Genomic DNA, 287,011 nt, shown 5'->3' on the forward strand with positions numbered 1-287,011 from the left:
GCAGTCCACAAGGGAAGCTGGGAAGTGTAGTTTTGCACGAATACATCTCAAGCCAGAGCACTTAATTTTGCTGTTATAACTTTAAAGACTTCCAGAAACTAAAGACTTCCAGAAACCAAGACTTTATTGTGCACACACACACAATTTAAAAATAAAATACATATTATAATTTTTTAAAGCATGTTCAGCCAGGCCAGTCTAAATCCAGACCTTTTTTTTTTTAAGATTTATTTATTATTATATCTAAGTACACTGTAGCTGTCTTCAGATGCACCAGAAGAGGGCGTCAGATCTCATTACAGATGGTTGTGAGCCACCATGTGGTTGCTAGGATTTGAACTCAGGACCTCTGGAAGAGCAGTCGGTGCTCTTAACCACTGAGCCATCTGCCACCATGCCCGGCTTATAAATTTTTAAAGAAAAAATTATTACAAATGGCATAATTCTGGGTTTAAACCTCAGATACACATCTTACTGTTAAATGTAAACCTTAATTAATTCTATCTCAGCATCTAGCATGGTGTTTGACTGGAATAAATCTTCTTCCCAAAATGAGGGTGAGTGTGAATCAGGAGACCTTAGCATCCTATCCTGTCTGCCTGATAGAATGTACAGTGGAATGTAAATAAAATGTAAAGGAGGCTGGGCAGCTCTTTGTTAAGGAGTTGTTCTGAGCCACCCATGGGACTACAGGAATACACTGAGAAGCATTGCTTCAGCCATTGCTTAGACGGCTCTGAACACTCCCATCAGGGCACCACTTTTAAATATTAATCCATTAGAATATTTTCTAATCCCTACAATTTGCTCGGTGCTCTGGAATGGGCTGGGGGGGTGAGTCTGTAAAATACCAAGAAGTATAGAGTCTATTTGAACCTTAAAACTTCCAGAGGAGAAAGCACGACTCTTGAAATAGCTTTTCACAGGATCACAACTACAGAAAGAGGTAGAGAGAGGGCAGCAGAGACCTTTGGGGCAAAAAGGACTCTAGAAATCATGGGAAAGTCTTCGCCCTCTAGAATGCCAACCCAGAATCAAACATCCCCAAGAGACCATCCTAGTTTCCCCAGTTTGCTTTGTGACCTAGACAAAGCATATCACCTCTCTAGTCTCTGGCCCCCAAACTCTAAAATGAGGATAGTCAAACCCAGCTCTCAATGCTGTTGTAAAGTTTTGCTTTGCTTTGATGTGTGTGTGCGTGTGTGTGTGTGTGTGTGTGTGTGCGTGTGTGTGTGTGTGCGTGTGCATGTGCGTGTGCGTGCGTGCGTGTGTGTGTGTGTGTGTGTGTGTGTGTGTGTGTTTTCAGAGTTCAGAATGCAGAGGTGCTGAATTCAGCGGCAAGGTTGCCTCGGGGCAGGAGTGAAAACAGAACAAACCCTAGCTCCAAGTTGGGAAGATGGGAGAGATGATTGGGGAGTTACATAAATAAGATCGGTTTAAATAACAAACCCTGTGTTATGACCAAAATAAGGATATAATTTCGTGGTAGTGTGTTTATTCTCTCTGAGCCTCATACAGGGTAACCTGAAGGGTGGATGAGTCAAAGACCATGAATCTAGATCCTGTTCACTTTCCTGCTTCCTCGGTACAGGGAAGGCTGACTCTCATAATAAAGTGTGAGAGGTAAGATGTCTCTTCCATGCTGAAGTGTTGAAAACCCTGTGGGCTGAGCCCCCTTGGGGGGGGTGGTCACATATCAGATAGTCTGCATATCAAATATTTATATGACCACTCATAACAGTAGTAAAATTACAATTATTATGTAGCAACTAAGTAATTTTATAATGGGGGGGGGCAGTACAGCATGAGGAACTGTATACAAGGTGGCAGCATTAGGAAGCTGAGAACCACTATGGCTGGAGTGATTCTTCTGCCTCACCCTTGTCTGCCACAGAGCATTTATTAGCCCAAACCCCTCCACGAATACACATGAGCGAGACACAGAACGTGGCTGTGTGAAGAGAGATCGACGATCTGAGTGTTATTACAGCATAGTTGAGACTGTCTCAATACAGCAACAGGAAAGAAATAAAACAGAAAGCGTGTTTGATGATAATGATCTAATGTGATAGGATTCATAGGCCAAAAAGGATATTAAGTTTTATAATATTATTTTATACTCACTAAAGGTTTGCTCCATCAAAATGAGGTATCACACATGACATCTTATGAATTTAAGTGTATAAACTCAAATTTTTATAAAGAAGGAGGCCTGTTTAAAAATAAAGAGATGACTCAGTCAGCAAAATGCTAGCTATGCCAGAACGCAGAGCTGAGTTCAACGCTCAGAAACCATACAAAAAAAAAAGCCAAACATGGTAGCCCATGTTAAGAATTCCAGTACTGAGGAGGTAGAGACAGGATGCCCCCTGGATCTCATGGTCCATCCACCTAGACAACTGGATAAACTCCAAGCCAGAGAGAGATCCTGTCCTCAAAAACAGAAGAAGAAAAAGAAAAAGGTTTTTAAACTGCATGACACTGGAAGAACACCACCCAAGGTTGACCTCTTGGCTTCCATACGAATGCTCATACAACCATATATCCATGTACATGTACATGAATATATACCAAAAAATAAGGAAAACGTGAAATCACATGAGAAGTCAAGGGGTTTGAGCAGAAAAAAATGATTTTTTTTAGTGTTTTTATTCTTTGAAAGTTTCATACATGTATACAGCATATTTTACTATCTTCATTTCCAATACCCTCTCTCATACCCCTCCCTCTTCTGCTGAAGCCCTTCATCACCGGAAGCTCCCCTTTAACCTTTACGTCTTTTTATGTTTAGTTGCCCACTAAATGTCATTATGCCTGCTCACACAAGCATGTAGGATGATAGCTACTGGAGCATGGGCAATGTTTCAATGGGCACACCACTAAGAAAAGTGACCACCTAGCCACCATGGACTGACTTCCTCAGGAATAGGCAGGGCCTCGAGCATCGCAGCGTCGTGGCCCAGCCACTATGAAGTGTTGACGGGCCAGTCACGTGCAGATGCTCTGTAGGGGAGAGGCGGAGGGGAAGCACCGCTGCGCGAGTCGGTGATCGCAATCGCCATCTTACATTCCGAAGACATCTTTTTGCGGCACACCACCTTTTCCTCTGTCTCTTACATTGTTATCATCCTTTTGTCCGTGTTCCTGGAGCCTGGGAGGGGTGGTACAAATGTCCTATTTAGAGTCAATTATTGCAGTATCCACTTCTTTTTGGTGCTTTGACCCGTTATGAGCCTGTGCATTAGCCTCCACCTGAAACTCTAAGAGACTCCTCTATAGAGAAGTTTTAATCTATAGATGTAAACATGAATGTCAGAAGGCTGCTTATCATGTCCATTTAGTCAAAACTGGTAAGTTCTCCTGTAGGGCACATGACCTCCGCAGCCTTAACTAAGCTGACAATACCAAACTCTTAAAACTCCCTCCGATAGAGCAGGCCTCAAGTTGAATCAGAAAGCGATCAATTACCTTCATAGCCAACATAGCAACTTGGAGCACTATGAAAGCTCTTCAGCAGGGAGGAGGTCTCCAATTCTGACACAGCTTGATCTTTCTGTGTTCTGTGTGCAAAGTGTGTGACTGGTACCTTCAGTAATAGAGTTGTATAATCAAGTCCCTAGGGGCAGCCAACAGCAGTATTTTGGGAACCTCTGGAGCTTCCATGCCTACAGCTGGTAAGAACATATCCCACATTGGGGTTTTCATTCAGTAACCTATAGCTACATAGAGCAGCATTGGTATGAGAGACTATTAAAGGGTCACTGACTTTTGAATTTTAAGTAGACTTCAAAGGGGCCTGTGCAAAAGCTGGAGTGATGGCTCCACAGTTAAGAGCACTGGTTGCTCTCCCAAAAGACATGGGCTCAATTCCTGCTCACAAAGGTCCATAGCTCCAGTCCCACTGGAATTGGTGACATCTTGTAGCCTCTGTGGGCACTAAAGGCATGTGATACACAGATATATACTCAAGCAAATACTTATACACATAAAATACATAAATAAAATGTAAAAAAGTATTTGAAGGCAGATACAAGAAAACTGTAGCTGGCTATTGCAGTCGCTTAGGAGTGATGGGTAGTCCGGTCCCTACAGAGATTATTAAATGAGTATGGAATGTGAGAAGAGAGATGCTGAGAACAGCAAAATCTGGCCGAACGGCTTGGAGGGGGGAATAGCCAGACACTCATTTGAGAAAAGTCTTCAAAAGAACTGCTTTGCTGGGAAAAGCAATGGTTGAACTATAGATCTAATAAATTTCCTTTGGGACACATCTAAGCAAAAGATCAAGGTTGGTAAGTCTAAAGTTCTCAGAAATAAAAAAAAATCTAGAATGAAGATAGAAATTTAGATTTTGTCAGCTTATTGATTATATTTAAGGCTGGAAGATGATCTGAGAGCACCTGAAGTAAGAAATCCTACATAGAAAAGAGATCCTGGCCAGTATCTGCACTCTGACACTTCATTGAAATGAGAGGGGTCAGAAGAACTCTGAAAGAGGGACTGAAAGAGTTGTGGATTTAAGGAGGAAAGGTAGGAAAATGTGCTCTTTGGGTGACCAGTGGGAACGTTGTCTTAGAAAAGCTAAGACAACTGTGTCAAATGCTGCCAACGCAATAAGATTTTAAAATAATATTAACTTAAGAAAACAGAATTCTGATTAGAAAAGATTTTAGGAAAATACAGGTTTTATATTGTGGTGAGAATGAAAGCTTATTGGAGTAGGATTAGAGAATAGAAGAAAAAAAACCAACAACAGCAAAAACTAGAGACAATGACTGGGAGCAGCCATAGAGGAATGTAACTGCAGCTTAATGCAGACGGCACATGATCAGTTGCAAGCACAAGGATTTGAGTTTGATCCCCAGAACCCACATTAAAGGGGTAATGAATATGGCTGATGGCTCCTGGAGCAAGGGAGTCTGTTGTCTTTAATGGTGTGGCCCTTGGATCCATGGATAGTCTCACATCCGTGAGCACCGGGGCAGTATAAATTGGACTCCACAGATTGTTTAAAGGAGAGACAGACAGACAGACAGAACATGAAGTTCAAAGGATGAAGAAGTAGATCTGGAGTTATCATGGAGTATGATCAAAACACGTATGAAAGAATCAAAAAATTAAAATAGCATATAAAAATAATAATATAAAAAGATGGGCATGGTGGTATAAGCTCTTACAGCAGAGCTAGAGAGATGGAAGTGGATCCCTGGAGTTCCCTGGCCAGCAGCTCCAAGTTAGTGAGAGATACTGTCTCATAAAACAAAGTAAGTAGGGCCAGAAAGTTGACTCGTTGAATAAAGATGCATCTACCAAGACTAACAACCTAAGTGCAATACCTGGGACCCGCATAGAAGAAGAAATGCAGACCATGGCATGCATGTACACACACACACCCATACGCATTCATATGCACACACATGCACTTGAACACAATACACACACACACACACACACACACACACACACACACACATACTACATACATAGGTAGTATAAAAAGCACCTAGAAATGAGCCATGAGGTTTTCCTCTGGCCTCCTTGTGCACACACAACTGTTTTTACCCTTTACCCCCACTTTAGCCACTGCCTCTGTGTATGTGTGTGCTTGTGTATGTATGCATGTGTATGTGTTTCCAGTAAGAGAAATAATCCAATATGTATGCAGTATTTGCATATTTGTTTATACTCAAGTGGATAGTGGGAGAGTCTTGGTTCCCAGACCTTCTGTTCCATCAGAGTGAGAGAACATGACAAGCTTGTGACTGCTTCAAAGAACAAACCACAATCCATCTGACGAAGCCTGCAGCCTCTAAGCCAGTCCCTGAGAACGTCATGCTGTGAACGTCAACTGATTAGAGAAGCGGTTTATGATACCACCACCTCACTACCACGCTGTTTTATATTTAGTTAATTTTTCCTGTCAAAGACTTCATTGTGCCATTTGAAGAGCTGAGCAATACCATGGGGTTTAAAACAAGAGTCCTCCTCAGCCTACTCCTCCCTCAGCCCAGACACCATCCCGACAGCCACTTTCACATCCCCCGTTTGTTTCTCTTCCTTCGAGTCACATGCTTATAGGTTTCCTAAGCAGCTTCCCGGATTTTAACTTTTGACTTCAGAATAACAAAGACTTGGCTGTATTAATCTACAGATCACACCATAATCACTGTATCCCTCTCTATACTCTCAATAAAGTCACAGCAAAATTCGCTAGTATTTAACCTTGCGCTACTAGCTATAATAATGTAATTTACAGCTAAGTCACTTGGTGTGTTATAATTATCTTTTTTTGAATCGTTTTTTTTCTTAATTGCTTTGGTTCACATTTGCTTACTGTCATATGTACCTGCAATTAGTGCGCAATCTCCAAACAGAACTAAAACTTCCATCTCCACACAAATTCTCCCTTCATTCAGTGTTAGCTACAAGCTACATACGCTCTAGGGTCCTGCCGCTCTGCCTCTCTCAGGACTGGACCCTCAGGATGAGAATTCTGTCTCCTTCTTCCTCTTTGAATCCTTTCTGTTACATCTAAGATCTTCCTTTTTATTTCTCTGCAGTGTTCTGAGTCAGGATGCCTAAAAGGTACATTTTTATGACCTAGTACCTATGAGGGGGAAAAATATTTTTTTTTTAGTTTGTTTATTTTGAGACAGCGTTTCCCTGTATAGTCCTGGCTATCCTGGAACTTGCTCTGTAGAACAGGCTGGTCTCAAACTCTGCCTGCCTCTACCTCCCAAGTGCTGGCTGTAAAATCATGTACCATCACTGCTCAGCAAAATTCTTTTTTTTAATATGGTATTTTAATCAATTTTTGAGAATCTCATGTATGCATGCAGTATATTTCTCTTATATTCACCCCCACGCTCCTAATTCCTCTCATATCTACCCTCACTCCCATTCCAACTTAATGTCCAGATAGAAACATTATAGATAGATAGATAGATAGATAGATAGATAGATAGATAGATAGATAGATAGATAGATCGAGAGAGAGAGAGAGATCATTTTAGAGATATAAAACTTAAGAGTTTAATATGTTTCCTGTATACCACTGAAATGTAATTTTCTGTTTCTGTCATGTGATGTTTTGCTGAAGCAGACCCATGAGAGAACTGGGGGTGTTTACAGAGAGTATAAGTACAACCCAACAGACAGTGACAGGGCACTTGCATTGCTAGTCATGCAATACTTTGTTCGTCTCACGTCTTTGCTGATCTTCACTGCATTGAGAGAGACACAGGAGGGAAGTTCTCTGAATTTTAGCTGGTTCCCGTTCCAGCTGACTTGTGCCAATTCGGCGGGGGCCTGGGTGTTTCTGCTGGATTGTGCCACTGCTGCTGACTTGTGTTTGGAGAACTGGACTGTTGGTATCCTGACAATGGAGATTGGAATCACCCCAAAGAACAATTTCTAAACAAGTCCACATCCCCTTGTCCTATTTAACCATCTCTTCTCCCCTACCTTTAGACTGTGGGCTAGAAAGAGGAGGTTGAAGCACTTGAAAAAACTTATTAAGGTAGGTTTTGAATAATCTATGCCTATATACCATGGCCATGGTTGTCTGGAGACTGGTAGATCTAACAGGAGCCACACCTTTAAAGAAGACTGACTCTCCTTCCCCTAGAAGCTATCAATTGTCACTAGCTTCTCAGCTAGGGATGGAGTTCGCATGCCCCTCCATGTTCCATATTGGAATTTTGACTGGCTTGATCCTGTACAGATCTTTTGCAAGCAACCATAGCTTCTATGAGTTCATGGGTAGAACAATCATGCCTGGACAGAAGGCTTCGGTCCTCTCAACCATTATTTAAACCACATATGCTTCATAGTTTTACTGAATAGAGAGAGCATTTTCTATTACATGGTCATCAGAGCTAGTGGTAAGAAGTACAATCTCATTCACACTTATCTGTCATCTTGTCTGTGATCTTGTTTCCCCAAAGGATGCTCTACCAGTTATGATCCCTTGTCATCTGGAACATTGCCACCATGTGCTTTGAGATGATTCTGTTGTCACGTGCAACTCCCTCCAGTCAGTGAAGTCATAAAATCTGGAAACGTGTCCTTTTGTTCTGTAAGTTTTTCTTCACCATCTATGTTAATCTTTTCTCATTGGTTTTCTAGTTTTCCTATCTGGAATTCTTTTGCTTTCATTAATTTTTTTTTAGGATAGCTTACGAGGCAATGGGTTTCATCGTGGCATCTTTTTACATACTTGTTACTATACTGTCATTCATTTCCCACTCTCATCTCACTATTACCCACTTTTCCCTTCAGCTTGTTCTATTTAAAATATTTTTAAGCTCAAGGACAATTTTATTAGAGTTTAAAAGACAAACGATAGGAGAAGCAATGTGTAAATCTCAGCAGCAGCAGCAGTCTGGAGGAGAAAGAGAGAGAGCTTGCCCTTTGATTTAGGTATGGAAGTCATCAAGTAATCACAGGATCATAGGGCAAGGGGGATTGAATGGATAGAAGGACTGAGGAATCCCAAAGAACAACAACAAACAAACGTAGGCTCTTGCCAGCCAGTAAAGAAGAATAGAGCAAGAAAAACTGGACCTTTCTGAGTCAGGTTTCAGAAAGGCAGGCAGACTAAAGAACCTCATGTAGCCTCTGGAGCTAAACTAGGAGCAGGGAGGAAGGAAAGGCACAGTATTTCCTTTACCTCATTAGAGGGATAATTATTCCTCCCATCTTTTCAGCAATCTACCTAGAATGCTCACTATTCTGACATTAAACCTCCGTGCCTAATCTGCTCGTTCATTCTCTTATGCTTTCTTTATCCTCGTCCATTATTTTATCACATGTTTTAAGAATATATTCCTGGTTTTATTCTGAAACTCTACTAATATAATTAATTTTGTATCACATTACTAAGACGTCAATGTCTTTTTGAATTGTGCCTTGTTCCTTATTATGAGTACAGTATTTATCTAGTCAATCAACAATATTTACTAGCAGACTCACTATTCCAGTCAAGAGTTCCAGGAGTAGAAAAATAAACAAGTCCTTGCCCTCATACAGCCCACATTCACAAGTGACAGAAAGTAATAAAGAGCTAATAGACATAATGTATATTATCAGGATATAATAATCCTATTTTAAAAAAAATTTTTAACAAAGAGTGGAAATAAAAAGTGAGAGGAAATCTCTTGTTTTTCACATGATGTTATAGTACAGCAGTCTTAACGTTCCCAATGCTGTGACCCTTTAATACAATTCCTCATGTTGTGGTGACTCCTAGCCATAAAATTATTTTCATTGCTACTTCCTAACTATAATTTTGCCAATGTTATGAATCATAATGTAAATATCTGTGTTTTCTGATAGCGTAACAAGACCCCTATAAAAGGGTCATTTGCCCTCTAAAGGGGTCAGGCAAGAGCCACAGGTTGAGAACTCCTATTAGAGCATTTTGAATTTGTATCTCTTTCTTTGTTGACTTGGCTTTATGCTTTATTATATCTACTTTCTCCACAAGGAAGAGTTGGCTCTGTGCTCATTTGTAAGAGTGGAAACACAGCTATCCATACTTCAGCAGGGCTTCTCTAGCTTGGAAGTATGAACAACGGCAGCTGAGGGGGTTCCCCCAGCCTTTGAGGGCGCAGGATATCAGTGGTTTCCTTCCACTGGTTGGTGATGTCCCTAGGGAGGATTCCATGCTCTGCCTTGACAGTTGTAGGCCTGGCCACACCATCCCAGGTATGCAGCCCAGGGGAGCTTCTTTTGCAATGTCATTGGTCCCCATTATCAGTCTAGCATCTGATTTCTGCCATCAACTGTGTTTGATGTCCGAAGTCCAAAGATCCATGGTTCATCCCCTTCAGAGATAAAACTTGCTCCAAGGATTTGCTGTGGTCAGGAGAAGCACCTAGGTAGGATACAATCACTCATCAGTCAATTTTCTGCCTGTCTTTTGGAGCAGCCTAATTCTACCACTGCTACTACCTCAGCACCTGAGTCATTTGGGGTTCTGAATGGAGCCTTAACTAAAACCTTGCTGGCTTCTCTTTGGTCCTCTATAAGGACTGAAGAATTAGCATTCTTTATGCTCTTTGTCCTTGTGGGTTCATACCTTGTTGGTTGGTTATTAGCCAGGTTTGTTCATTGTTTTTTTCTTTTGCTAACATTGCCAAAGAGTTGTGAAATATAACAGATATAAATTCACATATGCAATTTCCCACATTTACCTTGAATAATTAATGGCTTTGTGTCAGCTACTCCAAATTGGTGTTGTTACAGTAAAGGTAACAATTATGAACAACTGTGTTAGTCTATGTTGCTGCTGGGTATAGTATGGAAAATCTGACCTATCATAAAGAGATATGGCCCTATGGAATGTGGTTTTTCTTTAAAAGATAACTTGCCACAGAGGTGGACATGGTAATATACAGCTGTGTGTTGACTGCCATCACTCCAGAAGCTAAAGCAGTAATACAAAAGCCAGCCTGAGCTGCATCATCCCAACAACTGATGGGAACAGATGCAGAGACCCACAGCCAAAAGCTAGGCAGAGTCAGAAGAACCTCTCAGAAGAGGGAGAAGAACAGTTATAGGAGCCAGAGGGGTCGAGGACACCATGAGAACACTGCCTGTAGAATCAACTGAGCAGGGCTCATAGGGGCTCACAGAGACTGAGGCAACAATGTATGGGTCTGAGCTAGGTCCTTTGCATATACAATATGATTCTGTAACTTGGTGTTCACGTGGGATTCCCCGCTCTGCCTCTTTTACCTGCACTGAAGACCCTTTCCCCCTTACTAGGGTTGCCTTGTACAGCTTTGACAAGAGAGTTGTGCCTAGTTTTATTGTACTTTGTTATGCCATGTTTGGTTGATATCCCTGGGAGAAATCTGTTCTCTCTCTCTCTCTCTCTCTCTCTCTCTCTCTCTCTCTCTCTCTGTGTGTGTGTGTGTGTGTGTATGTGTATATGTGCACACATTCACACGTGTGTGCGCACATACCAGCACATGTGTGTGCATGCACATGTGTGGTATATGTGTGGATATATGCATATATGTGGATGTATGCGGACATTCATTCACATGAGCACATATGTACACACATGCAGTGCAGAGTCTACTAGTCAATGCTGGGTATCTTAGTTCACCTTTTGTCTTAAGACAGGGATTCTCACTGAATCTACTGCTCACAGACTCAGCTGAACTAGCTGGCCAGTAACCCCCGAGACTCTCTTGCCTCTGCCTCCTCAGTGCTGGCATTACAGGCACATCTGGCACACCTTATGTTTTATAATTTTTTGATGAGTACTGGGGATTCTAACTCGGGTCCTCGTGCTTATGCAAGAATCACTACATCCCAGCCCTGTTGACATTCCTAATAACTTTTAAACAAGAGTTGCATAAATTATGGACCAGGTAGGTTCTAAGAGCACATACATAACAGAAACCTTGGGAAGACCCAAGAGAGACAAAGAAAGACATATATAGTCAAAAACCAGAACATTCACCAGAAAAGAAGACTAATTGGCTTAAACAAGCCATTGCTTTGTCAGTTAAGAATTAACAAAAATAACAGACAGTGATGACACATACCCTGAATCACAGCACTTGGGAGGCAGAGCCAGACAGATCTCTGTGAGTCTGAAGCCAGTCCGGTCTACAGAGTGAGTTCCAGGGCAGCCATGCCTGCACAGAGAAACCCTGTCTCAAATATATGAACAAAGAGTGGAGTTCATTTCAAAATCATCACTGAGCCCCCTAATAGATTTTATGAATATTTTAAAACTGTGATCAGTGCGGGAGCCCTAGGATAAATGATAATAAGCCATATGAGTCACAGATAGCAAGCAGTCACCAGTTCACTGTCAGACTATTTCTCTGCTGATTCCTATCAGTTTCTGAGAAATAGTTGCTCTACTTTCTTTTTCTATGGCCCTGACATTGCTGTCTTTCAGTCTTTTATACCATCCAGGCTTGGTCTCTTTCATGGGCAAGCTTGCTTGGATAGACCCAAGACACAACTGAAGTTTCCTTCATTGCCATTCAATATTCACTCCTCTTTCCTTACTTATGGGTAACACATTTTTTGTGAGCATCAATGTAACAGAGCAAAATATTATGTTCTCACTTTTCTTATAGGTGACCCTAAGTTGTGACCAACTCATCTTAAGAGGAAGTTGTCAAGAATAAAATATAGTTCCTCAAATGTTGCCTCTTGACATTTTGGGCTAGGAGTTATGGCGGTACACTGAACACTGTGATATATATATATAGGACTATCCCAGCACTCTGCCTATAACATCATCCTTCTATCCCAAGACATGGCAATCAATAATGTTTCCTTGGAGATGAAGATACTGCTTAGCCATAGAAGGCACTGGATGCTCTTCCAGAAGACCCAGGTTCACTTCTGAGCTGCAACATGGTAGCTCACCACTGTCTGTAACTCCAGTTCCAGGGAATTGGACATCCTCTTCTGATCTTCAGGGACAGTAGACATACATGAGGTATGTAGACACACATGCATACAAAACATCCATACACACAAGTATTTTTTTAATGTCACCATGGGAACACAAGAGATAAATCAAGTACCTACAAAGCACATGATCTTTGACAGCCAACCTCTAGACCTGTGTATAAATTTCTGTTGCTTAAGGTATTGCTGATTGTGTTATAGAAGACCTAGCTAACTAATATCCTACAAACTCCATAAAGGCAGACATTATAGTTTTACCTAAAGAAGTTGCACAAGAAATGAAAATGAAGCGAGTCTTTGTCAGATAAATGCTACATGTCAGTTACAACATTCAATGCTTTGCTATATAACTCAACACTTTTCCCAATTATGTTATGATATTTAGGTGTCATTATTTCCATGTTATTGCCTAGGAAAACAAGGTTTGAGAAGACAATGATAACCTACTCTGATGTGTCTTCAAAAAGATTCCAGAGCACTCTCTAGGCCAAAAAAAAAAAAAAAAGGTCTGTGAATTGTGATGCTTACTTTCAATTGTCAACTTGACAGGATCTGGAAGAAATTGTTTACCCTTCGATCATGCCTGAAAAGAGTATGCAAATTAGGCTAATTGAGGTGGCAAGACCTGTACTAAAAATGGAAAGCACCATTCCCTTGCTTGGGTACTAGATTATCCAAAAGGGAGAAAATGAGCTAAGCATTTCATTTGTCATCTCTGCTTATGATTATAGGAGTGATGGGAGCAGCTGCTTCGAGCTCCTGCTGCCTTGACTGACCTGGATGATGGACTGTCCCCAGGAATTATGAGGCAGAAAACACCCTTCCTCCTTCAAGTTGATTTTGGTGGGCATTTTATCAGAAAAAAACAAAAACAAAAAAACAAAACTAAGACACTAATGTTCCCTAAGATAAAATTATTTCCCCTGGATGAGAGTTCTCCGGTACATGCTATGCAATGAAAACCAATTCAAATCTGGAACAACTAATCTAGAGAAAACTAAGTACCTTCTCCATCATGGAAATATAAGTAACATCTAATACAAATAACTTGCTGCTGGGTAACAAGCCAGCGTCCAATTATCTCAGCTTTCTGAGAACTCATGGCTACTTGGTCAGTGCTGGTGACACTCCCAACATTCAGTAAGCAAGTCTTAGTTGCTAAGTAAAAGTGGGTGTTATTATTCCAAGACTCTTCTCCAATTTACTCCTCCATCTTCCAAATCCTTGGCTATCAGAGCCTGTGTTAGTCTGTTTAGACTATTCTAATAGAATACACTAAGTTAGGGGCCTTATAAAAAATAGAGATGTATTTCTCATGGCTCTTGAAGCTAGAAGATTAAAGACCACATGCAACCGTGCCATGCCATCCTCTGGGTCACAGATTACTCACTTGTCATTGGGTGCTTACATGGTAGAATGGACACAAGCCAGCTCCCCAGTAAGGGCAATAACCCTATATATGAGGAATCAGTCCTAGGGACCTAAGCAGAGGATTTAAGATTTCATCATACAAATAGGGGGAGATATTGGCACAGATGTTCAGACAACAGAGTCTAAGTGCAAGTCAGGGTATTTCCTTTAAAGCACAAAAAAGTTATTTGTTGAAAGAGACATTGCTTTCTTCTAAAATCCTAACAAGCCACATTGCCTCCCGTCTTACTGGACACCTGCTGAGTTCTAAAGATCCTAAAAGAAGAGAGGGCTGAGCCTTTGCCCCTGAGGAACCTCGCTTCTAGCCCAGCACTAGCAGTAATCAACCCCCATGGCTTTCAGATCACCCAGTAAATAGGTCAAACAGATTCTAAATTTTATTCCTTGTGATTTACCAAGACGTCCGCTAGGATAAGCAGTGTGATGTGTGTGGATAAACTAATTTTTTATTCCCTTAAGGCTGTCTACTTACATAAGAAAAAAATAGAAACAACTTTATTTGGAGATGTTAGAGTTTAAGAGATGCGATTTATCCGAGGAGAGTCATGATGGTAAGTGACCCAGGCTAGGATAGCCGATGAGTGCTAGACCCCTGAGTGAAAGAGGAGAGTAACTGGGATTCAGTCTCAGAATATCACCCATAGGTGTTTTTTTTTTAATTGCAAAAATTTTAAATAATTATCTTTCTTACCCATGAGACCCAAGATGTCAGTTCTACTTGTTTATTTGTTAGGTTGGTATCTGCCAGGTTCATCACTATTAAACAAATAAAAAAGAGAAATAAATGTCTAATAGTAATGAACCTGACAGATTCCAACCTAACAAATAAACAAGCAGAACCAGGAATGGGAAAAACTGGCATCTTGGGTCTCAGGGGTAAGAAAGAAAACTATTTAGAACTTTTGCCAAAAATGCTTTTCCCAGGTCTAATCATAATTAGATAATTTTTAAAAATATATAAATATGCATAACTAGAGAAGCACAAATCATGCATTATGTAAAAATCCACTGGTCTGGATTATTCAAAACTTTCTTTGTGTAAAAAAATTCTTTTAAATTAAAGTAGAGTAAATATAGAACTATATCAGGCTCTGGTAGAGCTGCATGGTGGAGAACTAACCCGGAATTTGTGGGACCCTCAAATCTGATCCCCAGCACAGAACTGTGGAGAAGGAAGAGACTCTTAAGAGTAAGAAAAGTCAAAGGGTTTAAATTAATGAGTATGAAGGCATTATCAGGTGAATTTTATGTTAATATAGGCTATATTTTAATGACAATATTTCAAAGTCAAAATTTTTAGGACTTCTTATACAATTAAGGCTATGTAAAAATGTCTCATTTCGCTATTCTTCTTCTGTTTGCCTTTGCAACAAGATCTAGCACCATGTCTGCCTGAACACTGCCATGCTTCCCACCAATAGACTGAACCTCTGAACCTGTAAGCCAACATCAATAAAATGCTGTCTTTATAAGAGTTGCCTTGGTCATGGTGTCTCTTCTCAGTAATGGAAACCCTAACTAAGAGAGAAGTTGGGACCAGGGACTGGGACATTGCTGTAATATTCCTGACCATGCTTTTGTTTGAAGGAATGTGGATTTTGGAGCCTTTGGAAGGCAGTAAGATGCTCTAAGTGGAGCTTAATGAGCCATCGTTGTAGGAATATGGAAGACATTGGTGTTGAGGGTGATTTGAACAGTGGTGACCTGGCTCAAGAGTTATCAAAGGAGAAGAATATTAGTATGTAGCCTAGAGACTGTTCTTGTTATATTTTGGTGAAGAATATGACTGCTTTTTGTTCTGAAGAGTCTGCCTGAGGTTAAGGTGAAGAGATTTCAGTTAATTGCTTTGACAAAGGAATTCTCAAAACAGCCTGGTATAAATTTTGTTGTGTGGTTACTAAAGTATCATCTTTGAAGAACATTTTTAATGAAAAGGAGCAAACTGAGAAAAGAAAAATACAAAACATATGGTTCAAAGAATAAAGGGGCACCAGGAAGTAAAATTGAGCTGAATCCTATGTTCAAGGAAATAAACAGATTAAGGGAGTGGTGACCTCAATGCAAGGTCCCACCCTGCTAAGCTTATTGTTTACGCTTTTGCAGATGAACAAGGGATTTGGTTATTGTTCCCATTTGGACTTTTAATCTGAAATGAACTACAATCTGGAAACAGAGAGCACAACTATGATCCAGATCTTGAGCCTTCTGATCCCAATCTTGAGGAATAATGGTCATAAAAAACTTAGGGCCAGGAATGGTGGTGCACACCTTTAATCCCAGGAGAAAGTGGCAAGCAGATCTCAAGTTCAAGGCCAGCCTAATACAGAGCAAGTTCCAAGTAAAAAAAAGCTTAGATCCAAGCATTCAGGAGACAGAGGCATGCAGATCTCTGAGTTCAAGGTCTGGAACTACAGAGCAAGTTCCAAGACAGCCAAGCTTAGGCAGTGAAGGAGTTGGAAAACAGAAAGCTGGTAACAGAATAAGGGGGACTATGTTCCAGCTCCAGTAAGCAGCAGATCTTGGCAGCTTTGGCCATGTGGCTCTGGCTTTAGAATCAAGAGTAGGAGACTACTGGGACAATTGATGCTGGTTAGCTGGACCTAAAAAATTAGTGTTGATTAATAAGACACTAGCATCCCTGAGGTGAAATCTTCTGGGAAGTGTTTTCTGAGAGCACAAAGAAGCTGTTTTCCAGAGATAGCCAAGGTTGTAACTCAGGCTGCTGCTGCACTTGGTAATGTATAAGAATCACGCAAGTATTTCTGGTTTTGAAGGCATGAAGGGGTCATGGAGAGGAGCTGAGGCTTGGCACTGTGAGAGGCCACTGGTACAGCCTCACCCCACAACTGAATGGATCTTGCAAAAAAGTTGAGACTTGGCACCATTAAGGGAGAGAGGCTATTTGTGAAGCCTAGTTGCAATGAGAAATCCCAGCATATTAGTGATGCCAATACCATGGGATGACCATCAAGAACAGCAGCAGCTGTGAAGTGGAGTCAACCAGAGCCTAGAGTGCTCCAGAGGGCAGAGCCGGAGAAGTGACCCAAGCCCTTTTGAAAAGTCCAGAAGCTCGTGTGTAGATCTCAGATGATCAGGAACAGGAAGCTGTGAGGTTGAAGTTGCCTTGGAGACCTCAAAATGTTAGAGATGCAAGATCCATGGGTACCTGCCGAGGAAAGCTGCTAACAGGAAGTGGTACCAGCCCAGGGGAAAGAAGTTTGTTGTGATCAATAAAGATGAAAAGAGGTGGAGATCTGAAGACCACTTTGGTGGTACAGATTTGAAGTTTGCCCAGCTGGTTTTTGGCTTTGTCCATTATTCCCTCACTATGATGTTTTGGAATGGTAATGTGTGTCTTGTGATGTTTAAGGTATGTGATCTGCTTTTTTATTTTTACTTTAGAGGGGACTACAGTTAAGTGACTGATTGAATCTCAGAAAAGACATTGAACTTTGGATGTTTAATACTGTTGAAACTGTTATAGACTATGGGACTTCTGAAGTTGGTCTAATGTATTTTGCATTATGCTATGGTATGCATTATATTATGGTATGGCCCCCATAGATGTCTATGTTTGGACAAACCTATAAGGGCCAGGGAGTGGAATGTGGTGATTTGACCAGGAGTGGCACTATTAGGAAGCCTTGTTAGCGTTAGTGTGACCTTGATGGAGGGAGTATGTCATTGTGGAGGTGGGCTTTGAGACTCTCCTCCTAGCCATGTGGGAGCCAGGCTTCTCCTGTTTGCTTTTGGATCAAGATGTAGAATTTTCAGCTACTTGTCCTGTATCACATCTGCCTGGACGCTGCCATGCTTCCCACCATGATGATAATGCACTGAATCTCTAAACCTGTAAGCCAGCCCCAATTAAATATTGTCCTTCATAAGAAAAAAAAAGAATGTCTCATTTCTCAGCATTTTAAGAGAAAAACATCCTAATGCTTGCTTCAGCTTACTTTGGAGTGAGATATAAATACACAGACTCCAAAATCCATATACAGAAAAATAGATTTCAAAATAGAGTGGGTTGGCCTGATTGCTGCTTGTATTCTAATGCTAATTTGGGCCCCCAAAACTGGTTGCCCAGAGATGAGAGAGTCCAAGAGGCTAGGTAAGTGACCCTGCCCCCAGTTAACTGTGATTGGCAAATAAAGATGACCACAGCCAATAGCTGGGCAGAAGAGACATAGGTGGGGTTTAGGTTTCCCAGGCTTGGCACCATGAGGAGGAAGAACATGCAGGAGAGAAGAGAAAAGAAGCCACCATGGGATAAGGGTCAAGAGACCATGGCCCTGAGGTCTGCCCTATTGGAGCTAAGAGCAGCCCAGATGAAACATAGTAAGTAGTAAGTAATAACTTGGGGTTATTGATAGGAAAGTAGATTCTAACAGCAGGGAGGGTAGGCAGCTACCCAGCTATTGTGCTAATTAAGGCTTATTGTAAATATAAAGGTGGTGTGTGTGTTTTTTAATCCAGAAACTCAATAACATAAAGCAAGGTAGAAGCTCCCAGCTGGAATTTAAACAATTTCTACTAGACAAAGTGGAGCATGTCAACCTCCCAGGCAAAATGTCCACTAACACAACAGTAGCATGGCTGTTATGGTGATAGCCAACCACTTTACAACTGGATAAGGGAGACCTGCTCCACAGAAGAGAATTTATGCTTGCTTCTGTGAACCTAGTCTATATTCCACGATTGAGGAGGCCATGGACCCTAGGGGGGTTTACTCTAGTTGATTTGTTAAGTGATCATGTCATCAAGCCACCTTCTAAAAAATTGTATTTATTCACATAAATTAGTACTCTCAACCTCAGTCTGAGGGTCTTCCTTTTGCAGTATACAGCAGTTCACACAGATTTACAACAGTTCAAAATGCTGAGAATATGTGACTGACTTCTTGCTCATAAATGGAACGTCTACATTAAATCCCACTTCTACCACTAAAAGTCCTGCAAGAGGGATCAGAAAGAACATAATTGCTGGGGAATAGGGTAGAATGCCATGAGATACTGTCTTATACGCATCACACAGTTACCACACTCATTAACTCACACCAGCTATGGTTACCTGCACAAGATCAAGCCAGGAAAAGTCCAGCATAAACAGGGGAGGGGCTCACCAGGCTCCGCCCCTAGCTGAGGACCATTAGCAGATGGTTGCTGCTGAGGGACGGAGGGTCATTTTCTTTGGACTGCGGCCTCTGGTAGGTTCATGCTCTAGTGCATGGACATAGAGGCATGCTAATTAGACTCAGTTGGTAATTTAAAAGGAAAAAAATTGGGGGCATGACATTGAGATGGAGACATGTTGGGAGTGGTTTGGGGAAAGCTGGAGGGGGGAAACAGTGAGTAGGTATTATCAAAATGATCAGCAGTGTGCCAACTGTGGGAGGTGGGCTTCTCAAGTCCAAAGGCATTCATCGATGTAACTCCGGGTGGAAGGGCCATGTGTGCTGTATTCATCTATTAAAATATAAAAGAATAAATTACAATCTTACTTAAAAATTGTAAATAAAGCCAGACAGTAGTGTTGCATACCTTTAATCCCAGCACTTGGAAGGCAGAGAAAGGCAGGTCTCTGAATTCCAGGACAACCTGGTCTACACAGATCGAGTTCCAGGACAGCAAGGGCTGCACAGAGAAACCCTGTCTCAAAAAAACAACAAAAATAAATAAGAAACAAGCTAATAAAAATATGATATACATATAAAATGAAATACCGGGAAACCATTAAAAAGAAAATAGTTCTGTCACATGCCACAATGCAGATAATTGTCTGGTGTTATGTCAGGGAATAGTTAGTGATCACCAAAAACATACACAGGAGCCAATCTGATGCAACTCACAGCAGGTCTTTATTCTATTCGAGCTAGCACCCTCCCCAAAGCACCACAGTTACACAGGATGGTTTTCGCGGTTGGGGAGCCCCTAATGTCTATGGGGCAAGGCTTTATAGTAAGCAGCAAGCAGGGAATATGTGTGCAAGCATCTAATTGGAAAGCTCTTGTGGCCCTTAACATAATGGGCTGATGAGGGAGTCATATAAACTTAACTTCTGCCCCCTTCTGCATTGGTGGTCATTAAGCAAGGGGTAGGCTTGTAACCTCGGGGGTGCACATTTGTTGGGGGAATAACCTGGAGACACTGGTCTTGTTGAGGGTGTAACCTGGAGACTGGAGCTAGGCTCAGGTTTTGTTGGGGGGGGGGGCAACTTGGAAACTAAAGCTAGGTATCAGCCTGTTAGGTTACCTGAGTTCAAACTTAGGTCAGGTTCTCTGAAATGGAGTCTGAATTGAAAAGATTTGTCGTCTCACTGGGACATTAGGCTGGGTAAATAAACCACTGACAGAAGACAAATGCTGCAGGAGCCCCTCACAACGACAGAAACAGAGCACAGAAAGTCACTGCCGCAGCTGAGGAAAAGAGAAAACCAGGATTTCTACTCAATGGGGTGTATCATTCTTGCAAAACGAAGAAGCTGTAGAGATCTTCTGCTGCTGATAATGTGGACATACGGAACATTGTTGAACCATATGCTTTAAATTGGTTAAGATGAACTGGGAATGTACATCGCAGTGGTACAGTACTTGCCTGGGACACACAAGTTCCCGGATTCAATCTCTTTCTTTCTTTCTTTCTTTCTTTCTTTCTTTCTTTCTTTCTTTCTTTCTTTCTTTCTCTTTCTTTCTTTCTTTCTTTCTTTCTCTCTTTCTCTCTTTCTCTCTTTCTCTCTCTCTCTCTCTTTCTTTCTCTCTCTCTCTCTTTCTCTCTCTCCCTTCCTTTCTTTCTTTCTTTCTTTCTTCCTTCCTTCCTTCCTTCCTTTCTTTCTTTCTTTCTTTCTTAATGTAAATCGCAGTGGTACAGTACTTGCCTGGGATACACAAGTTCCCGGATTCAATTTCTTGTTTGTTTGTTTGTTTGTTTATTTCGGGAAGGGGGTTGTCTGCATGTAAGTCTGTGCACCACACGCATGCCATGCCCACAGAGACCATAAGAGGACATCAGGCTTGCACTAGAACTGGAGGTGCAGATAGTTGTGAGCCTCCCAGTGAGTGTTGGGAATTGAACCCTGGTCCTCTGTAATAGTAGCCAGTGCTCTTAGTTGCTGAGGCATCGCTCCAGCCCTCAGTGCAGGTTCTTTATTGCCCACCAGAACTAGATAGGCTTCTATTTCTAAGGACATGACATATGTTAGTTGCAGGACATAGAGAAACCAAGCTGAAACCTAGTTAAAATCTTCTCTCCTATTTAGCATTCATAGTGCTGGAAGGTGCTATTCGGGCTACAGAGGAAGAAAAGTCACTAACAGCTTTGCTCATCTGTGATGCATGTGAACTCTAAAACCAACCAAGAAGGCACAATAGTAGCATGGCTCTTATGGAGAAACCAGTTGATTTCTATTGGGATTTTAGACCCATTCCACAGAACTGAATCATACCTGGTACTATAAACATGGTTAAAACTGGATTCAATTTCTGATCTCATCAAAAATTAAATAAAATTACGACAGTTGTGGTACCACACACCTGTTATCCCAGCACTCTGGAGACCAAGGCAAGAAGATCACAAGTTCAAGCTTGAGCTACACAAGCTGCTCTCATTGAAAAAAAAAATTGGGTTAAGAAACTTAGCAGGAGAGAGATAACTCAATGGGTAAAGTATGAGCAAGATAGATACTAAACATCACCCACTGGCCTCCACACACGTGCATATGCACACACATATGTGCACACACACACACAGATACATAATCACATATAAACATAAGGATGTGAAGGCCAGCCAAGGCTGTATAGCAAGACCCTGTTTCAAAAATAAAATAAAATTTAGCAAAAGAGGAAAGAAATCCCTTGGGCATTTGTCTTAGTCAGGGTTTCTATTCCTGGACAAAACATCATGACCAAGAAGCAAGTTGGTGAGGAAAGGGTTTATTCAGCTTACACTTTCCACATTGCTGTTGATCACCAAAGGATCTCAGGACTGGAACTCAAGCAGGTCAGGAAGCAGGAGCTGATGCAGAGGCCATGGAAGGATGTTACTTACTGGCTTGCTTCCCCTGGCTTGCTCAGCCTGCTCTCTTATAGAACCAAGACTACCATCCCAGAGATGGCACCACTCACAAGGGGCCCTCTCCCCTTGATCACTAATTGAGAAAATGCCTTACAGCTGGATCTCATGGAGGCATTTCACCAACTTAAGCTCCTTTCTCCTTGATAACTCCAGCCTGTGTCAAGCTGACATAAAACTAGCCAGTACAGCATTAATGAAGCAGTCCTTTGGCTGTATCTGTACAAAAGTTTTCAGAGAAATTAACCTGATGATGAAGAGGCATTCTAAATACAGATGGCACCATCCTATGAGGTGAGCTCCTAAGCTGAATAATAATGGGAAAAGGAGAAAAGCCAGCTGAACACCACCGGCATCCTCTCCCTCTCTGCCTCTCTAAGTAACTGCAGATACAAAGGGATGACATAATACTTCCTATGGCATGCCTTGCCACATGACTTGGCTCAAACTGTGAGCCAAGACAAAACTTCCTTAAGTTGTTTTGTCAGGCGTTCCTAATAGTGACGTGAAAAGTAAGTGATGATCGCTGGTGAGCACTGTACTTGCTCTGTGTTTGTAACTACACTTCTAGAAATTAAATTAAAAGGATATAAAGACTATACTTTCAGGGATCATTTCTATAGTTCATGCAGGCAAATGGATAGAACTTGAGAATATCATCCTGAGTGAGGTGACTCAGTCACAAAGGAACAAACACAGTATGTACTCACTGATAAGTGGATATTAGCCCAAAAGTTCGGAATACCCAACATTCAATTCACAGACCATATGAAACCTAAGAAGAAGGAAGACCAAAGCGTGGATGCTTCAGTGCTTTTTAGAAGGGTGAACAAAATACCCACAGGAGGAAATATGGAGACAAAGTTTTGAGCAGAGACTGAAGGAAAGGCCATCCAGAGACTGCTCCACCTGGGGATCCATCCCGTATACAGCCACCAAACCTGAACACTACTGTGGATGCTGGGAAGTGCTTGCTGATAGAAGCCTGATATGGCTGTCTCCTAAGAGGCTCTGCCAGAACCTGACAAATACAGAGGAGGAAGGTCAAAGCCAACCATTGGACTGAGCTTGTGGTCCCCAGTAGAAGAATTGGAGAAGGGATTGAAGGAGCTGAGGGGGTTTGCAGCCCCATGGAGGAAGCAACAGTGTCAACAGGCCAGATGTGGGAAGCCGCCCCCACATTCGCCGTCACAAGATGGCGCTGACATCCTGTGTTCTAAGTTGGTAAACAAATAATCTGCGCATGAGCCAAGGGTATTTACGACCACTTGTACTCTGTTTTTCCCGTGAACGTCAGCTCGGCCATGGGCTGCAGCCAATCAGGGAGTGATGCGCCCTAGGCAATGGTTGTTCTCTTTAAAGAGGGAAGGGGTTTTCGTTTTCTCTCTCTTGCTTCTTGCTCTCTTTTCCTGAAGATGTAAGAATAAAGCTTTGTCGCAGAAGATTCTGGTCTGTGGTGTTCTTCCTGGCCGGTCGTGAGAACGCGTCGAATAACAATTGGTGCCGAATTCCGGGACGAGAAAATCCGGGACGAGAAAAAACTCCGGACTGGCGCAGGAGGGATACCTCATTCCAGAACCAGAACTGCGAATCAAGGTTATAAGGTTCCCGTAACACAGACTGTTGAGAAGGATTCAACTGCCGAATTCAGAACTCATCAGCTGGGGAACGACGGTGATAAAGGTTCCCGTAAAGCAGACTGTTAAGAAGGATTCAACTGTATGAATTCAGAACTTTTCAGCTGGGGAACGAGGTAAGTCTGATCTTGAACTTTCTAAGGAAATTCAAGACAGTCTATCAGAAGTAAAGTGGAAAATGGCTTTACAAGTTATGTTTGGCCTTAAATTTTTTCTAGTGTTAGAAGCCCTTTTGTTCCTTTTCACATGTTATATAGTGCTTAAGATAGGGCTGAAAATTCTAGAGGAAATTCAGGACAGTCTATCAGAAGTAAAGCGGGGAGAGAGAGTAGGAGCAAGGAGAAACGGTAAGTATACAGGCCTTTCCAAGGGTCTTGAACCCGAGGAAAAGTTAAGGTCAGGTAGGAATACCTGGGGAGAGATTAGAAGGAAGAAAAAGAAAAAAGAAAAGAAAAAAGATCGATTAGCGGAGGTCTCTAGGAGAAGGAGCCTGTGCTCTGAAGAAACAGACTGGGAGAAAAAAGCGGCTCATTATGAAAGAAAAGGATACCAGCCGCCAAGTAAAGTGCTAACTAGTCATTCAAGAAAAAAGCCAAAAGCGGCTGGCGAAGGCCAGTTTGCTAATTGGCCTCAGGGCAATCGGCTACCAGGTGCACTCCCGCCCTATGCGGAGTCCCCGCCCTGCGTAGTGCGTCAGCCCGTAGTGCGTCAGCAATGCGCAGAGGGGCAGTGCGCAGAGAGGCAGTGCGCAGACTCATTCATTCCCCGAGAGGAACAAAGGAAAATAGAACAGGCATTTCCAGTCTTTAAAGGAGCCGAGGGTGGGCGTGTCCACGCTCCGGTAGAATACGTACAGATTAAGGAAATTGCCGAGTCGGTTCGTAAATACGGAACCAATGCTAATTTTACCTTGGCGCAGTTAGACAGGCTCGCTGGCGTGGCACTGACTCCTGCCGACTGGCAAATGATTGCAAAAGTCGCTCTCCCTAGTATGGCCAAATATGTGGAATGGCGAGCTCTGTGGCAGGAGGCGGCACAGGCGCAGGCCCGAGCAAACGCTGCTGCTTTAACTCCAGAGCAGAGAGATTGGACTTTTGACTTGTTAACGGGTCAGAGAGCTTATTCTGCTGAACCTGATAAGAGGTATCAATGGAAGATCTTACCACAGGGAATGTCCAATAGTCCTATAATGTGCCAGCTTTATGTGCAAAAAGCTCTTTTGCCAGTGAGGGAACAATTCCCCTCTTTAATTTTGCTCCTTTACATGGATGACATCCTCCTGTGCCATAAAGACCTTACCATGCTACAAAAGGCATATCCTTTTCTACTTAAAACTTTAAGTCAGTGGGGTTTACAGATAGCCACAGAAAAGGTCCAAATTTCTGATACAGGACAATTCTTGGGCTCTGTGGTGTCCCCAGATAAGATTGTGCCCCAAAAGGTAGAGATAAGAAGAGATCACCTCCATACCTTAAATGATTTTCAAAAGCTGTTGGGAGATATTAATTGGCTCAGACCCTTTTTAAAGATTCCTTCTGCTGAATTAAGGCCTTTGTTTAGTATTTTAGAAGGAGATCCTCATATCTCCTCCCCTAGGACTCTTACTCTAGCTGCTAACCAGGCCTTACAAAAAGTGGAAAAGGCCTTACAGAATGCACAATTACAACGTATTGAGGATTCGCAGCCTTTCAGTTTGTGTGTCTTTAAGACAGCACAATTGCCAACTGCAGTTTTGTGGCAGAATGGGCCATTGTTGTGGATCCATCCAAACGTATCCCCAGCTAAAATAATAGATTGGTATCCTGATGCAATTGCACAGCTTGCCCTTAAAGGCCTAAAAGCAGCAATCACCCACTTTGGGCAAAGTCCATATCTTTTAATTGTACCTTATACCGCTGCACAGGTTCAAACCTTGGCAGCCGCATCTAATGATTGGGCAGTTTTAGTTACCTCCTTTTCAGGAAAAATAGATAACCATTATCCAAAGCATCCAATCTTACAGTTTGCCCAAAATCAATCTGTTGTGTTTCCACAAATAACAGTAAGAAACCCACTTAAAAATGGGATTGTGGTATATACTGATGGATCAAAAACTGGCATAGGTGCCTATGTGGCTAATGGTAAAGTGGTATCCAAACAATATAATGAAAATTCACCTCAAGTGGTAGAATGTTTAGTGGTCTTAGAAGTTTTAAAAACCTTTTTAGAACCCCTTAATATTGTGTCAGATTCCTGTTATGTGGTAAATGCAGTAAATCTTTTAGAAGTGGCTGGAGTGATTAAGCCTTCCAGTAGAGTTGCCAATATTTTTCAGCAGATACAATTAGTTTTGTTATCTAGAAGATCTCCTGTTTATATTACTCATGTTAGAGCCCATTCAGGCCTACCTGGCCCCATGGCTCTGGGAAATGATTTGGCAGATAAGGCCACTAAAGTGGTGGCTGCTGCCCTATCATCCCCGGTAGAGGCTGCAAGAAATTTTCATAATAATTTTCATGTGACGGCTGAAACATTACGCAGTCGTTTCTCCTTGACAAGAAAAGAAGCCCGTGACATTGTTACTCAATGTCAAAGCTGCTGTGAGTTCTTGCCAGTTCCTCATGTGGGAATTAACCCACGCGGTATTCGACCTCTACAGGTCTGGCAAATGGATGTTACACATGTTTCTTCCTTTGGAAAACTTCAATATCTCCATGTGTCCATTGACACATGTTCTGGCATCATGTTTGCTTCTCCGTTAACTGGAGAAAAAGCCTCACATGTGATTCAACATTGTCTTGAGGCATGGAGTGCTTGGGGGAAACCCAGACTCCTTAAGACTGATAATGGACCAGCTTATACGTCCCAAAAATTTCAACAGTTCTGCCGTCAGATGGACGTGACCCACCTGACTGGACTTCCATACAACCCTCAAGGACAGGGTATTGTTGAGCGTGCGCATCGCACCCTCAAAGCCTATCTTATAAAACAGAAGAGGGGAACTTTTGAGGAGACTGTACCCCGAGCACCAAGAGTGTCGGTGTCTTTGGCACTCTTTACACTCAATTTTTTAAATATTGATGCTCATGGCCATACTGCGGCTGAACGTCATTGTTCAGAGCCAGATAGGCCCAATGAGATGGTTAAATGGAAAAATGTCCTTGATAATAAATGGTATGGCCCGGATCCTATCTTGATAAGATCCAGGGGAGCTATCTGTGTTTTCCCACAGAATGAAGACAACCCATTTTGGGTACCGGAAAGACTCACCCGAAAAATCCAGACTGACCAAGGGAATACTAATGTCCCTCGTCTTGGTGATGTCCAGGGCGTCAATAATAAAGAGAGAGCAGCGTTGGGGGATAATGTCGACATTTCCACTCCCAATGACGGTGATGTATAATGCTCAAGTATTCTCCTGCCTTTTTACCACTAACTGGGAACTGGGTTTGGCCTTAATTCAGACAGCCTTGGTTCTGTCTGGACAGGTCCAGATGACTGACACCATTAACACTTTGTCAGCCTCAGTGACTACAGTCATAGATGAACAGGCCTCAGCTAATGTCAAGATACAGAGAGGTCTCATGCTGGTTAATCAACTCATAGATCTTGTCCAGATACAACTAGATGTATTATGACAAATAACTCAGCTGGGATGTGAACAAAAGTTTCCGGGATTGTGTGTTATTTCCATTCAGTATGTTAAATTTACTAGGGCAGCTAATTTGTCAAAAAGTCTTTTTCAGTATATGTTACAGAATTGGACGGCTGAATTTGAACAGATCCCTTCGAGAATTGAGACTTCAGGTCAACTCCACGCGCTTGGACCTGTCGCTGACCAAAGGATTACCCAATTGGATCTCCTCAGCATTTTCTTTCTTTAAAAAATTGGGTGGGATTAATATTATTTGGAGATACACTTTGCTGTGGATTAGTGTTGCTTCTTTGATTGGTCTGTAAGCTTAAGGCCCAAACTAAGAGAGACAAGGTGGTTATTGCCCAGGCGCTTGCAGGACTAGAACATGGAGCTTCCCCTGATATATCTATGCTTAGGCAATAGGTCGCTGGCCACTCAGCTCTTATATCTCACGAGGCTAGTCTCATTGCACGAGATAGAGTGAGTGCGCTTCAGCAGCCCGAGAGAGTTGCAAGGCTAAGCACTGCAATGGAAAGGCTCTGCGGCATATATGAGCCTATTCTAGGGAGACATGTCATCTTTCATGAAGGTTCAGTGTCCTAGTTCCCTTCCCCCAGGCAAAACGACACGGGAGCAGGTCAGGGTTGCTCTGGGTAAAAGCCTGTGAGCCTAAGAGCTAATCCTGTACATGGCTCCTTTACCTACACACTGGGGATTTGACCTCTATCTCCACTCTCATTAATATGGGTGGCCTATTTGCTCTTATTAAAAGAAAAAGGGGGAACTGTGGGAAGCCGCCCCCACATTCGCCGTCACAAGATGGCGCTGACATCCTGTGTTCTAAGTTGGTAAACAAATAATCTGCGCATGAGCCAAGGGTATTTACGACCACTTGTACTCTGTTTTTCCCGTGAACGTCAGCTCGGCCATGGGCTGCAGCCAATCAGGGAGTGATGCGCCCTAGGCAATGGTTGTTCTCTTTAAAGAGGGAAGGGGTTTTCGTTTTCTCTCTCTTGCTTCTTGCTCTCTTTTCCTGAAGATGTAAGAATAAAGCTTTGTCGCAGAAGATTCTGGTCTGTGGTGTTCTTCCTGGCCGGTCGTGAGAACGCGTCGAATAACAGCCAGACCCTTCCGGAGCTCCTGGAGACTGGACCACCAACCAAAGAATACAGGAGTGGCCCATGGTGCTGGACACATATGGCAGAAGATAGCCTTGTTGGACATCAGTGGGAGGAGAGGCCCTCGGGCCTGAGGGTGTTCAGTGCCCCAGTGTAGGGGAATGCCAGGGCGAGAGGATGGGAGTGGGTGAGTGGGTGGGTGGGGAAGCACCCCCATAGAGGCAGGGGGAGGGGGATGGGATAGGGGTTTCCCAAAGGGGAGACCTAGAGAGGAAAACATTTGAAATGTAAATAAAGAAAATATCCAAGGGGGGGAATTAAAGTATATACATATATGCTTATAATATATTATGTACTGTCCATAAATATATGTACATGTTCCTTATAAAGAAACAAAAGCAACTGATTATGGTGAATCTGGAAATGTGTGGATGCTTTTACGTCATCTTTTCTTTTTTTCTTTAGAAGAGGAGGAGGAGCTGTGGATCTGTGTTCACTCGGATCATGTATCAGGGCCCACAGCCATTCTTTGATTACAGCATAGTTTTAAATTAAAGCAATGGTCTGTATGGAGAGAGAGCACTTTGACTAAGGCCACCCAGGCCCCTTTTCTCCTCCATGGAGGAGTTGCCCAACCTTGCTCTAAACATGAATCTGTTTTAAAACAAGAACCATTCCAGTCCCCGCTCCTGTTCCTAATGATGGAGAAGGAGTTCTTTTCCAAACTGTAGAGCAGCTGCTTGTGCCTGTGAGCCAAGAAAGGGCTGTAGAGCTGCTTGCATTGGGTAAACTTGTTTTACTACCAACACCCTCCCAGCAGGGAGGTTGTGTGACTGGAGATGTACAATGTCCCCACCCACACCTGCTTTAACACCAGTCACCAAGAATAATCTGACACTCGCATCACATCAGCTGGCAGGAGCAGTATGCCAACTGTGGAAGGTGGGCCTCGCAAATCCAAAGAGGCGTGCAGTGATGTAACTGAGGGTGGAAGAGAGAACTGTGGATAGTCTTTCAGTGTCATGCCATGTGCTAGGAGAAAAGAAAAGAGGATAGAAGGAAGAGAGGAAAGCAGAAGAGAAAAAGTCAGGACTGGAGTCAGCACAGGACATACCAAGACCAAGTTTTCTGCACAACAGAGATTTATTTACCCCTGAGGGACAAAGACAGAAGACAGAAGACAAAGATAGAAGGGAAAAGGAAGGAGGGACAGGGGAGAGGCATATTTGAATATTTGTCCAGAAGGAATCCAGGACTGTGTCTGGTTAGAGAAGAGACAGACACGTGGCCCAAAGGCAAATGGAAGGGAAAGAAAAGGGGAAACCCCAAGTTAGGATGAGCTGGTTTCTCTTTATTAGACAGGTTCATTGGGGCAGCCAAAAGGGGCTTTTGATTGCTAGACTTAACACGTTGATAGCTGGCCCTTGATGGTCAGCCTCAGGAGGAGGAAGTGGCCAAATTATGGAATGGACCTTGGTGGCAAGCTTGAGAAATGTAATCTGAAAAGGGAATAAGGGAAGGCAACACCTGCCAGAGCTGTGTTTGCCATACTCGCCCTTCAGTCACGTACATGTAAAATGGATAAATATCAAATTGTAAATGGTGATTATTCTTGAAAGACAGTTGGGGTTTTGGCTTGTTTATTTTTCTTAGGCAGGGATTTGCTATGTAGCCCAAGCTGACCCTCAGCTCCTCCTGCCTCAGCCTCTCAACTTCAGGGTTACCACTATGGCCAGCTCTTAGAGTTGATTTCCAACTCCAGGAAGAATAGAGTCAGTCCATCACTGAGGGGAAGTCAAGGCAGGAACTTGAAACAGCCAGTCACACTCACAGTCAAGAGCATATAAACTGAATGTATACCTACTTGCAAATGTTCTACTCCTGATCTCCTCGCTCAGTCCAGGGTTCAGTCCATGAAATGGTATTGGCCACATCCAGGGTGTATCTTCCCACTTCAACTAACACAATTAAGAAACTCTCTCTGGCATAACCATAAGCCAACCTAATCCATATAGTCCTTCCTTGAGACCTCCTTCCCAGGTGATTCTAGTGGGTGTCAAGCTGACAAACTAATCACCACAACCCTACTCCTTGTCAACCTGACACAGAAGCACTTAACTTTAAGACACAGTCTCCTACTCCTTGTCCCCAGAGGCCCATCTTTAATATAAAGCACAGTTCACATTTAAAAAAAACCCTACGATCTTGTAAAATTCCAACACTTTAAAAGTCCAAAGTCTCTTAATTATAAGGTCTATGGTGGTTTGAATACGCTTGGGCCAGGAAGTGGCACTATTAGGAGGTGTGGCCTTGTTGGAGGAAGTGTATCACTGTAGGGGTGGGTTTTAAGACCCTCCTCCTAGCCCCTGGAAGACAGTCTGCTCCTGGCTCCCTTTGGATGAAGATGTAGAACTTTAAGCTCCTCCAACACTGTGCCTGCCTGGGCACTGCTGTGCTTCCTGCCATGATATTAATGGACTGGACCTCAGAGCCTGTAGGCCAGCCCCAAATAAATGTTGTCCTGTGTAAAAGTTGTCTTGGTCATGGTGTCTTTTCACAGCAATGGAAACCCTAAGACAGAAGTTGGTACCAGGGACTGGGGTATTGCTGTAGTAGGCCTGACCATGGTTTTGTTTGGTGGAATGCAGATTTGGGGACTTTGGATTTGGAAAGCCATGGAATGCTTTACGTGGGACTTAATGGGCCTTCAAGTAAGAATATTGAAGACATTGGTACTGAGGTGATTTTATCTCTAGAGATTGCTCTTATGATGTTTTAGTGAAGAATATGGCTGCCTTTTGCCCTTGTTTAAAGAGTCTACTTGAGGCTAAGGTAAAAAGATTTTAATTAATTGCATTGAGAAGGGAAGTCTTAGAAACGCCCAGCATAGGAAGAGTCTGAGGAGGAGGGTGACCCCCATAGAAGACCAGCAGTCTCAGCTAACCCAGACCCCTGAGGTCTCTCAGACACTGAGCCACCAACAAAGCAGCATACACAAGTTGATCCGAGGCCCCCAACACATATACAGCAGAGGATTGCCTGGTCTGGCCTCAGTGGGAGAAGATGCATCTAATCCTCAAGAGACTTGAGGGCCCAGGGAGTGGAGAAGCCTGGTGGGAGTGGCAGGGGTGGTTGGGGACATCCTCTTGGAGATGGGAAAGAAGGAATGGAATGAGGAACTGTGGGAGGGTGGATGGAGTTTGGGGGAGGCGGGGAATGACTGGAGTGTAAAAAAATAAAATTTAAAAAAAAAAGGCACAGCATAGACTTTGTCCCCTGGTTTATTCCCATCAAGAACATTCTGATCAAACATAGCAAGCTTAAAAAGAAAAAAAGTACAAAATGTATGATTCAAAGAATAAAGGGGCAGCAAGAAGTAGAATGGAATTGAATCCATGTTCAAGGAGATAAACATATTAAGAGAGTGGTGACTTCGGGGCAAGATTCCACCCAGTTAATCTTATTGTTTATGTGTTTGCAATTGAACAGGAATAGTTAAGTCATTTTAGGCATTACTACCTGGTTATTGTTTTCATTTGGACTTTTTAATCTGGAATGAGCTACAACCCAAAGATGGAGGATACAATCTTTGATCCAGATCTTGGTTGGAATAGTGGCTGTGAAAAGCTTAGTTTGAGGCATGGTAGTACACCTTTAATCCAAGGAAGACAGAGGCAAGCAGATCTCTGAGTTCAAGACCAGCATGGTACAGAAAAAATTCCAATAGAGAATATAGATAGGTTCTGGTGTGGTGGTACATGCCTTTAATGCCAGCATTGGAGATAGAGGCATGCAGATCTGAGTTCAAGATCTATCTACAGAGCAGATTGCAGGAAAGCCAAGCTTAGGCAGTGAAAGAATTGGAAAACAGAAAGCTAGTGATAATGTAATAGAACAAGAGGGTTCCAGCAAGCAGCTGAACTTGCAAGCATCAGACATGTATCTCCGGTCTAAGAGTCTAGAATAGAAAGGACGACTGGGACAATTGATGCGGGTTAGCTGGAGCTTAGAAAATATTGATGATTAAGAAGAGATCAGCATCACTGAGGTGCAATCTTCTGGGAAGTGTTTTCTGAGAGCACAAAGAAGCTGTGTTCCAGAGATAGCCAAGGTTATACCTCATGCTTCAGCTAGACTTGGTACTGTGTAAGAGTCACCCAGACAGTACTGGTTTTGAATGCATGAAGGGATCATGGAGAGCACCTGAGGCTTGGTACTACAAGGAAGGACATTGGTGAAGGTGCAGCCTCAGTTGCAGTTGACAGCTCACTACTGAAGGGGTCGTGCAACAAAGTTGAGGTTTGGCACCATGAAGAGATCCTATGAGGCTATTGGTGAAGCCAAGTTGCAGCAGAAGACTCCACTGAATTGGTACCATAGGATGATCACCAAGAACAGCAGCACCAGTGGAATGGCCACTGCTATTCAACCAGAGCCTAGTGTGCCACAGAGGACAAAGCTGGAGACGTGACCCAAGCCCATTGAAGGAGCCCAGATCATGTGTGGATCCCAGCATTAGAACAAGAACCTGTAAAGTTGTAGTTGCCTTGGAGACCCCAAGATGTTAGAGAAATCAGAGCCATGAGATATTTGTCAAGGAAGTCTGCTAACAGGGAGTGGAAACAGCCAAAGAGTAAGAACTGTGTTGTAGTCAACAAAGCAGAAAAGATTTGGAGATCTGAAGAGCACTTGGACCTCAAACAAAGATGATGCAGAGTTTGAGTTTGCCAAGCTGGTTTTCTGTCTTGCTTTGGTCCAGTATTTCCTTATCATGGCATTTTGGAATGTAATGTATATCCTGCATGATGTTGGAGGTATATGATCTGCCTTTTTATTTTGATTTCTCAAGGGATTACAGTTAAAAGACTGTATTAAACTCAAAAGGGACTTTGAACTTTGGACTTTTAACATTGTTGAGACTGTTAAAGACTGTGGGACTTTGGAAGTTGGACTAAATGTAGTTTGCATTATGTTATGGCTAGGTATGGCTCCCATAGACTTATGTGTTTGAACAAGCCTTTGAGAGCCAGGGAGTGGAATGAAGTGACTTGAATATGCTTGGACCAGGGAGTGGCACTATTAGGGGGTGTGGCCTTGTTGGAGGAAGTGTATCACTGGGTGGGGGGGGGACTGAGGGGTTCCTAACCACCTGGAAGATAGTCTACTCTCAGTTCTTCCAGCGCCATGCCTGCCTGGACACTGCCGTGCTTCCTGCCATGAGGATAATGATGTTGGAGGTACGTGATCTGCTTTTTTATTTTGATTTCTTAGGGGATTACAGTTAAAAGATTGTAAGAATCTCAGGAGAGACTTTTAACATTGCTTAGACTATTATAGACTGTGTCAGAGCCTGTAAGCTAGCCCCAATTAAATGTCCTTTATAAAAGTTGTCTTGGTCATGGTGTCTCTTCACAGCAATGGAAACCCTAAGATAAGCTTCTATAAAATAAATAAAAACAAGTTATATAATTCCAACAAATACTGGCACAGAATAAACATTCTTATTGTAAAATGGAAGAAATGGGGACCAAGACGGTCACACCAAAGAAAACCAAACTTTAATAGTTCTGTACCCAGCCTTTAGGTTTATAAAGTAATAGTCAACCACTCTACAAAGGGCTTGGGTAGCCCCATCTCTCCAGCTTTACCATCTGTGGCAAACACAACTTCTCTCTTATGTTTAGACCTGCTCCACTTCACACCCTCAGCTTTCCTTGATGGATATTCTATGGCTGTGGCATCTCCAGTATCCTGGAGTCTCTGTTGCAACTTCATAGCTTCATGCAAAGTTCTCTCAGGCCCTCTGCACACATTCCCTAGTCTCAGATGATCTCCATGACACTCTCAGTCTTGAATCTTTTATAACCTCTAAATCAGTACCATGTGGACAAGGCTTACAACATTGGCAAGCTCTGTTGCCAGTTTGAAATACAGTCCAACTCTATTGGACAGCCGGTATACCCTCTGTGTGCTGACCTGCAGAAACGCTTTCTTGCTGTCTCAATGCAGTACATGAGGCTCCTCTAAAATGGTATTCTCTGTCAATCACAACCACTTTTTCAGTTCCAGCCTGAATGTTCTCTCCTCCGAAAATTTCTTATCCCAAACAAATCAGTCCATTATTTTTAAATAATGGACTTCACTCAAGATATCAGGACATAAGCAGAATAAATCCAGACACTTAGCCAAAATATTACATAAGTAGTTCCTGGTAGAGTCCCATGTTTCCCTGTGAAATCTCATATGCTGCATGGCCCCCACTGCCTGAATTTCTCTCAGCATGGTTTTGACTTCCAAATTCCCACCAGAATGGCTTATTTTAAGCTTTTCTTCCAGCACTCAGGAGTTTTCCTAACTCAAAGTCCCAAACCCTTCCACATTCCAGTCACAAAACAGCTCTAATGGTTTAAAAGCCACAAGGTCATGTCTTTCATAGCACATCATAGTTTCTATTTTAGTTACCTAACAGAGCATCATGAGCAAGGCAACTAACTTATAGAAGAATTAGTTTATTGTGGCTTACAGTTTCAGAAGGTGAGTCCACGACCATCGTGGTGGGAAGCATGGCAGCACTGGAGATGGAGCTGGCAAGTACTGGAGCAGTAGCTGAGAGCTTATGTCCCTGTTCATAAGGAGAGGCAGGGAGGGGGGGAGGAAGGGAGGAAAGGAGAGAGAGAGAAAGACAGGGAGAGAATAGGGGGAGAGAGAGAGAGAGAGCTAACTGGTAATACATGGACTTTTGAAACCTCAAAGCCTATCCTCACGGACATACCTCCTACTGGGGACCAAGTGTTCAAATATATAAACCTATGGGGACCATTCACACTCAAAATACTACAGTTTCACTTCATGCTGCTATGATAAAAACACTCTAACAAAGGCAATTTAGGGGAGAAAAGATTTGTTTTAACTCAATATTCCAGGTTAGAGTTCATCATTGAGGGGAAAACAGGTAGTCATATCACATTCATAATCAGGAATAGCGTTATTCACAGCAGATAAATCCTCAACTAGTCAAGATAATCCCCCATACGCTTGCCCTTATAGGCAAGCTCATCTGAATAGTCTCTCATTGACATCCATTCAGGTTATTCAATACTGTGCCAATCTGAAAATCAAAATTTACCATCACATAGCCTGTATAAATTTTCCAGATTAGACTACTGTAATTTGAATTATCTTAAGAAAAAATAATGATCAAGAAAAGGATTATTTACAGAAAGAAGCTCTGCTCATGGAAGAAAAGAGCTGATGATATCAATTTGAAGAAATTTAAAGCTCAACCTAGTTCAAAGGTCGGGAAACTGCAGCTAATAGGTGCAGAACAGGCTCCCCCGTTTTTGTGAAGATATATATGAACACAGAAAGTGTTCCTTTTCTGTGTAATAAGCAGCAGACAGAGCCCTCAAAGCCTACAAAGCCAGCAATCATATTGTCTGTCCCTTTATAGAAGAAATCTGACCATCTTGCGTTTGATTCCTTTGTATCTCTCATAGGAGTTGAACAATGTATTTTAGTATGCTGACTCCAAAATTCCAAATTTGAAAGGTTGGGGAGATGTCAATTATAATTTTGTTTTATGAGGCCTGAAAGTTTAAGTCAGCAAATGTCACATCACTAAGAAGGCCTTTGTTATTCACCAAATATCAGAATTGCTTTCAAAGAATTTACCACCATTAGATACTCTTATATAGTTATAGCCGCTCTGTTCCTTTAACACAAGTGCACATGAATTTCATCAGTTCTGTTTATCACTGTTTTTAGCCTTCCCTTGAATAAAGTGAATGTTCAATAACACTTAATGAAATGATGGATGATGGATAGATGGATGGATGGATCCATAGATCCATAGATGGAGGGGAAACTGGAAGACTAATATGGCCAAAATACATTGATTACCCTTAAAATTACCAAAGAATAAATTAAAAATATTGTATAAGTCAAAGTTCCCATGTCCAAAGGAAACCCAATATTGACAAGATCAGGGAATGCCACAAGGAGTGGGGCATTGCTTGTTTCCACTCATCATGAGTTATTAGCAGATTTTAAGTGAATTAGTAATTTCTTGATTCTTCTCCCAAACACTAGACCTCACCGTCCTCTTAAAGGCAAAGCCTGTCAATGGCCAGGCAGAGGGATAGATGGGAGGATGAGAGATTTTTAAAAGATTACATCATGTTTTGCTTATGAATACCAAAATAAGAAGAAAGCTAGAAAAGAATGTGAAACCTTTCTCCTTAGGAGAAAAAAGAGCATGAATGTCTCATGAAATTTTTTATTATGCTTTGTTATAAATCAAAACTACCTCCACAGGATACAGAGATCTTTTCTGTCTCCCCAAGAAACAGTCAGTAAAGTTGTCATTACTCATTATTCCTTTCTTACAATGGATTTGTTTTGGGGGATGTGATACAAGTTTCTGCTTCAAGGTGGGTGTAGGGTCAAGAGCAGAGATTACTCACAGTGCCCGGCTCTGCTGAGTTACAAGAATAGCCTATTGTATTCCGCAGCCCCGGAGTCCTTATCTCTGCTTAAAGAGAACAGAAAATGTGCAACCTTGAAATACAGAGGCCCATTCACTTTTGTAGGTGAAACCAAAAGAGCCTTGTACTGTTTTAGAAATAAATGAAGTCCCAGTTGGCTAGCGGATACCAAGGGAAGACAACAGCCTATTGAAAGGTAAATTCATCCTTTGTACAAATAACCAAACTTGAATACCAAAACTAGTTCGGAACTCACACACCCATTTAAGATGACTCTAAGCTTGGTGTAGTATGTCTCATTCCTTCAGCTGAAAGGTCTAATTGTCTTTGAGACAGCCTATATCTATGATCCTAGAGCCCCGTGTTTTACGTTGTTTCCACTACAGTTCCCTCTCCAGACAGATCCACTCTTCCTGATTAGTGTAGCCTTCAATAAGAAAAGACAATCAATTCTCCGATTCATCACCTAGAATGAATCTCCTCTCTGGAGATTCTGGCTTTAATCATCTCCAGACCCTGCTCTTCCCCACGGCCCCGGCAGTCACAGCACTCCTTTGCTGCCGCATCTTTCCCTGTGGGTAACTTTGTGCTGGTTTGAACCTCTGGGAAAGTCAAATCTACAGGCATGCCTTTCCCCTTTAGAGACTGCCCCCAAAATAAATACAGAGATCTACTTTCCCTCTCAGCCTGCATTCCACAGGCTTTGCTTCTGTTTACACTCGGGAAACTGTTTCCGGGATTTGTCTGGAATAGGCCAGTGTTTGCTCCACGGTTTCAGTAGTCACCTTGTCTCCCTCACGTCAGATAGGCAGGTCAGTCTGGACTCTTAGGTTCTTGAGAGAGTGGAGTGGAAACTTGGCAGAGTACGTACCTGACCGTTGAAAAGAATTGAGACACACCAAACAAGGATGAAAGGGGAAAAGCTTAACGTATTCCACTGTGCCAGGTTAACCTTTGTTCATGGTTTGGCATGTGCCTTGTATGCCTTTCCTACTACGTATGAGGAGAGAAGGAAATGGGAGTGGTTCCAAGGCCAGCCAGGGCGACAATAAAGATAAACACCCGCACACGGCTCACAATTGGACTGTATAATGTGGCAGTGAATGGGGTCACTAGGGAAGAAGCGTGTGATGTCACAGCACAGGTGGGGATGCCAGGCCTTCAGAACGCGTTCATGGCTATGTCCATGGTGTACCCTCTGTCTTCTCTAAGTGCGCTGCCGATCTTTCTATGCCAGGCCTCCACCCCAGATCCCAAAGGCATTTCTTCACACAAACAAATCTCCCTCCTGGCAAGCCTTTGTTTTTACACAATAATTCCTCATGAGGTAGAAAACTAAAGAGGGGCTGGTCTCCTCCCTTTTCTTCTTGGGGTCGTCAGTTCTTTTTTGCTTTATTTTGTTTAATGTTTGTGAGTGTTTGCCTTTCATGCGTACATGCTCACTGTGACTGTGCCTGGTGCCTGCAGAGACCAGTAGAGGGTCCCCTGGAACTGTCTATATAGACAGTCCTGAACTACCATGTGGATGTTGGGAACCAAACTTGGGACCTCTTGCAAGAGCAGCAAGGGCTCTTACTTGCTGAGTTCTCTCTTCAGCTCCAAGTCACTTGTTCCTATTGGCCCTGCCAACTCCTTCACCTCTTGCCCTAAGAAACCCAAGAAAACCTAGGTGTAAAAGCAACTTAACTTTTATTCCCCTGTTATAGCTGTTGTCTGGGAGGCTTACTGCCTCCATCTGCTAATCTAGGCCTAGAATGGTTTCAGCCTCTGAGACTTGCTGCAGAGTAAGGTTCCCCTTTCTGGTTCTTTCTGAACTCTGGCTGGCTGGTTCAACTCAGCTGTTCTGGCTCAAACTCCCCTCCCAGCTGACTGATTTAAACTGGCTTCTCTCTTGGCCTTTGAATTGCCTCAAACTAACTTTTCTCATCATCTGTCTCCTTCTCATTCTCTGGTTCATTCTGTCTTTACCTGTGCCTAGCTTGTTCTCTGTAAAACTCTACCCTGCAAATCCGCCTCCTCCTCCCTCTCTGTACTGCGCCACTCCTCTCTCAACGCTACTGCTCTCCACCAACTCTACTGTATTCCTTCACTGTACTCTCTTCTTCCTCTACTGTCTCTCCCTTAAGTAGCTTCCTGTCTCGTGAAAGTCGGACCTACCTCCGCATTCTGTCAGATCTTTCTCTGATTCACTTTCAAACATGGGTGCTTCCTTCTACAAACTAGCTTGACTTTCATTGTTTGGGATCAAAGGTAAGTGCTAAGGGCTGAGCCACACCCTAACTAGAAACAGGTTCAAGTATCCTGTAACAGCCAGGGATCGGAGGAAGAAGAGTGTGAGAGGTTGATATTCTGAGCACTAGGCCAGAATTGGGTGGAAACAGGGAAGTGGAATCCAGCCAGAGAGCATACCTGGGCAGCCACAACAAAAGGGTGACATTAAAGACAGAACAGACAATTCTTGGGCTAAGGCTTAGGGAACACAGTGGATGAGGAGAAAAATCAGTTCCAAATGACTTAGGAACCCAGATGCCTCACCCTAGGTTTCCCACAAAAAGCAACAGCTGGGATAAGGCACGATGCTGCATATTAGATGGACAAATTGGTACAAATTGGGCTCCTTGTGTGTCATCAGGGAGAAGAAAGGATTGTGGGTCAAATTGCAATGCCCAAATCAAAAATGCTTATCAAGTGGATAACAGGAAAGAAAGAGGAAGAGACAAATCTAGACAACAATGTAGGTGGGAAAATGAGCTTTAACTCTGTACTATATTCTCTCTCTCTCTCTCTCTCTCTCTCTCTCTCTCTCACACACACACACACACACACACACATCTTTTCTACTTTCTCATCTTTTCTACCTGAGCCAACAGCTACTCCATCAGAGAGTCACAGAAGATAGGACGAATGTGTCTGACCAGAAACACCTGCTTACCAGAGCGTTGTGAGCAGCCACGCATTCTATATGAACAACTTAGATGATGGCCCGTGAACCTAAGAACGTCTCTGCAAGATGCCATGGGATGCTGAGTATTTGTGTAGACATAACCCATCGTGTACCTCAGAAGAGCACGGTCGATTCCTGCCTTCCTATGAATATTCATCACACATTCTCTACTTCCTTTGTCCTAAGCTCTTTGACTACATACTTGGTTTCTCTTAATTTCTAGGAGGCTTTCTTGGTAGGTTGGCTGGTAGAGACTGGGTCTCATGTAGTGGAGAACTATCTTGAACTCTTGATTTACAAAGCCTGCGCCACCATGCCTGACTAGGAGAGTTGTTCTCACGTAATGCAAACAACCATAACTCTCTGACAGAAAGACTTTCATTTTGATTCTCATTTGTCTTTGTTTTTTAAGACAAACTTCCTCTGTGTCCCCCTGGCTGTCCTGAAACTCACTCTGCAGAGCAGGAATGGTCTGGACTCATATCATATCCTCTTGCCTCTGCCTCCCAAGTGCCAGTATTGAAGATGTGTGCCACCACTGCCTGACTTCATTCTGATTCTTGAGACACAGAAAACAAAGAGCTATCACATCTCCAGACCACTTTGACATGACTCGGATGTCTGTGACTAGATAGAAAGAGATGGAGCTAAGCCAGAGCAATTCACAGAGAGAAAGAAAAGAAGACACTGCAGATGCCAGGACATAGAGTCAGGAGCAACCACTTTGAGGAAGAAGGCTGCCACACAAAGAAGCATCGAAAGCCAGTCATAATGACAACTCTCCATTGTATCATCAGTGTATCCCAGGAGGTGAAGTTAGCAAGGCAAGCAGTACACCTGGAATTCTCTGAAGTTGTGAAATGTACAGGGCTAAGGCCCGATGGAAAACAAAGGAAGAAGAGTTCAAACAGAGAGCACAGAAGACAGGAGCCAGGTATGGATTCATTTGGGAACCCTGGACTGCTTCAGATTATAAATCTCTTGAAGCAAAAGCAGGGAGCTAAGCATGTAGACACTGTAAGTGGAAAAGTAAGAAGAAGCAAAGCTTGACAGTCGTGAGTTATGGCTCAAGTTTAAAACGAAATGTAAGCAGTTTGGACTGAATAGCATGGCTGAACTGAACCTCTCAGACAAAACTTCGGAGTCTAACTGCTCCATCCCTGATAAACGTCAAAATGAGAAAGGCAAACACGTCCATCAATGCTCTAGGGTGACCCAGGTATCTCCTGGCCTCATTTACAGATTTGGGGTAATTATTCTCAACAATAAAAACATCCCAGATTCCAGGAAACCTCTAACCATCACTCCCTCGACATTCTACCCAGATGCAAGAATTTAGCACTTAGGCTATTTTTTTTTCAATATAACAAGACAATTTCCTTAGCAAAGACTTTTCCTTTTGATAATAAATTCTCCACAGGCCACAGAGACACAGAAGACCAGCCAACCAAAAAACAGGAAGCAAACCCCTCTTTAGGTCAAGAAACCTAAAGAGAAGTGCATTTTTTTTCTTTTTTTTTTTTTTTTTTTTTTTTTTTTTGGTGTTTTTGAGACAGGGTTTCTCTGTGTAGTCCTGGCTGTCCTGGAACTCACTTTGTAGACCAGGCTGACCTCGAACTCAGAAATCTGCCTGCCATAAGAAGCACAAGCTAAAAGGACTCACTAGCCTTTGTTCTGAAGGCCCAGAATTCTCTGCCTCAACTTCAACCCAGTACTTGCCCCATGGCGAACTCTGTATCCTTGCTTCCTGTTCCTTCCTTAGGCCCTGGCCTCTGTGCTAGCTACATTAATCTCAGATTACAGGCCCCAGGATGACTTTGACCTTGGGAAGGTAGTGACGCTGAGCTAACAGTTTGTTGTTTGAGGGGGGATTTCCAAATGAAAACATATCCAAGGTCAATCAGGAAAATGCCAACTTGCAAACTGTCTCACTCTGCCAAACAAGGATGATATTTTTAAAACGGTGCTTATCTTTGATGTGATCTTCTGGGGGACCTGCTAAGGTGGGACCGAGGGAATCTTTTTCTTTTTTCTTTACTTTCTGGCCAAGTAAGCCTAGAACACTAACCAGATTCTCACCTACAATTTTACCTAAATAACAGCTGATTTTTTTTCATACTTTTCGATCTTTTTGTTACCAACGCAGAAGAGTCATATTAGGACATTTCCACATATGTATACAATGAGCTTTGAGCATCCTCTTCCTCTCTGCTGTCATTTTGTACCCTCTCCCTCTCCGTTTCTCCCCCCCACCCCCCGCCCCAGCCCCAGTCTTGTGATGCCCTTGTTTTGCTTCCTCCATCCAGATCCCACACATGAGAAGAAGCACGTGGTCCGAGTTTTACGAGTCTGGCTTCTTTCTCTTAGGATGACACGAGGTAGACACTTCCTCTTAGTAGTTCTACACAGTTTCCTGAAAACAAGGATATTTCATTCTTCTTTGAAACAAGGTACAATATCCAAAGAGGGTCACCATTGGGTTCCTTCTTCTCTGAACACACACTACTCCTACCAGAGGGGAGTCCAGTTCCTTTGACCCTGAATCCAGATTGCTCTTGTGGCTAGAGATAGCAAGTTAATTTACAGAATATCCTGTTTAGTTTCTTCTTTTTCAAAATAATGTTTTAATATAAATACACCCCAAATAATTCCATGAGCCCACTTATACCAAAACTTACTTGCTGTTGGTATGAAATATAAATATTACTATTCATCATATGCTTGATCTGATTACTCCTCCTGGAACCTGAAGAAATGATGTGCCAGTTGCAAGATCGTCATAGGGCCAGGGATACAAATCTGTGGCAGAGTGCTTGCCTAGCATGCATGAAGCCCTATTCTAAAATTTCCACAGTCTTGTTTGGTCAACTTCCATCTCTCTTTTGGAATCCTACCCTGAGACCCCCATACTATGAAGAAGCCCAACAGGCCATGGGGAAGGCTCACATAGAGAATCACTAAGTAGCAAGACAACTCCATGATCAGCAATGTACAGTGGTATGAGTGACCCGAAGGCTACACCATGAAGAACAGAACCATCTGAGCCCTGCATAAGCTCCCAGCCCATAGAAGTGTCAGAAACAACAATTGCTGTATCTTTAAATGAAAGGGAGGGAGCTGTCTTATGTAGCAACAGACAACTGAAATAACCTGGAAGGGCCATCTTGAATTGAAACTCAAGACTTGGTGGGGTCCTCCGTGGCATCTCCATGGAGCACGGCTACTCTGATCAGATCACCTTGTCCAGTTTCATTGTTCTTTTTCCTCCTTAAGGAGGCCCTATAACTTTGCAGTGCAGCTCACGGGATCTGTGGATAGCCAGACCTAGATCAGGACTCGGTGTCTCACATACAGCTGTGCAACCTTGATCTCCTTATCTGAAAATGAATGTCAATATTACTTATCTTCTAGGGGCGCTTAGGAGGATTAGAGGTTTAATGTCAACAAGCACTTTACAGCACACTCTCTGTATGACTTTACTTAGTGCTCAGCACACTCTAAAGAATTTTCCAATTTGTGTAATTATAGAATTTTATCTCACTTGCTACGTCTATGCAGTAGAGAAAGGTTTCTGTGAAGCCAAGGGAGCAAGGATATATAAACTCTCAGAGACCTGCTGTTTTTCATGGGGAACGCTTTGCAAGCCTGGAGAAACCCTGAGGTGCCCTGACTTCAGTCCCAGGTTCTACCTTGCTTTTCCACTCTGAAGCCCGGTGGTCACTGAGAGATCATAAGTGCTGAATAGAGGCCAGCCTACTGTATAAACTCTGTCCCCACGGCCACTCTATTATGATTCCAAAATTTCTCTTTCAAAAGTGCTTGGAGAGGGGAAAAAAATGGAGTTATGTAAAAAAAAAAATTACATGAAACAGAAATTATGTGGGTTATGGAATCAGACCATTCTGGAATCTAAATCTGGTTTTAGATTAACACATAAACTTGCCATAGTTAGTAGACAGGAAAATTACTTTAAAAAGTTAAACCCTTCTATGATTAAAACGTATATGGTAGAGTTGGAGAAATGGCTCAGCAGTTAAGAATACTGGCTGTTCTTCCAGAGGACTAGGATTCAATTCCCAGCATCCACGTGGCAGCTCACAACTTTCCAGAAACTCTATTTACAGGAAACCTGACACCCTCTTCTGGCACCAGGCATACATATGGTGCACAGACAGACACTCAATCGAAAACACCCATACACATAAACTTTTTAAGTTAAAAAAACAAACGTTCTATAAGCTGGTTCATAGCGGATGCTCATTTTATATCAGTCTCCACAGTTCCCGAATGTTAGCCAATCAGGGACCAAAAAAAAAAGGGTACTGACTGTTAAAGGGAATACACTGTTAGAGTGAATACACTGCTACCGAACAGGGGAGCACGACACAGCCAGCTACACCTCAGGCAAAGGGCTAATAGCTAGAATGCATAAACCACAAAAATTTTTAAATTTTTTTAATCAAAAAAAAATGGGCCAATGAATAAACAAGTAGTTCTCAAAAGATCGAATAACTTGAAACATATCGAACATACTTGGAAAAGTGTCCAACATCCTTAGCCACCAGGGAAATGTAAACTAACACTGCTTTAAGATTCCATCACACCCCAGTCAGAATGACTATCAAGAAAATAAATGAGAGCGCATGCCGGGCAGGATGTGGGAAAAGAGAAAGCCTTATTAACTCCTGCCAGTTTGCACAGTCACAATGGCAATTAGTATGGTTATTTTTCAAGACAAGTAAAATTAAAATTCCTACACGGCGCAGCTGTGCCATTCCTGGACATATAGGCCAAGGACTCTAAGTCCCACCGAAAAGATGCTTGTACATAATTGTTTATGGCTGAACTGATCCCAAGAACTAGGAAATAGAACCCTCATAGATGCACATCAACAGATGAATGTATATTGAGAGTGAAATAAGGTGGGATTTTATTCAGCCACAAGAAAAAGGAAACTTGAGATGGTGAAGGGGCTCAGTAGGTAAAAACCTTGCTCTCAAGCCTGGAGGCCAGAGCTCCATCCCTGGGACTCACAGGGTAAAGGGGAAACCAATTCCTCCAGCCTCCACATTCATACCATATCGTGTTTCAAACACACATGTGCATGCATACGCACACACTAAAAAAAAAAAAAAGAAAGATAAAGAATAACAAAATCATGACATTTGCAGGAAAACATATGGAAACAGAAATTATCTTATTATGAAGAATTATTATAAAGAATTCTGGGGCTGGCAAGGTGGCTCAGCAGATAAGAGCACTGACTGCTCTTCCGAAGGTCCTCAGTTCAAATCCCAGCAACTACATGGTGGCTCACAACCATCTGTAATGAGATCTGAAGCCCTCTTCTGGTGTGTCAGAAGAAGACAGCTATAGTGTACTTAGGTATAATACATAAATCTCTGGGTAGGAGCAAGCAGGGACTGAGCAAGCGGAGTTGACCAGAGCGAACAGAGGTCCTAAAATTCTATTCCCAACAACCACATGAAGGCTCACAACCATCTGTACAGCTACAGTGTATTCGCATACATAAAATAAATAAATCTTTAAAAAAAAATTCCAGATCCAGAAAGTCAATACCACACCTTTTATCTCATATGGACTGTGTATATGTGTCTGTCTGTCTGTCTGTCTGTCTGTGAAGGCCATGAGAGGAGATCATAAGAAGAGAGAAATGTCTTAAAGAAGCTAAGGGCTAGGGATGCAGTTCAGTTTATAGGATGTCTGCCTCGCATGCACCAAGCCCTTAGATCATCAGCATTGCATAAGTCAGGTACAAGACCCTTGCCTATAATCCCAATGTTTGGGAGCTGAAGTAGGAATATCAAGGTCATCCTAAACTATACAACATTTTTGAGGGCAGACTGAACTACATGAGACACTGCAAGAAAGTCAGCTGGTAAAAGGGACCGTGGGGCATAGAAGAGGGGCTGGAGGAAGGGGAGCCAGTACGGGGTAAGCAGAGGGGTTGGGGACAAGATTGAGGGAAGAAGATTAACAAATATCAACTATCCATGGTGGTCCCATGATAGAACCTATTACTTCACATACTAGCCTAAAAGATAAAATAATTTTAACTGTGTTAGCCTCCAGTGTCCGTGACATAGTTCTGTTGATTTCACCTGATTTCCCTTCCTGTATCCCCAACATCATTAGTCTTAATTCCTGTGACCTTCTGTCTGTCCTCTTTCCACGATGCAACTTGTCTCTGCTGGCCTTAACAAGCCACCTTTCTTCTATTTAATCATCCCTGTAATCCAGCCACTTCCTGACTGCTAAATTCCTTCACGGAAGCCGCGACAAAGACCCTTGCACCCCTGCCGTAGTCCACCTTAACCTCACTCTGTGGCACCACTATGTTCATATGTGCCCTCAGCTGAGCTCTTCTGGCCTTGAGCTGGACAGACACTGGGGTCTGCATCCGAGAAGAAAAAGGGCATGCTCTCATGTCCCTGGAAGCAAGGTCATGACCTTAAGGCAAAGATGAGCCAAGGGTTAAATACTAAGAAAATAATTAAATACGAAGAAAAAGACTAATCTAAAGCCTAAGACAGGAAAAGCATCCTCAGTGTGGGAGAGATGCCTGGAGAGACTGCAGTGCCCTTAAAGAGGACTCGGGCTCAGGTCCCAGCACCCACGTGGCAATTCACAACCACGTGTAGCTTCCGTTCAAAGGATCTGTCCCTCCTCTCTCTGACCTCCGAGGGCTCCGGCACACATGTGGTACACATATGTACAATAAGGCACACACTTACATACACAAGTTTAGTAAATAAGATTTGAATTAGCCTCATGACCGAAGCTGGGATCAAGTATTAGCTGAAAACCACAAGAGGTGCCTGGGAGCAGCACAGACATTTATTTGCTTAAAGACCCTAGCGGTTAACGCTGGCTCATGAGCAAGGCGAGAGAGATACTTGCAGATTCTTCTACACTCTTACGTATACCCAAAGTTAGCTGGGTACTTAGCTCCTTCTGATGATCATGCTCATATTCTAGTGCCTCACATTGACCAAGAAGTCACATCTGTATTGTCTCCAAATAAGAGATAAGCTTCCTTTTCGATACTGAAGTGTATAAGCCATTTCCCAGTACCAGTTCCCTCACCATATGCTGTTTTCTTATGAGTCCTTCTCTCTGAGGAACTCACATATCCACCAGCATACTTGTCAAGGAAAGGAGTTGAATTGTTCCCTCGGGGTGACATTCTTAAAGGCACTACCCATTACTGTTATTCAGAGGTCTCATCCCCCAACCAGTCTGTAGGCAGGAATCAGAGTTTAGGCCTTGTCCAGTCCTGAGTTTCCTGTTAAAGATTCAGGAATGTTTATTTACACATAGTTCTCCATCTCCTTAAATTCCAGACAGCAGGTAGCAGCTGATAAAAAAAGAATACCAACTATGTTGCTTCTACAAGGCTCAGGATTTAATCAAACACTGCTGCTCCCTGAAAAGGGGGCTTTCCCAAGCAATCCTGACTGGCTAATAATTGTTGAATATGTCATATGCTAGGCATCCTGTGAAGACTATTGTACACACAGTTCTTAAAGTACACAGTGCCTATTGCACAGATGAGGAAATGAGAAGCTAACTCGTCTAAGGTCTGACATGGTTCATCACTGATAGACTGAGATTTTTTTTTCAGCTCTTGTCAAAACCTGTGATCCACCAAGGTCCTAAAACCATGAATGTTTCATAGAGACTTATGTAACGAGTTTAGTTTTAGAACTGTTTCCAAAAACATCCAACGAGCTTGTTTCCCCCGTGGTTCAGATTTCTGTTAACACCATAAAGCCTTGAGTCCCTCTGGGGATTTTCCAATTTCTGCAGAGCATCTGATGGGCAACTTGGAACAAGAAAAAAGGAACAGAATAGGAAAATTCAAAAAAAAAAAAAAAAGTCAGAAAATGAAAGGAATCCTGCAGCCACTGCCTTGTCCCAACTTTCTTGCCAACAAAGAAAGTTCCAATTCCCTAAGCATCTAGCCTCTTCCCTAGCATCCTGGATCCTTTCTTCATGTTAGCTTGAGGTGGGCAGCTTCTTGTTTGTTTGTAGAGTTTCATGAGTTTCTTGTATTGTTTTAGGGTTTAGACCTGTTTGTCTCATTTTTTTGTGACAGTGTATCACATAACCCAACTGACCTCAAACTCATTTCATGGCAGATGATAATCCTCCTGCCTCTACCTCTCAAGAATTAGGATCACAAGCATATCATACCACAGAGCAGGAAATTGAACCCAGAGTTTTCTGCATGTTAGGCAAACACTCTACTACCAACGGAGCTACATCCCTCGTACTAACATGGAGTTTTCTTTCTGAATGGCACCAAATAATGAAATATTTCTTCTTCCAAGATAAATACAGTCGGCCTTCAAGACATGCAACTGTTATACCCAGCTCTCAGGAAGCTGTGGTCAGAGAATTTGGAATTTAAAGCCAGCCTACGATACAGAGAGCAAGATCCTGCCTCGAGTCCAGTGCATGGAAAAGCCTTGCCCATTCAGCTGTGGAATGGAGACAAGGAGGAGGGAAAGACCCTGACTCAAAAGAACTGATGTAGCAGATAAGCAGTGGTTATTGATTGAATATAAAACTCAGGAGAAGGAAAGGTGATATTGCTCAAAGAAGCAAAATTTAGTGTCTTTTTCCCCCAAATCACAAAGAGATCTTAAAACCTTAACTTTTCCTTGTGCAAAAGGAGGTTATTTGTATATTAAAAAAGACAGTATGTGTCAGTGTCTTCCTGATATTCATATTATTCATATTTAAGCAAGAACCCTTAGCTGTAACAACGCCCCTGTCTACTGTTGTGGTAAACCCTTTCTCTATAGGCCTCAGTGTTCTACTTCTCTTTTTAATTATCAGAAATAATGGTGGGTCCAAACAGAAAGCAGGGAGGAAGCTTGGTGGCAGATACCTAAAGTATAAATTACAATTCTATAGCTGTGGTTCTCAACCTTTGGACAAGACCCCCTGGGGTCCTTTCACAGGGGTGGCCTAAGACCATCTGCTCCAGGCAGTGGTGGCACACGCCCTTAATCCCAGCATTTGGGAGGCAGAGGCAGGTGGATTTCTGAGTTCCAGGACAGCCAGGGCTACACAGAGAAACCCTGTCTTAAAACAAACAAACAAAAAAATCCATCTGCATATCAGATGTTTGCATTACAATTCATAACAGCAAAATAACTGTTATGAAGTAGCAATGCAAATAATTTTGTGGTTAGGGACACCACAACATGAGGAACTATATTAAAGGGTCGCAGCATCGGGAAGGTTGAGACCCACTGCTCTAGAGGCAGAGGCAAGAAGATCAGAAGTTCAAGACCTACCTGCCGCTGAAGCTGCACAGTAAGTCTGAGGCCAGCCTGGGTTACATGGTCTGTCAGTTACTTTGTTCATTGCCGTGATCTGTCAAAAGCAACTTAAAGAGGAGAGGTTCATTTTGTCTCCCAGCTCACGGGAATTCAGTTTAGGGTGGCAGGGAAAGCAAGGCCACCCTGCAGTTGCTACAGTTGCTGTAGGGAAGCAGAAGTACAGTTGCTGTAGGGAAGCAGAGGTGCCCCACTTGCTTCCTTCTTTACACAGTGCCCTGGGATGGCATCCCCACATCAGTTAAGTCGATCTGGAAATACCATGCATACATACCCAGAGTTCTGCTTTCTGGGTGAATCTAGATCCTGCCAACTCAACAATCTTAACCACCACACACAAGATGTGTGCAAGAAACACACATACCACTCCAGCCAGGGAAGCAGGGAGGCTAACTTCCTATCTCCACCTCTCTCAGTTCTTCCAAATCCAAACCCAGTGTCCCAACCCCAGCTCTAGAGCAGACAGACCTGCTGCGACCTCTCTCCCCAATCCCCACCTCCAGTGGATCATACAGATCTTCCTCTCCAAATTTCCTTCCTCCCACTCAATGCTTCATCCTGACTCCTAACCCCAACAGGCCTTCTCTGGGGCCAACTACAGGTTACTTCAGCCCAAAGAGCAGATAGGCTAACTAGATCTTCACCTCTCCCTCAGTTCCTCAAAATTCAGTTCCCAATCCCAGCTCTGTAGCAGGCTATCTGTTGTTCTCCCTCTCCCTCTCCCTCTCCTCCCTCTCCCTCTCCCTCTCCCTCTCCCCCTCTCCCTCTCCCTCTCCCTCTCCCTCTCCCTCTCTCCCTCTCCCTCTCCCTCTCCCTCTCCCTCTCCCTCTCCCTCTCCCTCTCCCTCTCCCTCTCCCTCTCCCTCCCCCTCCCCCTCCCCCTCCCCCTCCCCCTCCCCCTCCCCCTCCCCCTCCCCCTCCCCCTCTCCCTGCCCTCACTCACAAGGGACTAAGCAAATCCTAATAGAACACCCTGCTTACCTCTCCTATGGATCAGCCCAACCAGGGTCCCTGCCCTAGTCCTTCCCCATTCCTAAGTGTCAGAGCTACCAATACCTAGAAACACATTTTACCTGGAACCTCCAGTAGCCACACCTATCAGGATCCCAGAATAATTTCCCGTTAGGCAACAAACAGCCACCACACTGTCTGTCCTACGACCCAGAGAGGACCACAGAAACCAAGAAGCACAGAAGCCACCCAACAAAGACAGACCAGAGAACAGCACTGTGGTGGTTTGTGTATGCTTGGCCCAGGGAGTGGCACGATTTGGATGTGTGGCATTTTGGAGGAAGTGTGTCATTGTGGAAGTGGGCTTTAAGACACTTGCCCTAGCTGCCTGGAAGTCAGTCTTCTCCTGGCTGCCTTCAGATGAAGATGTAGAACTCTCAGCTCCTCCTGCACCATGCCTGCCTGGATGTTGCCATACTCCTGTGTACTGGCTAGTTTTGTGTCAACTTGACACAGCTGGAGTTATCACAGAGAAAGGAGCTTCAGTTGAGGAAATGCCTCCATGAGATCCAACTGTAAGGCATTTTCTCAATTAGTGATCAAGGGGGAAAGGCCCCTTGTGGGTGGTGCCATCTCTGGGCTGGTAATCCTGGTTCTATAAGAAAGCAGGCTGAGCAAGCCAGGAGAGGCAAGCCAGTAAAGAACATCCCTCCATGGCCTCTGCATCAGCTCCTGCTTCCTGACCTGCTTGAGTTCCAGTCCTCACTTCCTTGGTGATGAACAGCAGTATGGAAGTGTAAGCTGAATAAACCCTTTCCTCCCCAACTTGCTTCTTGGTCATGATGTTTGTGCAGGAATAGAAATCCTGACTAAGACAAATTGGTACCAGCAGAGTGGGGTATTCCTGTGACAACCTGACCATGTTTTGGGGAGGACTGTGGAAGGACTTTGGAACTTTGGGCTTGAAGATCCATCTGTTGTTAAGAGCTCTGTCGGATGTTGTGTAGGAGCTTGGAAGATAATGTTGAGAACACTGCAGAAGATGGAGGTCTGGTTTGTGAAATTTCAGAGGGAAAATTAAAGACTCTTTTCAGGGCCATTGCTGTTTTGATTGTGAAGATTCTGTAGTTCTGGTTAGCTGGGGCTGAAGAATCAGCTGTGATTAACAAGATACCAGAACTACTAAAGCAAAAACTTTGCATTCCTGGGACTATTGATGCTGGTTAGCTGGAGCTAAGAAATTAGCGGTGATTAAGAAGAGACCAGCATCATTGAGGTGACATCTTCTGGGAAGTGTTTTCTGAGAGCACAGTGGCTGCGTTCCAGATATAGCCAAAGTTGTACCTTGTGCTGTGGCTGGACTTGGTAATGTGTAAGGGTCACCCAGGTGGTACTGGTTTTGAAGGCATGAAGGAGTTGAGCAGAGCAGCTGAGGCTCGGCACTGTGAGAGGCCATGAAAGGCCATTGGTGAAGGTGCAGCCTCAGTTGCAATTGAAGGCCCAGGACTGAAGGGGTCATGCAGCGTTTTGGAGATGCCAGTACCATGAGATGACCACCAAGAGCAGCAGCAGCAGTGGAGTACAGGTATCTGGATCCTAGAGGATGACGCGTGTGCTACAAAGGGCATGGCTGGAGAAGTGACCCAAGTCCTCAGAGGAGCCCAGAAGATCGTGAGTTGGATCGTGATTGGACGGTTGGAGATTGACTTTTGCTTTTGATTGTGACTGTGCCCTGATATTTTCCCTCTTGAAGGAAGAAACTGTTTTAGTGGAGCCCACAGTTGAGACTTTTAATTGTAAAAAGACTTTGAATTTTAAAAGAGATGGATATTTTAAAGAGATTGAAATTTTAAGAATATGTAAAGACTGTGGGACTTTTAAAGTTATTTAGATCTTGGGGATGAATAAGATTGTAAGGGTTGAGGCTTACTAGTGATGTTTTTGTGTGTCAAGTTGACAAGGGGTCAATTGTACTGGCTAGTTTTGTGTTAACTTGACACAGCTGGAGTTATCACAGAGAAAGGAGCTTCAGTTGAGGAAATGCCTCCATGAGATCCAACTGTAAGGCATTTTCTCAATTAGTGATCAAGGGGGAAAGGCCCCTTGTGGGTGGTGCCATCTCTGGGCTGGTAATCCTGGTTCTATAAGAAAGCAGGCTGAGCAAGCCAGGAGAGGCAAGCCAGTAAAGAACATCCCTCCATGGCCTCTGCATCAGCTCCTGCTTCCTGACCTGCTTGAGTTCCAGTCCTCACTTCCTTGGTGATGAACAGCAGTATGGAAGTGTAAGCTGAATAAACCCTTTCCTCCCCAACTTGCTTCTTGGTCATGATGTTTGTGCAGGAATAGAAATCCTGACTAAGACATCCTGCCTTGATAACAGACTGAAATTCTCAACCTGTAAGCCAGACCCAATTAAATGTTATCCTTATAAGAGTTACCTTGGTTATAAAGTCTGTTCACAGCAGTAAAACCATAACAAAGACAAGCACCTAGAATTACAATCTTTCCAAACCCAGATGACTAAACTCCATCTTAAAACAATTTATAACAACAGCCAGAATAAAATGTCTCCTGTAGAACTCAGTACCCCATCACAACAGACCCTGGATATTACAACAAAAATGGAAACACACACACATGACCTTAAATAGCCCTCGTGAATATGATAAAGGTCCTTAAAAAGGAAATTAATAAATCCTTAAAGAAATGAACACACAGTGATAGGAAGTGAATAAAAGAGTTTGAGGCTAGAAAGTGGTAATAGAATGAGTAAAGAAAGCCCAGACTGAGGGGAATCTAGAAGTGAAAAGTTTAGAAACTCAAACAGGCCCAGAGGCAAGCCTCACAACAGAAAGCAAAAGATGGAAGAAAGAATCTCAGGCAGTAAAGACAAAGTAGAGGAAATGGGTACCTTAGTCAAAGAAAATGTTAAGTCTAGAAATGTCCGCACACCACACACACACACACACACACACACACACACACTCAGGAAATCTGGGACATTATGAAAAGAACAAATCTTAAAATAATAGGAATAGAGGAAGGAGGGAAAACCCACATCAAAGGCACAGAAAATAGTTTCAAAACAATCATAGAAGAAAATTTCTGGACTGGAGAGATGGTTTAGCGTTTAAGAGCACTGACTGCTCTTCCAGAGGTCCTGAGTTCAAATCCCAGCAACCACATGATGGCTCACAACCATCTGTAATGAGATCTGATGCCCTCTTCCGGTGTGTCTGAAGACAGCTACAGGGTATTTATAATAAATAAATAAATAAATCTTTAAAAAAAGAAAAAGAAAGAAAGAAAATTTCCTAACCTAAAGAAGGAGATGCCGATTAAGGTACAAGAAGCTAACAGAACACCTAGATATATAAAGAACTCAAAAGCTAGATACAAGAAAACAAATAACCCAGTTTTAAAATGAGGTACAGGTATAAACAAAATTCTCAAAGCAGAAAACCAAATGACTGAGAAATACTTAACAATATAAGAAATATAAGAAAGCACTAACAATATAAGAAATGTTCAACATCCTTAGAGTATAGGATACAGAACTAGAAGACACAGGAAAGGAAATTAGGGCTGGAACAGGAGGATCTGGTGGGGAGCAAGAAGGAAGAAGAGGATGGGGAAGAAAATATGGGGGGACAGGTAAGGGCCATTTGAAAGGTAATCTATATAGTAGAAGCTTCCTAAAATATATGCATTTATAAAGGTATCTAAATGAAATCACCAAATAATGGGGAGACAGGGCCCCAGATAGTCTTCTTTTGTCACCAAATGAAGCTTTCAGTATTAGGATTGGGTTACATCTAATGGAATTGTTGACCACAAAGTCCCATGGGAACTCCCAAACAAGCTACTGTCAAGACTATAGGTTGCCCTCCACAAACTGATGGCAAGGCCCCACTGCTGAAGACCACACCTACACAGCTCCCTGGATGTGGGGATATTGAGCTGATACCTACATAGAGCCTCCATCCCTGTGGGCAATGATCTTTGGTGCAAGAAGGTACATAAACATCAACCCAGCCACAAATCCTTTGATCTACAATGCTGTCCAGCCTGCAATATATGCTAGGGCAATGGTGACACAAAGTTTGAGTGTATAACCAACCAACGTCTAATTTGACTTAGGGCTCTCTCCATGGGGTGAAACTCATACCCAACGCTTCTTGGGTGACCAAGAACCAGATACTAAATAGCCAGGGATTTAGGGGGAAACCAAATAGTACTGTCCTAATGTGTGTGTGTGTGTGTATGTGTGTGTGTATGTGTGTGTGTGTGTGTAATATATATTAGAACATATAAAATGTACATAACATACTAAAACACATAAATATTGCATATATATGTAATTTAATATTATACATTATTTAATATATTATTTTATACATATATAAAATAATATATATATATATAATTACTCCTACTGACATTCTACTACATTCATAGATCAGTGTGTTGTCAGCCATCATTAGAGATTCTCTCTCCTGCAGCAGATGAAAACAGATACAGAGAAACCAGACTTTATGCAAAGAGTGAGAGACTTGGGAACAGTTGGCCTTAAAAGGGATGTCACCATTGAATCACTCTTCTAGGGGCTCAGGGAACTCTTGGGAAAAGGAGCAGAAAGGCTGTAAAAGCCATAGTGGATGGAGAACACCAAGAAAAAAGGCCCTGTAAGTGACACAAATGAAGCTCATCTGAACTCACAGCCTGGGACAGCACACTCATGACCTGCTTGTGTGTGCACCAGGTGCTTTGTGTATAGATTATGGTTTCTTGTTTAGTGTTTTTAATGGGATTCCTGCGTGTTCGAATGAGTGCATCTCAGTTTCTTGTGCCTTCTCTTAGATTCTTTTCCTTTTGGTTTGGTTCTGTCTAATTCAGGTATGTTAGTTTTGTCTTATTTTATTATTGTCCCTTAGAAGCCTGTTTGTTTTCTGAGGAGAGAAAGAATTGGAGCAGATCCAAATGCGAGGGGGGCCAGGGAGGAACTGGAGGAGTAGAGGATGGGAAACTGTGATCAGGATATATTATGTGAGAAAAAAATCTAATTTTAATAAAAGGAAAAATAAACACACATACACAAAGGCAGACACAGAGAGAGGGAGGAGAGGGAGAGGGGGGGTGGGGAGGGGGAGGGAGAGGGAGAAGGGAGAGGGAGAAGGGAGAGGGAGAGGGGGAGGGGGAGGGAGAGGGAGAAGGGAGAGGGAGAAGGGAGAGGGAGAGGGAGAGGGAGAGGGGGAAGGAGAGGGAGAATGCAAAATGTCTTCCAGTAACTCTGTCAACTAATAACTTCAAAAAGCCACACTGCTCAAAGAAAGGTAAGCTCATTTAGCCTGCAGTGGCTAAAAGGCCTTCAGCTGAGGTGATGAGGTGGCTTAGCAGGATAAAGTTGTCCTCTGACTTCCACAAGTGAACTGAGACAGGAGTGTGTGTGCACTCTCACACACCATAACAATAGTAACACTGGTAATAACCGTAGCAGGTAATAGTAATAATAAAGCTTTGTTTTAAAACTTCTTTAAGACTACTACCTTAATAGACTTTTTCTAGAATATCTAAGGGTGGCGTTCAATGACAAACATTCCCAGGATTTAGAGGACTAGACTCAGGGGTTTATGTAGATTCTTTTCAAGGCAGAAAACAAGTCAGGATTAAATGAAGTCTGTGACTTATCACTGGCACAGGAAGGGATGGGGCAGGAGGCTGGTCTTGGCAAGTGAGCTATTTGTTGAGAAGAGACTACAGTGTCCTCGGGTAAGTAACTTGCATGGATCCATGAAGCCACCATGAATCTGCTTCTTGGTTTACAACCCTCTCCCTTGGCTTGGTTTCCCTGGAACAATTAGTGAAAGCAGGTTAAGTCCCCGTGGTTAAGCCATGGGGATATGGATGGTCTCAGTCCTAACATTCAGCTTATTATTATTCTTTAAACCAACTTGAAAACTCTATACTGTTCCCATGGAAACAGAGCTTTACTTCCTCCCACCGATGACACCACACTTGGGCTATCAAAATGAACTTTTTTTTTCTTCCTTCCAACGCTCTTAAGGAGACAGCTGGGAAATCATCTCCGCTGGAGAAGAGAAGAACTCTTCAGACTATGCAGAGACTCTGTGCACATCCTAGATGGTGAATATGTCATCAACAATCCCCCAAGGGGATTCAGAACATCAAGTAAAACCTGGAATAGCAGATCAATGCTATGGCCACATGGGTAATTTTAGGATATTTTTTAATTGAGAAAGACCAATTCTCCGGCCCTACATTTCCCTAGCTATATGTAACTCTCAGCAAGCAGCCTCCCTTCTTTGGGCAATTTTTGAGCTAGATATTCCCCAAGAACCTTTGACTGAAGTCTTTCGGGATTAGTTTTAGTGTTATTTATTTGTTCTTTGAGAATTTCATATGCATGCACACATATTTTGATCATATCGACTCCCTCTGCCCCCAACTCTTCTGGCCCCAGGAGCAACACATCCCCTCCCAACTCTACATTTTAAATTGTTTTTAAATAGCTTACTGAGTCCAGATAGTGCTGCCTGGATTATTTGACATGGTACCATTAATATGTTTTAGTTTTTTTTTTTTTTTTTTTTTTTTTGGTTTTTCTCGAGATAGTGTTTCTCTGTGTAACCCTGGCCATCCTGGAACTCACTCTGTAGACCAAGCTGGCCTCGAACTCAGAAACTTACCTGCCTCTGTCTCTCAAATGCTGGGATTAAAGGCGTGGTGGCACACGCCTGGCACATATCTTCTTTTAATAATAATAAAGTATAACAATGATAAAAGATATCCATTTGGGTGATTACCAGAACTACGCCTCAATACAGATAGATGGGTTAACCCCCTTTGCTTGCTTGCTAAGAAGTAAGTTCATTTGGCAGAATTTCAAAGGTAGGAAGAATTTAACCCAAGACTTCCTTCCATTGCAGCCTATTACCTGTCAATCAGGTTTACAACAAAGGGCCCACATAGACTCTTCCTATAACTAGAACCATTCTGAACCTCAGATGACACACTGAAGAGACATAGTTCCTGGATGATGCATTAGGTAACCTGTGGTGGTTGGAATGCAGTGGGGAAGGAGGCTGTAGCCCAGTTTCCTCTCTGTGATTAGATTACCTGGGGCTTTCCCGAAACCCACCCCTAGTCTAGGCACCAACCCCCACCTCCAGGGAACCTGAGTAATGCAGTCCCCCTTCTAGTGAAACTCCCTCCAGGATGAGTAGCATCCAGACTGAGGTTCTTCTACACAAACAAGTCACAAGTATTTTGTTTCGGATGGTGATTTTCCTAAGGTCATGAAAACCCAAAGTAGCAATTAGCCAGGCACCCCAAGGAGGGAACAATTCTTTCCTGCCTGCCTCGGGAGAGCGGGCTGCCAACCACTTCCTTAGTGCTTCAAGCACAAGTCTCATTTCTCTGTGAGTTATTCATAATACCTTATTGTCGGCCAGTAAAGACGGATTAAGTAAATGATAGCATACATGTGTGCACTTGTGCACCACACACACACACACACACACACATGCAAACCACCATTACCACCATATGAAGTCACTAAATATAATATAGACAAATCGTTTTGAGAAAATGTGAATGTCAGAATCTCTTGTATGGTACAACTGTAGAAATTTACAGTCATGATCATATTAAGTGATTTATGTAAAAAAGAACACTAACTTATCAACTCCCATCTTTGTGGTAGGAATTTCAGGTAGTAGTATACTTTCTTGGTGTAGGGTTTTTTTTGTGGGGGGTGCCCTGCCCTATTTTGCTTAATTCCAGCTAGCACCCCACATCCATATATCCAAGTGACCAAGAATCTAAAATGTTAAGGGAAAACATCGTACCTGTTTGGTGTCCTTATTCCCTAAGCAATACACCCTGACAACTTTGTTTGTTTGTTTGTTTGTTTGTTTGTTTGTTCACTTGTTTGTTTTTCAAGGCTGGGTTTCTCTCTTTAGCCCTGGCTGTCCTGGAACTCTTTCCATAGACCAGTCAGGCCTTAAACTCACAGAGATCCACTTCCTCTGCCTTCCAAGTGCTGGGATTAAAGGCATGTGCCACCATGCTCATCTATGACAACTATTTCTGCAATAATTACACACAGTATTAAGTCTTATAAATAATCTGGAGGTGACCTAAAGCATATTGGAGGATAAGCAAAAGTTATTTTATATATTATATATTAATTATTATATTAAATTATATATATATATATATATATATATATATATGCACACACACACATAATCCCCAAGCTCCTTTCCCAGAGATATTCTAGGCTCAAAGGAATACATTTGGGGAAGTGGAACCTACATCTCAAAAGACCCAAGCGTTGATTACTGATGTGGCTAGCTAGTGTTTGCAGTCATCTCCCTATGCGAGACATGGAGATTATGGTGCTATGTGTCCCTAACCACCCCTTGGCCTGGGGTCCTTTGAACTCATTAAACTGGAAATAGAAGGCTTCAGAGACTGGGCACTGGGGATGGAGAAGCTCTTCCCTGCCCCTTGATAGAAGCTGCCTGTTCCCTCAGTGCTTCCAGGTACCAAGGTCTCTCTGCCCTCCCTTGGAGGCAGTTTAAGAACACGGGGTCTTCTTCCTGGAGAAGGAATCACAAATGTTCACTACTATATTTCCAAACTCTGGGGAGGTCTGAATGAAAACTCCTAGGTGCATCCTAAGGTAGGAATTTTGCCAGGAAGAAAGACTCACAAACTTTGTCACAAATGACTGAGTAAGACGAGATAATCTGGTCACAGGGAATCAATGAAAAAGGAAGAGACACACTATGCATAGCCCTCCACCTATACCGTCCACAGGAGATGCCCTCTGACACGAAGGTGAGGGAAGACGTGGGATTGCATTTCCCAAAGTCTCTTATCTTCCTTTTCTCATTAGTCATTCTCCAGGCCCAGAACCAAGGTAAGTGGGGGGAAAACAAAGCTCAGACAAACGGACGGAACACAGGAAATGAGTTTGCCTTAGGCTGAGGTTTCCTGCTTTACCTGACACGTCCTAGCCTCTCTTAGCTACAGCTTCCAGTGCTCTTTGTACGTCAGACTTTGGAATCTATCCCGATATGACACCTCTCTCCTCATTCTGACATCTCTAATCCATTACTAAATCCTGACATCTCTCAACATATTTATCTCTATCCCGACCATCCCAACTCCAGTGTAAGTCATGACCTGGTCCTGATTTTTTTTAATGCCCTCCCAGATAATTTTCCCCATCTCTTGATTCCCCCCCCACACAATCATTTCTCCACAATTACTTTTACAGTGATCAGTCGTGTCATGTATATTTTATTTTTCAGTGAACACATTTTCAACGTTGTCTCATAAAAACTGGAAAAAAAAAAACCCTCCTTAAAGTGGTGCAGAGAACTAGGACATTTAAGTCCATGCACTAGTTCCGCTATTTACTTCCTGTTGTTGCAAGTTTTCCCTGCCTCTACCCACCTGCCCTTTCCTCAGCCCCTCTTTCCTCACCAGCATCCCTCAGACCTTGGGGTTTGTATAGACGATTCCTCCCCTTCCTCTCTATGGCAATATCTTCCTAGAGAAATCCTCTTTCGTCCTCTGCCTCCATAAGAGACTGCCTCAGATTCTCCAGGGTGGGGCTTACAGCACTGAGGACCATGCTATTCAAACCAGTCTTGGCTGCAATTTTACAATAAATTCTAAAGATTTGTATTAATTCTTTGAGAATTTTATATCATGTATTTTGAACACACTCACTCCCCTCCTGACTCCTCCCATAACCACCCCCTCCACCTTCCCATTTTGGTAGCAACATCCAATTTTAAGATGTCTTTTTTTTTTCCCTTTGTTCTCTTTCTTTTTTTCTCTTTCCCCAGCGTGTTATCCAGCCACTCTTTTTTTTTTTTTTATTAGGTATTTTCCTCAATTACATTTCCAATGCTATCCCAAAAGTCCCCCATACCCTCCCCCCAACTCCCCTACCCACCCACTCCTACTTTTTGGCCCTGGCGTTCCCCTGTACTGGGGCATATAAAGTTTGCAAGTCCAATGGGCCTCTCTTTCCAGTGGTGGCCGACTAGGCCATCTTTTGATACATATGCAGCTAGAGACAAGAGCTCCCGGGTACTGGTTAGTTACTCTTGAGAATGGGTCCTGTCCTGGTATGTGGTTGATGGGATTATATGGCCACCCCACTTTCTCTGTGCTGGGATTCTGGTTGGCAGGAGCTTGCACAGGTGCTCTGCACACTGTCACCATCACTGTGCGTTCATACGGGCAACCGCCCGTGCTGTGTCTAGAAAAACATATCTCCACCTCTTCTTGCTCTTAATTTTTATGATTATCCATTATGGATACCTTTTCATAATGCAGCATCTCCTGGGCTTCACAAAAAAAAAAAAAACAAAAAACAAAAAAAAAAAACCAACAACTATACCCGGCGCCCATGTAGTTGGGTCTCCAAAACTTATCCTACCAGAAATGAAACCGGAGGGCTGGAGAGATGGCTCAGGTGTTAAGAGACTTGCTGCTCTTACAGAGAACTGGAATTTGGTTCCCATCATGCACACAGCAGCTTACAACCGTCCATAACTCCAGTTCCAAGGGATCCAGGGTAGTCTTGTGCCTCTTCTTCTCTGAACAGGCACTGGGCATTCACGTAGTTCACATTTATATGTACAAGCAAACACTCATTCATACAAGACAAATAAGTCTAGAAAGGCGTCTACTGATACTCACTACCTCCTTCCTCTGTTAGAATGGATGGCATTACCACCTTTTTACTCAAACTAGAAATCTGGACCTCTAATCTTGATGACTTCAGCCCACAAATCTAACTACTGAGCAAGACCTGCTAAGCCCCATATTTCCTTCATCCTTTTTCTTGAACTCTGAGGACAGAGGTCTCATGTGTTTAAATCACCGTTGCCCTTTCAGTACAAATGTGTTAGCTGATGTCATTAGTTACCTAACGTACCACTCTGTCCTGTGTGGTTTCTCGCAAATTCATTTTCAACCACTTAAGCCTAACCATGTCACTGTCCTGCTAAAGCTCTCACCAGCTCCAAGTTTACAGGGCTCGGTAGTCATGACCGAACCTACAGAGGCTCGACAGTGTTTCTTGCCCAGGACTTGTTAACAGAGATTAAAAGAAATAATGCTTGCTCAGACAACTCTACTGGGAGCCGGGGGGTGGGGGGGGGGGTGGGGGGGTGGACTAGTCTCTTCTCCCATTCGTTTCTCCCATTCTCTCTCCCATTCGTTTCTCCCATTCTCTTTCTATGAGGAAACTTCTGGAATCTGTTGAGACCAAACTGCACTTAACCCATAAATATGAAGGAACACAAGCTTTAGTTCAGAGTGGGGGGTTCTTTTGTATCCAAAGAAGGAGCAGCATGCGTGGGAGAACTTGAGCTCATCCATATCTCTGTAATACAGAGAGCAGGGAGAGGAAAGAGAGACCTTAGGCCTTTCCCATCCTAAACTGACCTCCACCTTCATAAACGTCCTCTTCTGGCTTTCATAAGCACCCAACCCCTGTGGGGGGTGTGTGTGGGGGGGGGGGGGGAAGAGAGTGCTATTGAGGTCTTACATTACCACCCTTCTATCCAAACCAGGACCCTAGAAGCTATCCCCAGTAGATTTGCCCAAAACCCTACTTGATAAACAAGTCCTGACAAATCCATCTCCTACCTAACTCTTTTATCTCACCATGCTTCAGCTTCCTAAGAACAAAAGCATCCCATAGTTTACTTTATCATTCAGTTCAAATGCATTTTCACTGTCTTAGCAGCCTGGGAGCCAGGGGAAGCCATTCTCCTATCAACCAAAGGTTATTCCTGGGAACCCAGTATCCTCCAAGTTCCCACCATTCCGAGTTATGTACAGTCCCCTCAATCCTTGACTCTCATATATTAGTTTGCTAGAAAACTGTAATCCCAGCTCACAGAGTCACTGAAGAAAAGATCAATTCATTACCAACGCCATCTTTCTTCCTTCTAATGAGGTCTTGAAGGAGCACAACAAACTGTACCCTCTTCATAATGCAAATTCCTAACCAGTTCAAAGAGAAGGTTTAGAAGCAAGGCAGACAGGGATAACAACACTCCCTGCATCACCAATAATCCCTGGAAATGCAGACATGCCTGTGGGTAAGTGGCTTCAAAGCTGAACACCAGAGGGCAGTGAGACAACTCAGCAGGTAACGGTACCTGCTGCCAAGTCTGAAAACCTAAATTCAACCCCCAGTCCTCAGGACTCACGCTGTAGAAGGAAAGAATTGTCTCTTGTCCTTTGACGTTTGCACACACACACACACACACACACACACACACACACACACACACACACATAAACAAATGTAAAAAAGTTAAGTTGAGCCCCAGAAATAGACAGACTTAATAACTCAGTTTTAAGGTCCACATCACAGAGAAACAGAGTAGAACAGAGCCTATCGTTCTGGTGATTAAAGGATAGAGCAGAACTAAACAATCTTTCTCCAAGAGAAAAAGGACAGGAGTTTTCATAGACACTCTTCCCTGGGTATCCATCCATAGATACCCTTCCAGGGGGAGGGAAACGTCAAATGTAAAGAATCATTGCTTCTCGTGAGTCCCCACAGCCAGAATCCCCACAGGCTCTATTTCAAGAGGTCAGAGCTGTTTATAAGACCCAGAGTTTAGCACACTATTATTTCCAGCATGCCAGGAAGCTCTGAACAGGCTCGGCCTTGTTCTTTCTTTCTTCTCAGCCTCACTCAAACCATATGGAATCCCAAACATTTGACAGTCAGTATGCCATGGTCACCAGCTCATCACAGCAGAAGCCTAAACAGCCTAAACAAACGCTTGACCAATCTGAACAGACCTTGGCAGCTACAAGACCTAGCCCTCTCCTGGAATATCTGAAAACCTAGATGATAAGAACCCTGGGAGTTGAGGCATTGGGATAATGATACATTATTAAAATGCCGTGGATTTGAAAGCCTTGGAACAGAGGATCTGTCTTCTGGTTAGAATTTATCTCCAATGCTGCCTTGAAAATGAGGTTCCTCCCTGTGCCCCAAGGCACAAGACTGGCACATGCTATTGCCTCCTATATTGCTGGCTGAACAGGCCTTTAGTTGTCATGGTTTTCTCACACTGAGGCTTTTCATATTCGCTGAGCTGCCTATCCTCCCAGAGAGATATTTTTAAAAGACAAAGTCATAACTGGGCATCCTCATTCCCTATGACTACTTAATAAAGCACTACAAACTGCTGGCTTAAAACGAGAGAAAACTATTGTCTTACATCTCCGGGGGCTGAACACATGATGTAAAGATGCTGTCTGGCCCATGCCCACTCCTCAGCTTCCAACAGTGGGGCCTCCCTAAACTCCTCCAACTTCCCCAGCTCCCATCTCTGCGTCCATTTTTGTTTATCCTTCTTCCTAAGTCTGCATCTTCCTTCTGAATCTGTGTTTTCACATGGCAGTCTCCTCCCTAGATCTGTTTATATTCCTATAAAAAATATCAGCCATAATGGAATCGCCTCCATCATTGAGTGATGCCATTTCAGCTCCAGTCTGTCTACAAAGACCCTACTTGCAGACAAGCACTCTTTCCTAAGTGCCTTGAGAACTGTTGGGGAGCCGTGGTCCAGCCTACAGCAGTGAGGAGACTGCTCCGTTTTGCTGTCTCATCTTGCATTCTGACAGCATGAGGCATCAGGTTCCCTGGGTCCCTGGCCTCAGGAGCACTCATTGTTGGAATTTTTGCTTCTAAATGCAGTCTAAATTTGTCCTCTACTTCATTCTCCCTCTAGGTCAACAGGCAAGGCTTCCAAAACAGGCCATGCCTACAAGACCCAATAAGGTGACAGTTCCCCAGAGAATGGCTAATGTGGTTTTCCAATTTTTTTAAAGATTTATTTATTATTATACATAAGTACACTGTAGTTGACTTGAGACACACCAGAAGAGGGCGTCAGATCTCCTTATGGGTAGTTGTGAGCCACCATGTGGTTGCTGAGACTTGAACTCAGGACCTCTGGAAGAGCAGTTAGTGCTCTTAAGCACTGAGCCATCTCACCAACCCTAATATTTTCTTGTTGTTCCTATTTGTTTGCTATGTTTTCTTTGTCTGTTTGTTTGGAATTACGGCCTTCTGTAGTCCAGATTGGCCTTGAACTTGCCAACTAGCGGAGGATAAGTTTGAATTTCTAATCTACCTGCCTCTGCCTCCCAAGTATTGGGGTTACAGGCAGCTGTCAGCACATCCAGTTGATACAATGATAGAGACTGACCCTGGTCTCATGTGTGCAAGAAGTACTATACCAATTAAACTGCGTACTAAGGCCCTGCTTGTTTTGAGACATAATCTCACTATGGAGCCCAGGCTGGTCTTGAACTCATGGTTCACCTGCCTTTGCCTCCCAAAAGCTAGGATTACAAGCTTCTACCACATCTCCGTTTAGAACAGGAAATTTGAAGGCAGAAAATTATTCTAGAGGCCAGAAGAAATGAATCGATCAGTAAAGTGCTTGTGTTACAAGAATGAAGACCAGAACCCAGAACCCGTGTAAAACGGCAAGTGTAGTGGCATACATAGACTGGAATATCCCCGGAGCTCACTGTCCATCTAGTCAAACCTAATCAATAAATTCCAAGCTCATAAGAGACCTTAACTCAAAAAATAAGGTGGTGAGCAACAAAGGAAGACGTTCAGAATGGACCTCTGATTTCCACCTGTACACACATAATATGATTCTGATATAATACCCATAAAATTTCTAGTATGGACTGAATTCTAATCCTATTTTTCCTTATGTACCAGCTCTCTCACTTTGGGATAGTTGATAATTTCATTGATAAATGGATGTTATATTTAAATCAGAAGATATGCATGGCATTTAAAAAACTGGTAAAGAAATTTCTTAACACATGACTAATAGTAGGTATTCAGTTCATTGTCAGTCTCCTCCACTTCTCTTGGTGCCATTCATATCTCCACTATATATATGGATATACACCCAAATGAATATATACATTAAAATGAATATATGCATATATTTAAATGGATATATTATATTTAATAAATATATATTCAAGATGAATATATACATGTGTTTATGTATATGATATATATGTCTATATATATATTAAAGAGAACATGAAGCTAGAAGAAATATGGGGTTAGGGTACGAGAAGTTGAAAGAAGGTAGTGGTGGATGAATATGACAAATATATATTGTATAACTTTCAAAGAATAAAAATTATTATTTAAAAGAAAACCTTGGTGGACCAGTGAAATAGCTCAGCAGTTAAAAGTTCTTGCCACCAAGCCTGACATCCTTAGTTCAATCCCCAGGACCCACATAATAAAAAGAAAGAACTGACTCCCACAATTGCCCTCTGATCTCTATGAGCACATACACAGGCGAACACACGCGCGCGCGCGCACACACACACACACACACACACACACACACACACACACACACACAAATGCCATAAACCAAATGGGTCTCATACACATGAGGACATTATTTCTCATAGTTCCCGAAATGCCCAACATCAAGAGCCCAGCATAGTTAGGTTTGGCGAGGATCCATTTTTCTAGTTTAGAGGCAGCACCAGCTCACTGTGTTCTCACACAGTGCAAGGGGAAAGGTGCGCTCTGCTATCTCTTCGATGAGAGCAACACCCTAAGTACTGCACCATAATCTGACTCTCCCAATACTATCACTTTGGGGGCTAGGATTCCCACATACAAACTTAAGGGAGACAGAGTCAGACCTTAGCAGATTACACTTTTTAAATATTTATTTATTTTACTGTTTTGTATGTATTAGTGTTTTACCTGCATGTATGTATGTGTAGCTCGCATGTCTGGTGCCCACTGAGGTCAGAGGACAGTGTCAGATCCCCTGGAACTGGAGTTACAGATGTTTGTGAGCTACCATGTGTGTGCTGGGAATTGAACCTGGCTCCTCTCCCTTCGTGTATAACAAATGCCCCTCCTAACCACTGAGCTACCTCTCCAGCCCCGCAGGGCACATTTTACAATGCTGTAGTCCCAGTTTCTCTGAGGAACAGCAGTGAAGCTGCCACTCATCTGCTTGTGATGTGCTGCTGAGGCCTCAGCGACTGTCTCAGAGCTTCCACCACGCCTCACCACCGCTCTCCATTGCGAGTTCCTGCCGTTTTAGAATGCCTTCTACCGAAAGTCTTTATAGATTCACATCTCTAGAAAAACTAACTAGAGGAAACATGAGCCCCAGAGGGCCACATTTCCAGAACAGATAGACAGTAGCTAGGGCAACACCGGGCACATAGATCTCAGCACATACTTTTTGACAGAATCAAAAGAGCATTCCTCTTTTTTTGTAGAATGGACAATGTCTATGTAAGTTTAATGTGAGCTTTACCCTAAAACGTATGTAGAACAGAAATGTAAAGTTCTATTTTTCAGCCAGTACTCAGGAAGGAGAGGCACACGCCTGCTCACGTTTACCGCCTTCTCTATTTCTATCCAGTCTAGGAATGCAGGCAGGGAATAGTCCCATCTACAGTTGGTGGGTCTTTCCACAGCAATTAACAAATCAAGACACAGCCACAGACATGGCCACAGGCCAACCTGATCTAAGCACTCCCGCAATGAGACTCCCTTCTCAGGGGAGTCTAGATTTTGCCAAGTTGACAACTATCACAACTCCATGGCTGGCAACCTGCCACGTGAACGCATCACTTTTAAGCCGTAATTTTCTACCCTGTGTCCCAAAGTCTCATGTTTATTTGATAAAGTAAAATGCAATTGGGTTTTTAAAGTTCCCACAGTTTTCAAAAATCCCAACACTTAGCTGGGCAGCACATGCCTTCAATCCAAGCACTGGGGAGGCAGAGGCAGGTGGATCTCTGAGTTCAAGGCCAGCCTGGTCTACCATGCAAGTTCCAGGAAAGCCAGGGCTACACAGAACAACCTTGTCTCAAAATAATAACAAATAAATAATAAGTTCAAAATTTCTTAACTGTGAGCTCCTCCTATGAAGTGGAAGTAAGTTACATAGTTTCAACATACAGTGACACAGAAGAAACATTCCTATTTCAAAATGGAAAAATCTAGGCCATAGCAAGGAGTAACCAACCAAAACCAAAAATCCAACAGCGGAAGCCATATCCTGAAGCTGCATGGTTGGCAACAGAGACTTGTAGTCAAATGGACTCCGAAAGACTTGGGCCCCTGCAGCACTCCAAACCCTGGTGCCTGCAGCACATACAGCTTCTCTCTTAGGCTTCAGCTGACTCTCCTATGTACCCAACGCTTTCCTTGGTAGATGCCCCATTGTCCTGACACCTCCAGCATCCTGGAGACTCTGCTGTAGCTTAGCCTTCACTTTACAGCCTCTTGGCAGTGACTATATCCTTAACACCCCAAAATAAATTTTTAAAAAATTAAAACTGTATATTTTATTTATTTAAAGTGTGACTGTTATGGGATTTGAGTTTGTGAGCTTTGGGGCCCCAAGGAGAAAATTCTAGATTTTAAATTAGTTTATGAGAGACTGACTTTTCAAGGAACACCCCCACACTTCCTACCATATGCCTGCCCTAAGACAGCCAGTGTATCCTGGAGTGGTGAGTTAAGTTGTACATTCTCACGTAGGCAGGACCTTAGTCATTTCTCCCCAGGGCTGGAATGTGCTTCTCCCATCATTGTGTCAGCTGACAAACTGTGTGGTCATTCTGGCCCGGCATAAATATAACATCTTGTGGGAAACTTCAGACTCCACAGATCGAAATGCTCCATCCTTTGTACTTTGGTTTTCCTTTGTTAAAGAAAAAAAAAAAGTAGGGCAGGGATTACTTCAGTCTGTAGAATGCTTGCCTGGTATGTACAGAGCCCTGGGTTCTGTCCCGGGCACTGCAAAAACAGGACTTGGTGGCATACGCCTCCCAGCACTTGGAAGATAAGGGCTGGAGGATCCACAGAATAACTTCATCCTCAGCTACACAGTGAGTTTGAGGCTAGCCTGGGAGACATGGAACCTGGAAGGAAGAAGGAAGGAAGGAAGGAAGGAAGGAAGGAAGGAAGGAAGGAAGGAAGGAAGGAAGGAAGGAAGGAAAAGTAATCAGAAATCAAAGAGAACAGATATTTTTCACTTCTAAGCAGGAACTCCACAGAGTCTAAGAAAGTTTTAGATCTAAAGGTGCAGGAGGAGAAATGAGGTTGTTTTCTAACTGCCTCTTTCCTGAGTTAGCAGGACAAAGTCCCTGGGTGCTCCTGGCTGCCAGCATTTGTGTTTTAATCAGAGTTCTGGTAGATTTGTGCAGTATTCCTTCTGTATGCTGTCTGGTTCAAGATCATGGCATTTGGTTGCCTCTGTGGGCACCATACAGTGCTTGAGTCTCCATGGAGTCATCTCATTGGCTAGGCAGGCTAGTTCCTAACTTCATTTTCCAGCATCAGTGAGTGTTATGGTTTCTCCCACACCAGCAGGGGGCACCCTGTGTGTGTTTGTGTGTACAGTCACTAATCTCCCATCTTGGTCTCTCAGCCCCTGGTTCTAGCATGAAAAACTAGGATTAGTGCTTACCCTTGGGCTTATATGAGATAATCTAACCAAGTGCCTACTGTAGAGTCTCTCACAGAATAGATGCTCAGCAAATTACAGCCAAATAGTAAAGCACTAGGGTTAGCTCAGTGTGGTAGGGTGTTCTCTTGGGCAAGAAAGGCCCTGGGTTTGGTCTCCAGCACAACAAAGCAACCATCCAAACAAAGAGCTGGAATCTTTCTCTTGGAAACAGGGAGGCTGCCTCTAGATAAAGCCTAATAAAACTGCCACAAAGTTAGAGGGGTGAAAAACGATTCCTCAATTCCTCATAAGGAACTAACACTCTCTCATCATCACGTTGCACTGATGAGTGTTTTTCCCATGTTCCCATCTAGAAACACACACCCTCTCCTACCCATCATTCAATCCTTGGGACTGGCCCCATACAATCACACACCCTTAATAGGAGTGGACAGTACTTTTGAATATCATTTCATTGTACATTTTATTGTTACCTTCATTTAATGAAAATCACATAGCTGAGCAATTGTAACACTGAGACATCAGAATACAGATAGAGGCCGTGGGATTGAGAGCACATGTTCTTTCTGCTGCTCTGGACATCCTCAGTCATCCTCTGAGCCTTGGCTTTCTGCATTTCAAAGCCTCTGCCACCGCCAAGCCCGTCTTAAAGCCCATTCACAGTGGGTTTCAGTGCAAGGATTCTGTAGGAACTTTACCTTACAGAGATGGAGTTTATAATTAGCGTTGAGCGAAACCGACTTGAGAATTGAAAGAACGGATCTCGCAGACACCAGTTGTGCTACTCACAATTGACCTAGATTTTTATATGAAATTCTGAAGTAAGAGCTTAGCTTTTATTCCCTCTGGGGAAAGCCTTCCAGCATCCACCTGCCTCCTCCTTCAGGGTGTAAACATCTGCTCAGCCATTCTAGCAGTGTGGGCAAGGTGAACGAATCCAGGAGCACACGGGGCAGTTTCAGAGAGCTCAAGCACTAGAAACAAAAGGTAGCCAGACGATCTAGGTAAAAGTGGAAGAGAACCACTACCCATCAATCACCACTGTGAGACTCTCCCCAGACAGTCTGTCTCCAGCAGAAACAGGTCTGCACCTGGAGCAATAAGCATGTGACTCACACCAGGAAAAGATGGGCTTTAATTCTCTCCACTGTGATGCACTCAAGCAGGCTCAGGAGTATAGGGCAAGGGCCATGAGTTCCTGATGACAAAGCACAGATAGAGGAGGGTACTAGGCTCCTCACTGTGTCAGTATCCTGAGCCTCCTTCCTGACGTCTAAGGAGGGATACCCAAGGCCTAAGGTCCTTTCTAGGCCTGGGGCAGGATCTCTCAACCTTGACACTCTTGGTATTTAGTACTGAGTACCTCTGTGCCTCCCTGTATGCTGTAGAGTGCTGGGCAGCACACAAGGTTCTATTGGAGATCCCAACGGAACCCCCACTCAGTTTGTGGCAACTGAAGATGGCTCTAGCACAGGCCACATATGTTCACTTCTTTTTCTAGTAGCTCCATTTTTTATATATAGATTTATTTTATGGATGTGAGTACATTGTCGCTCTCTTCAGACACACCAGAAGAGGGCTTTGGATCTCATTACAGATGGTTGTGAGCCACCATGTGGTTGCTGGGAACCGAACTCAGGACCTCTGGAAGAGCAGTCAGTGCTCTTAACCGCCAAGCCATCTCTCCAGCCCCATTTTTTTTTAACAGTCTCGTATCCCAGGCTGGACTCAAAGTTGCTATGTAGCAGAAGATGACTTTGAACTTCTGATCCTCTTGCCTCTACCTTGTAGGTGCCAGGCATACAGGCAGGCCCCGCTCTATTTAGTTTATGTGGTTCTGGGGACCCAACCCAGATCTTCATGCACACCAGGGAAAACCCTATGGGTTACATTTTTAAAAACTGAAAACGAGTCAAGCATGGCAGTGCATCTATCTGTAATCTCAGGACTCTGGATAGAGAAGCAAGATACCCAGGTATTCAACACCAACCTATGCTATACTGCACCTTGTGAGAAGAAAGGGAGGGGGGAGGGAAAGGAGGAAAGGGGTGAAATTCATGTAAGGAGCTGTGTCTCTTCAGTCCAGGGTCCTAGTCCATGACACCCACATTCAGGGTAGGTCTTCTCATCTCAGTTAAGCCTTTCTGGAACCATCTAGAGTCGCGTTTCTATGATGATTCTAAATCCTGTCAAGTTGGCAGTTGAGGTTAACCATTATAGCATATAATCAATATTTTAAATTCAGTAATTCAGTGAGATACATACATGCATACATACATACATACATATATATATATATATATATATATATATATATATATATAATTTTTGGTGTTTGAAATTATAATGTAATTATATGATTTCGCCCCAACCTTGTCCTTCCTTCAACACCTCCCTTTCCATCAATCCCCTTGCTCTCTCTAAAACTCATGGTCTCTTTGTCTTAAATTGTTGCTTTTTTTTTATCAGTACCAAGCCTCTCCATTGTACCTTCTATTCCCAATTTATCTCAATTTAGACTAGACGCAGTTCCTGTGTGTGGTAGCCTCATGGAATCAGTACCTAGTAAAAATGAGCAATAGAAGACTGGAAGTCCCCTCACAGAGTGAAGGTCACCCCTGTCCTTCTCCCAGTGCTCAGGGCTTCCCGAGCTAAACTATGCAATGAAGCCATGCTGTGAGCCACCTGCAGTCTGTCCCTCCATACACATTCTGGGGGTATTGGTTCCAGGACTCACAGGAGTAACAAAATCTGCATTTAAGTCCCGTCTATAAAACAGCTTAGGATTTGCACCCGACCTGTGTGCACCTCCTGTGGACATCCTCTCCGGATTACTAAAGGGTGCCTATGCAATGCAAAAGCCATGTGAAGAGCGATGGACACTCTACTGTTCAGTGAATGATGACAAGAAAAAGTATGTTCGTGAACAGAGACGATTTTTCTTCTTAAAAATTTCCAGTCACTGTTGGTTGAATCTGCAACTGTAGAAATCCATGGCTACAGAAAGCTGACTGTATTTATAACTTAAAGAAGAAGACAGTCATTTCAAGTGGCTTCTGTCCTTTCAAAGCAGGGTCCCCTGTCCTGGGTAAATAAACAAAGCCACACGCAGGTAGTCCACAAGGAGTTCAAGGAGAAAGCTTCAAATTCTTAAACCATAAACCCCAGGAAGAAAGCTTCTACCCCAATCTACATTAAGATCTGTCTCCTGAGAGTCATGTGCCTCAAACCACCCTGCTCCATTCCCTGAAGCTAGTCTTGCTAGCTGTTTCCTCATAGAAGGCTGAAGATCCACCAGACCCTGTGGGCCGTGCCTCGTGCACAATAATCAATTCCCCAACCTTTCACCCTTCTCTGCTTTTCAGATGTGCCCAGATGCGTTGAGTTAATGCCTTTCCCCACTCATTCTGACTCTGGGCCTCTCAAGCACAGGAACTTTGGTTTGATTCCCCCAGAATCCGTGTAAAAGATCTGGGCATTAGGGAGCATACGTGTAATATCATAGCCAGGTAGGGGGCATGGGGGCTGTTGGGCAGCCAGCTTAGACTACTTGACAAACTCAAGGATGGTGAGATACTGCACCTCAAAAAAAGGTGGACAGTGCCCTAAAAATGACATTGGAGGTGAATCTCGTGCATGTACACACACGCATACACTGCACATACAATTTTTTTTTAAAAAAACCCTTATGTCATGGCCTAGTCGGCCATCACTGGAAAGAGAGGCCCATTGGACACACAAAATTTATATGCCCCAGTACAGGGGAACGCCAGGGCCAAAAAGGGGGAGTGGGTGGGTAGGGGAGTGGGGGTGGGTGGGTATGGGGGACTTTTGGTATAGCATTGGAAAAGTAAATGAGCTAAATACCTAATAAAAAATTAAAAAAAAAAAACCCTTATGTCTTGTCCATGATGCCTGGCATACAATAACATACCAATAAATGTGTATTACTGTGGTTTGGTGGCAAATACAGCCTGCACCTGGGGCAGAGCGCAGTCTTGAAAGGCCTCACATTTGAAACTAGAGAAGAATGGCCCACTTACCTGCCGCTCTCCAGTGCCCTAGCATTGTGTCCACGGAGAGCTGCGTGGACACCTAGATTTGTGGCCCAGGAAGTCGGCTGCAGCCTTCAGCCTGTACTCGTGCCCAGCATGCAGTCTTCCCTCTGTGAGCAGCATTTAGTCCCTGGCTATGAAAATGGGAGCACAGACCCAGTCGGGCCCCTTCCTGCTAGAAGCACTACCTCACTTAGTCTGACAGCTTTTAGGATTTTCTTCTGGTCTAGATCTTGGGATTTTCTTTATTTAGCTTTGAAATCAGTCATGTCTTTCAAAATATTTTCTTAGCCTTTTCTGAGTTTAAGGCTGGAATGAGTTTCTATTTCTGCTATGTCTCCCGCTGGTTGAAAGTGTCAGGATGATGAGCTAATATAGATCTGACAAACTAAACGCCCTGCTCCTAGCCAGGTATGGTGGTGTGCTACTGTAGTCCCAGCATTTAGGAGAGTGAGGTAGGAGGACTACCAGAACCCGGGAGCCCAAGACCACCCTGAGCAAGATAGTAAAACCCAGTCTCAAAAATTAATTAACTAGTTAACTCATTATCCAGTCTCTGTTCCAAGTTCATAGGTGAGCTCCCATTTGCTTCAGCTTAGAATTTAAAGGACACAGCCTGGTGTGCAAGTTTCCCAGCAAGAGTTGGTTTTAATCTAGGACTAAGATCCTCGTGCAAAGGGGAATTAGGACACAAAGCCAGACACACAGGGGACCCTGCACTTAGATAAGGCAGAGCTCTAAGTTATGCATCTTCAGAGACCCACTAAGTTCCAGGACAGAGCAAAATCTAGGAGGTGGCACGGTATGGAGCCTCCTTCGCAACACTCAGGAGAAACCAAGCCTGCAGCCGGTTGGCCTCACATCTCCAGTCTCCAGCATTGTGGAAGAGTCAGTATCTGCTGACTAAGCTGCCCAGGAGGAAGCTTGACAGGAACCATAGCAAACTAACCAAGTCCTCACAGTAGCACAACACCACTCTCCTGTGTGCTGCAGTGACTTGCTAAGTCCACCCATGCTCAAGAGAAGAAAAGGCTCAACTCTTGAATGCAAGAGAATGAATTTCTGGCCAGGGTCTAAAACACCACCAGGCTCAGAGGTTCTCTCTGAAACCTCGTGATAAACTTTCTTTTTTAAAAAGCTGATTTCAACTTGATTCCTGAGTTTTGCATTCAACAGTCTTTATTTAAATATATATATATTTAAGATGCACACAGTGGCCCATGCCTGTTATCCTAGTACCTGGGAGGTAAAAGCAGGAGGATCCAGGTGTTCATGACCAGCCTCGGCTATACAATGAGTTCCTGGACAGCCTGGGCTACATGAGACTCTGTGTGTGTGTGTGTGTGTGTGTGTGTGTGTGTGTGTGTGTGTGTGTGTGTGTAATTTTCGGTAATAAACTTTGCAACTCTTCCTATCAGGGACATGTCTTTGGGTTGAAAATGTTAGTTTAACAAACAATTCATTCAAGCTGGATGTGGTTGCACACTCCAGATCTCTGTGAGTTCAAGACTACTGCCGTCTACATTGTGAGTTTCAGGACAGCCAAAGCTATACAGTGAAACTCTACTCAAAATAAAAGATAAGAAATGATTAATTCAATCTGGACAAGGTGGCACATGCTTATAATGTTAGCACTTTGCCACTCAGGAGACTGAAGCAAAGGAGATGATGGTTTGAGGCCAATACGAGATCAATGACAAGGCCCTGTCTTTAAAGAAAAAAAAAAACACACACACACATACACAGAGAAAAGAAGGGAAGGAGAGAGAAAAGGAAAAGGGAGGAGGAAGGAAGGAAGGAGGGAGGGAGGGCCCTTAATGTGCCCAAATTAGCAATGCGTTCCACTTGTATAACATTCAGACATCACGGGGCAGCTCCCCACTGTATATCTGGTGGGGAGAAACTGTGAGAATAGTTTCAAGTTGGTTTCCTCTGGAGATGACTCCTATTCAGCAGGCCGGAGGATCTAGCTTCTATACACGTAGGGAAGATAAAGTGTCCTTGTAACTTCACAGACTCATGCATTCAACAAGAAGGCTTGGAGAGTCTGCTACATACCTCATGCTGAATAATGTTCTAGGATTCGTGTGGTGACTAAGAAAGCCCCAGCCCTCAAGAAACGTACAGTCTTGCATTAAGACTATTTGCCCCAAAATACAGTTTTTTTAAAAAAAAAAAAAAGAAAGAAAGAAAGAAAAAAATTAATGTTTCTGTCTCTCCAACCAAAGCCTTGCTTTCCTGCTGGGCAGCCTCCTTTTCTGAGCACTAGATGGCATATGGAAGCCAAGAGGTCCTGTCTTTGAGGGAGTGACTGGTTTAGGAGGAAGCATACGGTCAGAGGCACAGTTGACTGAAGCTTAATTTTAACATTCTGAGAATACTTTTCTCCCTTTCATGCTGCAGGAGATCTGGGCCAAGGACTGTGAGTGGGAGAAAAGGGAGAGAGAAATGGAAAGCTAAAAATGACAACAAGGAGAGCAACGGTACAGCCTCACTTGAGAAATAACCGTGAAGACACAGCCTGGGGCTGGGGATGGGGCAGGGTGGGCGTATGCAAATGATATGGAAATTGCGTCCACACCCGCTCCAATTTTTACAGTCCTTTTAGTTTACATACTTGAGTGTGGGTCACTGGGTACACCTCCTGGAGTTGGGAACTTAGTCACCGCTATCTTCTCACCACATTTGATCATGGGGGAGACACTTCCCCGCTGCCACCCTTTGCTTTTCCTTTCACACAGCAGAATTGGAGACTGTCTTGGAGGTTTCATCTAGGTTTCACGGACATTCTTGGTTCGGAGAGCAATAATTTCCTTTGCCATCACTATTTTCAAGAAATTAACCCCAGAAGCAGAACACTCAGAAAATCCAGATCATAACAACGACATGGAGTAAAGGGAGATAAAGGGAAAACAAAATCATAGCCAAGTGTTATCCATAGATGAGAGTAGAAAAGCAGATATATCCCCCAGACAACAAGGGGGTTGAGGTCTCCCTGCAATTTTCTAAAATCCAGAGATAGAGAATTGTATCCTGCCCCTGTTTCCATGACATCTTACATGGTGCTAGGGATATATTAGGCTATAAAATTTTTAGTTGATGAAAGGAAAATTTCCCATCTGGATTCTTTTCTAACTAGTAAAGTAGCCAGTACCACAGGCATCCAAGAAGAAATCTTTGCTTTGTTTTTATTTTCATTTGGTGGTGGTGGCAGTTGTTAGAGATAGGGTCTCATTACATAGCCCAAGCTGACCTCAAAGTTGGAACCCTACTGCTTTAGCCTTCCAAATTCTGGGGTTGCATGCATCACTATCTCCAGATCCAGAAAGTTCCTTTTGGAGTTGACTTTTAATATTCTTTCCAAGCCCATGAAAGCTTAAATTCAATTAAATTGAATTCCCTGAAAGTCAGGCTTTTAGCTTCTTACTTCAGTCTGTGTCTGAGGTCATCTTGTATACTGTTCTGTCCCAGCTCTGGTCCCGGTGCAGGCGGGCATCCTTCCTGCCTCAGATTCTCAATCATCCTTTTGTGCCAGTGTATTAAAGTTAACAGCATGTCCATGTCTTTGGTCTTGGGTCTTCCCTGAGACACCTCTGAGCAAGTTTCAGTTTGCTTTTAAGATTTTTTTATTTTCCTCAAAATTATTTCCTTCTATTATTTAACTGATCAATATATTTTTAAAACCACTGGACTTCCAGCCATGTCTTTGAAACTATCTGAAATATGAACCACAAAAGCACTCTGGTCCCTCCTTCAAGGTGCCTAGAGTTTGGTTAATTACTAATATGAACAACAAAAAGATCCTAAGAGGATCACAAGAAGTTAACTTCATTTTAATAGTTATAGGTTTCTTTTAGCTTGCATTGAAAATACAACTCTAATGCTAAATTCATCCATTTGAGGGAACAGTGTCTCATAGGGTGAAACTAGTTTTATTTATCTTTAAGTGGGTTCTTTTTGTTTGTTTTGTTTTGTTCTTCTTTGGTTTGGTTTGTTGTTGTTATTGTTGGTTTTTGTCTTTTTTTTTTTTTTTTAAGACAGGGTTCCTCTACAAAGCCCTGGCTGTTCTGAAATTCATTATGTAAACCACTCCTTCCCTCCATAGCAGCTCAGATTGTCTCAAACCACAAGCCCAAAGTTAGTCCTTCCACCCTTAAATTGATTTGTTAGGTATGTGGTTAGAGCAACAAGAAAAGTAACACTGAGCAATATCAGAAACTTAGACCTGGTGGGCAGAAGAGGTGGCTCAGTGAGTGATAGTGCTTGCTGCTCCCGCAGAGAACCCGGGTTCAGGTCCCAGCACCAACATGATTCTCACAACTCTTGGGAGCCAGATCAATCCAAGGCTTTCTCAGAGGCTATGATGAAAAGAAAAGGCAAATGTTAGCTCTGTGTCCTTGTTCAGGGGCAGACTTGGAGTGGGGGCAGAGCCAGTGCCTCCAAAGGAGTCAAGGTTGCTGATTGGGAGGCAATGACCCTTTTCACTGGGGCTGTGGCTATCAGTCCTAAGGCAGCTAGCTATGTCTAAAGCATCCTGTGTTCTCTGCAGCAACCTTGCCTGACTTATCTCTCTGATGACTCTGGCCTTTTCTTGCCTGCAGATAGTACGCAAGAAGCTGTGTTGCTGAAGAAACTTGGTTGCCATAAGCTTAGGCCAGACCTCCTAGGCTCAGCCCTCTATCTTCTTTATGCCTCATGCCCGGTCCCCTCCTGGACACCTCCCAGTTCAGGGCCCTTACTTCCACAGGTTCAAGTCATACCCCATCTGTAACCACAGTGACAATGGATCAGACAGCCTCTGCAGAGCTCCACAGCACCAGGTGCTCTCATGGTATACAAGCATACAGAAGTATTTTATGTACATACTTGTGCACGTAAAATAAAAGTCAATACATCTTTTAAAAAGGAAAGAAAGAAGGAAAGGAGGGAGAGAAGAAGAGAGGGAGGGAGAGAGAGAGGGAGGGAGGGAGAGAGAGGGAGAGGGAGAGGGAGAGGGAGAGAGAGAGAGAGAGAGAGAGAGAGAGAGAGAGAGAGAGAGAGAGAGAGAGAAGAAAGTTACACCTGGGTTAAGAGACTTACAAGATCAGATTAGTATAAAGAAAATTTTAGGGAACACAAGTACACAAGGTTAATGATTACTTACATCTTTTAACATGCATTAAAAACCACAGCTGTTTATGAGTAGCTTGGTGTTCTTGTGGGATTCTTAACAGTGGGAGTAGAGGCTGTCTCTGACTCTTTTGCCTGCTTGCGGGACCCTATTTCTCCTACCCGGTTGCCTCTTCCAGACCTGATGTGATGTTATGTGTCTGGTCTTGTTGTAGCTTGCTATACCACATTTGGTTGCTGTCCTGGGAGGTCTGCTCTTGTCTAAGGGAAAGTGGAGTGTGGTGGACCTAGGGGAGAGGAGAGGTGGCAGGGAAGCACTGCAGTCAGGATGTAATATATAAGAGAAGAATAAACCTAAAAATAAAAATTTTAAATACAGTTGTTTAACTAAATCCATGTATTTTAGAGACACATGTTTCTTAGTATAAGGCTGGATTTTTGGATTTTTGTTGTTATTCGGTTTTCTCCTGGTTTTTGTCGTTGTTGTTATTGTTGTTCTTTTGTTTGTTTGTTTGTTTGTTTTGGGAGTTGTTTGTTTGTTTGTTTGTTTTGAGACAATGTCTTTCTATGTACTTCTGTCTGTCCTAGAGCTCACTATATAGACCAGGTTGGCCCTGAATTCATAGACAGCCTCCTGCCTCTGCCTCTCGAGTGCTGGGATTAAAGGTGAGCACCGCCACACCTGACAAGCTAGATTTATAAATGAGTCTTTTTAAATATGATATAAATATTACATGTCACATGACCAACCTTTGGAGAGCACTGCTAGACTGTGCTTTGTGCATTACTGAATCATCATCGAATCTATGCGGCCCCTGCCCTTGTAACTGTCACTGAGCTTATAACTTCCCTATACACTGAGCTTATAACTTCCCTATACACTCAGAGTAAACAAAGTCACACTGAGATGCAAATGATAGGGGCTCAGCTAAACTCACATACTAGAAAAGTACCTCCAATCTCCAACGGAATACGGCAGGTGGCCCAAATCCAAATCTCAGGAAAATCACAGCTACTTATCTCTGGCCAGTCTTCAAGGTACTGAAACTGCATGTGTTTGTTTGGCCAGTTTTTCAAGTCCTATGTAACCAGCTTCCCTCAGGCGCCTCTTCCTGATCCCTTTCTGACTCCCAAACTTAAAACCTTAAGGCTTCTTCCTTGCCAACCCTCAAGGAATCTTTTGCCTGTCAGTGCTCAGTAGGGTGGCCAACTCCCACTTCAGGATATTACCCTTTTCTTCTTCTCATCTTCCCTGATACTCAATCTTCTACTTCTAGCCCCCATGCTTCCTGGTTCTGAACTGTCCCAGATCACTCCTAGCCTCAATCACCGCTCATCTATGTGTCCCCCTGCAGAGTGTTTACCCCCTAATCCACTCATTGTTTTATTGGAACAAGTTTATCTTTCAACAAAATTTCTAAGGTGCCAAGTGCCATGTCTTATACTTTTTTGATGGTATTTGTTTATATATTTTGCAACAACTGCCACTGTTCAAATATTTTGAATAATATTCAACAACTTGCATGTGTTTAATAAAAAAATCTTGAAACAGTCTCTTTAGAAGTTGCACTGTGAAAAAGGAATCAATAAAACACAGTAGTGGGGGTGGAGATAGACTAGAAACATCAACAGAGACCTATTGAACAATTATGAAGTATGTCTGAGTGAATAGATGTTAACTGGAGATCCCAGCAGCACATAGAGCAAGAATTCCAGCAGGTAAGGAAAGTCTAGCTAGAAGGCAGAAGGATGGCTGGCAGGATTTATAGAGGAATCTTAGAAGTGCTTTGTGGCTGAGTCTCGGAGTACATCTGTATGGCTGTGGGCCAAGAGCACCACAATTGAGAAGTCTCCAACCATGAAGAAACAGATGTCCATCTACAAGAGGGATGGGAGCAGAATGGGATTAGAGAGAACAAAACCATGACAATGAGAGAAGAGAGAGGAGAAAGGGGAACAAGAAAACCCCATTTTTTCTGGATAGCAGGATCCAGGAACTCTATCTAAAAATATTGCTGCATAAGGCTTCATGTGTGGTGTATGTACAAAATTGGGCTGTTATCCTAGCAGAGAAAAATTAAAGCAGTGATGTTCATTCTAGATCAGAAACTTATGGACATATGGATTTGGACAGAACTAAAACCCCAAAGAAAGTCAGTAAAATAAGAATAAATATAGACAATGTGAGGGTGTCTGGGTTAAGAGATCAGAGTGTAGAGCAGGATGCTAGCTGATAGGTTAAATTTCAAGACGGATAACAGGCTAGGATTCAACTTCCCTCATTCTCAGGGTTCAGGTTCTGACCTTTACAACAACTAGATAGTCGGAAGGTCTAGTCTGAATAGGAATGGCCTCCTATTCAAAGGCTCACAGATGTGAATGCTTAGTCACCAGGAAGTGACACTTCTTGAGAAGGATTAGAAATTGTCCTTTTGGTGGCCCTTGTTGGAGAAAGTGTGTCACTAGAGCGGGTGGGCTTGAGGTTTCAAAAGCGAAAGCCATATCTAGTGACCTTCTCACTTCCTGCTGCCTGGAGATACGGATGTAGAACTCTCAGCTACTTCTCCAGCCAAGTCTGCCTGCATGCTGCCATGCTCCTCACCATGATGATAGTGGACTACATCTCTGAAAATGTAAACAAACCCCAATTAGTGCTTTTTCTCATAAGAGTTGCTATGGTCATGGTGTCTCTTCATAGCGATAGAACAGTGACCAAGATGGAGTATTTCAATGGAATCTTTTGTAATTATGTAATCACAGCTGTGGGAGGAAGAGGGAGAAGCAAAAACAGAAAGATGGCCCTGGAGGTTCAGGGGACGAGTTCTAAGACCTCAGTTTGCAGTCTGGGGTTGTGTTTCCCTGAAGGTGAGGTCTTTTCAAAGGGGTCAAAGGCAAATTTCCAGAACTTCAATGTCTGTGTCTACTGTTTTCTGAAACCCACATCCTAGAGAGTGTAACTTTGACAGAATCACTTTATTTGTTTCTGTTCTCCCCTCTCACAACTGCCCTTCTCCACTTTTGGAAAGAATGTTTCTCACCCATCCTGAAACTTTCTCAAAGGCATTTCATCATACAGAAACTTCAATGATACCAGACAGAAGTAAGTATTTAAATGACTTTAATAATGGACTATAAGGAAGCCGGGCGTGGTGACGCACGCTTTTAATCCCAGCACTTGGGAGGCAGAGGCAGGTGGATTTCTGAGTTCAAGGCCAGCCTGGTCTACAAAGTGAGTTCCAGGACAGCTAGGACTATACAGAGAAACCCTGTCTCAGAAAAAAAAAGGAAAATAAAAAATAATGGACTACAAGTCCATTAACATCATACACACACACACACACACACAAAGTAGAGGGAGACTTCATATGCAGAAATAAGATATTAAAAATAATTTTGATGATATATTACATAATTCTATAAGGATTATTATTTACAGGGGGCAATGAATTTAGTGTCATTACCACAACAGAAACTCTTACAAGCCTGTAGGCCCATGAAAGGCAACTTGGTTCCTGCTTGAGCTAAGGCTAGAAATCCTGGTGACCCTAAAAGGGCGGTAGGCATTTTGCCTGTTCCCAGAGTACCAGGCTCCTGGTATGAAGCTGCAGCCCTCCATAGTTCTGTGGCCATCAGTCACATAAGGGCAATGCCCCCAAACCCCTCCACTGGTAGAGGACATGACCTGTGGTCATGTAGCCTCAAGACAGATCTCCATTTTAATGAGGTACCTAGAGACTTAGCCAATAAACTTCCCAGACAAAAGTTATTTAACCTCAGGCAGACCCTGAGAAGTGGGGTACAGTTTTACTCACCCACTTTCCACCATGACAATAAATGCATTAAAACCATGGACTGCCTCTTTTCATTGGGATCTGCCATGGAGAGCCACAGAGGAGGCCTTTGCCTACAGGGCCGCCATCTAATCTCAGGTAGAAGACCTCTCTGTACCCCCAGCCACGGTCACTGAGTCAAGCCCAAACCTGCCACTGCTGACACGCCAAGGACTATCCCCTTGGGAATACATTTATTTGGTCCTTTAGGGCACATAACAACCCTGAGAATTAAGCATAGTTTCTTCATTTCATGGCTAAAGAAACCAAGGCTTATAGGTATAACTTAGCCAAGAATACATAACTAGTTAATGCCACAGCACAATTGAACATGAAGTCTTCTCTGCCTGGAGCACATGTTTTTAATCCCAGCATCTGGAAGATTGAGGCAGGGGGACCACAAGATGCAGGCCAGTCTGAGCAACGTTCTGAGTTCCAGACCAGCCTGGGACATATAGTAAAATCTTTTTGTTTTGTTCTGCTTTTTGAGACAAGATCTCATGTACTCAGGCTCAGCTCCAGAGCTCTGTTCATACTAAACAATCATGTTAATAACTGAGCTACGTCTTTAGCCATGAGACCAGTCTATGTATAGACTTAGGTCTATTTGGCTACAGCATGATGCTTCCCATTAACTTCACATAAAAGAAACCTTGTACTTCTATGTGTTCTCCCTCATTGTGCCTTCCACAACAGGGAACACACTCAGAAAATAACATCTGATGGCTCAGCAGTTAAGACCATGTGCTGCTCTTAAAGAAGATTCAGGTTCAGTTCCTAACACCCATATTGGATGGCTCGTGACTGTCTGCAACTCCAGTTCTAGAAAAATCTTGACCTCCTCAAGCACGGTAGGTACATGACGCACATACAAACAAATAGTGGTGCGCACACACAGACACACACACACAGACACACACACACACAGACACACACACACACATTTTAAGATAACTAGTTTAAAAGTAATATCTACATGACTATTAATTGTCACCTCTGCAAATGACACTTGGAGGACTAGCTCCTACCAGTGGCAACCACATCCTAGTTACCCAGTTCACCTTGCTGGAATTCCCAAGTTACCCAAGTCTCCAGGAGCTTCTCTTTGGGGCCTATCTGCTCACTTACGCCTTAACGGTGGCATACAACCTGGGAATGTTGACACTCATCCTCACCAACTCTACAGACCCATATATTCCTTGCTATCTGTATGTCTTCTGTGGTGACATCCAAGTTCTGGTAAACCTCCTGGCCTTGGATGTTGGGAGCCGCGCCCACATTCGCCGTTACAAGATGGCGCTGACAGCTGTGTTCTAAGTGGTAAACAAATAATCTGCGCATGTGCCGAGGGTGGTTCTTCACTCCATGTGCTCTGCCTTCCCCGTGACGTCAACTCGGCCGATGGGCTGCAGCCAATCAGGGAGTGACACGTCCTAGGCGAAGGAGAATTCTCTTTAATAGGGACGGGGTTTCGTTTTTTCTCTCTCTCTTGCTTCTTACTCTCTCTTGCTTCTTGCACTCTGGCTCCTGAAGATGTAAGCAATAAAGTTTTGCCGCAGAAGATTCTGGTTTGTTGCGTCTTTCCTGGCCGGTCGTGAGAACGCGGCTAATAACAATTGGTGCCGAATTCCGGGACGAGAAAAAAACTCGGGACTGGTGCAAGGAAGATCCCTCATTCCAGAACCAGAACTGCGGGTCGCGGTAATAAAGGTTCCCGTAAAGCAGACTGTTAAGAAGGATTCAACTGTATGAATTCAGAACTTTTCAGCTGGGGAACGAGAGTACCAGTGAGTACAGCTTTACGAGGTAAGTCTGATCTTGAACTTTCTAAGGAAATTCAAGACAGTCTATCAGAAGTAAAGTGGAATATGTTTGGCCTTGAATTTTTTCTGGTGTTAGGAGCCCTTTTGTTCCTTTTCACATGTTATCAAGTGATTAAGATAGGGCTGAAAATTCTAGAGGAAATTCAGGACAAGCTATCAGAAGTAAAGCGGGGAGAGAGAGTAGGAGCAAAGAGAAAATATGGTACACAAAATAAGTATACAGGCCTTTCCAAGGGTCTTGAACCCGAGGAAAAGTTAAGGTTAGGTAGGAATACCTGGAGAGAGATTAGAAGAAAAAGAGGAAAAAGGGAAAAGAAGAAAGATCAATTAGCGGAGGTCTCTAGGAAAAGGAGCCTGTGCTCATCGCTGGATGGGCTCGGGGAGCCAGCTCTTAGTAGCTCTGAAGCAGATGAAGAATTCTCCTCTGAAGAAACAGACTGGGAGGAAGAAGCAGCTCATTATGAGAAAAAAGGGTACCAGCCAGGTAAAGTGCTAGCTAATCAGTTAAGGAAGCCAAAAGCGGCTGGCGAAGGCCAGTTTGCTGATTGGCCTCAGGGCAGTCGGCTTCAAGGTCCGCCCTATGCGGAGCCCCCGCCCTGCGTAGTGCGTCAGCAATGCGCAGAGAGATGCGCAGAGAGGCAGTGCGCAGACTCATTCATTCCCAGAGAGGAACAAAGGAAAATACAACAGGCATTTCCGGTCTTTGAAGGAGCCGAGGGTGGGCGTGTCCACGCTCCGGTAGAATACTTACAAATTAAAGAAATTGCCGAGTCGGTCCGTAAATACGGAACCAATGCTAATTTTACCTTGGTGCAGTTAGACAGGCTCGCCGGCATGGCACTAACTCCTGCTGACTGGCAAACGGTTGTAAAAGCCGCTCTCCCTAGTATGGGCAAATATATGGAATGGAGAGCGCTTTGGCACGAAGCTGCACAAGCGCAGGCCCGAGCAAACGCAGCTGCTTTGACTCCAGAGCAGAGAGATTGGACTTTTGACTTGTTAACGGGTCAGGGAGCTTATTCTGCTGATCAGACAAACTACCATTGGGGAGCTTATGCCCAGATTTCTTCCACGGCTATTAGGGCCTGGAAGGCGCTCTCTCGAGCAGGTGAAACCACTGGTCAGTTAACAAAGATAATCCAGGGACCTCAGGAATCCTTCTCAGATTTTGTGGCCAGAATGACAGAGGCAGCAGAGCGTATTTTTGGAGAGTCAGAGCAAGCTGCGCCTCTGATAGAACAGCTAATCTATGAGCAAGCCACAAAGGAGTGCCGAGCGGCCATAGCCCCAAGAAAGAACAAAGGCTTACAAGACTGGCTCAGGGTCTGTCGAGAGCTTGGGGGACCTCTCAGCAATGCAGGCTTAGCGGCCGCCATCCTCCAATCTCAGAACCGCTCCATGAGCAGAAATGATCAGAGGACATGTTTTAATTGCGGAAAGCCTGGGCATTTTAAGAAAGATTGCAGAGCTCCAGGTAAACAGGGAGGGACTCTCACTCTTTGCTCTAAGTGTGGCAAGGGTTATCATAGAGCTGACCAGTGTCGCTCTGTGAGGGATATAAAGGGCAGAATTCTTCCCCCACCTGATAGTCAATCAACTGATGTGCCAAAAAACGGATCATCGGGCCCTCGGTCCCAGGGCCCTCAAAGATATGGGAACCGGTTTGTCAGGACCCAGGAAGCAGTCAGAGAGGCGACCCAGGAAGACCCACAAGGGTGGACCTGCGTGCCGCCTCCGACTTCCTATTAATGCCTCAAATGAGTATTCAGCCGGTGCCGGTGGAGCCTATACCATCCTTGCCCCCGGGAACCATGGGCCTTATTCTCGGCCGGGGTTCACTCACCTTGCAGGGCTTAGTAGTCCACCCTGGAGTTATGGATTGTCAACATTCCCCTGAAATACAGGTCCTGTGCTCAAGCCCTAAAGGCGTTTTTTCTATTAGTAAAGGAGATAGGATAGCTCAGCTGCTGCTCCTCCCTGATAATACCAGGGAAAAATCTGCAGGACCTGAGATAAAGAAAATGGGCTCCTCAGGAAATGATTCTGCCTATTTGGTTGTATCTTTAAATGATAGACCTAAGCTCCGCCTTAAGATTAATGGAAAAGAGTTTGAAGGCATCCTTGATACCGGAGCAGATAAAAGTATAATCTCTACACATTGGTGGCCCAAAGCATGGCCCACCACAGAGTCATCTCATTCATTACAGGGCCTAGGATATCAATCATGTCCCACTATAAGCTCCGTTGCCTTGACGTGGGAATCCTCTGAAGGACAGCAAGGGAAATTCATACCTTATGTGCTCCCACTCCCGGTTAACCTCTGGGGAAGGGATATTATGCAGCATTTGGGCCTTATTTTGTCCAATGAAAACGCCCCATCAGGAGGGTATTCAGCTAAAGCAAAAAATATCATGGCAAAGATGGGTTATAAAGAAGGAAAAGGGTTAGGACATCAAGAACAGGGAAGGATAGAGCCCATCTCACCTAATGGAAACCAAGACAGACAGGGTCTGGGTTTTCCATAGCGGCCATTGGGGCAGCACGACCCATACCATGGAAAACAGGGGACCCAGTGTGGGTTCCTCAATGGCACCTATCCTCTGAAAAACTGGAAGCTGTGATTCAACTGTTAGAGGAACAATTAAAACTAGGCCATATTGAACCCTCTACCTCACCTTGGAATACTCCAATTTTTGTAATTAAGAAAAAGTCAGGAAAGTGGAGACTGCTCCATGACCTCAGAGCCATTAATGAGCAAATGAACTTATTTGGCCCAGTACAGAGGGGTCTCCCTGTACTTTCCGCCTTACCACGTGGCTGGAATTTAATTATTATAGATATTAAAGATTGTTTCTTTTCTATACCTTTGTGTCCAAGAGATAGGCCCAGATTTGCCTTTACCATCCCCTCTATTAATCACATGGAACCTGATAAGAGGTATCAATGGAAGGTCTTACCACAGGGAATGTCCAATAGTCCTACAATGTGCCAACTTTATGTGCAAGAAGCTCTTTTGCCAGTGAGGGAACAATTCCCCTCTTTAATTTTGCTCCTTTACATGGATGACATCCTCCTGTGCCATAAAGACCTTACCATGCTACAAAAGGCATATCCTTTTCTACTTAAAACTTTAAGTCAGTGGGGTTTACAGATAGCCACAGAAAAGGTCCAAATTTCTGATACAGGACAATTCTTGGGCTCTGTGGTGTCCCCAGATAAGATTGTGCCCCAAAAGGTAGAGATAAGAAGAGATCACCTCCATACCTTAAATGATTTTCAAAAGCTGTTGGGAGATATTAATTGGCTCAGACCTTTTTTAAAGATTCCTTCCGCTGAGTTAAGGCCTTTGTTTAGTATTTTAGAAGGAGATCCTCATATCTCCTCCCCTAGGACTCTTACTCTAGCTGCTAACCAGGCCTTACAAAAGGTGGAAAAAGCCTTACAGAATGCACAATTACAACGTATTGAGGATTCGCAGCCTTTCAGTTTGTGTGTCTTTAAGACAGCACAATTGCCAACTGCAGTTTTGTGGCAGAATGGGCCATTGTTGTGGATCCATCCAAACGTATCCCCAGCTAAAATAATAGATTGGTATCCTGATGCAATTGCACAGCTTGCCCTTAAAGGTCTAAAAGCAGCAATCACCCACTTTGGGCAAAGTCCATATCTTTTAATTGTACCTTATACCGCTGCACAGGTTCAAACCTTGGCAGCCACATCTAATGATTGGGCAGTTTTAGTTACCTCCTTTTCAGGAAAAATAGATAACCATTATCCAAAGCATCCAATCTTACAGTTTGCCCAAAATCAATCTGTTGTGTTTCCACAAATAACAGTAAGAAACCCACTTAAAAATGGGATTGTGGTATATACTGATGGATCAAAAACTGGCATAGGTGCCTATGTGGCTAATGGTAAAGTGGTATCCAAACAGTATAATGAAAATTCACCTCAAGTGGTAGAATGTTTAGTGGTCTTAGAAGTTTTAAAAACCTTTTTAGAACCCCTTAATATTGTGTCAGATTCCTGTTATGTGGTTAATGCAGTAAATCTTTTAGAAGTGGCTGGAGTGATTAAGCCTTCCAGTAGAGTTGCCAATATTTTTCAGCAGATACAATTAGTTTTGTTATCTAGAAGATTTCCTGTTTATATTACTCATGTTAGAGCCCATTCAGGCCTACCTGGCCCCATGGCTCTGGGAAATGATTTGGCAGATAAGGCCACTAAAGTGGTGGCTGCTGCCCTATCATCCCCGGTAGAGGCTGCAAGAAATTTTCATAACAATTTTCATGTGACGGCTGAAACATTACGCAGTCGTTTCTCCTTGACAAGAAAAGAAGCCCGTGACATTGTTACTCAATGTCAAAGCTGCTGTGAGTTCTTGCCAGTTCCTCATGTGGGAATTAACCCACGCGGTATTCGACCTCTACAGGTCTGGCAAATGGATGTTACACATGTTTCTTCCTTTGGAAAACTTCAATATCTCCATGTGTCCATTGACACATGTTCTGGCATCATGTTTGCTTCTCCGTTAACCGGAGAAAAAGCCTCACATGTGATTCAACATTGTCTTGAGGCATGGAGTGCTTGGGGGAAACCCAGACTCCTTAAGACTGATAATGGACCAGCTTATACGTCTCAAAAATTCCAACAGTTCTGCCGTCAGATGGACGTAACCCACCTGACTGGACTTCCATACAACCCTCAAGGACAGGGTATTGTTGAGCGTGCGCATCGCACCCTCAAAGCCTATCTTATAAAACAGAAGAGGGGAACTTTTGAGGAGACTGTACCCCGAGCACCAAGAGTGTCTGTGTCTTTGGCACTCTTTACACTCAATTTTTTAAATATTGATGTTCATGGCCATACTGCGGCTGAACGTCATTGTACAGAGCCAGATAGGCCCAATGAGATGGTTAAATGGAAAAATGTCCTTGATAATAAATGGTATGGCCCGGATCCTATTTTGATAAGATCCAGGGGAGCTATCTGTGTTTTCCCACAGAATGAAGACAACCCATTTTGGTTACCAGAAAGACTCACCCGAAAAATCCAGACTGACCAAGGGAATACTAATGTCCCTCGTCTTGGTGATGTCCAGGGCGTCAATAATAAAGAGAGAGCAGCGTTGGGGGATAATGTCGACATTTCCACTCCCAATGACGGTGATGTATAATGCTCAAGTATTCTCCTGCTTTTTTACCACTAACTAGGAACTGGGTTTAGCCTTGATTCAGACAGCCTTGGCTCTGTCTGGACAGGTCCAGATGACTGACACCATTAACACTTTGTCAGCCTCAGTGACTACAGTCATAGATGAACAGGCCTCAGCTAATGTCAAGATACAGAGAGGTCTCATGCTGGTTAATCAACTCATAGATCTTGTCCAGAAACAACTAGATGTATTATGGCAAATAGCTCAGCTGAGATGTGAACAAAAGTTTCCGGGATTGTGTGTTACTTCCATTCAGTATGAGAAATTTACTAGGGCAGCTAATTTGTCAAAAAGTCTTTTTCAGTATATGTTACAGAATTGGATGGCTGAATTTGAACAGATCCTTCGGGAATTGAGACTTCAGGTCAACTCCACGCGCTTGGACCTGTCGCTGACCAAAGGATTACCCAATTGGATCTCCTCAGCATTTTCCTTCTTTAAAAAATTGGGTGGGATTAATATTATTTGGAGATACACTTTGCTGTGGATTAGTGTTGCTTCTTTGATTGGTCTGTAAGCTTAAGGCCCAAACTAGGAGAGACAAGGTGGTTATTGCCCAGGCGCTTGCAGGACTAGAACATGGAGCTCCCCCTGATATATGGTTATCTATGCTTAGGCAATAGGTCGCTGGCCACTCAGCTCTTACATCTCACGAGGCTAGACTCATTGCACGGGATAGAGTGAGTGTGCTTCAGCAGCCCGAGAGAGTTGCACGGCTAAGCACTGCAATGGAAAGGCTCTGCGGCATATATGAGCCTATTCTAGGGAGACATGTCATCTTTCATGAAGGTTCAGTGTCCTAGTTCCCTTCCCCCAGGCAAAACGACACGGGAGCAGGTCAGGGTTGCTCTGGGTAAAAGCCTGTGAGCCTAAGAGCTAATCCTGTACATGGCTCCTTTACCTACACACTGGGGATTTGACCTCTATCTCCACTCTCATTAATATGGGTGGCCTATTTGCTCTTATTAAAAGGAAAGGGGGAGATGTTGGGAGCCGCGCCCACATTCGCCGTTACAAGATGGCGCTGACAGCTGTGTTCTAAGTGGTAAACAAATAATCTGCGCATGTGCCGAGGGTGGTTCTTCACTCCATGTGCTCTGCCTTCCCCGTGACGTCAACTCGGCCGATGGGCTGCAGCCAATCAGGGAGTGACACGTCCTAGGCGAAGGAGAATTCTCTTTAATAGGGACGGGGTTTCGTTTTTTCTCTCTCTCTTGCTTCTTACTCTCTCTTGCTTCTTGCACTCTGGCTCCTGAAGATGTAAGCAATAAAGTTTTGCCGCAGAAGATTCTGGTTTGTTGCGTCTTTCCTGGCCGGTCGTGAGAACGCGGCTAATAACACTTGGACAAGTCCATCTCTTTTGATGGCTGTGTGGTCCAGCTAATCATCTTTGTGGTACATGTGACTGTTGGGAGCTTCTTGATGGTCTCTATGGCCATGGCCCATGACCCAGTTCATGACAATTTGTCAGTCCCTCTGTTATAATGTCATGACTAAAGCAACCTGTCCCAGCTGAGGCTGCTTCCCATGCATTTGGTGAACCTAATTCTGCTAGTCAGAATACGAATGTCTTTACCCTGCCTTTCTGTGAGCCCATCCAGGTACCATACTGTCTGTGACATCCACTCCTCTCCACTTATGTCAACATGGCCATAGCAGAAGTGGTCCTTTATATCTTCTCTTCGCTAGTTACCCTTCTACCTGCCACAGTCATCCCCATTTTCTATAGATGTACTCGCTGATTTTGGGTGCTGTACTGGCTAGTTTTGTGTCAACTTGACACAGCTGGAGTTATCACAGAGAAAGGAGCTTCAGTTGAGGAAATGCCTCCATGAGATCCAACTGTAAGGCATTTTCTCAATTAGAGATCAAGGGTGAAAGGCCCCTTGTGGGTGGGACCATCTCTGGGTTGGTAGTCCTGGGGTATATAAGAGAGCAGGCTGAGCAAGCCAGGGGAAGCAAGCCAGTAAAGAACATCCCTCCATGGCCTCTGCATCAGCTCCTGCTTCCTGCCCTGCTTGAGTTCCAGTCCTGACTTCCTTTGGTGATGAACAACAGTATGGAAGTGTAAGCTGAATAAACCCTTTCCTCCCCAACTTGCCTCTTGGTCATGATGTTTGTGCAGGAATAGAAACCCTGACTAAGACAGGTGTCAACTTGACACAGGCTAGAGTTATCACAGAGAAAGGAGTTTCAGTTGGGGAAATGCCTCCATGAGATCCAGCTGTAAGGCATTTTCTCAATTAGTGATCATGGGGGGAGGCTGCCTTGTGGGTGGGACCATCTTTGGGCTGGTAGTCTTGGTTCTATAATAGAGCAGGCTAATCAAGCCAGGAGAAGCAAGCCAGTAAAGAACATCACTCCATGGCCTCTGCATCAGCTCCTGCTTTCTGATCTGCTTGAGTTCCAGTCCTGACATCCGTTGGTGATCAACAGCAATGTGAAAGTGTAAGCTGAATAAACCCTTTCCTCCCCAACTAGCTTCTTGGTCATGATGTTTTGTCCAGGAATAGAAACCCTGACTAAGACAGAGGGTATGTATTCAGAATGGCAAGACGGCTTAGGAAGTACAGTAGCTTACTGCCAGAGGTTACAACCTCCCATCTGGGTGAAGGAGATAACCAAGTACCAAAAGTTGTCTTTTGATCATCCATGACAGCCCAATTCTGACTCATAAATAAAAATAATGTTAGAGAGAGAGAGAGAGAGAGAGAGAGAGGATGTGTGCTCAGCATCAGAAGTTCCACAGCAAACCAAGGGGCATTTTAGTTGCACAACTAGTCAGTCTTACGTTTCTGTGCATCACTCTATTTTGAGTTGTCTAGAACTCATTTCGTAGCCCAAGCTGGCCTCAAACTTCCTACAATTCAAATGCTAGGATTGCAAGCAAGAACCAGCACTCCTGGCTTAACACATTTAGTCCTTATTGGCTTTCCATCATAACTCCCAACACAGACAAAGGGCCACACATTCACTGCTAATTTGCTACCAGCTTAGTAAAGTGGGAGTGGGCAAAGGGCAGCTCAGTTCTTCCCACTAGAAAAAGAAAGAACAGCAGGATAAAGGATTTTTTTAATGTCTTATCGCAGCTATATTTTGCTGACATGTCTTATTAGAACCTGGGGACCATCAAGTTGCAGAAAACAAAGTCTTTCTGGATTCTTCCTGCTGGTTGGTTCCTTTGTCACAAATTAGTGTAGTCAGGGAAATGACTTCTCTCATTTGGACTGAGCAGTAAAGTAGCAACGAACATTTTTGGAGCGATTAGAAGTTGATACAAATAAGTAATAAAAAGCACTTGGAGTCAGAACCTAAACTGCCCAAGCCACGTCAGCCTCAGGTTCCTGCACTGCTCGTCTTGTCTTTGAGAGATCGGAGAGAGTCCACTCAGGGTGTGGCTCAGTGGTAGAGCTTGCCTAGAGCATATGAAGCTCTCAGTTCTAACTCCTAACACCACAATAAATAAATAAACTTCTGTATCAAGAGACTTTATCTTGCCTTTCTGTTTTCTGGAAAGATGCCTGTGCGTGTCTCAGCTGTCAAGGGTGTGGGATGTGGGGCTTGTGTAGGTGTGTGTGAATGGTGTTTGGGCAGTGACAGCGTTATGTAAGATGCTGTGCTTTGGAAGATGACTCAAACCTTTTTAAATATTTATTATCACTATTTTATACATATAATTGTAAGCAGTAGTGTTTTAGAGAATTATGCAAGTGAAGATGAACTCAAAGATCTAGCTGTGAGTAGGACCCCAGATGAAAGACAGGTTCCCAATCCAGGCTAGTGGTGCACACCTTTAATCCCAGAACTCAGGAGGCTAGGGCAGGTGGATCTCTGTGAGTTTTGAGGCCAGCTTAGTCTACAGAGTGAGTTTCAAGACATTCAGAGCTCCGTAGTGAGACACTATCTTGAAAAACCAAACAACACCAAAGGCAGGTTCCCAAATCAATGCAAAGTCTAATTTGAACTGAGGTAGCTACAGCCTGAAAGTTTGGGTTATTGTGATTTCCACCCCCCCCCCCAGATCTAATAGAAGTTATTCTAAATAGAGAGACTGTAAGTAAACAAGGGAGCCTATCACCACAGCAAGCATGAAAAAAACATTAGAGAGTATACTGGCTAGTTTTGTGTCAACTTGACACAGGCTGGAGTTATCACAGAGAAAGGAGCTTCAGTTGGGGAAATGCCTCCATGAGATCCAGCTGTAAGGCATTTTCTCAATTAGTGATCATGGGGGGAGGTCCCCTTGTGGGTGGGACCATCTCTGGGCTGGTAGTCTTGGTTCTATAGGAAAGCAGGCTGAGCAAGCCAGGGGAAGCAAGCCCAGTAAGGAACATCTCTCCATGGCCTCTGTATCAGCTCCTGCTTCCTGCCCTGCTTGTTCAAGTCCTTGGTGCTGAACAGCAATGTGGAAGTGTAAGCTGAATAAACCCTTTCCTCCCCAACTAGCTTCTTGGTCATGATGTTTTGTCCAGGAATAGAAACCCTGACTAAGACAAATTGGTACCAGCATAGTGGGGTATTCCTGTGACAACCTGACAACCTGATGTTTTGGGGAGGACTGTGGAAGGACTTTGGAACTTTGGGCTAAAAGATCCATTCAGTGTTAAGAGCTCTGTGGGATGTTGTGTAGGAGCTTGGAAGATAATGATGAGAACAGTGCAGAAGATGGAGGCCTGGCTTGTGAAATTTCAAAGGGAAGATTAAAGACTTATTTCAGGGCCATTGCTGTTTTGATTGTGAAGATTCTGTAGTTCTGGTTAGCTGGGGCTGAAGAATCAGATGTGATTAACAAGATACCAGAACTACTAAAGCAAAAACTTTGCATTACTGGAACTATTGATGCCTGTTAGCTGGAGCTAAGAAATTAGCTGTGATTAAGAAGAGACCAGCATCGTTGAGGTGACATCTTCTGGGAAGTATTTTCTGAGAACACAGAGGCTGTGTTCCAGAGATAGCAAGGTTGTACCTTGGGCTGTGGCTGGACTTAGTAATGAGTAAGAGTCACCCAGGTGGTACTGGTTTTGAAGGCATGAAGGGGTCATGAAGAGCAGCTGAGGCTTGGCACTGTGAAGGCCATTGGTGAAGGTGCAGCCTCAGTTGCAATTGATGGCCCAGAACTGAAGGGGTCATGCAGTGTTTTGGAGATGCCAGTACCATGAGATGACCACCAAGAACAGCGGCAGCAGTGGAGTAAAGGCATCTGGAAGACAAGCTGTGTGCTACAAAGGACAGGGCTGGAGGAGTGACCCAAGCCCTTGGAGGAGCCCAGAAGATCGTGAGTTAGATCCTAGTCATTGGACAGTTGGAGTTTAATTTTTGCTTTTGATTGTGACTGTGGTCTGATATTTTTCCCTCTTAAAGGAAGTTTTTTAGTGAAGCCCGCAGTTAAGAGACTTGGAATTTTAAAAGATACTGGATATTTTTAAAGGATTGAACTTTTTTTTTTTTTTTTTTTTTTTTTTTTGCGGCAGTTACAGAGCATTTATTTATGACAGCAAACCACTGTGGCATCCGACCTAGGAGGCCAGACAGTGGCAAAGCAATGTGAGGTGGACAGCCTGGTCTCCTGGGTGAAGAATCTGGGCCATGGGGACTACAGGAGCAGTTGGGTCTCCCAAAGAAGCAGGTGTCATGGTTGTCCCTCGCAGACATGGAGAAGACCATGCTGGGTCACAGCCCTCCTCAGAACAGTTGACTGGGACAAGGATCCTAAACATGTCAAGGATCTGCAAACACCTGACAGGGGCTCGATGGACACCTCACGGACACCTCATGTCTGTAGCTCTAGAGGGTGATGGGGCTCTCTGGCTGCTGGGCTGGCCAGGCTGGAGATGTGGGCTTCTCGAAGGTCTTGCAGCACATGAAGCAGCTGGGCCAGTGAGTCCTCGGGAGCTCCATCACATTCCTGCAGGGTCACCCAAGAGTGGGTCTTGTCACATCCCTGATCTGCCCACTGTAAGCCTCAGTTCGGATTGAACTTTTAATATGTAAAGATTATGGAACATTTAAAGTTATTTAGATCTTGGGGATGAATAAGAAAGTAAGGGTTGAGGCTTATTAGTGATGTGTTTGTGTGTCAAGTTGACAAGGGATCAATTGTACTGGCTAGTTTTGTGTCAACTTGACACAGGCTGGAGTTATCACAGAGAAAGGAGCTTCAGTTGAGGAAATGCCTCCATGAGATCCAACTGTAAGGCATTTTCTTCCCTTACTTTCTTAGCTTTTGATTGTGACTGTGCCCTGATATTTTTCCCTCTTGAAGGAAGTTTTTTAGTGAAGCCCACAGTTAAGAGACTTTTAATTGTAAAGAGAATTTGTAAAGACTGTGGGAGTTTTAAAGTTATTTAGATCTTGGGGATGAATAAGAAACTAAAGGTTGAGGCTTACCAGTGATGTGTTTGTGTGTCAAGTTGACAAGGGGTCAATTGTACTGGCTAGTTTTGTGTCAACTTGACACAGCCAGAGTTACCACAGAGAAAGGAGCTTCAGTTGAGGAAATGCCTCCATGAGATCCAGCTGTAAGGCATTTTCTCAATTAGTGATCAAGGGGGAAAGGCCCCTTGTGGGTGGGACCATCTCTGGGCTGGTAGTCTTGGTTCTATAAGAGAGCAGGCTGGGGGCTGGTGAGATGGCTCAGCAGTTAAGAGCACTGACTGCTCTTCTGGAGGTCCTGAGTTCAAATCCCAGCAACCACATGGTGGCTCACAACCACCCATAATGAGATCTGAAGGCAGCTACAGTGTACTTATGTATAATAAATAAATAAAATCTTTAAAAAAAAAAAGAGAGAGAGAGCAGGCTGAGCAAGCCAGGGGAAGCAAGCCAGTAAGGAACATCCCTCCGGGAACATCCCTCCGTGGCCTCTGAATCAGCTCCTTCTTCCTGACCTGCTTGTCCCAGTCCTGACTTCCTTTGGTGATGAACAGCAGTGTGGAAGTGTAAGCTGAATAAACCCTTTCCTTCCCAACTTGCTTCTTGGTCATGATGTTTTGTCCAGGAATAGAAACCCTGACTAAGACAGGGAGTTTCAAGTGAGATAAATGACTAGGGAGGTAAAGTATTTATCCCCCTAAAGGAACTGTGATGCAGCCATTCAAAGTATGTTTCGGAAGGCTGTGTTAGAACATGGAAAGACACATCCGGATTGCAAGTCAAGCACTCAGGAAAGTGAAGAGCCCTGTGGTGGTGTGGCCTTCCCAAGCTCCCCTTACCTGGAAAGTGAAGGCAGGAGGACCAGAGCATAGCAAACTCAAAGTCAGCCTGCCTGTCTCCAAAAGGGAAAAAGAAAAAAGAAAGAAATCACAAAACACAAAAAGTAATAGTTCTATTAAACAGGTAGTACAATAAAAGGATTTTTTTTTCTCAAAAAAATTCCAAAAGTTTAAAAATTAGCATCAAAATTAATTTTGATACTTCTTGTAAAAAAAAAAAAAAGAATAATTAGGACCAACGAGATGACTCAATAGGTAAAGGCAACTGCTATCAAGCCTAATTACCAAAATGCAATGACTTCCAAAAGTCCTCCTCTGATCTACACACATACACCCACTCCCACTCAAAATAGAGAAATAAATATAATACATAATTATAAAAATCCTTCCCATGACCTTTGTAGGCACATTTCTCCCTTTTAAGATCTGCTGAGGATCAAATCCAGGGCCTTGTGAATGTTAGGAAAGCACTCTGCCATTAAGTCATGACCCTACATTTTAATTTTTATGTGTATGTATATGTTCCAGACTACGTGTATGTATGTAGGTATGTATATATACCTATGGAGGTCAGAAGTTATCAGATCCCCTGAAACTAGAGTTACAAATGGTTGTGAGCTAGCTGCCTGTGGGTGCTGGGACTGAACCCATGATGTTTAGACATTGGTTTGCCTTGCCACTCTATGCCGATCTCTGATGGACTTTGCTGATTCACAGATGATGTTGCGGGCATTGGTTCAGCTCACTTTCTTCGCTGATCCCTGTTTGCTGTGACTTTATAGAGAGAAGTGCACCAAAGAACTTCTCGTGATATTCTGGCAGCTCCTTGCTACTTCTTCAGACTCCAGCCTATTGGCAGAGCCTCGGCGACTTCTTCTGGATTGAACTGCCGTTGCCGATTCACGGTGGTTTGAAGTGGATCGAGCTGCGGCTGCTGATTTGTGTGGACTGAACTGCTGATGCCCTGACAACACAGACTGGAATCGCCCTAAAGAACTATTGCTAACCACGCCCACATCCCCCTTTGCCCTATTAGCCTTTCCTTTCTACTACTTCCCGTGGTTGGTGAGCTAGAAGGGAGGTTAAAGAATTTAAGAACCCTCAATAGAGTAGATATGGAGAAATCTTAACCTACACCACTCACACCCTCTCTTGCCCATTACTTTCTCCCTGTCACCCTTCTCCTCACAGATCGCTCATGTTCACGCCTATTTGTTTTATTTGTGACCCACTGAGATTAAACTGTGTGACCATGGGTTTGGAGTTATCTGTTTGAGTCTGGTGGGCTCAACAGAGTGTGCAAAATTTAATACAGTGATTTCTGTCCCAGAATCCATCAGATCAGAAATAAAGGGCAGCGCCCTGTGAGTCCCATCATCCCTTTCCATGACTGACTGCCCTGATCTCAAGGTTCCCACCAATGGTGTCTACTAAAGTGTCCCCAATGACACACGCCCTAACCCTTCTCAAACAGTTCCACCAATTAGAGCTCAGGCATTCAAATGTATGAGCTATTCTCATTCAAAGCACCTCAGGAGGTAATTTGAGACATTTCAGATATCTCCCCAGGGGAACAATATTCTAATGGTGGTATCTGGCCCCTTTTCTCTTGCAAATAGTACCTCCCTGCCTGTGCCTTCCAAGGTCACATTGGTAAGGGAAATAGCCAAGACCATGAAAAATCTATCCTAAACTGGCTCATATCACTTTATCCCATATCTGGCCAAAAGCCAGGCTTGCAGCTTTGACATTACAATAAAAGTGACTAGAAGATATCAGCTTCCCTTTTACCCAGAGAAAAGGGAAAAATGAAATTTAGTTAACACTTAGCTTTGTCTGTCACTGGCCAATCTACCAATTGTCACTGGCCATCTATAAAGAGTAGTAAGAGACCAATGAAGGGACAGAGAGATGGCTCAGTAGGTAAGAGTACTTGCGATACACAAGTTGTAAACTGCCCATGTAGGTGCTGAGAATTGAACCTGGGTCCTCTAGAGAAACAGGCAGTGTTCCTAACCATTGAGAGCTATTTCTCCAGCCCCTGTAGGACATTTTCTTAATCTGTGATTGACGGGGAAGGGCCCAGCCCACTGTGATAGTGCCAGGTGGTCCTGGGTTCGATAAGAAATTAGACTGAAATTAACCATGAAATTAACCATGGAAAACAAGCCAGTAAGCAACACCCCTCCATGGCCACTGCATCAGCTCCTGCCTCCAGGTTCAAGCCTTGTTTGAGTTCTGGTCCTGACTTCTTCTAGGTATGGACTACAATGTAGAAGTGTAAGTCAAATAAACCCTTTCCTCCCTAACTTGTTTTTGGTCATAGTGCTTCATCATTTCAAAAGTAACCCAAACTAGGAGAGTAAAAGACCCCATCTCAAAGGAATAAGGCAGAGAGCATTTAGTAAAGCAGGATACCCAACATCCTCCCCAGACTTCTGCATTCACACACACACACACACACACACACACACACACACACACACACACACACACGGTGGGGCAGGATGGAAAGAGAGAGAGCACCAGTGGAGTAAGTCGGGGGCGGGGGGGGGGGGGAAGTACTAAAAGCCAGACAGTGGAATGCATCCTTTAGTCCCAGCACTTAGGCGGCTGAGGCAAAGAATCAAAAATTTGAGACCAACCTGGGCAACATAATAAGACCCTGTCTCAAACAAACAAAATACACAATGATTCTTGGGGGAAATTTTTCTAAAGTAAAATACCTGGTATTTTACCTTTACACTTAAATGTTTGTTTGTTTTGGTAAAGTAAAAAAGAAGAAAGAAGGGAAGAAAATTCAATCGAGAGAGCTGAAAGATACAGAGACATGAAGAGAGACAGAAAGACAGAGAATAAGCTGAAGACGGATGAAACTCAGTGACGGGGTGTTCCCCTAGCATGTACGAGACCCACACCACACACACACACACACACACACACACACTAGGCTTCAAACACAGTACAAAGGTTTAATTTGATTTTATATTTGAATGCAACATAATATATTTTGTATATGTGGATATTTATGCTCCTACAACACTTTAAATATCGACATTTATTTTCTGGTATAACCTTACAACTAAAAATATTTGTTTCTTCGGTTTACTTGAAATATTTGGTAGAAAAAAATTATTTTAACATTGCAAAACTGTCTTTGCAGAGAGAAAACTTAAACGTTTGAGTGTCTTTCTTCTTTGTTCAAAGAAGCCTAAACAAGTTAAACCAATGTCAACATTCTGTGGTCCTCTTTCCTCAAAGCATTAACTAATGTCAGTTCTCAGCTTATTTAAATTAACTCAAGGCTCTCAGTTCCCCTGTACAGACTTTTATGTCTGTGTGTATATCTGTGTGCGCCATGCATGCAGTGCCTGTAGAGGCCAGAAGAGGGCATCAGATTCCTTGAGGCAGGGATTACAGGAGTATTGTCGACTGTCTAATTTAGGTGCTAGGAACTACAGATCTGGAAGAAAGGCAAGGGCTCTTAACCACTGAGCCATCTCCCCAGACTCCTTTTTTTTTTTTTTTTTTTTTTTTTTTTTTTTTTTTAAAGATTTATTTATTTATTATATGTAAGTACATTGTAGCTGTCTTCAGACACTCCAGAAGAGGGCGCCAGATCTCGTTACGGATGGTTGTGAGCCACCATGTGGTTGCTGGGATTTGAACTCTGGACCTTCGGAAGAGCAGTCGGGTGCTCTTACCCACTGAGCCATCTCACCAGCCCTTTTTTTTTTTTTTCTTAATGCCTGCAAAATCTCTTCTTAGCTCATCATCTGGCATATGACAGGGCAATATAGTTTAAGTTGATAACTACCCCTGAGCAACACAGTCCATACATCTCTTCTTGGGGATTGTGGGGTGCCAAGGAAGAAGAATGGAACAGACAGGGAACCTGCTGCTTGTCATCTACCACAATACCCTTCTTCCCATTTGATGAGCAGTGGACAAAAATTATGAAGATTATTGTTACAGCACTACATCTTAGCCGGATCAGGAAGTAGTGTCAACTCAAGTCAATACTTGGGAGGTGGAGGCAGAAAGATCCAGAGGTCAAAGTCATCCTTGGAACGTTTAAAGGATATATCAAGTTCAAGGTCAGCCAAGGCTACAAGTAACAACAACAACAACCAATCAATCAAACAAAAAATGACATAACTCCTGATTCCAAAGGAAACCTCTCTAGGCTCTCAACCACTCCTTGGTTGGAGAAAGAGCTTGGATGTGCCCATGTGCTCTCTGGTACCTCTGTGGGGCTGTCTCTGTCTGTACCTATCTGACTCTGCCACACAGCCATTTCTTGTCCTCAGCCCGTACCCCTCAAGGACTTCCTGGAGACTCGCCATAAGTGAAGCTCACTTCTTTGACTTTCTTTGCTTTCCGAGCTTAGAGAAGTTTTTATTAAGGCTTTGAGAAAAGGGTAGGCACTAGGGAACTGGCTCTGACTGATCACATATTCTTGTGTGCTTGTGGTTAAGCCATGACGTTCTGCCCTGGGTTATTGATAGTTCTAGCTTTTGAAGTTCAAAAGCTTTTAATCACAAAGGTTTTATCTCTGCCTTCAGTTTCCAAAAACATATTTGAAACCTCAAAAGCCAGAGATTGACTTTTTTGGTATCTGCACTCTGCTACAACTGTACCCTAGGGCCTGTCACCAAGAGGTCAGGTCTGGATGAGGACGGCAGACTGAGCAAATATTTTTTTTTTTTCAGGGAGAAAAATCAGTATCTACTATGCATAACTGTAAAGATCCAGAGACTGGCTCAATTGCCGCACCTTACTTTTGAGCCACAAGCTCTGACACATAACATTCTGTAGATGTGCCTCAGGTTAGACTGTTTTCCTCTATAATTGAAAACAGTTGTCAGACTCACTTAAATTCAGAAAGGATCAAATTTACTGTTTTGGCATAGTAAATATCTCAGTTGTAAAATCATTAACATCAGCACTTCATTTTTTCCATTTTCCACTGACTTTTATAAATAAGGGCAAATATGCTAAAAAATGCCAAGTAATTTCAAAACATTGCCATATTTAGATAGCAAAGACGCTGGAAGAAAGCTACGGGCTGGTAGGTGGTACACCATAAGGTAACTCGATATAGCTGCTTGTTTACTGAAATGGGAAAAGTCAAGACTCAATACAGAAGAAAAATTCAGAAGTGTTTGATGCAAACATGGTGCAGTGTGCTGCACGCCTGTAGATCCAGCGCTCAGGAGGCTAAGGCATCGGATGAGGATATTCAAGGATGTCCTCAGCTATGTTCAAAATTCACACCATGGACTACAGAAGACCCTGACTCAAAGGAGGGGAGATGGAGAGAGAGGCGTCTGGTATATATCTAAAAATGACAACTATAAAGATGTTAGTGCATTATCTGCATTTTATTCATTGTTTTTTCCCTTTCACTCATCCTAATAGTCCTTAAATATAAGTGTAACTTGTTTTTTGAAATTTATTTGTATGTATATGAGTGTTTGCCTGCATGTCCGTATGTGTACCACATGCATGCAGCGTCCTCAGAGGCCAGAAGAGGGCTTCAGGAATTGGAGTTAAAGGCAGTTGCGAAGTACTTATATTGGTGTTGGGACTTAGGTCCTCTGAGAAAGCAGCAAGCACCTTTAGCTACTGAGCCATTCGTCGGTTTCATTCATCATTCCAGCCCTGAAATATTTTAATTGTGAGGAAATCCAATTTATTTATTGTTATAGACTGAATTTTTGTTCTCCGCCTGCAGGACTGAAAAGCAACCAACACATGGGACCTCACAAAACTGAAAAGTTGCTGTATGCCCAAGGATACCATCATTCAGGCAAGGCAGCAAACCATATAACGGAGAAAGATTAAACATCTGATGGAGGGCTAGTATCTAAAACTAGAACAAGACTGAAGAAACAAAAACAAAAACAGGACAGCAGGATAATCCAATTGAAATAATCCTATTTAAAAATGAGGTGCAGAACTAAGCAGAGTTCTCTCAAAAGACAAAACACAAATAGCTCCGAAAGTAAAACTACTTTGAGATTTCACCTTCCACCACCAGTAAGAATGGCCGAAAGCAATCGAAGAACAAAGGCAGCTCATGCTGGTGAGGATGCGTGCTAAGGGGAACACTCACCCATGGCTGCTGGGACTGCAAACTTGTAAAACCACCACGGCAATCACTGTGGCTGGCCCGCAGGAAGCTGGGAATAGATCTACCTAAAGATCCAACTATAACCATTTTGGGGCATATACCCAAAAGTGTCTGCCCCAAAGAGGCATTTGCTCAACCATGTTTGCTGCTCTACTTATATTAGCCAGAAATTGGAAACAGGATATATACCCACCAACTGATGGATGGAAAATGAAAATGTGGCACATTTACAGAATAGAATATTATTCAGCTGTTTAAAAAAAATGAAACCATGAGATTTGCAGGTAATTGGATGGAGCCAGAAAAAAAAATCACCCTGAGTGAAGAAACCTAGACCTCAAAAGACAAATATTGTATGTTTTCTCATACATGTAGATGTTAGTGTTTAAGCCTTTGATAGGCATTGGATTTTTTTTTTTTTTTTTTTTTTTTTTTGGTTTTCTGAGACAGGATTTCTCTGTATAGCCCTGGCTGTCCTGGAACTCACTTTGTAGACCAGGCTGGCCTCAAACTCAGAAATCTGCCTGCCTTTGCCTCCCAAGTGCTGGGATTAAAGGTGTGTTCCACCACCGCCTGGCTGGCATTGGACAATTTCATAATCACGAAGTTAGGTATAGGATAAGAAACTAGGGGGTAAGGGAGATTCCCCCAAGAGAACAGAATATAGTTATGAAGAGATGGCAAAAGAATGAAACAGTGGCATTGAGAGAGGGAGGGTAAAGAAGAGAATGGGGATGACGGGCAGTGGTGGCTCACACCTTTAATCCCAGCACTTGGGAGGCAGAAGCAGGTGGATTTCTAAGTTCGAGACCAGCTTGGTCTACAGAGTGAGTTCCAGGACAGCTGGGGCTAGACAGAGAAACCCTGTCTTGATCCCCCTGCCCACCCCCACCCCCCAAAAGAAGAGAATGAGGAGAGGTCCCCTTGAGGTTTGTATGGACTACTACTACAGTAGAAGCTTCCTAAAATAAATACATATATGAATGGAATCTAAATGAAGTCACCAGATAATGGGAGAGAAGATGTTGCAACTAGATATTTCACCACCAGGTAAAGCCTCCAGTGCCAGGAACGGGTCACATCTAGTTGAGTTGTTAGCCAAAGGAGCCCGCTGGAAACCACCCGATATCTCAGGCTATTACTAAGACTATTGGTTGCTCTACACAAACTGACAGTAAGGCCCGATTGCTGGAGGCAATATCTACAGAGAAGTCAAGCTGGTGCTAGTATTCATGGTACTGGAAAGTACTTTGCATGCTACCAGAGGAGAAAGGTAACTCTCAACCCCACTATAAACCTCCTAACATACAACCGTGACCTGCCTGCAAGATATGCTGGAGAAGTAGTGTCATAAATATTATGAGAGGAAGCAAACAGTACCTGATTGGATTTAAAGCCCACCCCACTACATGGAACCCATGCCTGAGACTGTTCCAGTGGCTAAGAACCTGAGACTGGATAGGCCAAGCACCTGGGGAAAACCAAATACTGTTGTTTTTGCTTAAGGAGCATGACATTCTGTGATAACCAGATTAGTGCCTTACTCATTCATTATCAGAGAAGCATCTTCTTACAATAGACGGGAACAAACAAGTGACCCACAACTGCACAAAGTGCAGAAAGCCATTGGAGCACTCAGTCCTAAATAGATTTTCTTCGTCAAACTCTTCTCAAGGAACTAAGTGAAAGAAGAGGTGGAAAAAGGTCTAAGAGCCAGAGGGAATGACTCCAAGGACACAGTGTCTCCCAGACTACAGGACTTATTTATGCGCATATAAACTCGCAGAGGCGTGGCAGTGCCCCCAAGGCCTGCCTGCACAGGTTCAAACCGAGGAGGACCCAAAGCAGAGAGGAGAGAGCGAACAAGGGCTCCCACTGCTAATAAAGAAGCTGTTTGCAATTGATACTCACTTGCAATGGCAATTTTTATTTTCTCCAATGAAGTCTCACGGAGTATATTAGCCACACTTCAGGGTAGGGCTAGTTGGCCAACACAAAATGAACTCAGTGGCATTTTGTAGACTTTCAGGGTCATATCACTTTGTTTGGGTATTTCTTGTCTTACTGATCTTTTGCTTGTATATCTTGGTTTCTGCTTTTATGTTTTTTCAGTGTTTGTTTTTTGTTGTTGGTTTTTGTTTGTTCGTTTGTTTTGATTGTTTTTTCAAGAGAGAAAGGGCGTGGAATCAGGTGAGTGGGGTGGGGAAGGGTCTGGGAGGAGTTGAAGAAGGAGAAAAGATAACGGCAACATTCTTAGCGACAATGGGATCGAAGAGGAAATAACCATAACCAAAGCAGTCAAGGACGAGGAGCGCCTCAGAGAATGTAGAACAGAGATGAGCGCGCCTCAAAGAAGGTAGAACCGGGATGAGCGCGCCTCAGAGAAGGTAGAACCGGGATGAGCGCGCCTCAGAGAAGGTAGAACCGGGATGAGCGCGCCTCAGAGAAGGTAGAACGGGGATGACAAACTGATTTTGGGTACAGAGTCCAAAATCCTGTCATAACAGTCACTCAAATCTGAATGGTCTCTGAGAGGATGTGGCCCAGGATAGACCATGTTGCCAGTACAAACAAATCAGACTCTCCTCAGAGGAAAGGCTCTCTCTCCTCAGAATGCCTTGCTTATATAAGTGAACCTCTGTAAAGCTTTTTTTTTTTTTTTTTTTTTTGGCTTTTCGAGACAGGGTTTCTCTGTATAGCCCTGGAACTCACTTTGTAGCCCAGGCTGGCCCTGAACTCAGAAATCCGCCTGCCTCTGCCTCCGGAGTGCTGGGATTAAAGGCGTGCGCCACCATGCCCGGCAGGCATTTATAATATAAGTTCAACTTCTAAACATTAAGATGGATATGTCCATTGATATAAGCTTTCTGGAAAGCAGCTTGGGAATGTATCAGCACAGCTTTTAATATATTCTACAATTTCTGACTCAACAATTCCTCTTTTAAGAAAATAATCCAGAAAACAAAGATTTAGACAGAAATAAGTTTATTGTAGCATATTTATAATATTATACATAGTTATAATATTTAAGTATTCAACAACTGAAAAAATTAAATAAATAATGGTATAGTCATGCAGCCATGAAAATAATTGGTTTTGAAGAATCAATTTAGAAACATGTCTGAAACAATACTGGGCAGGAAAGGCAGGCAAAACTGCATCACCTGTATTGCATAAGCTTTATTTTATTATTGTTAAGTGGACAAAAAACAGATAAAAGAATAACAGAATGTTAATAATGGTTGCCTCTGGATGGAGAGACCCAAGAATATAAGTACTTATCCTGTGTTAAGAAAAACAAAAATGAAACAAAATAAAACTACTCCTTGATACTCTGTAAATTACCTTCAATTACATTTTTCAAATTGTACAGCCGGAAAAACAAAAAGATAGTTACCCAGTACAACTTCTTCTGCTGTTATCAGTAGAATAAATAGCCTTCTAAGATGTAGGCAAACCGCAAAGCAAGCTTGTTTTGTTTGAGACCTGGTCCCATGTGGCATAGTTTGGCATCAAACTCACCAAGTAGCTAAGGATGGGTAGTGATCCTCCTGCCCCCACTTCCCAGGGCCTGGGATTACAGGAGTACAGCAGCACATCCAATTTCTGCAAAATCCTTTCTCATACCTCTCTAATTCCATTTACCAGTCCTCTAACCGGATCTCTGGCTACCACACAGGCCAATACGACTGAGTAAAATGTGCAGAAGCACAAGGCATCCTTCTTGGGTGGGAACAGTTGGAATGGGAGCAAGAGGAATACACAGAGTCTGTGGAAAATAGAGGGCTTAAGTGAAACAACCCAGGACAGGGCTTGGCTCCCCAAATTCAAAACTGTTCATAGACTCAAAACCACTGTCAGACTCCAAGGCTTACTCCAGAAGAGATTTCATATCCTAGCCCTAAAGGAAAATTGTTGTTCTCTCTAGCAGAGGACCAAGATTTCAGACACTAACCCCTGCAGCTGGGGTTAAAATATACACACAACAACCATGAGGCAGAGTGGCATAGAAGCCAATGGACAGACGCATGAGGATATACCTAAAAGATTTTAGCCTGCAAGCCTACAATGTTGACAGCTTATTCTCACTAGACATAGGTAGCTTGTGTGTCTCCATGCACTTTTATAAAGGCACAAAGATGAAAGAGAGTGTAGCTTAGGAGAGATTAACACGTCAATGGCTTTTCCAATATAGAAAGATTTCAAGTTTGAAGAAAAGAAGGAAAAGATGGCAACTGCAGAGTCTTGTAGTCTGGAATTTAAACAGCTATAAGGTACAGTGGGTTGGGGGAGATGGAAAGAGGTACGGTGGTAAACATTACCAAGGTAACACTGTATTCAGGTATGGAAATTGTCAATTGATACCTTTCTTAAAGGTACAGTGGTATTAAAAGGGGTGATATGGATAAGAAGCAGCCATGGTTAAAAGAGGAGCAATTATGGCATCATTCCCTGCCTTCCAACTTGATTGTGCACAGGAAAAGGGCTATGAATCCAGGCGCTCTGGTAAGAGCAGGAGAGAGCCACGTTGCAGCCCATATAATCCAGCTGCGCAGAGGGACTGGCTTTGGTGTGTGATACATGAGATTTCCATGCCTCCCTTCTGTCCTTCCTAGAAACAAATTAGTATGTGCAAATGCACCTGCTGGGCCAAAGACTGCGCTAGCATGGTGGCCAATTTCCCCACGTTGTCTACCCTCTACTACAATGTGCTCCATTTAAAGTATCCGAATGATCCAATAGCCATAAACAAAAAATTTAAATTGTCTACAGTCATGCTTATAAATGAAAATTTTACCATCAAGCCAAGTTTAACAAAACTTAAAAACAGCGTTGACCTTGCTAAAATGTGACAGGGAGTCTCCTTGGTTCAGCCTTCCTCTTCCATCCTTATGACTGTTCCAGAATTCCCCATCCCAGAACTTCAGTCTCATAGACATCTGAAACCTAACCTCTGTCTGCACTTGGCAGTTAAAGAAACTCATAATCCAAAAGCCACCTCTACCTGTACTGCTGCTGCCTGTACTGCTGCTGCCTGTACTGCTGCTGCTGTACTGCTGCTGCCTGTACTGCTGCTGCCTGTACTGCTGCTGCTGTACTACTGCTGCCTGTACTGCTGCTGCCTGTACTGCTGCTGCTGTACTGCTGCTGCCTGTACTGCTGCTGCCTGTACTGCTGCTGCTGTACTGCTGCTGCCTGTACTGCTGCTGCCTGTACTGCTGCTACTGTACTGCTGCTGCCTGTACTGCTGCTGCTGTACTACTGCTGCTGTACTGCTGCTGCCTGTACTGCTGCTACTGTACTGCTGCTGCCTGTACTGCTGCTGCTGTACTGCTGCTGCTGTCTGCTGCCTGTACTGCTGCTGCTGTACTGCTGCTGCCTGTACTGCTGCTGCTGTCTCGACTGTTTTTCCTGATGTGTGCTCCGTGGTCCTGCACCTCGGTTCCACACATCTAACAGCCTTAATGACTATTCATGGCTAGTCTCATTTCATTTACACCCCATCCACCGTGCCACCTCAGTACTTGAAAGCAGATTTCCCGGTCGTGGCTTTTCAACCATGAAGCATTCATTCCAACACACTGCTCTAACTGTAAGGCTACAATTATACACAGGCGTGGTGCCACACATAGCTAATCCTAGCACTTGATGGACAAAGTCAGGCAGTTCTTAAGTTCAGGTCCAGCCTGCAATATTTAGCAAGAGACCTCAATGGTGGCATATGCTTATGATCCCAATATTTATATGCAAAGCCAGGAGTATCAGGAATTTAAAGTTACCCTCAGCTACAGAATAAGATAAAGGCCAGACTGGGTTTTCTTTTTGTTTTGAAATCTTATCGTCCTAAATCTCAAAACCAACCAAACAGGTTGGAAAGAAGGCTCAGTGGTTAAGAGCCCTGACTGCTCTTCCAGAAGACCACGGTCAATTCCAAGCACCCACATAGCCGTTCACAACTGTCTGTAACCTAAGCTCCAGGGGAACAGACATTCTCACACAGGATGCAGGGAAAACAACACAACAATGCACATAAAATAAGTAGATTATTTTTTTAATGTAAAAAAAAAAAAAAACATAAATTAAGGCCAAAACGTAAAAGATCCTGTCTCAGCCGGGCAGTGGTGGCACACGTCTTTAATGCCAGCACTTGGGAGGCAGAGGCAGGCAGATTTCTGAGTTCGAGGCCAGCCTGGTCTACAGAGTGAGTTCCAGGACAGCCAAGGCTACACAGAGAAACCATGTCTCGAGATTTTGTATTTTCCCCAAACTCACACTTAAAACATGATCATCCCTTTGTAACAAGCATTCTATGTTGAAATGTCCAATTATCTCACAGAGTATGCTTGTGTGAGGGGAGGGCATGACTGGACCACAGTCTCGTGTAACCTAAGATGGCCTAGAACTCCATTTGTAGCTAAGAAGACCTGTTAACTCCTGATCCTCCCTCCCAAGGGCTGGGTTCGTAAGCATGCATTGAGACTACAATATTGTCCTTCCTACACTCTTTTCTTATTGTAACTAATTTATCAAAGAATTGGGTCATCTTGATAATATAGTTCAGTATTTCCCCTGCCTTTCCCCTGTTTAAATACTAGTTGAATCCAAAGGCTTGATCAGACTCAAAACTAAATTCTTTCTTTGCTGTGCTTGGGAACTGAACAAAGGACTCCCTACATGTGAGACGAGAAGTCTACCACTGAGCCATACCCTCTACCAGAGTTTTTAAACTTCGTGGGTGGTATTTCTTTATTTTTGTGATATCAACCATTGATGCTCAATGCCTGAAAGACCTAGGTATTAGGGATTCCACATTGATGACATTTTTTTTTTCAAACTACTTCATTTACTAGATGAAATGTTTCTACAAAGAGAATTCCTCTTGCAGATTAGGTGTCTACTTTTTGCATTTCTATAGTTTTGCAGTGTTCCATCTGACTTAAATGACTTCAAATCTTCAAGGAGCAGAATCCTAGCTATCCTTTAATGAGCCCAGTACACCTCAAAGATGCCGTGCTGCCCTTCTGGCAGTCGGCCTCTCTAGTACATGTTTAACAGTCACTATTCTAACAGTGCTTACCTTACTGACTCATTTATCTATGGCCTCCATCACCAGAAATGGAACGCTTAGGAACAGGAGGAGCCTTAAGCCCAAGCATCTGAATCAAATGGTTGTTGGACAAATATTTTCAGGATGCATGAAGTATGAAAGAAATTGGGGTTTTATTTAAGAGATCATTTTCCTTAAATGGATCCATTATAATGCAGTTTACAAAGCAACTGGGAATGAAGAAATCATTACTGGAATGTGTTACCAGAACTAAAGGGTTCTATGGGAAGTAAAAGTTGAACCAGAAGTGTGTTACAAATGTATCCAGTTAAGTACTAACTGTGTTCAGCAAGAAGAGCTTGGGGTCTCAAAACTAGACAGAAGACATGATGAGAATTTGGAGGAGCTAGGGTCCTTCCTAAAGATTGCATCAGACCCTGCTTAGATGTAGATAGTAGCTTTCTAGCAATTGGGTAGGATTCAATTGTAAATCCTCTTGTCTCTGTACTCACACAGTGCCAGGGGTATTAAGCCCGAAGATGCCCGACAGAAGAACTTATTTTCAATGAAATAAGGGTTTAAAACAAGTCAAATCTCCTTTGAGAGCTGGAAAGATGGCTCAACAGTTAAAGGTCCTTGCTGTTCTTGCAGAGAACCGAGCTCGAATCCCAGCACCCACACAGTAACTTAAAACAGTCTAATTAGTTATAGGGATCCAAGGCCCTCTTATGGCCTCTGTGGGGCACAGATACACATGTAAACAAAACACCCATATACATAAAATATTTAGAAGAAAAAAAATTCCCTTTGGTATGTTCTGAAGGAAACAGGAGGGAAGGAGGCTTAGCATCTCTGGCTAGGGGCACAGCTTCCATTCAAATCTTCTGGAAAAGGAAGCAAAGGGTCTGACAAGAGCTAGACCATAGGGAAGGGTGAGCAAGAAGGGTCACAACCAGCTCATCTTAAGGAGGGCTTGTCCCCTGAGGATGTAGCCTGTATGGTTTCCATAGCAGCCAGAAATGAGTGCTTCAGAAGCAGGAAGAAAACAGGCCTAAATAAAAATGTAACACAGACTAAGGCAAAACAGTCAGTCATTAGAAGCATAAAGCATGAACGAGCATATACAATCGTATATACAGATGCCACATGGAGAGTATGTGACACTACTGCTGAGCAGGTCTAGGTTATGAGAAAATGAAAATGCCTGAAAGCAGACAGGGAATGGACAACAGGAGTGGCAGTGGTGGCACACACCTTTAATCCCAGCACTCGGGAGGCAGAGGGAGGTGGATTTCTGAGTTCGAAGCCAGCCTGGTCTACAAAGTGAGTTCCAGGACAGCCAGGGCTATACAGAGAAACCCTGTCTCGAAAAATCCAAAAGAAAAAAAATAGTTATGTACACTCTCACAGATTAAGAATTTGTGTTGGGGCTCGAGAGATACTTCAGAGGCTAAAAGCACTGGTCGTTCTTCCCAAGGACCCAGGTTCAATTCCCAGCATCCACATGGCAGCTCGCGACTGACTCAAGTTGCAAGGGACCCAACACCATCATACAGATATGCATGCCAGGAAAATACCAATGTACATACAATAAAAATAAGTAAGGCATATAAAAGTGCTTAAAAAAAAGAATTTGTGTCTGACCTGAGGATTAAACTCAGAAACCACGCATAATAGGCATTTGCTCTATCTATCATTACCAAGCTAACTTTGGCTCCGAAACCACAATTCTGCAAAAAAGTCAAAATAGGAAGTAGTGTGAAGCTGGGATGTGACAAGTCAGAAGGTGCGTGCCCTTCTGCAGGAGGTGATGGCCTCTGACAGCACAGGGCACCCATGCGTTGTGGTTACTAGGCACTGCCCATTTGGAACCTTCTCCACCTTGGGCAGGGCGTTGCTGTGGAGAGCTGCACTGTAAAGGCACAGCTACAACCCGCATTGGTCCCATATAAGCCCTGCAAGTCTGCATTGTAGCAGTAAGTCTGCTGGGACAAAGAGGAAGCACGGGTTCTGCGTAAAAGACCCATGAGTTCCCACAGCAGCGTGCCAGTCTCCCACTAGAGAGAAAGCGGGAGAAGGAGGAGGAGAAGAGATAGGTGGAGACCATGGAAAGAGTGAGAGAGACCAGGACGAGGCAGGGCAGCCCAGCATACCATGTCTCCTGACAGATGACTGTCTCCACTTCTGTCATTCCGAATCTGAACCCAAGTTTAATACGCCAGGGGAAGAGAGTTAAACAGATTGAAACCGTCCTGTGATTCTAGAGCCCTGCCACCCTGTACTCATCACTGTTTCCTATTTCAGCTAGTGGCTGGTATCAGCCAGCAACCAGAAAAGCATCCTTAAGGATGCTTAAGTCATCTTCATTCTTGTGTTCCATTAATTTTGCCTTAAACCATTTGAAATCAGTAGTTTAAAAAAACAAAGGATTCAGGACTGGGCATGGTGGTTACCAGAATCTGTTGGCAGAGGAATGAGGACTGGCCCCAAGTTCAAGGTCTATACTACAAGTTCCTGGGCAGCAACAAGACCCTCTCTCAAAAAAACCCAAAACAACAACAACAACAACAACAACAACAACAACAAAAACAAAAATAGTACTAAAGATGTAGCACTGTAGGTAGTAAATTTAAAGCGCGCACCTAACACGCATGAAGTTCTCCATTCAATGCCTAACACCCCAAGCCAGACATAATAGTGCATACTTATAAACCCATTATAAGAGGTGAACACTCAGCCTTGGTTCCAAAACTAGTCCAAGGGAACCAACAAAAATGAGACCTCAGGCAAGTTAGTTAATTACTTTAAAATTAATTTCTTCATCTCCAAAATATGGATAATCAGCAAGTTGTGGTAAATATCAAGCAGGGAAAACATGTAATACGAAGCACAGCCTTAGGTTTATTTTGTAGTACATGTTCATGTCATGCCTTCTATACAGGGCTGATGTAAAGAGTAAATGTCAGTATATACAAAGACTTTAAAGTGTCATACAGAGAAAGCACTAGCAGGGTGTGTGGGTACAGGCCTGTAAGCCCAGCACTGGACTGGACTCAGTGGGAGCGTCACAACTGCAAGGCCAGTTTGCAACTTAGTGATACTCTATCTCAGAAGTGAAAATGTGGATACAACTCAATGATGGAGAGCTTGCCTAGATAAATCAAGGCCTCAATTTCCAGCCCACCTGGGGGGGTGGGGAGGAGGAAGAAAGAGAAGGGGAGAGGAAAGGAGAAGAGATAGGGAGGGGGAAAGAGAGGGGAAGGGAAGGAGGGGAGGGAAAAGGAGAGGGGAGGGAAGAAGAGGGGAGATACCAGCTGTTACTATCATTATTACATAGACCTTGAATTGGTAATCGTTTTTATAATATGTCGCAGTGGTCTAAGCTATCATTACCTCTTGCCTCAAATTATGCAGTTTCCTGTAGTTGGTTACACAACCTTCCCTACTCTATACTGTTCTCCTTAACAGTGGTCTAGTAACATTACTATTTCCAACTCTTTCTCTGGCTTTCTTAGGACAAGGGCCTGTGCTCACGATAACCTTTATAACCAGAATAAGTCCTCGTGTATAGCAATGTACTTAACAAATATATGTGGCTTTTTATTTGACTTCATCCAACTAAATCTTTTCATAGCTCTCATAGGCTCTGCAAGCAGATTACTTCCTTACCTCCCAAGGATTCAGACATCCAAAAAACCTTGGTATTTGGGGAAAAAAAAAAGTCTTTTTCCATCAGGTTCAAAAGTCTATTATTAAGTCTCATCTAGACTTGATGGATGCTTCCACCTGGCCTTGCCATAAAGTGATCTGTAAACCCTGACTTTAATTTCTGTACAGATCATTTCTAATAGACATTTAGAATAGGACCTAGATGAGAGAAGTGTAACTATCCATCAAATGACTGATACCACTTTCTCCTAATCTGGGAACTGAACATGTACACTAATTGTCATTTTGGGTAGCCCTTGAAATAATCCTTTAAGTAGTTAGACATAATTTACCTTGCAAAATAATCATCTAATTAATATAAACAAATGCATATACATGTACATATAATTGCAGAGAGAACTATCTAATGATAGGTACGATAATAAAGTAATATGTCAGGTGTGGTGGCTCATGCCTGAAATCATAGCCGTGAAGAAGCTAAGGTAGGAAGACTACTGTGAGTTCAAGACCAGACTGGGCTAAATAAAGGGAGCCTATCTCAAAATAGTGCTAATAATAATAATAGCTACAACATACTTGGTATGTGCCAATTATAGTTTAAGTGCAATTCCATTCATAATCTCATTTTATCTTCACCATATGTACATATTAGGCTCCATGACAAGAGGGACAAAAGATTAAGAAATCTGCCAAAGAGAACCGGGTATATGATTCCTTGGTAAGTGTGATTGCTTAGCATATACAAGGCTGTAGGCTCAACCCCCACCACTGAATGAAAGAAACATTTATTAAAAAACAAAAACAAACAAAACAGAGATTGCAAGAGTCCACAGCTATGACAGTGAGAATTTAAATTCAGGAAGCCAGACACCAAAGCCTGAGCTTGGTGCTGAGTAGTTTACACATTTTCATTCTGAATGACTTCAAGACCCCGAGCTGGATATCAGACATTAGCTTCAAAAAAGATTAAAGCAATTGGCGTTTGAGGAAGACATTATATAGCACATCTGGAGTCCACGGAAAATCTAAGCTATGTTCCATGTAAGTAGGAGTGCAAGTAGGAGTGAGTGTCTACTGGAAATGTGTCTCATGATGATAGACCATCTGCATTCCAGATTTTCAGCTAATGGCCCTGAGATCCCAGGAAATGATGAATGGTGCCCAAATGACCTGGGATAGCACGGTGCTCCTCATTGGCTCTCTTACCCTAAAGGCAGCATCTTTGAACAAAGAGGGTACATTTCACAGCAGAGGAAGGGTTGGCTATGCTCACATAATGACAAGAAGTCAGACTCTCAGCAGCTGTTACATCCAGTTATTCATCTCCCCAGCACTAGGGTATAGAGATAGGCGCATCCCAGGAGCTCGTTGGCCGGGCAGTATAGCCAATTAGTAAGCTTCAAGTTTAGAGAGACTTTCCCCCAAAATAGAGACCAAGAGACGCTAGTAGAAGTTGGCCTCTGGCCTTCATGTGTGCACATATGTGAACACATGCATAGATACAAGGTTTTCTTAAAAAGCAATTTATAAAATAAGACAGGAAGACGTAATAGTATTGGGTCCTACCCTTGTGTTTAAGCTTACACGACCAGCTACTGAAGCTTTACTCAAGTTACTTCGTCCTTTTGGAAGACGTCTTCTGACTCTACACTTGCTTCCCACCCATGCTCTGTTCACTTGTTGCATGCTAACCCTAGCACTGGCATGACATACGCCTCTCCTCTACTGCTGCAGCCTTTAAGCCCAGGTCATTCTATCAACTTCAGCTACCTTCTGCTTTTGCCTTTTCTTTAGAAGTCATATGTTCTATTTCTATCCTTCAATAGTTACAGCTAATAGAGACACGTTTCACAAAAGTTTTGATCAGCATCTTTACTTTTCTTCAATACAGAATTCTACTCTAATCACCCTTTCAACTTACATGTCATTGTCCAACACTCTTACTCACTAATTACATGCTCTAAGATTCACATCGTCTACCAGGGCTTTGCTTAGTAGGCCTTCTGACCACTGGAGCTCACTGACCCAAATCTGTATCTTGTTATAGTCCGTGCTTGTGCCAACATCTTAAGTATTTAAGGATTGGCTTATGCATCTTCTATCACCATTTCCACTGCTCTTTTACTACTCTGCCTAACTTAAGGACCTGGCTCAAGTTTATGGGAGTTGTTTCTAAATCTTCGGAGAAAATGCACTGACTTCTTTTAATCTTCTAGAGGTGTGACCAATGAAGTACCACTTCAAAGTCCCTATTTACGAGTTTGTGGGTCACACAGGTAGTCAAAATTTGCAAATTATCAAGATTAGTACAAGGGTCTTTGCTGTCTCTCCCAACGGGGTATTTGTTGCTGCTTAATAGGTATGCATGCACTTTGAGATTGGTTCTCTTTCCACATTTATGTGGGTTCCAAGCATTGAACTTGGATCACAAGGTTTGCATAACAAGCCATCTGGTCATGAGTGTTTATTCATCTCTATGCTAAGCATTCTGTGGACTCCTTCCCTTCTTCCCACATTCCTTAGAAGCTAAAGGTATGCTGTGCTTGGCAACCACTGAGTAAGGCTAGTTTTATCAGATACTTGCAAGGATCCCAGTCTTAGCTTTGTTTTATCAGCTTCATTTTGTGCCTCTTCAGCAGTGTTTAAAGTTATTTTTATATACAGCTGGATGTGGCTCAGTGCTAGTGTTTGCCCACCATGTGCGAAACCCTCAATTCAATCCCAACAAGACAGGAGTGAAGGGTATTTTTAAATAAATATATATTATCCTATTTCCATCTATGGAAAGCATTTTCAGGGAATCTAATCCATACCATCTTTCCAAAGCAGAGCCTGAATAGTAAAAAAGGCCCCACATAAATCCTAAAACAAGGATTGAGATGAAAACAAAGAGAGCCAAAGGGATGGGAAAGGGATGTGAAGAGCATCAAGAAAACAAATTTTGTTTGAAAATGACAAAACAAAAGAAAACAAGACAAAATGATGAAGACAAGAAGCACACAGAACATGACTGGTACATGAACAGATGTCCATGTACGTGCGTATTCACTTTCCTGGGGCACATTACAGCATTAGACTGTTTGTCCTTCAGCACTAAAGATGACAATCAGAGAATGGCAGCAGGACAAGAATACATGCAGGTTCTAGAAAGACTAGTTGTCACATGATAACAAAAATGTTTGAAATTCCTTCAGACATTAGGAGCATGGGGGCAAAGCTCTCAACGCAGTTCACTCGTGGCTTTTGACCCTGGTCACTGTACACCACACAAAATATAAACTCAAAAAATTGTCACAATGATACAGACAGATCGTTAATGGCAACGGACTACCTCACTTCTCCAGCTTTTCTGTCTGTCAGTAATCCTGGCTGCAACAGCTGAAGAACTGATGTTTTAAGGGACAGGTAGCAGAAAACTCAAAAAGTCTCTTCTATGAAAAAGAAGTTTGCTTTAGGCAGTTATCTTATTTCTTCCATGCTTGTTTTCTTGAGCTAGGCCCTCTCTCTGGAATGATTCATTTCCACACCTGATGTCTCTGGCTTTGGATGATGGGACCACTTGCTCCCTAGTTGAAGTACCCTCTGTAGCCGGAAGAAGTTTAATAATTCATAATCCAGGACATTCTTTGTGCCTTAAAAGGCACCACATTCAGGGTCAGCCTGGGAATCGCATAGATGATTAGCAAGATAAAGAACTACTAGAACTTAGATGCCACAGGCCCAGCCTCGGCTGTTCTCTTTTATGAATTATCTTTTTACCCATACTCACTACTATTGCCAAGAGTTAGCCAGTCATTCTGGGTTCCATACTGAAAACAAGCAAGTGTCCTAGATCAGTTAGATAGCCACCTACATCAACCACATAACCTATGTCACTTTACAAGGTTCAGATTCCTGAGACCAACTTATGAAACAATTTCTAAGTGAAAAGCAGGGGTTTATTGTGGTATTGATACCGTACTATGATCTTGTGCCAAAGGCAGCTGATCTACCTCAGCACCAAGTACAGGCAATTCTTATCTACTTGCTCAGGTTCATAAAAGTGGATCTACAGATTCTATAGCTTACAAAGCACTAAGGGAGGAGAGAGGGCCTAACAGTTAAGAGAGGACCCAAATTCTGTCTGAATACCCACACCTAAGCAGCCCGTATGTAATTCCATGACTCAGCTCTCAGAGGCTCTGAAGAGCAACCACACAACTGGCGCACACACCACACACACACACGCTGCTTTTCCAGAGGACCTGAGTTCTACTCTGAGCACCCACACAGCAGCTCACAACCACTCACTGTAACTCCAGTTCCAGAGGATGCCACACTCTCTTCTGGTCTCTTTGGACATTATACACATGTGCAATGTGTGTGATGCAAGACATTCATGCAGACAAAACACCCATAGATATAAAATAAACATGGGAAAAAAAAAAACTAACAAAAACCAGGAAAGCAATCAAAACAAAACCTGAGAAGAGCCACTAAGAAGGAACAAATTCCAAAAGTTTCTTAATGTTAGTATGAGTGAGAAGTATCAAGAGGGCTGCCTCTAAAGCACTGTCAAGTCTGCCAAGAAACTCAGGCATGGTGGCAGTATAATCTCAGCACCTGGGAAGGGTTGCCACAAGCTCAAGGTCAAACTGGTCGGGCTAGCTACACAGTGAGGCCCTGGCTTTCAAAACCAATCAAACCATATTTGGCGCTTATAGGTCAGTCCAACATTTCAGTTTGGCTCTGAGCATGAATAACTGATTCGTTGACTGACCAAGACAAAGTCTTGCTATGTAGTCCAGGCTGGTGTCTGTCACCCGAGTGCTGGGATTAGCAGTACATACCACTAGGGCTGGCTTGATCTAGACCTTTGAAAACTCTGTAGAGGAACATGGTGACTGGCACCTACAGTCCCAGCACTGAGGAGAGAGGCAGGAGGATCATGAGCTAAGGCCAGCCTGCAGCAGGGTTTTGATCTAACTCAATACCAGTGAGGAAAGGTTGCTGACCAATGGCCACGTTTCTCTACGTAAAAACAGAACCTTTGCAGCAGAGCAGAAGCTGAAGTTTTCGGCTTTGTACCTTATTTGTCAGCTCCAAGACTACAGGTGTAAGTGCAAATCAAGCCTTAATCTACACAGCTACACTGCTGGAGCTGCCCGGTTCTCATTAGCCCCCAAAAGCTCTTACGTCTTGTATAATGTGGTGATCCTGGGCTATCACTGGGAACAGACCAGTAATTTTATAATATAGTGATTGAAGATGTCACTATATAATAAGCATTTTATACAAATTCTCTGGAGATCTTTAAATTATATGACAGGACATAAGGGCCCCGGAAAAGTATCTTTCCATGAGTCTGAATCTTTGGTATCTGCAGTAAAGATAACCCCCAGTGATCCGGTTTCTGTTAACCATATACAATTTGGCGGGATGTCCTACCAAACAACCCAACCGACTCCATAGGGCCTGAGCAGCATTGCCATGATCTGTGATCAGTGCTCTCGTGCAGAGGACTTTGAACTCTTTCACAGTTACTAAGGTAGCTGTTGGGACTGCTAGCTTCTAATCTTCTAGATTTGATATGTTGTGTTCAAAAGAGCCAAGCGTTAGAGGGCTTTGCTTAGTGCTGATTTTGTCATGATGTATGAGAACCCCAAAGAATGGGGAAGCCAGGGTATGCACTTCACTTTCTAACTCTAATAGCAGAAAGTTCTCATGCTCTACTTCAGCCATTCATTAAATATTTTTAAGACTCTGGAGTGGGAGGGTGTTACAAAGAACCTTCCTTCATTAGAGTTGGGACTGAAACTAAAGTAAGCCCATCCTGAGACAACGAACCGCCTTCTGGCTGCTCTGCATAGAAAAACAACACCGGCACCAAAGTAACTAAGAAGGAAAGGAGGGAAGAAGTGCAGCTGGAAGTGAAGAAATGACACAGACCTCCCACACACACACTTTAAAAACTTTTATTTATATAAAAAACTCATTTGTTTTTAAAAGCATTAACAAGAGAAAGAAAGAGAGAAAAGATACAGAGCAGAAGATATGCCCCTTAGTAGTATTCGGTGGGAGGGTAGGATTTTTGGTTTGCTGAAATTGAATGTTTAGTGTTTTTATAAATGAAAAAGGAAAAACAAAACAAACAAACAAAAAAACAGTTAAAGGTCCCCAAAGCCCATGGCTATTCTATTACCCACACCCCACCGAGAAGAAAGAGCACCAGGAAGAGCAGAAGAGGACAAGAGAACCCAAAACCAGAGGCAGATAGATGTGGGTGGGGGAGGCTCCCCTGTGCAGTGTACTCTGAGGGTCACAGAGAGCACAGAGCTCCTTTTTGCCAGAAAAGGGAAACGGGACTAGGAAGAAATGGGAAGGAAGCAAAGGTTGGGGGGAGGGGGTGACTGCAATGTATAAGAAAAGGAGTTGGTGGGCTGTGCACTTTTCTCCTACCCCATAGCCTCAATATATTAAGGAACAGGACAAGAGGGATAAAGAATTCCAGTTGCATTGAATAGAGCTTTTAGATTAAGGAAAGAAAATAAGGAAAAATGTTTAAAAAAAATTGCACCCACATAGTAGCTGCTTCTCTAGCCAAGCTGTAACACTCACTACAACAGAAAAGGGTGTAATGGAGGCATGGCCTGATTCCCTGTAGCCTTTCAGAGATGATGGGAACTGGGGACGACTAAGGAGTCAGAGTCACAGCACTCCCTCCTAACAGCCTCACTTTGAGACTTATCGGGATGGATTTTCACCAATCCCAACTGCACACTGTTAAGCAGAAGCCTGTTGTGGCTATGTCAGAGGCTTTAACAACACCCAGTAGGGACGTGAAGTTCCCTAAGTTACCACTCCTCTTCTTTGCTTCAGCTACTGGGGGTCAACAGTGGGTAAGAAAATAACAAGGTCTAACTTGCAAAATCATGAGAAATGAGACTGCAGAGGCAAAGAAAGGCACCTGGAAGAGAGGGAGGAGATGCACCCCAGGCCAAAGGCACAAAGAAGAGGCAAAGCCAGGGCAACTCCTACCTTACAAGGGCAAAGGGGGAGGAGCTATGTACAAGTCTTGTAAGTTGGCCAACAAATCCAGGGAAGGGGAGGAGAGGGAGGACAAGCTTATAAAGGACGAAGAGAGATGGGGTGAGGGGGCTGAGGAAAGCCAGCTCTGAAGCTTCCTGCCAGTTTCAGACTAACCACTTCATGTACATTCCTCCTAGAGGTTCATCTTCTCAATAGACAATCTTTCTGTTTCTTCTCAACCAGGGGGTTCCATGGCATTCTCCTTTTTACAAAGCATCTTGCAAAACAGCCAGGTCAAGTTAGCAGGTTTATCACAGGGTAGGAGAGGAGGGTTAAGGACAGCCTTGGTCAGGACAGCACCCCAAGGTTATCCTGAAGCTGACAGAGAGATGGAGTCTGTAGGTCCTTTGTGGTCCCTGCCTTGAACAGGAGGAACAAGAGTTCTCACTCTGAGGTTGGGGAGTACTTCACTTACTTGAGGGCCCTTGCCAGGTGGAATGTGCCAATGTTTCCAGCCTTCTTGGCTTCAAAAATCGCCACTGGATAAGGGAAGAACTCACACTTCCCCATCCAAAACAAAATAAAAAGTTCCCCCCACACCAGAAAAAATAGTCTTGATTAAAAGTCATCAGTTTGTCAGAATGCTGACTGCTGAACAGACAGTGTGTAATTTTCAGTTCTTCCCATTGCTTCCAGTAGAGAGTTCCACTCTCCCTCCCTCTATGCAAGGCCAAGAGTTCCAGGGAAGGCTGGCAAAAAGAGCTAATCTGCAGCAGTTTCTCAAGATATGCAAATAACAGAGTCAGGTTTCTTGGGGGAAAACTGGAAGTAGGGTCTGGGAGGATAGGACAATTAAACTTCAGTGGAAGATGTAGGTAATTCACGGATGACGGCAGCCAATTTGGGCTACAAGGGTAGGAGTCAGCCTGGCAGTTGGCACAATAGTCCAGCGAAGAAAGGAAAAAAATCATCAGTCCATTTCACCACCAAAAAATAAAAGTAATATATTATAAGCCCATATGGAGCAGGTAGAGTGGCGCTAAATCTTCTGCTGTGGGGAAAAAAGAGAAGGCTGTTAAGGCTGAGGACAGGACGACAGGGGAAACATACACAGCTGAGCAAATCTGGAGGCAGGAAAGCAGCACACAACATAGAACCAGATCATCCGCTGCATCCCAGCCTGGGAAGAGGTCGTGATCACAGAAGTAGAACCCTTGGGTACCATGCGGCTCAAACAAGTATCGCAGGCCTGATCAGATCAGCATGATTGGCAAAGAGTAGGCACACAGCAACCTCCTTCCTCAGGACCATCTTAGGGGTGACTGGAGGACATACCATGGGGGAGTAAGACACTTGGTTCCCCTCATCATCCAAAACCAACACATCCAACTCTTCCTCCAAAGATTCCTGCCCCTCGTCCTGCTGTGAACACATGCAATTTGTTAGTAAGAGAACCAAGGTAAGACTTTCTAAGTGTGTGCCAGATGGAAGGGAAATCCCAACATCTGTAAAGTGAACAAACCCTGTTAAGAGTACAGGGCAAACATCCTAAACAGGTAAGTGCAAGAGCAGGGAGATGTCCTCGAGAGCAGGTTAGTTAGTGTCAGTGACGTCAGCAACGCTTGCAAAATCCATCCACACAACCAATGAGCAACATCCCAAGAACCATCAAGATGCATCAAAGAAAACCTACCAAAAAGATTTGTCTTTTTCTTCCCGCCGCCTCCCATTTTATATATCATACAGTTTCAAAATAGTATTAGCCTCATACACAGCAATACATAACAAGGATTTACCATCAAGGGTGCTCCCTTCAATGGTTCCATATCACCCAGATCCCCAGATCGGTCCAGTGTTCTGTTGTGGTCTCCTCTCTCATTCAGTGTGGAATAGTTGTTATCTAGAGGAAGAAAGTACACAGAAATAAGACATTCCTTCTAGTATACAATGTATGTGAATATGTGAATTAGATTGTGAAATGAACTGTTTTAGATGCACCAACAAGATATTAAACACTGGTGCTTTTTAACACTTACACATAACTTGAGTATAATGGGAAAGATGGTGTATGAGAAATACCCAATACTGGGGATGTACTTCAGTGGTAGAGTGGTTAGTCTAGATTCAATTCCCACCACTGCAAAAACAACAAAGCAATAACAACAAGAAACAACAGTGTATCCCTTGGTGAGTGACACTAAAGAGACCTGGCCTACAAAAGAGATACAGCCCTGAAATTGAGAGAAGACAGAGAAATATGTTAACAATTGAAAGAAACTGATAAAGCAAAACACAACTTGAGTTTAGGTTTTGGGAATGAAAAGAATTTAGAAGAACAAAGGGGAAGGATATTCCCATAGAAGGCTTCATATACCCAAGTAGAATGATGAGATAGAATAGCAAATAGGAAGGAGGAACAAGAATTTGAGGTCATCCTCGGCTAACCTGGGCTATGAAATCCTGCTTAAAAAAAAAAAAAAGACCAGTAGAGAGTAAAGAGAAAAAACAAAGAGAGTTAGGGCTATACTAGTTATATGCCACATGAGACTTTCTGAGAACATATGTGGGAAGAAGAGGATCTATCAAGAATTCAAGGTCAGGGGGCTAGAGTGATGATAGTTCAGCACACTTGTTGCTACTGCAAGGGCCTGGATCAACTCCCATCACTCACTTGGTGGTTCATAACCAGCCCTAACTCCAGTTCTATGGGTTCTGACGTTTGAAAGCATGAGCCACCTGGTAAACACACATACATGCAGGCAAAAAAAAATCCCACTCGTACATACAGAATAAAATAAATTGGCTAGGCATGATAGTGTCCCAACACAGGGGAGGCAGAAATAGGTATATCCCTGTGAGTTTAAGGCCAGTCTGATCTACAAAGCAAGTTTCAGGACAGCCATGAATACACAGAAAGACCTGTCTCAAAAAAGAAAAAGGTTTTAAAAAGTTTTTTAAGTTCAAGATTGTCCCCTCCACAGCAACATGTGAAAATGTAGAAAAAGAGTAGACTGATCAAATTGTATTATAGTTTCAGATATCCTTTTTAAATGAGATAATCAATCACTTCAGGATGATAAATGGTAAGTCAGGTATGGTGGAGCATATCTATCATATCAGCACTTGGGAAGTAGAGGCAGGAGGATCAGGAGTTCAAGATCAGACTCAAGTGTAGTGAGTTCAAGACCTGACTATGTGACCTGAGACCCTGGAGAGAGAGAGAGAGAGATAGAGAGAGAGAGAGAGAGAGGGAGAGGGAGAGAGAGAATATATTCCTACTCACCCCAATTAAACACTATTCTGCAACATTAGACAGGAATTCACCACCTACCTAATGATTTTGTGTTTGACCCCATATTGCTCATTGGAATTTCTTCCCGGTCAGGTTTCTTATCTATATGGAATTAGAAAGTTACCCAAGTCAAAATCCAATACACCAGAATCTATATAAAGTAGACATTTCTTTTGGGAGTGCCATCTTTCCTTGCCTTTATTCAATAAAGTTTTACTCAGCACATAGTATGTGCCAAGACTAATCACAACCTACAGTTCTAGGAAAGCCCTTGCAGAATTCTGACCCCTTCCTATAGACACCCAAATACAAGAAACCTTTCAGAGGCATTTGTCAAGCCTGATGGCCGAATGGATCCCTGGGAACAACCTGTGGAAGACACTGAGCCCTTCAAGTTTCCCTCTGACCTCCACTTATGTACCTTCACACCCAAACAAAATAAAGAATAAGGGCGGGGGGGGGGGGGGACGGGGACGGGGACGACAACGACTTTAACAATATGGGCCATTACATCTCAAAGCCCCTTTAATCTTAAAAATTATAAGGGTCTAGCTAAAGATATAGTTCAACAGTAAATAAAGCATTTGCCTCGTCCTCAATCACACACATATGAAATAAATGAGGATGCAAATGACTTTCACTGGCATGGAATGAGCAGATATTACTATATTCAGAAATGTAAACATCTATTCCACATCAGAATTATTTTTTTGCATAATCATAAATGCCTTCAATTTAAAAAGCACTGTATGTGGGCTGGTAAGGTGGCTAAGGGGCTCAAGCACTTGCTGCACAAGCCTGGCAGTCTGAGTCTGAACCCAGAAGTCAGGTATAACTGCAAGAACAACCTCCCCTCGAAGGCCACAGTGTGTGTGCCCACAACACACATCATATACAATAATAAATGTTAATGAAAAAACAAACCTGAGGTGGGGAGCACTGTTGAACACTTTTATATATCACTTTTAACTCTGGGTTACTAAAACAGACTGAAGTAGAGCATAGTCTCATAATTTTAGCACTTAGAAGGCAGAAACACTACAAGTTCCTGCTCCGGGCAACCATGGTAAGACTTTGCATCAAGAAACCCACAAAAAATAGACGGGTTGAGTAACATTTACTTGTGCAGATTTTTGAAATATTATGGCACTGTCTCCCTGAGAGATAACAGTTTACAGAACTATGCAAATGTAAAATTGAACACATATTATTATGTATGTGTATTTTAAAAATACATTTATATCACCACTTATATAATCATAAAAGCCTGAGAAATTATATTATTATACTGTGTGTGTGTGTGTGTGTGTGTGTGTGTGCGCGCGCGCACGGGCATGAATGTGCATGTAGGAGGGAGAGGGGGGGGAGGGAGGGAGGGAGGGAGGGAGAGAGTGAGTGTATGTGTCCATCCACAGCATAACATGAATACAGAGGTCTGAAGACCACTTTCAGGGGTCAGTTCTCTCTCATCAATGGAACTCAGGCTCCTGTCAGGCTCAGTAGCAAGTGAACTTACTTGCTGAGCCACTTGATAGCCCTAAAGAAAGTCCTTTAAGTAGTGGGAAGTTACTAAGCTCTGAAACATGGGTATGATTTTCTGGGCTGTACTTTTCTCCTTTGGGATCTTGGGGGCAGGGTCTTATTCTACAGCTCAAGCTGGCCTAGAACCCCTATGTAGTCCATGCTGGCTTTAAATGAAGGGCAATCTTCCTGCCTTAGCCTTCCAAGTGCTGGGATGAATCACCACACTCAGCCAAAATTGTTTTTTTGGTTTTGTTTTGTTTTGTTTGTTTGTTTTTCGAGACAGGGTTTCTCTGTGTAGCCCTGGCTGTCCTGGAACTCACTCTGTAGACCAGGCTGGCCTCGAACTCAGAAATCCGCCTGCCTCTGCCTCCCAAGTGCTGGGATTAAAGGCGTGTGCCACCATGCCCAGCTCCAAAATTGTATTTTTTACTCAGGTAGAAAATAGTATCAGTTTTTTCACCAAAGTGATAAAAGTTTTTGTGTTTATTTTTGAGGAAATGCTTGCCAAATAATATGTTGAAATAATCACCACTTGTGTATCAGCTGCTTCATAAGGAAAAGTAGCACTCTATAAAAACAGCAGTCTAACTAGTAATGTCAATAGTCTAACCCGAGACAGCCACAGTGGCTCCCTACACAGCACCAGAGCTCCGAATTTCATCCATAGCAGTACACATCAAATAACGTGTACTTAGGGGTAGAAATATAACGTTTATAGCTCCAACCAGGATGCTCCTAAGTGGAGGTAACTTTCTAACTGTAGAATAGATGGGAATAAAAACGACTTGTTCAGAATAGCGTCACCTCATCTATGTTGGGCCGCCAGCAGCAAGCACTGCTGCTATGCCTTTGGCACATAAGTCTAAGAATCTTGGGGCCCTCACACCACGCTCCAAAAGCCATGGGTGGAATCAAAAGCCAAAAGCCTTATCTTAAGATAAGAAAGGTTACAGTATATACTTTTAGTGAAATAGAAAAAAATATATAATACTAAATATGTAATTCATCCATGATAAAGCAGTTTAAAAAGCTCTCCCTCAGGGACACAGAAAACTTGCCTAGAAAGCCTGGGTTCAAGCCCCAGTACCACACGAACACAAACACAATCACACACACACAGTATAGCAGTGGGTTGTTTTCTTGGGACTAGAAATAATGGACTTTATGGTTGTCAATGGTTTTTATTTTTTCCAACTAGAAAAGCACTAATAATTAGCCAGGCACATTAGTCATTAGAATGGAAATTTAAGAGAGGAAGAGATTAAACAGAAAACTGATTCACTCTCCAGGAACTTGAAGCTCACAGGCAAATTAAAGGAGCTGCACTCAGGTTACTAACTGTCTTGATTTTGGTTTTGTTTTCCCTTGAGCCAGGGTGTCGTGTAGCCAATGCTGGCCTTGCCTTACTACTGATCCTCCTTCCCCAATTCAGAGTGCTAGCTGGGATTACAAGTGTGCACCACCACACCCCTTACTGCTTTGTTAGATTCCTAAATTCAAACCTATTCTCTTACACATTATAACTATGATGTAAAACATTATTCCCCTACTCTGTGTCCAGCTTATTTAGAATAAATGCATGTCCTATTCTTAGTTAGTAAGCCATTAAAGAATTCCAGGAGCACTAAACAGAGAAGGCTGCACCGCTTGGCAACAATACCTGATTTTTGATTCCGGTCAATGAGGGGGAGAGTGCTATCATCATATGAATGGCTGCTCTGGCTTCTAGATGCATTGTTTAGATTCACCTGGAGACAAACATAAAACCCAGTGTCATAGAAACCTGAAGATGCCCACTTCTTCCTGGCCCCTCCTCCTAACCATGCACCTCCTGCTTCAGAAGCCCTTAAACAGCATGGGTTTCCTTCTCCACGTTCACTACCCAAGCCCTCACTCACACATTCTTCCTAAAGGGTTTAGATGCTAGGTGCCTATTGACAGCGATAACTCCTCAGAAAGAGTCTGAGTCTAGGCAGTAGCACATATCTATAATGCTAGTGGGAGACAGAGGTATAAGGATCAGAGAATGGTAAGTACATGGAAGGATCTGAGAAGATAGGAAGCAAGCTCACAGTGGCCATATATTATCACTATTTACTACCAGCACCATCTACTTACTGTATGTTCAACATTGAGAGAGTAGAACTACTTCAGCAAAAATAAACTGTGAGCACCACTGTACTAAAAAGTAGTGTCTTTACTATCTTGGAAAAGACTTGGACTTAGAAGAAACAGAAGACAGAGGAGTAAAAGAGAAGAAAAGTCAAAGTTTCCGTCAAGAGTTGTTGCACCTGGAAGTCTGATTTCTTCCATCCTTCTTTTTCCAGTGGCTTCCGAAGCTCCTTATAGCCCCAGATTGTCTGCAGGACAAGAGCTGCTGCCCGGACTTCTTTTTCTGAACGATTCCTGTGAAGGAAAGTAACGCCATACAAAGTTTAGTTTTCAGAACAGGGAATTTTAGAACCTATACTCTCTAACAAAGTGGTTCTCAACCTTCCTAATGCTACATATAGTTCCTCACGCTATGGTGACCCGAAACATAAATTTATATTTATTGCTACTTCATAACTTGAAACCCACATGTGAAAACTACTGCTGTAACAGCACAAGGATATAAAAATGTAATCATGGAAGTCAAATTTCACCAAATCCTATACTGTCGGAAACACTGACATAAGTAGTTTGATATAACAATCCATGCCAATTTATAGACAAACATTAAGAATGAAAATAGATCAACACCTCTCCATATGTCACAGGAAGGGGCTGTAATCTCACAGAATGGAAGAGGAAAATTCTTTTCTAAAAACTTTCTTCTTTCATACTCAAATTCTTTTGGCTGTGATTAAGTAAAAGCTCACCCTGATTTGTTGATCAACACCAGCTTCTCAATACCCTGCGTCTCTCGAAGCTTTTTGGCAGCTTCTAAGTTCTCAGCGATAACTTCGTTGATGGTGTTCAATATGGAGACCACAGTATCTTCAGAAAAATTCCAGGAGGAGTTCTGTTGACCTCCTGGCAGATTCTTTACCAAGTTAGGAATAGCATGCTTGCCTACAGCAGTAAAAGAAAAGGTCAGGAGGTGGCTCACAGTACAGTGATAGCAGGAATCAGGCCAAGTGTAAGTTCTAGCCATACAAACCAACTCCATTATCACATGAGATTATCTCAAAGGCGCAAAGAACATGAAACAGCCATAAACTCACTGCCCTTCATCTATTTCCTCAAGTGAACAGAGACAATGCAATGCTGGATATTAAATATACTATCTGGTCTCTTCAGACACACTAGTGAAAACAGTATGTTCAGTATAATCTTATGATAATCTATGAGACATAGCAATTTTTTTTTTAATTTTATTTTTTTGAGACAGGGTTTCTCTGTATAGCCCTGGCTGTCCTGGAACTCACTCTGTAGACCAGGCTGGCCTCGAACTCAGAAATCCGCCTGCCTCTGCCTCCCAACTGCTGGGATTAAGGGTGTGTCCTACCACTGCCCAGTGAGGCATAACATTCTTTATGAATTTTTTAAAAAATCAGTAACTTGGACTCTGCCACTAAGTTACTAGTTTAATTCTGGGCAAATGAAAAAAAAAAAAAAAGTTCTTAACAATGCCTATAGATAGAGAAAGCAGATAGTCAACAAATAATAGTGGTTATAATGTTCTAGAAGAATCATCACTTCTTGCTTTTTTTAAGGTGCACTAAACCGTGAACCTTCAACACTAAGAAACATAAACTATGGAAGACTATAGTATCCTTCTCTTCAGTGATGTCAACAAATGAGTAAACATTTAGTGGAATCCAGACACTGTGCTAGGCACTGGTTCAGATCCTTACCAATTAACTCTTTGTTCCGAGCATCCACAGCCAGATTTCTCAGTGCCCCAGAAGCAGCTTTTACTACTCGCTCATGCTCACTCGTAAGGAGCTCAGCTATGGCAGAGAGAGCCTTCTCCTGACGAAGAGCAGAGCGGATGTATCTGCCATACTAGGAGATAGGAAGCACATTGCAAGCGGTGAAAAAGTTACCGATGGTAGCAAACTACTTATCTACACCCCTATCCCCAAATCCATTTTCTTAGAGGTACTCACTGTCCAACGCCCAGCACACAAGTTCTGGATAGCTCCGGCCGAGGCTTCTAAGATGGCAGGCGTCTTGCTCTCCTTAAGGAGTGAAATGTATATTCGCACCACTTCTGGCTGAAATAAGAGTTCATAGCCTGCACAAGAAAGGGCAAGACAGAAAGCACTAATCAATGCCTACAAACCAAGCTCGGCTGCCTGCACTGCTGCTCCTGCATCACTAGGCACCTCAATTCCCCTATTAAATCATAAGCACATTCAGAGCCTTGATTTCATGTCTCTTTTTTCTTAGGTTTTTGTTTTGTCTTTTAAGACACGGTCTTGCAATGTCAAGCAGACTGGCTTCAAATTCACATCAATCCTCCTGTCTTAATCTCTGAGTAAGGACTACAAGCCTGTACCACCATACCCAGCTGATCCCATGCTTTAAGAATAACTACTCTAGCCCAAAGCAGTGTCATACACTTTCAATCCCAGTACTTTTGAGGCAGAGGCAGGCGGCTCTGTGAGTTTGAAGCCAGCCTGGTCTACAGACAGAATTCCAGGACAACCAGGGTCACAGTGTGGCCCTGTCTCAAAAACAAACAAACAGCAACTAATCCATGGTAAAAAGAGAACAGACATTAACTTAGTCGCATTCAATTCCCCTCTCCTTGACTTGTACCTCATAGCTAACTTTAGACTTGTTTGTACCATAAGCAGCCAGGCTTAATGATTCAACATGTAAAACAAAGTATTTCTAATTTAACCCGGTCATTCTCCCCATCATGAATGTAACTAAATGATAGACAGCCCGAGATTTAACATAATTTAATTAACAACTTTTATATTTATAGGAAGCCAGCAAGTTTATATTCATTAATATCCTGGGTCCAAACATCTAAAGCCTGATAAAGACATGTCTTCTAACAGTCAGGCTCAAGGTCCAAAAAGCTGCAGTGGCCATTCAGAAAGCTAAGTCTCTCTCTTTTCTTTTCTTTTCTTTTCTTTTCTTTTCTTTTTTTTTTTTTTTTTTTTTTTTTTGAGGCATGCTCTCCCTCTGTACCTCCACAAGGCTTTGAACTGGCAGCAATCCTCCTGCCTGCAGTACTAAGGCTACAGGCATGCACCATTATACTCAGCCTAGTTTTGGCTCTAGACTAAATACTGTGACTTTTCCCAACACTTTCACTGTAACCTCAAATCCATTAAGTCAGAGAGAAATGTTAACATAGCGCACAGAACATGTTACCATATCCAAAGTCTCTGGAGAATAAGGAGGGTAGCTTACCTCGAGCAGGACTAGTTCTTTTAGGGAAATCCACTGTATCATTTGCTGGATCCTCTGTAGGCTTTTTCCCTATGAAAATGGAGAAAGGGTGGAGAGAACAGGGGAAATAATTTTTTAAAAAAGGAAAGATTCGACCTGGCAGTTTTTCATCCTTCAGTCAGAATCTTCAGATCAGAGATGCAGCATCAAAAGAGGCAAAAGAAGAGAAACCCCACACATAACTGTCCCAACAGGATGATGCAGAAACAAGGAAGACCAAAACAGGCAGTAGACTGTCCAAAAGGATGACCACTCCTGTGGCTGTTAACTGAGTTCTGATAAAAGGGACTGCTGCCCAGAAACAACATGTAAAACCACAACCCAGAAGATTTAAACTTATTCCAATGCTTTCCCTCAACTAAGTTTTCCTACATGCATCCATGGGGAAGGTTAGACAAAGAGATATTAAGAAAGGTAAGAACCAAACCATGCAAGTTAGGAGACAAGCGCCTTAAAAGATTGCACTCACCTCTGGAGAACCACTCATCTTCCAGTGCATCACCAAGGTGGAAAGCGAGGAGAGAAATGAAGGAAGAAAACGCAGGAGAAAGATGTCAACAGGATCATGGGCAAGTACACAAGAAAGCAGAGAAGGAGGAGGAATAGGGAGGAAGACCCCGGTGTAGCTGAGTTCTTGTCCTTCACTGCCCCAGATGCCAATACACTAACAATCGTCACCATCCTCACACACCACCACCACCACCACCACCACCACCTTACCACCCGTCAAGGCATGTAGAACAAGGGAGGAGCAGCAACAGAGCAAAAGGACACAACTCTACTAGGGAGACTTCCACGCTATTTATTAAATCCCTATAAAGCTAAGTGTTCCTCTTGTCCCATATTAAAGTACTGGAACTAAGCAAAACTCACCTTTGCCCTTCTTGGCTCCAAAGCAACTGGCAGCGTGTGGCCCAGTACTGTTAGCCACAGTAGGAAGGGCCTCCTGGTAACGCTCTGCCTGTGGGATTTCACGATGAACTTGGTATGATAAGTTCCGGAGGAGGCAAACACAATTCTCCACAAGCTTAGGGACATAAAACAAAAAGGTTCAGTTGGAAAAGAGAATGCTTATGATGACTTCCAAGAAAATCCAAGTCTCCATGTTTTGAGTATTAAAAGATCAATCCTAAATGCATAACTCAATCCATCTTCTCTCAGGTTGCCTTGTCAGTACCCCAAGATCCTCAAAATTCTTGTTTCCTTCATGCTAACAGGGTGTCTAATTATAGACATGTACTGGCTTCTACAACTAGTTGGTGACCCAACACTTAGGCCCCTGTTTTCCCTACTAAGAAAATATATAATGTGGAAGACTACTAAGCAGCTTAACTCTATATGGGACACACACACCTAAAGAAAACTATCTTTGGAGCTGAAGGGATGGCTTAGTCATTAACAGCACTTGCTGCACAACAAGTCTGGCATGATCTTGAATGCACCTATAAACCAGTGCTATAGGAACAGCATTGCTGAAGTACTTGCTGCCAGCCTAGCCAAAGAACACAACCTCCAGATTCAAGGTGAGACCCTGTCTAAAAAGAATAAGGTGGAAAGTGCCTGAGTAACAAACAAGGAACAAATGTTCTCCTGGCTTCTTCTCTGTGTACTTGCACGCACACACACACACACACACACACACACACACACACACATACACACACACACACACACACACACACTTCTCTTTGTCTAAACTAAATGCCCATTTTAGGGAGAGGGGGTAGCATAATAAATATTTTATATTACCTGATAGCCTGAGGTGGTAGGTCTGGACCACAGGCGCCTTAGTGAACAAAATTCACTTAGTCATTCATTAACTTACCTTACTGTCTGAATCCTTCTGCCCAATTTCTGCCTGAACGATGAAAATGAGGGCATCAACTAAGCCGTCACATTCCCGAAGTTTCCTCCGGGCTTCACTCCTCTCTGAGCTTACGTTCCTAAGGGAAACACAAAATTAAGTAGAGGACTTAAATCCATAAAGTGCCCCCCACAGATATTGTTCTTCATTTCCATCGAAAGCTTCCTTAAAACCTTTTGTATTCAGTACAATAGGCAATTGATACTTAAAAGCAAGGTACTGCAGTTGGAAATTGACTGAAAGTCTGTCTGCTGAGCTTTCTCAAGCTTGTGAAGTCCTGTTGAAAAACATGCATACCAGGAACTGGAACAGGCAGGCAGCGTCAAGAGCACTAGCACTGGATGCTCTTCTAAGGACTTGGGTTCAACCCTCAGCACCCACACAAAGGTTGTAGCTCCAGAGGATCTGACACCCTCTTTCAGGCTAAGTGGCAGATAGTTTACCCAAGATTATACAAGGCAATGGGTTTAATACCCAGCACCACAAAAAAAAAAAAAAAAAAAAAATGGGTTTGTGGGGAGGGCAGAACCAACATCAGTAAATCTAGCCAGAAGTCATTTGTTATATAGCAGCACAAATAAATACAGACAATGACAAAGGTGTTTAATTTGAAATACAGATGACCATGACAGGAACCAAGACACAAAAATCCACAACTAGGTAAGAAGCTTGTATGTGGGAGGCTCTAAAAAGGCGTTTACCTAATTAGATGAACAAAATCAAAGAGGAATAAAAAGTGAACAGGAAGAGGGAATAAACACACAAGCCGATAAACATGGTACACACAAGAAAGAAGCAAAGGCAGGTAGGCTGAGGTCGAGTACACACAAGGTAGAGTAAAGGTTGCCTAGAACATGCAATGTCTTGAATTTGGTCCTCAGTACCACAAAATAATCATAATTAAAAGAAGCAGGCAAGCAAACAAACAAACAGAAACTCAACTTCTAATTTAAAAAAAAAAAGAAAAAGTGTCCAACTGGGGTGCATGCATATATGTATGGGACTGGAGACTGCACCCAGGGAAGCACCTTAGCAACGAGTTCCATTCTATCTGCAGCCAAACCACATCCCTTGTTGAGACAGGGTCTGACAGGTTTATAGGCCAGCACTACCAACTCCAGCAAAAATTGAATCTTTATAGTCTTGAAAACCTCCACTTACCGAAGGCAGCCAGCAGTGTTGGTAAGCACTGACTCCCATTCAATATGCCGTGGCTTACAGTCTTCATTAGGTTCTCTCTCCCAACCAGAATGTGGAATGATAACTTCATCTGTCAAGGCATGTAGCGCATGGTCCACAATCTCCATTTTGATTGAATCATGGGATGAGAGATTCCACAGGGTTCCTGACAGGGACAATTCAGAGAGCTCTTTAGCACCCAAGACAGTATGTCTGCAGAATATCAGAGGCAGCCCTATTCTATTCCTTCTTCGTCAATGACCACAGATTTACCCATTACAGAGTCTAGGACTCCATGTAGTATTAGTCAGGCTTCTGGCCCATGGTAATATGTATTTTATAGTATAGTTTAATATAGGCACAAATAGCTTTACAAAACAATCTACACCAGTTTCTTTAGCTCAGCAACACAGTCACTTTGGACCACATAATTCTTTGCTGTGGGAAGTTGTCCTGTCTATTGTTGGATGCTTGCCCGTTAATCAGGCCCTAGCCTTTACTCATTGGATGCCAAGAACATGCTCTACCTAACCTCAAGTTATGACAACCAAAAGCAACTGCAGCAATGGAGATGTCCTCTTGGGGCAAAAATATCCTGCCAATTAAGAACCAATATTTCTTTTTCTTTCTGGAATGGTGATTATACCCCCACAAAACGGATCACCTTGTATAATCTGGAAAATTATTCCAAATAAATGGCCATAAACTCAAATTTCTAAATGGAACAGGCTGCTTGAGTCAAGAAAGGTACACATTTAAAACAGATTATAAGGTTGTGGATAAATGGCAATTGCTCTCCAGCTTGTGTCTTTGGAAAACAAGTTTCTCTACTACTATAGTTGGTCAAAAATAACAGACTGCACCAGAAATGGTGGCCCACTCGTTAATCCTAGAGCTCAGGAGGCAGAGGCAAGTGGATCTCTGTGAGAAGACAGCCTAAGCTACATAGTGAGTTCTAGAACTTGCCTACATAGAGAAAGACTTTACCTCAAAAAAACAAGAAAACATGCAGGTATGCACAATGTGTTGGAGAATATTGCGTGTGTCATGTGTCATCCAATCAAATCTGTAAAGCAGATTTGACCCAAGGCTACTCACTACCTCGGAACCTATAATCAAAAGATAATGGATTGGCCAGGCATGGTAGTGTATGCTTTTTATCACAGAATTTGGGAGGCCGAAGCAGGTAGATTACTTCAAGTTCAAGTCCAACCTGCTCAACATAGTGAGTTCTAGGCCAGCCAGAGCTACACAGTGAGACCCTGACTCAAAAAGAATTAATTATTCAATAAATTAATTAAAAGTTAAGAGTCTAGAAAGTTCTAGATCCATACCTGTCTATAGATTAACAGTGACCTCTAACCTGGCACTCACCAGTAATCACTTCAGTCAGGTCCATATCACGAGCCTTTCGGAGCAATCGGACCAGAGCAGGAACACCATCACAGTTTTTTATGGCGATCTTGTTATCTTGGTCACGTCCAAAAGAGATATTCTTGAGAGCTCCACAGGCTCCGAGGTGCACTTCCTTTTTGGGATGGTCTAACAATCCTACCAATATCGGGATACCCTTGAGCTTCCGCACGTCAGTCTTCACCTTGTCATTGCGGTAGCATAAGTGCTGCAGGTATGCAGCTGCATTGGACTTAACAGCATCCAAGCGGAAGCCTAACATGGCAATCACCTCTGGCAGCTCAGGCTGTCTCCAGTTTGAAGGTGGGGGCATTCCCTTTCGCAAACTATCCAAGCTTGCTAAACTGCCCCGCTCATGCTGAGCTAAAGGAGCCCAATAGTACTGATCAGGCGGCACCTCTTCACCAATCATGTCTTCATAGCTCCTGCAATTTTGAAAGAACAAAGAACCAAGCAGTTAAATCTGGCTTCATAGACATTCCTATTACCAATCATCTTCAAGGTAGGATCACAGCTCTACAGAGATCATGTGTCTCCTCTGTATGGTCAATTTTTAATAATTTTGTGAGCAAGTGCAAGTACTCTCAATGTCCCTCGACATTATTATTATTATTTTTTTTTGAGACAGAGTTTCTTCCCAAATCTGAAGCTTGCTGATAAACTAGTCTGACTGTCCTGCAGGACCCAAGGATCCTCTTATCTCTGCCACCACAGAGCTTAGCTTGTTATGTAGGTACTGGAGCTCAAATCCTGGTCCTCATGTTGTGCAAAAAGCATTTCACCAACTGAACTCTCTCCCTGGGTCCAATTTTAATAACTTAAAAGTAACCTGTGGCCGGGTGTGGTGGCGCACGCCTTTAATCCCAGCACTTGGGAGGCAGAGGCAGGCGGATTTCTGAGTTCGAGGCCAGCCTGGGCTAAAAAGTGAGTTCCAGGATAGCCAGGGCTACACAGAGAAACCCTGTCTCAAAAAACCAATGAATGAATGAATGAATGAATGAATGAATAAATAAATAAATAAATAAATTTTAAAAAGTAACCTGTGAAGTTTGCTGATTGAGAAAGACAAGTATGTGGAACGTTCATCACAAAGAGAACACACAAGGAATCCGCACACAGGAAAGAGCTAGTGGAACAAAACTATTAAGCTCGCCCTATTTTGGAAATTGAAGAGGCACTGATCAAGAAAAACAGAGGACTTCTGGCTATATTGTTGAGGAGTTAGCTTTAGTACTACTGAGGCATAAACTTGAACACTAGCTGTCACAGTTCATCCCAGGGCCTCACGTGCTATTCAGTCAGACAGGTATGTTCCAAGAAGAGTTCCATCCTTCAACTTCTACATTTCCATGTCTGCCAAATGGCACCTATACACCAACATATATTGGAATGTCCCAGCTCTTGGATCAGAAGAAGAAACTGAAAGATGTCAGATGAGAAGCAACACTTCCTGTTTCAGTACCATCAATACCCACTAGAGGGTGAGCCTGTCACACTGTTATTTATAAGTACAAAGGAAGAACCCTATTATCTATGAGCTCACCTCACTCACCACCAACCCAACCCCCCCCCCCCCCCCCCGGGCTCCCACTGGGATAGGGGACTCTATTGTGTAGGACTCTCCAAATAAGACTTGCTTGTTCCATAAAACCACTCCCACAGTCACCAAACATTGAAAATTAGCCTACCTAACAGGTATCAACACTGATCATTAAACAATAAAAAACTCAGTAGAACAAATCATTTCATTAAAAAATAAATAGACTTGGCAGTAGTGGCACATGGCTTTAATCTCAGTAGTTGGGAGACAAAGGCAGGGCAAATCTCTATGAGTTCAAGGCCAGCCTGGTCTACAGAGAAAGCTCCAGGACAGCCCTGGTCTTGAAAAACCAAGGGAAGTAGGGGGTTGATAGTAAAGGCACCTTTAAACTTAAAATGTCATTTAAACAAAATAAAGTAAGTTGTTTTGTTTTAAAAGCAGATTGCTAAACACTATATGAAAAAATATTTCCTTTTAATGAGAAAACAGGATACATGTTTTCAAGAAAACCCCAAGAAACACCAAACTGTCCATGAGAGAATGGTGTTTTAGGCTGTATGCTGAGCATATTTTACTTTTCTTGTTTAAGACAAGCAACTATAAAAATAATTGCCACTGCCAGATTTTGTTTCAGTCACTCAAGGAAGTCTATCTTTATACTTCCTTCTTTCATAGGCAGTAGATCAAGATTCTTTCACAAATAACAAAACTGCACAAATGACCCAATAACTTGCTTAAGGCTCTATAGATAATGGCAGAGGCAAACTAAAACCAGGGTTTTCAAGTTCAGTGCTTTTGCCACTAATCACTGCCTTGCTATGAAAGTTTGACCTTGCACTATTCTTGAAGGCCGAAACAGGAAGCAGAATTCTTCTAGTCAAGAATCTTGCTAGTCAAGCAGGATTCCAAACTCAATGTCACCCTGGAATAAACCCAAGAACCAAGCCCCAAACCCGCTCTATGTGACTGGCACTTCAAAGGACAGCAGGGAACAGTCTGGTCATCCACACCCACCTGTGTCTAATCTCTCTTGGCTATTGAGGAAGTCAGAGCAAGCAGACTTCAGCCCCACTCCTTGGGCAGACTCTTCTAATGATAGCTGCTATCTATCTACCCTAGCTAGCTTACACCAGCTAAGATCTGGTGCCCCTTTAGGAATAAAAGGTGAGTCACATGGGAGTTGAATTTGCTAACCACGCCATCTGAAGAGTGTCAGTGACTCAGGCTTAGATAATAGGGCCTCTACTCCTGTCCCAGACTAATTCAGTTTATGGTTAGCCAATACCACCTAATATACATTTGGAAAGTGCCAAGACCTTTGCTTTGGAAGGTCATGAACCTACTTACAAAGACTGAGAACAGCTGCCAGGGCACCCTCACTATCAAGATAACTATAAGCCTTCCTTTATTTCTTAACTTGGAAAATATAGACCCTGATTTTAAAGTAATGTTTGCAGCCCAAGACCAAACATGTTTTTTTGTGCACACCCATAAGTAAGAGTTTTTAAAATAACCTTTTAAAAATATGAAATCCCGACAAGAGACATGACAAAGGCACTAATGAACAGCACACAAAGCCTAAAATGGGTCCTTTAAAAAAGGTCTACCAGCCAGAGCTAAATAGTGATACCCTGTCTCAACAATAACAAGAATAAAGAAAGGGAAGGAAGAAAGAAAGGGAGTGAGGACCAATCAATCCCATTGTAAAATCTTCCTCCATGGCAACTACGCATCCAAACAGTCAGCATGGCATCTTCAGCCAGCAAAGATCAGCTCTAGGAGGAAGAGCCCTCAGAGCAGACAGGTGCTTAGTGACCTCTAGGAGTCCCTAAAGCTACCTCTTCCCCCACTCCTGCCCACCTGAGGCGTCGTCGAGGGTCAGAGGGTGTTCCTGTCCGACGGGCAGTACCATAATCAGACATCATGCCGTAATCGAGGTCATCATAGCCCATGCTGCGCTGGTCATCCTCTAGCCCGTAAGGCTCAGGATGAAAACGATGCAGGTCCACACTGCTTCCACCTACTCGAACCTGGGGCTGGGGCCCATAGACATCTTGTCTACTGGGTGCCCGGTAGCCTTCCATGCTGGGCCTATACCGCTCCTCAATTCGGGTCACCCGGGACAGACTGCCGTAGTTGTCACTGCCACCTGGATAACCATCTTCATAGTGTCGGCCATACCCATCTGGAGGATAGTGGAAGTTCCTAGGAAGAGTGGCAGTGCCCGCTTGCCCCACATAGGGACCAGGGCCCCCATTGCCATTCTTGCGAAAATCACGGCCCAAGGTCTGGATATAGTTATTGGAGACTGCTGAGGCGTCCACGGGCAGCCCGTCTGGCCCCATGGGGACAGGCTGTACTGTCCGAGTTGTCATTGTCTTCACAACTTTTTTGACCTTCATTTAAGGAATAAGAAAAGGAAAACCAACTATTGAGGAAATAAAGAATCTAAGTTTAAATTCCACAGTACTCTAAGATAGAAACCCTACCCTCTAGGTCTTTATACAGAAGTGTGTGTCATCTATATCTCTTCTCCATCCTACAGAAGCCCTCAATGGAAAAAAACTGCCCAATCACTAACATCCTCTCCGGAAGCTACTGTAACTGTCATACTCCTCCTCTCTTCCCACTTCCTGAACTTCTTTTACCTTGTCTCTTTGCCCAGGCATCACTTTCTTTCTGGCAGACAGTGGCTTTGGCTCACTTAACTCGTTAGCTTCTCTACTAAAATACCACAGAGGACCTATCATTCTAAGACACGAAAATCTCAGCTTACTGTGGTCTCCGTGCGTCTAGTGGTCCCATCATCTGTGGTCTCCACAGAAACAACAGACATGGCTCCTTCAGGGTCCTCCTCGGTGTAGGTTTCCACAATCTGTCCTGGCTCCTGCATCCTGGGGATAGTGCTGTACAGAAGGTGGTTGTGATCCTATGAGAGAGAAAAGAGTGAAAATACAACTGAACCTATGTAGTAACAATCTATTCTAGTAAGAAACACAGGTGCCTCTAGAGACAGGAGGCCTTCATGCATCTCCCATTGTCCTCAGGGGTTTTTAATAAAAAATGGTTGTCATCTTTAATACTTGTACAAAAAGGCAGGGCATGGTAGTGTACACCTTTAATCCCAGCACTCAAGAGGCAAATGCATGCAGACCTGTAAATTCAAGCCTACCCTAATATACACAGCAAATTCCAGGTCAACTAGGACCACATGTAAAAGGACAGAAAATAAAACTTCCTAGTACTAGCTATCTAACACATATAAGTTTAAAAAGGTAACTAGAATCATGCTGACATTGCAGTGACTGGGACAGCAGGTTACCTCCCATTCTGGTCCCCGACTTGGATATTAACTGTGTTAACTGTAATATTTACACTGGAGCAATACTTCAAAAAGAACAGCTTACTCAGTAAAGATACGGATTTTAAAAAATAATAAAAATACCAGGTTTTTGCTTTGTTTTGGGTAGCTAGGCAAGCACCCCACCTGCCACTGAAAACATTTGGAGCCTCCTCCTACTTTTACTTTGGGATAAGGTTCCAGCAATCTCCCAGGGAGGCCTTGAAACTTTTGATCCTCCTGCCACAGCCTCCTAAGACACTAAGATTAGATTTGCCCCATCAGGCCCAACAAAGATTTTGTTATTCATCAGATTCGTTCATCTCCTCAGTTAGATTTTAGGTAAGCTTTTCTACAATGTAAAATTATGCTCTCCCTCAAAACAATTGCAGTTTTTGGAGGATCAAATGAGATAGGAATACCATGAGAAAAGCCAATGATTAAAAAAAAAATCAGCAAAACTATAATTTGAAATGGTACCTTTTTAATTTCCAAAATTAAAAAACTAGTAAATATTTACGATGAGCACTGCAGCATAGCAATATGATCATAAAGACTGGAGAGGTACAAAGATGTGAATGAAGTCCCTAGACCTTGAGTGGAAACAATTACCTGGGGTCCGTTGAGTTTCAGATCTGAAAATTTCTGTCTCTCAAGGTCAGCATCGCCCACAAACCGGCCGTTCTGAAACAGAGCCCACAAAACAATTCATGTTCTGGCTGACCTTTGTTCTGTCTAAGACAGCATCTTTCTTTCAAAAATGAAAGGGCTTTTGAGAAGGTATTTGTGGACTGAAATCCTTCTGTCGGTACTCACATAAGAACCATAACACTCCATAACAATCTTAGATACCACTTTCCTCTACAGGCCTAGAATTCTGGCAGGTGGGATTTCTGGAGCATGAGAATGTAAGTTCCATGAGTACACAGGGTTTGAGTCCAGTAGTTTCAAGGCTACTAACATCCCTAACATCTTGAACAGTACTTGGCACATTAGAAGCATTCAAAGACCATTTGCTTAATAACACAGACTCAGGTAAGCTCCCTACAGAAAACCTTTTGGAAAGCTTTAAGAATGTAAGTTAGGAAGGCTACAATGGGGGGTGGCGGAAGGGGGGAGGGTGTCCACAAAAAGCCTCCTTTTATTATCGTTCTAGGAATCTTCAAGCTGTGGTACCAGGGTAAACTCCCATTCCAGGAAGCTCTTGAATGAAGAGAGTAAATTCTCCATTTCCAAATACGAAGGAAAGTACTCAGCAACGCCCCTCAAAAAAAGTCTTCAACGTCTTTAACAAGTTACAGCTACAGAACACATTCTCAAACGTTGTTAAATTGTTCTATGTTAAGCACCAAGACATAACCTAATGAGACTGCATATATAAAGCACATGTCTTGCCCCTCCCAACAGAATACAACTAGATCCAATAACCTTGGGATCTTCTTCCACCCATTCCCCCTTTACATGCAGTGTAATGCTGCAGCAGGGGAGGAAGTTAACCATTGCTTTCAGGAAGAAGGAAGGGTGTGGTTTCATTGCAGAGCAGAGGTTAAAAATAAAAGAAGAAGATAAACCACTAAATCCTGGGATTCCCCACCACCTTAAAGTCTGAGCACCCCACTTTCCTTCAGTGTGTCTCATCCCTAACTCTCTACACTCAAGTTCCTGAAAATTTCCTTGAACGTTGTTGTTTATTTCATGGTCCTGATTATTCAAATGATATCTACTAGCTTAAGGATTAAGCAAGCAACTGGGCACGATTGTAACCCTAGCACTAGGGAAACAGAGACAAGAGGACCACAAGGTTGAGGTCAACCTGAGCTATGTACCAATACCTAATCTTCACAGACCCAAAGGTCTGGAAATGTTGTTTAGTGGCATGCACAAGACCCAGGATTCCATCCCCAGCTCCTCATACATAAGTAAGTAAGTAAAGAGTCTAGGACATAGCTCTGTGGTAAAGCATTTGTCTAGCATGTTCAGGGCTCTAGGGTCAATCCCTTGCACAAACAAACAGATAAAAACAAATAAATAATCAGTTAAAAGAACTGAGTGTAAGCACTGTTCTAATTCCACTCAGAGCTCTATAGAGTCAGTCCACTAATGCAGTACCCACCCAGCCTATGCGTGTTCACACTCACTGGCAAAACCTCAGATTACACCCCAGCAAAGTCAGACATAAACCACAGGGAACACAAATACTTCTCATTTCTATCACCTGTCCTCCCAAGTCACATCGAAGCCAGCCAATGCAGAGACCACTACTGGCTCCTGTGGTTATCTGAGTTAAATAATAGCATGATATCTCCCCTCCCCCAGCTCTAACCAGTAAAAGTAACAATGACTCCTTCTTCCAAAACATGACTTCCTCACCCAACAATAAGCACACAAGGACATAGGGAAAGGAATATACAATTATGAACACTCTAACAACTTTCTGAGAACAGACTGTTCTCTACTTGAGACTGAACTGGAGCTAGGAGCTCAAGATGCCCAACTTCCCCAACCGCTAAGTAGATATACTTTCCTAATTTTTGACCCTGAGAAAAAAGATATTTCAAAGAAAACAGAAGTGACTCTGTGTGTAGCTCCAAAGTACAGTATCATAACTAGAAATAACTAGAACTGCATTCCTGTCCAGAAAATCCACTCTAGCAAAACAGGAAATTACAAAGGGTTTCTAAAGTCCACTCAACTCAGATCAGTAACAAATCCCTTATTTCTTAATCAGCATTTATAATATCCCTGGAACAGTTCATCGTGAAGTATAAGCACTGGACAGCCCAGGGCCAGTAGTATCTCACTAAGGATATATAGGCCTCAGTTGTGACCATGCCAATGTCCTACCTGCAGGTCTAAAGGAGAGAGGGTTACCTGATGCCGACGAGTGAGGGTGCCATTGGCCATGAGTGAGTTGGCATCTTGTGGTGAGACCCGGACGCGTTCCAGTTGCGCCGAGACATGGCGCCGCTCCTCTTCCAGCGCCCGGGTCAGCTTCTCAAACTGGGCCTCTTGTTCTTTCACAGAGGCCAAGATGCTGGCGGTCGACTCCACCTCTGAGTCGTCCATGAAGGTAAGGGGAGGAGCCGCCGCAGGGCAGGATAAAAAGTAAGGTGGACCACAGAGGGAGTAGAAAGGAGGGAGTAGGTCCCCTCACTTCACACTAGGGAGGGGGGCGGAGAAGAGAGAAGAGAAAAGATCACAGGTCAGAGAAGACAGAAGAATTGTTAATCCCCAGCGCCAAAGATGTCCTCTGTGGTTTTACTGCAGTGCAGAAAGCAAGCCACCACCAACCAAGCTTGGGAGCCCATCACCAGTGTCTGCGTCAAGAGGACCCCTTGCCTATTACCCTCTTCAGTACTCTGCTATGAACTCCCATTGAGAGAAGGGTGGCAGCTTGACCAAAGTCTCTACACTGCTGACAGGACAGGGAGACCATAGCATGGGATTAAAATTAGATTATTTTTCTCTGGAAATATTTGCAGGCATCTGCTTGATAAAAGTTTTAACTTCCTGGTAAAGGGACATGCTACTTCTAGATATAATGGAACAACACAAATTTTACTTAACCTCTCCCAAACCTGAACACTATAAATGCAGCTGTAGTGATGAATTATACGAAATTAAAATGTCAGTTAAGAAATGGAGATATGGGACGCTGGAGAGATGGCTCAGCAGTTAACAGCTCTGACTGCTCCTCTGACGGTCCTGAGTTCAAATCCCAGCAACCACATGGTGGCTCACAACCATCCATAAGGAGATCTGACGCCTTCTTCTGATGTGTCTGAAGACAGCTACAGTGTACTCATATACATAAAATAAATAAATCTTTAAAAAAAATGGAGATATAAGCTGAGTGGTGGAGGTGCACGTCTTTAATGTTAACACTTGGGAGGCAGAGACAAGTGGAGCTCTATGAGTTAGAGGCCAGCCTGGTCTACAGAGAGAGTTCCAAGATAGCCAGGGCTATATACAGAAAGAAACCCTGTCTTAAAAGTCAATAAATAAATAAAGACAAAAGAACCTCATACATGTATGAAGAGGTCTTTCGATCTCACTAAATTATACTATATGACAGAAGGCAAAACATGCTAATAGAAACAACAGTGACAGAACCACAGACACTGCATAAAAAGGCTTTGCCTCAAGCCACCTGTGTAATCCCACATTCTCAGAAGGTGCAAGATCACAACTTCTGTGGCTGGCCTACATAAATTTGTGGCCAGCCTAGGCAATTTAACAAGATCTTGTCTCAAGTTTTTGTGGCCAGGTGTGGTAGCTCATAGCTTTAATCTTAGCACTTGGGAGGCAGATGCAGATAAATTGCTAGAGCTCAAGGCCAGCCTACTCTACAGAGCAAGTTCTAGGACAGCCAGAACTATATAGAGAAATCCTGTCTCAAAAACAGATAGATAGATAGATAGATAGATAGATAGATAGATAGATAGATAGATAGACAGACAGACAGACAGACAGACAGATAGATAAAATGTATGCTGCTCAATGGCAAACTAGGAGGAAAATTTTTTCTCTCCTATTCCCTTTACTTCTCACCAAACACCCAAGAAAAAGAAAGTACCTAAAATAATTTTCAATTCTTAACAAATATATATTCCATACACACCTGTTAAGAGAAGGCCCGTAATTGATTGGTTTAGCACAGAGAATAGCCCAGTCTAGACTCAGATAAACCATGGAAGCACCCCAGCCACCTCAGCAAGCAGCAAGCAGGAAGGAGAGAGCTGCAGAAATATTTGAAGGAAAAATAAGAATGGGAAGAAAATAAAACTACACCCACTGCATACATGTAAGAGGGTAATGGGAGGTATTAGAAGTGAAAGGGGTTGTTTAAGTTACAACTTGGAGTTGCTTGATGAAGCAGATACCTTTAGACTTTGCTGTGTTCAGATAGCTAGGCTTTGGATGTGGGATTAACTAAACCTCAGGTTGCACGGTCACCTGCAGCTCCTCTACTTGTAAACCCATGCAGAACCACTCCAGGTCACAATGTAGAGAAAACCCCAACATCCTCTGTTATAGGCAACTGATTTGGGGGTGAAATTTGTTGTTGGAATGCCCTTCCCCCTCCTTCCCACCCTTAAGGCAGAAACCTCAAAGCCCAGTCCCAGCATGCCCACAAAGACATTGAGAAACCAATGCAATAGTCATGGGGGGAAGACATGTGGGAACTAGCCTAGGCTGGGCCTTCTGCTTAGACTCCCTTTCCCACGCTTCCCAGAGCCCCACCAAACACAAAAGCTAGGGCCTGTTTGCCTTAAATGTATCCAGCATTCAGCAACAGTACCCAGAAGAAACTGATAGACAAGTGCCCAGTAAACTGAATCGCTTCAGTCACTAAGTCCGAGAACACGCTGACTGTCCCTAAATGTATCCTACCCAGCCCTAGGCTCCCACAATCATTTATCAACCACTGTTCTCACTCAGCCCAACGCCCAATATCCCAATGCCTCTTTCTCATACTCCTACCCACATTCCAGACGGCCACTCAAAGGTCTTTCTTTATTACGTTGTTTTTTGTGTGTGTGTTTTTGTCTGTGACAGTCTCCCAGGCTGGCCTCAAACTCACTATAAAGCTTAAGCTGACCTTAAATTCCTGATTCTCCTGTCTCTACTTCTCAAGTACTGGAGTATAAGAATTTATCACCACTCCTGGCTTGTTCTAATTGTTTCCTTTTTATCCCTATTTCTTCATTTTAAACACTTGCCGTCATCTGCTATGTACATTGACCTATGAACCTTCCACATCAAGAGAACCCAGCTCAAGAGAGACTCCTCCAGTTACTGATTTTAAACAGGGCCTGTACTGCAGTTACCACTGTGGCAGCCTCCACCCTGTAATCTTCTTGCTAATAAAAGCCCAGGCGACCACTACTATGGGGCACAGAGAAACAACACTCCCTGCCACAGATGACCGTGTTTGTCATCATGCCATAAATGGTCACTTTTTGCCCCCACAACTTTAATTTGATACAGGGAGTTAAAAAGGAAGTTAGGGAAAATACTGAGGGACCTATGTCAGTCACAAAGCACAGTCTGGACTTCTCCGTCATCCTGGCTTTCAAGTTGACTCTAAGAGGACAATATAGCTAAGTAGAAAAAGAGGTCACACTCCTAGGTCTTTACGCATGGATAGATTTTCTGTTTAAAAGGGAGAAGCAGTGGCTGTGTGAGTCAGGATAATTCACAAGGCTGGTCCCAGTCCTGGCTTATGTTCTGGTTATTCTCATCTGTGTGATGGCAATAGCAACAGGCCATTCTAAGTCTGGGCTGCCGTGAACACTGAATGAGATAAAGTGTGTTCTACAAGGTGAGGTATTAAGTTGTTTCAAGAGTTAGATTCAATCTTCCAATTACATTACTTCATGGTAATGTCTCAGCCCCAAACTATTTTGTGAAGTAGTAGATGAAATTAATCGGATCTAGAACACAATTGAATTCTACAGAGTAGATGAGCTGGTTTCTCTACTCCAGCTCTATGTACTAGGAGGTCCCAACTAAACCAGTGTTTCTGGGACAGACGTGTTTCTCTAGTGCCTGAGAGTCACTGTACCAGTACAAATCTGTTACATTAATTCTTATTTCTTTCTCAGGGCATTACAAGTTTGTTAGACAAAGAGAACATGAAAAAATTACCAGTGCTGGAATGGCTTTCATTTATTGCCCTAGCAATCACAGAAACCATAAGGAAGTTCAGTTTTTTTTTTTTAAGATTTATTTATTTATTATATCTAAGTACACTGTAGCTGTCTTCAGACACACCAGAAGAGGGAATCAGATCTTGTTACAGATGGTTGTGAGCCACCATGTGGTTGCTGGGATTTGAACTAAGGACCTTTGGAAGAGCAGTCGGGTGCTCTTACCTGCTGAACCATCTCACCAGCCCCCAGGAAGTTCAGTTTTACTGCAAATGTTAAAACAGACTCATAGGTGAAAAAAAATTAACCAAGTTCCTACAGTTCATAGAAAATTTAGAACTTAAACCTAGATCTCAAATATTTCAAGCCTGTACTCTCTTCTATGCCATGTTGTCCAAATACATGTCTAAGCAGGGCATACTGGCCAACGTCTGTAATCCCTCTGCTTGTGAGGCTGAAGCAAGAGAACCACAGGTTCAAGCCTGCCTGGAGCTTCCTAGCAAGAAAGAAAGGAGGAGAATGGTCCAAGGCCCTTTGGCCTATAACCTTTGAGAGCTTTCTTCCTTCCTAACCCTTACAGGAAAACAGGGAGGGGGAAATATCTATGTCTACAGCATGCAAAAACAGAAAAAAGGAAAGCATATGACAAGCCATAGCAGAAAGCAGTCTTATAACTTGATGAAGTCTCCTCTTCCTGCCACATGTCATAAAAAGATGGTGCTGCAAACCAATTTGCAAATCACTGACTGACTTTGGCCAGCATCAAAAAATTCCTCTAAGTCTTCTCTAATACCTTTCCAAGTTCACCACTTACTATTGTCAAACAGACATTTTTATCAAAAAAGGATCATTAAGGGGTGTTTAAACTTATTATTCTAAGATTATATTTTCTGAGAATAGCTGTGTTTACTTTTAACAAGCCATAAGTCTTTACCAGATGGATTGATCCTACCCAATTCCAGGTCTACAGCTTATTCATGAGCAATGATAAAGTCAGTCTCTTTTGTCAGAACTTCAAGGTAAATCAACTGTCTAAAAGGACCAAAAGAATCAAACAGTGCCAATCAAATAGCAGGGCAATAAAACCAGTCACCAAATAACAGCACAAGTCTGAAATGATTTGTTTTACTGTAAACTGGCTACAGAAATCTACTTAAGGGCTGGTGAGATGTATGGTTCCTGGGGTAAGACATCATGCTACTGCTGACCTGAGTTGGAGTCCTGGGACCACGTGGTAGAAGGAGAAACCTGCTCCTGCAAGTTGTCTTCTGACCTCTCACAGGAGTAGCAGTACTCATGTTCCAAACATACACAAATAAATAAGTGTAATAAAAACATTTGTTAAAGAAATCTAATTTGGGCTGGGGATAAAAAGACTTGCATACACAACAGTACTTAGGAGACTGTAGCCGGAGAACTGGTATAAATAGAAGCTAACCTAGGCTACAAAGTAATAAGACCTGCACCAATCATCACCTTCATCTTCATCTTCATACTAGAACATGGGCTTTTAGAACTTGACTGTAGTCAAGCTCCAGATCCAATATTTACACAACCCTGGGCAAGGTACCTCAGTTTTCTTCTCTGTAAAATGTAAAAATAAAAAAATACGTAAGAGTAGTTATGAGAGCTAAATGAAACAGTCCATATGAAGTACTTAGAGAAAGACAAGACATATGGGAAGCCATTGACAATGTAACTGTAGTAATTACTACATTTGAACACAAGAAAGTAGTATGTCTGAGGAGAAACCACATGCTCTTTACTGGAATTTACTTTTCTTTTTTTTCTTTTTTTAAGATTCATTTATTTATTATATGTAAGTACACTGTAGTTGTCTTCAGGCAACCCAGAAGAGCGAGTCAGATCTTGTTACAGATGGTTGTGAGCCACCATGTGGTTGCTGGGATTTGAACTCCGAACCTTCGGAAGAGCAGTCGGGTGCTCTTACCCACTGAGCCATCTCACTAGCCCCGGAATTTACTTTTCTTAATGGCAAAGATTAAATGAAACACCTGACTTCAAAATATCTAAAATCCAATCACTGGTTCTGTCAAAAAATATCTACAAAACCTGGGAGGAACTGTAACCCTGTAAGTTTTACCTTCCATTACCATCCATCCAAAGCTTCATGTAATGACTACAAATAACAGAGACTCACACACTTCCATGAAGCTCATGTAGACACACCCATATTTGGCCACACTTGGGTGAGTACTTGAGCACCTTTGCTAGAAGAAACCCCAGTTTCCCCTAAGGCAAAGAGCTATCTAAGCTGTGACCTTCAGGCTCTGGGGAAGAGATTACAATCTTCTATAACCAGTCCCAAAGTCTTCTCCTTTCTTCCTGTTAAAACATTATAAATAAAAACTAATGGCAAAAATGTATGTTCTCCCTCAAAGCAAATTCCATTTCCATGTCTTCTGAGGATATAAATTTTTTTTTTAAATCACCAAGCCTCTTACTGATTACCAACTGGTAACATACAGTACTATGATATAACTTTCAGCCAGAAAAAATAATGTGTCCAAAACTCACCGTTCAATGTTCCTGTTCAAGTACACACACACAGAAAATTACCATTCTGTTTCTAAATCTCAAAACATATTCTGAGAAAAGTTTTTCTAAGCCTCCATAAGTTCCAGCTACCAGGGCTGGAAAGAAGGCGCAGCAGTTAAGAGCACTGACTGCTCTTCCAGAGGTCTTGAGTTCAATTCCCAGCAACCACATGGTGGCTCACAACCATCTGTTATGGAGTCCGATGCCCTCTTCTGGTGTGTGTGAAGACAGAGCATTCATATCCACTAAATTAATTAATTAATTAACGAATAAAAAAGTTCCAGCTCCCAACCCATCCCATGAAAATTCTACCTTAATTAACTGAAACTAACTATAGCAATCCTCACTTCTCTGTTTAGATTCATAAGCATACTAACCCCTGGAAAATAAGTCTAAGTGAAGCATAAGAATCACAAAAAGGAGTTCAATGCCAAGAAGACCACCTCATAAAAGCAATTTCAAGGGCTGGGGATATTAACTCAGTAATATAGTGCTGAGTGCAGTCATAAGGCCCTAGGTCTGGTCCTCTATGACATACAAACCAAAGAAAAGATTCAAAGGCAAAAAGAGCATGTAGTATGTGCCTGTTGCTTAACAAGTTCTGGATCAGCCTAGACAGCATAGTATAACAACAATAATAGTAATATACTATATTATTAACAATTAATAAAAATATTATTAATCTAAGGGGACTCTGCTTATTTCACAATTTCAACTATGGAGTAACAAAACTTACACTCTTGTAATAGCCCAGTCTTTGCAGTTTTTGCATTTCCCTGAGGCTCCAATTTACTGAAAAGGCTGACCAATCCTGCCTTACTGTGTCCACCCTAAGGCTCACTCAGGCAGTTAATGGGACCTCTGGTCCTATCATCTTCCTCTGGTGAAAGTAATATAACTGACTCCAGTGGCAAAGGAACAGAACTTAAGCAACAAAAGTTTTGTTTTGTTTTTTAAACTTAAACATGTGGGACTGGAGAGCTGGTACAACAGTTAAGGAGGCTTACTGTTCCTCCATAGGGCCTAAGCTCAGTTCCTGACATCCCAAGTCAAGTAGCTCAAAACTGCCTATAACACTAGTTCTAAGGGATCGAATCCTTCTCCTGGCTTCCTAGGACACCTACACATGTGTATACATACACGTAAATAAAAAGAGCCAGAGGGCAGTGCCACATGCGCCTTTAATGCCAGCACTCATGAGGCAGAGGCAGATAGATGTTTGTTTGAGGTCAGCCTGGTAGAGAAAGCGAGTTCCAGGCCAATCGGGGCCACACAGAGAAAGCAAACCCTATTTTAAAAAGAGAAAAGAAGTGAAAGGGAAAAAATAACATAAAAAGTGTCTCTTGTGCCTCTGGGGTAGCTTACACCCAATTGGGGTAGCAATCTAAGTACTGAGGAGGTTAAGGCAGGGAGATCCTTGGGAGTCCAGCCTGGGCTACATAAGCTCCATGATAGCCTGGGTTATACTGTGTGATCCTGTTCTCCCCTCCCCAAAAACAAACCACCCACCAGGAATTTGATTCCATCTTCCCCTGACTGGCATGGTAGCAGCTCTTCGGAGCTTTCTAGGAGCTATGTGCTGGAGCAATGGACCTGTGCTGCATTAAAAAGTTCCTTGGTCCTGAGAGATTACCAGGTTTTCAGTAACCAGGGCCACAAAGGTTTCTGGGCCAGGGGCATCTGAAGGACACAAATACTTAGGCCCTAAGTTGGCCATCCTGGCTTGACTCAGCTCCAGGTAGCATGTAGCCAAGCTGAGAGATGAGCTTGACTTAGTGATATCAACTAAGCTAGCCTAGAACTCAGCATTGCTCCTCGTCTCAGCTACCTACTGATGGGACTATGGGTGTGTATTACATCCACGGCAGAATTTAATGTTTATTTTCTTTTTCATTTTGCTTGTTTGCGTCAGGATCTCCACTCTGCAGTCTAAGCTGGCCTGTAACCCTAGATAGTCCAAACTGTCTTCAAACTCTTGAAGTCATCCTCACACCTCAGTTTTCAGAATGCTAAAACTACAGATGATGGCCACCATACAAGATGAATTTGTAGCTCCTACTGTAAATTTGTAATTTCAGAAAAGTATGTGGAGACTGAGGAATACAGTTCAGGGGTACAAAGCTAAGAGGTCTTGTGCCACAACAAAAACTGGTCCACAGGCAGGAAGATCACTGGAGTCTGGGATAGGAGTTTGAGGAAACGACACACTGAGAGATATCATCACAAAAGGAAGAAGGGTGGGGGAATCACTTCGTCAAGGCCTAAGTTCAGAAACAACATAGAACATTACTTTTGCTCTTTTCCCCCCTCCTACATATCCTTGCAACTCCCCAAATCCTAGCATATTAACACTGGCTAAAGTTGGGCTAGCTTTGAAGCAAAAGAAAGGTGTGACTCTATCAAGGAACCCAGGACTAAGAGGGCATGGAAAGAAACAAAACCTGCTTCTCTTTGGAGCTGTATGACACATACACAGGACTGGTCTAACAAGTCCTTCTGATCTCTCAGGCCAGGCCACCTCCCTCTCCTCCCCCATTAGCCAGGTGCCTCTCTCCAAGGCCCTCCACTGGGACAGATACTGAATTTTTTCAACAGACACCGAGACAGCTACTCATCTAGATCCCTCTGCAACAGAAGCAAAGGGACCTTGCCTAGCCTTATAAGGAAAAAGCAGGGCTCGAGAGAAGCCGATAAGGAAACTAAGATAAAAGGGAGGGGTGGGGGAGGGGTCAGACTCCAGGAAGGGGACAGGCCAAATGCCTTTCTCCTTCCTGAAGGGAGGGCAGTAAAGTGAGAAAAATCTAACAGAATTTGATGATACTGTGTAACTCTTATTAAAAGAGAAGGAAGGGGGGGGTGAATAACATTTGAAATGTAAATGAAGAAAATATCTAATTAAAATTTTTTTTTAAAAAAAGGAAAGGGAAGGAAAATTCTTAAATCTGCTGTGATTTATTATATTCCCCCCAGCCCCCCCCCCCAAAAAAAAAACCCTAGAAGAAAAGCTTACGCTTCGGGTTTAGGAGAAGCCATTCAACTGACATGAACTCACATTCTTTGTTTTTAAAACACAGCTTCTCACCAATCCTTTTACTTTCTCTCTATGTCATTCCTCATCTCTTGCTCATCATTTGAAAATAACTTGGAAAAGGTGGAATCATGTACCTGAGCCATATGCACAAAGTCCCTCATTTTTCAAAGCCTTGATGAGACTATCAATAGATACCCCTTCTGTGAGGTTTTGGAAACATCTGTCTTTATGAACAACAGTGCATCTATGAAGAAAGCAGTGACAGGAAGCACGACACTTTAACTATATTAACAGGTAACAGGATGAAATGCTTTCCCATCTGAATGAAAGATAAAACCCAGGCCTAGAGCACAGTGTGCTGCAATCTCCCCATAGAAATTCTCAGCAGAATCTTCTCAGTACCTTCTGATCCAGTACCAACCTGTCTGTAAGGTGGTCTGGCCAGTACCTGTGTGATGGCCATATTCTCTGAAAACCTAGGTGGGCTCCAGCGGCTCTCTGCCCACAGTGCTATGTCTGCTTTGCTATACTAAGTGAACATATCGTAAGTAGCACTGCCGGTAAGCAGCCCTACTCAAGGCCATAGTACTTCTCCCCACACGGGAGGGTAGGAACTTTCTATGCTTCCAGTGTTATGAGTCATCCTAAGTACACAAAAGTTAAAACAAGGGGTTTTATTGTTATTTTTTGAGCAGGATATGATAGTATTACATACTTGTAATCCAAATACAAAAAATACAAGGGAGGCTGAAACAAGAGAATTTCAAGCTAGTCTGGGCTACAGAGTGAGCTCCTATCTTCTCTCTCTCTCTCTCTCTCTCTCTCTCACACACACACACACACACACACACACACACACACACACGTTTGAGGAAGGAAGTAGGGTAGACATGGGCAAGGAGTAGTGGATCCACCCCGAGGGACCTTTGGGTCTTACCTTCCCTTTACAAGGCAAAGCATTCCTCAGTTCTGGGGCTCGTATTCTATACGTTTCTTTTTTGTTGTTTTGTTTTTGTATTTAGAGACGGGGAGTCTCTCCTTGTAGCCTTTCTATCCTTGAACTCAAAGAGATCTGCCTACCTGTGGTCCCCAAGCATGAGCCACCACCTCCCAGCATCTGACTAAGTTTCTTTTTATAAGGAGCAAGTACTCAAATCAAAATCAGGTACTTCTTTATACCAATCACCTACTTTGATTGGCAAGCCTCATCTAGAAATTTAGCAAAAAACAGTCACCCTTATGCCACCTCAAATAAGAAAATCTCATCAAAATATTGTTTTTTAATTATGACATCTCACTAAGTCAAGCGCAAAGATCACAGTTGGGATGAGAAAGAGAAGGAACAAGAAGCAGAGAAGACTGTGCTGGCAGCATCAGACAGAGGGAAGGGATTGTTCTAGCGGTATGTTAGCAATCTGCCTCTAGGGCAGCTGTCCTCCTGGTCAATCAAAGGCGGGTCTGTGTGTGTGCTCAGAGCTAGCCAGCTTAGCAAGAAGTTGAGGACTCAGCCACCCAATCAACAGTGATAAAAGATGCCTACTTCACAGCTGGAATGAAGAGCAGGAAAAACAAAACAAGAAAGAAAGGGGGCAGCAGGAGGAGGACAAACTGTCATGGGTACACTACTTCAATCCCAGGGAACTACCAGCTATGCCCGGTTAGGGGTAAACATTGGCCACCTGCAGTAAGGGGATGCTGAAATCAAATAGGCAGGGTGGGTACTCCTGTGGGTAGCAAGGTGCCACACAGAAAGGCTCCAGGATTACCAGTTTCTTTGCCCCCTTCAAACCCCAAACAACTTCTGCAACCTACATAGTACATCAACATTATCTAACATCATCCATGCCCTCCTAGAATTCCATTCTTAATTAAATCCTAGATCCATAAATAAGCATAGCATACACAAAACTCAGTAAGCTCTTCAATGCTAAGAGATCAAGGCCATTTATATAACTCAAGTGCTGAGATGTAAAAGGCCACAGTCAGATCTCACACCCTCTAATCCCTCAGAGTAGCTAGCTGCTCTGAGACCCATTAGACACAAAGGCTGCTCTCTTCTCAGTAGGGCTCTGCAGCAGAGCCGCTCTCCAGGGACAAAGAGATTTCACAGGAGAACCACAAAGACATCACCCCTCTCTGTTCCCCCACTCCCAGCTTTCTCACTTCCTGTCACAGTAGCACCAGACCACAGTCTCCCAGAAACAAACAAATACAAAGTGCTGGATTCTGGGCTGCAGGCCAACCACATTCCAGGGCATCCTGTCTACCAATCACCAGTTAGAGCTCCTACTTTGCCCTGCTCAGTTCCTTATCGTGTTCAGGAAAACAACCCTCCTCTCAGCCTGAAGCCAACACTACATAGGACAAAGCTCAGGCCTTTAAGAATCAGCAGAAAGATACTATATGCACAGACCTAAGTAAGAGTCTTGGGGGGGGGGGGGTGGAAGAGATTTTTAATATTGTACCTGGCAAATTTTTTCACCTTAAGACACTGAAATAGGGATTTAAAAGCTAAAGCTGCTATTCCAGTCAGCACAGCTACAAGTGGCACCACCACCCCCCCAAGAAAGTGCCATCAAGATGATCACCAACAGTAGAACATGTCACCCATTTCCACTGCTTTTAAACTCTTCAAACTTGCCTACATGTGGAACTGATTCCTAAAGCCGGCCCCACCGAGAACAAACAAAGGCAGCAGACTCCACCCTACAGAAAGGCAGTTTATCAAGTTCTGAGGGCAAAGTTCCTGACTTCCCAAGAGAACAGGAGGAGGGCCACTAGGAATTGCACTGTAGCTCAGGCAGCAAAGAGGCTGACAGGCAACCTTAGCTTTTTCCTGCAAAAAAGAAGCACTGGCCGACTCTGAGAATGGACCAAACTATGTTTTTCTAATACTTTGCACAGTCCATTGGAAGTTAGCGTCCCTAGAAGCAAAACTTTAGACATAGGTCAAACTCCATCAACCAGAGATTCCTGAGATCCAAAGAAGTAGCAGCACCCTTGGCCCCCGACTCCATTCACGGTGCATTAGTGCTCACAAGAGCTCTAAGCAGAACATTTCGAGCCAAGAACTAGTAAATGCCATCTTTCTCATCGTTTCTCTCCTTCCTCCTAGCCACCCCCCCCCCCTCACTGGAAACATCAGCTAAATCCTGAATATCTGGCTCTATCTTGATCTCTGCAGCACAATTTAAAAGCATTATAGTCTTTCAGTGGACCTGGCAAAAGAAGTTGGATAAGTAGGGCAAGAATATATACAACAGCTCTTCTAAATTGATAGAAACCTAGGGCCTAGGCCTTACAAATCATGTCACTGAAGCACACAAACGAGTTTCCAGTCTTTTACCTAGCCCCAAATTTAACTAATTCTCTTTTTCTTAAGAATGTTCAAATTTTGAAAATTTAGTTATAAATATCAGTATTCTTAATGTTTTCTTGCTCATAGCTCAGTGAGAGTTGCTGGTACACAATGAGATTGGCATACAAAGTGTTGCTGGGTTTTTGTTTTTGTTTTTTAAAATAAAATTAAGGAAGTTTTCTGAAATAAAACGAAAATGGCTGTAAAAGACACCCCCCCACACCCCCACACACACTAAATCCACCCCTATGCATGCTGCTGCTGCTCTGAAAAGGTGCCTGGTAGGTAGGTCTGCATCAAACTAAACACGTAAGACAGAAAAGGAGTGTTGACTCAGAAATGTCATCCATCACCCTGGAGTATGGAGCCAGGGAAGAAGACTAGTATTGTCAACCAATTATAGTGTAACTTAACTCCACCAGAGATCCAGAGTCTAACGGTTTCTCTGGCTCTTTCCAACGTTATTTAGAAAACTCAACCAAAGGGAAGTTAAAGAGAACATCCCTGAAGGGCCATGGCTTTGGGAGGATCAATCTGTTTCTATCTTCCCACGTGATGCTCCAAAGCCATAGAATGAGAGGGAAGAGGTCAGGAGTGGTGGCTCTCATCCACAACCCCGGCCCTTGGGAGATGGAGACAGAATGAATTCAAAAGTTCAAAGTTAGCCAGGATTACTTGAGACTTCGTCTCAAAAAAAAAAAAAAAAAAAAAAAAAAAAAAAAAAAAAAAAAAAAGCCACCGGAGCACTTGGAAGGCAGAGGGAGGGGAGAAAAGAATGTGTCTCATAAAGTTAGGGTACATTTCAACTAGCCAACATCCACAGAGCATCGAGTGTCTGGGCAGTCAGTGCCACTCCACTCTTCAGGTCCAGTTCCTGGGCCACCCCTTGCTCCAGAATAATCTTCACAAAGAATAACTAAAAGGGTTTGATAAAGACACCAGCTGTTTCCATGACTTTCCCCCCCTCCCCCTCCTCCCCAGAGCACAGTTCAAACTCACATCAAACAGTTAATACAATTGACCATCAGTAGGAAGGAGAAGCCTGGACTAAAATAGCAGGAAGAGTGCCAACTGGCCCCACTTGGAATGCTTGCTTGGCTCGATTTAAAAATAAGAAACTTTTGTCATCCACTCCCTCTGTCCAGTTTAATTCTCTTTACAATCTACCTTTCAGTGTCAAATGGGTTTCAGTTTCTTCCTTACAAGTGTATTTTCAAATCTCAGAGAATGAAGAGGGAGTGTACATAAATAAGGCTCAATGCAAAATAATGTCTGAGGGATGGGAAAGATTTCTGAACTGCAAAAACAACCTTAGCCCAGAATTCCCCCTGTCCCCAACAACAACAAAGTACACCAGAGGCAAAGGAGAACACAAAACTAAACATAAACTTGATGGTAACTGTTTCTTATGGCTTTGGTAACCAGGTGAGACGTAGCACAGCCTGAATGTAGAACATCCTGAATGTTCAGGATAGAACACTTGCCTACTATGCACGAGGTGTTCTGCAGCACTGAAAGGGGGGGGGGGGGGGGCATGACCAGCTTGTTCCCCACCCATATTCCAAGTTAACCAGAGTTAGCCAAGAAGGAAGTTAAGGAAGCCAGCATTTCCCTTTCAGACAGGAAGTAAATTGGCCCTTCCTGTGAGTTTTAAACAAATTGTACAGCTGGTGTTTCAATGTTAACATCCTCTCTTGAATTTGTTCCACAATTTCAAAATTGCAAGAGGGAAATGGAGACGTGGTCTAAAGGTTTCCCTTAACAGGCAACTTGAGTTCTCCACAACTTGCTACATATTGAAGTAACCTTCAAATCTGGATTAACATGGAACCCTAAAACAACACTAGGTAACACTCAAGTAGATAATTTCAAATTAATCAGCCCCCACCTCATGTCTACCACAAGCCAGTTAGTCTGCTCATTCAATTAAATACCCACCCACATGAGAATTCAACCCCGAGGGATCACAATCATTTGGGAATCCAGATTTTCAAAAATGCTACGTAGTGATTCTCACAGCCTGTAGAAAATCATGTGGTCTGTTCCTGACAATCTAACCACAACATTCCTTTGACAAAAGGGGCAGTAGTTAGAAAATACATTTGGGCCTGTTTTACTGCCCACTAGACAGTTCAGATCATTGCTCAGTCTGGATTAGAAACTCTGAAAGCATGGTCTTAAGTATAAGATGGTTGTTTGTTTGCTTTGTTTGTTTTGCTTAGACTAACTCTCAATGCATAGCCCAGTTTGCTTGTTGCTTGTCTCAAACTCACAGTGTTCCTGATTACTGGGATTACAGACCTATGTCACCAAGTTCAGCTTTAAATATTTTTTTTAGACTCAGTACCTAGAAGGAAGAGTACCTTGCTACCAGGCCCACTGCCTATGGACTTGTGAGCTACTCACTGGAGTACATGCCTATTTACACTGCAGAAGGAACAATATTGTAAATGTTTTAATTTCCTGCAAGGAATGAAGATCTATGCCAAATTCTTAAAGACTCGCTCCATATTCTACTATAAAAGAATCCAAGTCCTAAATCTTCTTCATTCAAGCATTCATGAACCCTAGATATTTCTAGCCTAGTTGATAATAGATGAGGAATAACCAGAAATTGAAACAGCAGGAGCTATTGCTGAATTTTTCCAAGCAAGTCACTTTAACTTCTAGTTTGAGACCAAATGAGTAGCAAAATGTCCTTAAAGAACTATAGGGAAAAGCATTTCTATGAAAATTGTGTGAGTGAAGATTTAGGCTAAAAAATACAATAAAATATGAAAAAAGAAAGAAAAGAACAGCATTATATGACAGTCATGACAATCATACATATGCTGGAGAAATAAGCATCAACTAGTTACTTAAAGTACCTTGGAAACCTTGCAGAAATCTGTGATTAACTAGAGTACTTCCCATATAATGCTACAGCTAGGAGAAGGGAATTGAAGTGTTTCTTAGTCAACCAGTGAAGATGTTAATACCTAGCACAGGATGACAACTGTATTTAGAGGGCAGAATAATGAGTAACCAGGTCAAATGCCAGATCTAAAGCCTTTAACAGAAAGAAAGGGAAAGCTGAGGATAGTAGCTCCTACAGGTTAAACCCAGCCTGCGGAGGCTCAAAAAGGAAAACAAGACTAACTACCTGGACTATGGTATAAGCTTGAGGATACACTCAGATATCAGGGTAGGGGTGCAGTATCTCTAGCTGAAGTATCTCTTACAAACTTGCTAAACCAGAAATCTTGAAAGGGAAAGTAAGTGTGAGTGACACAGGTCCTCTGGTAATCAGGTATTATCTAACTTTGCTACATGGGTTGCCAAAGAACACCAAATCACCAAATAGTTGGTTAGTCCTCAGTTCCATCAAAATCAACCAAGCAAAGGGATTCAGTATGTGCTTTGATGATCCCTAATAAATTAAACTTACATTCCTGAAAGAGAAAAATAGAGCCCTAAGGTTACTTAACAAGGATAATCACCGCTGATATGAAAAGTAGAAATATGGATATGGTAACAGTGACCATAATTCTCCAGTCTCAGGAGGGGGATCCCTGAAACCTTCAAACCCCAACATTAAAAGGAGGAAGGAAGAACTTCAATCCAGGTATGGTAGCCCAAGCCTTAAATCCCAGCAGAGACAGTTGGATTTCTGTTAGTTCCAGGGAGGTAGATGCAGAGAGATCATCTCCTGTCCCAAACAAACAAAACAAAACACCCAGGAACTTTTGGTAAAATGAGCACAAGCAGTATGTAAGTGGGGGCCCAAAGCACTTAAACAAAACCAACAAATGTAGACAAAAGAAACTGTACCAGTTCTGGGCTGCAATTTCTCCTTTTCCTAGACAACTATGTAGATAAGAAAATCTTTGATGTTTACAAACACATGTAAACTTATTATAACTGCACTTGTCTTGTGGTCCTTCAAAACAAAGGTCATCACCCATACAGAATGTGCTAGTATGGTAAGCACTCTCATAGAGTTTCTACAATGGGAGAAAGGCTGGGACAGCTGTTGCCTCAAGTTAATAGGAACACACAAAACACTAGTCACAGCTGTTGTCTCCATAGACCTAAAGACAATTTTACTTTGTACTCTGTAGTGCTAAGCAGGATCCTATACCAGTACTCTATCTTTCAGTATAAAGCAGCCCAGACAGGTAGGTCTCTGTTGATACCCACCCACCACTATCTCTCTTGACCAGGGGCCAGCCTAAGTCTGTGCCTTCTCTATTCCTCTCCTGTGTATGACAATCAATCACTCATTTCTTTTGTTCTCTTCCAAATATATCTTACATATAAACCCTCCTTGATCACTCATACAATAATCCTCAGCATTTGAGACATGAAGTCAGAAGGTTTAGAAGTTCATGAGCCAGCCGAGGCCATGAAACCCTGTGATTGATTGATTGACTGATTGATTGATAGACAGACAAGACAGAGAGCAACACATACACACGAATTTTGCCCCCTTGGCCCCACACAGCTTCCATCCTATGTACTAATGCTTTTTTCCAGCAGAATCACATAGTGTAACATATGTGCCTGTATACTCATTGAGTCAATTTAGATGATTATTATACCCTAGAGCATGGCACACATCATTTTTTGTGCATGTAGGGATCAAATCCAGGAAGTTGTTTATGCCAGGCAAATGCTCTACTACTGAGCTACATTCATCCTCAGCCCTCAGGTTTTGTCTTTTTCTTTGTTTTATTTTGGTCTTTTCTGTTTTGCTTTTGGAAAGAGTCTTGCTATCTATCTAGCCTAGCTAGTTCCCATCTCCTATCGTCCCACATTAGCCTCAGGTGCTAGAGCTGCATGGATACCACCACACCTGCCTTCTTTTAAGTAAAGATGTTTCTCATGCTCAATGAATACAGTTAAATTAAAAAAAAAAAGTAAACCAACTTCATTTTGTTTTTATTTAAATACTTCCTTGTTTAGTTGGTTCCAGGTCTGCTGTTTTTGAGACAAGGTCTCATGTGTCCCACTAAACTCACCACTTACCAATGGTAAGGTAATTCCTGGCCCTCCATTCTCCATTTCTCCATTCATGCACCGTGGCTAGCTCCCTTTTATTATTTTACAGTAATTTTGCATATGCATGTATATGTGTATGAACCTATGTCGTAAGGCAAGCATGCAGAAGTCATCAAGTTTGGCAGCAAGCGTCTTACCCATTGAGCCATCTAACCAGTCCTATTTATCGGTATTTTTGGCAAGGTCCACCATTTAGCATAGGCTGGCCTCAAACTCCCAATCTTCTGCCTCAGCTTCCTCAAAATACTGGGATTACAGACATGTGTCATACCAGGTTCTCTACTTTTTTTTTTTCTAACTGTGATCCTAAGGTCTATCTGTGACTAGGGACTTCTATACACTTACAGTCGTACCTCCTCCTCCTCTGGCTGACCTTCAGCAGGGTAGGTGCTCAAGTACCCAACGGTGTCCTAGTTTGCAAAGCCAGCAGAGGAAAGAAGAGCAGAAAGGTTACAGAATTCCCCCATTCCAACAAAGAAGCAGCAGAGAAATCAGATTGGCATCAATTTCCCTTTTAAAATAGACTCCTCTATTTTAAAAGTAGATTGAATATACACACCAGCTACTTTATTCAATGAGATTTACTTCACTTGCAATGAAATGGGAACTGCAGGTGCTTTGATAAAGGTACTGAAAAGTTGACCTACTTTCTATAACAATGTCTATGTCTTCAAACATCAGAATAAATTCTGGTCTCCTAAAATATAAGCTTCTTCAAACAAACATCTTGTCATTCAACAGCAAGAAATGTGCTGCTCCATTTCAATACAGAATAACATGGGTCACAAATACAAATGTCATTTATTTTGGGGAAAGTAAATTTCTTTTGCTCTGCTATTGGCGAGCTATGAATAACTAATTAGGAAAGATAGATGAGATCTGGAAAAAAATAAAGATAAAAACTGAGGGCTGGGTGTACATGCCTTTAATCCCAACATGTGGGAGACAGAGGCTAATGAATCTCTGAGTTCAAGGCCAGCCTGAGACAGCCAGGGTTACACAGAGAAACCCATAGGGTGGAGGGAGGGGCACTAGTTGAATTACTGGATGCACCTTCATGTCAGCCTAACTCAATGAAACCAGAGCTGCATCCTACACTTGTCTTTATCATCAATACAACCGATTAAAAATAAAAATCTTAAGAAGACCATCAGCTGAAGGGAGAGAATACAGAAAGTGGGAAAGGAAGCCAACAGGGAAGGATCAGTTGAAACAGTAAAGAGTCTAGACTGAAGAACTGGGTAAGGGAGCTATCACTTAAGGCTAAAGAGTACTAAAGAAATACTATTCAGAACCCTAGTTGCGTAGGCTACATCATATAAAGAAACTACATAGCAGGTGAGGGGTAAAATGGAGAGAAGGAAAATTCTAGTCTGGAGGAAACCTCCAAGTTTCCTTCCAGACAGGGCTACATCTAAGATATGCACACATCCCCCAAGCTCAGCTTGTCTTTTCTTCATAAGAAAGCAGACTTTTCTTAGAAGCACACTTTTCACAGGAAGCATTCATGAACTCAAAATTTTTACATGTCACAATTTTACAATCCATAAATATGGGCTGCAAGTGGAATGTTTCCTGAATAAAAAAAAAAAAAAAAAAAGAGGGAACCTATTTCAATAAAATATTAGCAAAAGCCTGCCTTTGTTCTGCACGTCCATTTATATAGCCCAGCATTAGCTTACAAACTCCTGACTAGATAAGCTTGGTGTGAACAACCTGGCTCAAAATGAATTGTGACCAAAAAGGAGGGGGCTGCTGGATTATCTGTAATCCAAGCAACTTGGGGGCAGAGGTAGGAAGCTCTTCGAAAGTTTGAAGGCAGCCCGGTCTAAATTCCAAGTCAACCATGGGTACATAGTGAAAGCCAGAAAAAAAAAAATCTGGTTCAAGCTGATGATAACAAACCCAATCCAAACCCTTCTCGATCCACTCTTATCAAATTACATTTACCCAGAGTTCTGTTTTGGCTGGACACAAAAGGACGGGAGTAACCCGCAGTTCTTCTAAAGTCTTTGAAGGAATTGTGAAGCTAGCCTGGCCGTGCCACCTGTTTGTCTCCTTCCCTTTCTGGAAGAGTGTTTTTGAGCCCCCACCTCCACAGCTCCCTAAAAGTTGCTGCCCAGCACCAAAATAAAATGTTTCTGAAAATTAACAGAACACCAGAGGCTTGAACAGGTCTGTAACCCTATCATTTGGGAGGCTGTGGCAGGAGATTTTGAGTTATAAGCAAGTTTGCTACATGGTGAAACTTTGTCTCAAAAAAAAAAAAGATATCTTGTCCAACTGACAAATAATGTTTATTCAGTGTTCTATGGCAAACAAATGCAAAGTATGAGCTATATACTTTATAAACTTTAAATAGCAAACCAATTGTAATGACAATCCGATATACAAAGTTAAGAGTTAATACATTTTTTTTTGTTTGTTTCTGCATCAGAAGAGATCAAACCTAGGGCTTAGAGCATGTTAGGCAAGCACCCTCTGAGATATATATCCCCACAGAAATTATTAAAACTATCCCCACTTTAAAGAAAAGACCAGGACAAACAGTAACTAAGCAATTTGTCCCAGGGTAAATCAGAGCAAGATTGGAACTCAACAGTCTAGCTCCAGAAGCTTTTTTAAAACAGGACTTTCTTTTACAAAACTTTCTGTGTTTTTTTTTTTAAGCATCAATTGTGCTATCCTTCTTTGCCTTATATCACTGGAGAGATGTACTCCGTAGGAAATTACTTTTTTGGTTGAGTAAATTAAAAAATACTTAGCCGGGCGTAGTGGTGCACGCCTTTAATCGCAGCACTGGGGAGGCAGAGGCAGGCGGATCTCTGAGTTCGAGGCCAGCCTGGTCTACAGAGTGAGTTCCAGGACAGCCAGGGCGATACAGAGAAACCCTGTCTCGAAAAAAACCAAACCAAACCAAAACAAAACAAAACAAACCAAAACAAAACTATGCAGCAGTTAAGGTGCTACTTAAATGGGTGTAAGGAAGAGTTAATGTGATTCTTGAAATTTTTATTGCAAAATTCTGCATGTGTGAAGTAAAAACTGTAAACAGCACTTTACCAACCATCATATGGGATCGATGATAACATTAACCAAATTACCTAGCACTAATCAGCACTTGAAAAAACCCAACTCTTTATGACTAGAGGAAGCAAGATGTGGTAGTACTTATCTCTAATTCCACAACTAAGGAGATCTCTCTGAACTTGGGGGCTAGCCTGATCTACAGAATCCAGAACAGCCTAGGCTCCTAAACAGAAAGACCCTGTCAAAAACAAAACAAAACAAAGACTAGGGGTAGCTCAATTGATAGACTATTTGTCCAGAATTTAGGAAGCCCTAGGCAAGGCCAAAGACAGCCTGGGCTACTTGAAACTCTGTCTTAAAAATATAATTAAAAATAGGCCGGGCGTGGTGGCGCACGCCTTTAATCCCAGCACTCGGGAGGCAGAGGCAGGCGGATTTCTGAGTTCGAGGCCAGCCTGGTCTACAAAGTGAGTTCCAGAACAGCCAGGGCTATAAAGAGAAACCCTGTCTCGAAAAACCAAAAAAAAAAAAAATATATATATATATATATAATTAAAAATAATTACACAACTAAATACAAATCAGTCATGTTTCAGCTTCCCCTTTTAATTCTAAGCAAGACAGTGTTCATGCTCTATCAGTGCTCTATTTGAAACCTTGGAGGCAGCTACATCTTTTAGGTCAATCAATTCCCATTTCAGCTTCATGTAACATGGATTTGTTGATTTTTATTTTATGTGTATGAGTGTTTTGCCTACATGTATATATGTGTACCATGCATACATGGTACCCATAGAGGCCAGAAGAGTTCTCATATACCCTGGAACTGGAGTTACACAAATGGTTCTGAGCCACCATGTGTGTGCTATCGTGTGCCAACCCCACACACACATACACACACATACACACACACACACACACACACACACACACCTACACAACCTCCAGAAAAAAAAGAACATGATATATCAAGTGTAGTAGCTGCCTAGTCCTATAATTCACAGTAGCACTCAAGAGGCAGAGACAAGATTAGGAGTTGAAGATCAGCCAAGTTAAAGGAGACCCTGTCTCAAACTGAGACTTGTAGAGAGGGAAAAAATGACATCAACTACATTTTCTTTGAATACTTATAATCAAAAGCTAACATCCCAAGACCATTGTGTTTTTGTTGGTGGTATATAAACCACTGACCCAAGCAGGGGTGAAAACAGTCCTCCTTGCTGCTCTCCACGTTTTCCCCCAGAAAGTGGATAGGCTGCCTTGACTGACTGAAGGCAACAGCTGCCTAAGCTATGAAAGAAATGCACCTTACTTCTTACACCATTCTTTAGACTGCCAAGAAAAGCTAAACCTTAAAGATCTTCCATTATTTCCAGAAACTTTGTTAAAAAAAGAAGCTAGTTGTGGTGACACATGTCTATAGCACCAGCATTCAGATGGGTCAGTGGGATCACACATTCAAGTTGATCCTCACTCAGTTACGTGAGATTCCACCCCAAAGAAATTATTAGGGTTGGTGAAATGTCTGGAGGATAAAGGAACCTGACACCAAGCATCCGGACTTGAGTTCTAACCGTGGGACGGGAACAGATTCTCTCCCATGTCCTAATTGTTCTGACTTCCATACACCTGGCCTTAGCAGGAGCAGGGGCCTGCCCTTCACCACCTAACACAATGAAATGTATGTAAACAGAAAAATGGAATGCAATAAATAAAAAATCTACACTACAGGTTACCATGAGAGTATCAAAATTACACGGGAATGCAATTAATTCATGTTGTTCTGATTCCTGTCTCCATTTAAGCCTTCTCAGTCCCCACTAATTCCCATCAAGTACCTTAATTAAACAAGGCTTACTGAGCACCTCTGTTTATAGCAGACACCACCATAGGTAATGAAGGGATAGAGATAAGAAAGTACCTACACACAAGCACCTCAAAGTCTAGAGTGAAAGATAGTCATTTTTAATTCATTATGACAAACATATTTATTACAACTACCTCCAAGCTTTTCATTCAACCCAAAGAGCTGAAAATTCTCTGGAAGACAAAATTTCATTAATAAGCAAACGAAGGTTGAGGCAAATCCCAGAAGTTAAAAATAAAGAGCAACAGGACGTGGTAGTGCATGCCACTAGACCCAGCACTTTGGAGGCAGAGGCAGATCTCTGTGAGTTCAAGGCCAGCCTAGTCAACAGAGTTCCAGGACAACCAGAGCAACATGGAGAAAGCCTGTCTCAAAATAAACAAGCAAGCAAGCATGACTGGCGATGAGCTCAATGGCAGAGAACTTGCCTTGCCTGTGTGAGGCTCCTAGTTCAATCCCCAGCACTACAAAAGGGAAAAAAAGAGACTAATGGAACGGCAGTGGCATGTACCCTGCTTTTAGGGCTAAGATATCTATGCCAGCATATTCAGCTCTCACTTGCTCTAAAGAAACTGGTCTTTTATATACACTGTCCGAACTTGGTGCCTGTAAGTAACTACGAAAACACTCCTGCCTAAAGCAAGTCTTCATTTATTTTAGTCCCAGCTGTTATGTCCATTCTCTTTGGGTAATGGCAATGTACCCCTGGTTAAATTCATTGACTCTGTACTCAATCAGACCAGGGTCAATCTTGACCTCCACCAATTAAATAATGAGATGTTTAAGCAAACCCCAGCTTCTTTGTCTCAAATTCATTTTTAAAAAATGGTTATTAGAGACTAAGTAGTCTATGCAAAATGCTTAGCACACAGTAAAATAAAACAATGACAGGGAGGGTAAAGGATGGGAAGACCTACAAGATACTAACAGAGGGCCGTCACCTACCACAATAGAAAGCAATAAATTATACACAGCTAAATATTTTGATATTGCAATTGATAGTGATCTAAGCCGAATTTATCTGCCTGCATCCTGTCTCATCTACCCCTAGGAACAATTATTTGATAAACCTAAGGCTGGCATGTGATTACAGGAAGCTTTCCCCTTTCTAAGATTTCCAAGAGTCCCAATTTTAGACCAGCTGAAACCATGATGAGCACCCCCCCCCTCCATACCGGAATCCTAAGAAAGGCACTAGCACTCTATCTAACCAACCACACACACCTGAAACTCAGACCCACTACCTTACTCACGTAACAAAGAAACTAACTGAATTCCATATAAAGCAAACAAGGAAAGAAAATCTATACATTTCATACTCATTTGTCATCATTTTCACCCCAAAACCAAAATAAGCACAAAAAATAAAAATAATAGCAAAATAAAAGATTTACTTATCTGTACTCTTTCCTGTAATTCCAGAAAGAACCAAGGAAGGAGAAGTAAAAGACAAAAATCTTCCATCTTATCACCTCAAAAGGCTCTTCACTATACGGCAGGCCAAACAATACCTTAGTTTGTAAATAGTTCTGGACCCTAATGCTGCGCAACACGGCTACACAAAGCTCAGTTTCCAAGCCGGACCCAGATCACCAGCAGTCATCCAGAACCTATTTTCAAACTGCCTTTGTACTCCTCCTTCAGACTCTCATCCCTCCCCCTAAAGGTTGAGTGAGAAACCGACACTGTGGCAGCAACAAACCGACCCTCCAAAGACACACTGAGAAATCTCCTTGGAAAAGCATTTCAAAGGAAAATTGAAAAATTGGAAATGAAAACTATAGCCCAACACACTGTACATATTGTCTTTTGTCTTTCTTATCAATTACTTATTTTAATTCTGAGGTCCACTCGTCAAATTTTTTCCTGTAATCCTTGCCTAAATTATATGGAAAGGAAAAGAGGAACAAAACTTGTTTCCTCCAGAAGCCACAACCGCACAAGGACAAAATCATCACACAAGGAATGTCTTCCCAGTAGAAAAATATTCAAGGAAATATTCTAGTCTAAAAAAAATGGGGACAGGGACTATGAAATCAAAAGATTAAAGATTCATATCAGTTTAAAGGTAATGAGGAGCTTAGATATTAAGACCCATCTTGATACAATTAGAGCAATATCTATTCCAGCTCTAATTTCCATGCTGATTTCCATTTTAAAAGAAGAAAGTACCTATTTTCCAGCTACTGAAGAGTTGGCTATATAATTATCTAGGATCTGCACATTTCCAAGAATGCATATAAAAAAATCAAAACCAAGCAAACCTTAAGGTCAATTATAAAACATGAACCAGTCACAAGCCTTTAGCTTTAACAGAGTTCTAACTTAGTGGTAAGTTAATTGAGCAGGCAAACAAACAAAAGACACCTCAAAAAAGCATCATTCCAGTGGCTTAAAAATAAAATTCCCTTTGTGCTTTCTCAAACATGCTTTGCAAACTCCAAGTTTTCATTAAGTGGTTTCTCTTCACCCGTCTATTTACAACCTACAAACCTTTCAGAGACCAAAAGGACTGAGAAAAGACTTTCAGGTGTTTTGCTGTTTCACTCCGGTCAACAGAAAGTATGATTAGAATTTCCTTATCCCTTTAAAGGCCAAACATTACCATATCAGTAAGTTTAACACACACCTTTACAAATCTGTGCCACTAAAACGACTTTTAGTACAAAAAGGAAGGAAGGAAGGAAGGAAGGAAGGAAGGAAGGAAGGAAGGAAGGAAGGAAGGAAGGAAGGGCAACTCAAGTTAACGTAGATCCATTTGTTTTCACAAGGCAAAGCAAAGAGCCTCCTAGGCAGGCAGGCAGGCAGGCAGGCAGGCAGGCGACAGCGGCTCCCACCCACCACCACACCTGGAAAAGTGAAAGAGGGATCCACCCAGGAACTGCAGCGCTGAAACCCTTCTGGGCCGTTCACGTTCAGAAGGAAAAAACAATACCATTGAAACTCGAAAGCTTCCTGCAACTTCCCACTGCCACAAATTCAAAGGTGAGGGGGCTAAAAGTTCCGAAACATGGTAAGAGCCATCTGTACGACCAGCTTCCGACCAGGGCAGAGTCCTTCCCCAACCCACACACAACATGCCCCCCCCCCCAAACAACTTTTTGAGCTCTGAAAAATAAGAGTATGTTAGCTAAATCCAGGGAAAAAAATAATATAAAAGTACACACAAAAAAAGGAATTTACACAACTTCTACCCCTGGTTCCAACCAGCTTCCGGTATTACACCTAGAAGTTTGTTTCCAGGTCTTGTACGTTTTACCTTTTCCTTAACTAAATAAAATACCAAGAAACCTCCAAAGTATTAAAAGTGAAAAAAATAATTGGTTAAAATTCACCGTCAGCACTAACAGGCTTTCTCACCCTTTTAAAAGTCCCTCCAGTTACCATTAAGAAAAAAATTCCACTTGAGTTACCCCTTTCCCAATACACACATTTTTAATAAAAGGAAAAAAATTTAAAAAGCACACACCTCAAATGTGGACTTCTAAAGCCAGTCCTTTAAGAAACAAACCCAAAGCTTCACCAATGTGCTGAGAAAGACAAATCCAGCGAGGTTCGCCGCCTCTTCCTCTTCCTCGTTCCAGGATCTTTCCTGCCTTTCTCCTCTCCCTCCGTGTCTGTCTCGCTCGCTGGCTCTCCCTCCCTCCCTCTTGATCGTCCTCTTTCTCTCTCTCTCTCTCTCCCTTTCCCTCTCTCCCTCTCTCCCTCTCTCTCCCTCTCTCCTTTTCCCCTCAGATCCAACACCTAAAATGGAAGTTGCACCCAGCCAAAGGCAAGGCAGCCTGGGTGGTGACAAACTGATCTGGCAGCCCTACCCTAGCTTTCCTAAGTGATGTCAGCCCCTGCGAGCTTCCAATAGGAACCAGGCATAAATCAGGGAGCTGACCTTATCCAATAGGAAACTTTATTATAGGAAATTAAAAAAAAAAAAGGGAGAGAGAAAGACGAGGAAGTTTTATACATATATATTATATGTATATTTAAAGCGGAGACTATACAATCTCTGAGGAATTACTGCAGATCTGGGGGGAGGTGGGAGGTGCTAAATAACAAAGCATTTTAGAACGGCACGCCTAAGCCTCAGTTCTCTTTGATGAGGGTCTTGTTCCCTTTCCCTACCTATCTGGGTGGGAAAACAGAAAAGAGCTTACTTTCTTTACTTGCTGCGGTTTGGTTTGCTGCTTTCTTCCCCAAAGCGTTTTCCCAAAGGAAGTCAGGAAAGAAGGAAGGAAATCCCAGAAACTGGACTATATGCTGACTGGGATGGTAGGAAATATCTGAGACAAACTCAATTTCATTGTTTTGGCTTAATTGAATTAAAAGCTAATGGAGAAAATAAATGCTTAGACTTCTTAATAGTTTGTTAGCCTTTCTTCTCTAAACTAAAAGGAAGCAGAATCCACTGAGCCCTTGAGGACCAGCACTATCTTCCCATCAAAACAATATGGGTTTGCCTGGGACAATAGGCAGAATCCAATAAACAAAGAGTGTAGACTAGTTAAGAATATCATCGTTAAAATAATTAAGAGAATGCTATTGTTTAGTCAACCCAAAATTACCTGCCTTTTTTATTTGACCTAAATAAAATATTATAGGGGTTTTCCTACGAATTCCTTTAAAGTTTATGAGGGGAAGGGGCTGTGTTTGTTGTTGAATTTTTTTTCTTTGGTGGGGAGGTTGCTTTGTTTTGTTTAAGATAGGATTTCACTCTACCCCAGGCTGGCCTCAAACTCAAAAACCCCATGCCTCCGACTTCTGAGTTATAGGGTTGAAGGTATATTACCACCTGGTAAAACTGGTATTAGTTATTCACTAATTACTAAACGAAGATAATGAGTTAGAAGGTCTCTCCTTATATATTTTTAAATTAGATTTCTTTGTGTGTGCATGAGTGCACATGTACTACAGCAGTCATACTCAGGTCAGAGAACAATTTGCAGGGATCAGTCCTCTCCTTCCTCCATATGGGCCCAGGGGTTAAACTTTGGTCATTATCTTGGTGGTGACCTCTTCTAGCCCTATTTTTAATTTATTTTTATTTTATTTTATTATTTGAGACAGGGTCTAATTATGTAGCCCTGACTGACCTAGAACTCTTGATATCTAGACCAGGCAGGCTGGCTTTGAGCTCACAGAGATACCCCCTGTGTCTGCCTCCTGAGTGCTGGGACAATAGGTGTGTGTTCCTATTGGCTGCTGCAAAATGTATCTTCATAAAGCTTTCATAATCTATAATGGTGATATACTGGCTAAGAAGAGAGACTGCAGTCAAACTGCTGGCTTCCAGCTACACCTCTACAAGTACACTAGTTCAGATTTTTGCACCACTATGAGACCTTGGCCAAATTATATAATCTCTGAAGCTCAGTTTCCTTAGCTATAAAATGGAAATAACTGTCTCTTGCTGGAGAGACAGCTCAGTGGAGACTGCCCACTTGCTGCTCAACCATGAGGGCCTGGTTCAGATTACAGCACCAATGTAAAGAGCCAGACATGGCTATATGAATGCCTATGGATAGGAGGGGGAGTCCAGAGGGTCACTGCAGTTTACTGGTCACCAACCCAGGTCCAAGCTTAAAACAGTAAGTCAGAGAGTGATAGTGCAGAACACTGGATGTTCTTCTCTAGCCTCTGTGCCTGTACATCATATGTCACACATACAAATCTGTTGTCAGAATAAAAATACACGGGGCTGGTGAGATGGCTCAGTGGTTAAGAGCGCCGACTGCTCTTCCGAAGGTCCCAAGTTCAAATCCCAGCAACCACATGGTGGCTCACAACCATCCATAACGAAATCTGACACCCTCTTCTGGAATATCTGGGGACAGCTACAGTGTACTTACATATAATAAATAAATAAATCTTAAAAAAAAGAATAAAAATATACATAAGGCACATTTGCTTTTCAGTCAGATCTTGCTAATATAGTTCCTACCAGTGTAAAACTCATGTTATAACCCAAGATAGCCTTGAACTTCCAGTAACCCCACTGCTTCAACCTACAAACTAGGATTACAGAGATGAGCCACATTACCTAACAACATAAATGTGGTCTAAAGATGTCTAGCATATAGTATAAACTCATTCAGAATAAACTGTTGGCCTAGGGACATGGCTCATCAGTTAAGAGCACTGCCTGCTCTTGCAGAGGACCAGAATTCAATTTCCAGTACACACGCTGTGGCTCAAAGTCATTCAGAACTCCAGTTCCAGGAGATCTGAAGCTGCTACACACACACACACACACACACACACACACACACACACACACATAAATAAATAAATTTTAAATGAGATGGCTCAGTGGGTAAGGTGCTTGTCATTAGACCTGGAGTTTCATTTTGATTCTCAGGCTCCCCATGGTGGAAGGAGAGAACTGAACCTCACATGTTGTCCTTTGGTTTCGACACATTCACCCTGGCATGTGCATCCACACACATATACAAAAACTAATTAAAAACTAATTTAAAAAAACAAAGAAAAATGGATTATTAAAATGGGTAAGCTAGAGAGATGGCTCAGCAGTTAAGAGCACTGACTGCTCTTTCAGAGGTCCTGAGTTCAATTCCCAGCAACCACATGGTGGCTCACAGACATCTGTAATGGGATCTGATGCCCTCTTCTGGTGAGTGTGAAGACAGCTACAGTGTGCTAATATAAATAAATAAATAAATATATCTTTTTTTAAAGTGGGCATTGTAGTGCACATGCCTGTAATCCCAGCATTTGGAAAGTGGAGGAGGCAGAAGGATCAGGAGTTCAGGATCAGCCTTGGCTATACAGTACACTTGAGGTCAGACTGAGCTATTAGGGTTTCTCTGTGTAGCCCTGGCTGTCCTGGAACTTGTTCTGTAGACCAGGCTGGCCTCGAACTCAGAGATCCACCTGACTCTGCCTCCCAAGTGCTAGGATTACAGGCATGTGCCACCACCACTCAGCATCAAAAAAAAATTTTTAAGAATGAATTGTGGATTAGATATACCTGTTTGTTGCTGGTGTTTGCCTAGCATGAATGAAGCTTTGACTTCCATTCTCAACACCTCATAAAGTAGGTGTTGTGGCAAATACCTGTCATCCCAGCAGGAAGATCAGAGGTTCAATGTCTTCCTTGGCTATTTTGCAAATTCAAGGACAGGGCTACATGAGATCCTGTCTCTTAAAATAATAATAATGACGACAACAACAACAATAAAAACAATGGGACTAGAGAGATGATTCAATATCTAAGAGCACTAGTTCCCTTCTAGAGCACCTGGGTTCAAATCCCGGCACCTACATGATGGCTCACAGCCATCTCTAACTCCAGTTCAAGGGAATCGAAGTCCCTCTTCTGGCCTCCAAGGGCACCACACACACATATAATACACAGATATATCAGGCAAAACACCCATACACATAAAAAATAATAAAAATCATTTTATAAAACAAAAAGTAGGGGGATAGTGTGTGGTAGTAATACTCTGGAGGTGAAGGCAAAAATATCTCTGTAAGCTCAAAGCCAGCCTGATTTGCATAGCAAGGACAGCAGGGTTCAAAACCAAACCAAACCAAACAAACCAAACAAACAAACAAATGAAAAAGCAAACAGAAAACAAAAAAGGGGGGGCTAGGGAGGATAGCTCAGTATTAAGAGAACTTCTTGCTCTTCCACAGTTTAGTTCCCAGACCCATAATTGATGATTCACAATTCTAGCTCTGAAGAACTAAACACCCTCTTTTGGCCTCTGTGGGCACCTGCACATGCATAGCATATATACACATATTTTAAATTTTTAGTTTTAATAAAAGAATTGGTATGACCAGTTTTTACCCTGACACTCCCCACCCTCAAAGTTTTCAGTGGTTCACCACTACCAAGTAATGCACCAAGGAAGCACCTGCCAAGTGACAGACACTGAACTCATTAGTACGTCTGCCTTCTAAAGTGGCACAATGGAAAGAGTACCACCACTTTACAGATGAGAAATGAAAGCTCACCAAGGTGGCAGATTCCCTGTGCCTTCCAAGGTACCAGATCAATACACTTTACATATGACAGTTATCCCCATTAACTATGTAATCAGACCTTCCTTTATCTATATAACCTGGAATTCCATTCCTGCTCACTTAATCGGGCTGATATAATCATTACCTACCCTCCTGTATTTAGTTAACCTTCATGAAGACCCTCATATTTACTCTATAGTGGTCAAAGACCAAAGCATATTACATTTGCTTTATATGATCTAGTTTTTAACCAAAGTAGAAAGGGAAAGAAATATATTGTCCAGAAGATAATAAGAATTATCTTATTAGCTAATTATCTTCTCCCATTTCTCAGGATATCTTCAATATCCAGACATCATCCCTGCCAAGTTCAAAAGCCAAAGCTAACTTCTAGAAACAAACAATCAATACTAGGGAAGCAGAAACAGGATACCTAGCACGGACCATATAAAGTCCAGCTAAGCAGCCGGTGTGGTGGCGCATGCCTTTAATCCCAGCACTTGGGAGGCAGAGGCAGGCAGATTTCTGAGTTTGAGGCCAGCCTGGTCTACAGAATGAGTTCCAGGACATAATTATTCAAAAGAGAACTTAAACAAGTTCTCTTTTGAATAATTATGGAATATCAGTGGTTCCATCATTTGTTAAATAGTCTTTGACACATTTAAGTTTTTATTTGTGTGAGGTTTTGACCATGTCTGGAAAAACCAAAAACAAAAACAAAAAAAAAAATAAAGTCCAGCTAAGACTAAACAGTCAGACACTGGCCTAAATAAATAAATAAATAAATAAAATACAAAATAAATACATAAAATACAAACAAAAATGAGTTAGTCAAGTGAAATACTTTTAAACATACATGGCTGGTTTTTTTTTCTCTTTTATGTTTTTTCTGTTTCTCTTTTATCTTAAATCCATGAAACATTATATTCAGTGTTCAATAATATTCAAAAATTTAACTTCCACATCTATAACCAAAAAAGCAAGCTATCATAAAATGATGAAAGATTAGGGAAGAGCTGGGGGGAAAAAGTCTAAAAACCAAAAAAAGGAACTGGGCATGGTGACACATGCCTGTAATCACAGCACTTAGAAGACAGGAGTAGGCAGATCGCTGTGAGGGCTAGACCAACCTGGTCTACACAGTAAGAAAGAGGAAAAAAAAAAGAAGTTGGGCACAGTGGTGAACACCTATAACCACACCTTCTGAGGAAGCTGAGGCAAGAGAATTGCTAATTTGAGGAAGTCCTAGGCAACATTATGAGTTCCTGTCATGTTTTTTAAAAAAATAAAAACAAAAAGAGAAATGTGGTTGGGGCTGAGATTTAAATAGCTCAGTATATTAAAGTCCATGGTCAGCCTGTATAAAGAAAGGCTGTGTTTCAATAATTAGCAACAAAAGAGGGAAACTAAAATCAGCAGACAGAGCATAGTGTAGAGTGCCATGCCCTATAATAAATCTAGTTTTATTGATCCATTGTTTTAAATTGATCACATTTATTTATTTATTTATTTATTTATTTATTTGCTAGTAGAGGTCAGAGGGTAACTTTCCAGAATCTGTTCTCTCTTTCCAACATGTGAATCCCTGCGATAAAGCTCAGGCCAGCAAGCTCAGCAGCAGCATCTTCACCTGCTACACCATCTTTTTTTCGAGACAGGGTTTCTCTGTGTAGCCCTGGCTGTCCTGGAACTCACTCTGTAGACCAGGCTGGCCTTGAACTTCAGAAATCCGCCTGCCTCTGCCTCCCAAGTGCTGGGATTAAAGGCGTGCACCCCCACGCCCGGCTCCTGCTAAACCATCTTATCAGGCAAATTCTTTATCATCTTCATCATCTTGGTCATCATCTTCATCCTCTTAGGTTTTGAGACTGTCTTATGTGGCCCACGAAGGTCTCACACTGCCTATGTAGCTAAGGGTGGCCTTGAAGTTCTAATCCTCCTGCTTCCCCTCCACAGTTCTGGATTATCAGTGTGCCTCACCCGCTCCTTACTGGGTACTTTAAACTGAAACCCAGGTCTTCAGAATGTGCTAAGGAAGCACTCTACTGAGATCCATCTCTAGCCCCTCACCTTCAGCCCATTCCTCATCCTCCTTTCTTTCTCCTTCTTCTCCTTCTTGTTTCTCTTTCCTCCTTTTTTGAAACAGCTCAAGTTGGCCTCTGTCTCAGTTCTTGTGGGATTAAAAGTATAGGCCACCATACCCAGCCTTGATTCTAGTCTAAAACAGACTGAAACTATAAATGACATGATGGAATTTAAAAAAAATCATCTTTCAAAACACTGGCTATCTGTACAAAGGAAAAACAAAGTATTTTTATTCCTCTCTACCCTCTGGTGGTTATGCACCCAGCGTTAGTTAATTTTGAAGCCTTGGGGTAGGATGGTCATGTATCATTCCCTTTACAAATTTACAACCACAAGCTGGGTGTGGTGGCACATACCTTTAGTCTCAGCACTTGGGAGGCAAAGGTAGGTGGACCTCTGAGTTGGAAGCCAGCCTCGTCTACAAAGTGAGTTCCAGGACATTCAGAACTACACAGAGAAACACTGTCATGAACCACACACACACCCTCAGAGAAAGAGAGAGAGAGAGAGAGAGAGAGAGAGAGAGAGAGAAATTTTACTACCACAAAATGGTACTTGATTTAAAACAATAAACATGGAAAAAAAAAAAAACAAGCCAGTCCGGCATTGGTGGCACATGCCTTTAATCCCAGCACTTGGGAGGCAGAGACAGGCGGATTTCTTAGTTCAAGGTCAGCCTGGTCTACAGAGTTCCAGGACAGCCAGGGCTACACAAAGAAACCCTGTCTCAAAAAAAAAAAAAAAAAAAAAGAAAGAAAGAAAGAAAGAAAAGAAAAGAAACGAAAAACCAAGTCAACCAACAAAATCTATTTCTTAAACATTATTTTAGCTTTGATAAAAATATACTAATAAGTGGGTAAAATATTTTCCTTCCACTTCCCCCAGAATAGTCCACAATGGAATTGTACCTGCTCAATCAATTCTACTGTTCTGGTTTGATTTTTTGTGACAGAGCCCTGGCTGTCCTGGACTCGTTTTGTAGACTAGGCTGGGCCTGAACCCACAAACATCTGCCTCTGCTTCTGCTGGGACTAATAGTGTGCACCACCATGACAGCTAGTGGTGGTTTTGTTGTTTGTTTTGGTGTATTGACAGGTTCTCTCTACATAGCTCTGGCTGTCCTAGAAATCATTATGGAGACTAGGATGGCCTGGAAGTCAGAGATCTGCCTGCCTCTGCCTTCTTAGAAATGGGATTAAAGGTGTGTACTACCATCACCACCACCACCCCCCAAAAAAGGTCAGGCAGTGGTGGCACATGCCTTTAATCCCAGCAGCACTTGGGAGGCAGAGGCAGGTGGATTTCTAAGTTTGCGGCCAGCCTGACTTACAGAGTGCATTCCAGGACAGCCGGGGCTACACAGAGAAACCCTGTCTCGAAACACCAAAAAAGGCATATACTACCATGCTAAACTCATTCCTTGAAAAAACAATTTTTTTAAATCATTGTTTTTAGTACCATCACTGAAAAGCTTGTAGTCAGAATCTGAGCCTCCCCACAACTTGAGTCACCACTTCTCTGAGATTCAGGACTGGAACTGAATCCATGGGGCCTGGGGGGGGGGGGGGGGGGCGAGGAGCAGGGGGAAAGGTGGTCAGAAACCAGTCCGTATTTTTTTTTTTTCTGAACCTGTCTCTTCTTAGAAAATACCTATCTTAATCAGCAATCTTGCAAGCAGAAACGTATGTTTGGTTTTTTTTCTCCAAAAGATCTAGAAGGATCTAGCCAGGACAACGGTTATTTGCAGCCTCTTCAAGAAGAACACGCACACCAAAAAAAAAAAAAAAAAAAAAAAGTACCTCAACCGCTTCGAAGCCCTCCCAATTTAAGCAGAAGTCTTGGCCCTGTCCTCCATGTGCTCTGGGCCAAGGCAGATTCCAGAAGAATCCCTCCCATGCAGGCCCATGTGCCCTACCTCTCGCCACAGCCCAGCCGGCTCCCCTCGGCGTCAACTCCCTGGAGACTTCGCCTCCCACCAAGGCGCCCCTCCTCGTCTGATTGGCTCGCCCAGGAGCGGCCGTCCAATGAGGATGACGTATTCCGGACGCGCGGAGGGAGGAAGGAAGCAGTCAGGAACCCTCGACGCCCGGAGCGCGAGGCTGGCAGCGCGCGGTGTTTAGCCTGGGCCGCGTGGCCTCAGACCTCGTCGTCATCACTCCCAGTGCATGTGGGTGCTGGAGACCCGCAGCGGCCCGAGGGCGCCAAGGAGAAACTACAGAACCCGTGTGGACGAAGCCAGCGGTGACCGCGAGGGCCAGCCCTGATTTCAGGCCTCCACTAGCGCCTTGCTCCATTCCCAGCACCCCTCGCGCCGAAGAGCCTTCTTCAAAGGAGTTGGGCCTGGGGGCCCCAGGCGTGTGGGGGTGACCTGCTTTGCAGGGCCTTCTGTGCCACCGTTTCGCCACTAACCCTCATTTTCTTGTTTCTGGAGTGGGAGGGGATCGCTGAGGTTGTGGGGGCAACCTCTGCTGCTTGTCGCAACCTTTCGGCTTGAGGCTGGACATTAGGAGGAGACCAGCAAGCAGACAAGAGGACCGGAGGAAAGTGAGGACAACAGGAACAAATTCTACTGCAGAACAATTTCAGGTTGGGTCTGAGGACACGGCTAAGGCCTTGATGCTTTGGAAATCCTTCCCTCACCCTTGCAACTGGGGCCTCGCTCCTCTACATTTCCAAGGGCGGGGATGAAAATTAGTAGTCTTTCCCATCCTCTTTCGTAGTATAAGGCCACACACAAGCCAGGCAAGACCTCTACCCAAGTTCTATTTTGAGAATGGAGGTCGCTAAATTGCCCATGCGGATCTGAAACATATAATACTCCTGCCTTGGCCTCCTGAATAATAGCTAAGATTGCAGACATAAGGACACCAGACCACCAAACCCAGCTGATGCTTTGCGTTCTTTTTTTGTTTTTGTTTTTTCAAGACAGTTTCTCTGTTTAGCCCTGGCTGTCCTGGAACTCAGGCTTGGCCTCGAACTCCGAAATCTGCCTGCCTCAGCCTCCCTAGTGCTGGGATTAAAGGCGTGCGCCACCACGCCCGACGCTTCGCCTTCTTAATTTACTTACTCGCTCTTTTCTTTCCTGATAGTTTTGACGTGAACTATTTGGACTCTTCAGTGCTACCTGACAGAAAACTACGTAACGGTACCGGAAAAAGAACGCACAGTTGTACGGTGAGTGGAGGTGGGGAAGTGGTCATGACACATACACACACACACACACACACACACACACACACACAAACTAGACGTGTAGGTCAGAATATTCATTTTATTTGGTGGAGAAGAGTCAACTGCTTACCTCTCCTCGCTCCACTGTTAGCCAGGCAGTTAACCAGGGACACAAAGTCCACAGTATTGCAAATTGATGAGGCCAGTCTGGCTCACTTTGGTCAGTCAACAACTCACTTTGCTCTTGTTTCTCTGCAAGACCTCCCACATCCTGTCTTGTCTCGATTGTGCACCCTCTGCTGGTTAGTGTAATAAGTGAAAGGGAAGTGCTTATGGCTTTGCAGAGTCACTTTTATAGCTAGCAGTTAGAGCTTTTGAAAGTGTGAGGTTTAGAGTATTCTGAGCTGTGGTGCTCAGGAAGAATGCAAGTAGTTGGCACTACAGGAGTTGGGTCTTGGTGCTAATATGAATGAGAAAAACTGAGTAATAAAGATAGCAGACAGAGCTGGGCATGGTGGCACACGCCTTTAATCCCAGCACCCAGGTTGCAGAGGCAGGCAGATTTCTGAGTTCAAAGCCAGCCTGGTCTACAAAGTGAGTTCCAGGACAGCCAGGACTATACAGAGAGACCCTGTCTCAAAAAACAAACAAACAAAGATAGCAGACAGACACTTAAGGAGATAGTTATTTTGTACTAGGCATACACTGGACTAAGCAATCTTGCCTGTATTGACTCATTTAATTTTGAGTCAGTCTCCCTGTGCAGCCCATGCTGGCTGACCTCAAACTCACAGTTCTCTTGCCTTTTCGTCTCAGTTGCTTCAATTACAGACATGTACCACCATTCTCTTATTCTGTGTTTGAGACAGGGTCTCATATAGCCTAGGCTGGCCTTGATGGATGTCTGCCTCCTAAGAACTGGAATTTTAGACATGCTCCCCCATGTCTGGCTTATTTAAAAATTTTTAGAAGCCTTACAAGGTAAGTACTGTTATTTCCATTTCATGCATGAGAAAAATGAGTCTCTGAGAAGTTAGGTTACCTGCATGATATTAATACAGCTATGCTACTTTAGAACGGAGCCAAGACTCCCCCTGTCATAATAGTCTTTCTTGACATTATCCTCGGGGTAACTTCTCAGCTTGTGTTTCTTCAACTCATTAGCTTTTAATTTTTTTTTTTTTTGCCATTTAAAAGACAAAAACATAAGTTAGGGTTAATCTTAACTCTGAAATATATTATCTCCCCACAGGAATCTGAACCAGGAAAACCTAGAAGGTTTATTAACCAAATACAACATGTGCTCTCCTGCCAGTTCCAAAATCCTGTACAGGAACCCCCGGTTCCTCCGGGTAGCTTTTCTACAGCTTCATCACCAGCAGCAGAGTGGTGTGTTTTGTGATGCCCTTCTGCAGGCAGAGGGTAAGAAATTAACCGAGGTTGAGCTGAAAAATTACTATAGAACAAACAAGGTAAAAATGAGTTCAAGGCCAGAGATAAACTGTAAACCCAGAAGAATATTATTAGCTATATATGTTATAATCTCGCTGACAAAAAGCTTTTTGTTTCCAGGACAATTATTTTTGGGAGGGTATGAGGTTTTATTGGTAGTAGTGTTTATTTTGTTGAGATAGGGTCTCACTATGTAGCCCTGGTGACCTAGAACTTGCTTTGTAAGCCAGGCTGGCCTCAGGCTCAGGGATTTGAAACTTGACTCTGCTTTCCTAGGGCTAGGATTAAAGGCTTTCTTTTAGCACCTGGCTTAAAATAAGTTCGCATGTTTGTTTGTTTGTTTGTTTTTGAGATAGGGTCTTATGCAACCTAGGTTTTCCTCAAACTCTATGTAGCTGAAAAAGGCCTTGGACTTCTAATTCTCCTGCCTCCTGAATTTTCCACCATGCCTAGTTTGATGCAGAGCTAGGGATCAATCCTGCGTTTTTTGTGCATTGTAGGCAAGCACTCTACAAAATAAGCTATATCCACAGCCCTTCTAAAACTGTTCTCAAGAGTAGAATTGTTGGGAAGCTGAAAAGATAGCTTAATGGTTCAGAGTATTGACTGCTCTTCCAGAGGAACCTGGTTCGATTCCCAGAGTCCACATTTCAGCTTACAACTGTCTGCAACTCACACATGTGGTGTACAGATAAATATGTAGGTAAAACATAAAACCATTTTTTAAAAAAGTTAAACTGTTACCATTTTTTAACCCCTAAAATTAAACTAGAATGGGGCTGTAAAGATCTGGCGGCTCACTGGCTAAAGACATTTGTTGCTTATGTATCAGCAGGCACATGTTGGCTTAGACCCGTCCTTAAGTCCAGTTCCAGGGGATCCAGTGCCCTCTTAGCAACTGGTACACATGTGGTACATATGCATCTGTGTGGATGGAGTACTCAATATATAATTGAACCTGGATTTTAAAAAAAAAAAGTAAATCTTGAAGATAGGCAGGACTTAGGAAGTTGATGTAAAAGGATCACAAGGACAGCCCAGGCTACAGAGTGAGGTGTACTCATGCATGCTGCTCCTGTGTGTGCCCATGCTTGTCACACAAACATATATCGTTTGTTTTGTGGGCTGGGAGGTATACCACGACATACAGGTGAAGGTCGGAAAACAACTTGCAGGAGTCAGTTTTCTCCTTCCATTGAGTGGGCTTCAGGGATGGAACTCAGGTCTATAGGCTTGGTTGGCTGCTAGTACCTTCCTGTGCTAAGTCATGTTTCATGCCCAGACTGTCTCAACAAACAAAACTAAACAAAAGGGGTGGGGGGCATGGGGGGGTTGGCTAGAGGGATTAGTTTAGCACTTGTGTCGGTTTTACAAGAGGACCATGGTTCAGTTCCTAGCAATGGCATGGCAGCTTACAGGCTATCCAGTTCTAAGAGATCTGGCGCCCTCTTCTGGCTTCCTTAAGCATCAGGCATCTATGCAAGCAGAACATACATACACATAAAATATAAATGCATAAATCTTTAAAAAAATAATAGAAGTTGAGCATATAGTTCAGTTGGCAGAATATTAACCTAGTTTTTATGAATCCCTGGGTTCAGTCCCCAGCACAGATTAAACTAGGTGGGGTGGTACTTGCTCTAGAAGCAGGAAGATCAGAAATTCAGGCTGGGCGTGATGGTACACGCCTTTAATCCCAGCACTCGGGAGGCAGAGGCAGGTGGATCTCTGAGTTCAAGGCCAGCCTGGTCTACAAAGTGAGTTCCAGTACAGCCAGGGCTATACAGAGAAACCCTGTCTCGAAAAACCAAAAAAAAAAAAAAAAAACAAAAAAAAGAAATTCAGGTCATCCTTGACTACATAGGGAATTTTACACCAGAATAGATAACATGGTACCCAGCCCCAAAATAACTAAGAGGGTAGGGAAATGGCTCACTGGGTATAAGTCCTAGGTGTGCAAGCATGAGGACCTAAGCTTGAAGCCCTAATACCCAAACACATAGTGCAACTCTCTATAATCCCAGCACCCCTACAAAGAGATGAGTCAGAAGACAGGAGAGCCTTGGGAGCCCAAAGGACAGCTAGGCTGTCATAGGGAACACGTAGAAAGAGATAAACCCTGCATCAAAGAAAAATGAGGAAAAACACAAGTTATTCTTTGACACACACACACACACATATATTGGTTTTTCGAGACAGGGTTTCTCTGTATAGCCCTGGCTGTCCTGGAACTCACTCTGTAGACCAGGCTGGCCTCAAACTCAGAAATCCGCTTGCCTCTGCCTTGCCTTGCGAGTGAGTGCTGGGATTAAAGGCGTGCACCACCACGCCCGGCTCCTATATGTATATTTTATTGCACACACGCAACTGTGCCTCCACACATCGTATGCAAATAGAAGGCTTAATTGGTAAAGTGCTTGCCTTGAAAGCACAAATATCTATGTTTGGATTATCAACACCCATATAAAAAGCTGGCTGTCTTGATATATGTTTCTATAATCCCAGTGCAGGGGATATACAGACAGACAGACCCCTGGGGTTTGTTGGCCAGCTACTCTAGCCAGGTTTGTGAGGTCCAGGTTCAATGAGAGACTCTCAAAGGATAAGGTAGAAAATCAATTGAGGTCAACTTCTAGCCTCCACATACCCTGAATGTAAACTATAGGAGTTAGGGAGATCACTCTATGGGTAACAAACTTATGCAAATGTAGAACCTGAGTTTGAATCCTCAGACCCCAAGTAAAACAATATAGTTGTGCACACCTCCAGTCTCAGAACTCCTTTGCCTAGATAGAAGGCAGGAGCATGAGAATCCTGGGAAACTTGTAGACAAGCTAGCCTGGCATTATGGAGGACAACAAAGAGATCCTGTGTCAAGGTGAAAGGTGGGAACTGACATTTGAGCTTGTTCTCTTGCATGTTCATGTTATAGCATGCAGATCTCACCCCTTCACAGATACGCATGTCCACACACAAACAAAAGAACTAGAGCCTGATGCATGGTGTATGACCTTCATTACTCTTCCCAAATGATTCATGTATTTGAAGCCAGGCTGGGCTATAGAACCAGATCCTGTCTGGAAATAAGCAAACAAAAGCAAATGGCAAAGTCTTATGGGCATAGAAAGTCTGAAAGATGTACCCACTATTCTAATGAGATAGTTGCAAAGGTTCAAAATACGTCAAGCACTTAGGAAAGCTTTTTTGTTTGTTTGGGTCTTTTGAAAACAAAATCTCACACTTTAATCCCAGCAATCTAGAGGCAGAGGCAGGTGTAGGTGGATCTCTGAGTTTGAGGCCACCCTGGTCTACTGAGGGAGTTCCAGAACAGCCAGGAGTTCACAGAGAAACCCTATTTTGAAAAACCAAAAGAAAAAAAATTAAAACAATACCATATATAGCTCATACCGGCGTTCAGAATGACTAAATTCCTGATGTTTCTACCTGTTAGCTTCTGATGTTATAGACATGCACCACCAAATGTGACTTGAACAAGGTATATTTTGGTAGGGGAGGGGGCTGAGAATTGAACTCAGGACCTCTGGGAGAACAGTCAGAGCTCTTTTTTTTTTTTAATTATTTATTTATTTTATGGGCATGAATACACTCTAGCGGTCCTCAAACACACCAGAAGAGGGCATCAAATCCCATTAAAGATGATTGTAAACCACCATATGGTTGCTGGGAATTGAACTCAGGACCTTTGGAAGAGCAATCAATGCTCTTAACTGCTGAGTCATCTCTCCAGCCCTAGACAAGGGTTTGTTTGTTTGTTTGTTTTTCCTTTTTTTTATTAGATATTTTCTTCGTTTACATTTCAAATGCTATCCCAAAAGTCCCCTATACACCCCCTACCCCCGCCCTGCTCCCCAACCCACCCACTCCAGCTTCCTGGCCCTGGCATTCCCCTGTACTGGGTCATCTTAGCAAGACCAAGGGCCTCTCCTTCCATTGATGGCCTACTAGGCCATCCTCTGCTATATATGCAACTAGAGACACAAGCTCTGGGGGGTACTGGCTAGTTCATATTGTTGTTCTTCCTATAGGGTTGCAGACCCCTTTAGCTCCTTGGGTACTTTCTCTAGCTTCTTCATTAGGGGCCCGGTGATCCATCTAATAGATGACGGTGAGCATCCACTTCTGTATTTGCCAGGCACTGGCATAGCCTCATAAGAGACAGCTATATCAGGGTACTGTCAACAAAATCTTGCTGGCATATGCAATAGTGTCTGGGTTTGGTGGCTGTTTATGGGATGGATCCCCAGGTGGGGCAGTCTCTTGACAGTCATTCCTTCCATCTCAGCTCTGAACTTTTAGACAAGGTTTTTAAAGCCCCAAACACATTGGTTAGCTGATAGTGTTTCATATTTTCCCACTCTTTTCAAGCTGTTGCTTAAGGCTTTTTTTTTCTCCAAATTAGTGATTTTTGTTGTTATTGGGACTAAAAACAAACCAAAGCAGAGAAAAAGCATAATAAGTGTGTTTTTATTTTTATTATTATTTTTTTTTTGAGGTGAGGCTGTCCCAGCCCACTGCTGCATCCTGTCTGCCTGCAGTCCTTTCTTCACAGAACGCTTGGAGCGGGAAAGGCCGGTTCAGGGTCGGAAGGTTGTGCTGGAGATGGGAGGCCTAAAGATCCAAACACTAAGGAAGCTTGTGGACTTCCTGTATACGTCAGAGATGGAAGTATCTCAGGAAGAAGCCCAGGATGTGCTGTCTGCTGCCCGTCAGCTCCGAGTGTCAGAGCTGGAAACCCTTCAGCTAGAGGGTGGGAAGTTAGTAAAGGCTCCGCAGGGTCGAAGACTAAACAGAGAGTGCTTACAACCGCCGGCTGCTGCGCCAATCTCTGCCAGAGTGGTGGGACCCAAGAGTCGCCCTCAAACTCCACTGCCTGTCACCCAGACTCCTAGTCCTCTTGGGGCAGTGAGGTTGAAGTCCTTAGGGGAAGAAGAGGGGGCTCACAAAAAGACTAACCTGCCAAATGCAGATAGCTTGTCAGATACTCAGCTCAAGAAGAAAGCCAGAGTTTGCCTGACTCAAGAAAGCAGATCATCTCCATCAAGCCAGAGAGAAGGACCTAAGGAAACCAAGAGTAACCCTGGTCCTACAGCACTTCCCAGCTTGTACCCTTCTGTGGATGAGCAACTGTTGCCCAGAAAGATCAGGCTGAGCCGCTCAAAGCCTTCACCCCATGTCTATACATCTACACCTTCCAGCATATTAAGTGGTCCCAGCTCAATGCCCACAGCCCCTGGCCGCCGTCTTTGGAGGCAGAGAACTGTAAGTAAAGAAGCACAGGGTGTGGATAAGCAGAAACCAGGGGAAGTCCGTCCTCTACAGAGCACTCCAGACCCATCCGATGTTGGGAAGCCGGCTGAGAACAAGAAGCAGAGCCCTGAACTCAGAGCCCCTACCTCCAGCTCTGTAGAGGAGGGGCAGGTTGGAAGAGTAAAACTTAGGAAGATTGTCAATGGCACCTGCTGGGAGGTGGTACAGGAGCCTCCCCTCAGAAACACTCAAGATAGCCCCCAGATCCTAGAACCCTCAGATGTAGAAGAGCCTTCTGGAACTCTGCTGTCCTCAGTTAATGAGCAGGAAATACCTGCTAGAATACAACTGTGTCAGGACTCCCCAGAGAGCCCTAGGCTTCAAGACATTCTGCTCTCTGCTAGCCACTCCCCAGACCACCCTATGGTGAAGTCAGAGTTTGGGTCTAGTCCAATGCTGACAGGGAAGGAATCTGACTTGAATATTGACTGCAGAGAGCCCTACACATTCGACACAACCTTGCTTGGCCAACCTTGTGAGGCTGAGCAGTATCGAATCACAAGTGCTGCAGCTACCAGTGAACTGGAAGAGATTTTTGATTTTATGCTATGTGGCTCAGATGTTGAGCCACCAGTAGGATCTTTGGAGAGTCCTGGGGCTGAAGGCTGCAGAACCCCAAGTTATCACCTGTCAGAAACAGGAAAGAATTGGATTGAAGGGGAAGAATGGTGTTTGCCAGACATGGAACTCTGGCCCAGAGACCTCACAGGATTGGAAAAGGAACCAGTTAGTGAGAACAAAGAGCCAGTTGAGCCCTTTAGTCCCCTTGTCATGCGCTCTGAGAACACAGAATCATTTGAGCCCCTTAGCCCCCTTGTCATGCCCTCTGAGGTGAGTAGAGAGGAACTTTCACTAAGAGGCTCTTGGACTCCAGACCTTGAAATTACCAGCTCCCAGCCACTGGATGGTCAGGGAGAAAAACTTCTCCACTTTGACTCCTCTGACCCTTCGCAGAGATCTTATAATCATCTCTCTCCTCCATGCTCAGACTGGGCAGAGACAGGTCTGGAAGTGTCCCTAGGCATGGATGACGTATTGTGTCCTGTTCCCAAGGCAGTCAGAGAAGTGTCTGCCAACCCTGAACAGCTGGACCCACTTCCTGGCAGTTCTGAAGATGAAGAGATTGATGTGGTAGACTGGACAGTGGAAAAGAAGCTGGGGCCCACTAGTGTTCCCTCTGTTTGGCCTGACCCTTCCTCAGAGTCAGAAACTGAGGTAGATATACTAACATAGTGGAGGCAGGAGGGCAGGTTAGAGTTCCTGGGAGGGTGATAACTGTTCATCAACAGAAGGCGTTCTTGGCAGAAAAGCAAGCACCTCCTCAGAACTGATCTCCCCTCCTCAGGTTTCCGCACCAGGCAGAAGTCAAACAGCAATACCATGGTTAGAAAATTATGAACAAAGCAATTTCTTTGTAATCCATTTTTCAGTGACAAAACTATGTGGTACCCAACTCAGGTCATAAGGATAGTTATGAGTAGCCTCTCAATTCATGAGATATCTTATAGTCACTGAAAATTCAGGGAACTTCAAGCACTGTTTGTGGTTGTATTCAAAGAAGGTTTGAGAAGGAATGAAGCCATGTTAAGTAGAACACTGAAATGAGTGGAATCTCTAAATTGCCCAGGCTGGCTTTGAACTTTGACTTCTGCCTCAGCCTCCTGTAGCTAGTGTTACAGGCTTGTGCCTCTAAGCCCAGCCTATGGGGCTTACTCACTGCCAGTATGGGAAGTCAAGGAAAAGCTGCCACAGAAGCTAGAAAGATGTTACTTCCACGACCACTTCTGAGAAGTAGATTAAAAGTAGTTGCTTTTAAAAAACAGATTTGCTTTGTGGTTTTGGTTTTCATTTGTTTGGCTGGTTTTTTTGTTGTTTTTTTTGCTTTTCGAGACAGGGTTTCTCTGTGTAGCCCTGGCTGTCCTGGAATTCACTCTAGATCAGGCTGGCCTCGAACTAGAGTGCCTGCCTCTGCCTCCCAAGTGCTGAGATTAAAAGCGTGCGCCACCACGCCCAGCTGTGGTTCTGTTTTAAGCAAGGGTCTCTGGTAGGCCAGATTGGCCCAGTCCCCCTGTGAGACTTCAAAGTGCTGAGATTGCAGGTATACACCACCAAACCTAGCAACATTCTTGTTTTATAAGTGTTTCACCATAGGCCTTACAATTTCCAGACACGAGTTACTTTGCACTCTGAAAAATACAGACCAACAGCCCCACAAAGCTGGTTCTACCCATTCTTTAAGACAAAATTTAAACTTGCTCCTTATTCTCAGATACTTGACCTTTTATTAAACAATTGAAACACTTTTACAATGTCTTGCTGGAGGGCTGCCTCACAACTGAACCATCACTTCTGGTGAGGAAGAAACTATGGCTTCAGGTGCATAGCTTAAGTTTGGCCATGCACCATCATAAATGCTTCAACATCTCCAGGGACTGAAAGCTGCAAACAGAGAAGGGAACATCAGAGTAGGGTTCCATCACAAGGACCAGGAGACAAGCCCATCCCCACCTACAACTCTGGAGCTCATTAACTTCACCTTCCATCAGTGATCAGTCAACATGCATGAAACACGGGACAAAAATAAAATCCATGTAACCAAGAAGTGGGGGTACGAGCGGGATGGGTTGAGGCTATCTTATCTCAGATTACTAACAAAACACAGAAAAGCCAGGTAAAGTGAAGTAACAGCAAAGAGGCTGTCAATACAAGGGAGAAAAACCTTAACTACAAGTAAGCCACACTTTATTGAATTTATTGATTTGCAATAGACTCATAGAATTAAAATAACACCAGAGGTGGAAAACTGAATTAGCAAACAAAACTTGCCTGTGCCCTCAGGCTAAGACTTAACTAACTCAAGAGAGTACAAATGGCTCTTAGATTTGTTTGGGGGTCGGGAGTGTTATCAGCAGGAGTTCTACAATTTAGCTCCTCTTCGAAAATCCCAAATCCCATGAAAAATACACCGAAATGGTAAGGAGACGTTCCCTGTCTATCCCAGTGTGCATGCCCTGGTCACGATGCAAACCTCAACATGAGGACTCTTTCCCAACCTCTTTATGAAAGGTACTTCTTCAATTCTTCAACCACCTCTTGAGGCTCAGGAAATTTGAGCTTTCGTGGAGGGCCCTTCTTAATACCAGTCCAGAGTTCAACACCTGGGAAAGGATGGGATAAAGCCAAATTATGGTGGTACTCATTGGTACCCCCTCCCCTCAGTTATCAGGTGGCCGGGAGTCGCTTCTCGCCCCACCCCCACCCACCCCCCATCGCGGCCTCCACTCACGGCTGTTGTCCGAGCGCAGCAGCGTCACCTCGAAGCTGCCCCTCCGCGGTTTGGACGGGTTCACTTGCACAGGTAGCTCTGGGGCCTCCAGTTGCAGAGCCTGGCTCAAGGCAGCAGCATGGCGGCCGTACACGCGTCAGCTCGTACTACAGACACAAGCGATTGCAAATGGGGTCTCTCTGGTCTCAGCCGCCAGAGCCAACTCTTTCCCGCCCTCCTCGACTCCCCAACCCCTCACCAATGCTCAATGACCACGGTCGCGCCCTCCGCCAGTTTCTCGCGCTTGTCCACCGTCTCCATAGGCGCGGCCCCCGCCTTACGCTTTCTTCCGTGGGGGGCCATGGCACGGATTTCGGGGATGGCGCGTTGGTGGAATAAGGGGCGATGCAACTCCGGAGAGACAAACCAGCAGCCGGGAATCACAGATGCAAAGTTCAAATCTCGCAGCAAAGGGAAATGTGCGGGGGTGGGGGGAAGGACACGTGATCTGAAGGCGGGCCCTTCAAGCCCAACTACGCTATCAAAAGGGAGTCGGCGCGGAAATCCGGATCAAACCAACATTGTACAGCACTGAGGGGGTCTGTCTTGGGCGGAGACGGAGGAGTCTTGAAAGCCTCCTTTGGCTGGGGGTTTTCGGTATCTATACCTCCTACCCAAGGATCCCCAGACCAATCTCAGGGAAGTCTACTCCACATTTCCAGGGCGTTTGTACATAGACTACAGAATTCTAATTCGCACCGACATTGTTACTCCACATCTCCATGCGGTGAAACAAAAACGGACCGGTTAAGTGTATTTGAACCCGAGCCATTTACAATCCAGACGCTGTAGCTGGTGCCTATCTTCTCAGACACCCAGGTGAAATCAAGAGGATGGTGAGTTAGGGTTCATTTCTCCAACTGATCAAGGCCCTCATCCACAACCTTAAAAAGGAAGTTGAGGTCTAGAGGTGTTTGGCTTTTAGAGTCCCTGGGTTTGATATTCAATTTTAGGATTAAAAAAACAAACAAACAAACAAAAAAAGCAGTCCCCCGGCAGCTGCCCACTAGTAAAGGAAAAACAGCAAGGCAATCAAAAGAACAGTCCCTTTATTAGGGGAAGCGGTGGGATAGGAGGAGAGAACAGCTGTCCAGCCGTGGGGCTTTCTTCTTCAGGCCCCACCACACAAAGGAACCTCTCAGGTTTATATTGCCCTTCTCAGTTCCCACAACACAGGGTGGCCATTCAATTCTATTTCCAATGATGAAAATCATGGTTGAAGGCTTTTAATTGGGAACAGTGACCTTAAATGATAACACATACAAGCCTTTTATGTGTTCCTCCGTCACGTGTTTGTGCACTACATGCATACAGTGCCAGCCAAGGTCAAGGGCGGATGTTGGAGCCCCTGAGACTAGAGTTACAGGTGGTTTAGCCTCTATGTGCTGCTAGGAATCAAACCTGGGTCCTCTGGAAGAACAGCCAATTCTCTTAGCCACTGAGTCATCTCTCCAACCCCTTAAATTCCTTTCTCTTTACGATTTACTTACTATATATAGTATTCTGCCTGCATGCCAGAAGAGGGCATCAGATCCCATTATGAACCATCATGTGGTTGCTGGGAATTGAACTCAGGATCTCTGGAAAAGCAGCCACCAGTGCTCTTTCTTAATCGATGGGCCATTTCTCCAGCCCCAAACTTAAATTTCTTAATGCACAGATCAAGACAGAAAGGCCTAAAGGAAGAAGGGGTCCTTGAGGAAAAATTCTAAGGGCTTTATACTGACATCTAACATTAGGGTTTAATTTAGTCTATGCTTTGCAAGCTCACTAGGAGGAATAATTAAACCACAGACTGGTAATATCCAAGTGTTGAATAGCAATTTACACATTGACCCAACCTTGGAGGGAAACCATTTCTACCTCTATCGATAAGATCACTCCCTTCGAGAAACAGCTGACCAGGGCAGATGCGCCCTTCATAGTAGAATACTTCATGGTTTCCAGGATGCTTCTTTCAAAATCAGAAGCAGGCACAGTGCCCCTACCCAGGCACAGCCAAACAGAAATCAAAAGGCCTCAGGCAAGGATTGTGGTTATAGCTGGAACTGGGCCTCAAAGGTTCCTGAAATTGACAGGAGAGGAAGCAAAAACAATGCAGGATCCTATTTGTCCTTCTTGTTTTCCCCATCTGGCACAGTAGTGGGAGCAGGGTCCACAGGCTTCTCTTCTGACATGTCTCCACCCTTTGAGTGCTTCTTGGCTCGTTGGTATAGCTCATTCAAGTTGAATTCTCGAATCACATTCTCCTATGCAAAAGAGATGAACACATCAACGGCTGGGTGAGAAGGTAAAGTTCAGAGAGCAGGAGCAGGAAGTATTTAACTAAGCACAACCTGTAAGTCAGAGGGCAGCGACCTGCCCTAACCTACCTCTTTTCTGATACTTAAGTGTTCACTAGAGGCCAGTTATTGTGCCAAGAATTCTATCTACCTGCAACTGTAAAGCAATATGAGCCAGGTGGTACTGCCTCCCACTTACTCAAGTTTAGCGATGAGGAACCTAATTGGCTACAGAATGAATACAGGCACTTCACAGACCAAGTCTTTATCATTTTTCCTCAGCATTAGCAGCATATAACATAAACCTGCTGACTTAATAGGTGACATCCTGTAACTAATCTACATCCTCAAAAAACAGTGGGCCAGTGTCAGAATTCGGGATTAAACCCAGACTAAGAATAAAGCCCAATCACTGTTGTGTATCTTTCTCCAAACCACTGCCCATGTGTTTCACCTACCTCAGAAAAGGTCCAAGAGACAGCTCGTCCTTTCTTGTCAATCTGCGGCCGACGAATGACCTCCTTGCCGCCTTGGAACAGAATCAGGGTAGGGAGCTGTCTGGTGAGGGGTGATGTGCTCACTTTGTACCTACAGGGCCAGACGAGGACTCTGAGTAGTGCACCTGTATACATCACTTACATCACTCCAGGAATCCTCACTCAGGTCTTTAGCCCAAGCATCTACATACCGTGTGCTAACGTCAGTGTAGCGTCCAACATCTACCTTCCCAAAATTTAGCCCTGAACAGTTGTACCTGCGAAAAAATATAGTATTTAACATACGGAAAAATAAAGGGATGGATGGAGGGAAGTCAAAGCATAGCTACCTAGGTAAGAAAGGGAAAAACAACTTTGGATGTGTGAAGTTTAAGGACAAAGGAAAGGCGCTAGCTACTGCGTTTCTGTTACTCATACGCCTCAGTGTGCATACTCACTTGAGGGACAAGTCCGCATAGATGGGAGCAAAGGATTGGCAATCATTAGACCAGTTGGCAAAGAACTCCACAATCCAAGTGACCCTCTTGTCTCGCTCCAGCTCCTCCTACCCCACAGAGGGAAGAGAAAGAGGGTAAAGTCACCTGGGCATCTGAGAAGGTTCGGACCAGTGACAGCCCCGGGCTGCCCCTTTCCCATACAGGTACCCTGACAACCTTTCCAGGTTTGTCTATCGGTGCCAGGGATTGAATCCAGTGCCTAATACATCCGAGGCACTCACTTTACCACAAAAAAAGAAAAAAAAAAAAAAAAAAAAAACACCACTTTTTCGGGGGAGGGGAAAAGGTGGGGGGAATTAAAATAAGTATTTGTAAAATATTATTAATCAGGAGCTGGAATTTCCCAGCTGTAATGGCCATCAATTTTTTTTTTGTATTTTGTTTGTTTGTTTGTTTGTTTGTTTGTTTATGTATTTATTTGGTTTTTCGAGACAGGGTTTCTCTGTGTAGCTCTGGCTGTCCTGGAACTCACTCTGTAGACCAGGATGTCCTTGAACTCAGAAATCTGCCTGCCTCTGCCTTGCGAGTGAGTGCTGGGATTAAAGGCGTGCGCCACCACCACCCAGCAATCTTTTTTTCTTTCTTTCTTTTTTTTTTAATAACTAAAAAAAAAAGAGAATTGATTGTATTTATTGTGTGAGTGTAGGCATGTGTGCCACTGCCCGCTTCAGTCAGTTTTCTCCTTCTAGCCTGAAGATTGAGGCTTAGCAGCAAGGACTTTTTTTTCAGTTTATTTTTTAATTATTATTTGTGTGTGTGCGCGCGCGTATGTATGCGCACCACGGTGCACTTAAGGAGGCCAGAGGACAAACCTGTGCAGCTGATTCTCAAACTGTACTTCTACCTGGGTTCCAGCCACCAAGTTTCAGGCTGTCAGGGCTTGTGCAGCAAACATCCTTACTTGATGAAGCCCATCTCACCGGCCTGGCAGTCTTTCCTGAGACAGAGGTTTCCTACAGAGCTGGAACTGCTCTAGAACTCACTGTGTAGCCTACACTTCCTCAAACCTGCACCAACCCACTAGGCAGGCCTTTAACTCCAGCATTTGGTAGGCAGAGGCAAAAGGATCTCTGATTTGAGGTCAGCTTGGTCTATGGAGGAAGTTCCAGGATAGCCAGGACTACCCAGAGAAACCCTATCTCAAAAAAAAACAAAATAAACATACAAAACAAAGAAACAAAAAAACCTTGCAGCAATGTAGAATAATACAATTAAACTTATGTCCATCTGGCTTCAAAAAATGAGACATAAATAATATGATATTTATCAGGTTCTGCACAATCACTGGGGGATACCCCAATCTAAATCTCTCATGCTAGTTTGGCTACTGCCCCAATTATGCTCCCCAAATACTTGCTGTTTGCTGATTCTCTGAGCTTTTTCTGCTCCAGCAGTCTGGTGTCCTAGGCAGGGCTGGTCATAACTCAGAGAGACCTCCTGTCCTCTCCCTCTTTGCCTTCTACGTGCTCCTTCTCCTCGTGGTCCCTACCTGTGACCCCCAAATCTGGTAACTCAAACTCGATCCCCTCCCCACCTCCCGCCTTATTGGCTGTCGCTAATTTTACTTAACCGCTAGTTTAAATTGGGAAGCAAGGTTTATACAACAAAGGCTGGTACATGCGGATCCACTAGTCTGGAGCCACCTTATCTTGGGGTATAGAATTTAGTGTTTGAATACAGGCGGCACCAGACCAACCCTACCCAGTAATCCTTCCTCCGCCTCCCAAGTATGAGGATAACAATCACCCATCACCAACCCCAGCGATTTACTTCTACCCTGAGGCACTGTCTTTATGAATAAAGAACACAAAGCAGGAACCAAGAAACAGAAAGTAGAATACTCACATCAATGGTTTTATCATTGAAGTACTTGATATACTCAGGACCCATGTACAGCGGGGGCTTGCAGGTCATCAGGAACACTGAACACAGAGAGAAAATGTTAAAAGATAACAAGGCCTGTTACAGATTTATTTGCAATTTCAGTCATTGAAGAACACATACGTGCACATATTCCTCTTAAAACCCTGTCTAAGTCAACACCACCTGAGCTACACATACAGTTCATTAGGTGCAAGATAAGGATCGGAATCTGGTCCTCAAAAATCAAACCTTTATCAAAGAACTTTACTATTTCAAATGATTACATTGTAGAACCTTAGCATAATAAAAGCCATTTTCTCACCTATGCAGAGTGTGAGGTATAGCAGACCCATTCGAATATCCAGTCGGAAGAAAAGGATGGCGTTGGCCACTTTACTAAACATAAAGATGTTGCCTACATGTTGCTCCACAGTGACTGGAACACAGAGAGAGCACAGTCAGGCTGGGCTGAAGCTCCCACTCTTTGGCCCTCTTCCTGGGCTTCTTTGAAGTGGGAACAGGAGGGAGAGGATCTAGAAGCCCAAGGTGAAACTCCCCCGGCATGAAATGTGGATCGAGTTTACTAAATACACCGTTCCTCCTATAACACTACAAAGGAGCCTCAGCAGGGCATGAGTCCCAACCCCCAGCCAGTCCACAGCAGCAAAACTTACTGGATCTGCGGTTCTTCATCATCACAATGGCACTGAGGAACATCAGGATCTCCACTTCTCTCTGGAAGATATACAACAACAAAGCAGTGAGCCGGGCTGACGGGACAGGGGGCAAACTATGAAATGTAAAACGAGACCCAGCTTGAGTCAGTAAGACAGAGACACAAGTGGAGCAGGTTGGGGGGTAGTGGTACCAACAAGTCAAAGGGGTTACCCTTGGCAAATGGCTGGTATCGTTCAACAAATCCATGGCCTTTGGGTTTTCTCTTTTTTTTCCTCCATCCCTCCTTCTGTCCTTGAGACTTGGTCTCACTATCTTGCCCAGGCAACTTCTCCTGCTTTAGTCTGTACAGTAGGATTATTGGGGTGGATAACCACGCCCCACTGGTTTTCTTTCTTTGACAGTTTGTGTGTGTGTGTGTGTGTGTGTGTACACCCTCATGCATGTGCTACAGCATACATGGGGAAGATAGAGGACAACATGCAGAAGTCAGTTCTTCTTTCAAACTCTCAGTGCTCCTCCCACCTCAGCCTCTCAAGTGCAGGCCTTCTTTTTTGTCATTTGATTATGAGAAAGGATCTTGATATATAGCTGAGGCTATGATGTTTTGTTTTTCATAGGTCAAGCTGGCACTCAAGTCTTAAGTATGTGAGTTAAGGGAGAAAGAGTTCAGAAAGACTGAAAAACATAAGCACTTCATTTTCTTTACCATAGTCATCTATACCATATTGGTGGGATTTGAAGCTATTATCGTAAGAGGGCCTAATGAAATCATAGAGCAATTCTTAAGAGGTACCTGGCTGAATTGCAATTTATAAAGAAAGACTCTAGAGTACAGGGATTGAGATAAGTAGAGTATCTGTTGTGCTCTTTCATTTTGAGTTAGTGTCTAACTATGTAGTCCTGATGGATCTAGAAATCCTATATAGACCAGGCTTACATCAATCTTAAAGAAGTCCACCTGCCTCTGTCTCCAGAGAGCTGGGATCAAAAGGGTACAACACAAAGCCTGGCAACAGTACTGTATCTTTAATGTAAACAAAGTTAATCTTATTTGAGAGTCCCAGAACATGTGAGGCCTGCCCAAGGTTATATCAATACCTTTAGGCCTTAAGTCCTGGTCATTGCTATTTTAGCATAAATACCTGTATAGGTATTTATTAGCTCTATGTCCACAACCTTTACGGCAAATGTTAATTGTTCTTACATACTGCTTCTTAGATGGTTGAGGGGCCTCCCTCCCCACACCTCATATTTTTGTAATCTTCCCTGTTTTTCTATCCCACCGCAGGAAGATAGTGTGCATAGTTACTATGCCCAGAGTATTCGATTTTCCATCCAAGTCATTTATTTTGTTGAGTCAGCGACCTTCGTCTGCCAGTCTATCAGAGAATTGAATAAGGTTAGACAGCACTTTCTGAACGCTGCGTTTCCTTGGGAAATCGCCTAACTACACTGTGATCACTTCGTTAAAAATTAAACAAAAAAAATTTAATGGTATTTCTACTATTGGCCTTTTCTTCACTGGCGCCCCAGGTAGCTTGGAATCACTGTAGAATACTGTTCATCTGTGATGGAAACCCTGTAATCTGTTTCTCCATCTTAAACACGGAGGTTATGACTAGATAACGGCCTAGGCTCTGCACTCAGTCTGTAAGGCGGCTACATCCCGAAACCTGCTCCCAGATTTTCACATGCACCTGCAGGGCAGGGATGGTCAAGGTCGAGAGCTGGTAAGGCAGGGGGCGCTCACCCAGTCAAAGTCACACGGGTTGCCATCTTCGCGTTGCGTGGGGAGACCATTGCAAATCGGTGGCAGTTTCCTCACGAGGAGGAAAGCAATGGAAAGCAGAGCAGACAGAAGGCAATAAGGTCGGGCCAGCCATCGAGAAAGCCGCGGCACCGAGTACACCAAAGCAATCAGAGGCGCAAGGACAGCCATCTTTCCTGCCTACTCTCTCGCAGGCTCACTCCCGCTCCCCAAATCTTCGTCCTCCGCCCCCACCAGCAAGGCTTCTATTGGACCAAATATCAGATGCAACGCCTCCAGACCCGGATGTAGATCTCTTATTGGATGCTATAATAGATCAGAAAATGAATTAAATAGTCTATTGGTCCTCATCGTTGTCGCTTTTCTAACTGAGTCATTTTATTGGCTATTAGTCTGCGAACCACCTTCCTAACCAGTCTCTCAGGCGACGGAAGTAAGTTGCCGGAAGATGGTAGGCGGGGCTTAATGTATCCAATGATGGGACACTCTTAGACGAAGAGGGTGGTACCCTGTGAAAGTACTGTCCAATCAAAGTAATTAACGCCCGATCCCGGGTAACCAGGAGCGCAGAGTGCTATGGAGAACTTCACGGCACTGTTTGGAGCTCAGACTGACCCCCCACCGCCACCAAGCGCCCTAGGCTTTGGGCCTGGAAAGCCACCCCCGCCACCCCCTCCTCCTCCGGGAGGTGGTCCAGGCGCAGCCCCGCCCTCGACGGCAACCTCGGCCCCCGCAGGAGCGGATAAGTCGACGGCTGGAAGTGGCCCCTTCTACCTGATGCGGGAATTGCCAGGTGAGTAGTAGGCCAAGAGTAGCCACTCAGATTGTAGTTCAGGTGAGGGTGTGGCTAGCCTGTCCCGCTAGGTGTGAGATAACAGGGCTACGCGGGGCCAGTGGGCAACAGTGTCAGAAGCCCTTTGGCGATTCACAACCCTAAGGGATAACTTGATTTTCTGGGGTGGGTTTGGGTTGGGTGTGAATATCTGGGACAACCTTCAGCGAGAAGTTCTGTGATCCGGGTTCTCTGACTGCCGTTTGTGACTCTATAAAAACGTGAGCCGTTGTTTAGAACTCGGGAGACCCGATTTAACATTTCTGGAGACACTTAAGATTTTAGTTTAAAGTCTGTCACAAACTTGTTGGTTTGTAGCAAGTTGCCTTCCTTGTCAGGGACTCGGAGATTAACCTGTTCAAAGAAAGGATTAGAATTGAATCAATTCTTACTTTCATAAAATTATTCGGGGAAATTGTGGTGGTGGGGGGCGTGGCTCAGTGGTAGAACTCTTGCCTGCCTTGCAAAAGGCGTCGCGTTCACAGAATCATTTCTGAGTAGGTAGCATTCAAGAATAAACAAAGCCATCCCTGTTTGGATAGAGAGGAGATACTAGGTACAAGAAACTAAATCAGGAGACCTTGGGGGGCGGGGCTTAGAATATCTGAGGGGCAGAAGACACATTGGACTCAGGAAAGCGGAAAAAATCCAGTAGTGATGGGAAATAGGTAGAGGCTTTTATAAGGCAAGGTAGGTTGTTTAAAGTTCAAATTGAAGTCATTTCAATATAGGTGCAAAATGATCTAATTTAGTGATTTTTAGATATCCAGCAGAAACATGAAAAATGAAAATAGGATAATCAGAAGTTGCCAGTCAGTGTTCAGAAAAGGAATGGTTTGGACCAGGGCTTAGTGGTCGGGAAGCAAATGAATACAGGATACATGTTAAAGGTAAAGCCTACAGAAATAAAGAACTAAATATACACAGAGAGAGGAATTGTGAGTGTCCTGTACAAAGGGTACAGTAGTCTGAGACTAGGAAGGCATGGAAAGAAAAAATTTGAAGAGCTAAAACTTAAGAGGCGTTCTGGACATGTTAAGTCTTGGGGAACTTGTAGTACTCCATACCAGCACTCAGGAGGTGAAGGCAGAAGGAGCTATAGTTCAAGCCCAGCCTAGGAGACATGAGATCCTGCTTCAAAAAAGAAATAAAAACCTCAGTTATCCCAGTATTTATTAGCAAAATAGTTTGAAGTTCACATCAGTGCAGTGTGTAACAATATGTAATACTTACTATAGTCCTTTTAGATAGATAGGTATTGTCTGTATTTTTTAATTGAGAACTGAAGCATAAAGAAATGACTGTTAAGGCAGTTTTCTTTTTCCTTATTTTAGTTGTTTTTTGTTTTTTTTAAAGATATGTATATGACTACACCATTGCTCTCTATGGACACACCAGAAGGAGGCATCAGATCCCATTACAGATGCTTGTGAGCCACCAGGTGGTTTCTGGGAATTGAACTCAGGACCTCTGGAAGAGCAGTTGATGCACTTAACCACTAAGCCAGCTCTCCAGCCCATCTTACTGGGTTTTTGAGACATGGTCTCACTCAGTAAGCCTGGCTTGTCTCAAATTCATTGTAGACTAGGCTGGCCTTGAACTCACAGAGATCCACTTGCCTCTACCTTCAAGTATGTACCATCATGCCCAGCTTCTTCCAGCAGTTTATCTTTTGCATTACCTGTTCTAATTATACCATTAATAGATCAGTTGATAAGTACTGAATATCCAAGGTATGGTGGGATTATGAGAAGTAAAGATTATATACATATATATATGATTTATTTATTTATTATATGTAAGTACACTGTAACTATCTTCAGACACTCCAGAGAGGGCATCAGATTTCGTTATGGATGGTTGTGAGCCACCATGTGGTTGCTAGGATTTGAACTCGGGACCTTCGGAAGAGCAGTCGGCACTCTTAACCACTGAGCTATCTCACCAGCCCCGAGAAGTGAAGATTATTAAGCCTAGTTTTTAGGTAGCCTATTTTTTGAGATCCAAAATACATGGTTTAAGGATTGTGCTTATATTTTGTGGGTGTCAGTCTTATTTATTTATAGTTCAACACAGGAAGCAATGTTAAAAACTACCTGATAGTTTTCAAAATGTGTTAGCCAAAATGACAGCAAGAATAAGATGTCATTTGAACTAAACACTGAAGAATTTATATAGGTAAACAAAATTAGAAAGTTGTTTTCTCAAAGGAAATAGTGTTACAGTTTTTTGTTTGTTTGTTGTTTTTTGTTTTTCGAGACAGGGTTTCTCTGTGTAACCCTGGCTGTCCTGGAACTCACTCTGTAGACCAGGCTGGCCTCAAACTCAGAAATTGGCCTGCCTCTGCCTCCCAAGTGCTGGAATTAAAAGTGCCACCACTGCCTAGCTGTGTTACAGTTTTGTTGCTGTTTTCTACCCAGAAGATAATTAGATCTGCTGCAGACCCTCTGGTCCCGCAAGATCCATCTGGATACATTAGAAATTTTGCATGGAAGATTAGTGGTTGATTAGACTCCAAAGTTAAGTTGCAATATGATTAGGAAAGCTAGGGATGTAGCTTAGTTGGTAAAGTAAATGCTTAGCATGCATAAAGACCTCTCTCTATTCAATCTCCATACTTGACAAACCAGGCTTGGTGGTATACTTATATAATCCCAGCCCTTTGGAGGTATAGGCAGGAAGATCAGGAGTCCAAGATCATCGTTGGCTACATGAGACCTTGCCTTAAAAAGGGCTATGGGAACTGGAGAGATGGCTCGAAGGTTATGACGTTAAGGACATTTGATGTTGTCCAAAGGACCAAGTTTTGGTTCCTGTAACTCACATGGGAACCTCACAATTATCTGTATGCAACTGCAGCTCCAGGGATCCCAATACCCACCCTCTGCCGGCCTCCACAGGTACTCAAGTAATATGTGGCATACATCCATACAACACAACACACACACACACAAATAAGATAAAAATAAACCTTTTAGGATGAATCAAGAGGAGGCAGGTTGATCTCTGAATTCAAGGCCAACTTTGGTCTACATGGTGAGTTCCAAGTCATCCAATACTTTAGAGAGAGACTCTGTATAAAAAAAATTTTTAAATAAATAATTTTTAAAAAATTATTAGACTCAAGTACGATGGGAACGTAAGTAGAGATCTATTTGCCCCCCTCCCTCATCATGCCAATCACACTAAGGCCTTCGACAAGCTACATAAGAACCTAAGCACTGCGCCATTGTTTTTTATTTTAAACAAGAAGTATTGCTTTCTAAAACTACACAATGTGAGTTCTAAGAATTGGAATAGAGAGGCCATAATGATGTGAACAATACTTAGAACTTCAAGAAAAGGGAAAAATAAAATGAATCTGCATAGAATTGACATGGAAAGAATTGAGAATTCAAATTTGTTTTTAGAGTCATGGCTTCTTAAAGAGCTTTATAAATCATTTTCAGAGAACCAACAGTTCAAATAGAAGTTAAATCCCTATTTATTTTTTAGTGTTTATGTGTATGAATGTTTTCCTGCATGCATGTGTGTGTGTGTGTGTGTGTGTGTGTGTGTGTGTGTGTACACCTGGTAACTAGGGAGGTCAGAGACATGAGATTCCCTCTAACTGGATTTATATACACATGCCTGCGAGCAGCCCTCTGGGTTTTGGAAATGCAACCTGGGTCATCTCCTCATATTTACTTAATTCCTTGTTCTTTCTGTTTTGAGGCAGTTTCGTGTCACCCAGGATGGCCTTAGGCTCCCACAGCTGAGGATGGGCGTGAGCTCCTTATTTCCTGCCTCTGCCTCTGCCTCTGCCTCTGCCTCTGCCTCTGCCTCTGCCTCTGCCTCTGCCTCTGCCTCTGCCTCTGCCTCTGCCTCTGCCTCTGCCTCTGCCTCTGCCTCTGCCTCTGCCTCTGCCTCTGCCTCTGCCTCTGCCTCTGCCTCTCTGCCTCTCTGCCTCTCTGCCTCTCTGCCTCTCTGCCTCTCTGCCTCTCTGCCTCTGCCTCCCGAGTGCTGGGGTTACCAGCATCTGCCTCTCTGATGTGCTTGAACTCCTTGTTCAGATGTCATGAAACAACTGGCTGTGGTGGCTCGCACCTTTAGTCCCAGTACTTGGGTGGTAGAGGTAGACAGATCTCTGCATTTGAGACCAGCCTAGTCTACAAAGCAAGTTCTGGGACAGGCAGGGCTATTAAACAGAGAAACCCTTATGGAGGAAAAAAATTATGAAAAGCAACAAGTGCCTTCTCCACTGAGCCGGCAATGTAACCATCTGGAAGGAGGAGCACTAGCAGAAACAGGACAAGTGAGATAAAGCAGAAGGCGAGCCCACTTAGGAGAGGCCCGATAAGACTTAAGGAGCCAACACTGTTGCATTCTTCTGAGTGATTTCACAGTGAAGAGAAGGAAACATGGAGAGGAAGACCTAGCCCAGAAGGAAAGTGCTTATTTATGTCAAAAACGTTTTAATGTATAACCTGGCACTCACCAGTCATGTGACTAAGACACCATCTCTGCTTTCAAAGTTCAGAACCTAAACTTTCCCAAGTAAATATCATAAACAGGCCACTTTACCTGTATGCTGTCATAATTATCAGTAAGGTTGTACATTAGATATTTCTACTCTTTTATTTTGTTCACATTAGCATATTTCTATTCTTTTGAAAAAAGTCAGCCATTGAATATTTTATATCTATAACTGAACTGTAAGGTTGCTATATTGGTCCACAGAGATGTTTCTGAGACATTTTATGAAAAGCAGAACAGTACTTGATACAATGTCAAGTAAGTTATTCTACTTAGCTTTTTCTTTTTCCAGTTTCTATCTCTGCCCTGTTGTGTTCCATTACCTTTTCATTCCTCTAACCCATGGTATAGTATTTTGTGTTTGTTTATTATATGTTACTGAGGTAGGATGTTTGAGACAGACTTTCATTAGGTAGCCCAAACTAGCCTTGAATACAGCTGCCTTTACTCAGCCTTCTAAGTCCTGGCATTATACCTCCAGGTGTGCACCACCATCCCTGGCTATCATGTTATTACAGGTTTAGTGTCTATAATCTAATATGCTTATCTAAAATGTTTCCAGTTTTACAGTTTTTCAGATTTTAGAATATTTGCATAGATACTCAGTTGCACAACCTGAATCTAAAAATTTGAAGTCTGGGATGCTCCAAAATATAAAACTTTTTGAGTGCTAGAATTCACTAAGTTTCATATTTCAGATTTTTGACCTATGGATGCTCAATGTACAAACTTTGCTTTTGTTTCTGTTTGGTTTTGTGTGCACGTGCATATATGTATGTATGTTTGTTTAATTGTATGATTTTTTTTAAAGATTTATTTATTATATGTAAGTACACTGTAGCTGTCTTCAGACACCCCAGAAGAGAGGGCATCAGATTTCATTACAGATGGTTGTGAGCCACCATGTGGTTGCTGGGATTTGAACTCAGGACCTTCAGAAGAGCAGTCAGTGCTCTTAACTGCTGAGCCATTTCTTTTTTTTTTTAAGATTTATTTATTACATGTAAGTACACTGTAGCTGTCTTCAGACACACCAGAAGAGGGCGTCAGATCTCGTTACAGATGGTTGTGAGCCACCATGTGGTTGCTGGGATTTGAACTCTGGACCTTCGGAAGAGCAGTCGGGTGCTCTTACCTGCTGAGCCATTTCTCCAGCCCTGTATGATTTTTTTGAGTCAGGGACTCTGTGTAATAGTCTTAGCTGTCCTGGAACTAGCTTTGTAGACTAGGTTGGCCTTGAATTTAGAGATCTGCCTGCCACTGCCTCCCAAGTGAGTGCTGGGATTAAAGACATGTGCCACCATGCCTAGCTTTGTTTGGTTTATTTCTTTTTAAAAAAAAATTACAATTGTGGTAGCTTGAATAAGAATGGCCCCCAGAGGCTCATATACTTAAATGTCACCAGGGAGTGGAATTCCTTTAAAAAGATTAGAAGGATTATGTGTGGTCATTGGGGATGGGCTTTGGGGTTTCAAAAGCCCATGTCTGGGCTGAGGATAGCGCTCAACTCCTTCCCTAGCACCATGTTCTCACCATGCTACCCAACATGATAATGAACTAAGTCTCTGACACTAGTAAGCAAGCCTTCTCATAATTATAAGAGTTGCTGTAGCGTTGTCTCTTCATAGCAATAGGACAGTGACTAAGACAATAATTCTCCTTAAAGTAGATTTCTCATTTACATTAAAATATAGTCCTTCCTGGGGCTGGAGAGACAGCTCAACAGGATATGCAAAAGAGCCAGGTCAGTTCCTAAGGCAGCTCACAACCTTCCTTAACTCCAGTTCTAGGGATCCAACCCTCTCTTCTGACCTCTGCAGGCATCAGACATACATGGTACACATGCGTAACATGCAGACAAAACAAACATGCATATTAAGTAAATCTAAAGATTGTTTTCTTTTTCAATTTCCTTCTGAGTTACTAACAGAAAGTTATCTGCTTTTGGTATAATCTCATTATTACTGTTTTCTAGGCAGCACAGAGCTGACGGGCAGCACCAATTTAATCACACACTACAACCTGGAGCAGGCCTATAATAAGTTCTGTGGGAAGAAAGTGAAGGAGAAGCTAAGTAACTTCCTGCCTGACCTGCCAGGGATGATTGATCTCCCTGGCTCTCATGACAACAGCAGCCTCCGATCCCTCATTGAGAAGCCTCCTATTCTTGGTGGCTCTTTTAATCCAATCACAGGGACCATGCTGTCTGGTTTCCGCCTCCACACTGGCCCGGTGAGTCTCTTTTTGGGGAGTAAGAAAGCAAATAGCCTGAAAGGCATGAGGTAGCTTTCTTTTCTGTCCAAATCTGTTCTTTCATAATTTACTGAGAACAGATGATGGGAGAGAGGATTTTCTCTACTCACCTGGACCTTCCTTTGTTCCCTCAGTTGCCAGAGCAGTGTCGTCTGATGCATATTCAGCCACCCAAGAAGAAGAATAAGCATAAGCACAAACAGAGCCGCACCCAGGATCCTGTTCCCCCAGGTAAGGAGCACCTCTTATGCTCTTATGATGGAGACACTGGCTCAGGTATGGCCTGGCCTTTCCAGTTATGCTTACTCTGGACCACCATTTTCCCCAAGAAGAAACTCATTTAATGACATTTCTTGGGCAAGTAGTGACTTGACTTAGCACAGGTGCTCTAGCGTCACCTCTATATCTTTTCTGGACATATGAGAAAAGTAGTAGTTAGGATTTCTAGAGTTAGATTTTCCTGTAGCCTTAAGACTTTATAGCAGTAGATCTTTTGTTGTTGTTAAGATTTATTTATTATATGTAAGTACACTGTAGCTGTCTTCTGACACACCAGAAGAAGGCATTGGATTCCATTACAGATGGTTGTGAGCCACCATGTGGTTGCTGGGATTTGAACCCTGGAATAGCAGTCAGTGCTCTTAACCACTGAGCCATCTCTCCAGCCCTATAGCAGTAGATCTTAAGCTCAACAGGTTATAGACTCTTAATGCTTCCTACAGAAACACCATCTGATTCAGATCACAAGAAGAAGAAAAAGAAGAAAGAGGAGGATCCTGAACGAAAAAGGAAGAAGAAAGAAAAGAAGAAGAAGAAGGTAGGGGCTGTTGTGGTTGGGACTCAAGTTTTCCCTGTGTCACCTTTTATTTCATTTCATTTATATTTTTATTTATTTTTGTAGTTATGAATACATGTGCTTCCCTACATGAGTGCAGTATCCTGAGGCCAGAAAAGGGCTTAAGCCCTGGAGCTGAAGTCACAGCTATGATGGTGCTGGGAACTGAACTCAGGTTTTCTACAAGACAGTATATGCCTATAACCACTGAGCCATCTCTCCAGCCCCTTATTGAGATAGTGTTTCACTGGGTTGTTCTAGGCAGGTCTTGGACTTTGTTTGTAGTGCTTCTGCTTCTATTTCCCAGGTAAATGAGATAAGTTTATGCTAGCAGGCTCATTTTGTATTATTTATTTAGATTTTTTGTTGTTTTGTGACAAGGTTTCAAGATATAGTCTTGGCTGGCCTGGAACTCACTTGTGTAGACCAGGCTGGTTTCTATCTCAGAGATCTACTCTCTTCTATCTCCAGAGTGCTAGAATTAAAGGCATGCACCACGACATCCAGTTAGGTCCATCTTTTAGTTTTTGAATGTTCTTACTCTTTTCTTTGTTTTCTCCAGAACCGACATAGTCCAGACCACCCAGGTATGGGCAGCTCTCAAGCCAGCAGCAGCAGCAGCCTCCGCTAATAGGACTACTGGACTTGGCCAAGGATGGCTTTCCTGTGATACTGAACCTGCTGATAAAAACTTGTCTTCCAGGCAGTTGGACCCTGTTGTGGGGGCATCCAACAGCTGGAGAGGGGCCAGCCCCTGCTGTGCATGTGACTAATACACTTTAGGGAAGGACCATGCTTTTTTATGGTTATGTCCAATTGGCATTTTCATGGATTCCTTTTTACAAGAATCTGTTTTTCTTTTTTTTCCCTCTTTTGTGCAATTTGATCCTAGGACTTCAATGTTTTGTTTTAAAGCGTGTTTAACAAACTGACCGGTATGGCTGCCTTTTAAGAGGCAAGTGCCATTCTATTTGAATCAAAGTTTAGGACAAGGCATTAAGATGCAAGAGATTTTGGATCTTGCCATCACATTATTTCCTTAGCAGGCTGGAACTGGAAAATCAAAATGCGAATAGAGAACATGGTCTGAAAACAGTAACTTGCTACTATTTTCCTACCATAGACACAAAATACTCGCTGATTATGCTCAGAGCAGAGTGCATGGATGATCTTCACCTTTCACCTGGAAAGCTGGCCCAAATAAGGTTTATACCTGTGTTTATATACCACAGGGAACTGGTGAGCCACAATCACGGATATATTTTAGCAGGAAAAGCCAATTAGTATTTGTCTCATTATGCTCCCACCTTTTTCTGGAGCCTGACCCCTAAGACTTGTGAACACTAGGCAAGTTTTATCTTTTCCTTTCCCTCTCTTGACTTTTTTTTTCCCCCCTACATACTTTTTAAATGAACCTCTGGCAAGAAGCTTAATGCTGGATTTGGTTGTTTTGAAAAAAGTTTTGGTTTGGTTTTTGTAGGTTGTTTTTTGTTGTTGTTGTTTTTGACACATCACACTATGCAACCTTGGCTGGCTATGAACACTAGGCTGGCCCCAAGCTTGAGAGACCCATCTGCCTCTACCCACCAAGTTCTGGGATCAAAGGCATACACCACCATGCTTAGCTGTTTTTACTTTCAAAAGGAAACAAAGGAATAGCAAGAGATTCAACAGAGAGGATGTATTTGTTATGAAAAGCTAGGTTTTTCTCACCCAGCAGGGCATTTAATTGGATAGCCAGAATAAAAACAGAACCAGAGAATGAGGTTTCTCTTTTGACTCCCTAAGACCATTCACCCTGCCTTAACCAGACAAAACACAAGTCAGGGGGGACTGGTTAGATCAGGATTTATTTTATTCCTTGTTGGTTTAAAATGGCTAATCAGAATAAAAAAATTAAAGGGTCTCTGTATAGAGGCTGGAGTCTTCCCTGTTTAAAGGTTAGAACCCAGCTACCCCCTCTACCCAGCACCATATTGAGATGGGCTAAGGGGTAAACCCCAAGGGACACTCGGAGGGGCCTAGGCCTGCCACTCCTTCTCTCTATCCCATTTTTGGCATGTGATGAAAAATATTGCTTTTTGGATTCTTCTCTCCTGGCCTTGGATTTTAAGATTTTTCTGATTATAGGGAAGCATTGAAGGGGCTCACTGAAGCCCAACACAGTCCCTGTCTCCCAAGAATGGAGGGCAGGGTTGCCTGGTGTTTCTTAAATTAGGCCAAGCTCTCTTCCTGATCTCCCACCACCGTCATGTAACTGACCCCTTTCCTGGGGAAACTAGATGTGAAGGAGCCTAAAAAACTCTCCCAAGTTCTTTTATCTGAGAACCCCAGATGTACCCAGGTTTCTTTCCTAATCTCTTAGCACCAGCAGAGAGTGCTACTTCCTTAGTTGGTAACTGGGACAAAAGAGAGGGAACCATTGAGAAAAGGAAGACTTTAATGTCTCTCTTTTCCTGCTGGTCTAAGGAAAGGGAAGAATAAAATCCCCCTCCTTATGTATATATATATATATATATCTATATATCCCTCCCTTGTTTTCCCATCCCAGGATAGATATATAATTTCTTTGATATTTATAATATATATATATATATATATGTACACACACACCTGGTAACGGAGAAGAGGAAAAAAATAGAATCCGTAACAATAATAAAAAAAATTATTTCTGGTTTAAAAATGATCTGGTTCCCTCCAGGGCGAGCAATTGCACAAATGTCCACTGAGTCTGGTCCAGGGATCAAGGAAGGGAAGGTCTTAAAAGATCAAAGGAGGGGGAGGTGCCACTCCAGTCTCAGGGTCCCAACTCTCCTTAACCTCATGGCATTTTGTAAAACAAACCTCATCCTCATGGAGTCGGTGATTTTAAAAATGTCCATGCAAAGAAGGGGAGCCCCTTGAAGGAAGGAAGGTGGCCACCTGAGGCCCTTTGGTGTAGGTGCAGAGGTGTGGGGGAAGGGAGGCGCCAAGATTCACACAGAAATCTCATAAGTGGTGCCACCCACCCCTGACACCTTCTTGACTCCTCCCCTTGTGGGGCTACTGAGAGGTGGCTGGCCTGGGCCAGGGGAAGCTGAGCCTATACTCTTGGGCTGCCCATTGGATTTGCTGTAGGTGGTCTTGAGCTGTACTTCATCTCTGGGGGAAAAAGAAGAAACAGACATCAGGGAAAGATGCACAAAACATACACACCACACACACTCTAATACCAGGGTGGTGAGCTTTTTCACATACTTTCTTAACCCAAACCATCCAGTCCCTTTTACTGTATTGATATGCTTAAACTAAGACTAACTGATTTCTCTTCCTCCCCAACTCACAGCTCTCATATACTTAATTTCTAGCAAATACAGCTTTCAGGAAGGCAGGATTAAGGTAATATATCAGTCTTCAATGTCTTAAGGAGGAACTGTTTATGAAGGCAATCAAATGTGAAAAGAGCTCTCAGAATCCCAAGTCTGCCTATACTAGAATCACATATAGCCAAAGGCCTGATGCCTTCACTAATTAAGCTGAATGAAGGAGGATAAGAAAAATACTTACTTGGGTGTCAGTAATGGCTGCAATGCTACTTCCTCTGTCTCTGAGACACCAGATGGGGCTTTTTGGCTGCTATAGGATATTGATCGGCCCAGGTAGGGGGCAGTTGTGCCTGGTTCAGGGGACCCTAGTCCCCGGCTTCTTAGCCCATCTGGTTTGCCAAAACGGGGAACAGCTGGGCGTCCCAGTGGAGTCTTACTCAAGGGTGATCTCTTGGAATCATCTGAGGAGGAACTAGTACGGGGGGCATGGCCTGAGCCTGGTGTTGACTGAATGCCTGAGTCTCCCAAGCCTGGTTCTTCCTCACGGCCTGCAAGTGGAGGTGACTGTCGTAGCAGCTTCTCTCGTTCCTGGAGGGAGGCCACAATGTGGCGAGACAGATTGTCATAACGGACTGGTGAGGGTTCTCGGTGTGGTGGGCCAGTTGGCAGCAAACGTGGATGCCTCTCGGCTTCCCGTTGCTGGGCCAGCCGGGCTGACAGGAAGGGAGAGGTGTAGCCTAAAGGTGGGTCTGGCTCAGGCCCTGCCTGTACTGACTCAAAATCAGGGCTGTCTGAAGGAGTGAGTAGGCTGTCATAAGATAGACTTCCATTGCGTGTCTGATTGGCCAGGCTCTTATAGGAGGTGGAGGTGGTGCCCTCTGAACGAATGGACTGCAACTGGCCCAGCTCAAAGCCCGTGCCCTGAGCTGACTTGAGGCTGGAGGATCGTGAGCCACTGGACAATGGATCAAAATGAAAGCTTTTGCCAAAAGTAGGAGACCGGAAGCTCTCTGGCTCCAAGCTGGGTTCTGAGCGGTAGCTGGGATGGCGGCTGCTATCTGCAATTGAAGTTGGCTCCTTTAAGCTGTCTCCACGACTCAACTGTGGAAAAACAGTAAAACAGTCTTAGCAATCCTTTTGATAGCTGCCAGATACCAGAGCCCAAAGACCCACTGAAGAACAGAATTACATGCCAGTAGTATACTTCAAACTTGGACATCATATGGTTTGCCCTTAAGGAAAAGCTGTGACTTGGAACAAATACCTCATTTTAAGATGCAAGAAATGAGGCTTACAGAAACCAAGTAACTTGGCAGAGGTTGTTTCTCAAATCAGATCTGACACTAATTAGTGGTTTTATCTAGTATGTATCATTGCTCCTTTTTTGATGAAAAACACAAGAAAAATCCAACTCCATTAGTGCCAATAATCAGTAAATCCCCTTGCCTTTTATGTTCCCTCCTCCTTTCCTCCAAAACTAACATAGGTTATGACCCCACTTCTTAGAAACACAGTACCTTGGCGCTGGAGGAATGAGGCATGGCGGCTGATGTGCTACTGCTGCTGTAACCTGGTCGATACTTGTACATGGTAGGTGTAGGGGGACTGTCCTTGCCCAAGAGACTGCTATCTACAGGGGAAACCCAGAGAGAACTACTTTTAGTAAAGTTAATTCTTTGAACCTTTATAGGGTTTCTGAAAGTATAGGGAAAGGACAGGTAGAATCAAATATACCTAATAAAAGCAAAGTCTAGGGAACAAGACTGCTGTAGTCTAAAGACTCGTCTGGCCTATAGTCCCAACTACTCAGAAGGCTGAAGGAGGACGACAAAGGCTGAGCAGACATACACATGCAAGCCAAACTCCCATATACATATGATAAAAATTAAAAAGCAGTGATCAGGCCAGTCATGGTAGAACATACCTTTAATTCCAGCACTCAGGAGGCAGGGGCAAGCAAGTCCCTCTGAGTTCAATGACAATCTGGTCTACATAATTTTTGTTTCTTTGTTTTGTTTCATTTGTTTTTCCAGACAGGGTTTCTCTGTGTGGCCCCGACTGTCCTGAAACGTTGTAGACCAGGCTGAGGAGTGATTTATTTTTATTTTATCTATTTTTGGTTTGTTAAGACAGGGTTTCTCTGTGTAGCCCTGGCTGTCCTGGAACTCACTCTGTAGACCAGGCTGACCTCGAACTCAGAAATCTGCCTGCCTCTGCCTCCCAAGTGCTGGGAGTAAAGGTGTCCCGCAGGATCTCACAGGTCAAGGCAGCCCTTACCCTCATTAGTAGCCAGGCTGAGGTGTGTTCGAAGCCCCGTGTATCGGCTGAGGTCCGGCTTAGGAGGAGGTGGAGGTTCTGCATCTGCAGACTGGCTCTCTGTTATCTCTAGGCTTCCTTTAGACTAATAAATGAAGAAAAAATCAGATAGGGGAACTGTAGTAAGGTAATACTAAATCAGCATAATGTAAGTACTGGGACAAGAGTCAGTTTGGGAATAATAAAGGACAAAAGTTGAGTGTTTATCATCTGGAAGATGTTACATGTTATGAAGACATGGAAGAAAATGGCTCAGTGTCTATTGTCATTGAAATTGAAATCTAATGAAAAAAATATCTGTATTTAAGTGACTTTAACACAAAGATGAACATTCAATTCAAGTTTTTATCTCTTTGCCATGGGTGAAATGCCCTGGGTTTACCCAGCTTTACTTTCCTATTTTCTCACCTTAGTCCTCCTCAATTCTCCCTGGATGCCATTATCCATGATCTTCACAGTTATCTGCCCATCTGACACTTCTGGTCGAAGGAAAGGAGGTCTGATTACAATTGTCTTCTCTTTCTTTGGTCTCCCCAAATACCTGTGAAGCAAGAGTGAGAAGGCTTTCACTTTTTTTTTTTTCCAATATTTTCTTTACATTTCAAATGTTATCCCCCTTCTCGGTTTCCCCTCAGGAAATCCACCATCCCATCTCCCCTCCCCCTGCTTCTAGGGGTGTGTTCCCCACGCACCCATGCAGTCCCACCTCCCTCCCGGCCCTTGAATTCCCCTTCACAGGACCATGGGCCACTCCTCCCACTGAAGTCCAACAAGGCCATCCTCTGCTACATATGCAGCTGGAGCCATGGGTCCCTCCATGTGTACTCTTTGGTTCGTGTTTTAGTCCCTGGGAGCTGTGGGGGGGGGGGGTCTAGTTGGTTGATATTATTGTTCTTCCCTCACTTACTATTTCATTCAAAATTTCTACTTGCATACCATCTAGGGAGCATTGTGCATATGTAATAAGCAGTCATGGGCTGAAGTATATAGCTCAGTAATAAAGAACAAGACCCTCAGTTTAATCTTTAGCATCAAAAACCAGTCCTGGGGGCTGGTGAGATGGCTCAGCGGTTAAGAGCACTGACTGCTCTTCCAAAGGTCCTGAGTTCAAATCCCAGCAACCACATGGTGACTCACAACCATCTGTAACAAAAATCTGATGCCTTCTTCTGGAGTGTCTGAAGACAGCTACAGTGTACACACATATAATAAATAAATAAATCTTAAAAAAAAAAAGTCCTTTCAGAGTAGTGTAAAAGTTAGTACTAGAAGATCAGCGAGTCTCTTCCTTGTAGCACTCACTATTCTAAGCACACACCCTTCCTAAAAGGCCATTTTCCTTTAAACTTCCCTTAATCAGAACAAGCCCAAAGGAGACAAAAGTTTGACCAAGAATGAACACTAGTCCAAGGGCGTGGGTATACCTGGGTGCTGGAGAACTGCAGAGGACACGGCTAACGTTGTTACAGCAGCCATTGGTGAAGGGATTCACACCTCCCCGGAATTTACCTGTAACCTAGGAAATAGAAAGAACCCAGGTAGGTCAGATTTATGCCAAAAGGCAAATGACTGTGCAGCCACTCTTTCAGGTAAAAAACTGATACTGGTGATGATAAGAATAGAGATTCTAGAGTGAGGATTCTTAGTTCAAATTCTAAGTCTACCTCATGGAAACCAAGCCCAGTACCAGTTTCCTGTATAACATGGGGTTAAGTACCTTTCTGAATATTGACTAAAATAATCCCCAGGTGGATTCCCTTATATAAATGGGCACAGTAACTCAAATAGCCTATGCACACTAATTCATCTTTCCATCATTATACTAATACTATACCAATTATTGTATTATTTACAGAACAATGCTAAGAAAAAGGATATGTATACTCAGTACTGATGTGATTTTCCCTCCCCATCTATACCATCTATATTTGATTAAACCTAAAGAATCCACAGATAGGCTAACTACAAGGTAAGACTAAGTAATTAACATTAGCTACTATTATGTGCACAAAAATAATCTTTAAGCAGTACTATGTACTTCCTAAAGTCTGTCCCAATTAACTTCTATAAATTTGCAGACTAAATATTTGTTAAAAGAATTCTAACAAGACCATTTCTTAAGGTAATTTTTCTGACTGTTTTGGGACAGGGTCCAAGTAGATCAATCCTATTACCTCAGCCTCCTAAGATTACAGATCTATACCACCATTTCCAGCTTTAACTCTACTTATTGAGGACGTAGGCCTACTTCATTCACTTTCCCCACTACAGGTAATATCTCTACATCATCACATTAAATATTCGCTGGCAAGCTATTTGTGAAAGTGTCATGTTCCTCTGTAGTAAGGCTTAAGACATGCCCTATTCAGTCTCCTGCCAGTTTTCCTTACCTGTTCATTGGTTGTGCGTCCCCTAGCCACCAGCACCACATGAAATCCTGTGAGGCCAGCTACAGGGATGAAAAATAAGCCAGCCACACACATCACTGCCATGCTGATTCCAAGTGGTCAAGGAAAACAGAACAATATTATCTTGCTTTCCCCAGTTCTACTGTGACCACTTGCCCTTTACCTTTCCAGACTCAAGGATTCAACTTGCCCTCCAACCCCACCCCCATCCTATAAGCCAAAGGCATTCAAGGATACGTGACAGCAGTGCGGACCCCTGAGAGTTCCTCTATGTGATAGAGGACATAAAGGAGGCCAAAGCCAAACACACCCATGATGTGAGCTGTCAGGGAAAGGAGGAAAAGGAAGAAGTATCTGTAGTTCCTGCGACCAATACAGTTGTTTACCCAAGGGCAGTGATGGTCAAATTCCTAGGAGCAAAAAGATACAGAATAAAGGGCATCCTTAAAACATGGCACTACGGTTAGTCAGATGCTTCACTAGGTAAAGGTATCTGCCACCAAGCCTGACAACCTGGGTTCAATCCCTGGGACTTCTCACTTAACAGGTATACATGTGCATCCACCTGTCCACCCCTCGCCCCTACTATCCCACAGACTTAAAAAAATAAAAATAAAACAAAGAAAAAACAGCCCCCACCAAAAAAAGCAGTATTAGATCTCTTTTGTTGAAAAGAGGAATTAAATAACAGAACTTAAGTTTTACTTTTAGTTATTTATGATCATTTAGTTGTAAAAATTTGAAAAAATTTTAAAACTTAAATTTAAAAAAATTCAAAGCAGTTTCTCTTTGCTCTGTGTTAACTGAAGGACCTTCTGGAGGTTGGCCAAAAGCCAAATTCTCAAAATGATCTAAAGTTTGGCATGGTGCTACAGCCTACAACTCCAGTACTTGGAACATAGGAGTATGGCCACAAAAGTTGGAGACCAGCCTGGTCTATATAATCTATGCAATCAAAAAGACAAATGTTGATAAACATTCAAGATTTATGGGAATAAAAAGAAAACAACACAGAAGGGTAGCTACAAAAATGGAACTAAACACGAGGCCATGCTTTTTTGTACAAGAGATAGCACTAAGTAACCACAGTATGGATGGCTGAGACTGAATCTTGGGGTCAGGAAAGCTGTTATTAGAGCTAAGGCTTCCTTGTGTAGTAATAACAGAGCTCATGCTCTGGCTCTTATTGCTTCACTCCAAATGCCACTGGATTCCGTTGGACCATGCACTAGGCAGCACGGCAGGACTGCACTTCAGGAATCTACTCTAGGAGCTACAGAGATTGCTTGGTGATTAAGGTGTGTGCGCTGTTCTTAGAAAGGAATCTGAAATCGGTTCACAGCCTGTACATCAATCAGCTTACAACTTCCTAGCCCCTGGCTTCCTCTGTCACCAGCACTTCATGTGCAAATACCCACAAATACATATAATTTAAAAAAAATAAATCTTTGTTTAAAAAAAAAATTATTCTAGGGGGTGCAAGATGGCCAAGTGCTTAAGAGCTCTTACTGCTCTTTAAGACCTGGGCTCTGGTCCCAGCATCCACATGGTGACTCAGAACCAACTATCAGTACCTTTAGTTCCAGGGGATCTAATGCCACCTTCTGGCCTCCTTAGGCACCAGGTACACACAAAAATAAAAAACAAAACTTTTTCAAATTTATTTTTTAAGAGAGAGCTGGAGAGCTCTTCCAGAGGACTAAGGCTCAATATCCCACACGGAGGCTCACAGCTGTCTGTGAGGTCCACTCCTAGTCTCCAAATGCACACAGTGCACAGATATACATGTAGGCAAAAACATCCATATAAGTCAATAAAAAAATAAAAATCTTAATTGAAAAAGTACCTACCACACAGTAAGGAGGAAGACAACTTAGTATAAACAAGTCTCACCCAGCCAGTGTTCTTACCTCCACACAGTTGTCACAGACACTGCAGTGGGAGCATCTAGGAGGGCGGTAAAAGCGGCAGGTGGCACACCATTTCATTCGCACCTGGATACCCTTGATCTCCACTGTTTTGTAAAGGGGAGCTCGGAAGTCATCTTCTTTGTCTTCATCTTCCTCGGCTAGAAAAGAAAAAATTTAAAAACAACTATGCCCAAACTATCGAGTATTAAGAACATAGGATGTTCAAAACATAGCTCTTTAAAACTTGTTAGTGTGAGTGTGTGTGTGAGTGTGTGCCAGAAGAGGGTGTTGGATCCCCTGGTAGTGCTGGAGTTATAGGCAGCTGTGAGCTGTGAATCGAACTCAGGTTCTCTGCTATCTGCACCAAACCAGAGTTTCTTAAGTACCTCAAAATAATGTTATATTTTACAAATCCACAGCTCACATCATACTACATGGTTAAGAACAAAAGTTTTTCCCCTCATATCAGGAATAGTAAGAATATATATTCTTAATTAAAAATGTTTTAATTTAGTCATTGGTCTGTGTATATGTGTGAGCACGTGTGTGTGGAGGTCAGAGGACAACCTTCAGGAGTCAGTTCTCTTTTGAACTCACATTTTCACTTTATGTACACAAGTGTTCCCCCACAAGTATGTATACACACCACATGCAAGGAGTACCCAGAAGCTAGAAGATGGCATCAGATCCCCTAGAAATAGAGTTACAGACTTATGAGCCACCATGTTAGTGATAGGGATAAAACCTGTGGCCTCTTTAAAAATAATAGCCTGTGTTCTTAACTCCTTAACTTCTCCAGTCCAAATAAATAAATCTTAAAAAAATAAAAATAAAAAAAGAGCAATCTGTTAATGGATGCTGGTAACTTTCCCCAGTTCCCCCTACTTTCACAGTGATGCTGGCTTATAGTGAACACTGATGGTCTTGTAAAAATGCATTAATATTTATTTTACTTACTTTTGTCTTTATCTACATATGTATTAAAATTCAACAAAATTGTATTTAGGGCTGGTGAGATAGTAAAGGCACTAGCTGCCATGACTAACAACCTGAGTTTGATTCCTGAGGCTCAGGAGGTGTAAGGAGAAAATCGACTCCATGTGTGCAACATAAAATGCACCCAATACACACGCACAAAATAAATGACATACATATACACTCACAAAGTTTAAATAAATAAAAACCAGGTTTTGTTAAGTTCTTCTCCCCTAGCCCCCCCCCAAAAAAAAACAGGGTTTCTCTGTGTAACGTTCCTCAATATAGCTATGGCTGTCCTAGAACTCACTTTATAGACTAGGCCTGCCTCAAATTCAGAGAAATCGCCCTGCCTCTGACTCCAGTTGTGTCACTACACCACCCACTCTGGAATTAAATCTTTAATTAAAATTTATATTTAAATAAAAAAAATAGTTTTTAAAGACGTGGCAGAAATCCACAATCTAATGAGTAAGAGAAACTGGGACCTATTAACTAATACTATGAGATCAACTCTACATCCTCTATGGGAACACGGATGAGTAAGAAGTTTATTCTACACTGGGAAGTAGGGTTCAAAAGAAAGGGACCCCCAAAGTGATATACATATGCTGATTTTCCTGTGTTTACATACTGTGAATCTATCTTAAAAGATAATTTACATATCAAAATGCATAATTACTCCCCGCCCAACAAACAAATCTCTTGCTCCAAAGAGTCTGCTCTTTTAATTCCCTTTTCCCCCCCATACTGTTACTTAAACTCCAATTTGCCTCTGCCCCAAGTTTTTCAACTACCAGAAATTATCCCATTTTGAAACAAAGAATATTACTTTCCCCCTCATATGCAGTAGGCAATTTTTACTTTTATAATTAATCTAGAAAAAATATGGTTAAGAAAAATAAGCGATGGGTGGGTAGGGGAGTGGGGGTGGGTGGGTATGGGGGACTTTTGGTATAGCATTGGAAATGTAAATGAGCTAAATACCTAATTAAAAAAAAAAAAGAAAAATAAGTGATAATACAGGCATCAAAAATGAAGTTTACAGCCAAGCATAGTGACAAACATCTTTAATCTCAGAGGCATGTAGATCTCCTGTGCACTATGCACAAGACTTTGGGTTCAATCCCCAGACAGGAAGAAAATAGACATCTATTACTTCTGTAGATACATACTATATCTAAATAAACCTAAATAGTGACATATATAAAATTATGGTTTGTTTTTCACATATGGTCTTACTACATAGCTGTGGTTCGCCTGACAACTACATAAATCTGCTAGCCTCCATCTCTCAAGAGCTGTGACCAGAGATACGCAATCATGCCCAGGTCATATGTAAAATCTTCAGGGATGTAGCTCTGTTACTAACATGTGCAAGTCCCTACATTTAATCCTCAGCAATGTAAGAAAACAAAACAAAAAGTTCTTCAAAATAAAGGGAGTATACCATAATATAAGAGTTCTCTCCGGCCTGGCAGTGGGAGTACTTGCCTTTAGTCCCAGTACTTGGGAGGCAGAGGCAGGTGGATTTCTGAGTTCTAGGCCAGCCTGGTCTACAAAGTGAGTTCCAGGACAGCCAGGACTACACAGAGAAACCCTGTCACAAAAACAAACACATTAAATAAAAGAAAAAAAATTAAAATTAAAGTAAGGAATCTCCCTGTTGCCTAGGCTGGCCTCAATCCTGGGCTCATACAACTGCCCTACATCCATGTCATGTACCATCATCTTGGCTCAAAATCTCTATAATACACATCTTTTCAACAGGAAAGTCAAATGCTTGGTGTTTTAAAATTTCTGATTTTTCCACATTATCATCTATAGAACTCAACTAATTTAACAGCAATAATTATTCTCATCACTTAACAACACACACACATATACCACACTCCCTTCTGAACTTAGCTCTTTGAAAATAATGACCTTAAAAACATTTTAAAAGCTGGAGAGTAGTGGTGTACACTTTTAATCCCAGCACTCAAGAGGCAGAAGCAGGTAGATTTCTGTGGAGTCCAAGGCTAACTTAGTCTACAGAGCGAGTTCCCGGAACAGTCAGGATTACAAAGACACTATGCCGCAAAAAAACAAACAAGCAAACACGAACAAAAAAATTAGGAAAAAAAATTACAAATGGTCATCACAGCTTTCCATATAGTAGGCTACTGAATACCCGATGAATGAATATTCATAACTCACTAAAGTATCCTTCCTTGGTTTGGGGCCACAAAACCCTTCTCTCAGAGAAGTCCCAAATGATCACTTAACACGGAAGCAGGCTTTCAGAGCACAGTGACAGTCAGGAAAACCACTTAGAAAATCATCTTACACTTGTGAGCAAAGTAGATGTCATTAGTAATAGCTTTTTGTTAGCTCATGGTCTCTCTACACTTCTTCCTCATGACGGTTCTTACTCTCATTCCCTTTCCAAAGAGCCTACTCCCTCCATGAGCAGGACTTCCAATATGCTCTAGAAGATTACTTTCAGCTTTTCCTGGTCTTCCAGTCAGGCTTCATAGTCTTCTCTGGCTCAATCTCATGCTTCCGTCTTGTAAAAAGTCTGCTTCTCCATTAAAATATTCTACCAGCTTCTACCTTCTTTGCTTACTTTTTTTTTTTTTTAGGATTTTAGGTTTTTCGAGACAGGGTTTCTCTGTATAGCCCTGGCTGTCCTGGAACTCACTCTGTAGACCAGACTGGCCTCGAACTCAGAGATCCGCCTGCCTCTGCCTCCCGAGTGCTGGGATTAAAGGCGTGCGCCACCACTGCCCGACCCTTTGCTTACTTCTTAAAAGAGGAAATCTAATACCTGATGACTGCTTGCTCATTTTCCATTCACTGCCTGCAAACAACTGTAATTCAGCTCTATCTTCTCCTTATAAATACATAAATACACTACTTAAACTATTATTAAGATAAATTTTTCAGCCGGATATAGTGGTTCACACTTGTAATTAGAGCACTCAAGAGGCTAATGCAGAATTCAAGGTCAACCTGGGCTAGAGTGAGAACCCTGTCTAAAATTAAAAATAATTTTTTTAAGAAATCGATTCTTAGTAAGCAAAACAAAGGGTGACTTGAGGACTATACTAGTAATAAGTCAGTTACTACAGAGTCCTTACAGAGATCTCCCTAGCTTTCTCTGCTTTCCCCTCCTTGTTCAATACCTCTTCAATGGCTAGTTCTCCTATACTCATATTAAAAGTAGCAGAACTGACCAGGTCTTACCTCATCTCTTTCCTAAGCTGACTCTTCTTTCTCTAGATAATCTTACTCCTGCTGTTTCAAATAACATAGCTGCATATTCCTAAAACAAAGTATTTAACTCCTACTATTCAATTGCCCACTGATTAACTGTACCAAGGAATAACTCAAATTCATTAGCTAGGTTTCAGAGTATAGTGCTTATCTAAGGCCTGGATTCAATCCCTAGCATGGAAGAAAATAAATAAAAAAGCAAATATACAGCCTATTTAACATTCAGTTTATAAAAATCAGTATCCAATTTATCTCCTAAGTTATGAACCTTGAAACTACCACAATAAAACCATCCTCTCCTATCTAAGTGCTACGTAGGCCTCACCTTGCTTAGCTTCTGAGTTCAGACAAGATCAAGCATGTTCAGGGTGGTATAGCAGCAGATTGTTTTACACCCTGCTCTGCTCCTTTAAGCTGTCATAAATGATTCTGTTTAATCTACTTCTGAAAAAGCTTTAATTCTAGTCTTAAATTCAAATTTTCATCTAGTTTATATTACTGCCAAAGCCAAAGCCTGTACACTGACTGAAAAATTATGTTTTGTAAATTTAAGACCACTTAGGTATCAAAAGAAGTAGTATAATATATTTACTAGATGCTTACTTGTTTAATTTAGCAAATGAAGTCCTTTATAACCTGGGTCTGGGCTTTTTTTTTTTTTTTAAAGATTTATTTCTTATTTTATGTAAGTACACTGTAGCTGTCTTCAGACACACCAGAAGAGGGAGTCAGATCTTGTTACGGATGGTTGTGAGCCACCATGTGGTTGCTGGGATTTGAACTCTGGACCTTCGGAAGAGCAGTCGGGTGCTCTTACCCACTGAGCCATCTCACCAGCCCCGGGTCTGGGCTTCTTTTCTGGTCTTACCATATACTACACTGTCTACTACTCCAGCCTTGATGACGTCATCCTTCCATCGGCACAAGCTTCTGTGTATACTTCCTTTGCCTGAAACTGCCCTCCAGTCTTCTACTTGGTAAAGTTTCTCACCTATTCTTAGCAGTACTTCACTAATTTCTCTGAGCAAATATAACTACACTCATGTCTACTTTCTCATGAGAACCTTACTCATACTTACTTTCTCATTTGTACCTAACACCAGTGTACAAGATCTAAATAAATTTCTGAATAAAAATAAAAGATTTGACCCAAAGAAGAAAACCAAAGCACAACTGCTATTCAAGACGCTATTTACAACTGATACCTGTTGAGAAAGGAAGAAAATCAGTTTCTCTAATGGAGTGACCCTGGGTACCAAGCCCAGAACGATAGTAGGCGAACACAGAGCAGATGCCAGTTTGTGTGCATACGTGTTAGTTTAATTTTGTTTTCATTTTCCTTTTTTCTTGTTTTGTTGTTGTTTGTTTTTTAGAGGAAAAGGACATGAAGTTGGGTAGGGAGGGAGATAGGGAAAGATCTTACTGAAGAGCTGGGGGATGGGAAAGAATACACTCAAACTATAGAAAAACCCTTAAATAAGAATACAATTTAGGGGGCTGGTGAGATGGCTCAGTGGTTAAGAGCGCCGACTGCTCTTCCAAAGGTCCTGAGTTCAAATCCCAGCAACCACATGGTGGCTCACAACCATCTGTAACAAAAATCTGATGCCCTCTTCTGAAGTGTCTGAAGACAGCTACAGTGTGCTTACATATAATAAATAAATAAATATTAAAAAAACAATACAATTTAAATAATAAAAGTTTGATCTAAAGTGATCCAAATTAACTAGATATTGTGATATATATTCTAGTAACAGTATCTAAGAATCCTACAAGCCCAAGATCAATTGTTGTCTGCCCAAATAATTATTTTTAATGACAACAGGGAGCTTACATGAGAGTACAGAAAGATCTTACCTCGGGGAAAAATTCCTGGGTCCATAAAGGTGGCCATGCTAAAGTTGGCCAGCACAAAGAGAAACATAATTGCATTGTAAATGGGCACTGCAGGTGACACATTCAGGCTTAGTCCTGGACACCTGTAGACAATAAAGAAAATAAACTCCTTTGACACCAGCACAAATCTAAAGAGATTCAGCTTCTTACATATATGTAATTCTTAGGAGATGTACCTCTGATATCACAGATTAGCTTTATCGTTCCTATCCATCAGTGTCCCAGTTTCCCATAAAACTGTTCAGTTTACGTCAGAATGAGATAATCTTGTATTAATCCCCTGCATCAAGGTTTGGTTCTTCAGAATCTTTACACAGCCTTTCAATGAATGTAACCTTCTCTCCTTACAAACCAGAACCAAGAACTAGGCACTGACTAATGAGTATCAGTTACACTCCTATCTCTGAAGCAACTTAAAAGTTTTTGGACCCATCTCTCATTAATGGCCTGCTTAATAGCCCAAAGCATGTGGATGCTACCTGCTTCTCTAGCTTCCCTTCTGTCTTTACAGGTAGCTTTGAACCAATCTCAACTACTTTGGGTTTCTCCACTGTCACCTATCTAGAGAGCAATTCTAATGGTTAAGAGTAAAAAATAAAAATAATTCTGGGCATGGTGGCACACACCTGTAGTCCTAGCACTCAGGAGGTTGAGGCAGGTGGATCTCTGAGTTTGAGGCCAGACTGTCTATGGAGTGAGTTCTAGGACAGCCAGGGCTACATAGAGAAACCTTGTCTCAAAAAAAACAAAATAATAATACAGACAAGAATGTATATCAGAAGACAGAAATTAAGTCAGGCTCAGTAGTGCACACCTGTAACACTAATACTTAGAATTCGGAAAGTACAGTTGCCAGTTCAAGGTCTATGTAGGCTCATAGAAAAAAGACAATGCTCACTTTGACAGCACATATACTAAATTAGAATAATACAGATCATCATGGCCTCTATGAAAGGATGACATGTAAATCTGTAAAGCATTTCATAAAAAATATAGAACAAAGAACTAGATTTCTCCTGACATCCAAAAATGGAGCAAAGAATGAGAAGAAAAGTTGAGACAGTTTCAGATGAAACAAATCCTAATCCTATGGAAGGCTGGGTGGGAGGGGGCACACATATCCAGTATTCGCAGCATTCAAATCAAGAGACATGCTTTAGATACCTCTGACAGGAAAAACAATAAAGAGTGCTAATATAAGTCTGACTTCAGGTTCTGTCAGAACCTGACTCTGAATAGAGAGGCTGTCCTCTCTTTTCCCAGGAACCAGTATTATCTCTTGTCTCAGCTCAGAAAGAACTTCCTCCTCACTACAAGACATCAGCTAAATACCCTAATCTGCTTTGTGTGGTTGAGAATGTAATCTCCAGAATAAGGACAGCATCTGCCCTTGTCCCCTTTTACCCAGAGAGTCAGAAGACAGGAAGAATTTAATGAAGGAAAAGATGGGACTAGGATAATAAGACAATACAGATATCTGAAAAACTAACTTACAACAGTCAAGAAAGGTGATCAGTTCCCTTTAAAGCAAAAAACACAACTTTAAATAGTTACCAAGACAGTTTAGAAGCAGTGGACTTCTTAACTAGATGTAAATAAACCAATGAGACACAAATCTCTGTCACCACTATCCAGTTTTTCAGAGTCAGCCATCCATTTAAAAATGTATAAATATAGCAGGGCAGTGGTGGTGCACGCCTTTAGTCCCAGCACTCGGGAGGCAGAGGCAGGCGGATTTCTGAGTTCGAGGCCAGCCTGGTCTACAGGGTGAGTTCCAGGACATCCAGAGCTATACAAAGAAATCCTGTCTTGAAAAACAACAACAACAACAAAAAAAATGTATAAATATAACTAAATACTATTTATGTACCAGGCTTTGCAGCTAGTAAACATTAATAAACTCATTGCTTCTCTTTACTGGGCTATATAGAATTGGGAACCAAAATAATGACAGCTATCGAAGTAAAAACATCCCTTTAGCCACAGTTGCACAGCATTCTCACAGAAAGCCCCAGAAAGCCCCTTCCTCTGAGTGCTTCTACTCAGAAAAGCTGTCCGCACGCCATGGCAGGAGCTGGGGTGGACCGTGGGAAGGAAGAGCCCTGCAGAACCTACTTCCCAGGTTTCTCAGGAAGGAAGGAGAAACTGAAAACCAATCATCCAGGTCAGAGCCTCTCCCTAGTACTTAGCTGTCCTTCAATTTCCGCCTGAGGAGAAGAGAAAGGGTGACTCACTTCACTCACTCACTTCACAGCCTGGGAAGATAATTAGAAGGGAAAAATAAATCTTTAAACCACTTGTGATTTAAAGTTCTTAGAACTGGTCACTGTAGCCCCTCAACTCAAAGTCCAATCTAGGCCTTTCCTTTTTTCTTATTATTTTCCTCCTCACACCCTCCCATTTGTTTTGTTTTTTTGAAAGAGGGTCTCTTTGTGTGGCGTATTTCTGCCTAGAACACTAAAATACTCTCACACTTTAAAACTTCTAATATTCCTGCCAGCTTCAGCCTTCTGGGTGATAGTATTACACACAGGTTGTGCCACCACACCTGGCTCAACTCCTGATCTTTTAGACCCCACCTTTTCTTCAGTGTCATTTCCAACAAAATAAATCACCCAACTCCTTGTGTATCCTGCCAAATTTTACCTTTAAACCTGTCAGTATATTTCAGTGAAATACATAATAGTAAAATTGAGTTTATCTATTGTTAAAATAAAGACTGTCCCCACAGTGACAGAATGTCTAAGTGATTCAAATAATTCACCTTCTTCATGAACAGTATCTCCTAGACTGAGACTTGCAGCCTCTAGCTTTAGGACTCTAGCTGAAGGAGCAATTCACCTCAACAATCTGTGAGCAAAGCCTGCTTCAGCCACACCCTATGCTCTACTTGTCTTAAGGAAAAGCTTTCCTTGTTTTAGCACTCTGCTAAATTCTAAGATGACCACTCCAAGTGGCCTATTTGAATCGGTTGCCTTTGATAGAAAGAGATGTAGCCAGACCTAAGAGAAAAGTTAGGACTTGTCCTTAGCTCTGTAAGTAATAATCACAGAGCACAAGAAGTTTAGGGAGTGGCTGCAGCTCAGAAGCTGAGTCACTGATGGGATCCCAGACAGAAACCACCCCAGGTAGAACAGGTTCTTCTGCCCACCCATTCATTATGCCTATTTTCAATGCCAAGTAAAAGGGGAAGTGGGGGTTTCAATAGACACTCTTCTGAAATCTTGTTCCCTAACATTTCTAACACTTCCTACTACTTAAAAGGAAAAAAAAAGTTCAAATTCCTAGAAAGGAAAACTCAACCAATGAGTCTTAGATTCTAATTCTTTCTCAATTCACAGGAAACTCTTAAGCTTGCTACTTGTCACTTCAGTTGTGTGATACACACATGAAAATAAAGAAGCATGTCTGAAAAGATGCTAAAATTCTTCTGTGGGGGAGAAGGAGGCAGGTCCTGTTCTTGGTTTGAGGCAGGTTCTCATTATGTGGACCAGGTTGTTCTCTTCTTACTCAAAGATCCATCTGATTGCCTCCCAAGTGCTGAGATTAAACGCATGTGCCATGCTTTACTACTAGAATTCTTTTTAAATCAGCTTGTATCATACTGAGAATTCACCAGATATAAGACGCAAGAAAAATCTTCACTATCACCAATTATCATTTCGGCTCTTTCATCCTTGATCCCATCTCCCCTATGTGAGGTACTAGAGATTGAAGGACATTTAAAGCTGAGGCAGTAAGCTCCTAAGGAACATGCCTATGCCCCCCACCCAAGCCTAGCATTCTGCTTGAGCATTTGTCTAGTGTTTCTTGATGAGACAGCTGGAATGAAAGCCCCGTTTCCAGCCTAGAAATTCATCAAGGAACAATTCCGTAAAGATTCCATGGAAAACAATTTGTCCTCTGAGAGATTCCTAAGTTTTTCTTTACACTTGCTTCTTGTACTTCTATACCCTGTAATTTCCAGCATCTGAACCATGTATGCTGTAGGATCTAGGCACTTTCCTGGATGAGGAAAACCACACGGGAAGGAAAGGAACAGCCATGCTTCAATTAATGCCCCAGATCATCAGGCTGTTCCCACTCAAATCAGATGCTAAGCCCTCTCCACAGAGAAGAGAAGAGAAGAGAAGAGAAGAGAAGAGAAGAGAAGAGAAGAGAAGAGAAGAGAAGAGAAGAGAAGAGAAGAGAAGAGAAGAGAAGAGAAGAGAAGAGACCTCCACAGAGGTTGCCCAAAGAGTGGAAAAGACCTGAGGCAGAATCTGAAAGAAAGAAAGCAAGTTGGGCCTCGGATAGGACACTGGAGAGACCATCCGGATTAGTAACTAACCTGCTTTTTTATTCTACCAAAAACAGAGATCTCCCTACCTCTTCTCCCCAACTTTAGAAATGGAAAATTGAGACTTTGTACTTGGGAACACTATAGAGGAGATCAATTTAGTGATTCCCAATGATGTTGCCAGGAGCTCTGAGGTGTTAGGCACTCTGGGAAGCTGGTCTTGTATAAATCTCATTTGAACCCTGGCATGCATTCTTAACCTTTGTTTTATGTATTAAGATTCCATTTAAGATACCGTCTAGAAACGTTCACACAGCTGAAATAAAGTGCTCCAGTTCAACTTCTTTAAAAATAGAAAGGAAGAACTGAAGTCCAAAAACATTAACAGAGTACCAAACTGAGTCTCTTGACCTCAAAAGCCAGACATGGTGACACTCACCTTTAATCCCAAGCTCACAAGCCAAAGGCAGGCAGATCTATCTCTATGAATCTGAGGTCAGCCTGGTATACATAATGAGTTCCAGGCTAAACAGCGCTACATAGTCAGACTGTCTTAAAATAACAAAACGCAGCCAGAGGTGGTGGCACACCTTTAATTCCAGCCCTTGGAAGGCAGAAGCAGGCGGATCTCTAAGTTAAAGGCCAGACTAGTCTATACAATGAGTTCCAGAACTGGCTCAGTGCTACATAGAGAAACCCTGTCTCAAAACAGCAAACAAAAAAGTATTAAACTAACACAGATGGAACCCAAATACAAATTCTATTATGTAATCAGGAAGATGCAAGTTTACTTAAACAGACATTCTCCTACCCAAACAGTGACGACAGAAATGAATTAAGACAGGCTGCTCCCAGCTCCTGCCTGACTTTAGTACTGAACAAATGAAGTCAATGAGGAGGAGGATCTGCTCTAGGGAGAACCTCAACAACTCTTTGCAGACTTCTCTGGGGCAGAAAAGCATCATTATTTCTTTGATGACCAGACCTAACTGGTAATTTCTGTTCATAGCTTTCCCTACTTAACAAAGAAGCATGGAGGGTAAATTGCTCCTAATTAGTTGAAGCCTACATGCCTCCACTAATTACGTCTGCCAGCTGAAAGGAACTCTTCCTCCTGTTCCCAGTCCTCCAGGTCCCAAAGTAATTATCACCTGGGACCTAGACTGATGTAAGAGCCACTTGTAACCTAGTGAAAAGAACAGGAGGGTGACAGACCAGTTACAGATTTATGGCCCCACATTAAAAGTGAGTTCAAAAAGAGCCTTCTTTATTTCTTCATTTGAAACCATGAATTCTTTCACATGGTTTCCATCGAACTGCATCTCAAAAGGGGAGGAATGCACAGAACCATTCTTGAGAGCAGCGGTGCCTCAGCCCAGAGGGTGCTTATTTAGGAGGCACTCCAGTCAGACGGACAAGACAACGCTCAAGGCTCTCAGAGGAAGCAAGAGCTAAGTGACGGGGTCAGACACTGCTCAGTGTTTAAGGGCTGTTGTCCTTCCATACGATATCCTTCTATAACTCCAGTTTCAAGGTACCCAATACCCTTCCTGGCCGCTGAGGGCACCAAAAAGTGTGATAAAGTAAAAACAACAAAGTGCTTATGACTGACTCCACAGGGTGGACAAGTGAGACTTTGGTAAGAAAAGAGAGCCCAGACATTGATTCTGTGGAAACTAATGATGGCGGGATTTCACCTATGATTTTAGGCTCTCCTACATTTGAATTACAAGCAGAAATTCCAAATAGAATCCATTTTTCCCAGGCTAAGGATGTAGTTTTATGTTAAAAAATAGTCACCTTGCATACACAAGACCCCAGAGCCAATCCCGTGCACCACAAAAACAAAAAACAAAACCAAACTTTCTGCTGCAGCTGATACAAGAGGAACCTGACTCAACTGGGAGCAAAGAATAAAAAAGTAGTAGAAACAGCTTCAACTATCAGTAAGACAATGCCTGTCAAGACAATTCTTTTGTGGGCAAACTGGTATAACAAGCCAAGCACTTCAGTGGTTCCAGATTAACAAATTAAAATACATGGATTCTACATGCTCGATCTCAGCAACAGTTTGGAAGAAACCACTTACTGCCTGAACACTTTAGCTACCACAAGAGCTTGACTCCCAAAGGCAAACAGACATTCCCAGCAGGTATATCTAAAGGTATTTCCCTGATCCAGTCATACACCTCTCTTGACCCAGCACACTACTAGAGCACAAAGATTGAAATATCCCTTGGTTAAGTTTTTGATTTTACTTACACATAAACAGCAAAACTCAAAACATGTTGACACTGAAGAAGCACTCCTCCCATTGCTATCTGACATATCAAGAGCAGAATATGAGTGACACAGGTGACAAGAGAATGAAGATCTTAGTTCCCTGATCACTCCAAGAGGTGCAACTGAAATGCTAACTCAATGACTCAACAGTATAAAGCTCAGAAGGCTGGTACAGATTCATTATAAACTGCTAATAGAAAAGACATTTGGTGGCCGCATTGGGGACAAAAGGGGAAAAATCAGTTTCCTCCAGTAAAACAAATATGAACAAAGTCTCAAGATCCTAACTAGGAAGGCTGCAGATCCTAGACTCTAAGTGAGGAATCTCTGAATGCCAACCACTTTTCCCATTAGAATTAATGAGTACAAGAACTCCCACTCCTTTTAGTGGGAACTAATGCAAATGACTCTTCTAGTATTTTCTTCCCAAATAAAACTCCTTTCCCAGGAGCCTTTACTTCTCCAGACCTTAGCTCTTACAAGTGTAGCAAAAGCATGTAGGTAACACTAAAAATCAACAGTCTCACTAGTATATCCTACGTAAATTCCCACAGCGCTCAGGAGACTGAGGCAGGAAGATCTTGAACTTAAGGCCAGCCTAGGCTATATATCGAGTCTGTCTCAAAATTCTCAAATCTCAAAACCAATTTTGGCAAAGAAAGGTAAAAACATATATACAATCCAAGAATTCAGGAGGCAGAGGGAAAATTAACACAAACAAAGCCAACCTGGTCTACTTATGGAATGCCAGGCCAGCATGGGCAACATAGTGATACTGTGTCTCAAAACAAAAAAAGACAACAACAACAACAACAACAACAATGCCTCTCTTAGGTACTTAGCTTTTACAATTCTAGTCTGTGTCTCAGACATGCCAGATGTGATTGCTATTTGAAAACACTTCAAAGTCAGCACAGCCTGGTGGTGCAAGCCTTTGATCTCAGCACCTGAGAGGCAGAGGCAGGCGGATTATGTGAGTTAAAGGATAGCCTGGTCTACATAGCAATTTCTAGGACAGCCAGGGCTCTGAAGAGGTTCTGTCTCAAAAATAAAAAAACCAACAAAGCAAATAAAAAAACCAAAAAACAACAAAAAGATTTAAGTCAATTCTAGTTCTCTTTTGTCATTTAAATTTCTTGAAGCCTGTGTTTTCCTACTTCCTTCCTAGTTTAGTATCACCTATGATGGAACTAGATAGGAAAACATGAACTAGATAGGAAAACATGAAGACATCTATGAGTTCAAAAGACAGGAAGTAGAGGAAACTAACAGAGTAAGGTCAGGTAACTAATTGACCTTCCAAATAACTGACACTGAAGAAATAGTCTTCACTTTCCATGGCGTGACCCTCCCACCGTCAAATGCCACTCTGGAGAAAACTCACGTAAAGGCAAAGAAGAGTGTTGTAGCTCCCACTAGAAATATGGCGGCTGCTGAGACCGGTACATACTTGCTGGGTTTGAACCTCTTTCCAGACTCTGCGGGCATGTTGGAGCTCTGATGAAAGATGTGCCCTGCCGCATAGCCCAGGCCCACACAGCGGCAGAACAGACAAGAAAATGGGATGAGGGAAACAGAGAGGAAAGAAACTGGGGAAAACAGAAAATGTATAATTATCACCCTTCCCCCTCCCAAATAAAAATGAAGGTCAAAAGATCTCAAATGAAGGAAAGCACATGGGAGGGGGAAAGGTGATTTCAACTGATTAAAAACCACCTCCCCAGAATAGAGCAGAAAAGGAGATTAAGAAACACAACTTGTACAGTTTAAAACGTGAAGACAAACAGTAGGCTGTATGCATGCAAACAGTTGCAGGTGGAAACCATGCAGAGTCAGGCAGATCAAGGTATAGCTCATGGATGAAGGCAGGTCTTCAAAAGGGAGGACAGAAGTATCAGGGGGTGGGGAGGGCAGGAAGCTTTAACTCTTCTGAGGAGATACAAGAGCCCCTCCACAACACCACACTAGGAGCAGCACCTAAAAGGTGTGCCCTGGGTTTCTAGTTTAATCCGAGAAGGAACTTGGGGTCTCTTCCAGCTTAAAGAGAAGCTGATTTATTTTAACTGCAGTCCTCGTCTCTTTCCGGCCGTCTTCTCAATGCCACCACTCTCACACCTTAACTTCACCAGGGCTGGCTGGCTGGCAATGGTGATTTAATTTTATTTATGTCTCTCTTGATGGACAAAGTTGGATAACAGCTGTTACAGGGTTGAGTTGTAAATCCTTTTCTTTGAATGGGGAGAAAAAAACAGACAGCAGTATTGCCTGTTTTCAATCTCTTCTTGTTATTCCCAAGCCTTTTAAGGGCTCTGTTTCCCATAAAGTTCACAAAAAACTAAAAGGAAATTTAAAATCCTTGAAGAAGCCATGTCCTTTTCAATAAGCAGAATAAGATGAAGTTGATTTCACCTGATGACAGTTTAAAAGATTACTGTAGATAAAGTTCCAAAGATGTCCCTGTTTCCAGGTTAGTCAATGTCTCTGATCTTTTGTCTTCAATCTTGGGCTTCCTGGATGCAGATGGGATATGGTGCTTTACCTGGGGAAAACCAAATTATCTTTATCAAAAAAATGCTTTCATGGTATTTCTTAAGAACACCAAGGCTAAAACTCTACAGGTCATTGTTACAAAGTGCTTTTTGAAAGAAAGACCATTTTCCAATTCATTTCTATGTATGTGAGAATAAACTCTAAATGGAGTGGAAAATACATTCTGAGTCCTTCACCTTTTTAAGGGCTATTCTGATTGGAAGGAGAACCTAGTCTTATCTGACCTAAAGTCATCCAAAGACTAGCTCTTAAAAGACCATCTCTCTTGACAGAAGTACAGTAACAAAACATATCAAGAATATAAAAATCTAAAAGCAAACAAGGGCACAGGAGTGAAGGGCACTGCTAAAACAGATTTTTCTCTTTGGACAAAGAGGATATTTATTCCTATAATAAAGCAAGGAAGCTTAAAAATAGGACAGCAACTATCATTTCCTTTTTTTGTGTGCCTCTTTCTATGCCTATGGCTTTTAGCTACAACACCAAAGAGGCAGAAATTCAATTTTTGGACTTTTGGAATCATCTATTAAGGGTCCTAAGCAAAAAAAAAAAAAAAAAAAAAAAAAAAAAAAAAAAAAAAAAATTGATCTTGCACCAAAAGGTGAAATATTCTCTATGAGACTAGGTTCAACACAAGGATTGGTTCTTTTCCTCCAAATTCAATAGTTTTTAATTCCTAACACTGGCCTATTCGGAGGCAAACTAAACTCCTCCTAATTCAGTATGAGTAGAGTAGCAATTATTTCTGTTGATCACAGTAACAAAACAACACGAGCACCTTAATTTTACAGGATGCTTTTCATCTGGTGATCTCAAAGCACTTTACTCACATTATCTGGTGACAAAGTCCCTTATCCTATTTTATAAAATTGAAGGCTAGAGAATGCCTGGGGCCATTCCACTGAATCACTTGGGTAGCCAGGTTCCTAACCCAAGAGTATAATTGCTGACATAGACCCTTTCTACCACACTACATGCCTAATGATACCTTGGAATCTACAGACCAAGGTTTCTGCTTAAGTTAGAATTTCAAATGAAAGCAGTGCTATTCCCCAACAAGTTGTATACTACTTGATAACAATAGCAGCTATTAAAACATAAAACAGCGAACACCCCAGACAATGAAATACAAATGTGTTCTGGAATTTATCACTTCTGTTCTTACCTAAGACAGAGAAGGCAAAGGAGCCTGCTACTGTCACCACTCGGTTGTGGTGGTGAATGCCTTTAATCTCCGCACTCAAGAAACAGAGGCAGAGCCAGGCGTGGTGGCGCACACCTTTAATCCCAGCGCTTGGAAGGAAGAGGCAGGCGGATTTCTAGAATTCGAGGTCAACCTGGTCTACAGAATGAGTTCCAGGACAGCCAGAGCTATACAGAGAAACCCTGTCTTGGGGAAAAAAAAAAAAAAAAAAAAGAAAGAAAGAAAGAAAGAAAGAAAAAGAAAAGCAGAGGCAGGTGGATCTCTCCAAGCCATCCTGGTATGCATAGCTTCCAGGCCAGCAAGGGCTACATAGTAAGACTTTGTCCCAAAAGAAAAATTTAATAAATAAATAAGATGGGAGAGAGGGGGGAAGGAGGGAGGGAGGGGGGAGGGTTAAGTAACATTAGAAAGAAGGCCCAAAGATTCCATTAAGTTTCTATGGTCCAACTAAAAACCAGATCCTATTTAGTCCTGATTTTATGCTTATTTCTGTTTCCTGACTTTAGGCCTAAATATCTTTATCAACTGGAACAAGCAAATTTGATTTGTAGACAGTATTATTAAAGGAACCGTTTCCCTCAAAACTCCAAAGATAAAAGGAAAATTACCTAACTATTACGTAAAGTGAATCCTATACTATTGCAGGTCACATTTACTACAGGACGAAAGCCACACAGACTAATTCTGCCACGGTACAGTACATGCAATTATGGAACCGCATACTGAAATATAAATGAGACCATCGTCTGAAATGTTAAGATAGATATTAGAAGGGACAAGATAAAATAATTTATTGGGTATAAATATCAACACACCAAGTCTTATCAAAGGAATGTGGTGCAGAAAGAGAAGGGACGAAACCGGAAAGGCGAGTGTGGTTCATCAGTCACAAGCTGGTGTATCCACAACAGTATCACTAAAGTGGACAAGAATGTTCGTGACACATGCTGACTGAGGGGGAAAAAAATCACTGAGTGAAAATATGTATGTATAAAACAAACAATACAGAGCCAGGTGTGGTAGCTCTCGACCTCAATCCCAGCACTTGGGAGGCACAGGAAGTCAGAACTCTGAGTTAGAAATCAGCTTGGTCTTACAAAGTGAATTCCAGGGCAGCAACAGTTATGTACAGAGATCCTGTCTCAAAACAACAACAAACAATTCAAGATGTGTAGTTTGAAGACTTTCATAAGGTTTGATATAAGTAGTTCCTTTGGAGCAGTGCAGTGGACAGCACATGTATTATTTGTTAAAATAACCAAACCTTATAGCACAGAACACTAAATTTGAATATATAGAAATGGAGATGTCATATAGAAGAATGAATACATGCTATGAAGGAAAGATCCAAGAAGAAGTTTAAAAAGAGTATTATTACAGATCGACGTAGGTGCCCAAGTACCTGGCGATAGAATTCTTACAAACACTAGATGAATTTGTATGCATTCATGAGCACCGGACAGATCTGTCTGATACAAAGCAGGCTCACACTGGGATAAAAGGATGGAGATCTAACCTAAGATTATCCTGGACAAGATGGCATTAACCAGGAAGTAAACCCAAGAGGACAAAAATGGTCTGCAATGTAACATGTATCTATTCTACGACTACTTCTAATAACTTTAGTCACTTTCTTGTTTCTCGTTTTAGTGGTTTCATTTGGCCAACTGGTTAAGGAACTTTAAACTTCCCCAGGAATAGACGGCTAGTGATAAAATACTGTCAGATACATTCAAGCCCTACTTGTAAAATAAAGTACAAAGTACTAAAAGCATAAAAGCATGGAGCACCTGGCTGGTGGGGGGTAGGGAGAAGCAGCCGATGGATGGGAGAAAGAACAGGTAACCACAGGACGAAGCTCTAACCAAAATAAGGACCAGTGGAGTGTAGGGCGAGGGGCCTGAACCGCGGAGCGGTAAAAGGAGTACAGTCCCCGGCCGGCAGCTGGAGCAGTGGGAGTCATCACCGGGGGCAGGACTGACTACCCCTGGCCCAGAAAACACGGAATCCACCGCGCGCAGGGCCCGCCGGAGCTGAGAGAACCGCGGGCCGGGGAAGGAAGGGGCGGCGGCTCCGCAACTGGGCAGCCGGGCACCAACCGGGTCCAAGCCCCGGCGGGCGGCCGCGGCTCTCTTAGTCTGCGGGCGTCCGTTTCGGGGCCCGTACAGCCCGAGGAGGGGTAGGGCCTTAACCTCCTCCCCTCCGCGGTCCCCCTTCCCTAGAGGTCACTCTCCCCTCCCACCTCACTAGCCCAGCACTTCCGGTTCCGCAGGGGCCAGCGTCCCCGGTACTCACCCCCGGCGCGGCGCCCGTCACCGCCGCCGTCGTTGTCACCGCCGTCGTTGTCGCCGCCGCCTCCCAGCAGTGCCGTCTGGCCTCTGAGAGGCAGCGCGCGGCCCCCGCACGCTCCACGCCCGCCCCGCCGCCGCGCGCTCCCGACGGCCGACGCTCGCCTCTGTGCGGCCGGCGCGCGGCCGCTGCCCTCAGCCTCCGGTCTGTAGCCTCACGACGTTCCCATTGGCTCCCGGGCGCGGGCGCGGGCGCGGGCGACGTCTCTCGCGGGGCACGTTCTTCTCATTCATGCGGCTCGCGCCGCCGAGCCCGCCCCCGTTCACTCTTCCATTCACCCCCTAACCCCCGCCCCCACGGCGCTCTAGAGCGTGCGCGCGACCGCGGGCGACCGCGGCGACCTCGCCTTCTGATTGGCTGCAGGGGCACGGCGCCGCAAACACGTAGTGACACGGGAGCGCGCGCGCCTGGCCGTCGTGTCTGGCTGGATGGTCGGGAGAGGGGACATGGCGAACTGCGCCGGTTTGGGGACGAGGAACTGGTCTGGCGAGATCTTTCTCTTATTTTGTCCGCTTTCCCATTTGTAGTGTAGTCAAGAAAAACTTTTAAGCAAAAAAAATTCTACGTATGTACCGGAAGTGCTCAAAAACAAGCAGATGCCCTTTCTTAGTTCACCAGCCTCCTCCGAGTTGGCCTGGTACAGTCCTGAAAAGCATCTACGATAGCCAATCACCGTTAAGCCTTTCCGGCTTCCTTCCTTGCCTCTTCATTCATTGGTGTGAGGATTCGGTCGGGCAGCCCCTCCAACACACACACTTTTTTTTTTTTTTTTTTTCTTTAAGGACTGAAACTTTATTTAAAACAATCCGTTGGCGAAAGCGTCAGTGGGGTAAATTCTCAGACCGTGGCAGAATTCCTGAGTGGTGGTATGGCCTCACCTATGGAGGAAGGAGGCGCACGGCCCATTGAACAGTCTGAGGAGAGGGTTCTGTCCAAGGCTGGGTTAGATGAAGGAGCTCGGCTGCTATCCCTAGATTTACAGTGCTTGCCGATGGAGTGAAGCACTGGGAGTGCGCGGTGCGAGGCGTAGACACCTCCACGACTACACGAGGAATGGGCGCCCTGACCTCACCCAATTTGAGAAAGCAGGCTGAAAAGAAAAGTCTTTCTAGAATAGCTCCTGTCCCTGGCGAGCTGCTGGCTAACTCTCCGAAGATCGCGGCACTACATTTTGCCCTAATTAAGCCGAGACGGCTGTGGACCCGGTGGCTTTGCCATAGGGCTCTCCTCTTACAGCTTCAGGCCACCTCTCATTTGTAAAGGAGCTCTGTTACATAACAGCCCTTCAAAAAGATATCCCCGAGCCGCTTCCCTGAAGCGAAGGTCTCGTTCAGGGTTATTTCCAAGTCCTGTCATTGTTTCCTTGACTTCACTTCAAATGTTACTGATTTAACTTTGACACTTCAGCCTTAGGCATCCAGTTAAAGAAAAGAAAAAAAAAAATCTACCCTTTTTTCTTTAGACTCTAGTCTTATCCCTTATCATTTTTACTACTGGCTTAAATGCAGCGTTTATTGGAACCGTTACGAGCATACATGTTTTAAGGAGTGGAACTTTATTTTGAAAAATCCGTTGGCGAAGACGTCTGTGGGGTAAATTCTCAGACCATGGCAGAATGGTGGTATGGCCTGGGCTGTGGCTCACACATCACACATGGAGGAAGTAGGTAGCACGGCCAATAGAGCGGTCTAAGGAGAGAATTTTTAAAAATCTTCAGCATTATGAATAATTTTAAAGTATTATTTGGAGGTACAACATTTACCCTATCAAGTATATTCTGCCTATAAAATAATGTTTCCTTAAGATGGGTCAAATTTCATTTATTTCTCTAGGATTTTAAAGCTTTATTTTCTCTACTTAACAAGTGAAGCATTCTTGATTTTCCTACCTTTTTAAATAGGAAAACTATTTGTTTGAGACAGAGAGAGAGAGAGAGAGAGAGAGAGAGAGAGAGAGAGAGAGAGAGAGAAGGCAGACAGAGTTCAGGCAGCTTTTGGGTGTTGGTTCTCTCTTGGCTTACAGATAGGAGCTCAAGTTGTCAGTCACGCCTAGGAAGTCCTTTCACCCACTGACCCATCCTGCCAACCCAATTTTTCTACAAAGACCTGTGTGAATCATCATGTCTTTTGGCCAGAGCATACTAAATGGAAAAAGGGTTCCATCATCCAACCAGAGGTACTGAATACCTCAGGGTCACTAGGGACATTAGACTACTGGATTGTCAGCCTAATTTTAGCTGGATGAGCACTAGCAGAAGCATAATCACTGTCCCAAGATATAGTGACAATTTTAGATTTTGGTTTCTTTTTTTTTGGAGGGTGGGGAGGGTTGAGACAGGGTTTCTCTGTATACTCTTGGCTGTCCTGGAACTCACTTTGTAGACCAGGCTGGCCCCAAACTCAGAAATCTGCCTGCCTCTGCTACCGCGCCCTGCTGGATTTTGGTTTCTTTAAAAAACACAAAAATATAAGACTGTGTTTTCCTTTTAATTCCAGATGTAGGAATAAGGTGCTGCTTTGGACTCTCTCCAGCAGCTGACTGACTGCCCAGTGCATTATCAGAGGCATGGTTTTGCCAGCTCCAGACAGTTTCTGTGATTGTGTGATGTTTGGAATTCTAGGAACTTTTCAGAGGGTATATAAATGCTAGCGCCCTGGTATTGGTGGTTGTTGGTCATTCAGGTTGTGGTTTGTTAGTAGTAGTGCTCAAAGAAGAAACGAAAGAAAAAAGAAATTAAGATTCTCTCTCTCTCTCTGTCCTTTCTATCCTATCTAGTGATAGGAGGTGAAACTGGGGGGTGGGAGGGGTGGGGAATGAAGGTGGCAAAAAAGAACCCACAAAGGAGCAAAGACACCAAGGCATAACAAGGATTCCATTTTTCTTTTTTTAATAAGATGACTTCTGAAAAATAGTCCAGAGTAAAATGAAGACTAAAACAATGTATTAATTATCCAGATCATCATATTTGAAATAAATTACTTTGACAAATATATCAAATAATACCTAACGCTTTTTCTCTAGTGTCATTATGCTTTTTCAAATCCTCTCTTCCCTTGAATTTTCTCATGATTATAAATTGCCAACCAGTGTCACAGGTCAACTTAGCAAAAAGAATACTTTCTTTTGGCATTGTAGCAATAAATGCTTTTTTTTTTTTTTTTTTTTTTGGTTTTTCGAGACAGGGTTTCTCTGTATAGTCTTGGCTGTCCTGGAACTCACTTTGTAGACCAGGCTGGCCTTGAACTCAGAAATCTGCTTGTCTCTGCCTCCCAAGTGCTGGGATTAAAGGCATGCGCCACCACTGCCCAGCAATTAATGCATTTTTAACCTCTTCACATTAAAATACTCTTTACTCCCTGCCCTCATTGAACTCTCCCTGGAACTGGGGATGAAGCTCAAAGGCAGCGTTTTGGCTTAGTATTTGCAAGGCCTTGAAGCCTTGGCAGAACCTGAATCTGCTAAATCCCCTTTACTGAATTTTTCCCCTAGGTGTTTTTGTTTTTTGTTCTTTTTTTTTGTTTTGTTTTGTTGCTTTTTTTTTTTTTTTAATTTTGTGTGGTAGTAGTGGCACATGTATGGAGGTCATGTTTTTGGTTTTTTTTTTTTTTTTTTTGCTTTTTTTTTTTTTAATTTTGTGAGGTAGTAGTGGCACGTGTATGGAGGTCAGAGGACAACTATGGGAGTGAGTTTTCTGTCAGGTTTGGCAACAGGTGCCTTTAGCTGCTAAGCCATCTTGCCAGCCCTCCACCCCGTTTCTTAACAAAAGTTTCTTGGAAGATGAACCTGCACCTGGCCTCCCCAATCTATTTCAGTTGGGCTTGTGGCTCCACCATTCCAACACTACACTTTTCAAAGCTTCGACACATACCAATGCTTTGGGATCCAGAGTGAAGTCTTCTTTGTTAGTCCCCAATATTGCCCAACTGTCCACCCCTGCTGTTCTGTTTTGCTCTGTTTTAGGCAGTACTGAAAAGGGAATCCAATGTCTTATGTCTGTACCACTAAAATTGCATCCCAAACCCATTTGGTCTTTTAATTCCATCCTGTTTCCTGTTTTCCACTTTCACAGTACCTAAATTACTAAATTACACTGCTTAAAACATCTCTGTATTCAAAGTTAGTGGCTGTCATGAACTTTCAACCCGAACCTGTTCTAAGGCTCCAAATGCTGAACTTCCAGTTAGATGAGTAATGACTCAGATATCAACAATACCCAAACTCACCTGCTATCTCTTACTCCCTCCTGTAGTTTCCTGGCACCTGGGCACCTGCAATCCCAGGACTTAGGAGGGCAAAGGTAGGAGACCAGCTGGGGTTACAGTGAGATCCTGTCCCCCCCCCAATTTACATATATATATACATATACATATGTGTATATGTATGTATATATATACACACATATACATAAAATGTAGTTCATATACACACATATTTATGAATAACAATGGTAAGATAGCTTAAGTTGGTGGGTAAACAAAGGTGATTGGCTCTACAAGCCTGTTGACCTGAATTCTATCCCCAAACCCACATAAAGGTAGACTGACACCACTCCATAGCTGACCTCCATACATGTGCTCTGGCAAGCATTCCACACACATACACCATGCACGCAGAAAACCAAAAAGCCAAACAAAAACAAAAAACAACAAAAAAATTTGGTAACAAAAATTTTAGGGGCTGGAGAGATGGTTCCGCAGTTAAGAGCACTGGCTGCCCTTCTAAAGGACCCAGGTTCAATTCCCAGAACCCATATGACAGTTCACAAATGTCTCTAACTCCAGTTCCAGGGGATCCAACACCCTCACATAGACATGCATGCAGGCAAAACAACAATAAAATAAGAGTAACTAAATAAGTACATAAAATAAGAGTAACTAAATATTTTTTAAAATGTTTTCAAAAACCTTTTGCCAGGCATGGTGGCACACGCCTTTAATCCCAGCACTCAGGAGGCAGAGGCAGGCAGATTTCTGAGTTCGAGGCCAGCCTGATCTACAAAGTGAGTTCCAGGACAGCCAGGGCTACACTGAGAAACCCTGTCTCAAAAAAAACCAAAAAACAAAAACAAAAAAACTTTCAATGGGAGCTGGTAAGATGGCTCAGTGGTTAAGAGTGCCGACTGCTCTTCCAAAGGTCTTGAGTTCAAATCCCAGCAACCACATGGTGGCTCACAACCATCAGTAATGAAATCTAATGCCCTCTTCTGGAGTGTCTGAAGACAGCTACAGTGTACTCACATATAATAAATAAATAAATTTTAAAAAAACCTTTCAAACATTTGTTTATATGAGTCAGGTATGATGGCACATGTAGTAATCCCAACACTTGTGTGGTGGAGGAAGGAAGACTGCTAGCTGTATACTGAGTTTGAGTGTAATCCCTGTCTCAAAACTATGAGCATGGGTTGGAGAGATGGCTCAGTGGGTTAGGAGCACTAACTGCCTGACTGCTCTTCCGGAGGTCCTGAGTTCAATTCCCAGCAACCACATGATAGCTCACAACCATTTGAATTTTTGGTCTTCTTTTTTTTTTTTTTTTTTTTTTTGAGACAGGGTTTCTCTGTGTAGCCCTGGCTCTCCTGGGACTCACTCTGTAGACCAGGCTGGCCTTGAGCTCAGAAATCTGCCTGCCTCTGCCTCCCAAGTGCTGGGATTACAGGCCTGTGCCACCACTGCCTGGCTCACAACCGTTTGTAATGGGATCCAATGCCCTCTTCTAGTATGTCTGAAGACAGCTATAGGGTACTTACATAAAATAAGTAAAATATTTTTTTTAAAAATGTGCACATACACTTTCTCACTAAAGAGATGGCTCTGTAGTCAAGAACACTTGTTTGCCAAAAAAAAAAAAAAAAAAAAAAAGTGTGGGGGGATGGGGCCTAGTGTTGTGGCAGCACACACATTTCACCCCAGCACTTGAGAGGCAGAAGCAAGCAGATCTCTGACTTGGAGTCCAGTCTGGTCTACATACAGATTGAATTCCAGGACAGCCAGAATTATACAAACAAACTCTTCAAAAAACAAAAAACAGAAAGAAAAAAAAAAAAAAAAAGGGCACCGGTTACTTTCCCAAAGGACAGAATTTGGTTCCCAGCACCCACATAGCAATCACAGGCTCAACTCCAGCTCCAGGGAACTGATGCCCTTTCCTGGCCTTCCTAGACACCATGCTTGCATGTGGTGTACATACATACACACAGTCAAATATTCACACACATAAAATTTAAAGCAGGCACTCATGTATGCATGGCACACAAACCCGTCATCATCATCCTTGACTCCATTTTGTCTTATCACTCTCATCAGCCAGTCCTATGCATTTTACTCTGAAAACTCAGCAGATGGTACAGACTGTAGCCCCCCAGCTCCTTCTCTGCAGCCCTTATCCTGTCCACCAATTCACACTCTGATAAGGACACACGAATATCCCCATTTGTTCCCTGGCTTCGCCAGAGGCTTGCCCTCTGTAATCAATTATCCACACAGCAATGATCTCTCAGAGTGGGTCAATAAAACATTGTGAGATGGGCAGTACTGGAGGCAGGATGAGCACACAGGGACAGAGGACAAGGAAATAGGGGGAATGGAACAGTAGGAGAATTTACCGAAACTAAGTATGCATGAAAATACCCAGAAGGAAATCTGTCACATGTGCCATTCTTCTGCTTAATGACCAGTTAGGCCTATGATCTCTCCCACTGCTGTGGACAAAATCGGCTTGATGCCAATTTATGAACCATGCTTTATCTGATCTTTCAGTTCCCTCCAGCCTCACTGTACTTTTGTTTGGTTCATTACACCCAACTACCATGTTTTTTCCTTCGCTAAACTCAAAGCTTTCATTTCAAGGATGTTGCAGTCTCCTCTACCTGAAAGTTTTTACTGCTTCATTTTTCCAGGTCTTTCTCATGGTATACGCAGAAAAGTACCATCCATGACTCTATCCCATATCCCCACATTTAAGCTTCTGTATACTGCTTACATTTTTTTAAATTCTTTTGCTGTAAGCTTCATAAAATGTTGTTTCACACAGAGAACAGTTTCTAATAAGCATGTGAATTATGGAATGAAGAAAAGGTTAAATTTATTGTATACTTACTAAAGTTCAGACAAGAAGCACCAAAATGGACAAGCATGGTGGCGCACGCCTTTGATCCCAGCACTCGGGAGGCAGAGGCAGGCAGACTTCTGAGTTCGAGGCCATCCTAGTCTACAAAGTGAGTTCCAGGACAGCCAGGGCTATACAGAGAAACCCTGTCTCGAAAAACCAAAAAAAAAAAAAACAAACACCAAAATGGGCTTTTAAGCCTCATGCTCAAAGACTCTAGTACATTTGGACTTTCGGACCTGATTCCAAGCACACAAGATGAAGAATAGCTATAATAAATAGGTAATGAACAGGGGCTATAGAGATGGTTTAGCAGTTAAGAGCACTGGGTGCTCTTCCAAAGGTCCTGAGTTCAATTCCCAGCAATCACATGGTGACTCACAACCATCTGTGATGGGATCCCAGTCCCTGATGCACTCTTGTGGCATTCAAACATATGTGCAGACAGAGCACTCACACACAAAATACATAAACTTAAAAAAAAGGTAATGGACTATCTCAAGGAAATTAGGTATGATATCATCCCAAATTATCTCTAGCCTCTTATCTCTGAATACCCTAGGAACTAGAAACAGGTTTACCAGTAAGAACAAAATGTGATTGGCTCACAAGTAATTTCTTTTTTTTTTTTTTTTTTTTAATAAGCAAATATTTTTTTTTTTTGACACACTCCATTCTTTTTTTTTTTTATTTTCTTCAAGATTTATTTATTACATGTGAGTAGCTGTCTTCAGACACACCAGAAGAGGGCATCAGATCTCGTTACAGATGGTTGTGAGCCACCATGTGGTTGCTGGGATTTGAACTCTGGACCTTCAGAAGAGCAGTCAGGTGCTCTTACCCACTGAGCCATCTCACCAGCCCCACAAGTAATTTCTTAGTTTTCCCTTCCTCCCAGCACTTTAGCAATAAATCATTCCTATAGCTTCTATAATGCTTAGTGGTGAGAAGTAAAATTAAAAAAAGAATCATACCAACTTCTATCACAATCATATTTATTAAAATAATTGTTTTCAAGTTTGAACTCTCTCACTTTCATCCTGGTTAAATGATATAGCAAATACTATACAGAGATACAAGAAAGTGGTAACAAGAAAACCCACATGGAAGCACATGTGGAAGACGTGGAATTTTCTAGGGTCTTGGAATCTTTAAAATGGTACCTTAGGTGATCTTAAAAAAATATTCAGATTTTCTTTTTGAGCTGTCTCCTTTTGGTTCAGAGTAAATGAACCAAATAATAGCCAGGAGTCTGGCTACTACCAGTTTCAAGAGGTAGCAAATGTGCTTTCTGCTAGTTGGGCCTTGTCAGCTGCCTTAATAAGATTGCTATAGTCCATTCCATCTGCCTTTGGTGATGACCAGAACTCTATGGCCCAGAAAGTGAGGCTTCTTGCAATTACTACTTGAGATCCATGAACCGGATATCCATGATGAGAAGAAAGTTCTTAGGCAATGGGCGGGGGGCTGGAGACAGGACAGTAAACACTTGGTGTTCCACATCCACACTGGTCACAACAATGAATCCAGCCACACTGGTCTCAGAAAGGTTCTCTTCTGTGCCCTCAGCAGTGCTCACACTCAGGAGATGGTGCACCATATCTCTACCAGGGGTGACAGGCACTAACTTGAGCTGGTTGTCTTCCTGAGACATACCCAGAGGTAAACAGGAATCTGGAATGGTGGGTGCTCCAACTTTGTAGATTTTCACATCAGAAAATTTGACGTTGAAGGCATGGGGATAGAAACAGCCTCGAAATCCATAGAAATACTCACGGATACGTTCATCTCTACATTCCCGCCGGAAGTCCTTGGAACGTTCTACCACACCCCCTGATTTTGGAAGCAACACAGTTCGAACAAAATGAGGCAGGTCCCTTTTCAATTCGTTGTACAGTCGCTCTTGATCCAGAACCACAACCACATCCACCTCAAAGGCCGACGCTGCGTGCACCAGGGCTTGGTAACCATAGCCCTTGACCCAGCCACAGGTGTTGATGACACAGCCACTCACAGAAGCCCTTCTGTTCACTTCACACCTTTGGTTGAACACATCTGCTAAGCGAGATGTAATCTGGAAAAGAATCAAAAGAACAAAAATAAACCTATTTTTCTTAGTGATGTATTAATTTTTATTTCATGTGCATTGTTGTTTTCATGTGTGAGGATGTAGGATACCCCTGGAGCTTGAGTTACAGTTAGTCATGAACTACCAGTGGGTGCTGAGACTTGAACTCAGGCCCTCTGGTAGGGGAGCTCTTAACCACTGAGCCATCTCTCCAGCTCCTAAATCCATCTAAGTTCCTCTTTGAGTAATAGGTATCATCCAAAAGCTTTACAGGCTGGAAACCCAACCACAATCCTTGAAATGTGCTTGGCAATTGAGCTACATGCAACCTTAGCACCAAAGTATTTTTAACCTTAGTGCCCCAGTAGTTTTACTTTTCTGAGACAGGGTTTTAGTACAAAGCTCTAGCCTAGCTTCAAACTCCTGAAAGTCCTATCTTAGCTTTCCAAGTCCTAGGATTATAGGGATCAGCTACAATACCCACTGATATATTAACATCAAAATTGATGTTTTTAATGACTGTGGTTTTAACCCCATAACATGGATTTAACTTTATGTTACTTAAGCTTCTTTTTTACAGTGTTTTATTTTTTATTATGTATCTGTATGTCTGCCTGTGCACATGAGTGCAGGTGCACAGAGGCCTAAGGCATCAGATCCTCCTAGCACTGGAGTGACAGGCAACTGGGAATAGCATGACATGGGTGCTAGGAAGTCAACTCTGACCCTTGACAGGAGTAGTACTGTTTTTGATTTTGGTTTTGTTTTGTTTGCAATAGGGTCTTACTATGTCCTGGAATTCACTATGGAGACTGGACTGCCTCTGAATCTGCTAAAATTAAAGGTATATGCCAGACCCCCCCCCTTTTTTTTTTTTTTTTTGGTTTTTCAAGGCAGGATTTCTCCATGTAGCCATGGCTGTCCTAGAACTCTCTCTATAGACCAGGCTGGCCTCGATCTCAGAAATCCACCTGCCTCTGCCTCCCAAGTGCTGGAATTAAAGGTGTGAGCCACCACTGCCCAGCATATGCCAGACTCTTAACTGCTGAGCCATGTCTCCAAGCCCCCTGCTTCCTGTTTTACCTCTTAATAATGAGTTACTACGAATAATGCCACAAGATGCTATGCAGTCTACAGCTGACTTATGTTAAAATGATCTTATGAAATCAGGTGGCAGTAATACCACACCAAAAAATAAAAATAAGAAAGGCAATTATATTCAAAAGGAAAATTTTGCAGTTCTAAGTAACAAAGTTCCCTACTTCCTACCCTGATTGTAACTTTTCCCTCCACCCCCTCTTAAATTCCAGTTCTGACCTTATTGTAAAGCTTGATGTTGGTGCCAGGCGTGGTGGAGCCAAAATGATACACAAGAGGGGCCTGGATGGAGAAACCTTCTTCCACATCTGCTGGACGCTCAATGTACAGGGCCCCCATGGTACCAGGGATGGACACAGAGCCCTGGCCTACATCTAACTCCACGTAAGTAGGACGGCGGCCCAAACGCACTGCGTAGTTGAGTAGCAGTCGACACACAGTGGACTTGCCCACATCAGTAGGACCTACTACCATCACTCGGGGACCTCTCTCTTCTTCCTTTTCTGCCTGCCTCCGCATCTGCTCCAAGGCTGTATGAGTGTTGAGGTAAAGCAACATAGGGGTGTCCTTAGAGACATAAGCCACCTCAGTCCGGCCACTCAACTGCAGAGAACAGCCATGCCAAGTGAAAACAGCCACCTTGGCACCAGCATCAAAAGTGAATTTCTTGTTTCTGGTCAGCTCTGTGCCAAAGATCTCCGCCATGCCAGCCAACAACTCCAACTGAACCGATTGAGAGGCCTCCACCTCAAATCGAAGCTCTGTTTCTCGCTCTAGTTCAAACTTAGTCGTTGGCTTCTTGTCATCATTGGATTCCTCGCTCATCTTTCCAGTAAAGCTGACGTGCCTAGGACCCAAATTAAACATTTGATTAAATCACCACATCAGGCCACTATTCAAAAAAATCTTCCACTGGTTTAGTCCCTTTATCTTTTTCTGCAGTTCTTATTGCTGCCAGACTCACTGTTTACAGCCAGTCTCTCCACAACCAGAAGCTAAAGGTGTTTTGTTTTGTTTTGTTTGTTTCTCTGTGTAGCCCTAGCTGTCCCGGAATGCTCTGTAGACCAGGCTGCCCTGGAACTCAGAAATCCACCTGCCTCTGCCTCCCAAGTGCTGGGATTAAACACGTGCGCCTCCACTATCCAGCAGTAAAGGTATTTTTGTTTGCTCCTGGGCCTCTGGTAGGTGGAATAGTAACACACCTCAACAAAAAGTAAGAGTGAATGACTAGGACATAAAAAGAAAACTACCTACCGATGTAACTAACAGGAGATTTGAATTGCATAGTCTTTCCTCCATCACTCTATTGGAAAACAAAGTAACACATGCCCATTGTCCAGCTCCCTTAGCCAACACGAAACAAGCTCTGAATCGTATGCAAAGAACAGGACACTGGGTGCAGACTCAGAAAACAGTTGCATGTCCAACTCTGGGACTACTAGTAGTTACTTACTATAATCCAACGACTTAATACCTGAACCAACTCCCCAGCTGCTATATGGTGGGCTTTTACACGTCCTCTTGTAACGGTGCTGGGCCGGGAATAACAAGGACCACAGTTGGAAAAACAAAACATTGTAAATTAGAAACTACTGCCGGGCAGTGGTGGCACACGCCTTTTAGTCCTTGCACTTGAAAGGCGGAGGCAGAGGCAGGTGGATTTCTGAGTTCCAGGACAGCCAGGGTTACACATAGAAACCCTGTCTCGAAATAACAACAACAAACAAACAACAAACTACCAAAGAAATTTAAATTACTATTTCTAATTCTGAACCACAATTCTGGGTCTAGTTAGCTCCGACACCAAAATCTGCCGGGGCTTCTCAAAGGTAATTGGGATCCTTAAGCCTTACCTATACGGGCACGGACTCAAAACCAGCTTCACAGAAACCTGGGACCTCTGGAAACCTCCGACCTCAGCAAACCTCGGACCTCAGCAAACCACGAATAACGTTCACCTAAATACTAGCCGGAAAGCAAAGGCGGTTCCGCAATTGCGCAGTAGTAGAAGACGCGATCGCGTGATGCATCTTGGGACCTGTAGTTTGGAGTGAGTGAGCGCGCGTCGCCGCTTGGCCCTCTGGGAAATATAGTTCAAGGATTGTTCGGTGACCCGCGGAGGTGGGCGGGGCAGCGCCGTCACTTTGTGTGGGAAGACGACCGGAGGCGGAGAGGAGAAGTTGCTGGTTCGCCCTCGGGAGGGAGGTGGTTATAGGGTCTCTCCCTATCTGCTGTCCAGGAAAGCTAAGGGCGACCAGAAAGGGAGAGGCATTGCATCACTGTCTAGATCAGAGCTCTGCTCGACTAGACCACAAGCCAAAAAGTGGGGAAGTTAGCCTAAGCCGGAGACCCAGGCAGCTGGAAAGTGGCAGAAACACGCGCACGCGCACGCGAACACACACACATCAGGTCAAGCAGTACCCATTTGAGTCTATGCGGAACTGGCACATAGAAGAAACAAAGTGTAATTCTCCCTCTCTCCCTGCCCCCACCCCCACCTCCTCTGTATGCTCAAGGTGCCAACCTGGCACTCCATGAGATTCTCCTGCCTCTGATCTGACTTCTGGGATTTACAGACTTAAGCCAATAACCAGGCTGATTTTTTTACTTTAGTAAATATAGAATAAAAGTCCTATGATTTCTTTCGTTTATCTTATGAATCAGTCATTATCCAACAACTTCTGCCAGATTCTAAACTGTTTCTCTATGCACATCTGACAGTTATTCAAAATCGTTGACACCACTGCTAACTGGTTCCACGCCTATAATCCACTTCATGAGTATGGCCTTTGGAAACTTATATTATTTTACTGCCTGACAGGCTCCCTTTCCCTGAGACATCTCTTGTCTATAAAATGGGAATAATAACAGTATTCAACCTCCTAAAGTTGTTTTGAAGATTAGATGAGACATATGTGCTAAGCACAATGCCTATAATATAGAAAGTATCTGATGTTAGCCTTAAGTTTTTATTATAGACTGGGGAGACTATAATATCTGTTTATACATTTTTCAAAGTAGTTCCAGGTGTCTGTGTCACTGTACCCAACAAGCCGGGCAGTGGTGGCGCACGCCTTTAATCCCAGCACTTGGAAGGCAGAGGCAGTCGGATTTCTGAGTTCAAGGCCAGCCTGGTCTACAAAGTGAGTTCTAGGACAACCAGGGCTATACAGAGAAACCCTGTCTCGAAAAAAAAACAAAAAAACAAAAAAAAAAAAATACCCAACAAACCCAGGTAGGTATAACATCTCCAATTTCATCTGAGGAGAAAACTAGGCTAATCAGTGACATTTGCTCAAGAACTCAGTTATTAGTAGAGGTAGACTTTTGTTGTTTTTGTTGCTACTACTGCTGCTGCTGTTTTAAGACAGTGTCTTCACTGTTCTGGCTGTCTTGGAACTCACTACATACACCAGACTGGCCTCAAACAGAGATCCACTTGCCTCTGCCCCCAGAGTACTGGATTTAAAAACATTAAAGGTGGATTTAAAGGCTTAAAGGTAGATCTTTTTTTTTTTCTTTTTTTTTTTCTTTTTTTTTTTTTTTTTGATGGTTCATTTCTTTTTTTTTTTTGGTTTTTCGAGACAGGGTTTCTGTGTAGCCCTGGCTGTCCTGGAACTCACTCTGTAGACCAGGCTGACCTTGAACTCAGAAATCCTCCTGTCTCTGCCTCCCAAGTGCTGGGATTAAAGGCGTATGCCACCACGCCTGGCAAGGGTTCATTTCTTTTGCCAACTTAATTGAATCAGTCCTTGGACACCAAGGGTGGTGCAACTTTGGGTGTATCTGTGAAAGGATTTCAGAAAAATGCAACTGAAGAGGAAGATTTGCCTTGAATGTGGACAGCTCCATTTCATGGCCTGAGGTCCTGGACTGAATCAGAAGAGGAAAAGGAAAGGCCACTTAAGGACCTACATTCCAGCCGGGTGGTGGTGGTGGTGCACGCCTTTAATCCCAGCACTTGGGAGGCAGAAGCAGGTGGATTTCTGAGTTCGAGGCCAGCTTAGTCTACAGAGTGAGTTCCAGGATAGCCAGGGCTACACAGAGAAACCCTGTCTCGAAAAACAAAACAAAACAAAACAAAACAAAAAAAGGACCCACATTCCTCTCTGTCTACTTCCTGATCTGGCCAGACGTAAGCAAGTTTTCACCACCATAGCTGCATGCCATTGCCACTGCCATGTCTTCCCCGTGTTGACTGACTCTGTCTCCCGAACCATTCATCAAGATAAAAACCTCCTTTCAGTTGCTTTTTGTCAAACATTTGATTATAGCAACGAGAGAATCATAACTAAAACATTTAAACCAAGAGCTTAGGGGGCCGGATCAGTTTCTAATAATGGGCAAACAATTACACAGTGTTAGCTGTTAGGTGTTGTTCCATGGCTGTATGGGTATATATTCATTTAATCCCAGGTAGAATCCTATGTTGTAGTTATAACTGTAACCTCCATTTTACAGGTTTTCTGGGTTTCTTTTTTAAGATGTATGTGTGTGAGTGTTTTGCCTGTGTGTATATATGTGGACCACGCTCATACTTGGCACCTGCAGAAGTCAGAAGATGATGGAGCACTGGATGTTTGTGAGCAGGCCATGTGGCAATCAAATCCAGGACCTCTGCAAGAGCAACAAGTGCCCTTAACCCATGAGCCAACTCTTCAGCTACTCCACCCAACCCACACTGTTTGTTTGTGATTTGGGGTTGTTTGTTTGTTTCAGTTTTTCAAGAAAGGGTTTCTCTGTGTAGCCCTGGCTTTCCTGGAACTCATTCCATAGACCAGGCTGGCCTTGAACTCAGAGATCCATCTTCTCTGCCTCTGCCTCTTGAATGTTGGACCTAAAGGTGTGAACCACAACTGCCCCACATATTTTTATGTAGAAGAGTGTTTTGTCCACAAGTATGTGTGTGCATTGTGTGCATGCCTGATGCGCTTCTAGATCAGAAGAGGCCTGATTTCCTGGAACTGGAGTTACCAATAACTGTGAGCTGCAATTGCTAAGCCATCTTTCCAACCCTTGTTTGGTTTTTAAAGCAGGTGAATACTTTGTTCATCCTTGCCCACATGATGAATTTGAACTGAGAGATCAGGGGAACTTTCTGGTCTACCTTTCTCTTGCTGGTCTTACCTAGCACTCAGTTTTCAGGCAGGTAGTTGTCACCTCTCACAGTTTTCTTTGGAGATGTGATTTAGTTACGCCATTCATTCACCATGCAGGCATTAGCTTTTCAACGAACTATTCGGCATAGGCTGATCCTTTTTCATTCTTCAGAATTTTAGCTCTAGACTTCCATTAGCAAGCATGTAGCCTAATCCTTTTTCTTCGGAACTCACTCTTCCCAGTCTGGTTCTTTGCTTCCACTTTCAATGCGTCCCAGTTACCTGAAAGGCATCTTTCCTCAGATAGTGTATAACCATCTCATCTTTCCTCAGATAGTGTATAACCATCTCAAGCTGAAATCAGCAAGAGCCCTCTCCTCCCTTTGAGATTGCTCTCCACTTGACTTCTTTTTTTTCTTTTTTTTTTTTTTCTTCTTTTTTTTTGATTTTTCAAGGCAGGATTTCTCCATGTAGCCATGGCTGTTCTGGAACTCTCTCTGTAGACCAGGCTGGCCTCGATCTCAGAAATCCACCTGCCTCTGCCTCCCGAGTGCTGGAATTAAAGGCGTGTACCACCACCACACTCTGCTCCACTTCACTTCTTAAATACAGAAAAAGGACGGTATACAAGCCATTTGAGTGTGCTTGTTGCCTGCACTCTCTTCATTTCCAATCTCACCAGGCACTCTGGCAGTCTGCCTGCACCCGACCCCCGTAGGACACCCCATCACTCTGTCCTGTGTCCTGGTCCTTCTCTACAGCTAAACCTTTGATAGTTTTGTTTCTTTGTTGATTTAAGTTTATGAACATCCCTTTTGCTTCCAGCTCTAATTCTACAGCCTAGAGGCTGTTCTCTGCTTTTCCTCAAGCCTGGACCCTCAAAGTCATCTTCCTCTTATCCTTCTTTTCTTTTTCCTTTGTTGGGCTCATCATGCTGCGTGTCATGGTGATGATGTGGGGGTGGCAATGTGCCACAGTGCAGAGGCCAGAGGACAACGCTTTGGAGTGGACCCTGTCCTTTGACCTTGACAGAGATTCTGTCTGGGGACTGATCTCAGGTTTTCAGTCAGGCTTTTGGAAAGCAAGTGCATTTACCTGCTGAGCCATCTTCACAACTCCAGTATTACCATTTTTATCTGTTACACCCGCCATCTTTCTTTCTGGCTTTTGTATTTTGAGAGCCTTGAACTCTGGATCCTCCCATCTCTGCTTCTGCAGTGCTGGGATCACAGACATGAGCCATCATGACCAGCGTGCCTGTTTTTAGGCAGAGGCTCACACTGTAGCCCAGACTGGCCTGCAACTCCCTGTGTACTTAAGGCTGGCTGCTTACTGAGAGAGATCCTCTCACCTCAGCTTCCTGAATGATGCTAACCATCATTTCAGAGTCCTTCTTTCTTCAGCCAGCTCTTCTCATTTTCAGGCCTCTAGTACTAACCCTCATGATACACACACTGTGTCTTCAGAGCTTACCTACACGCCAGACTTGATCCCAATTGAGTATTCAGAATCTCCCTTTCTTCTTACAGGACCCATGGGATCTTTCTTTACCTGTTTTCCCTGCCTTAATCTTCACCCCTCACATGTGAGAAGAGAGATAGATAGCAAAACTACTCTCCATGAGTCTGTTTCAGTTTTCATTTTCTGAAAATTAGCCTATGAAATAAAATGGAGTTCTGTCTTGTGGATGGGTGCGTGTTCTGGGCCCACATAATTTAGTGACAGACACAGTACTGCACTCCATGGAAAGTGTTCCAGGTCAGATGAATTTTACCTGGAAGCTGATTTTAAATAAATAAATAAATAAATAAATAGTGGAGCTGGAGAGATGGCTCAGCAGTTAAGACCAAGGCTGCTCTTCCAGATGAGTTCAATTCCCAGCAACCACATGGTGGCTCACAACCATCTGTAATGGAATCTGACGCCCTCTTTGGTGTGTCTGAAGACAGTGACAGTGTACTCATATAAATTAAGTAAATAAAACTGTAAAAAAATTAGCAAGGGAAAATGTAATCCCTCTATAAGACAAACATTTGGCATCATGTCTCTTGAAATATCAAAACTGTAATAGAAAATCCCCTCTGAGCTTGAGTCATGCTCTGAGATGATGATGATGATGATGATGGTTCCCACCTGTATTGGTTCAGAGTTTCTGTTTATCCACTCCTTATCTTACCAGGACACACAGACTGGCCTGGAATTTGCAGTCCTGCCCATCTCATTGCCCCATGTAGAGAATGCTGTTTTGAAATAACACTAATCCTGGGGGTTGGAGAGATGGCTCAGCGGTTAAGAGCACTGACTGCTCTTCCAAAAGTCCTGAGTTCAATTCCCAGCAACCACATGGTGGCTCACAACCATCTGTAATGGGATCTGACACTCTTTTCTGGTGTGTCTGAAGACAGCTACAGTGTACTCGTATACATAAAGTAAACAAATCTTAAAAAAATAAAAATAACACTAACCCATAACAAAATTCAATTTAGAATGCTAATTTTAAAAGTTAAGTACAGGCCAGGCGTGGTGGTGCACGCCTTTAATCCCAGCACTCAGGAGGCAAAGGCAGGCAGATTTCTGAGTTCGAGGCCAGCCTGGTCTACAAAATGAGTTCCAGGACAGCCAGGGCTATACAGAGAAACCCTGTCTCGAACACCACCCCCCCCCAAAAAAAAGTTAAGTACAAAAGGAGGGAACAACCTAAAATTTCATTACTCTTTACTTAGTGCCTATCATATGTCAGGCACTTTGGAAATTTACAAGCTGTCTCACATAGTCACTTCTTCTGGAGGTAAATAGAATTAGCTTCACTGGTCAGAAGAGGAATTGTATAGTGCAGGAGGATTAGTCATTTGCCCAGGGTTCCTGGTGAATAATTGGCAAAGCTAAGATTTCAACACCGGTGTCTTGGATATCAAAGCCAGACACATAGCCCTTGTCTGAAGATGAAAGCAAACAACTATTTTGCAAATATCTTCAGCATGCTGGACTTTGCAATAGACACTGCAGTCTTGGGATGCAGAGTGAAGTTCCCCTGAGGATCTGAAAGTTCACAGCTCTGTTAAGAACCTCATGTCACATAGGTGTCTCCATTGGCAGCACAAACCGTTTGGAGGGAGTTGATAAGAGGTTCCTGGGTTTAAGATGTCATATTTGACCTATGGCTTCTTTGGGGCCATGAAATGGACATTAAAGCTTCCAAGTACTCAGTACTGAACACATTTGAGAGCCTGGTTTGTCAACCATGACAATTAATATATCCTTCTTTACCTTACCCTGCATCAGAGCTGATGTCAGAGTTGAAGTGGAAATGTATCATGTTGAGTGCGAGTGTACTTCCTGGCTCTCTCTAGATCCACCTCACTTCACCATCCTTGCTCCCTCCCTGCCACCCTCACTCCATCCCTGCCCTTCTTCGGGTTCCGTTTCCTTGGTCACACAGCCTTGCTCCTTAACAACCTATTTCTCCTTTTCCTTACCACCTACATCGACACCCCTATGCCAGCCATCTCTCTGCCCCCACTCCCTAACATCACCCCTCTAGCCTGGTCCCTTGATGCCTGCCCCCTCCCTCCCTCTCAACCCGCCTCCTGTGTCTCCCAGCCCTGCTCTGACGTGGGAGGTGAGGGGGGTGGGGGGTTGGATGACTCACAGTGTTATGATGCAGTTCCACAACACACAGCCACATTTACCCACAGACCGAGGTACAGAGCAAGAGGCAACCTCTGCCCCCCAGCAGCTGTCCAGCCTGCAGTCCCAGACCTCAGCCCCTCAACTACCCTCCCCCAATCCCATCCCCTTCCCAATTGAAGGAACCAACAGAGAAGAGAGAAGAGTGAACAGAGAGATTGAAAGAGATAGACGGAGATCTCTGGAGCAGACCTCAAGGTGAGGGGGGCAGCCCTTCTCCAAATCAATTTTTCCCCTTCGCAAATTACCTCTTCCTGCTGTGTGTTGCTTTCTCTCCTTTGCAAAAGCATTATTCATCCACCCTTTGTCCTCCCTTCCCCCTCCCTGCTGCCTCCGCTCCCTCCTCTCTCTCAGCTCCTCCATCCTTCCCCAAGCTCTGACGATTCTCTCGCACTTATTTCCCGGCAACTTTGGCTGCGGCATCAGACATCACTGTTTATTGTTTTTGCTACCGGTGCAGACCCCCAGAGTCAGCCCTGGGAGCTGGCTGCTCTGCTAATTATTCGGACCATACCATACTGAAAATGCCTGGTCCAGGGGGAGGCGAAAACTCAAAGCAATTGAATACATCCGTTGTGAGCACAAGTCCCCCTCCCCTTTTTATTCCCTGAGAGGCACTGGATTCGCACCTGGTTCCACCTGTCTCTGCCTTGTCACTTAGGCTCTCAGTTGCCAGTCTTCCCAGGCACAAGCCCTTCTGCTCCCCCCACCTCCCACAGTCCAGCCTCATCTCAGCTTCAGGGACTCGTCCTCTTCCCAGCACTCACCTTTGTTTTGTTTTCTGACCTCAGTAATTTCCCCGATTTGCTTCACCCCATGACGAGAGAGGGCAGAAATGGGAGAAGTGACCCCAACTCTCCTTTTTATGATTTTTTAATTTAATTTTATTTTTTTGTCCTTTGCAGCTTCTCCTCTGCTGGACAGAGAAGCAGAAAGGGACAGGGAGGGAGGCGTGACAGTGACAGAAGGACAGGGCTAGGGAAGAAGATAGCGGGAGGGGGCAAACCTGGCATCTCCTGGTCCCTTGAAGTAGGTGTTTCAAGGTGGCACCTTGAGGTGAACTACAGGCAAACTTGAAGGAAGATCATGGAAGTGATGCTGAACTGTAGCAAGAAGGGCCAGAATACAATGTCACCCTGAACTAAGCCCAAGGTGTCTTCCTGGGACTCAAGACAACAGTAGAGGACCAAAAACTGAAGATGGTCTCACCCAGGGGGATTTGTGGAGACTGCATGACAGCCCTTCGAGACAGTAGAAGAATCGGGTGCTCATGGCCACCATGGAGGACAGGAGAACAGACTGTTTATGTGGGTAACTGAAGCTGTGCTGCCTCCTCTGCTTGGTGGTCTAGCATCACGAGAGCACTTAGCGGGCATCTCTGAAGGAGACACAGGCCACCCCACCTACAGCTGCAGGATGCTCCACTAGAGAGGCAGAGGCACATCACCTGCTTATCGGAGTTAACAGAAGACACTTCCCTCCTTATCCTCTGCCTGCAGTGCACTCAGCTACTTTGGGACTGGAGTGTGAGCAGATCCCAGCGTCTCAGGATTCTTATCCCCGCAATTATCTCACTGTTGCTGTCCTGGCACTGGCATTTGCTCTAGCTCCTGGGAGGAGAAATGTTTTCTGCCTTGTGCCCTAAAGCCCAGCTTTTAAAAATAAGGTGTCCCCTTACCCTGTTGTCTCCTATTAAGGTTGCTCTCACTCTATAGCACACAGCCCAGAAGCCTGGCTTCTGATGTGCTGCCTACTTTCCACGGGCCTAGCTGTCAGACTTGCTGGAAGAAAGATAATTCTCCTCCTAGGGCTAGGTGCTTGTCTTTAACTCAGAGCTAAGGCAACGGTAAGTAAGTAATGAGACCAGAGGACCAGATGCTAGGAAGACAGCAAGTGCTCCCTCTAGTCTGGGAGCTGTATCATCCCAGGATGCAGGATTGAGGAACACCCAGGGTTAAGGTCTTCAATACTGAAGAAGCTACCAAGTTCTATGGAGTTCCAGGGCGCAGGACTCAACCGCAGGCGAGTGCCGAAACAGACTGTGTGTACCCATCTGCCTGTCCCTCTTTCCTTCCTTCCCAAAATATGGGCAAATTGTATTGCAAATGGAGGCCTTGAGACAGAAAAAACAAACAAGCTAAACAAACAAATCCAACTTCCAGGAAGACCTGACTCTTAAAAAGGTTCCGATCTCCTCCCATTAGGGTGCAGTTCCTCACAGAACTGGACACAAGGTGGGCCTCTGCAGGTGATGTTGCACTCAAGGCAGTGTCTGTGCCAGGAGGCAGCTCTCAATGGAAAATGCTAGAGGCTGCTACTGTCTCTGGAGAGAGAAAGGTACCAAATCCCTGGCCATGGCACAAGACGCCTGGAACCGCTGCCAGAACAGAATGGGACTCTAGGGGACAGAAAGTGCAACGAGAGGCTGAGGGCTGGTGGTGATGGGGACGGTGCAGATGAACTGAGCCCCATCTTCTCTAGCCAATCAAAAGCGTCTCCTTGTGAAGTCCTACCTCCGCTGATGCATCTTCTTCTCTTGCCAGGTGACTTCCCATTTCTATCTGGTTCTCGTCTGGGGGGGGCCCTGGCAGGGCAGCCCCCCCACACTGCTACTGTCCTGAAACACGGCTCTAGCCAATCTGCTCCGTTGCTTTACCTGCGACCGTCTCTGTGGGGGCTGCACCGCACCAGCCCCTCCAGCCCGCCAGGGCATCGTCCTCCAACCCGTCATGCCCAGCTGTGACCCTGGCCCGGCCCCCGCATGTTTACCCACCAAGACTTTCCGCAGTTACCTGCCCCGCTGCCACCGCACTTACAGTTGCGTCCACTGTCGAGCACACTTGGCCAAACACGATGAGCTTATTTCCAAGGTAACGCTGAAGTGAGGGCCTGCCACTCCCCCAGTCTTTTACTCCAGGCAGTGGGGCCAAGGGATACCCAGTAGTCACTGTCTGTCCTGTTTCCACAGTCCTTCCAAGGAAGCCATGGCCGGGCCTACCTGTTTAACTCCGTGTGAGTCCACCTCTTTCTTTGTGTGTGTGTGTGTGTGTGCTTGTGCGTGTACTTATGTTTCAACAGCTTTCCTCTTTGCAAAATGGGGGTGAGTCTTCAAAGGGACCTGGTACTCCTGGTTCTAGTATCCCCTCTATAAAGGGGTTAAGAAACGCAGTTTAGTTTCGTGGGGCGAAAGATGGCCCAAGCACAAATTCTAGAGGGGTGGACCGCTGAAGGCATGTTCCCCAGGTAGAGATCCTTTTGGGTTGGTTGGGGGCTGGACTGACAGAACAACCCTACTGTGTGCTGGGTCCTTGTTTCCTGAGACAGGGTCAACGTGGGTTGTGGGCCAGCTGAACAGCGCCTCCTGCTCACAGGACTCCACTCGGTAGCTGACATTTTCTGCGAAAGCTGCAAGACCACACTGGGCTGGAAATATGTAAGTATTGGAAGACTAGACAGTCCCTGTGGCCCTCCAGATGTGTCCACACGGCAGGCCTTCACATAGTCCACAGAGGGAGCTTGGCATCGGGTTGGCCTAGGTGGCGGTAGAGGGGAGACACTCTTTCCCATGGTCATTTCTTTACTCCCCTCCCCCAACCCCAGGAACAGGCTTTTGAGACCAGCCAGAAATACAAAGAAGGGAAGTACATCATTGAGATGTCACACATGGTGAAAGACAACGGCTGGGATTGAGGGGCTCAGCAGCCTGTGACCCTCCTCCGCATGCCCCACCCTCCTCACACCAGTCTCCTGGCCCTGCTGAGCAGTCCACACCAGCATGAGTACTGCCCACCCCTGGGGAAACCTGGTTCCAAGTGACCTCCTCCTCCCTTCCCCCGTCACAGCAGTACCAGGTTCTTTGGAACAGGAGCCTGGGATACCCCAGGGGTGTCTAAGGCTCAGGAGTGGGTAGCAGTCAGGGAAATACAGAACAGGGGAAGGAGAGAACTGTGGCACCAGAAACCAAGTGATGGCAGGGCGCAAACTCAGGCAGATAGGACTATGAATTACCAAATGTTGATCAGCTTTTTTTTTTTTTTTTTTGAATAAACAGGACAAACATTGGTGGTGGGGCTAGACCACAGAAAAGCAAAGATGGAGTGAAATTCTGGTCTCAGATATCAGGGCCCCAGAGTCTGAGGGTAGTTTATCCACCCCCCATTCTTGGTTTAAAAAAAATAAAGGATCGGATGGGGCCAATAGAAGGAAAACCAAACCCTAGACCCTGGGAATCAGTGACAGGGGTTTCCATTTCACTCCACTGTTTACCTTAGCACTAAAGAGGCACTTTCAAGTATCTAATCTTTGCCATTGGGTGGGGTGGGAAAAGCTGCTCCAAGAACAGCCCCCACCCCTAGCCGGCTGTTGCCAGAGAGAGCAGTCTTTACAGGCATTCCCCAAGGCTCAGCCACTGCTCCCGAGGTCCCCGCCCTCTGGAGGAGGCGGATCATCAGCGCTGAGGGACCAGTCTTTCCTGTGACTGCCACCAGCGAACGAAACTTTTGTATGATACATAAAGTGTTTTGGGTCTATTTTTAATAAAAAGGGGAAAAGCAACTGTGAGGTGGTTGTCCTGGCTTTCCTTCCTTAGGTGCGGACCTTGTACTGTCCTCCGTATGCACACAAGCAAGGAAGGGTCACCCCACCCCTTTTAAACCAGTAGGAGGCAGCAGTTGCTTTGTTTGTGGCAAGATCCTCCTCCACCTGTTTCACAAGCGGTAAGCATCCAGGTGAACCAAGAGGCGTGGGTTTTGTGAGCTTGTCCAAAGGGAAGGAATATCTAAGTGTCTTCAGTCCCCTGGGCCCTCCCCAGTGAGGCTACTTTTTATCAGATTCAGGATGTGCAACTAGGGTAAACTTACTCCACAGTTTAGTGTTTTCTTGTGTATCAATTATTTGGAGGAGGAGGGTGTCCTAAGATGTCTTAATTCATGGATACCCTTGAGGCTAAAATGAAAATCTATGGGGCGGGATGCTGCTGGCAGTTGATCTAAAGTATAGCATCAACAGAAAAGTGTGATGTGAGGAACATGGCTGGAGTGCACTGATGTGAAATTGGAGAGGCCCAGCCCCTATAGAGCAAGACTATATTTATGGTAAAAAGCCATTTGTTACATTGTAGGTGTGTATTAATTGCCAGGCGTTGTTCTGAACTCTGGGGATGCGTGGAGAGCAAGCCAGCCATGGGCAGACTTTTTGGAACTCTGAATCTAGTGGCCAGAAAGAACCTAATTAATCCCAACAGAAGATAATATGGGCTCTAGTCCAGACTAGCTCCCTAGACCTGAGGTGTCAGGGATGGCTTCCCAGAAGAGAGACCATGTTGGAAAGATGGGCAGAAAAAGGACAAGATGAGAGAGAATTTCAGACAGAACTGTGTGGTGTGGCACAAGCTGGGCTCATTTGAGGAAACTTTTTTTTTTTTTGAGGCTGGAACAGAAGTGCAAGAGGATGAGACATGAGATTAAAATGGGAGAAAGGGGAAGAGCTGTAAACCTCAGAGGATTGGGACTGCATCTCAAGGACACTGGGAAAGCATGGGCAAACTACTGTTATTCTGAAATAGTCTTATGTAGCCTAGGCTGGCCTTCTAACTTGCGGTATGACTTTCTAATCCTACCTCCAGTTTCTAATTACTTATTATTTCTGAGATTATAGGCGTGTTCTGCCGCATCTGGCCCGTGGATCCCTTGTGTTTGGGATCAAGCTCAGTACTTTCTCATGCTGTGCAAGGGAGGGAGGGTTGCCATAGTTTCACTACTTAGCTCTGGCTTGCCTGAAACTTCCTATAAAGATCATGCGAATCTTGAACTCAGTTTTACCTCCCTCTTCAGTACCGGGATTAAAGGTGTGCACCACTCTACCCAGGGAGGCTCAGATTACTTAGACTGAAGTAATGGATTTAGAGCTATCTGTAGTGTGACTACACTGTCACTGTCTTCAGACACACCAGAAGAGGGCATCCGATCCCTTTATAGATAGTTGTGAACCACCCTGTGGTTGCTGGGAATTGAACTCAGGACCTCTGCAAGAGCATAGCTGTGCTTTTAACCGCTGAGCCATCTCTCCAGCCTAGAGCCACCTGTGCTGTTAGCATCAGAATCGAGAGACTGTAGAAAGGACAAAGAACCAGCAGACACAGAAGGGCCAACAAGCCAGAAGCCTGAGTGCTGGGACCATAGGAGTGTCTGACCCACAGTGTCTTCTTTCCTTAAATTCTAGTAGGTACCCAATTCCATCCTTTGGCCCCACTTGCTGCATCAGAGCAAGCTTTAAAATCTGCTCAAGGAGAGCCCTGTGAAAGACAGAAAAGTCAATGGTGTGGTTGTGGAGCACGAGAAGACTCTGGGCACCACTTAAGATTCTAACTAGTGCTGACCGAATCCTGGGTGACCAGGCCTTCAAGAACCATCACAAGCAAGTGAGTGGTCAGGAGAGTGTCATGCTGAAAACTGAGTGAAGAGGAGACCTCCTTCCTACATGGAAGATGCAAGGAAGAGCCGTAGAGGACAGGAGGGACACCGAAGCCCCTTTGCCTAGGCATCTGTCCTTTCTTGTTAGCCCCTTTCCTTTTCAGTGCACCCTATCCCCAGAGGCCTTCTGTGGGCCTCACAAATTTTCTCCCATACTTCACCATCTGCCCATCCCAAGCTTCACCTGAAAACTCAGACCTTCATTTAAGGAGCTGCCCCTTGGCGGGGCAGGGGTGTGGGGGGTGTGGCGGCGGAGTTTATTCTTAAAAGCTGAAGACTTCAGATGATATCCTCACATAACCAGCAGGTGGCATCAAAACCATTCACCCCCTCAGTTCAAATCTCTCTGGACAGGTCTACAAAAATGGGTGCCTTCCTGTTGGGCTCAGGATAGAGCAGTTAACTTAGGAGCTCTACAGCCTTAGCTTCCTCATCTAAGGGAGGGCTCCATATATCCAAATTGCCAGCAGAGTAGCTGACTGGTGCTCAGGTGGGAGAAAATGCAGTGATGCTGAGGAGGCTGCCGGCACTGGGTAGTACTACAAGGCCGATGCCCTTTTAACATTGCACTGCTCGGTACACGTTAGACAGTAGCACAATGTGAAAAGAGCTCCGGCCAGCAGCAAAGGCATGCCGGCCCGCCTCCTCACCCTTTCTCCCAGTCCCTGGCCACACTCAGCTCACGTCACGGCCTTCCTCTCGTCCCTCGTCCTCATTTCCTTCCCAGCAAAGATCACCTTTTTCTTGAGGGGTGGTGGTGCAGAGCCAAGTGAGACCGCCTGTGGGAGTCCCATCATTTGACACTTCTCAAAGGAAATAACTGGTTGTGTTGTGGTGGTGGTGGTAGTAGGGGAGGTTGCTCTCTGCCTGCAACCTTTCAGGCAGAGCCTTTCACTCATCTCCAGACTAATGCTAACTTCTTAATTTTTGAAAAGAAAAAAAAAAAAAGAAAGAAAGAAACCTTGGAGGTCTCAAGGTGATGATCTCAGGTGACCTCCAGGTCTAGAATAATGGAACCTAACTACAGGTGCTTAGGCAGGAGAAAGAAGCTCCCAGATCTGGAGGTGCAAGCAACTGAAACCCCACTGTTTCCTTTCTGATGTCTTCAAAGTACTCTATGGATATGGTATTAAGCGAAATGGCCAGTGATTTGGCTCTTGAGTTAAGGATAAGCTCTCATTGACACTGGGCTTAGAAGCCACCGGTTCCTGTCTATCCCAAGGGTTTAGTAGTGGAGTCTTCACACTCATTTCCATGACCCCAGGCCATCCCCCTTAATTTCATTGAGGACAATAGAGACTGATAAAATTCCAAAGCCAGGTGCACTTGAAACCCAAGGCTCAGAGCCATGCAGGCCTCTAGAGTCACACAGCAGCTAAGCATACTGGTCAGAAGCCAGTTACAGCTCTAACCTAAGGGACAGAGACTGCAAGGCTCCTCCCTGTGGAGATCCATTCAGACCATGGAGTAGCCTCAGGGAGACCACCCCCCACCCCCATTGCAACAAGCAGGAAAAATGGAGGCCTGAATTTCATTTGGGAGCTCTTCCTCTGTGCTTCCCCCTCCAGCCTCCTCCCACCCTCTCAGGAAGCAGGAGAGTGTCTTTCCCGCCTTCCCAGGCAGTTTATTCTTGTAATCAGCAAACACTGGGCCCTGCCCCACAGTTTGCACAGTTCTAATGGACAGAAACCAAGGCCCAGCTTGGGTCAGTCGCCAGGCCTCTCTGCTCCTGGAGTTGGGCAAGCCAGTTGGGAACAGGACCAGACCAACATGGGGCAGAGGGACAAAGACAAGACTACCCAGTAAGCTTCACGGTAGCCAAAGAAGATTCTTCATCAAGGAGTTCCCAGATCTTTCCTTAGGGAGCGAAGGGATACGCAGCTGAGACACCGAGTCCCTTGGAGCTCACGTGCCTAACTCATTCCTGAGGGGAGACCAGCAATTCAACAGCCAGCAGGACCCCTCCCCCACCTTGGGCCTAGGAGCCATCCCCCAGCTCCTTCCAGAAGCGGGTGTAGAAACAGAGGAGGAAATGGGGGAGGGGAGGGCCTGGCTCAAGTTCTCTCCACTCCCCCTCCTCATTGGCCACCATCTTCCGGCCCCAGCCCGCCAGAGCAGCAGGAATGGGGCCCAGCCTGTGGAAAGGAGAGAAAGGGCAGGTGGGGGGTTAGCTGGAGCAGCAGGGGCAAGGGACTGGCTCCAACTGTCTCCTCTTGCAATCCCCCCTCCTCCCGCAACCATGGCGACGGGAGGAGGAGAGCAGGAGGGTCCTGAAAGCCCTGTTCTGTGAATGGGATAAGAGGGGCAGCTGGGAAGTGTGGGGTGAGGGGCACTTTCCCTCGACACCCAACTGTGCCCCCCGCCACACCTCGAGGCTGGACCACACGCGCTCGCACGCACACGCACAAACTCTCTGCCATACTTGCTGCACAACTCACCCCACAGTCGACACTCACCCCAACTGGAGGGTGGAGGCACGGCTCCCCGCGTCCTCGCACCCCACCGCTACTAGCTAAAGCCAGCCTCACACCCCTACAAGCAAGTGGGGCTCACCTTACAAGTTCTGAACGTGACCAATTCCCTGCAATGCTCTAGCGGCTCTTGGAACACACCCTCCAAGTCCCCTGCGTCCCCACACCCTCCCAAGCCCAGGGACAGGCAGATGGCTCAGGCTCAGAACCCCCCACCCATTCCCACCACGCCCCCCCATTGGAAATTGACAGTGAGGCCACCTCCGAAAGACATGCCTGGTGCTCCCCAGTTAGTGTTTCAAAAGGAAAAATATAAAAGATGCCTACGAGTGAGGGGGGGAGGGCAGAGGAGAGAAAAAGGCCAGAGCACCCCCTCCCCTCGTCGAGAGAAGAAAACCGAAAAGCGCCGAGCTCCCAATACCTACACATCGCTCTTCTTAGGTTCCTCTGCCCGCCACCTCCTTCTTCCCGGGCTCTTTCTCTGCTTTTCCCTCCCTTTTGGCTCTCTTTTCTGGCCTCGCTCCCCTTCTCACGCCCTCTCGTATCCCGCTAGCCTCTCTTCCCCCGCCAGGCTCGAGTCCTCGCCGGCCGCCCCTCTACCCGCCGGCCAGGACCGAGGCTCCAGGATAAGCTGGCTGCGGCGCTCCTCTCCTCTACAGATCTGGCTCTTCCCCCCGCGCCCCCTTTCTCCTTCCACACTCCCTGCCGTCCATCTTGAATACTTGGGATTCTTGAATGGAGTGAGCAGGATCCGCTCCCCCAGGCTCTCATTGGCTGTGTGTTAACCCTTTTGAAACGAGATCCTCCCTCCCATTGGCTGCCAGGCTCCCCTCTTCTCCCCCAACCCCCATCCTCTCCGCCTCTCGACAGCCCTCGAGGTCAGGGCGCTCCCCGGCGCCCCCTCCCCTGGCCTCTCGCCTCCTGTTCCCTACTCCTACCCCATTTTAGGATGCCCCTCTTCCAGCTTTTTTCCATCGCCCTCCCCCCCTACACACACACACACACACACACACACACACACACACACACACAACCCCAGGTGAAGGCAAATGCAATTCCCGCCAAATGTAACTTGCGGCTGGGCTGGCAGAAGCCCTGTTCCCAGATGCCCCGGGTGCTGGACTTGGAGATCTCTGAAAATGTATCTGGTCAATTTCCTGCCTATATTCAACTCTCCCTCTGACCAGAAGTACTTCTCTAGCCGGAATTTTCTCAGCGTTTTAGCCTCACCCAAAGCAGTTCGGGCGCCTCCTGAATACATGCGGCCCCTGGGTTGGGCAGGAAACTGGCAACTCCAGAAAGAAGAGGTGGGGCTGTTCAGAAGAGCTAATCCCTAGTGCCGCAGGGCAAGCCTGACCCGATCAGGAATGCGGCGCATCTGAAGCCCTGTTCAGTCACAAACATCCCTCTAAACCAGCCTTGCCCCCACCCCCATCATCAGCACCCCTACCTAGTCCAAACTGACTTTCTTGCACCTTGGATCTTGGTCTTGGAGCTGGAGGATCCTAGAGTCTCAGGAGGAAGGCGAAAATGGGGGCGATATATCAGGAAATAGAATAGCTTGTATCTATATCTGCCTGTAACAGGCATGCATCAGTCATGATCCTTCCATAGGCCTCAGTCTTCTCAACTGCAAAAGAGTGAGCCAAAACAGAGCTGCCATGTGGAATTTTCTGGGTACAAAAGGAAATGGTTCTATATGTGTGTCATCTAAGATGGTAGCTACCAGATACATAAAGCGATTAAGCACTTGAAATCTGGCTAGAGCAGAGGAACTGCCTTTCAAATTTAGTTTAATATCACTTTAAATTTTATCAGTATATGTTAATTGTATATTGAGTTTATGACTTTTTGTTGTTTGTGTGCTTTTTATTTTGTGTTGTTTTGTTTTGAGACAGGGTGTCACAACCTTGGATTTGCTATAAAACCAAGACTGGCCCTTTTCATACAATGGCTACTTTGCTGTATATATATATATGTAATATGCTGTATATATATATATGTAATATGTATACATATATATATATATATATATGTAATATGTATACATATTACATTATTGCATATATTACCCTGGTGAAAACAGAATATTTTTGGATGTGTTGTTTGGGGGGGGTTCTTGAGACAAGATCTTGCTAGGTAGTACAAATCCACCCCAAATTTACAACAGTCAGGCCTCTTCACTAAGCCTCCCCCGAATGGTGTGATTACCACCTAACATGTGTCAACACACCTTGTCCCCTCATCCTTTAGTAAAGCAATCCCTTTATTTTATCAAAAGCTGTGTAGTTTTTCAGACCCACATCAGACATCACCAGGGGCATCATTACATGGGAAAGGAAATTCAACATTCTTGTCCAGACATCATTCTGTATAGATGCTAGTTTGTTTGTTTTTTGTTTTTTTGAGACAGGGTTTCTCTGTGTAGCCCTGGCTGTCCTGGAACTCACTTTGTAGACCAGGCTGGTCTCAAACTCAGAATCTGCCTGCCTCTGCCTCCTGAGTGCTGGGATTAAGGCTGTGAGCCACCATGCCCGGCTTTGTTTGTTTTTTTAATGTTGCTGTTTAATATGCAAGGTATGTGGGGGACATGCATGGAGGTCAGACGACAACTAAGATTGGTTTTGTCCTTCCACCATGAAGAAACTGTTTTTTTTTTTTTTAACAAGGCTAAAAACCAAGATGTTGCTGGGCTTGGTTGCAACAATCCTGTAGCCTCAGCATTTAGGAGACAAAAGCCTGAAGGTAGGAATTTAAGGTCATTCTTAGCTACTTGAAGCCTGCCTAGACCATATGCAAATCTTCTTTTCAACAGCCAAAAGTAAGATATTGTTAGGGGTGGAGAAGGGCACAGGCAATATGAGTATTTATTCATGATTTAATATGCACCAATAAACCAGTCATATCTTTATGTATTCAAACACATTATTACGTTTATTCAATATGTGTTTTTTAACCAAGCCCATATGGGAGCTGGTGTAATAACTTATCACATGGCTGATATCTAAGGGTGATCAGCTTCGGGAGGATCCAATAAATTCCTTTAACCAGCATATGAAATCCTTGCGTTCCAGGGTAGCTAGCGTTACAAGAAAACAGGCAGAAGCTGAGTGTGGTAGTGCATAGCTGCAATCCTAGGACTTCAGAGGCTGAGACAGATGAATTGCCAAACTTGAGACCAATCTGGGCTACCTAGCAAGACTATTAAAGAAGGATAGGGAGGAAGAAGAGGGAGGGAAGGAAGGAAACAGCTCAGCCCGGGCTTCCTGAATCAATGTTAGTGAAAGACCTTGCTATCTCCTACCACAAGGGAATGAAAGAATGATTGGATTCATTCATTTCTGGGCTTATTCACAAATACAAGCCACTGGGACTTGTGAAGAAGTGGGAATACAGGACATGCAGTATTCACTTAGATATAAGCTCAGACTATACATACAGCTCAGATGGGCACTAGTAAAGAAGAGGGCTGAACTTGTAGAATATTTATTCATTCAATCTCTGCTTCTAGCAGGTTCTACGAGGATAACATGCTGCGTGCGTGTCAGAAGAAGTTAAAGAGAGACTTAGGAAGTGGCTCTGTTTTCAATGTCCCTTTACTCCTAGGTGAGATTGCTAGCTGACTTCTTTGGTGAGAGACAGCTTCAGAGAAGGAAAGACTTGGAATGCAATTCAAAACGGGGTACCTGAGGTAGCACCCGAGACCTAAAGGGATTTGGACAGAAGCTAATGGTCGAGGAGCGCCAGAGCACTCCAAGGAAAAGGAACAACATAGACGCTGAGAAGTAGGGATAAGGTGTTAGGGGCTCTGGGTTGTTTGGAAATTCCTTAAAACCCCAATGTGTATGGAGAAAAACAGGAGCCATGGCAAAGCAAGCTAGGGCAGACTCTAGAGTGAGTTCCTGTAGCCGCTCACTGCTCAGCTCCAAAGACAACATTTTCCTTGAAGGTTCCCTCACTCCTTCCCTTACCAAGTGGCACTGCCCATCTATTCATCTAGCTGGGCTAGCAGCTCTATCCTCAGCTCTCGGCTGTGTTTGCCTTGGTCTGAAAGTCCTCTGTTCAACAAGACTTCTCCCTGCAGACAGAGCAGTCTCCTTACCCACTAGAGGACTGATTCTCTTGGCTCTGTCTATCATATGCATGAAGCGTTTCCTTTTCCAGTCACAGCCTTCCAACGCCCTGCTTTACCCCATGTCTTCTCAGGAAAGAGAGACTCGCTGAAGCAGGCTTGTCAGTAAGAGCCTCTTCAGTTTTCCCTCCTCCCTCAGTAAGGTGCCTTTTTATCTTCACTGTCTTGCTTCTTTCATGTGTTTTCACGTCTGGCAACTGATAGTATGGAAGGCTCTGGATGGCCTTGAACACGTTGTTGGCTACTAGGTGTGCAAAGCAGAGAACTAGACAGCAGGCATATCAAAAGGAGCCAAATAGACATGAGAACCTTTGTACTCAAGTACATTCATGTCTCTGAGGTCTTCATGCTATCCTTGCTTCAGCAATTGCCCTAATGACTGGATCTCCAACACCTTTCCCTAAGCTAGGAGAAGGGTCAGCAAGGTTCAGTTCACAGACCTGCTCCTGCATCTACCTATCTTGGCATATATAAAGCTCACTAGGACGCAATTGTGCTCGTAGTTTATATACTCCCACGGCTACTTTCTGCAGACAAGCTGAGTGATTGCAGCTGAAAACATAGCTGGCAAAAGCCTAGCATATTTACTACCTGGCACTTTACAATAAAAAGCTTGCCAAACACCTAGCTTATGAGAAGTTTTAGACTTTGTTCATTTTAGAAAAATGTAAGATGGGCCACTGAGAAGGACCTGGAAAGGTGGTTGGGACATTATGCCAGCACTCCGGAAGTTGAGGCAGGAGTACTTACTGTTCACCATGAGTTTGAAGCCAGCCTGGGCTACATAGTGAGCTCCAGGTTAGCCTGAGCTACATCATAGTAAGATCCTATTTCAAACAACAACAAAAAGAAGGAGGAGGAGGAGAAGAAGGAGGAGGAGGAGGAGGAGGAGATGAACAAAAGGGAAAGAATGGGAGAAGAGCAAATGGAAAAGAAGAAAAAAAGGGATTACAAGCAGGCAAGCGAGATGCCTAACGACAACGACGATGGAAGGACACTATCCACTTTTCGTCTCAGCCTCCATGGACCAATTCAGATCTTCTCTCAGTCTGTTCCAAAACCCTCACCAGTGCTATCGCCACCTTCTAGCTCTTCTTCTGTGTTCTGTTCATTCATTTCATTTCAAAGTATTGCATAACAGTTTTGTATACAGCATGTGAGTCAACCACAAGTTTACAATGCATCAATGATCAAGTCAGGATAATTAACAGGAACATCTCCCTTCTTTTTCTTTAGTTTTGTTTTTTTGTTTTTCCCATAAGTTATACAAATTGCTATGACCCCTTGCTATGCTAACAACACTACAACTTTTCCTCTTAGGTATGTGACTCAGCGTCCATCATTCATATAACCTGTGTTTTTTCTGCACCATACCACCACCCCTTCCCCTAGAATTTCTATCACCCAGTAATTACTGCAACACCCTTCCACTTTGAGACCCAAATTTTCAGCTTCCACATACGAATTTCACATGCATCCAGAGAATGTACAGCATCTGTTTCAGTATATCTGGCATGATTCATTTACCAATCCCTTTTTAAAATTTCTTTTCTTTAAAATTCTGTGTACGTGGAAGTGGATAAGAAGACACGGGTAATAAGTGTACAAGGCAACCAGAGGCATCCGATCCCCCTGAGGCTGGAGTTACAAATAGATGTAAGCTACCAGAAGAGAATGTTGGGAATTGAATGCAGGTCTTCTGAAAGAGCAGTAATCACTTTTAAGCACTGAGCAACCTCTCCAGCTCTACTCACTCATTACAATGATTATCATACTTTTTATAGCTAGGTGCGCTGGTACTTTGCTTTAATCCCAGCCGTTGGGGGGCAGATCTCTGAGAACTCAAGGCCAGTCTAGTCTGGCCTTCGGAGTGAGTTTTAGGACAGCCAGATATACAGAGAAACCTTGTCTCAATTTTTTTATTACAAGTGATTATTTATGCGTATCTGTGTATGTGTGCATCTATGTTACAGTGTTCATGTAGAGGTCGGAGGACAACATTTAGAAGTCCTTTCCTTTCTTGTGGGTCCCAGGAGTTAAACTCAGGTCTCCAGGTTTGGCAGCAAGTATGTTGACCTGCTGAGCCATCTCACCAGCCATACGTAACCGTTTTTAAATTCTTGTACTCTGTTTCTGCTCCTGCTCCTACTGAAATAGTCCCACTAAGACACATATTACTTCCTAAGACGTCCTTGGTAGTGATCCACTATTCTCTTTTCAGTTCTCATCATTTGTCATCGTTGACTACATATGTCTTTGTTTTTTCTTTTTTCTTTTTTTGGTTTTTCGAGACAAGGTTTCTCTGTGTAGGCCTGGCTGTCCTAGAACTCACTCTGTAGACCAGGCTGGCCTGAACTCAGAAATCTGCCTGCCTCTGCCTCCCGATGCTGGGATTAAAGGCATGAGCCGCCATCACTAGACATTGCAAGAATTTATCCCTTTTTTTTTCAAAAATTTTTTAAAGATTTATTTATTATATGTAAGTACACTGTAGCTGTCTTCATCCGTTATTACGGATGGTTGTGAGCCACCATGTGGTTGCTGGGATTTGAACTCAGGACCTTTGGAAGAGCAGTCAGTGCTCTTAACCTCTGAGCCATCTCTCCAGCCCCCTAGCCCTTTTTTTTTCCATGCATAGTTTCACTGGACAAGATCACAATTGACAGTCACAATTTCTGTGCTTGTTTGCTTTGCTTTGTCTTGTTTTCTGAGACAAGGTCCCACATGTTCCTCAGCCTGGCCTTGCACTTAATCACTATTACCTAGGTCTCTCCGGTGCTGGTGTCATGGCTGTGTAGAACTATGTTCAGCTCTCTAGTCATTCCTGCAATGACAGTTGCAAATATATAACTTCTGAGCTGAACGATCAGATTTCTAACAGAAGACAACAATTCCTTAGACAGATGTCGTACCTGCCAAACAAGCTCAATTTGTTTAGCATCAAACCCATGTCTTTCTACACTTCTGCCTCTGCCTATCCCTTTGGGCTCTTTTCCCATCTGCTGTTTAATTGTTGTTATTCCCAAGGGAGCTGCTCTTGACTCTTCCGTCTATAGTGACGATTTTATCCATTCTTAGCTTCAACAGTCATTGCCAAATCTGTATCTCTGCATGTGTTTCCAGCTGTCTTCTTACATTCCCAAACAGCTGTGTGAGATGAACAGCTGCTGATTTTGCTTGACTAGATTCCACCCCGCCTCTGGCAACCGCGTTTTACTTCTGTTTTCGAGAGATACCTACTATTTACTTTCAGTCACCATGATTCATATGAGACTGACCCCATCTGCCCATTCAAGGGCAGTTACACAACTGAAATGTACTAGCTGCCTATTGCTATGTACCACATTAGTCCAGACTTATTGCCTTAGAAGAAAGAACACACATTACGTTTCTTCACTGTTTTTGTGGCTCAGGAATCTGGCTGAGACTTAGCTGGGTCCTCTGATTAAGGTTTCTCATAAAGCTACAATCAAAGTGTCTTTCATGGCTGGGGTTCCATGGAGGAAGGATCTGGTCCATGTTGACTTTCATCATTGACTCAAGATTCAATGCTTCCAGTTCTGAGGTCTAAGAGCCTCTGTTTCACAGTGTTATTAACTTAAGTTCTTTGCAGTGTGAGGTTCTTCAACATAGTAGCATAAGTCATGCAAACCAACAAGAAAGAGATCCTGTTGGCAAGATGAAAGTCACAAGCTTTAGCAACATAATCATGGAAGTGGCAACCCCTCAACATTGACAATCTATTGGTTAGAAATCAGTTACTCTGTTAAAATAATAATGATAATAACACACACAGAGAAGTAACTAGTTATTCAAGAAGAGGGAATTGCACAAGAGCCTGGATACCAGGATACAGCATCACTGAAGGTCATCCCAAAGGCTGTCAATCATACCAGACTTAGCTAATCAAATCATAATGATTGATTCAAGGATGAGTATCCAGCCAGAGTCAAGCATAGTTTTGACTTGAATGCTTTGGCTTGAATCTTTGAAAAAGCCATATAACTGGAATTGGTAAGTTAGTGGAAGAAGGCAAACTTGAAACTGCTACTGGTCATAGCTATGTACGGGAAACTCTAATGTGACAAGGTAGTAAAAAGAATCAGAGGCGAGTGATGGAGAGTAAACATGCTAAAACCGTGTCTACAGCTAAATCCCTCAACTTTGGGACAAAGTCTCGTGTGTCCCAAAGTGACCTCAATCATGCTACGTAGCAGAGGATGGTTCCCCACCTCTGCCTACCAAGTGCTGAGGCAACAGCTATGCATTCCACAGGGGCAGCAGAGGACCTAGATTTGATTCCCAGCACCCACATGGTGGTTCACAACCATCTGTAACTCCAGTTCCAGGGGATCCTTGTGCTGTCTTCTGGTTTCTGAAGGCAAGAAGCATGTGCTTAGTACATATACATACATGCAGGGAAAATACTCACATGTAAAATAAAAGTAATAAATATAACATTTAAGAAGGAAAAGAAAACTTGTCTCAAAAAGAAAAATTGAGCTTAGCTTAAAGTTTAAGACTGAGCTGCCCTATTCGCTTGGCCTCTGGTGAGGGACCCCTTAAGTGCGTCAGAAAATGGGGACACCACCATGGTAGGAGAATGTTTGAGAAGGAGTGATCTCATGGTGAGACTAAAAGCCAGAGGGATACAGAGGCAAGCTTGCTCTTTTTGCTTTGTGTTTTTGAGACAGGGTTTCTCTGTGTAGCCATGGCTGTCCTGGAACTTGCTCTGTAGACAAGGCCCCTGAGTGCTGGGATTAAAGATGTGCACCACCACCACCACCCCACCACCATCACCACCACCGGCTAAGCTTGCTCAGTATAGCAACTTGCCGTATCAAGAACTGACTCGGGCTGGAGAGATGGCTAAGTGGTTCAGAGCACCGACTGCTCTTCCGAAGGTCCTGAGTTCAAATCCTGACAACCACATGGTGGCTCATGAGAGAGAGATCTGACGCCCTCTTCTGGTGTGTCTGAAGGCAGTTACAGTGTACTTAGATATAATAATAAATAGATCTTTAAAAAAAGAGAGAAAAAAATGACTTGATGACTCACTGCACATGACCAGTACTAATTTTGTTTGCTTATTTCTGACAAGGTCTTGTACTTCAGGTTGGCCTAAAATTCACAACGTTCCTACCTCAGCTCCCTGAATGTTGAGATTGCAGGAATGAGCGTCCATGCCTGGCTGACTAGGCAAGATTTAATTTTTTTTCCTACAGTGATATTCTCAGCTACCTAGCTACCTTCCTCTAAAAAGCCAATCATTTTCTCCAAGTCTGGTTTTTTTTTTTTGTTTGTTTGTTTGTTTTTTAATTTGTCTATTGTTTTGTCTGTTTGAAACAGGGTCAAAGTTGGCATATGAGCTCACAATGTAGTTAAGGCTGGCTTTGAACTCCTGATCTTCTTGCTTTCCCTTCCAAGTTCTTTCTTGAACTCTCCTGGCTGATGCAATTACAGAATGGAAGTAGGGCAGCTAATCATTAATGCCTTGTTTGTTCTGTAATCTATTTTTGTGTATGAGACAGGGTCTTACCATGTACCACATCTAGCCTCAAATTTACTCTTAGCTTAGCTTGATCCCAAACTTGCAATCTTCCTGCCTCTAGATATATACCCTAGACACATATTGGGGTTATAGATGCAAGCCACAACTCTGGGCTATTTACTAAACATTCATAAGAATAAGTGATACCAAGGAAGTGAAATGTGGTCTGAATTAGTTTCACAAAGGGCTTCCTGGTTCTGGAATAACATTTATTTACAATGAAGTTCTGAGTTCAAACCTCAGCACTAGAAAAACAAAATTAAATGAGCTACTGCTGGTTGAAAATGAGAAGATTCAGGCAGGCACATGTGAGCATTGCTACTGTGTAGATAAGACAGGGTCTGCAGAGCAGGAAGGGGTCTGTGTTGGAGGAGGACAAGAAAACATGTTAGGGAATGAGGTTTGTGTTAGATACACAAGCAGAAACATTTAAGTGTACAAAAAAATTCTTTTTTCCCCTCTGTGTATTGTTCTAAGCAATAGGTATCCAAGTGGCACTTGGCAGGTGTCAGACATTTTGCATAGAGACAATGAAAAAAGATATGTATGCCTTCTGGGAAGTTTTCAAACTCATTTCAACATCAGCATCAGAGCAGACTTCTGTCATGTGGCCTGTTCCTGACCTCACTCTGGGATGCTCTTGGAAATCAGTCTGCTCCCACAAAGTAGAGTTTCATAGCTACGGGGTTGAAGTTGCAGGGATGGAAGTCTGGTTGAAATAGAAGAGTCTGAGGCTTGATTCTAATGCTGGAGCCTAGAGCCAGCCAAGAGAGAAGTGACTGTGACCATGCCAGTGTGGGCCCTTGGAAGCATCCTTGTTTCATTGGCTTTTCTGTGCACTATCTGCTCAGTCACAGACCTGATACCTCTAAGGTTTGTATTTGGTCTCTCCTGATGGGGCTGATACAGCTTTGGGATCTTAAACTGCAATAGAAGAGAGGTGATGTAGAAGAGATCCCCTGGGGCTTCCAAGTTCAAATGCTGAGCCACAGATCCTTCTGCTGTGTCTGCTAGCTCTTCCAAGCTGAGCTAGTGGGACACTGCTGTGAATGACATTTCTAGTTTTGCTTGTACACTGATCTTGGAAAAAAAATTATTTTTTCAATGCTTATTTTTCTTTGTGACTATGGTAAAAATCAATTTGAAGCCACAGGATTGCTGCAATGTAATGCATGCACATGTAGAGATTAGTTGAGAGGGAGTCTGGCATGGGAGGTGTGGAGGGAGAGTCTCTCTGTGGTGGGGGAGAGGGACAGAAGACTAGGGGTTGAGCCTAGACATGCCCACATTTATGGTTTTGGAGAGGACTGAATATTGGGCTAAAATGCTTTTTGCTTTGTGGAACAGATCTGTGGTCACTCAATGGGAGACAGAGTACGATGGGGAAGGGAGCTGTGGGGCCTGTCTGTCACTTCAAAATGATGGATGAGACTAATTCAAGGCTTGTAATTAGTGATGAGAAGCTCAGTGGGAAATGGAGGTACCCTTCTTCTTTTTTTTTAATTTATTTTTTTATTAGGTATTTTCCTCGTTTACATTTTCAATGCTATCCCAAAAGTCCCCCATACCCACCACCCCCACGAGGTACCCTTCTTACTCAAGAGGCCTTCCTTAGGAGCTGGGGCTTGGATGTAACATTTACCCCTTTCAAGACAGCAGCATGTATGTGTTTGTTGTACAAGAGTATGAATGTGAACATTTGCATGTGTTTGTGACTCTTGTGTGTGTGTGTGTGTGTGTGTGTGTGTGTATGTATGTGTGTATCTAAGTGTGTGTGTATATTTGGCATGTGCTTACATGTATATAAGTGGCTATATGTCCTAGTTAGGGTTTTACTGCTGTGAAGAGACATCATGACCAAGACAACTCTTAGAAGGACAACATTTAGTTGGGGCTGGCTTACAGGTTCAGTCCATTATCATCAAGGCAGGGAGGCATGGCTCTGGAGTTGTTGAGAGTTCTACATCTCATTCCGAAGGCAAATAAGAGAAGACTGGCATCCTCAATCAGCTAGGAGGAAGTTATCTCAAACCCACTTCACAGTGATGCTCTTCCTCCAGCAAGGCCACACCTCCTCAACGTGCTGCTCCCTGGGCCAAGCTTAGTCAGTCCACCACAGCATATGTGTTAAGTTGCTACTTGAGGCAAAGACTAGAGTGAGAGATCAGGCTTTAGTATGTGACATTTGAAGAGACTCTGAGAAGTCCATCTTCGTGATGCAGATGGCAGCCCCAGCCCATTCTGAAAGCATTGGACCAGTGAACCAGTGTTCTACCTGCATTTGTGGTGGTTATACCCGAGGTCCCAGCTATGGAAAATAGGGAATCTCATATGTTCTCAGCATTTCTTCCTAAGATTCAAAACTATGTTGAGCTTCTGGGTGTCTTTTTTTTTTTTTAACACTTATCTCTATTTCTTATTCTGTTTATTTGTTTTAATGCATGAAAGTACACTGTAGCTGCCTTCAGACACACCAGAAAAGGGCATCGGATCCTATTATAGATGGTTGTGAGCCACCATGTGGTTGCTGGGAATTGAACTCAGGACCTCTGAAAGAGCAGTCTGTGCTCTCAGCCACTGAGCCATCTCTCCAGCCCCTGGGTGTGTCTTTAACGGAGGCTGAGGAGAAGAAATAGCAGTCAGTACCTTCTAAAAGATAAAACTAATGTGGGGGAAAAGGAATCTTGTATATCAAGCACAAGCTCTGGAATTAGACACTGGAGCCTACTAACCCCACTATTTGTCAGCTGAGACACTTTCAATAAGTGCACTAGATGAGTAAGAGCTTCATTTTTTTTTTCCATTTATAAATAGGAGATAAAAGTGCCTGGTGCTACTTGTATATTATGTAAATTTTTAATGGTACAAATTTGAAATACTGAAAATCTCCCACAATTATAAAAATCATCTAGGATTACATCATTTCAAAATTGCTGGCTGAGGAGGTTGTAAACTATACTCCTAATTATTGCTAATGACAGAACCCCTTAAGCTAGCAACAGTAAATGACCGCCGCCAACACTCATCTTATGTGAAATTGAGCTGTGGTTTAAGTACATCATAACTTTTGACAGTGACATTAATGATGATGTGATGTGATTTTAACATCTAGAGGAATCACTTAAGATACCGTCTGCATCCTGGATTGATGTTATCATCTCGGTTCATTATGGCAAGGTGTTAGTGCCCCCCCCCCCACACACACACAAAATCCAACCTCCAAAAATCAATAGCTTTGTAATGGAAATTAAAGATGATCATTTTTAAATCTATGAAAAAAACCCAAATAGGGTCAGCGAGATAGTTCAGCAGTTAAGAGAGCTGCCTGCTCTATCAGTACTGAGATTAAAGGCTCTGGCCCAGGCCTTTGTTTCTGTTTGTTTAGTTCTTTGGTTATTATGTTGTTTGTTTTTGTTTTCCTAGTCTATTGATTGGTTAGTGGTTTTTGTTTTGTTTTTGTTTTGTTTGTGAGAGGGTTCAGAGTACTCTGGACCTTGCTGTGTAGCTGACGCTATATCCTTGAACTCCCAATCTTCTTGCCTTTACCTCCCAAGGATGGGAAGCAGGCATATGCCACCACACCATGCTAAAAGGATACTTCCTAAGGGCATGGCCTTCCATGATTACGGAGGACGAAAAGTTCCATGACAGGCTGTTAATAAGCTCGACAATCAGGGAAATTGGTGATACAGTCCAGTCCAAGTTCAAAGGTCTCAGAACCAAGGAAGCTTGTGATGCAACTCTCAGAGATCAAAGGTCTGAGAACGGGAAACTGTTGGTGAGAGCGCTGGATTCTACAAGCCAGACAATCTAGTGCTCTAATGTCTAACCACACAAGTGTGTCCCAGCACTAGAAAACAGAGTGAATACTAATTCATTTCCTTTACCCTAAATTTTAAAAATGTTCTATTTTTGTATTTATGTGTGCAGGTGGTTTTTAAAATTGTTATTACCTTCCCTACTTACTTAGTGTGTGCATGGGTGGGCATGTGTGTGCCATGGCATGAATATGGAAGTTAGAGTCAGCTTGCACACGTTGGTTTTCTCTTTTCCTTCCACTTTGTGGGTCTGGAGGATTGAACATAGGTCATCCTCAGGTTTGGTAGTAGGTGCTTTATCCCCACCGAGAGATCTCATTTGCCCAGGGTGTGGGTGTAATTTTGTCTGCGTGTGTGTATGTGCACTTCATGCATGCCAAGTGCCCACAGAGGGCAGAAGACACACCAGGCCCCCAGAACTGGAGTTAAAGACAATGTGAGCCATGTTCTGAGTGCTTGGAATCAAACCCTGGTCCTCTGCAAGAGCTCTTCACTGTAGCCTCCCCCAGCCTTGAGCGGGCTGATTCAGACCTTGCTGCCACTGAGAATGAGACCACCTGGGGTGGAGCCTTCTGACCCAGATGGCTTCATTGTTTTGTCACCACTGCTGCTCTTCTCCAAGATGCTGCTCCCTGCTGAGAGGCTGAACCTGTCTTCCTGAGAAAGTCCTGAGACAGCCAGCAAACTGGCGATTGACATCTTACTGCCAAACTAGTGTTGTCAGCCTAATTGCTTACAGGCTGGTGACAGGCATCAAGAGTGGATCGGGTGGGAGATGGGTTTTCCCCCTTTATAAGCACAGACTCTTAGTAAACATTGGACTTTGATCAGAAATTTGTCTTGGTCTCCTTTCTTCTCTCTTCTGCTGGCTCCTTTACAGCTCTGGCCTCTCACTCAGGAACCCAGTTCCTGTGGCCGCAAGCAGCTACACTTAACCACTAGCCCCTCCCTTTACCCTTTTGCTTCATCTGTGCTTGCAGCCAGCTGGATAGTCCCCATCTATACCAAGGGTACGTCTTCTACACTGGTCCGTTGCATCCACATGCCGGTCTTCTCTGAAACATTCTCAAAGACATATCCAAAGATAATGGCATAAGCCTGTCAAGCTGGCTTCTAAAATTAAATAACATTGGACTTTGTGTTAGATAGTTATTGATACCATTGTGTCTACCAGCTATAGCTTAGGACAAGACCCTGAGCATTGGTGGACACCAGGAGAGTTGTGATTCAGAGGTCTGGAACCTTCCAGAGTCTCAGTAGAACCTGAGAGTATTGTTATTGAGACAGCAGATGAGCTGGTGAGAACTATAAACTTTGCAAGGTTGGTTGTTTATTGTTGTCCGGGAATGCAACTCCAACTTTTTGTGTTTTAGACAAGTACTCTGTTACTCACCCATACCTTTGTCCAGGAATCAAAGTATGAATCCATATTGGGCAACTTAAGATTGTGGATCACTATTGGTTTCAGCAGCACTTGTGGAAATATCAGAACTCGGGGCTGGATAGATGGCTTCGTGGTTAAGAGCACTGACTGTTCTTCCAGAGGTCTCGGGCTTCATTTCAAGAACCCACAGGGCAGCACATACCTTCTGTGACTCCAGTTCTGTGACCACCATGGCCAAATTAACTAAAGCAAGCAATTAATTAAAACAAGCTTTCTATTTGTGTACACAGGTTGTTTCTTCCTAAGGCAGGGTTTGAGAGGTCAGTATTGGATATGAGGAAGACAAGACTTTTATAGTTTAAGGGTAGGGAATTTCCAAATGGGGATTTGGCAAGAAAAATAGGCGGGCTTACAGGAGCAGAACATAAGCATAACTTGTTAGTTATAACAACCTTCAGAAACAAAAACATGATTACAAGGTAGTTGTAACAACAGGTAGTCCTGACAAGGTAGCTATAACAACCCCTTTGAAACAAAGACAGGGTTGCAAATGATTACTAACTTTTTGAAACAAAGACGTGACTACCATTCTTGAAACAGGCAGTACAGAACCTGAACCTGTTAAGGTTACAGGTGGGGCATAGCCCAATTCATGAAAAACAGTTTAATCATAAACAGAAATGAACCTAGTTTATTTCTACTGTAAGATGGTTTTTGAGCCTAAGATGGAGGCAGGCAGGTTCTTCAATCTAACACCCTCTTTTGGCCTCTGTGGTCACCAGGCATGCATGTGGTACACAGACATACAGGCATGAAGGCCAAACACCCATACACAGTAAAACAAACAAACAAACAAACAACAACAACAAACCAGAACTATATGGAGATGTCATGGCCCCATACAAAACCTGTATGCCAATTCCTGAGATTTTTCATTTTTTGAAAGAAGAGAGAAGGAAATTAGTCTGGACCAACCAAAATTCAAGGGTAATGGCCACGTGAGTATGCAAGACAAAGCTTCAATAGCTCCATCATGTGGCAGAAATGCTAATTGTACAGAAACCACGACCCACTGATCTTTATTAGAATGTCACACAGGTGCTTGGTTGGGAACAGGATCATGGGAGTGGGTTTGCTGATTTATAAGACCCTGTCTGCCCTAAAGTAGGGCTTCAAGGTGGGTATTTTAGGAGTATATGTCTTTCTCTGCAACACGCTTGTCTTTTTCAAAAATACACGTGTTGCTGGAACTGGGATTAAGGATGTCAGCAGCAGAAGAAAAACCAAAGCAATCAGCCTACAGCTGAATGTATCAAATTTGTTCTTAGTATTATGATGTCAACAAAATGTTTTTAAAGAATTCATTTTGGTGTTGTTTTGTTTTGTTCTTTTTGAGTCGGGGTTTCTCTGTATAACAATCCTGGCTGTCTTGGGCTCACTTTGTAGACCAGGTTGGCCTTAAACTTACCAAGAACTTTCTGCTTCTGCTTCCTGGGTGCTGGGTCTACAGGTATGTGCCACCTCATCTGGCTCATTTTAGGTTTTCTGGTTTTTTTGGGGTGGAGAGGAAATTCAAGACAGGGTTTGTCTGTATAGCCCTGGCTGTCCTGGAACTCACTCTGTAGCCCAGGCTGGCCTCGATCTCAGAAATCTGCCTGCCTCTGCCTCCCAAGTGCTGGGATCAAAGGCGTGCGCCACCACGCCCGGCTTTTTCATTTTAGTTTTTTGAGACAGCTCTTTCTATGTAGCCCCAACTGTTCTGAAATACCCTGTGTGCCCTGTGTCCAGCAGACTGGTCTTAAATGCATAGAGATCCACTTGCCTTTGCTTCCTAAGGATTTTTTTTGTGTTCTTTTTAAGACAAGGTCTTACTGTAGCCTAGGTTAGCCTATAGCTGACTATGTAGGCCTTAAAATTTCAATAATTCTCCTACTTCAACCTCTTCAGCACTATTATTACAGACAAGCAACAAGCCCATATTTCTCCTTGGTTCCCTTAAAAATATTGTTATTACTATTATTATCATTATCGGTGCAGGTGTGTGTGTGTGTGGTGTTTGGCGTGTGTATGAGGTGTATGTATGTGTGTGAGTGTATGGTATGTGTGGTGCATGTGTGCATTTGTGTGTGGGGTGTATGTGTATATAATGTATCATGTCTGTAGTGTATATGTGTGTGTGTGTATGTGTGTGGTGTTTGTTTGGGGTGTGTGTACAGAGTAGGTGTGTATGTGTGTGTGTGGGGTATGTGTATATGTTTAGAGTGTGTGTGTGTGGTATGTGTATGTTGTAGATGTGTGTGTTGTATTGATATGTGTGTATGTGTGTGTGAGCTTGTATGTGTATGTGTGATGTATGTGTATGGTGTGTGTGTTTATGTATGTGTATGTGTAAGTGTGCTTGTGGGTATATTAGTGTATGTGTGTGGAATATGCATGTGTGATGTATATGTGTGCAGGGTGTCTTTGTGTGGGGTGTGTGTGAGGTTAGTGTGTATGTGTGGTGTATGTGTATATGCAGGGGGATATGTATATGTTTGTGGGTGTGTGTGATGTATATATGTGTGTGATGTGTTTGTGTGGGGTGTGTGTGTGTGTGTGTGTGTGTGTGTGTGTGGTATATGTGTGTATGTGGCAGGGTATTGAAGTAGAAATTTCTAGTTCTTTGGAAAGTTAGTTATGTCAAATGATGTTATGCTGGGGCGCCCAAGTGAAAGGATGTCTTGCTAAAGCAAACACAGGGAAGACTGTTTTCCTGAGGCAGGTACAGATGAAAGGATGTTTGGATATAGCAGACACATGAAATGATGCTTGATGAAGGAGTATAAATATGACCCCACAGACAGTGGGGGACGAGCAAAGTCTTGTTTTAATATGCTCCGCCTTGCTATTCTTCACTAAAGACACGCAGGTATTGGTTTGCCTTACATAGAGTTGTTGAGCTCAATTGTGATAACGCTGCCATTGAGAGAAACTTGCCCAAGGCTTGTTGTTTCTGCATCCTCGCCTCAGGCCAGCTGGCGAGCCTGGCAGTTTCTTCAGGATTGGACTACAGCTGCCTGGTGTCTGCCTGCCTAGAGGACGGGTCTGCAGCTGCTGAGTCCTATTTGGTGTTTGCTGCAGGGCTGAACTGCTGCCCAAGGAGATCAAACTCAACCCCGCCCTCCAAAGAACGATTACTGAACAAGTCCACTTCCTCCATATCCTAATAACTTTTCTCTTCTACCTCTTCTGAGTAGTGGGCTAGAGGAGAAGTTGAACCCTTATTAAAAGTAGGTTGCAAAAATTTTATACCTATAGGGCATGTGTGAATGTGGTGTGTATAGGTCATTGAACAATTTTTGAAAGTTGGTTCTCTCTGCACTTTCAGTTGGTGAAACATCCCCTTGGTCTTCATAAGGAAAGGCTCAGAGCAATAACTTGCTAGAGGGAGTTGCTGTAAGTCTGTACAAACATGTACAACCACTTAGATTGGCAATGTGGCCAGAGTGATTCACGTATCCTTACATCTACACTCTTTGCAGAATGACTTTGAGAGTCTTGTCTTTAAGAAGTAGAGACATGGTGTTGAGGAATCACGTGGCCAACTGTTCCACGTAATCTCACTTTCATAAAGGCTAGTCTGGTTTTTTTTCTGTACAGACATTCTAGAAAACAAACAGGTTTCTGTTTGTTCTGTCCTTTTATCTTGAATTTGAGCTGGTTTGTCAAATAACTGACCAATATAATTAAGCAGGAGTGATGTTATATTTCTTCCTAGCTTCACATTTTAGAGGCTTTGGAGCCAACTGGTCGTGGCACACAACTTTAATCCCAGGGTTTAGGAGCCATTGACAGGCATATCTCTAGTTCAAGGCCAGCCTGGTCTATAGATGAGTTCTAGAACAGCCAGGTCTACACAGAGAAACCCTGTCTCTCTTTGGTTTTTTGGAAAACCAAAACCAACCAACCAGCCAAACAAACAAAAAAGGAAAGACTTTGAATACCTGTTTGTTTTCTAGAATGTCTGCAACCTCTGTACAGAAAAACAAAACCAAAACCAGACTAGCCTCTATGAAAGTGAGATTTACGTGGAACAGTTGGCCATGTGATTTCTCAACAGCATGTTCCAAAATGTGCACAAGAGTTTATGTAAGCCAGCAAGGTCAAATCTCTGAACATAGTCCACACTGGAACAGAAGGAAAGGCATGTAGACAGCTCTTGGACAGTGAAACATGGTGGGAAGCAGGGATCTTTCTACAGTCTTAGGACAAGTTGGGGTGACTTGTATGGCTCTTGGTCTTCACTGGAAGACAAGCTACAACAAAGAATTGGCCCAACATTCTGAGGCTTTGCTTGGTTTTGCCTAGCCTGCATGAGGAGTCAGAAACTGAAGGGAAGCCCGAGGACCAGAACAGAGCCATAGCAGGTGAATATCAAGGAGAAGGAGAAGCAATGACTGTTGCTCCATCTCGTTCCCTCTCCCACTAAGGCTGCTTTCACTTCAAGCAGAACAGACAAACCAGAAAATTGCAGGAATCAAAGTTCCTTTCAGGAATAAATCTCTTGGCCACTGTGATGTTTTGAATGAGAATGGCCTCCAGATGCCCTTTTGTTTGAATAATTAGTCCCTGGTTAGTAGAGCTGTTTGGGGAGGATTAGGATGTGTGGCCTTGCTGGAAAAGGTGTGTCACCGGGGTTGGCTTTGAGGTTTCAAAAGCCTGTACTATTGCCAGCCGGTTCTCTCTCTCTCTCTCTCTCTCTCTCTCTCTCTCTCTCTCTCTCTCTCTCTCTCTTCCCTCCTTCTCATCCTCCTCTTCCTCCCTCCCTTTCTTCCCTTCCTTCCTCTCTCCTTCCCTCCCTCCTCACTCCCTCCCTTCCTCCCTCTTACTCATGAATCAGATGTAGGCTCTCAGCTACTGCTCTAGTGCCATGCCTGCCATTATGTCCCTATCATGATGGTCATGGACTCTTATTCTCTGGACCTGTGACCACCCCTAAAAGTTGCCTTGGTCATGGTGTTTTATCAGGGCAATAGAAAAATAACAAGGCAGCTACCAGAGTCCATGCTAAGTTTATCCTGCCAAGGGTTATTAGAAGCTTGGATGACCTCATGTCCTGTAGTTAGCCATGTGCCTGGCTCTCTAGCTCACCACCCTGGAGAAAGGGACAAGTCCAAAGGCTCAAGAGCTTCAAGCTTGGGTACAATTAGGTTAGGTGACATTTCACCCTCTCACCCACTTCCCACGAGTCTTAGCTTCTTACACAAGATTTTCTGGGAGGGAGGGATGGGGAAGACAGAAGTTCTTAGAATGTGGGGTATCAGCTTTTGAAATCTATATCCTGGCCATCTGCTACCCTGCAGAGAGATTCCCAGACCTAGAACTACATCAAGCAGCCTGGCTTGACCTTTGAAAATTAAATCTTCACCATGTCTGGAAGATACTTAGGAAATGTCTGAGGGGCAATGGTTCAGGGAGTACACTTACCTCTGGGGTAGTGATGGATGGGAACTTGAGGGTCTGAAGTGTGTGTGGACAGAGCTGGGGAGGGGAGACTGTGATGAGGCTAGAGCCTGGATCTTTAACCTCATCAGCAAGAGAAACTGATGGGCTAAATCAAGGAATGGTGGTCTGCATATTTGAGTTGGATGTGCCTTAAGTAGGAGAGAAGAGGGAGACAGGGAAGAGAGAATATGAAACATATTGAGGAGGTGGGGAGAAATAGAGACAGAAAGATGAGGCAGGGACACAGAGATTGGCTGAGGAGGGAGAAGGGGGAAGAGGGACAGGAGAGGTCAGGGCTAAGGCATCAGAGAGTTCATGGGTACAGCCCACAAAAAGGAAAAACAAATTCAGAGGCAGAGATAGAAAAAGCTTTTTTGAGAAGCAGTCTTGTTAGACCAGGCTATCTTCCAATTTATGTTCCTCCTGCTTTAACTCCCAGAGCAGTGGTTCTATGGGATCTATGGGTCACAAGCCCTTCGGGGCAGGATGTTGATTGACCCTTTCACAGGGGTTGCTTAAGACCATCTGAAAACATAAATGTCTGTGCTACAATTCACAAGAGTAGCAAAATTCTGGTTATAAAGAAGCAGTGAAAATAATTTTATGGTTGGGGGTCACCACATTAGGAAGGTTGAGAACCACTGCTCCAATGTGTTTGAATTACAGGCTTGTGTCACCGTGCCCAGAAGAAAGCCGTTTATAAAAGACTTTGAACAGCCTGAGTTAGTCATACCAAATTATTGCAGGAATTAAATGTCTACAAAACTCTTAGCAGAATACCTACGATTATTCCCACCATGTTCACTACTACGGCAACTGTTACATTTTTAAATTTATCTTTTATGTTTAGTCAGTGTCAGTGTTTTGTCTGCATGTAAGTTAGTATACCACGTGCGCACCTAGTACTTGTGGAAGGGGAAGGGTGTCAGATGTCCTGGAACTGAAATTGCAAATGGTTGTGAGTTGCTATGGATGGTGGGAACTGAACCCAGGTCCTCTGGAAGGACAACAAGTGCTCTTAACCACTGAGCTATCTCCAGGACCTACTGCTACTTTTTTTTGAGGGGTGGGGGGAAGCAAATAATAAATATAAGGATCATGGCAGATACACTGCATTTGTGGTCCTCAATGAATAGCTCTCTACCCTGTAACTTTGTAGTGGTTTCCCACTCTAAATCTAAGCTTCACTATGCTCATCACAATTGTTGATGAGAAAATGGTAAACTTCATATAGGCAGACAAGAGAGAAAGAGGCTGTGTTCTTAGAACACAGGTCATCCTGGTGGCAGGACACAGGAGACATGTAGAAGAACACCAAAAAAGTGTCACCTAAGACCATTGTGGTGGTTTGAATAGGTATGGTCATGTGTTTGAATGCTTGGTCCATAAGTGGTATTATTAGGAGGTAAAATCTTGTTGGAGTAGGTGTGGCCTTGTTGGGGGAAGTGTACCACTTTTGGGGGTGGGTTTTGAGGTCTCGGATGCTTAAGTCCAGGCTCAGTGGCACACAGTTTTTAGCTGCTACCTGCAGATGAAGATGGAGAACTCTCATCTCTTCCAGCACCATGTCTGCCTGCATGCTGCCATGTTTCCTGTGGTGATGATAATGGACTGTACCTCTGGACTGTAAGCCAGCCCAAATTAAATGTTTTCCTTTATAAGAGTTTCTGTGGTCACGGTGTCTCTTCACAGCAATAAAACCCGAACTAAGACAACCTTCAAATACCGGTCATACCCCAACCAACCCACTCACGATGGCAGATGCATTTATATGCCCAGGGAAACTCAGCTAGTCAGATCAGCAAGACCACTGGCCAAACCCAAGACATGGATGAAATAATAAACATCAGGGGCTTTAAGCCACTATGTACAGAGCAGCTTACTACTCGTAGCTGATGCAGGAAGCATGGTAATTCCTTTTTTTCTGATACTGAGGGAACTAGTACACAGAGGCTAGTGAGAGAAGAAAATGTCTGCAAGTTTTATTTGTAGAGTTTGATAGGTTTGAACCGTAAAAGCTGCAAAAAAGTGGTTGATACCCTGGGGGTTGGTGGATGGAAACAGTTCCGTCTGCCAGTTCCTAAGGCTTGAAGTGGCTCGGGCAGGCAGTGGCAAGGAAATAACCGGAGGAGCTGAAGCTTGGGTGACAATGTTTACCCAAGCCTGTCTCAACCCCTGGGGTCATATACACGACCCATGAAGACTGGGAACCTGTGTTGCTGGTCCCAGAGCAGGAAGAGGAAAGGTCGCTGCACCTCAAAGATGGGTAAGCTTCGGCCAAAGGAGATGGCAGAGGCTGCAGCTGCTTCCACCCCTGACTCTGTCAGTTCCAGCACTGTCTCGTGTTTCATGGCAGACACCTGAAGATCTGGGTCCTCGGTCAGCCCGCACAGGTTGAGATCGTAAGTGAAGTCAAAGAATTCTAGGGCAAAAACAAGAGAAAAGCAAAATCAGACATCAGCAGGAAAGTCCTGGTGGGTGGAGATTCTGCTCTTAATTTCCTGAGTTAGTCTCAAATTCCCATAGTCTCTTCCTCCTCAGATTCTACATCATGCCTTCTGGTCTTGTCAGTGGGAAACCCTGCCAGGAGGCCCAACCGCCACTTTCAAGAAATGAGAGGCCTCACTCTCTGCCTACCACCAACTCTCCCCTGAAAAAATGACATCATTGCTTTTAAAAGGACTTTAGAAAATAGAGATGGGTAATATGCTATAAAATGAGATCACAGGAGAGTGTAATGCTGTGAAGTCACAAGTCATAAATATATACTGGTCTCTGCCCTAAATTCCCTAGCATTTCCTTAGCAGCAGAGGTGCCATTTTAAATATTTAAAATACTAAAACATTTTGTTTTAATATTTATTTTTGATTTTGTTTTGTTTTCAAGACAGGGTTTCTCCATGTAGCCTTGGCTGTCCTGGAATTACTGTGTAGACCAGGCTGGCCTTGAACCCACAGAGATCTGCCTGAGTCTGCCTCCTAAGTGTTAGGATTAAAGGTGTGTGCCCCCACCAACTGAGTCAATATCTGTTTTTTGATCCCTGTTCCTAAAGCCCTTGTAATTCTCACAAGTAGGAGTACTAGGCACATCTTTTAGTCTATTATTTGGTTTTGTATCCCGATTCTAGCAAGTTAGATTATATATTAGGTGGTCAAGTGTCAGAACAGGAAATGAGTGTCCAATCTAGCTAGGGATGAAATTAAAGCTTAGAAAATGGTGCTTCTGTGAGAGCCAGTGAGCAGTCCCTGCTCCTTGCCAGGCAGTGCTGGATTGCTGGCCCAAGGAGCTTGGGTTCCAGAGCACTGGCCTTGAGGGTGTGGGTGTGGAAGAGCTGTCCTGATGACCAACTCAGCTACCACCTAGGCCCAGATCCAGGGCTTTGCATTGACCCACCCCAGCATCTACCCCATCTATGAACTATTGAAGTTCGTGAAACGCTTGGTCCTGCAGTACCTCTGTGCAACTTCACTCAAGAATTCAGAGTCCCTAAACTGCCATCTCTCGATGGATCTGAGCTTAGCTTGTGAGGTGGTTGACTAGTGAGTGTGGCTGGGGTAGTGAATGTCTGCAGCCCATCTGGGTCACATGGTTCAGTGAGATCTGGAGATCTGGACTGCCATGGTGCCTTGACTCCAACTAGTTCAAGGGGAAGTCAGGCAAACTTTTGGTAAGTCACACACAGTTTCGGATTTTCAGCTTTCTCAGCGACCTCATGGGATAAAAGCCTTTAACTTACACAGCTGTGGAGTAAACTCATGTTAAGAATGAGGAAAAAAAAAAAAGAACTGTAAAATGATAGCCGCATTTTAGCACCACCTTTCCCGCTTCTCCTCGTGACCCGGGGAGTAACCACAAGTGGCCATGCTCACCCAGTTTCTCCATGACTGACAGCATGTCTTGGCTGCTCTTTACTTTTATATGAGGCATCGTCAGGTAAGTGGGCAGGAATTTGGACAGCTCCAGCTTCTTCATGATGGCCTTGAAGACAGTGGGGTTGAGAGCCTTTTCTACATCTTTAAGTTGGTGCTTTGGGAACACGGGTACCACGATCACAAAGCTCAGGTTGTGAGAGAGCTGCAGCTGTCCCACCTAGAAAGTATGAGATACCCCTTATTAGCTCTTCCTTCTCCTGTGCCCCAGGACTGTCTTTTAGTGTGTACTGTTTCAATAAGTGGCAACTAAACCTGACTGCCATGCTGTGCCATGCAATGGGGTGCCAGTCAAGCTGACTGAAGTATGCTGGTCCTGGTGAGAGCCCAAGGATTGAGCACAAGTTTTGGATCATACCTTGACTAGCTATGTAATAACAGAGAAGGGATTTGGTTTTTTAATTCCTTTTTTCTCTTCTCTTCCTTTCCTCTTTCCACCCTCCCTGCTCCCCTCTCCCTTCCTTTCCCTCCTTCCCGCTCTCTTCTTTGTTCCTTCCTTTTTTCTTTTCTCTCTGTCTCTGTCTCTCTCTCTGTGTCTCTCTCTCTGTCTCTCTCTCTCTCTTTCTAAGATCTTATGCAATCCAGGATGGGTTAAAACAGAGGGTGACCCTGAACCTCTCCCTCTCCCTCTCCCTTACACTCTCTCTCAGTTTTTCAAGACACTATTTCTCTGAATAGACCTGGCTGTTCTGGAACTTGCTTTGTAGACCAGGCTGGCCTGGAACTCAGAGATCTGCTGCCTCTGCCTGCTGGGATTAAAGGCATGCGCCACCACTTCACCTGACCCTGAACTTATGATCTTCCTGTTTTAACCTCCTATGTGCTAGAATTACTGGTATACACCACCACAGTTTTATGAGGAGCGTGGGATCAAACCCACCACTTTGTGTAGGCCTGGCAAGCACTCTACCAAAGGAGCTTGAAATGTAGTTTACTTAAGCCCTGTTTCTTTTATATTTCCAATTATTTCTAGATTAGGTTTTTTTTTTAATTATGTGTTTTATTTATATGAATACACTGTAGACACCAGAAGAGGGCATCAGATCCTATTACAGGTGGTTGTGAGCCACCATGTGGTTTCTGGGAATTGAACTCAGAACCTCTGGAAGAGCAGTTAGTGCTCTTATCCACTGAGCCATCTCTCTGGCCCTCTAGATTAGTTTTAATACCAAAACCAAGTCTTCCATGTAAATAGTTGTATACTGTACTGTTTAGGGAATAATGATGAGAAAAAAGTTTGGGTGTGTTCAGTAAACTTTTTCTCAAATGTGTTCTGTTGATAGTTCTTTTAATCCATTGATGCACCACCCTTGGTATGGGGTACTGGCTCAAAAACCTTCCCTCCGAGACACTGCTATACACACATCTGAGTGTAAAGGGACCCAGAAGTCTTCCAAGGTGGAAACCAGGCTAGCTATGCAATGAAGATGTGTTTCCCTTATGTTCAGTGCAGACACATTGCTTCCTACCCTACAGATCTGTGTCTTGCAGTTATAGCAAGGCAGGAATGCTGGGAATCAGAGAATTTACTAAGTAGAATCTTTTGGGCTCCTCCTCTTCTTCCTCCTCCTCCTTTAGACAGGAACTCTATTTTATATAGTTCTGGCTGTCCTGGAACTTGTTATGTAGACTAGGGTGGCTTTGAACTCACAGAGATTCACCTCTGCCTCCCAAGTGCTGGATTAAAGACATGCACTGCCAAACCCAGCTTGGGTTCCATATTCTGTTCTTTTTTTTTTCTTCTCCGTACCCATTAAAATAATATTGCTCAATTTCTG

At 43.4% G+C, this 287,011-nt stretch overlaps 9 protein-coding genes, 2 long non-coding RNA genes and 1 other non-coding gene across 41 annotated transcripts in view, besides 1 other annotated feature; 3 read left to right on the top strand and 9 right to left on the bottom strand.

Moving 5' to 3' along the window:
• Positions 1–18,646: 18,646 nt before the first annotated feature.
• On the bottom strand, positions 18,647–24,772 carry Gm13710 (predicted gene 13710). Its single transcript, NR_046046.1, has 3 exons — positions 24,748–24,772; positions 19,419–19,526; positions 18,647–19,343 (listed from the first exon to the last, which is right to left on the bottom strand). It is a non-coding gene; the product is annotated as a predicted gene 13710 (long non-coding RNA).
• Positions 35,864–38,702: an enhancer, noted in NCBI's record as "VISTA enhancer mm1324". NCBI's record gives its function as "enhancer in: other[6/10]" and the evidence as "EXISTENCE:transgenic organism evidence [ECO:0001131][PMID:17130149]".
• Positions 104,995–176,876, bottom strand: Ctnnd1 (catenin (cadherin associated protein), delta 1). Of its 24 annotated transcripts, none has more exons than XM_006498626.4 (21): positions 168,305–168,656; positions 143,919–144,036; positions 142,169–142,457; positions 139,910–139,981; positions 138,734–138,886; positions 137,818–138,353; positions 134,379–134,842; positions 132,987–133,170; positions 131,787–131,904; positions 130,835–130,988; positions 130,431–130,448; positions 129,923–129,991; positions 128,662–128,789; positions 128,407–128,557; positions 127,429–127,621; positions 126,859–126,973; positions 126,228–126,315; positions 123,083–123,145; positions 121,548–121,651; positions 121,087–121,173; positions 104,995–120,802 (listed from the first exon to the last, which is right to left on the bottom strand). In XM_006498626.4, exons 3-21 carry the CDS (start codon positions 142,361–142,363, stop codon positions 120,791–120,793), a joined length of 2,904 nt encoding a protein of 967 aa, XP_006498689.1. In that variant the 5' UTR covers positions 142,364–142,457; positions 143,919–144,036; positions 168,305–168,656; the 3' UTR covers positions 104,995–120,790. The 24 variants fall into 24 exon arrangements, with proteins under 24 accessions (XP_006498689.1, XP_017170668.1, XP_006498691.1 ...); XM_017315179.2 differs by lacking the exon at positions 168,305–168,656 and adding an exon at positions 166,347–167,904; XM_006498628.4 differs by lacking the exon at positions 168,305–168,656 and adding an exon at positions 166,230–167,904.
• A 94-nt stretch (positions 176,877–176,970) lies between these two features.
• Btbd18 (BTB (POZ) domain containing 18) lies at positions 176,971–186,688 on the top strand. 2 transcript variants are annotated; one of them, NM_001145100.1, is made up of 5 exons: positions 176,978–177,492; positions 177,996–178,080; positions 178,947–179,058; positions 179,330–179,499; positions 184,043–186,680. In NM_001145100.1, the coding sequence occupies exons 4-5, from the start codon at positions 179,376–179,378 to the stop codon at positions 186,088–186,090; spliced, it is 2,172 nt and encodes a 723-aa protein (NP_001138572.1). In that variant the 5' UTR covers positions 176,978–177,492; positions 177,996–178,080; positions 178,947–179,058; positions 179,330–179,375; the 3' UTR covers positions 186,091–186,680. The 2 variants fall into 2 exon arrangements, with proteins under 2 accessions (XP_006498589.1, NP_001138572.1); XM_006498526.3 differs by lacking the exon at positions 178,947–179,058 and having other exon boundaries at positions 176,971–177,492; positions 184,043–186,688.
• Positions 186,689–187,113: 425 nt separating this feature from the next.
• Selenoh (selenoprotein H) lies at positions 187,114–188,607 on the bottom strand. 2 transcript variants are annotated; one of them, NM_001037279.2, is made up of 4 exons: positions 188,382–188,607; positions 188,144–188,289; positions 187,911–188,015; positions 187,114–187,296 (listed from the first exon to the last, which is right to left on the bottom strand). In NM_001037279.2, the coding sequence occupies exons 1-3, from the start codon at positions 188,483–188,485 to the stop codon at positions 187,915–187,917; spliced, it is 351 nt and encodes a 116-aa protein (NP_001032356.1). In that variant the 5' UTR covers positions 188,486–188,607; the 3' UTR covers positions 187,114–187,296; positions 187,911–187,914. The 2 variants fall into 2 exon arrangements, with proteins under 2 accessions (NP_001032356.1, NP_001028338.1); NM_001033166.3 differs by having other exon boundaries at positions 187,886–188,015.
• A 602-nt stretch (positions 188,608–189,209) lies between these two features.
• Tmx2 (thioredoxin-related transmembrane protein 2) lies at positions 189,210–196,727 on the bottom strand. 2 transcript variants are annotated; one of them, NM_025868.4, is made up of 9 exons: positions 196,542–196,727; positions 195,750–196,073; positions 193,996–194,056; positions 193,644–193,757; positions 193,304–193,380; positions 191,399–191,505; positions 191,153–191,218; positions 190,923–191,052; positions 189,210–190,431 (listed from the first exon to the last, which is right to left on the bottom strand). In NM_025868.4, exons 2-9 carry the CDS (start codon positions 195,936–195,938, stop codon positions 190,288–190,290), a joined length of 888 nt encoding a protein of 295 aa, NP_080144.1. In that variant the 5' UTR covers positions 195,939–196,073; positions 196,542–196,727; the 3' UTR covers positions 189,210–190,287. The 2 variants fall into 2 exon arrangements, with proteins under 2 accessions (NP_080144.1, NP_001277680.1); NM_001290751.1 differs by lacking the exons at positions 193,644–193,757; positions 196,542–196,727.
• Positions 196,301–206,114, top strand: Med19 (mediator complex subunit 19). Its single transcript, NM_025885.3, has 5 exons — positions 196,301–196,560; positions 203,090–203,346; positions 203,502–203,598; positions 204,090–204,184; positions 204,765–206,114. The coding sequence occupies exons 1-5, from the start codon at positions 196,344–196,346 to the stop codon at positions 204,831–204,833; spliced, it is 735 nt and encodes a 244-aa protein (NP_080161.1). The 5' UTR covers positions 196,301–196,343; the 3' UTR covers positions 204,834–206,114.
• On the bottom strand, positions 205,819–233,063 carry Zdhhc5 (zinc finger, DHHC domain containing 5). The gene is made up of 12 exons (NM_144887.4): positions 232,882–233,063; positions 228,217–229,371; positions 220,232–220,353; positions 214,142–214,299; positions 212,469–212,641; positions 212,214–212,316; positions 211,248–211,339; positions 210,232–210,364; positions 209,785–209,908; positions 209,025–209,137; positions 207,749–208,608; positions 205,819–207,343 (listed from the first exon to the last, which is right to left on the bottom strand). The coding sequence occupies exons 2-12, from the start codon at positions 228,318–228,320 to the stop codon at positions 207,178–207,180; spliced, it is 2,148 nt and encodes a 715-aa protein (NP_659136.1). The 5' UTR covers positions 228,321–229,371; positions 232,882–233,063; the 3' UTR covers positions 205,819–207,177.
• A 7,957-nt stretch (positions 233,064–241,020) lies between these two features.
• On the bottom strand, positions 241,021–245,186 carry Clp1 (CLP1, cleavage and polyadenylation factor I subunit). 2 transcript variants are annotated; one of them, NM_133840.3, is made up of 3 exons: positions 245,062–245,186; positions 243,428–244,055; positions 241,021–242,116 (listed from the first exon to the last, which is right to left on the bottom strand). In NM_133840.3, exons 2-3 carry the CDS (start codon positions 244,031–244,033, stop codon positions 241,445–241,447), a joined length of 1,278 nt encoding a protein of 425 aa, NP_598601.1. In that variant the 5' UTR covers positions 244,034–244,055; positions 245,062–245,186; the 3' UTR covers positions 241,021–241,444. The 2 variants fall into 2 exon arrangements, 1 of the variants encoding a protein (NP_598601.1); NR_156129.1 differs by lacking the exon at positions 243,428–244,055.
• A 6,723-nt stretch (positions 245,187–251,909) lies between these two features.
• Ypel4 (yippee like 4) lies at positions 251,910–256,554 on the top strand. Of its 2 annotated transcripts, none has more exons than XM_006499466.4 (5): positions 251,910–252,192; positions 252,900–254,864; positions 254,963–255,006; positions 255,319–255,427; positions 255,595–256,554. In XM_006499466.4, exons 2-5 carry the CDS (start codon positions 254,724–254,726, stop codon positions 255,682–255,684), a joined length of 384 nt encoding a protein of 127 aa, XP_006499529.1. In that variant the 5' UTR covers positions 251,910–252,192; positions 252,900–254,723; the 3' UTR covers positions 255,685–256,554. The 2 variants fall into 2 exon arrangements, with proteins under 2 accessions (XP_006499529.1, NP_001005342.1); NM_001005342.2 differs by having other exon boundaries at positions 252,103–252,192; positions 254,538–254,864; positions 255,595–255,776.
• Positions 256,555–259,013: 2,459 nt separating this feature from the next.
• Mir130a (microRNA 130a) lies at positions 259,014–259,077 on the bottom strand. The gene has a single exon (NR_029544.1). It is a non-coding gene; the product is annotated as a microRNA 130a (primary transcript).
• Positions 259,078–260,063: 986 nt separating this feature from the next.
• On the bottom strand, positions 260,064–262,301 carry Gm19426. The gene is made up of 2 exons (XR_104776.5): positions 261,361–262,301; positions 260,064–260,599 (listed from the first exon to the last, which is right to left on the bottom strand). It is a non-coding gene; the product is annotated as a predicted gene, 19426 (long non-coding RNA).
• Positions 262,302–283,258: 20,957 nt separating this feature from the next.
• The window catches only part of Serping1 (serine (or cysteine) peptidase inhibitor, clade G, member 1), a 10,085-nt gene continuing 6,332 nt past the window's right edge, over positions 283,259–287,011 (bottom strand). For both annotated transcript variants that reach the window (XM_006498623.3, NM_009776.3), the window contains exons 7-8: positions 285,174–285,393; positions 283,259–283,726 (exon numbers count right to left, since the gene is read on the bottom strand). In XM_006498623.3, the coding sequence (XP_006498686.1) occupies positions 283,473–283,726; positions 285,174–285,393 (474 nt within the window). In that variant the 3' untranslated portion in view covers positions 283,259–283,472. The remainder of the gene's footprint in view (positions 283,727–285,173; positions 285,394–287,011) is intronic.

The sequence above is a fragment of the Mus musculus genome, chromosome 2, assembly GCF_000001635.26.
Source record: "Mus musculus strain C57BL/6J chromosome 2, GRCm38.p6 C57BL/6J".
In the NCBI taxonomy this organism is placed as follows: domain Eukaryota; kingdom Metazoa; phylum Chordata; class Mammalia; order Rodentia; family Muridae; genus Mus; species Mus musculus.

What these genes read in the sequence shown, in the direction of transcription:
- Btbd18 (XM_006498526.3), top strand. Translation starts at nt 179,376, where the DNA reads ATGTGCTCTCCTGCCAGTTCCAAAATCCTGTACAGGAACCCCCGGTTC. An exon ending in TGCCCTTCTGCAGGCAGAGG is followed by an intron (nt 179,500 to 184,042) that starts GTAAGAAATTAA and finishes TTTTTTTTTGAG; the next exon opens with GTGAGGCTGTCCCAGCCCAC.
- Clp1 (NM_133840.3), bottom strand. Translation starts at nt 244,033, where the DNA reads ATGAGCGAGGAATCCAATGATGACAAGAAGCCAACGACTAAGTTTGAA. An exon ending in ACATCAAGCTTTACAATAAG is followed by an intron (nt 242,117 to 243,427) that starts GTCAGAACTGGA and finishes ATTCTTTTCCAG; the next exon opens with ATTACATCTCGCTTAGCAGA.
- Ypel4 (XM_006499466.4), top strand. Translation starts at nt 254,724, where the DNA reads ATGCCCAGCTGTGACCCTGGCCCGGCCCCCGCATGTTTACCCACCAAG. An exon ending in GCCTACCTGTTTAACTCCGT is followed by an intron (nt 255,007 to 255,318) that starts GTGAGTCCACCT and finishes TTCCTGAGACAG; the next exon opens with GGTCAACGTGGGTTGTGGGC. An exon ending in CCACACTGGGCTGGAAATAT is followed by an intron (nt 255,428 to 255,594) that starts GTAAGTATTGGA and finishes CCCCAACCCCAG; the next exon opens with GAACAGGCTTTTGAGACCAG.
- Med19 (NM_025885.3), top strand. Translation starts at nt 196,344, where the DNA reads ATGGAGAACTTCACGGCACTGTTTGGAGCTCAGACTGACCCCCCACCG. An exon ending in CCTGATGCGGGAATTGCCAG is followed by an intron (nt 196,561 to 203,089) that starts GTGAGTAGTAGG and finishes ACTGTTTTCTAG; the next exon opens with GCAGCACAGAGCTGACGGGC. An exon ending in AAGAAAAGAAGAAGAAGAAG is followed by an intron (nt 204,185 to 204,764) that starts GTAGGGGCTGTT and finishes TGTTTTCTCCAG; the next exon opens with AACCGACATAGTCCAGACCA.
- Zdhhc5 (NM_144887.4), bottom strand. Translation starts at nt 228,320, where the DNA reads ATGCCCGCAGAGTCTGGAAAGAGGTTCAAACCCAGCAAGTATGTACCG. An exon ending in TGCAGTTCTCCAGCACCCAG is followed by an intron (nt 210,365 to 211,247) that starts GTATACCCACGC and finishes CTTGCTTCACAG; the next exon opens with GTATTTGGGGAGACCAAAGA. An exon ending in CAGCCTGGCTACTAATGAGG is followed by an intron (nt 209,138 to 209,784) that starts GTAAGGGCTGCC and finishes TTTCCCCTGTAG; the next exon opens with ATAGCAGTCTCTTGGGCAAG.
- Ctnnd1 (XM_006498630.2), bottom strand. Translation starts at nt 142,363, where the DNA reads ATGGACGACTCAGAGGTGGAGTCGACCGCCAGCATCTTGGCCTCTGTG. An exon ending in AAGAACTAGTCCTGCTCGAG is followed by an intron (nt 128,790 to 129,922) that starts GTAAGCTACCCT and finishes TTTCTTGTGCAG; the next exon opens with GCTATGAACTCTTATTTCAG. An exon ending in TGAAGGGAGCACCCTTGATG is followed by an intron (nt 121,174 to 121,547) that starts GTAAATCCTTGT and finishes ATGTGTTCACAG; the next exon opens with CAGGACGAGGGGCAGGAATC.
- Tmx2 (NM_025868.4), bottom strand. Translation starts at nt 195,938, where the DNA reads ATGGCTGTCCTTGCGCCTCTGATTGCTTTGGTGTACTCGGTGCCGCGG. An exon ending in GATGAAGAACCGCAGATCCA is followed by an intron (nt 193,758 to 193,995) that starts GTAAGTTTTGCT and finishes TCTGTGTTCCAG; the next exon opens with TCACTGTGGAGCAACATGTA. An exon ending in TCTCTTGGACCTTTTCTGAG is followed by an intron (nt 190,432 to 190,922) that starts GTAGGTGAAACA and finishes TCTTTTGCATAG; the next exon opens with GAGAATGTGATTCGAGAATT.